The 241,938-nt window shown below is 44.8% G+C and overlaps 1 protein-coding gene across 5 annotated transcripts; it reads left to right on the top strand.

Moving 5' to 3' along the window:
• The first annotated feature begins 25,225 nt into the window (after positions 1-25,225).
• Positions 25,226-157,384, top strand: CRYL1 (crystallin lambda 1). 5 transcript variants are annotated; one of them, XM_042920640.1, is made up of 8 exons: positions 25,226-25,273; positions 44,333-44,440; positions 60,281-60,407; positions 124,142-124,303; positions 131,715-131,909; positions 148,739-148,844; positions 156,392-156,498; positions 156,878-157,384. In XM_042920640.1, exons 2-8 carry the CDS (start codon positions 44,358-44,360, stop codon positions 156,989-156,991), a joined length of 894 nt encoding a protein of 297 aa, XP_042776574.1. In that variant the 5' UTR covers positions 25,226-25,273; positions 44,333-44,357; the 3' UTR covers positions 156,992-157,384. The 5 variants fall into 5 exon arrangements, with proteins under 5 accessions (XP_042776574.1, XP_042773466.1, XP_042774136.1 ...); XM_042917532.1 differs by lacking the exon at positions 25,226-25,273 and adding an exon at positions 25,704-25,833; XM_042918202.1 differs by lacking the exon at positions 25,226-25,273 and adding an exon at positions 39,138-39,381.
• Positions 157,385-241,938: the final 84,554 nt, after the last annotated feature.

Here is a 241,938-nt window from a genome sequence, read left to right as displayed (position 1 = left end):
GACTACCATCACGGGACTTGGGAGGCAAGGAGAACTGAAGGGGTACGAAGCTCAGGCTGCTTGCTGTGCTGTGAATAATCAAAGTCCTCTATCTCTGATCCCAGTACTTTCTGCCAGCACTTAGGAAGCTGTGTTAGCTTGTTAGCCTGGCAAGAGGGTAAACTCTTACACAATTTTTCATCGAGCTACAATGTTTAGCTTAAAGCATATGTTTATTATATATTTGTTGAATTAATTAGTGAACACTGTATAACCCTTCGCTCAAGTTGTTGTATATAAGACAATTTTTGTTATCTCTTTAGGTCTCCAGGCTATAAATTTCTAGCCTTCCCACACACACACACACACACACACAAAACCTATTGGAAACAAATTCAAGTTCCTTTATATTTGGCTGCTCTTTAAGCATGATACAGTTACTTACCCAGAGAGTGGTCAATCATCTCGTTCATTTTAAATATTGTAATGCAGCTCCTTCTTATTGCACGTACATCTATATTGCCAGACAAAATGTTAGGGTCACATAGCTTGTATATCTCAAAGCTCCAGAGGACAGAGATTTTGTCTTTTTTGTTGTAGACTATACCCTAGTGCCCAGGGAAGTGCCTGAAAGTAGTTGGCCGTCAATAATATTTATTGAATAAATTGCCAGGGCTTGTAATGAATCACATATAGAGGCAGGGGTGAATGAGAACAACAAGCATGAATCTTATGTTCGGCATAAGCAACAGGGGAAAAGCCAGTGCCACTTATTAATGTGGAGAACGCTAGGGGAGAAGGAAATTTGAGAAAGGAAATTAATTTTGAACATGAACATGTTGAGTTTCAGATGTCTGTAAAATGTGCAAATAGAGGTGTTTGAGTGGGCAAGTGTATATATAGACATAAAGCTCCGAGAAGAGATTCCATCTGGAGGTATACATGTGGTATTCACAGCCTCCCAAAATTGATGGATTTGAAGCCTGGGAGTGGGTGAGGTTGTTACTGGGGAGGAGCATGTGGAGGGACAAGAAAAGAGAGCCTAGAACTTAGAAACTTACAATTTAATGGTTTTATAGAAAAGGATCCCCTAATGATTCTCGTTAATAGCCTGACACATTGAAGCAAAACCAGGAAAATGAAAGCAAGAGAAGCTAAGAAAGAAACCGAGTCAAAAAGAAGGGATGGACAATGATGTTCCATGTTGATAAGAGATCAAGCAAGTTGTATCCGGCAGTATGAAGGTCACTGTTGACGTAGCAAGAGCCCTTTCACCGAATGGTGGTATAGAAGACTGGGCCAAATTTAATGGTAACTGGTGGTAAAGTAGTGACTGGTTATTGAAACTAAGGAAGCCTGACTGTGAATGGGAAGAAAGAGGTAAGGCAGTACTGGACGGCAAGGGGTTTGGGAGTCCAAGTAGAGTTTTTGTTGGCTTGTTTTTTAAAATGGAAGATACTTGGGGGGCGCCTGGGTGGCTCAGTTGGTTGAGCGGCCGACTTCGGCTCAGGTCACGATCTCACGGTCCATGAGTTCGAGCCCCGTGTCGGGCTCTGTGCTGACAGCTCAGAGCCCGGAGCCTGCTTCAGATTCTGTGTCTCCCTCTCTCTCTGCCCCTAACCCACTCGCATTCTGTCTCTGTCTCTCTCAAAAATAAATAAACATTTAAATAAATAAATAAATAAATAAATAAATAAATAAATAAAATGGAAGATACTAGAGCATGCCTGATTGCTAATGGAAATAATCCAGTAGAGAGAGTGTGAGGATGCAGGAGAGGTAGCTGAGACTAAGGGGCCTGGGACTTTTGCAAAAAGGGGAGAAGGTATAGAGTGAGCAGAAAAGAGGACACACTAACTAGAGAAATACAGCAATGCTGCTTAGGAAGTGTGTGTGCTCTGTCGACCTTGATGCTCATGAATTGGTATTGATGCTCATCTGCCCTGTTGTCTGGTACTCTCCCAGTCCCATTTTCTCCACTGGATTTTCATTAAGTGCAGACATAGAAAAAGGCAATGGCAGGGTTCACCCAGCGTTGGAATTCGTTAGTCAGTTGCGAAGAAAGGGCAGAGGGAAAAACGAGTTATAACGGTGAAACTGAATACGAATAACAAGGGAACCAAACTGAAGGGAACTAGTGAATAAGAAAAAAGTTGAGCAGTCCGGTCAGAAGTGCTGATGGGGTCGGAGGAACAATCGCAACAGGTTGGAGAGTAGGCTTTCTGAGCAAGCCATTCTGAAAGTAGTGCAGTGTTGAGATGGTAACGAGGCCCAGGATTCGATGATAGGTGCGATCGGGAGGAAGCCATCCGGGATTGGGAGTCCAGAGTTGAAGTCACTGGAATAAGGTATATATACTGAGCCAGTGGTGGTGGGGGTGGGGGCGGGGAAGAGGCAAAGGAAGGAGAAAGTCGGAAGAGGTTTGAAAAAAAGTACGGCCTGAGATTCACAGCCACAGAAGGTTCGCAAGAGGGTGGGCAGCTGATGGTCTGGAAGCAGTGTGGGGAAGTCGAGGAGAAGCTACTTACTAACTCTACTTTCTGACTCTGAGATCCCTGAGCTGTGAGAGAGTGACCTGACGGGCCTTCACAGGAAGCATGGTCCTCAGAGGACGGCCAGTTTTCCCCATTAAAGCAGAGAGGCGGGAGAACACTGGGAAAAGAGTTTTAAGATGTGGGGACACTATCAAGCGCAGGACGAAAATTCCAGTGGACTTGGGGACAGTTTGGGCCAGGGTATGGCTGCTGACTGGAATGACTGGCCCAAGGAAAACAGGAATGTGAGAGGGGATGGATGTAGACCAGACCCTCTCTGGGAGGGCTCGGGCACATAGTCCTCACAGAATTCCGCTGGAGCTGCAAGAAATGCCGTGTTCCCTTTCTTCACGGTCAGCTGTTGATGGCAGTTTCAGGTCATCGGCAGTGGCTGGCACAGCAGCAAATGAGCACCAGCGTTGTGGACATTATTTATTCCGTGGAAGGTGGTGGAGGGTGGGCATGTTCAGGCTGGCTTTCGACATTGGATCGATGCTCTCGTGATCTCCAGGTCAGTTGTCTCAAAGGTCTGTGTTGTGTGTCCTCCATCAGTAATTCTGTCGGGCCTGCCACATTTCTCTCCAGCACTCCCCCGGTCTCCATCTCCCTGCCACCTAGAGCGTCTGGGCAGCCATCTTCTCTTGTCTGTCTGGTTACCGTAACGTCCTAATTCTCCTCTCCGCTTCCTCTTTACTCTTCCATCTTGCTCTCGTTCAATGTATTGTCACACTGTAGCCAAAGCGATCATCCTTAAGTGACAATCTGATCACAGGATTCCCTGCTTAGAACATTTGGGTGTCCTCACTCGCCACTCTGCCTTGATCTCTGGACAGAGTCTAAACTCACAACATTGTTTATAAGGCCCTTCATAGTCTGAGTACTCAGGATTCTTTGCTGCAGCCAAGAAAAACCAATTCATGCTAATAAGCAGAAAGGAAATTTTTTGGAAAGATATCAGGCAACTCGCAGAATTGTCAGAGAGGTTAAGGAATGAGGCTTGGAAAAACAAAAGGAGCCCAGGGAGTAAGACACAGTCAAAATCATACCTCAGCAACAATCTGTCTGAATTATGGAGAGCAACCCTCCCGGTTTGCTCTGGACTAGGGAGTTCCCAGGATGAGGGATTTTTGATTATCAAACCGGGAAAGTCCCGGGCAAGCCTGGGAAAGTTGGTCACCTTACTTAGTCTGCTGCTACTGGCCTCTGCCATCTTGACACCTTGACCTGCCCTCGCCTTGATAGCTGTCATCTTGTCATGGAACTCTTGCTGCCACAGAGCTGTATTCTGTTGTTTCTGGCACTTTCTTCCTTGCCACTGGACACTAGTTTCTACCATCGACCCCGTGCACAATTTCTAGCCATCCTGCCCTTCATTGTTCTCCATCCAGAGTCAAAGTCCCAGATGGGAACATGAGCTGACTAGGTTGAGGTCAGTACATGTTCTGGCTTCCAGGGAGCTTAAAGACAGGGTATGTGCTGTCCTTAAGCTTCCTCCCGCCGATTTTGGGATTCTTGTAAAATGGAGAGGGTGTTCGGATGTTAGACAGCCAAAAATGACAAATGTCCTTGACACTTCCCCTTCTTTTGCCCTCCTCGCTTGCACATTGTGCCCCAGGTATATTTAACGACTTTCAAGACGCTGGCAGGTGTCATGAGCTCTCTTACCTCTAGGCCCCTTTTCTTTTCCTAAAAGGGCCTTTCCTACCATCCTCTTAGCCTAGCCACCCCTCTCTCCAGGCTGCCTTCCTTAATCCTTGGTGTATTCGTCTGCTAGGGCTGCAAGAACAAAATAGCACAACCTGGGTGGTTTAAACTACAGAAATGGATTTTCTCACAGTTCTGGAGGCTGGAAGTCCATGATCGAAGTGTCCACAGGGTTGGTTTCTGCTGCTGCTGTCCTTGTTTTGCAGATGGCTGCCCCTGGCTGCGGCTTCACAGGGATGTCCCTCTGTGCATGGGAGACCCCTGGTCTCTCTCTGTGGGTCCCAATCTCTTCTTATAAGGACACCAGTCAGATTAGACTAAGACACACCCTAAAGCCTTCATTTTAACCCACTTACCTCTTTAACCAGATACAGTCACATTCTAAAGCACTAGGGGTTAAGGCTTGAATATATGAATTTGAGGGGACATAGCTCCCTCCATAACACCTAGCTCATGTTAGGTCCTGTGCATGCCTGGAGTATGTTGACCTTTCACTATGAGTACACACAGCACAATTTTATAGTTATTACTTATTTGTAAAAGTTTACCCAAGTCCTGCTCACCACTGGGTTCCCACCCCAGTATGACACAACTCGATTTCTCTAATAAGTAATTTAGACACTGTGAAAACCTTTCCCCTAAGCTTCCCAGAAAAATACCATGAAATGCAGTCATTGTCTGTTACATGTTTAAAAGTATCATGATTCTTTTCTGCCTAAAAGTGAAAAGCAAATTAGCTTGAAAATAGAGTGACAAATTTTTTTCTCATCTTTCAAATAACAAACCAGTTATAATACTTTTTCTACTTATTGGGAGGATAATCACCACTCAATATTGTGAAAATATGATCACTGAAGTTCCAACCTTCTTTTCTTTTACTGTTTGTATGACACAGCACCAATTTATACTCCTACCTGGATGTTTCTCAGGGGCTCACTTTGTGTTGAAAATTGCAAGAAAGACTGAATAGCCCTAATTTGCATATTCTACATCAAATATATTGTACTCTCCCCTTTTAGAGCCACTTAAAAGAGATTCATATTTCTTAATATAAAAAAACCACACACACTTTTTCCAACTGGCACCAATCCGGTCTGGAGAAATCATCATCTTGGCCTTTGGAAGGATCTTTAGATACCAAATTGTAGACAGACCCCATACTCACAGTTTAACAGAAGTATCGTACTTTGTGCTTAAAGCTGTAAGATCTCTTACTTGCAAGTTACAAATTAACTTTAGCCTGCCAATAATTTCAATCTGTCTAAAATAAATGGATGTTGGATTATAAATTACCCTAATGAAAGAGTCCCATTCCATTCACAACACAAAACCTCCAGTCATTAACAAGTTGAAATTAATGTGTAACACGCAAGGAGGCATGAGGTATTTCAAGTTGTACCCACACTAATGGTAGCACTGGGGGATGTGATAGTGTGGGTATCATAAATGGCAGCATGAACAAAGCACAGTTCAAGTAAGAGACTCTAATTTATAACTAGGGAGCGCTCACTAAAGTCCAACCATTAATTTTGTAGTATGTTGTTTGCCAAAGAGGGATCAGCCAAATAAATAATGACTGAACATTTTCATGACTGATGACTTTCCAAGGATGAAAAAGGCAAGCTCTTGGCCTTCTAATGGTAAAGTAACCCAACTCAAAGGCACACATAAAAATGAAATTAGTAACACTGGCTGCATATCACTCAAGTATGCTACTCATGCAGCTGGTATAAAGCATTTGTTTGCTTTTGCCGCTTTCCCTTTTAAATCAATCTCTCTCTCTCTCTCTCTCTCTCTCTCTGGTCTTGGGCCATTCTTTCTGCTTTAAGTCTACCTCTAAAATCTCATGCCTACCAACAATTCTTGATGTATACAACAAACAAGAGCCTAATAATTGAGTTCACTGATGTGGCTCCAAGGATGAGACTCAGAGAACTAGGTGTCTATGAAGAAAGAAGAGTGTCTCGGGGCACCTGGGTGGCTCAGTCGGTTGGGTGTCTGGCTCTTGATTTCAGCTCAGGTTATGATCTCAGGTTTGGTGAGACTGAGCCCTGTATTGGGCTCTGCGCTGACAGTGCAGGGACTGCTTGGGATTCTCTCTCTCTCTCTCTCTCTCTCAAAACGAAAAAAGAAACATTTTTAAGAAATTAAAAAAGTAAAAGAAAGCAGAGTCTCTGAGGCGTGGAGATATCCAGGCTAACTGGCTAAATGTCGTGTAAGCAGATTTCTGTGTGTTGTCAGAAGGCAGTCTTTACTGTGGGTGTGAAGTGCTTGTTTCAGGGTAGTGGTGCCTCAGTTGTCCTTGCTGCTCCAGGATTATGGAATCCTAGCTGTCATTTTATTACTATTACTTTTTTTATTTTTTAAATGTTTATTTATTTTTGAGAGAGAGGGACAGAGTGTGAGTGGGGGAGGAGTAGAGAGAGAGGGAGACACAGTCTCTGTGCTGTCAGCTCACACCCATGAAGGGTGAGATTGTGACCTGAGCCAAGTTAGTCACTTAACCGACTGAGACACCCAGGTGCCCCCTCAGCTGTCATTTTAAAAGAAATCAAGTCTGCATTTTGCCTCCAACCCCTCAGGTGGTATCACCATCGTCACCATCATCATCATACTAATGTATCATTGTAAGCTTCTGGACATGGGGGCCATGCCTTATATTTCTTGGCATCCTCCATGGATGTGTAGAATAAATTTGATTTTCATCTTAGCTTTTTCAACTATAAAAAGAAAATTGAAAGGTTTTTAAAAATATTCAAATAAAAAATTTTACTTGTAGGGGATTGCAGACAACTCAAAATTTCTGGACCTGAACATGTTTTTTTTTTTTTTTAATTCTTTTTTTTTTTTTTTTTTTTTTTTTTTACATCCAAGCTAGTTAGCATATAGTGCAACGATGATTTCAGAAGTAGATTCCTTAATGCCCCTTACCCATAGCCCATCCCGCCTCCCACAACCCTTCAGTGACCCTCTGTTTGTTCTCTATATTTAAGAGTATCTCATGTTTTGTCTCCCTTCCTGTTTTTATATTATTTTTGCTTCCCTTCCCTTATGTTCATCTGTTTTGTCTCTTAAAGTCCTCATATGAGTGAAGTCATATGGTATTTGTCTTTCTCTGACTAATTTCGCTTAGCATAATACCCTCCAGTTCCATCCACGTAGTTGCAAGTGGCAAGATTTCATTCTTTTTGATTGCCGAGTAAATACTCCATGGCATATATATCTGATATCACATCTTCTTCATCCATTCATCCGTCCATGGACATTTGGGCTCTTTCCATACTTTGGCTACTGTTGATAGTGCTGCTATAAACATGGGGGTTCCTGTGTCCCTTCGAAACAGCACACCTGTATCCCGTGGATAAATACCTAGTAGTGCAATTGCTGGGTCATAGGTTAGTTCTATTTTTAGTTTTTTGAGGAACCTCCATCCTGTTTTCCAGAGTGGCTGCACCAGCTTGCATTCCCACCAACATTGCAAAAGAGATCCTCTTTCTCCGCATCCTCGCCAACATCTGCTATTGCCTAAGTTGTTAATGTTAGCCATTCTGACAGGTGTGAGGTGGTATCTCATTGTGGTTTTGATTTGTATTTCCCTGATGATGAGTGATGTGGAGCATTTTTTCATGTTTTGGTTGGCCATCTGGATGTCTTCTTTGGAGAAGTATCTATTCATGTCTTTTGCCCATTTCTTCACTGGATTTTTTGTTTTTCGGTGTTGAGAAGTTCTTTATAAATTTTGGATACTAGCCCTTTATCTGTTATGTCGTTTGCAAATATCTTCTCCCATTCTGTCAGTTGTCTTATAGGTTTGCTGATTGTTTCCTTCACTGTGCAGAAGCTTTTTATTTTGATGAGGTCCCGATTGTTTATTTTTGCTTTTGTTTCCCTTGCCTCTGGAGATGTGTCGAGTAAGAAGTTGCTGTGGCCCAGGTCAAAGAGGTTTTTGCCTGCTTTCACCTTGAGGATTTTGATGGCTTCCTGTCTTACATTTAGGCCCTTCATCCATTTTGAGTTTAGTTTTGTGCATGGTGTAAGAAAGTGGTCCAGGTTCATTCCTCTGCATGTTGCTGTCCAGTTTTCCCAGCACCACTTGCTGAAGAGACTGTCTTTATTCCATTGGATATTCTTTCCTGCTTTGTCAAAGATTAGTTGGCCATACGTTTGTGGGTCCATTTCTGGGTTCTCTATTCTGTTCTATTGATGTGTCTGTTTTTATACCATACTGTCTTGCTGATTACAGCTTTGTAATACAGCTTGAAGTCTGGAATTGTGATGCCTCCAGCTTTGGTTTTCTTTTTCAAGATTGCTTTGGCTATTTGGGTCTTTTCTGGTTCCATACAAATGTTAGGATTGTTTGTTCTAGCTCTGTGAAGAATGCTGTTGCTATTTTGATAGGTATTGCATTGAATATGTAGATTGCTTTGGGTAGTATTGACATTTTAACAATATTTGTTCTTCGTATCCAGGAGCATGGAATATTCTTCCATTTTTTTTGTGACTTCTTCAATTTTTTTCATAAGCTTTCTTTAGTTTTCAATGTAAATTTGATGATATTCTTATGGGGGCTCACTTGTATGTAACAAGTTTTTCTCTTGCTGCTTTCAAGATTCTCTCCTTGTCTTTAACTTTTAGCATTTTAATTGTATTTTGTCTTGGTGTGTGTCTCTTTGGATTCCTCTTATTTAGAACTCTTTGGGCTTTCTGAATATGAATGTCCATTTCTTTCCTCAGGTAAGGAAGTTTTCAACCATTATTTCTTCAGTTTTCTTCCCCTTCCTCTCTATTCTCCTTCTGGAATTCCTCTAATGTATAGGAATGTAGCCTGCTTGGTGTTGTCTCATAAGTCCCTTACACTATCTTTACTCTTTGTTCATCCTTTTTTTTTTTTTTTTTTTTTCTTTTTGCTCCTCTGATTGGGTAAGTTCCCCTGCCTTGTCTTTGAGTTCACTGATCCTTTCTTCTGCTTCACCTAGTCTACTGTTGAACCCCTCTAGGGTATTTTTTTCAGTTCAGCTACTGTATTCTTCCGTACTGTGACTTCTGTTTGGAACTTTATTATATTTTCTATTTCTTCAACATGAAGTTCTCACTGTGTTCATTCATTCTCCCAGGTTCAATGAGCATCTTTATGGACATTATTTTGAACTTTTTATCAGGTATTACTTATCTCTGTCTCATTAATGCTTTTGTTCTGACCTTTTATCTTTTTCTTCCTTTGGAACATATTCCTGTATCTTCATTTTGCTTGACCTTCTGTGTTGGTTTCAATCAATTAGTTGAAACAGCCACTCTTTCCATCTTGAAAGGTAGGCTTTGTGTAGGAGCTACAAGTTATTGTTCAACCCTGCTCTGTTTGATCTTGGTTGTCTCTCAAACCTTCATGATTTTCCAAGAAACCCATTATATTCTTAACAGCCCAGTATTTGAGGGTGTGCCAAGACCAGTCAGTGTCCTCAAGGTGGGGAGGTCTCAATAGGTACCTAGATTCAGGCTGATTGGAAGCCAGACACTCAGGCAGCAGCTTTTAAAGAATGCAAATATATACAGTCCTGTGGGACTGCAAGCATAAACCTGACTGGCTTTCAGAGCCAGATGATCTGGGGGGGTGTCTCCTGGGTGGCAGTCACAATAATCGGGACTCTGGATGAATGGACAAGCTCCTTCTGGGAGATACCAATGAGCTATAGTGGGACAGAGGGAGAATGTAAAGATGATGTCCCCTGGCCTGTGTCCCCCAGGAGCAACGCCGCAGTCTCTAGATGTGTGCCAAACAGGAAGCCTGTCCCTAACTTTAGGCCCCATTACTAGCAAATAGTTTCTTTTTCACAGAAAGCCTGGGGTATGTTTCAATCTGCTGTTCATTCAGCTTCCTGTGGCCAGTGTGCCAAGAAGAGTGTCTCCGATTGTTATAGTCCCTTGGGACCCAGGAATGGAAAGCCTTCGTGTCACCAGATCCAGGCAATCCAGGGGTATCCCTGGGGCAGCAGCCTTAAATATTGGGGCACCAGATAGCGGCCACGTATAAGAGTTTCCCTCTAAGAGTTGCTGGTGCTCTGGTTACAGCAAAGGGAGAATAGGAAGAATGTGCCCACTTTCTAGGGTCTCAAGAAAAGTTAGACAGCCCTTAAATGTGTGTTTAACTAGAAGCCTGTGCCTCAGCTAGAAGGCTACTTTCCTTTTTTTTTTTTTTTTAATGTTTATTTTTGAGAGAAAGAGAGAAAGAGAGAGAGAGAGAATGGGGGAGGGGCGGGGGGGGGGGGAGCGTGAGCAGGAGAGGGACAGAGAAAGGGAGACACAGAATCCGAAGCAGGCTCCAGACTCTGAGTTGTCAGCCCAGAGCACAATGCGAGGCTCAAACTCATGAACCATGAGATCATGACCTGAGTCAAAGTCAGATGCTTAACCCACACAGCCACCCAGGCGCCCCAGGCTACTTTCACAGAAGGACTGAGCTCCTGGGTCTGCTGTTTCTTGCTGTTTAAAAGCTCTTTCTCCATTGGCTAAAGTCCCATGGAACCTGAGAGCATAAACTTGGATCCTGTGTGATATAGAGATGTCCCCTGGCAGCAGCCATAAAAATCAGGGCACTAGTCAAAGGTATAGGCTCCTTTCTGGAATGCCAGTGAACTGAAAAGAGGCCGAAGGAGAGTGCAAAGATTGTGTCCACTGGCCTCTGATCCCTGAGAGGCCCTCTGTAGGCCCCTGTAAGTGCACCAACCCAAAAGCTTGCCCTGCGGGCCAGAGCTCCTGGATGCACAAATAGGCCTCTTTCTCAGAAAGACTGGTGTGGTTCTGTTATCTGTGCAGTGCCCTGTGAGCGGTAGTCTGCCATGAAGTGTCTCTGTAATTGTTACAGTCCCATGGGACCGATGAACGCAAGGCCCCCTTGGCCTCCAGAGCCAGGCAGATCGACGGGTGTCCCCTGGGTGGCGGCTGTAAAAACGAGGTCTCCACATGTGAGTTAGAAAAGGGGGAAGAAAGGAAAAGAAAAAGAAGAAGGAGGAAAAAGAAGATTAAAGGCGCCTCCCGGCTGTCTCAAAGCAGAGGGAGAATGTGCAAGGTGGTGCTCACCGGCGTCTGGCCCTGGAGAGTATCCAGCAGGCCTCTGCTCCGCAGGCCGATGCTTTACAATGAAGAAATAGGTCTGTTTCACATGGAGTCTGGGCACTTTTCAAAGGGCTGCTTTTGTGTTGGGCCCGGGGACGGGTAAGTCTGTGGGTGGGCCTTTAAGGGCTGTTCCTCAGTTCCCACAGGCCTGTGGATCTCCCGGGCAAAGGCCTCATTCGTCTTCAAGGCCAGATGCTTTGGGGATTCATCTCTAAGGTGCTGGTTTTAAAAGTCAGGGTGCCCAGTGTGGGTGAAAACCCATCACTCCTCAGGGGAGTTCCCTCCCGATTGTGGGTAGCTACACAGGGGAGGGATTGACGGCACAGAAGTCTCTGAGCCTTCCTATCCACTTCGATGTGGTTTCTGTCGTGTTTGCCTGATGTGAAGGGGTCACTCCATCGGTTTTTAGGGTTTTTTCGGAGGAAATGGTTCCACACGTAGCTGTAGATCCAGTATGTCCGTGAGAGCAGGTAAATTCGGGATGTTCCTACATCGCCATCTTGAACCAGAACCTCAAATATTATTTTATATTAACGCAAATATGGATATATTGTAAAACAGAATGTAAATGATTATACTTCCTTAAGAAAGCACTCCAAACTCCAATGAAACATTAGGTTTGGAGGAGGTGTCTTCTCTGACCCAAGGAAGCGTCTTCATCGTCTGCCATGGGGGTTCTTTGGTGAGAACAGTGGAGACATGTTGGCCATAGAAAGCTTACCTGCCTGAGTTAGGGATCCCGGCTTCTGCTTCCAGCACTGCTACGGAGCTGGTGTGTAACTCTGGGCAAGTCCCCTTCTTGTCCCTTGTAAAAGGAGGAGCCGGCCTTGGCCTCTCCTAGCACTAACTGCTTCTGGGCTCCGATCTCATCCGGCTTCTTTTCACATGTCACAAGGATGACTCTGTTTCAGCTTGTTATTGCCAGCTAGTTGGACCGACGTCCACTTTGAAAGGAATTTTCACTAGTGTTGAGAAGAACTTCTTAAGTATTAATCTATATCTTTCTTCGGGTTCAAAAGTAAAATTCCCCTTTATACAGACCTCTCACTTTCAAGAACCAGTAGGGCGCCCTAGATTTAGGGTAATAAATCTGTATTCAGTGTTACAGGTGATTACTGATTAAACAGGGGAGTGGGGCAGCGAAAGAGAAGAAGTGGAAAAATACCGTCAGAAACACTGAAACAACTTTTACGGATGGAAACTGGTAAAAGGTGACCCGAAGTCCACTCTGCTGCCTACGTAGTCTTGCCTGTGCCTGGAGCGAAGTGGGGCCAAATGGAAGGGTTTCTTTAGAAACCAGCACACTCCTGCCCTTTCATGAGTCCCAGACACTGGGCTGTTGTTACAGCCGTGGCCTTCATGCCCCACGAAAGCCGACTTCTAAAAGGGCCATTTGTGCAGGATATGTGCAAAGTAAATTTCCATCACTTTGGCTTTCCTTTCTCTGCTTTCAGAACTTGCTTACGAAAAGCCTGATTTCCTAGTATAACATGTCAATTTTTCCTACTTGCTTGGATCAGTAATCCAATCAGTTTCATAATAACAGATGTGAATCTAGCTTTTCCGCTCAAAAGTAGGATCAGTGAAGGCTGGAATATGTTTTGAAAAAAACCCGATAACCCTCATGCAATCCAAAGTAAACTCCTAGTCATTCATCATCCAGAACCACACACACACACACACACACACACACACACACACACACACCAGGAACACTCAAGTAACCAAACTTTTAGAATATTTTACAAAGATATTTGGTGACACGAAACAGTGAAACCAAGTGCATTCTCTTGTCAGCATCATATATTTTTATTGATCTGCATCTGCTATATATGGTATCTACCTATAACATGTTCGTTCGTTCATTCATTCATTCATTCATTCATTCATAGGGGTTTCACAAATGGATAAGCCAGAAATAAAGCCTTTCTGGCAGAAGGAAGATGATGTATAAGCTGCACTGTCTAGTAGGGCAACAATTAGCCACAGGTGACTATTTAAGATGAAATTTAAACTAAAATGAAAAAAAAAAACGGAAAAAAATAAAGTAATTAAAATAAAATCAAAATGAAAATTCAGGGGTGCCTGGGTGGCTCAGTCGGTTAAGCATCCGACTCTTGATTTCAGCTCAGGTCATGATCTTACAGTCCATGAGATCCAGCCCCACGGCGGGCTCTGTGCTGACAGTGCAGAGCCTGCTTGGGATTCTCTCTCTCCGTCTCTCTGGCCCTCCCCCAGTCGTGCTTGGTCTCGTGCACACAAGCTCTCTCACTCTCTCAAAATAAATAAACACACATTTAAAAAATAAAAATGAAAATGCAGTTCCTTAGTCTCACTAACCACCCTTCGAGGACTCAACAGCCAGACACGGCTGGTGACTGCTGTGTTGGAGAGGACACAGGGAGACCATTGCAGCATCACAGGAAGTTCTATTAGACAGCACTGGGAGGGTGGAGAGAATATTAAAATCACCTGATTGCACCATTTAAAAATAATTTTGAATAAACTCTATTTGCTCGTGAGCCCCAAGCATGGTCCAAAGAACATTAGTGACCTGATAGTGTTTTCTAAACTCTTTTAACTATCTATACAGATATACAATATATAATACGTACACAACACAGAACACTGAGGAACGAATTTGTTTCATTGACACGTGCTCTGCAAAACTCTCCTTAGGAAGAACTAGAGGTCCCTTCACTGACACATTGTTAGTCTTCCCATTCCTTTGGTTTGTGTTTGGGTGAGTTTAATGCTACCGGAAAGTGAGAGTGGCTTAGAAAGATGGGAGGTTTTGTCTTTCCGAGGTGGCTTGTATATAAAATTGCTGAACTGTGCCAAAAGGCCAAGAGAATCTTTCTTTTTCATGCAAATGTGGCTCTATCCCTAACGACTTTGACCCTGAGGCCCCAACAAAGAAAATCAAGGGTCACTTGGGGTGGAGATCTTAATTGTCCTGTTTGCTTAAGGCTGCATGCTTGTTGATTTAAGCTCTTGTGCTTGGCATGCTTTTCAAATCAAGGATCTCCACCACCCATTCTCTTGTTCTGCTTCCTACCACTCCAGAATCCTACGGCTAGACAAAGATAAAGTCCAAGAGTGACATCTTCTCTGAGTGAGTTCAGAAATCATTTGGAGAGAAGCCACATTTAATTATAACAGTGATGAAATCCTTAGTTTCTGACAAGGAGCTACAATCTATTAGGACACAATTATATTCAAGCACATGAATTTCCTTAGACAATATTATTCTCATCACAACCTCTGCCACATATGGTTGTATAGGTTGTGCATTGCACAAGCGAGACACATCCAAGGAAGTGTTATTTACATTATGGATATCATAGATTTGGTACGTATAACAATGATAAAAACAATTTTCCAGAAGAGGGCAGTAAAGTATCTTATCTCAAAATCAATACAGTATGATTATTTTCAGCAGATGGGAAATATAAGTGTCTTGAGGAAGAAGTGCTTGTTGAAAATGAAATGCAAAGGCATGATTTTGATTATCACTTGCTCTAGGTCCTGTATAAAATCAAATCTCTGTTATTAGTGAAAGTGAACCAGTGCAGTTTAACAGGTAAAGAAAAGCAAAAAGAATTATCAATGTTAGGTACTGAAGTTCCAGCTTCCAAAATGCTGACTCTTTGTTAAAATAATAATATCAAGATGGGGGCGCCTGGGTGGCTCAGTCGGTTGAGCGTCCGACTTCAGCTCAGGTCACGATCTCGTGGTCCGTGAGTTCGAGCCCCGCGTCGGGCTCTGGGCTGATGGCTCAGGGCCTGGAGCCTGCTTCGGATTCTGTGTCTCCCTCTCTCTCTGCCCCTCCCCCGTTCATGCTCTGTCTCTCTCTGTCTCAAAAATAAATAAACATTAAAAATATTTTAAAAAAATAATATCAAGATGAGACACCTGGGTGACTCAGTCGGTTAGGCATCTGACTTGATTTTTGGCTCAGATCATGATCTCATGGTTGGTGAGATCAAACCCCACATTGGGCTCTGTGCTGATAGCATGGAGCCTGCTTGAAATTTCTCTCTCTCTACCTCTCTCTACCCGTCTCCTGCTCATGCTCTCTCTCTCAAAATAAATAAACATTAAAAAAATAGTATCAAGGGGCGCCTGGGTGGCTCAGTCGGTTAAGCGTCCGACTTCAGCTCAGGTCACGATCTCGCAGTCCGCGAGTTCGAGCCCCGCGTCGGGCTCTGGGCTGATGGCTCAGAGCCTGGAGCCTGCTTCCGATTCTGTGTCTCCCTCTCTCTGCCCCTCCCCTGTTCATGCTCTGTCTCTCCCTGTCTCAGAAATAAATAAACGTTAAAAAAAATTTAAAAAAAATAGTATCAATATATTATATGAGATATATAGTATAAATAATATACACCTCCTGGGAGTGTGGGTACAAATATGATTAATGTAAATAAATAGGAACTCTTCCATTTTGAGGAACATCTGTCTCCCCAAAAGTGTCCCCAACATATACAGTCTTTAGTCTTTGGTTCTGCAAAAGAAAATTAATCAAAACTATTGTGATATTAAGGAGGAAAAGGCAGCACAGGAAAAAAAGTTCCTGATTCACTTTGTGGTGTGTTTCAATCCTTTTGCTGTCATTCAGAACTATGGTCTTTTTGGGTAACAGTGAATGATCACGAAACCCCTATTTCTTGTGGAGCAGTTTTATCGTGAACTGTGAGATCACCCAGGTACCCCTAAAAAAGAACAGGAAAGAAAATGGGGAGAATGATGTGTTTTTTCTCTTGCTTTTGGAAATAGGCAGAAGAGAGCTTTTAGAAGCATAATTAAAGAGTATACCTATTAAGTGCTTAGTAAGGAAAACTGGGGCATAGTCCTTAACCTGAAGAAGCTTACAATTTAGCAGAAGACTAAACATTAAGCATCACTTAACACAGTGGATTGTACAATAAAAAACAGAGTGAATGAATGACTAAAAGTTACTGTAATGCTCACAGTAAGCTTAGTTTGCTCAGAGAAAAGAGCAGTCATCCCTCACAGGGGGAAGCAGTCATAACTTCAAAAGGAAGTGGGCACTGGCTTTGTAAAAGAAAAAGAAATTTTGGATAATTTGGATAATTTGGGGGGTCCTTATCTGTCTTGTTCACCATTGCCTCCAATACCATAGAACTGACCTAATACAGTAACCACCAACTACCTGTGGCTATTTAATGTAAGCTAGAATGAACCAAAATTAAATGAAATGTAGATTTCCTCAGCCACATTAGCCAAGTGTCCTTGTGTGACTAGTGACTACCGTATTGGACAGTGAAGATATTGAACATTTCTACCGCTACAGAAAGTTCTGCTGGACAGTACTGAGTCACAATAGTGACTGGCACGTAGGATGTGCTCAGTAAGTATTTAACGAACGAGGTGAAATAAATGAAAGTTGCTGAACTTGCCTCTTAGAGCCTCCTGTTTTCTCATCTTACAGATGAAGAAAACAACAATTAAAAGATTGTGAGGATCGAGTGAGACAATGAAGCGAAATTACTCCAGGCACTAGGAGAACAACACTAATGTGAATTTTCGTAATTCAAGCTTCCTGGAACTGTGGGTACAATGGGATTATGTAGATAGGAAGGACTCAAATTTCACTGGCACTTGCCCTTGCCTACCTAATACACATGGGTTCTCTCGTGAGGCCCCTCCTGATGTCTCAGAGCCCCTCGCTGGCCATTCCTGCCAGTGACCACTAGCTTGACAATATTGATAACGGAGACACGGATCTGTCTCCAGAAGCATTCAGATTCACAATTAAAGAAAAATCTACAGGTCAAACAACAACAATAACAAGTTTGTGAGTTAGATTCACCCAATATCAAAGTGTTTACGATCCCCCAGAAGCCTGCTTGATTATCCAGTCTTCATGGAGTTTTGCATCTTCCACACCAACTGGGAGGCATGTTCCTTTCCCCAAGACCTCTTGTTCTCCAGCTTTGCCAGTGGGCACCAAAGGACACCTGCATGTAGCCCTCCGCCCCACGGAGTCCTTACAAACACAGTCCCGTCAGCTTCTGCCTGCCTGCGTCCTTTCTTGCCAAGATCCAGACAGATGGTAAAAGAAGGGTCACCAGGCTGAGTCCTTCATGCCCCCATTCCTACCTCAGGCTCCCTTTCACAAGCCTCCTTGATGTCCCTTTTTACCTACGCAAATTATTCACAGAAGTAGGTATTTACAGGCTGCAGACTCCGTCAGTTAATCGGACGCAGCCAGGCCAGTTGGCTTCAGTAACAGTTCATCTCACCAGGGTCTCCCCTGTTTTGTGCAGTGAAGTGTGTCTAGTCCCTAGGCCGAGGCCCCTATCCTTCCCCACAACTTCTTGGAGGGTACAGTAGATGGCTGTTAACTCATTTCTTTGGATTCTCATCTTGGGCTTGGATTCTCGTCTTGGCTTCATTTCCAGGTGTGCTGATTTGTGTGAGTTTAATGACTTTCAGCTGCCTGGACCCGGCCCTGACTGTCCTGAACTGGGGAGGCAGCCTAGACCCCAGTTCAAGGCCTGCATCATGTGTACAAGGTCTTGACACTTTGACCTGGCCTTTTCTGTCTATCTCTGCTTCCTTTAGACTGGAGGACTGGGGCTGCGGCAGGCACTTCTTTTTCCTTCAAGCATTCTGTGATCAAGGAGGTTTGCACCTGTCTCTATCTCAAAGTCAATCCTTAGGATCTGAGGCTTTATCTTCTGGAAGTATCCTAGTTTTCCACCATTGATAGGAGTTTTTGGGTTGTTTTAGAATACAGAAAAGATCCAAATATTTACTTTTTTTTTGACATTTAAAAACCTCTCTTTAATTGGTATTAGTCCAAAGATCAATAAAGTCATAGAAAATTTAAAAACATTACCAACTATCTTGATGTTGATATTTATACATTACACCCTAAAACTGAAGAATAAACATTCTTTACAAGTGCACATGGCATGTTTACTAATATAGACAATATTCTTGGCATATAACAAGCCATAATAAATTTATAAGGTTTGAAGCCATATAGAAGCCATATAGAGTGTTCTCTTAACACGATGGAATTAAATTAGAAGTCCATAACAATAAGGGATCTAGAAAATCCCCAAATATTGGAAATTAATTGACATACTTCTAAGTACTCCATGGATCAAAAAAGGATTACAAGAAAATTAGAATGAATATATATATTTCAAATATATAAAAATATACATATTTCAAGTTTGATCAGGTTCTACTTTTAGGTACCTTTTTGCCCTTGGTTTCTTTTTTCTTTTTTTGTCTTTTATTTTTTTAATTTATTTTTTAATTTACATCCAAATTAGTTAGCATAGAGTGCAACAATGATTTCAGGAGTAGATTCCATAGTGCCCCTTACCCATTTAGCCCATCCCCCCTCCCACACCCCCTCCAGTAACCCTCAGTTTGTTCTCCATATTTATGAGTCTCTTATGCTTTGTCCCCCTCCCTGTTTTTATATTACTTTTGTTTCCCTTCCCTTATGTTCATCTGTTTTGTCTCTTAAAGTCCTCATATGAGTGAAGTCATATGGTATTTGTCTTTCTCTGACTAATTTCACTTAGCATAATACCCTCTAGTTCCATCCACGTAGTTGCAAATGGCAAGATCTCATTCTTTTTGATTGCCGAGTAATACTCCATGGCATATATATCTGATATCACATCTTCTTTATCCATTCATCCGTCGATGGACATTTGGGCTCTTTCCATACTATGGCTACTGTTGATAGTGCTGCTATAAACATGGGGGTGCATGTGTCCCTTCGAAACAGCACACCTGTATCCTGTGGATAAATGCCTAGTAGTGCAATTGCTGGTCGTAGGGTAGTTCTATTTTTAGTTTTTTGAGGAACCTCCATCCTGTTTTCCAGAGTGGCTGCACCAGCTTGCATTCCCACCAAATGTTCACTGTTTATTTCTTAAACTTCTTAGATCTTGACAGCCAGTTTGCTTGTCTTTAAAAAAAATACATCAAAATTTTAAACACTTAAAAAATTTTTTTTTAATGTTTATTGATTTTTGAGACAGAAAGAGACAGAGAATGAGCAGGGAAGGGCAGAGAGAGAGGGAGACACAGAATCCAAAGCAGGCTCCAGGCTTTGAGCTGTCAGCACAGAGCCTAACACGGGGCTTGAACTCACAAACTGTGGAATCATGACCTGAGCTGAAGTCAGAGGCTTAACCAACTGAGTCCCCCAGCTGCCCCTGGGATTTTTCTTCTCATAAATTTGAGATTAATTTGCTTTTCTTTTTCTAGTTTCTTAGGGTGGAATTTTTAATCACAGATTTGAATTCTTCTCTTCTAATATTGACATTTAATGGTATATTAAGAACTGAACAGTTGTATCTCATAATTTAATTTTTAATTTTTATTTACTTTAAAATTCACATACAATTCTGAGAGTTTTGTCAAATGAATAGAGTATGCTCTGGATTCAGAACAGTTCTATCTCCCCTATCCCTCAATTCCCTCTTGATGCTCCTTTTCATTCGACCCCTCACCATCCCCCACCCCCTGGCAATCACGGATCTATTCTCTATCCCAATCGGTTTGCCATTTCCAGAATTTCAAATAAATAGAAGTACACAGCATACAGTCTTTTGAGTCTGGCTTCTGTTGTTTAGCATACTTTATTTGGATTTATCTACATTGTGGACATTAATAGTCATTCCTTTTTATTGCTGAGTTTGTTCCTTTTATTGTCCATTGTATGGATGTATCACAGATCATTTTTCTATTTGCCAGTTGAAAGGTTATTTACAGTTGGGTTATTTGCAGTTATTTACAGTTTGCGGATTTGAACAAAGCAGACACACATGTTTGCCTATAGGTTTTCATGTGAACTGAGTATTCATTTCATTTGGGTAAATACCTCAGAATAGGAATTCTGGCACTTTGTGGAAACTGGCAGAAATTCTACATAAGAATTTATGTATGCTATGCATATGTTTAAGTTTATAGGACACTGTCAAACTTTTTCTAAATGGGTTGTACCGTTTTGCATTCCCACTGGCAAATATATGAGAGTCTCAGTTGTTCCATATCTTCACCAGCACCTGGAGTTGTCAGTTTCCTTATCTATCTATCTATTTTAATTTTAGCCATTCTATTAAGTATGTGTTGGTTCCTCACTACAGTTTTGATGAGCACTTCCCTAATGACTAGTGATATTTGCATCTTGTCATGTGCTTATTTGCCAGCCATACATCTTCTTTCATGAAATGTCTTTTTAAATCTTTAGGCCATTTAAAAAAGCTGTGATAAAGTATACACAACATAAAACTTATCACTTTAACTATTTTTAAAAAACGTTTGTTTATTTTTGAGAGACAGAGAGAAGTGCAAATATGGAAGGGACAGAGAGAGAGGAAGACACAGAATCTAAAGCAGCTTCAGGCTCTGAGCTGTCAGCACAGAGACGGGCTTGGGGCTCGAACCCAGGAGCTGTGAGATCATGACCTAAGCCGAGGTCAGATGCTTAACCTACTAAGCCATCCAGGAGCCTCTCACTTTAACCATTAAAAAAAATTTTTTTTAAATTTTTTTTAACGTTTATTTATTTTTGAGACAGAGCATGAACGGGGGAGGGGCAGAGAGAGGGAGACACAGAATCCGAAACAGGCTCCAGGCTCCGAGCTGTCAGCACAGAGCCCAACGCGGGGCTCGAACTCACAGACCACGAGATCATGACCTGAGCCGAAATCGGCCGCTCAACCGACTGAGCCTCAACCAGGCGCCCCTAAAAAATTTTTCAAAAAAATATTTATTCATTTTTGATAGTGAGAGAGACAGAGCATGAGCAGGGGAGGGGCAGAGAGAGAGGGAGACACAGAATCCAAGGTAGGCTCCAGGTTCGGAGCTGTCAGCACAGGGCCTGACGCGGGGCTCGAACTCACAGACTGAGAGATCATGACCTGAGCTAAAGTAGGACGCTTAACCGATTGAGCCACCCAGGCACCCCTCACTTTAACCATTTTTAAAGTGTACATTCAAGGACACCTGGGTGGCTCGGTTGGTTGAGTGACTTTGGCTCAGGTCACAATCTCACGGTTTGTGAGTTTGAGTCTCACATCAGGCTCGCTGCTGTCAGCAGAGAGCCTGCTTTGGATCCTCTGTCCCCCTCTTTCTGCCCCTCCCCCGCCTTGTGCTGTCTCAAAAATAAATAAACATTAAAAAAAATAAAGTGCATATTCAGTAGTGTTAAGTACATTTATGTTGTTGTGCATCCACTCTCCAGAACTCTTCATTTTGCACAATTGAAACTATTCCATCAAACAACAAAAAAGTTTAAAAACTTAAAAAAATATATTGTGCTAAAATATACATAACATAAAATGTATCATACCATTTTAAAGTGTCCCATTCTGTAACATCAACTATATTCCCATCGTTGTACAACCATCACCTCCATCCATCTCCAGAACTTTTTCATCTTCTCAAACTGAGATCATCCCCATTAAACAACAGCTCCTCACTTCCCCCCTCCAGGAAGCTCCTGGAAACCAAAATTTTATTTTGTCTCTATGAATTTGACAACTCTAGTTACCTCATATATGTGGAATCATAAAACATTTCTTCTTTGTGACTTAGTTCTCTTAGCGTAAAATCTTCAAAGTTCATCCATGTTGTAGTGTGTCTCAGAATTTCCTTCCTTTTTAAGGCTGAATAATATTCCATTGCACGTATATGCTATATTTTGCTCACCTATTCATCTATTGACGGGCACTTAGATTGCTTCCACATTTTGGCTATTGTGAATAACGATGCTGTGAGCTCATAGCCATTCAAATATCTGTTTAATACCTACTTTCAATTCTTCTGTGTATATACCTAGAAGTAGGATTTCTGGATCATATGAAATTCTGTTTTTTAACTTTTGAGGAAGTGCCATGCTGTTTTCTTCAGTGGTTGCACCAGTTTACATTCCCACCAGCAATGCATATGGATTCTAATTTCTCCACATCCCCACCAACACTTGTTTTTTTTTTTTAAGTTTATTTTGAGAGAGAGAGAGAGAGAGAGAGAGAGAGAGAGGGAGAGAGAGGAGTGGGGGAGGGGCATAGAGAGAGGGGGGGACAGAGGATCTGAAGCAGGCTCTGTGCTGATAGCAGAGAGCCTGATGCAGAGCTTGAACTCATGCACCATGAGATCGTGACCTGAGCTGAAGTCGGACTTAACCTACTGAGCCACCCAGGCACCCCTTTCTTTCTTTCTTTCTTTCTTTCTTTCTTTCTTTCTTTCTTTCTTCCTTTTTCTTTCTTTCTTTTCTTTCTTTCTTTCTTTCTTTCTTCTTCTTTCTTTCTTTCTTTCTCTCTCTTTCTTCCTTTTTCTTTCTTTTTCTTTCTTTCTCTCTCTTTCTTTCTTTCTTCCTTTTTCTTTCTTTTTTCTTTCTTTCTTTCTTTCTTTCTTTCTTCTTTCTTTCTTTCTTTCTCTCTTTCTTTCTTTCTCTTTCTTTCTTTCTTTCTCTCTTTCAATAGTCATCCTGATTGGGTGTGACGTGGTATCTCAATGTGGTTTTGTGATTATTGATATCAAGCATCTTTTCATGTACTTTTTGGCCATTTGTATATCTTCTTTGGAGAGATGTCTATCCATAAGTCTTTTGCCTTATGGTTTTTGAATTGGTTTGAGTTTTGTCTCTTTTTAAACTTAAAAAAAATGATTATTGAGTTGGAGAACTCTTTACATATTTTTTACGTGAGGCCTGTAACAGATGCCTAATTTGAAAATATTTCCCCCCAGTTTGTGGCTTGTCTTTTCATTCTCTTGATACTGTTTGGAAAAAGCAGAAACTCTTAATTTTGATGAAGTCTAATTCATCACCTTTTTCTTTTGCCTGTTAACACTTTTTGTGGCATATCCAGAAATCTCTAACTCAAGGTCACAACGTTCTCTCCTATGTTTCCTCTTAGCTGTTTTGTAGTTTTAGGTTTCGCATGTAGGGCTGTGATGTATTTGGAGTTAGTTGTTGTGTATATGGCGAGCGGCTATTATTGTCAATACCTTATCCACTTGTTCCAGCTCCATGTGTCGAAAAGACTATCCTTTGCCATCCAATTGCCTTTGTACCTTATTGAAAGTCAGCAGACTGTGTACATTTATGGACTCTGGGATCACAAACCAAGACTCCCTCTTGTCTAATGTCTTAGAACATTCTCCCTGGATTTTGGCAGCAGCGGTGTGTGTGTGGGTTTCCTTCTGTTTATTGAAGGCAGGAGCTTAAGTCTGGTTTCTGTTCCTCCGTCTCAGCCAGAAGTAGAAGCCCTCTGTACCATAATCTTTAAAACTGTCTCTTTGATAGTCATCATGTTTTTAATATCTATTTTAACATTATTTTAAGAATATAATATTTCCATATTTTTAAATTCTATTTCTATGCTGAAATAAATAATTTTGTCTTTGTGTCTACTGGTATTTTTTTTTATTAAAAATATTTTTTTTTCACGTTTATTTATTTTTGAGAGAGAGAGGCAGAGAGAGAGACACAGAATGCAAAGCAGGCTCCAGGTTCCACGCCGTCAGCACAGAGGCTGACTCGGGGCTCAACACCACGAACCGTGAGACTATGACCTGAGCCGAAACCAGGAGTCGTACTCTTAACCAACCGAGCCACCCAGGCACCCCTTCACTTGTATTTCTGTGTAACATACATCTAGACTGGAATTTGCTAAGCCAAAGTACATACCTTTTAAATTCTGGCGCGTCTAGAACCGGGAGGGGTCTGAGATTGTCACCGTATTGCAAACTAACAAGTCAGCTTGCCGCACTTTTGTGGGAGCTGCCCAAGACACCAGACTCACGGATGAGACATACAAGACCTTACTACCCACCGCAAAAGCAGTAGCCAGAGCGTCAGCATGGTAGCACCCGTGCTTGGAGCCCCATTTCCAACAGGGTCACGGGGAGGGCCAGATGACCCCAGCAGCTGCAAAGGGCCGAGGGACCAGCACTTTTTCAGCACAGGGCCAACACCGAGGTAAGCAGCACACAAGCCAGTCCCCTTCCAGCCCAGAGATGAGCAGTTACCGGGTACTCACTCCGCGGGAGCCTTGGCCTACTAGCTGCCTGTGTGCGCAGCTGCAGAAAGCACTCAGCATCAGGAGATGGAGACGTCTTACAGTCTATTCTGGTCAGTAAGGAAGTGCAGCAATGCTCAGGGCTCATGGCTGGCTGCTCTCCCGGCAGCATTTCTATCCAGAAAGGCTGTGTCCGTATAAGCCCGCCCTCGGTTGTGTATTAAAGAGTTGTATGTCGGAAACACGTCACTGCCAACATGGGTATCTTATCAACCTTTGTAATTTTAGACAATGGATCCGTAAAAGGTGAGTTATGTTTCTTGTGTTAACTTTTCATTTACCGTCCCTTGAGTTGCGCACCTGTTTCAAATGTCCATTGACGGTTTGTGAAATTATTCTTTAAAGCCTACTTGTCCCTGTGACATTCCTCCTTCCGCGCTCTGAGTGGGGAAAACAAAGGAGGAGCTCCGTTGCTCGTCCGCGTTGCACACGTTTTCCGCTTTCTAATCATCTTGACCTGGATGGCTGGTATTCCCCTTCAGCCTGCGCTGTGTGGACACGAACTGTCTGGCCACGTGTGATGATCCACCCTCTTGGTCTGCTCGTCCCTGGGATCCGAAAAGAGCCGGGTGTCAGGCACTGGGACATTTCCTTCCTGTCACACACAAACAGACTCTGCCTCTTGAAGGAGGAAATACAGTTCAACCCGGCCCCACTCCTGACAGTCCCCTTAGCACAGTGCAGTGGAATTAAACACGGCTTCCAGGTTCACAGATTATTAATACATTTGGAGCTTTCCTTTTCCGCTTTCCCGAGGCTCCTGGGTCTCAATTCTCATCTGTGGAGAAAGGCAGCGAGGATCTTTCTAGAAACGAATCATGAGCGTGAACTCAGCAATAACCACTCTCATCATAAACGCCTGAGCTGGTATGTATTGAAGAGGTGCTGATATTTTCAGACAAGAAATTCTAGCAGTTTCTTTGGGGTCCTTTAGCGGTCAAGCCTTGCGCCAGCACGGAAGTGTCCCCTTCTACGTACACTGATTTTGGGGTGCGCATTTGGAAACTAAAGTATGGGAAAATGAATTACTGCAGTCCGCAGGGTCGGGTCTTCGCGCTTTCCCTCCGGCGTTGCCCTCCGGCCGGTCCTCCTGCGGACCTGCCCCGCCCGCGCCCCTTAGCACGGGGTCGGCGCCTGGGTGTCCGGGTGGAGGTTCCGCCTGCCACGCGCACCCAATGGGGGCCGCGGCGGCGGGCCCGCCTCCCGGCCCTCCCGCAGCCTATCGGGACCCGCGCGCCCGCCCCCGACTCGAGCGCCCAGCCAATGGGCGCGGGTCACGCCCCGCCCGGCGCGGGGATCTGGCGCCGCGCGCGGCGTCCGGGAGCCCCGTAGCCCACTGCTCTTCGCACTTGCGGTGCGGCTCCCGGGCCACCCGGGCGTCGGGCCATGGCGTCCCCAGCGGCAGGCGTGGTGGTGATCGTTGGCAGGTAAACGGCCCCGACCCGCCGCCCACTTGCCACGGCGCTGGGGGAGACCCGGACCCCGCGGTGCGCCCGAGCATGGGGCCCGCCCGTCGTCGCCGCGGCTTGGGCGCCCAGGTCGCCGTCACCTTCCAGAGCTGGAAGCGGCGTGGTGGAACGCCGGCCTCCAGCCCTCGAGGGCGCAGTGCGTCCTTGCAGCCCTCCACGCAAGCGGCCGGGCGGGGAGAGTCGCCCGGTAGCGGCGTGGCTTTGCAGGTTGAAGCGCCCTGTAGAGTGCTATTTTGTTTCACTTCGGGCTGATGTGCAAGCAAGGTTCGGGAAGCTGACGGCGCAGGCTGCGGTGGAAATGCGGTTTGTGGGATTAGTTGGATGATGCCAGGCCTCCCGGCTAATACAAATAGACGTGCTGGGCGTTAGATATGGACGAAATGGAAGTCTGGGAAAGATTCTGCAGGACTGTATTCTTAACTTCCCATTTTACGGATGAGAAAATGGACATTAAGCAGTTTGCCCCTGGTCGCAGTTAAGTGACAGACATGGGACTGCCCCAGCAAAGAGGTCCATTAGCACACCTGTGGACAGGGCTGCCTGCAGGGCGTAGGAATGTGCATGTTTTTGTCCCCAGGGGTGTCTCTGGGCGGCAGCAGGTGTTTGGTGAATACACGGGGCAATTCATTCCTGATTGCTGATTCGTGGGGAAAGCGCCGAGGAACCCTGGAGGCCAAAGACTTTTCTAGGGTGTGTCAGTTTAACAGCCTAAATTCTATGCAAATTTTTGTTTGTGCCCCAGCCGCTCTTTTAAACTCCTGCTATTTTCATTAAAAAAAAAACAAAAAAGCATTTTTGTGTACCTTTGCTTTGATAGGGTATCATAGCAATCTGTAGGCCTGGTAATACTTGCTGTTTATAACTAGAAGCACCTTTTTAGGGGTGACTTTGTGTCTGTTTTTGCCGCCGAGGTGTTGGCATACCTGACCCTCCCCTCAGCGACAATTGCAGTGTCAGGGTTTTTCCCTTTAGAACCAATTGGAAGAAGGAATCAGGATGCTTTTTGCCAGCTTCCTTTTGCTCACAGCTGTGGAATTCACTGAGCCTTTGGCCTTTACAGGCACGCGAATGTGTGGCTGCCCCGTGAGGGAATATAAAAATATATTTTCAACGTGTCCCCTGTACTGGATACAGTGACCATGCTTGCTTTGCGTTTCAGTTGTCCAGGGTCAAGGGCTAGAGTTTTGTGTCTCTCACAGCATGCTTTGGAGTGGGGTTCTGCTGGCGCCTAATAAATGCTAAGTGAAGCTTGGAATTGATGGCGCTCCGACCTGGCTCTGGTTCTTGGGTGAGGGAGCACAGTCTCTCAAGAAGGAGCAGGGATTGGCGAGTCCCGTTTATTTCTGCTTTCCTTGAGGGAGTTTGACAAGGAATTAAATAGAGTTGGCAAACTTTAATGACCACAGGAATTAGCACAGGGTAGGAAGCCCTTCCTGTCTGTCCCTACACCATCAGCACCTCAAAACACACCCATCTCTGCTTCTAGAGTAGTGCTGCTCCCCTCCCCTGCATTCCTCTCTGTTCCCTCCCTCTCTCCCCTCCTCACCGCTCCTCTCCCTTCCTCCCCCTTCCTCGCCCCCTCCTCTTTTCCTCTCTTTCCCAGCCCCCTGGGTGATTCCGAGGAACATCCATTTATTTACCAAATGGGGCTGGGAATGTAAGTGAATTCGCTAAAACCTGGTTGAGTTTCATTCTTGGATTTCGACAGACAAAAGTGTCCGTATTTCAATTTCAGGGACATGTTGGACCATTGTTTTTCCATCTTTTCCTAGTAAGTACCAGACTCGTTGAAAGTCGCTGCTAGAAATATAGTCCCTATTTAATTCTTTTCCATTCATTTTTTTTTTTTTTTCCTAAAGGCCACTCATCCTCATGGCTTTTTCCTGCAAGCATCCGGGGCGGGTCCCTTCAGAATGGTGGGCTTGACCCAACCGGAGTGTGCTTTTGAAGAATTAAGAAAGAGAAAAAAAAAAAAAAAAAGCCTCTTGTATCTAGGGCTGTGGGAACATACAGAAGGGAAATATGGTAATGGCAGCTTTAAAAAATGGGGTAAAAGTGGGAGTCCTGAACACATTTGACTGGTGTTCTCCACCAGTGTGTTAGCCCTAGAAGCCTGCAGAGGAACTTACCTCTACGTAATACGGTGTTTCTAAATAACTGAAATGTGAATTCTGTATCCGTATACATACTGCATTGTGTTTACCCACATGTTAGGCCCTGAGCTTGTTCAAATAGGAACCAATATGGGGGAGAAGGCCAACATCGTCATGTCCCTGGTGCCTCCTGTGCCTCTTTACTGAGCACAGTTCTTCAGGACTGAGTGCAGGGGCCCATCTGCTTCAGGAAAAGTTCTGCTTCCCCTTTGGGTGGAAACTGTATCATCGCCAGCTGTATATCCATCATGCCTGGTCCTAGTAGACAGATGTTTGAGCTTTTATAACAGAGATTGCATTTTTTTTTTTTTTTTTTTTTTTTTTTTTTTTTTTTACTGAAAAAAAGCCTGAAGGGCTTGCTAGGATGCTAAGATGTTGGTTTTTTTTTTCCTGTTTTTTTTTTTTTAATTGAAGTAAAATTGGTATATAACCTTATATGGAATTCAGGTGTACAACATTATAATTTGATATTTGTATACACTACAGAGTGATCACCACCACGAATCTAGTTATCATTCATCACCATACAATTGAACCCCTTCCCCAATTTTTCCCGTTGGAACCCCTTCCCCTCTGGTAACCACCAGTCTGTTTTCTGTATCTATGAGTTTGGATCGTTGAGTTTAGTTTGTTTTTCAGATTCTACATAACAGTGCGATCATACGGTGTTTGTCTTTGTCTGACTTCTTTCACTTACTATAATACCTTCAAGATCCATCCATGTTGTCACAAATGACAAGATATTCCTTTTTTTTTTTTAAATGTTTATTTATTTTTGAGAGGGAGACAGAGTGCGAGCGGGGGAGAGGCAGAGGGAGAGGGAGACACAGAATCTGAGTCAGGCTCCAGGCTTTGAGCTGTCAGCACAGAGCCTGATGTGGGGCTCGAACCCACAAACCACGAGATCATGACCTGAGCCAAAGTTGGATGCTTAACTGACTGAGCCACCCAGACACCCCATAAGATATTCCTTTTTAAAGCTGAGTAGTATTCCATTGTCTGTGTGTGTGTGTGTGTGTGTTTATACACCATGTCTATCCATTCATTCATAGGTGAACACTTAGGTTGTTTTCATATCTTGGCTGTTGTAAGTAGTGCTTCAATGAACGTAGGGGTGCATATATCCTTTCAAATTAGTGTTTTTGTATTCTCTGGTAAATAACCAAAAATGAAACTGCTGGATTGTATGGTATTTCTATTTTTAATTTTTTGAGTAGTCTCGATACAGTTTTCCATAATGGCTGTACCAGTTTACAGTCTCATTAGCAGTGCACACAGGTTCCCTTCACACCCTCGCCAACACTTGATGTTTCCTGAGTTTTTGAGTTTAGCCATTCTGACAGGTTTGAGGTGTTACCTCACCGTGGTTTTAATTTTCATTTCCCTGATTGTGATATTGAACTTCTTCTCACATGTCTGTTGGCCATTTGTATGTTTTCTTTGGGAAAAAATATATTTAGATCCTCTGGGTTGTTTTTTGTTATTGAGTTGTAGTTCCTTATATGTTTTGGATATTAACCCCTTATTGGATATGTCATTTGCAAAGGTCTTCTCGCATTTACCTTTTCATTTTCTTGATGGTTTCCTTTGCTATGCAGATGCTTTTTAGTTTTCTGTGGTCCTATTTGTTTATTTAAAAAAATTTTTTTTAATGTTTTTATTTATTTTTGAAGGAGAGAGAGAGAGACAGAGCATGAGCAGGGGAGGAGCAGAGAGAGGGAGACACAGAATCCGAAACAGGCTCCAGGCTCTAAGCTGTCAGCACAGAGCCGGATGTGGGGCTCGAACCCACGAACTGTGAGATCATGACCTGAGCTGAAGTCAGACATTTAACTGACTGAGCCACCCAGGCGCCCCCCCCCCCTTACTCTTTTCAATCTCTTCTTTTTTTTTTTTTTTAATGTTTATTTTTGAGAGAGCAGGACAGAGCGCGAGCAGGGGAGGGGCAGAGAGAGAGGGAGACACAGAATCTGAACCAGGCTCCAGGCTCCAGGCTCCGAGGCATCAGCCCAGAGCCGGACTCAGAGCTCAGTGTGGGGCTCTCTAAGGGGCTCAACTCACCAAGGGTGGGATCATGACCTGAGCTGAAGTCAGACACTTAACTGACTGAGCCACGCAGGCGCCCCTCCATTTGTTTATTTTTGCTTTTGTTTCCCTTGCCTTTGGTGCCAGATCAAAAAAATATTGCTAAGACATGTGTCAGGGAGCTTACCACCTATGTTTTCTTCTAGGAGTTTTATAGTTTCAGGTCTTAAGTTCAACTCTTTAATTCATTTTGACTTTTGAGATATTTTTTGGGCATGTATAAGATAGTGGTCCATTTTCATTCTTTTGCATGACTGTCCATTTTTCCCAGTACTATCTGTTGAAGAGGCTATCCTTTCCCAATTGTATATTCTTGTTTCCTTTGTCAAAATTAACTGACCAGATATGTGTAGGTTTATTTATGGACTCTATTCTGTTCTGCTGATCTGTTTGTCCGTTTTTACACTAATACCGTAGCGTTTCAATTACTATACTTTTGTAGTATATAGGTTGAAACCAGGGCATGATACCTTCAGCTTTGTTCTTCTTTCTCAAGATCCTTTGAGCTTTTTTTGACTTATTTTGAATTATTTGTTATAGTTCTGTGGTAAATGCCATTAGGATTTCGATAGGATTGCATTTGGGTAGTATGGACATTTATTTATTTATTTATTTATTTATTTATTTATGTATTTATTTATTTGTGTTTATTTTTGAGAGAGACAGAGCATGAGTGGGGTAGGGGCAGAGAGAGAGAGGGAGACATAGAATCTGAAGCAGGCTCTAGGCTTTGAGCTGTCAGCACAGAGCCCGACGTGGGGCTCGAACCAATAAGCTGTGAGATCATGACCTGAGTGAAGTCAGATGCTTAACTGACTGAGCCGCCCAGGCGCCCCAGTATGGATATTTTAACAATGTTAATTCTTTCAATCCATGAGCATGGAATATGTTTACATTCATTTATACCTTTAATTTCTTTCATCAGTGTGTTAAAGTTTTATGTCTTAAAGTGTACAAGTCTTTTACCCCCCTTGGTTAAATTTATTCCTGTACACTTTGAAGTCTCTTTTGTCTGATACAAGTATAGCTATGCAGCTTTGGTTTCCATTTGCATAGAATATCTTTTCTTTTTCATCCCTTCACTTTCAGTCTGTGTGTGTCCTCATATCTGAAGTGAGTCTGTTGTAGACAACATATAGACCTTATTTTTTATCTGTTCAGCCACTCTTTCGATTGGAGAATTTAGTCCATTTACATTTAAAGTAATTATTGATAGGTATGAGCTTATGGCCATTTGTCAGTTGTTTTATGGCTGTTTTTGTACTTCCTTTCTGTTCTTTTCTTCTTCTCTTACTCTCTTCCCTTGTAGTTGAGTGATTTTCCTTAGTGTTTTGTTTAGATTCCTTTCTCATTGTCTTTGTGTGTCTGGTGTAGATTTTTGCCTGTGGTTACTTTGAGGTTCATGTAACAACTCTCTATATAACAGTATACTTTAAGTTTATAGAGTCTTATATTTGAATTCATTCTAGAAACTGTACGTTTTTACCCCCTCACGTTCTGTTTTTGATGTCATATTTTACATCTTTTTATTTTATTGATTTCTTAATAATTATTAAAAGTTAATTGTACCACTTTTGTGTTTTACTCTTCATATTAGTTTTATAAGCAGTTAATCTACTGTGTTTACAATATACTTGCATTTACCAGTGAGATCCTTACTTTCATATGTTTTCTTGTTACTTGTTAGACCCTTTTCTATTCAGCTTTAAGAAGTCCCTTGAACATTTCTTGTAAGGCTGGTTTAGTGGTGATGAACTTGGTTAGTTTTTGTTTATCTGGAAAATTCTTTTCTTTCTTTCTTTCTTTCTTTCTTTCTTTCTTTCTTTCTTTCTTTCTTCCAAGTTTATTTGAGGGGGAAGGGGCAGAGAGAGAGGGAGAGAGAGAATCAACTCAGGGCTTGATCTCACAAACTGTGAAATCATAACTTGAGCTGAAATCAAGAGTTGGATGCTTGACCAACTGAGCCATCCAGGCACCCCTCTCCTTCAATTCTGAATCATAACCTTGCCAGGTAGAGTATTCTTGGTTAGAATTTTGTTTTTTTCCTTTCAGTATTTTGAATATACCTTGCCACTCCCTTCTGGCCTGCAAACGTTGTGCTGAAAAATACGGTCATAATCTTATGGGGTTTCCTGTGTATCTAACAAGTTGTTTTCTTCTTGTGCTTTTAATAGTCTCTGTCTTTAATTTTTGACATCTTAATTATAATGTATCTTGGTGTGGTGTCTTTGGGTTCATCTTTTTTATAAATTTTTTTTAATGTTTATTTATTTTTGAGAGAGAGAGAGACAGACAGAGTGTGACCAAGGGAGGGGCAGAGAGAGAGGGAAGCACAGAATCTGAAGTAGGCTCCAGCTCTGAGCTGTCAGCACAGAGCCCAGTGTGGGGCTCTGAACTCACGAGTGGTGAGATTGTAACCTGAGCCAACTGAGCCCTGGGTGCCCCTGTCTTTGGGTTTATGTTTTTTGGAATATGTTTTGCTTCTTGGAGTTGGCTGTCTGTTTCCTTCCCCAGTCTAGGAAGTTTTCAGCCATTATTTCTTCAGATAAGTTTTCTACCCATTGATCTCTCTTTTCTCCTTTTGGGACTGTTATAATGTGGATATTATTCCACTTGATATTGTCCCATAGATCAACAGCTATCTTTGCTTTTTGAAATTTTTTCTTTTTGTTGCCCTGAACGGGAGAGTTCCACTGCCTTGTCTTCCAAGTTGCTGATCATTTCTTCTGCTTCATCTAGTCTGCTGTTGAACCCCTGAAGGGTATTTTTCAGTTTATCTATTATGTTCTTCAATTCTGTGACTTCTCTTTGGAACTTTTTTATGTTTTCTGCCTCTTTGTTGAAGTTTTCACTATGTTCATCCATTCTCCTGAGTTCAGTGTACATCTTTATGACCACTACTTTGAACTCATTATCAGGTAGATTAGTTATCTTTATTTCATTAAGGTCTTTTCTGAGGTGGTGTCACATGCTTTCATTTGGAACGTATTTTTCTGTCTTCTTATATTGCTTGGTTTTGTGTATTTGTTTCTTTGTATTCTGTGAAACAGCTACTTCTCCTAGTCTTGAAAAGTTGGCCTTGTGTTGGAGATGAACCTTATAGTTCAGCCTTGCTCTAGCTTGTTGTTTATCGGAACTTTGTGAAAGCACCCTGCTTTGTTCTCCATAGGTTGCAGTTGTTGAGAGTATGCCAAGACCTGTCAGTGTTTCAAAAGGAGGGATCTCCGACAGTGCCTCGTTTTAGGCTGATTGTAAGCCAGATCCTCAAGCAACAGCTTCTAAGGTGCATAAAAATATATAGTCTTATATACATAATTGTAAACCCTGATGACTTCCAGACCAGGTGATCTGGAGGTGACCCCTGGGCAATAGTTGCAAAAATCGTGGCTTTAGACAGGTGTGTAAACTCCTTTCTGGGCAGTATCAGCAAACAGTGGCTGGGTCAAGGTAGAGCACTAATATGGTGTCTCCCTGCCCATGTTCCCAGGGGGCACTGCTTTGGCCTCTGATTATGTGGCAAGCCTAAAGCCTGCCTTTTAGACTGAAGCTTCAGAACACGAAAACAGGCCTTGTCACATGAAGACTGGGAGTGTGTTTCTGCCTTCTGTTGTGCAGTGCCCGGGGTTGATGGCCTGCCAGGGAGTGTCCGATTGTTTCGGACCTGTGGGGCCCAGAAACAACAATCCCCTCTGGCCACCAGAGCCAGGCAGGCCTCCTGTGTGGGCTGTGGGTGCCTGTTGGCCGTGGCAGGGCAGGCCAAGCCAGTATTCTGTAGAGGTGGGGATGGGGCACTCCCACCTAAGATAGTAGGCTGGGGGGTGTATAAAACTGGTGCTTGCTAAAGCTGGCACCAACAAGGCAGAAGAAGAACACAAAAATGGCACCCACAAGTGCTTCCATCTCCCAAGAGAGTCCCAACAAGTTCCTGCCTCTCCTCAGATGCTTTAAGATTAAAAAGTGAGGGACACCTCGGGGCTCAGTTGGTTGAGTGTCCAACTCTTGATTTTGGCTCAGGTCATGATCTTGTGGTTCATGGGATTGAGCCCTGCCTAGGGCTCTGTGCTGGTAGTGTGGAGCCTGCTTGTTATTCTGTCTCTCTTCTCTCTCTCTGCCCTTCTCCCCTGCTCACACTCCCCATCTCTCCCAAAATGAATAAAGAAGCTCAAAAAAGAAAAGATTAACAAGTGAGTCTCCTTTGCATATGCTAGGTGCCTTTCAAATTGTTGCTTTTGCGCTAGGCCCCAGGGTCTGTGGGCCCTTTAAGAGTGGATTATTTAAAAAAAATTTTTTTTAATGTTTATTTATTTTTGAGAGACAGAGAGAGACACAGCATAAGTGGGGTAGGGGCAGAGAGAGAGAGAAGGAGACACAGAATCCGAAGCAGGCTCCAGGCTCTGAGCTGTCAGCACAGAGCCCAACACAGGGCTCAAACTCACAAGTCGTGAGATCATGACCTGAGCCGAAGTCAGATGCTTAACCGACTGAGCCACCCAGGCACTCCAAGAGTGGATTTTAAAAAAATTATTTATTTTTAAAATTTACATCCAAGTTAGTTAGCATATAGTGCAACAATGATTTCAGGAGCAAATTCCTTAATGCCCCTTACCCATTTAGCCCATCTCCCCTCCCACAAGCCCTCCAGCAATCCTCTGTTTGTTCTCTATATTTAAGAGTCTCTTATGTTTTGTCCCCTTCCTGTTTTTATAATATTTTGCTTCCTTCCCTTACGTTCATCTGTTTTGTAGCTTAAATTCCTCACATGAGTGAAGTCATATGATACTTGTCTTTCTCTGACTGATTTCACTTAGCATAATATTCTCTGGTTCCATCCACATAGTTGCAAATGGCAAGATTTCATTCTTTTTGATTGTTCTGTTTGTTATGGAACCAGGCTGGAATGCCAGTGGAAAAACCAAGCGTCACTCGGAGATCTTGGTGGATTGGAGTTTTATTTAACACCGAATGCAAGTGGGGAGGGTAATCTATAGTCATCAGCTTCCATATCTGTGGGGGTTTTCACGCAGGCAGCAAACAAAGGAAGAAGAACCCGGAGGAGGGGTCTCTAAGCTAGAGACCAGAGTCTGTTTTTGCCCCATAGGCCATCTTTGGCGTACTGTGTTCACTTCTCCAACATGTTGATTGCTTCATTCTTTTAATACTCCATTGTCTACATACCACATCTTCTTTTTTTTTTTAATATTAAATTTATTGTCAAATTGGTTTCCATACAACACCCAGTGCTCATCCCAGCAGGTGCCCTCCTCAATACCCATCACCCCCCCCCCTTCCTCCCCCCCCCCCCCATCAACCCTCAGTTTGTTCTCAGTTTCTAAGAGTCTCTTATGTTTTGGCTCCCTCCCTCTCTAACCTCTTTTTTTTTTCCTTCCCCTCCTCCATGGTCTTCTGTTAAGTTTCTCAGGATCCACATAAGAGTGAAAACATATGGTATCTGCCTTTCTCTGTATGACTACTTTCACTTAGGATAACACTCTCCAGTTCCATCCACGTTGCTACAAAAGGCCATATTTCATTCTTTCTCATTGCCACGTAGTATTCCATTGTGTATATAAACCACAATTTCTTTATCCATTCATCAGTTGATGGACATTTAGGTTCTTTCCATAATTTGGCTATTGTTGAGAGTGCTGTTATAAACATTGGGGTACAAGTGCCCCTATGCATCAGCACTCCTGTATCCCTTGGGTAAATTCCTAGCAGTGCTATTGCTAGGTCATAAGGTAGATCTATTTTTAATTTTTTGAGGAACCTCCACACTGTTTTCCAGAGTGGCTGCACCACTTTGCATTCCCACTAGCAGTGCAAGAGGGTTCCCGTTTCTCTACATCCTCGCCAGCATCTGTAGTCTCCTGATTTGTTCATTTTAGCCACTCTGACTGGCGTGAGGTGGTATCTCAGTGTGGTTTTGATTTCACATCTTCTTTATCCATTCATCCATCGATGGACATTTGGGCTCTTTCCATACTTTGGCTATTGTTGATAGTGCTGTTATAAACATGGGGGTGCCTGTGTCCCTTCGAAACAGCACACCTGTATCCCGTGGATAAATGCCTAGTAGTGCAATTGCTGGGTTGTAGGGTAGTTCTATTTTTAGTTTTTTGAGGAATGTCCATACTGTTTTCCAGAGTGGCTGCACCAGCTTCCATTCCCAAGTTTGATAAGTTCTTTATAGATTTTGGATACTAACCCTTTATCTGATATGTTGTTTGCAAATATCTTCTCCCATTCCATTGGTTGCCTTTTAGTTTTGCTGATTGTTTCCTTCACTGTGCAGAAGCTTTTTATCTTGATGATGTCCCAATAGTTCATTTTTGGTTTTGTTTCCCTTGCCTCTGGAGATGTGTCAAGTAAGAAGTTGCTGTGGCCAATGTCAAAGAGGTTTTTGCCTGCTTTCTCCTCGAGGATTCTGATGGCTTCCTGTCTTACATTTAGGTCTTTATCCATTTTGAGTTTATTTTTATGTATGGTGTAAGAAAGTGGTCCAAGTTCATTCTTCTGCATGTTGCTGTCCAGTTTTCACCATTTGCTGAGGAGACTGTCTTCATTCCATTGACTATTCTTTGCTGCTTTGTCAAAGTTTAGTTGGCCATATGCTTGTGGGTCCATTTCTGGGTTCTCTATTCTGTTCCATTGATCTGTGTGTCTGTTTTTGTGCCAGTACCATACTGTCTTGATGATTACAGCTTTGTAATACAGTTTGAAGTCTGGGATTGTGATGCTTCCAGCTTTGGTTTTCTTTTTCAGGATTGCTTTGGCTATTCGGGGTCTTTTCTGGTTCCATACAAATTTTAGGACTGTTTGTTTAGTTCTGTGAAGACTACTGGTGTTATTTTGGTAGGGATTGCAAGAGTGGATTTCTTGTTACCTATAGCCCTATGGTTCTCCTGGAATTAAGCCTTTTGATTGTCAAGATCAAACACTTTGGGGGGCTTGTTTCTCTGGTGTAGTTCTTTAGGGTTGGGGTGCCTAATGTGGGACACAAATCCCTTGGTCATTGGGAACAAAATCTGTATTATGATGAGATTATGGGTGTAACAGAATAAATGTCTACCTGCGGTAGTTTTTTTGAAGGACTAATTCGGAATTATGAGTTGAGAAGCTTTTAAGCATATCAGAATAGACAGAATGGTAGGGACCCATTGCATGGTCCTCAGGTGTCTAGGAGTTCAGAAAAAGTTAATAGGATGTCACAGGCTGTACGGGCAGGAAGCTAATTGTATTTGGGTCCAAGGTAAAGTCGTACTGGGAACTAGAGAGCTGGCAGAACTCTCATTCTGGGCTGTGCAGTCTGATCTCCACCGTCCATGATCTCTGATCAGCCACGTTAGCCTGCTGTGTAGATTCCCTCCACCTCCACCTGCACCTGCTCACGTCCCCCGTCTCCTCTGCTTCTTTTTCTTGTACACTGCTGCCAACCCCAGTGTTACAATCTTTCAGCTTTAGGACCTGTTACTTATAGTTTCTATATTTTAGGTCCAATTTTCAGGAGAGGAAATCTGATCGGATTAAGTCCTCTGTGCAGGTGATACTACGGACAGCATAGGGTGCTGGTAGGCTAGTTGATTGGCTGCTTCGGGTCAGATGTCCATGTCACGTCCAATCATGAACGAGTGTGCGTGAAGGAGCAGGGGTGCCAGCAGGCTCCCGGGAGTTGACTTCCTGCTCTTGGTGCTTCCTCTGGAGGACTATGGACAATACAGGCCAGGAAACTATTATAATAAGGAGAAATTGGCATGGGCTTACTATCTACTGTATGGAATATAATTTTTCCCCCAATTTTATGAAAATTCTCAAATACACAGAAAAGTAGAAATTATGGAAAAAAGGATACACTGATAACCACTTTTCTATTGAACAAATGTTTAAAAGTTTCCTGTAGTTGCTTCATCTGTATATTTTATTTAGCCAATGCTGAATATTAGAGAGTTAACGTTTACTTTTTTGCTAATATAAAATTTTTTTAATGTTTATACATTTCTGAGAGAGAGAGAGAGAGACAGAGTGTGAGTGGGGGAGGGGCAGAGAGAGAGAGGGAGACACAGAATCTGAAGCAGGCTCCGGGCTCCGAGCTGTCGGCACAGAGCCTGACAGGGGGCTGGAACCCATGAACCGTGAGATCATGACCTGAGTCAAAGTCAGATGCTCAACTGACTGAGCCACCCAGGTGCCCTACTTTTTTGCTAATATAAATTCTACTTTAAATGAGAGTGTGTGTGTTGACCACATTAACATAACCTAAGATAAATTCTGGAAGTAAAATTCCCGGCTCAAATAGTAGAAACACCTAATTTTGATACAGGCTGTGAGAGTGCCTCCAGATGCTTTGCACCAGTTTTTTTTCCCCCTCAGTGGTTTGTGATTGTCCATTTCCCCATAACTTCACCAGCACTCAGCACGGTCGGTTTTTTAAATTTCTGCCATTCTGGTATATATTTTATTTGCTATTGTGGGAGTAAAGTACTAGAAAATGTTTTCAAGTTAGCTTGTACACATACTTTATATAGCTTTCCCCTCCTCTTGTGTTTGGTGTGTTTATCTCTTACTGCTGGGCTTATAGGAACTTTTGTATATTTATTTGTTATAAATATTGCTTCTTTTTGGACATTTGTATTATGTTGAGGGCTTTTTTTGGGGGGGTCATAAACAGAGTTATTAAGATCAGTTAATATTTATTTGGCAACCAAATCCTCCATGAGGACCATGGTGGCTTAGATTATTGTAAAAATGTCTTTTTTTTTCCCTTTATTTTGAGGGAAAGCGTGCACAAGCAGGGTAGGGACAGAGAGAGGAGAGAGAGAGAGAGAGAGAGAGAGGAGAGGGAGAGAGAGGGGAGAGAGAGAGAGAGAGAGAGAATATCCCAAGCAGGCTCCGTAGTGTCAGCGCAAGCCCTACGTGGGGCTCGAACTCTCGAACTGTGAGATCATGACTTGAGCCGAAGTCAAGCGTTGGGCACCACCCAGGTGCCCCATAGAGACGGTTTTGGTAGAAAGGTTGAAAGCTGCTTACTGCTCCGGAGCGAATGCTGCCCCAGCCCCGAGTGCATTTGGAGAGGAAGCAGCCCTCTGGGGCACGTGACCTCTCGAGGACTGTGGTGGTTTCGTAGTTGGGGGTGGAACTGGGTGTCCAGACAGCAAGCAGCTGCTGAGATAAATGACTGAATTGTGATACCAGGCAATCGTTGAAGCCACTGTGAGCCACAAGTGCAAGCCACGTATGTAATGCCATTTTCCAGGAGCTCATTGAGAAGAAGGTGAAATGAATTTCAGTCTGTCTTATTTAAGGTATTTTTCTCAGCGCTGATGTTTCAACAAGTAATTGGTACAAAGTATTACTGGTGAGAGCGTTTACGTTCTTTCCTGGGAGGCACAGACTTCAAAACCCAGCGCGTCTTCTCTGCCGGCAGCGCGGCCCCCGTGGCCCCGGCCGCTTTCCCGGCCCGCGTGGCCGGGGCGGGTTGCGGCCGCGGTGGGACCTGGGGGAGTGGAGACAGCCCGGCTCCAGAAGGCTCCAGAAGGTTCCTTCCGCCCCTTTCTTGCGCCTCACCTGCCGCGCCGGCTCGTCCGGGAGGCGCTTCCAGCTCCGTCTGGAAAAGGCGAGTCGGGTTGTGCGGGCGGGTTCGCTTCGTGAGATGCGTCTTGTGTGCTCGTCCGCGGAAGGTCTTTTCCGTAAGGGCAGCCAAGCCGCTTCGGCCTTGGGTCGGAAGCCGGCCGGCAGCCCTCGTCCTCGCGCCTGCGCGCTGCACGGCCTTCGAGCCTCGCCGAGGCCTGAGCTCCTTGGCGTCCGCGCCCGTCCTCTCCTCCCGGCCGAATTCGCCGCGTGCGGGCGCAGGACGCGGGGGCCTTAGCCGAGGGAGGGGTCTGCGGCCCACGCGGCCCGGAGGCCCCGTGGAGCTCCCACCCCCGCGGGCGGCAGCCCGGCCGGAGGGGGGCGAAGGTTTCAGGCGGGCGAGTCGCTCCGGAGGGTTGTGTAGTTTCTCAAACCGCAGAGGGCACAGAAAGAGCGCTCTCGGCCTGAAAAATACGTTTCTGAAGCGTGGCGTACGTGCAGCGAGTGCAGCAGTCATTCGGGCACGGAGTGGACGCGCGCTGTGAACGCTGCCGCGGGAGTATCCCTGCTAGACCTGGGCTGCAAGCAGGCCTTCCTTTCTGGTTGAATAAATCACCGCACACCGCAAACATTGTGATACTGGCAGTGGGACGAGGAGTTTAAGGCCAGTGGCTGGTCCCGTGGGATCATGTGCATTTACTTGGCCTTTTAACTTCCTGCCTTGCAGCTCTGGAGAGAGCGAGAGAGCGAGAACACGTCTGTAAGGAAGAGAAGGAAGTCTTTTCTGGAGAGCGCGAGCGCGAGCGCGTGTCTGTAAAGAAGAGAAGTCTTTATGCAGGGACGGTCTCCTTCAAACTCTGGCTTGTGGCGGATAATCTCGGGCGACAGCTCTGTTAATAGAACTTCCTGCAAAGAGGGAAATGTTCTACTTACGCCCTTGCTGTCCGGGCCGGTGGCCACTGTCACAGGTGGCTGTTGAATACTTGAGATGTGACCTGATTTTTAAAATTTATTTCAGTTCAATTAAATAGCAGCATGTGGCTAGAGTCGACCGTATTCGTGCAGGTCTAGAGCATTGAGGGCTTAATAAAACTTTATATATACATAATATGTAAATTTTACATTAGTTACAAAAGATTTTAATATTGCAGAAGAATACGGAGTAAAATCCGTATAGTCCTGCGCCCTTTCCAGAAGTTGAGCAGAGGTCGTTTTAGTTGTTTCCGCTGCGTTTTTCAACCAATGCCTTTGCATAATATACCTTGTAACAAGATAGGAGCCCCTCTCAGTCGCCCTTTGTGTGTGTTAAGGGCTCAGCTCAAGTGAGCGTTGCGCGAGGGCTTTGAAGCCTGGATAGCACTTGTGTGGCATTAACAGGATTTTCAGGTCAATTGGAGGCAAGCCGCGCTCTTCCCTTCCATCGCTTGGGCCCAAGCCCCACAGAAGGGGGGCTTTGTGGCTGCGTGGGGCACTCCCTGGACTCAGAGTCGGAACTGTAGTTGAGCTGAATTAGGAGGCGGAGCGGGGGGAGACCCAGTAGGGACGATAACGTCTCGGAGCCCATCCTTGGCCTCGACTGTTCTTCTAGCCCCGCTCCCGCAAAGCAGCTCACGTGGGCGCCGCGGTGAAACAACACCACGTCTGAGACCAGCGCGTCCCACTGCGTGTTCTGCCTACTTGCAAGCTAGTAATTCAGCGTGTTGCTCTTTCCTGAACGCTGGCAGAGGACACGAGACTCACGGGTCAGAGACAGAGAGCTTTCTTAATCGTAGCAGGGCAGGCCGTATGAGCTTCCTGCTTACCATTTGTCCCCTTGCCGTGGGGGTGGATGTGCACCTCCCAGGTGCGTGCCTGCACATTCAGTGAGCGTGTTCCAGCGTGGGAACGTGGAGCTTGGGGAAGCCACTGTTTATAGGAAGGGGTAAGCGAGCCTGCTGTTGTCTTCAAGGGACGCATTTTCCTCCCCTTGAGGTGGTGGCTCACCGCGTAGGAACTCCGGAAATGGTCGGGCGAGGAACAGCCAGGCCATACGTTCTTGGCACGCCTGGCGAGGCTGCAAGTGCTCGCAGAGAAGTGCCCCCACCGCTTCATGCTCTGCTTTGTCCACACGCCCCTTCGGGACCCTCTAAAATGGGAAATACGTTGCTGCTGACATTTGCACCGCATTTTAAAAAGCTTCTCGTTTAGAGGAAACCCAGAGAGTGTTGTTGATTTGTTTTTAAATTGTATAGAGTAGAAATTGTAAGGACAGTTTGTGGACGGGATGCAACTTGCGTTTGACATTCTAAGTGGCATTGGAAGATCTCAAGGCTGGAAGAAAAATGGAGCGTAGTCCAGCTGCCTATCCGATATTTGGTGCTAAGTGATTACCTGCCTCTGTTCAGACACCCTCAGTTCCAAGGCTTTTCCACTTGCTTGATCACTGGGACTGCCTTTTCCTGAGTAACATTAAGCAAGTGTCAGGATGACCGAAGCGGTGGCAATAGGTACGGTGGCCTCAGAGCTCAGTGCTGGGTTGTCTGCGGGAAATCCCACTCTACAGCATGTAAACATGGTATTTCTTCCAGCCTAATAGTATCCCCAACTTGACCGCATTTCTCCTTTCAGTAACTGCCACATTTTCCCTTAAATCTCAATGAAATCATCTATTGTGTCTCTAATTCCTTTGTCCCCATCCATATTCTTTATATTATGGAAAAGTTTCAAATCATATTAAAGTTGGGAGAATAGTACAGTGAAAACTTGTGTACCCCTTCTACCCCAGTTTCAACAATTATTAACACAGGGCTAATCTAGTTTCATTTATATTCCCTTCTGTGGATTAATTTGAAACAAATCCCAGACATTGTGTCCTTTCACCTACAGATATGGCAGCGTATATACCTAAAGGATCAGGGCTGCAGTTGACCCTTGAACAATGCAGGGATCAAGGGTGCCAGACTTCCCCACACAGTTGGAAATCCGTGTATAACTTTGATTCCCCCCAAAGCAAAAGCCTTATTGATAATATGAACAGTCAACTGACACATATTTTTTATGTGATACATATTAAATACTGTGTTCTTGCAATAAAGTAAGCTAGAGAAGAGATGCTAAGAAAATCATAAAGAAGAGAAATATATTTACAGTACTGTACTGTAAAAAATCTGCATATGAGTGGACACGCATAGATCAAACCCTTGTTCAGGGGTCAACTGTATTTATTTTTTTAATTATTATTTTTTAATGTTTATTTTTGACAGAGAGAGATAGAGCGTGAGCAGGGGACAGAGAGAGAGGGAGACACAGAATCTGAAGCAGGCTCCAGGCTCTGAGCTGTCAGCACAGAGCCCGACACGGGGCTCAAACTCCTGAGCTGAAGTCGGATGCTTAACTGACTGAGCCACCCAGGCACCCCCAAGGATCAACTGTATTTTAAAAATATAGAACTGTGATACCACCATCATGTATAAAACATTAACAGAATTCCTTGCTATCATCACATAATGTCTTTAGATATCCAGTCAGCATTCAAAATTTACCTGATTACCTAAAAACTTTTTGATACTTGGTTTGAGGGTCCAAGTAAGGCCCACACGTTATATTTATAGTTGATATACCCTTCTTTCTTTTTTTTTTTTTTTTTTTTTTTTTTTGATATACCCTTCTTTCAATCTATAGGTTTCTCCGTCCCTCTTTTTTTTTTTTTTTTTTAATTTTCTTGCAGTTTCCTTGTTGAAGAACACAGTCATTTGTCCTGTGAAATTTCCTACATTCTGGATTTTGCTGCATGTATCCATGTGGCATCCTTTAATGTACTTGTTCCCCTGTCCCTCCATTTCTAGAACTGGTAGTTAGATCTAGAGGCTCATTTCTCTTAAACGCAGGCAGGCTTTCTTCCGTACCGGTATGTCAGAACTGCTCTTATCACTGTCCCCACCCCCATTCATCTTGCTAACCCCAGTGGCCAGCCCTCAGTTTCGATGTCACCTGGCACCTAATATATGCTCAAATGCTGGTGGTGGTAGCAGTTAGTATTTTCCCCCATCTTCCTCAAATAAGTAACATCTCTGTTCTTCACATTAAGTGACTTGCCTAAAACAGTGGTCAAATGGGGGTTCATATAGGAGCCTTTTGCCTCACGACACCCTACCACTTTACTACTGTAATTTCTTTTTAATGTTTATCTTTGCGAGAGAGAGAGAGAGAGAGAGAGAGAGAGACCGAGCATGAGCAGGGGAAGGGCAGAGGGAGAGGGAGACAGAATCCGAAGCAGGCTCCGGGCTCCGAGCTGTCAGCACAGAACCAGACGCGGGGCCAGAACTCACGGACAGCAAGATCACGACCTGAGCCGCGGTCGGATGCTTGACCGACTGAGCCACCCCAGGTGCCCTGCACTACTGTAATGTTCGTTTCAGCGTGTGAACTAATGGTGACTGCCTGACATCTGGCAGTGCGCCAGGCATAATATTAATGCCGACACTGGAGTTGAGAATTCAGGGGCTCCTATACAGAGATACAACATTTTCAATGAATACAGCTATCAAAATGTGTAACTATTCTTAAGTATTTTAGAACAGGGTGCTGTATAATTTTTAAAATTTCATTCTGGGTTGGGGATGAAAAACTGTTCCATTAAGTTAACTGGAAGCCTTTCTTACTTTCTTTCTCTTTAGTGGACTCATCGGGCGAAGCTGGGCTATGTTGTTTGCCAGTGGAGGCTTCAGGGTGAAACTCTATGATATTGAACAACAGCAGGTAACAAATGCCTTGGAAAACATCAGGTACGTTAGCTGGCACCTTCTGGGAGGACTTGGCACGGCTCTTTTGCTCTCAGGAGGTCTTGGTTATCATACACTTGTGATTTTATTCTCCCCTTTGGTGGCGGTTCCAGTGCCTTGGAGCTGGTAAAGAGACCCGCAGTGGCTGAGATGTAAATTAAGACCGAAGAAGGAGCTCAGATGATGAGCAAAGGACCCTTAGGGTTGTAAAGATGTGTGATGGGAGTGGAGTCGGTGAACAGGCATCTGAGGCTTCCAGCCGGAGTGAGTGAGTGAGCTTACCTCGCTGTGTCCCACGGGGCTGGACGTCTGGGTCTCCCTGTGGTCCCCGGGCAGACAGTGGTGGCTCGCAGCACGCGGTAGCCGGAGCTGCGTGGGCATTGCGTTTTAGGAACAGGAGGTCCCGAGGTGTGTTTCGACCTGTTGATCTAATGATGCCAGGACTCAAATGAACCGTGATAACTGATAGTTAAAGGCCTCAGAGTAGGTGAACTTACATAGGCTGAGTGCTAAGCTCGGGGGAGGGCTAAGTTTTGGGAATAATCACAGGGGGCAGGATAAAAACAGGAACCAAAGGAAAAAGGCCAAGAATGAGGGAGGTCAAAGATAGAGGCTCCAAACGAATGCAATGTTCCGGAAGATGAAAGGGCCCTAATTCGTGACCTCTTCACCCAACATGACCATCACTGAACACAGTTTTGACCGTCTCACACATGGTGTCGTTCAGGCAGGTATTCTCCTTCTTGGGGGATATCCGCGAACGTGCAACCTGAAGTTGTAGTCGTGTAACAAGACTGTGCTTACTTTATAGTTTATTTTTTGAAAAGACTAATATACGTGGCTGCTATTTAATATTATTGGTGCCTGATTAGATTGAACTTTTAAAAGCCAGTTTGTAAGAGTTTTGCATCAAAAAAACCAAAATAATTTATTGCTGTTAGTAGTCTTATGAAAGAAAAGCACATCTGAATTCTTGCATATGTAAAACTTAAAAAGTGTACACACGGTCCTTTTCTCAATAGCAGTAGCTTTGTTTTTGTAACCCATCTACACATGACTCTGAGTTCACTTAAACATGCGGAACTGGTTGTACTTCTTTGGCAGGAAGTAGAGATCTCAGGGTATCTTGTGACTGACTACCTTTTTCTTCTGGAATTATTACTAGCAAATAGCAGCAGGAAAATCAGGTTGAATGGTGTCATGTTGCCCTCCGAGGGAAGACTACATTTTTCGTCTTATCACCTAAGTAAAGCCAGCTGCTTCCCTTACTTACGCAAGATTTTCAGATGCTCCTTTCCTGGACACAGGGACCAGGTTAAGAGCATTGAGTCCAAACCTTATTTTTGCATATACCTTGGTCAGTAGAAGAGTTGTGAGTTTCAGTGCTTTTTCAGTCAAAAAAGGATTACTGCTGCTGCTTTCGGTAAGTCAACTGTGTCACTCGCACGCAGAGACTGTTAGCTCACGTCAACAGCACTGGGTGTCTGGCTGTGGTCCTAGTACCTTCAGGAACCGAGACTAGAACGTCCCTGGCCACGTCTGAGGCACAAGTGTAAGGAGAGCCAACTTGACGCTTTTCGTCAAGAAGTATAAACAATGCGTCTTCCCGATTGGGTTGCGTTGACTGATGGGTCAAAATAGTTTGTGCCCACCATGCCCCCTTTTATGCCACTGGTTTATGTTCTTCATTCATCACACTAGGTTGTGAGCTCCACGGGGACTGAGAGTACGCAGTACACTCACAGTGCCTTCATTATTGAAGTGGTCTGTGATCTCTGCTAGCCATGACGGCCGCAGAAGGAAGCCGCACGCACACCTCTTGACCCCAGAGACGGGCACCAGCTCAGTAATCGTTTTAAGTGAGTCATGGGAGCCTTTTCTAGAGTCTCAGAAAGTACTTCTTGCCGTGTCTTTTGTACACTCTCTCCCTACCATCTGTCCAACCCTTGCTGTTTGCCTCACTTCCCATGGTCCCATCCTTCCAAACATCGTATAGTGGGAAATACATGGTTGAAATCTTACCACTTCTGCATGAAAATTCTATGTTAGACTTATTAGACACTAATCTTAAACGAGTATAAATTGTACATCTTGATTCTGAAATTGTAAAAATTAACTTAAACTGGTGCAGTTGATTTTTTTTTTAATTACAACATTAGAAGATGAAAGGAATTATCACGACTCATGCCATACCAAGAGATCATGGAGAATTAAAAAAAAAATTAAAAAGATGTCACGCAAGACTAATTGTTTTCTAAGAGTGGTAAAATGAGAAACTTAAAACTTATTTAAATCTCAAAATAGAAAGGTAGCTTGACCTTAGAAAACCTCGTTAGCTGCTGCTTTACCACTGCTGCTGCTTTACCAAAAGCTTTTTGGTTTCCATTGTATGCCTGATGTTCGGCATGTGTTAGGTCTCAAGAATCTGAGACTGAATGTATTTTAAGAGAAAAACAATAATCAGGTAAAAGTTATAATATGGACTCCTAGATCAGGACATGACTTTCTGAAATTTGGATCCAGCATCATTTCCACGTAGTGACAGGCCATTCTCACCATCACCAGACCAGGGCTACCTGGCATGAGCCATATTGATATCTCAGGGACCACCTCCACTCTGAGGCAGAGGACAAACTGCCTTGTTTTACACGAGTCCCAATCTGAAATCACTATCGTATTTTGATAAACCCTCTCTTTACAATTTCTGTATTGCCGTCTCTTTACTGCCTGTAGATGGTCATTCTCGTATGCAAATCCCCCCAAAATGAATCTGCTTTCTACACAGATTAGGATTTAATAAACCACCAGAAGTGATCCCTGAAACCAGGTAGCTGCCCTGTACTCCTGCCTCCTGAGTAACTGAACTCCTTGTCTCTGAACTGAGGCGTTTCTAATAACTGGGTTCCTGGGGATGTGTTTAAATTGCTACCCCGACCCCTACACTTGCTTAAACATCTTGAATTCAGTTTTGAGCTGGATTCCTCTGGATTGATCTGTTCTGGTTTGAAAGGAACTTTTAGTTTTCCTGTATACCTTTGGCTAGAATAGCTGAGTATAATCACAAAATGCCCATTAACTGCTTCTATCCCTGTCTGCGCACTTCCTTGTATTGTGACTTCGCTGCTCCCGCTGCCCGACTCTGGGTTTGGCCACAGACTTTCACTGGCCAGTGGGACAGAGAGCAAATGCGATGCAAGCAGAGGCCTGGAAAGCTCCTGTGCTTTGAGAACTTACCCTCACTTGCTGCTGGGAACCCTTCCTGCCGTCCTTCGTCCTGTCGGTCAGTTCAGTCTGGCCCCCTAGACACACGTGGCCTAGCTGTCAGCTGGCACTAGCCAACACCAGCACCAACCCCTAGATAGATGAGTGAAGCCATCCTCGACCAACAGCCCCTAGCTAACCTGCCACATGACTGCAGCGTCACGCATGAGCTGAGCTGACTGCAGCCAGAATTACTGATTCCCAGGATTCTGATAGTAGATTGGTAGATTACCAACATACCAAACCTTGGCCAGGTTCCTGTGCTTAGATTGCTGCCCTCTACTGATTCTAGGTTCTGAGGGGTTCTGGTTGTGTCTTTTTACAGCTTTTACAAGGGAATTCTGCTTCTATGGGAAGTGATGGAAAACTATCAGTCCCTTCGCTGTCTTACGGGAACATACCATGAATGAACTTCTGTTGGGAAACAGCGTGCCCATTTGTTTATGTATTGTCTATGTCTGTTTTCACTCTACAACAAGTAGTTGCAACAGAGACCGAATGACCCACAAAGCCTAAAATATTGACTATCCTTTCACTCCCACCAAGGGAAATGGATCAGCAGTGTATGAGTAATAATTAACATGCCATGAGATTTCAGGAGAAGTCGAGCAGGCCTAGCTGAACTGATAGCACACGCTCTATTATCAGGTGAGATTTGAACATAGATTTTGTAGGTAAAACTCCAAGGCTGGGGAAAATATATGTCAGGCTGAAAAAAAATCAATTCTATTTCTATACATTGGCAACACATAGTTTGAAAACAGTAAAAAATTTGCTACAGAAAATGTAAGCAAACTAGGGATAAATATAAAAAGATTGTGAAATACATTCATGGAGAATTTTAAAAAAATGTTATTGAAGGACAGTTAATAAAAAGTAAATGGAGAGACATCTATCCTAGCAACAACCTGTCTTTGGTGGTTTAATTGAAACCCTCCTAGAAGTGGGGGACAGGGAGTGGGTTGACTACACCGAACTGCATGGAAAAGTTCAGAAGGGATCTGAGGTCCTGATGCTAAAAGTTCACACCAGTGGGCTATGGGTTCAGCCAGGTCATTCAACTTGACTTATCTATGTGTTCACAGATCATGCTGTCACTTGGCTGTCATTCGGACAGTTCAAATGATTGCTTCATTTCAATTATTTCCCTTCCCAAACAGAAGTCGTGTTGCTTTATCTGATTTGTAAAAGGTATATATGCTAATTGTACATTCAGAACATTGGGGAGAAATAAGAATATTCCGACTGTCTCTGAATGGTAGGAATAAGAGTGAGTGTTGTTGAACATTTTGAGGACACACGCTTACACCTTGATCTGGCACGCTTCTGTGCATGTGGACACGCACGTATTAACAGTGAAAGTAGGGCTGTGAAGGCTTATTTGGTATTGGGGGTGGACTCAAGAATGGTATGAATTCTGCTTTGTCTGCTCGTCCCCCTGTGAGGTTTACAACAGTGACAAACAAAGGAAAGTACACGTGTTAACTGAGCCAAGGCTTGACACTCAAGTGTAAACTTTGGTGAAATCGACACTACTTGAGGCTTACGTGGGTCCTCTGCTCCCCTGAGTATCTCCCCGCCCACCAAGTCCCAATGTCACCACCAGCCTGAGGGAAGAGAACTTCAGGGTGCCCAGGTGAGGGGGGAGAAGTGGGTGCAGTGACAGGGCCAGTGGAGGCAATCGGAGCCCCAGCTGTCCTGCGGGGTGAATGGGGAGAGTTCTCTTTCTTTCTGTAGTACATTTAACTTACATACTCGCTGAGAGGTCTTCAGATTCAGGTGTGCAAGGGGGTTGGGCTGGTAACCCAGGGGAGAGAGTAAAGTAGCAAAGAGGTGGATCCTTCGGCCAATTGGACCTAGTCTTTGGTGGAAGGTATTCAGGACTTAAAAACGCTGTGCTGTTGGGGCGCCTGGGTGGCTCAGTCGGTTAAGCATCCGACTTCGGCTCAGGTCATGATCTCGCGGTCCGTGAGTTCAAGCCCCGCGTCGGGCTCTGTGCTGACAGCCTAGAGCCTGGAGCCTGCTTCAGATTCTGTGTCTCCCCCTCTCTTTGCCCCTCCCCTGCTCATGCTCTCTCTCTGTCTCAAAAATAAATAAAAACATTTAAAAAATTAAAAAAAAAAACACTGTGCTGTCAAGCAAAAAAGGTCTGGGGCCACTCCTTAATAAATTTTTTTTGTATTCTATCCTTTTATGTCCCATTTCAAAAACATTAGGAATGATTTTTAGGGTCGACCTGGTATCCCACTGCGGAAGATGAGCTGTGCTGTTGGACATGTGTTCCTCCGTTCTCATATTGCAGTTAACTTAATACAAGAATTTTGTAGAGCTTCAACTTGATCTGCCCGCGTGTAGTTAGCATGGTCCCTGGGGCACTCAGGAAGTCCAAGGTGGGCCTCCGTGCCAGGGCGGCAGAGCCTGGTTAGAGGACAGGAAGTGGCAGTGCCATGTCTAAGCATCCATGTCTGCTCGTCTCCTTTCTTGGACTCTTCAGTTTGTGCGGAAAAGAATCTGCCAGTTTCCATCTGGCATTGTTGTTCCCGATCAAAGGAAAGTGCCCGGAGGTGCGTGTGTACGTGTGTGTGTGTGTGTGTCGGGGGGGGGGTCTAAAGTTTGTGCGCTTTATCTTAACTCCCTGTTTTCAGCAGCATGGCGTCTCTCTCGGCCTCTACCGTGTCTCGTGAGTTCTACGAGTGGGGAGAGGAGGAGATTCATTAGCTCCCAGGCTGTTCTGACCTTCAGTACTCTTTGGCTCTTGCTCCTTACTCAGCCATCTGTCCTGTCTGGTGTGTGCAGATTCTGACCTTCGCCCGGTCTCTTGGGAGACTTGCTTCTCATTGGCTTTCCTTTCCCCACACTTAAATCTCAGCTCTCTCTACCCCATCAAGTCACTTACCCTACCACTTTGGTGTTCTTTTCCGTGTCCCACAAAATTAGATCTTTTGTCCATTGTAACTTCGTGATGTCTTTGACTTTGTGGGCTTTTATGTGTGTATCTGTGTCCGTATCTATACCGTCTGTATTGTCATCTATGTCTATATATCTGTCTATGTCTATAGATCTGTATGTATATATCTATACATATAAAAGTTTATTTATTTTGAGACAGAGGGACACTGAAAGAGTGAGTGACTAGGGGCAGACAGAGGGACAGACAGAATCCCAAGCAGGCTCCACACCGTCAGGACAAAGCCCAATGTGGGGCTCCATCTTGAGATCATGACCTGAGATCATGATCATCAAACCTTGAGATCATGACCTGAGCCGACAAGAGTCAGATAAGTACTTAACTGATTGGGCCACCCGGGCACCCCATATAGTTTTTAAAGATTCCTTTAGTTTGGTTTTATTGAGGTTTTTGGAGGGAGCAGAGGTAAATGTGTGTTTTATCCAGTGTGTGTAATTAGAAGTCCAAGGCCTAGGTTATGACATGAATCAACTGGGATGACACTGGCTAAAGTGATTTTCTGACTCCTTCTACAGAATCTACAAGCCTTTTAGTCCCTTAATCAATTTATTTCTGAGTTCTGGTTCATACGGAGTTTAGTTCTTGCATGAATTCTGCCCTCTTTTACCTTCTAGAAGAATCAAGTTCAAACACAATTTAAATGCCACAGTAATCACTTAAAAAGAAAATATATTGTTTCTATTTTTAATTATGGCAAAAAAGTAACAAAATTTACTTTTTTAAAAACCATTTTAACTGTGTATAGTTCAGTAGTGTTAAGTACATTCACATTGTTGTGCACCAAATCTCCAGAACTTTTCCTCCTCTGACGTTGAAACTCTGTACCCATTGAACAACAACTTCCCATTTTCCCTCCTCCCAGCCCCTGGCAACCACTATTTTACTTTTTTTTTTTCTGTGAATTTGGATACTTTAGACTTCTCACATAAGTGGAATCCTATATCTGTGTTTTTGTGACTGGTTTATTTCACTTAGCATTATGTCCTTAAGATTCATCCATATTGTAGCATGTGAAAGGATTTCCTTCCTTTTAAAGGCTGAATAATATTCCATTGTATGTACACACCACATTTTGTTTATCCTTTCATCCACTGGTGGACATTTGAATTGCTTCTACCTTTTGGCTCTTGTGAATAATGCTGCTGTAAACATGGATGTACAGATATCTCTTTTAAGTCCCTGCTTTCATTTCCTCCGAATATATACCCAGAAGGGGGATTGCTGGGTCATTCCATTTTTAATTTTTTTAGGAAGCACTATAATGTTTTCCATAGCAGCTGCACATGTTATAATCCCACTGGTAGTATACAAGGGTTCCCACTTCTCCATTGTCTTTTATCTTTTTTAATTAATAAATGCTCCTCTTGAATAGAACTTCAAAAATATAAATATGAAAAAATTAAAACCACCCATATTTTGCCGTACAGTGATAATTGTTAACACTTCGTTTTCTCCAGTTTTAAATAAAAATTTAACTTCATTGAAGTTACGATGGAAATATTTTGACTTCTGGTGCTAGGTTGACCTCTAGAGGTAGAACTGGTATGCTACAGCCACTTACTAAAGTGCTTTGAACAAAGTGCATGCTTAACTATTAAATAGTGTAGGTTGCAACATTCTGGCATGTGTCAGGCTGCTGAAAACTCCACTGAGAGCCCTGTCTTTTCCAGCTGTTTATGTGTTAAGTTCTTCCAAAGTATTCAATGTAAAACTAGAATAACGGGGATAAAACATTGCCAATGGCTGGTTTTGATTTGTGGGCATAGTTCTTGAACTTGAAGACAATGTAAGGGATTGTCTGAGTATGTCTAAAAGCTCCTCCAATGTCTTATCTGGTTTGCTCTTGGGGTCCTGGAGTTTGCAGCCATCCAGGGGGTTAACGTGTGACCAGGTCTCTCCCCTCATGCTCCTGTCTTTTCCAGGGGCGGAAAGGGCCTTGAGGCCAAATCACTTATATGGATTCTTCACTCTGAGTCTAATCTGCATGAGGCCATTGGTGTGGCTATTCTGGCTCCTGCCTTCTGTCTCTTTTTCCTTCCTTTCTTCATAGGGGTGTCCCTGGGAATTCTACAGAACAGTAGCTCATCTAAGCGACAGGAGCCACTCTTGTAGTCCCATCTATTTGATCTAATCTGACTCCGCACGTTGGGAAGAAAGGACAAAAGTTTGCTTTGGCTTACTCATGCTTAAAGCAGGTGGTTTTGAGCACGTGAGCCTCTCAAACATAATTCTCTAAATGATGAAATGGGTAATCATTATGTTTTCAGGGTTTCGCATTTAAAAATCCCATCTGAGTTCAACAGAAGAGGTTGGTGGATAAAAGAACTTCAGTGTTTTGTTTACTTAAAAAATGAAAAGCACATATGTCAGGATTGGTGGTTTTTAATTCTCAGAAATGTGGGGATGTTTATTATTATTTCCACTTTTTTTTTACTTTAAAAAATAAGTTACAAAAAGAAAGTCTTTCCAGAAAAAGAACAGGGGCACTGTATTTTATTTGTCACTTGTTCCTCTGTGACAGCAAGTACATTTAAATGAAATGATTTTTTGTTGTTTGGTAGCTGTAAACAGTTTTTCAGAGATATGAACGTTTTTATTCTGGTTATATTTATGGGCAACGTAGTTAATGTTTGTCAGTGTTATTGGTTTCTAGGCTTAGCCACTGCTGCAGGTCTAATTTATATAAATCATATAGTTTAAAACCAAGCAGTTTAGATATGGTATAATTTTCTTCATCCTATCTGTCAAATTTCTGAACAAAATAGATGCGAGGCCCTTTCGGTTTATAAGGATCGAGGCATCCAGATTATATCTGTTGGTGGATATTTATTGCAAGGCTCTTCAAGGAAGCAAGGGATACTGGGAACTATCTCTGCAGCTCCATCACTGTTGCAGAAATGGGACATTGTTCAGGGGACACGCGAGCTTCTGACAGTCAGACAACAGCTCTGGTAACTTTCAGCAGTTCTGGGGAGGATTGTTTCATAGCAGGTCCTTGTCTGAGGTCCTGCCTTTCTAAAACTCACCATTGCAGTGACTCTACTGTGGGCTCCACCGACCTTTGACCAACTTACTCCCTGGGTCTTCATTCAAACCGCCATGAGGGATGAGTTGATGGATGGGCCATGTACCGGTGGCACAGGCACCCAGGGGGCTGAACTCTGGAGCCGGGCCGTAGGTCAGCCTGGCACACCTGTTGGTAACGACATCCTGGAAGGAGATGGTAGGTTTGCTAGGTACACCGGGGCTCCCCGAAGGGACGATGGGAGCCCGGTAGTCTAAGTTCAAGCTCAGCAGACTGGGCCTCGGGCGTTAGCAGCATTCACGAGGGAGGGAGTGGATGCAAACTCTTCCTGTTTTCTCCAGTATATTGTTGACCTTCGATTTCCAAAATTTAAGCCAATGCACTGTGCCCATTAGTTCTACAAATAATAATTCCCACCAGACAGGGTTGTGTGTGTGTGTGTGTGTGTGTGTGTGTGTGTGTGTGTGTCTGTCTGTGTGCCATCGTGGTCTAGTAGGAGGAGTGAGGAAGAGGCAGTGGTTCCTATTCCGTGTGCTTTTGCGAGGAGGAGTCAGAAGACCGGCTTCCATCCCACATGCTGCTAGCACTTTATATCTTTGAGTGATGTAGCCAGTTTGGGCCTCAGTTTCTGAAGTATCAGAGGGAATAAGCTAGATTAAATAAAACAGAAACGTTCTTTGCGTTTTGATGCATTTCAGAAGTATATTGTTATTTTTAAGCCTAAACTTGTTGGATTCAGGTGAATTTAGGTATTACTTATATATGTGTAAATATAGAATATTCTTATAATAACATATACATACTATTTTGTATATAAATAATATAAACATGTATATGTTTTTCCAAATGGGTAAAACTGGGAAACAGAAGAGTAGGCCTTAGCAGTGGTAACTCAAAAACATCAGTATTGTTTTTCTTTTCTATACATATGAACAAGAACCATGATGTAATCAGTTAGTGATTATGTGTTATAAATTATGTGTATAGTAGAGATCATATTCACATTGAATAACTTATTGCTGAAATGATATGGTCAGTATTTCTCCTTTCTCATGAAGTATGTAAAATGTGCCTAATACCTAAGAATATTAAATCTCAAAGAAACAGTCTAGGGTTTAGTTTCTGGCAATATGGCAACGTAAGCATCCTAGAAACCCTTTTCACTTCAAAATACTTACAAGTATTGAGTAAATGTATAGTTTATAATGCATAGCTGAGCTGGCAAGAGAGTAATGGAAATTCTCAGAGGCCAGATTGGGAGCACAGATCCCAAGAGATATGTGAGAGGCACGGCTGCTCTAAGTAAGCTACTTGCCAGTCTTGCTTTGGTTCTAGCAGCAAACCTTAGTCTGAGCAAGGTGGGGATCAGTTTGGAGACCCCCACGTGAAGCTGGTTTCCAGAGGTCTACATTGTTGCTGAGAGGAGTAGGAAACTAACCCACGTGTGGGGGCTTGTCTCTCTTGGCCATGGTTCTGGGTGGAGGGGAGAAAGCGTTTCTCTGAGGATTTACAGCCACAGACAAGCTCTCTAAGAGTCGGAGCCTGAATTCATCTTCCCGTGTGGACTTAAACATTCCAGTCCAACAGTTCACATTGGTCCCTTGGTTAGTGGTGCCTTCAGTGCCTGCCCGAAGCAAATACGTCCCATCTCCAGGATAATGTACCTTAAACAAAGGCTCAGAGAATTCCCGCAGGGCTCAGTGGACATCTGCTCACAACTAAAAATCCCCAACACACGAGAGACGAGGTTTTTTATGAGCATAGCAACCCGGAAGTCAGATCTGAAGATACTATCTGGCATGCAGTTCGGGAGACAGAGGTAATATGTGACAAGAGTAGTTAAGAAATATGGAGGATACAGAGAGAGTGTCTACCATAGATCTCCTTAGAGGTCTGAAAGGGTTAAGGAGAATAGGGAAAAACAGTTTATGAAGATGTAATGATTGAGACTTCATTTCAGTTGAAGACATGGACCCTCATATTCTGGAAGAACAGAGTGTCCTAAGCAGGAGAAATAGGAAGGGTATCTATATCTACATACCTCACAGTGAAACTGTAAAACACCAAGGAACATCAGAAAAGTCTTACAGGCAGTGAGAGAGTGAAAGGAGAGACTGCCCACGAAGGAACGACGATTGACAACAGCTTTTCAACAGCCAGTGGATTTCTGAATATGGTGGAATAACGTCTGCAAAGTACAGAGAGCCAAGCATAACCTAGTTATCTGATGTGAGGCAGCTTTAATGGGCAACTGCTCTCTGTTCTGTAAGCACAGTTTTGGACAGTAATTGTACAGGAATTCTACCTACATTACATATTCTATTCTAAAAGGTTTTTTTAAGTTTATATATTTTTGAGAGAGAGAGAGAGAGAGAGAGAAAGCAAGAAAGGAGGGGCAGAGAGAGAAGGAGACAGAGAATCCCAAGCAGGCTTCACCCTGTCAGTGCAGAGCCCTATGCAGGGCTCGAACCCACAAACCGTGAGATCATGACCTGAGCCAAAATCAAGAGTCTGACGCTTAACAGACTGAGCCACCCAGGTGCCCCTTGTTTGTTTCTGTTTTTGTTGTTTTGTTAATAAGTGTGGTAGTCAGAACACTGCTTCTCCCAGGTCCTCATCCCTGGAACCTGGGAATGTGTTACCTTACGTGGCAAGGAAGACCAGATGTGATTAAGTTCAGGGTGTGCATGTGGGAGATTATCCAGATTGGTTCAGTGTAATCACGAGGCTCGTTCTTAGGAAAAAATAGTCAGGAGAGTCAAAGAAGGAGGTGCGATGACAGAGCAGAGGTTGGTAGTGAGATTGCAGGCTGTGAAATGGAAGAGGGCCACAAAGCCAAGGAAAGAGGTGAGGGGGGGTGTGCTCTAGGAACTAGAAGACGCATGGAACAGATTCACTTCTAGAGCTTCCAGAAGGAACTCAGCCTTGCTGATATTTCGACGTTAGTCTACTTGAGATTTGTAGCCTTGTGGTACTTTGATGTTAGTCTACTTGAGATTTCTGACCCCTGGACTGTAAGGTAATAAATTTGTATTGTTTAAGCCACTAAGTTTGTGGTAATTTGTCACAGAAGCGACAAGAAACAAATACATCAGCTTTATTGAGATAGAATTTATATACCACACACCTGACTCTTTTAAAGTATACAGTAAATGGTTTTAGTGTATTTACAGACTTATGTAACTCTAAAACTTCCGAAAAATGGAACGGAAACATGAAGTGAAAAATAAATGATCTTTGGATCACATGGTGCTCTCCTCACTGTTGTTGTTTGAATGAAGAACACAGACTGTTCAGGGAGGTTTGGGGACACTACTGGTACATGGTCACAGAACAGGAGCCTCTAGAACAGGTAAATATTTACTTTTCCTTATCTTAGTAGGGTAACTTTTTCTGGTAACTCTTTATACGTTTCCCTTGATGGCGTGTAAGGTACTATTTTCTGGCATTTAAGTCTGTTTTCTTGATGTTAGCTTATCAAACTTACAAATCATAGATTTCTAACCTGTTGCTAAGAAGACACCACGCGCTATTCTATACAACGAATACAAATTTCTTGAACTGGCTAAGAAACAGACCTTGTTTTGTATATTTTCAGTAACTTTATAAACCTCTACTTCAAGGAATGTGTTGCATGTAGAAATACTTTCGAATGCCTGCTAATTGGGGGGGGGGGTGGTCGGGGTTATTCAGTTCCCAACATTGAGTTGTTCCGAGGGGCGCCTTCCGCATGTGTGTCCTTAGGATCCTGCAGAATAAGGTAGCCATTTTCTGGCCCAATTTTAAGGTAGATTTTTTAAAGCTGATATATTACGGACCTTCCAAATTATCTGTATGCCAATCATCTCGGATTCTCCCTCTCCTTGAAACAGATTCGGGTTCAGATCCCAGGTGTGGTGATGGCCCGCCATGGCATTTTTCTGTTTGCTGACCCAGAAGCAGGAGAGACTTTGAATCTGCCGGATCATTGGTTGACTCATTTACCTTTGCCAGGAAGCTTCTTTTTGTTAATTAAAATAAAGAAATCTGTTTGCATTTCAGCGTATCTTTTTTTCCTCCCAGTAACAGTAGCAATTTGGTCCTCAATTTGTAGTTAAAACAAAATACAGGTGCATAGCTTTAAGAAAGAAAAAAAGACAAAACAACAGAAGCACAGCCCCTGACGTCTGGAGTTGGCGGGTCCTCACGGGTAGGCCGTGGCACTCTCCTGTTGGACATAAGGAGTCTCAAGAACACCCACCTCAGACAAGGTCACTCTTAGACCATGAGAGAACGAGACCCAGCAAGACCACGTTTTAAATTTGTCTGAGCACAGACAAGAACGAGGGCACCGTGCAAACCCACAGACGCTGAGTCTTGGCTAAAGTGAACGACTGTTACTTCTTTGCCCATTACAGCTTTGTCTTCCATTTAGTCTGCCCTGCAGATGTTTATGTTTGTGGGGACACTCAGTCCTCACGTTGCCTTCGCTGAGTTCACAGCATCCAATCCGGTGAACTCAGACCCTCAGATCCTCTTCCGAATCCCCCGACCCAAGCTCACGTCTGCTCTAGGTGCCCTCAGACACCCTTGCTGATACCCCACGGCTCCCCCTGGTGTGCACTCTCCCTCACTGCAGTGAGCGACGAACCTGAGCCGCCCCACTGCACTTGTGTTCCTGGTGCTCTTTGGCTGAAGACGCTGACAGCGTAAAGATAAAAACCATGATACGAAGCGACGTAAAAATTGTTTGACTCACTGGGAAAAACCCACAGAAGTTTTTGGAAAGCATAAATGTTGTTCCTTACTGTGTGTGTTTGTATATGTTCTCTGTCTTTATTTAATATATCACGAATTATAAGCCAGACTGACTGCATGATTTATGAGGCTAAATGAAAATGTGGGGCCCTTTGCTTGATAGTCATTAAGAATTTTGAGACCGTGAGGGGCGCCTGGGTGGCTCAGTCTGTTAAGCATCTGACTTTGCTGCAGGTCACGGCCTCAAGGTTCGGTCCGGGAGTTTGAGTCCCCCACGGGGCGGGCTCAGGCCCTGCTTCAGGCAAGCTCGAGCCCCGTTGTGGGTGAACCCTGCTCCTGTCTCTCCCTCTCCCTCTCCGTCTGTCCCTCATGGGATTCTCTTTCTCCTCCCTGCCCCTTGCTCACTCGTGCTCTCTCTCTCTCTCAAAAAAAAAAAAACACAAACAAAAGAATTTTGAGACCGTGACGGCAGGGCATCAGACCCAGCCCAGGGCCCTTCTGAGCGCCCGTCTCTGTGACGCACAGGCCGCACCCCACGAAGCCAGCTGGTCCTGATTATGAGATACGTTCTTTCAGCCCCGTCCCCCAGGACTGAAAGAAGCGGGCGGAGAAGTAGTCTCCAGTCTTACCTCCTGTTGGCCTCGCCCCATCTCTTAAAAAAATAAAAATAAAAATAAAGGAATTGTAAAATGTATGTAACATAAAGTCTACTATCTTAATAATTTCTGAGTGTACAGTTCAGCGGTATTAAGCGCATTCTCACTGTGCAGCCGTCCGTCACCAAAAGGCCATCTTGCACAACTGAAACTCTGTGTCCCCGAAACCACGGTCACCCTCACCCAGCCCTGGCAGCCTCCATTCTACTTCTGCTCTGTGAGTTTGACTGTCCTGGGCACTGCGTATAAGTGGGATCATACAGCATTCGTCTTTTTGTGACTGGCGTATTTCACTTAGCCTAACGTCCTCAAGGTCCGTCCCTGTGGTCGCTGTGACAGGATTTCTGTTTTAAGTCTGAATTGCACTGATTGAATTCTGCTGTATGCACACGCCACATTTGTTTATCCATTCACCCAGGTGTGGACTTTTTGGGTTCCCGTCTTTTGGTTATTGTAAACCATGGAACATGGGTGCACAAATGCGCGTTTGAGTACCTGCTTTCATTCGGGGGGGGGGGGTATAACCAGAAATGGAATTGCTGGATCATTTGGTAGTTCTGTTTTTAACGTTTTGAGAAGTCCTCAAACTGCCACTGTGGCTGGCCCTTTCACATTTCCACAGGGTTTCAATTTCTCCACGTCCTCACTAACTCTTGGTTTACTTATTCAGATTCTAATGGGCGTGAAGGGGTAGATCGCTGTGGTTTTGATTTGCATTTCCCTACTAGTTAGTGATGTTTACCTTTGTTTTAATTAAAAAAATTTTTTTAAATGTTTATTTTTGAGAGCGAGCAAGAGAGGGTGCGAAAAGGGAAGAGGCAGAGAGAGAGGGAGACACAGAATCGGAAGCAGGCTCCAGGTTCTGAGCCGTCAGCACAGAGCCCGATGCGGGGCTCGAACTCATGGACCGCGAGATCGTGACCTGAGCCGAAGTCGGACGCTTAACCGACCGAGCCACCCAGGCGCCCCTTTGTCTTAATTTTTTTAAAGTTTATTTATTTATTTTGAGAGAGCGCACGAGCGGGGTAAGGGCAGAGAGAGAGAGAGAGAGAGAGAAAGAATCCCATGAACCTTGAGATCGTGACCTGAGCCCAAATCAAGACTCGGACAGATGCTTAACCGACTTAGCCACCCAGGCGCCCTACCATTGCCTTTAATTTGCTCTTGAATACTCACAGGGTCACTCTTCTTTCTAGAAAAGAGATGACGTTTCTGGAGCAGTCGGGCTCTCTGAAAGGCTCTCTGGGTGCCCAAGACCAGCTGTCACTCATCAGCGGCTGTTTGAACATCCAGGAGGCAGTAGAGGGCGCCCTGCACATTCAGGTGAGTTAAGGGTCCTGCACTCAGGTCTGTAAGCTCTTGGGATGGTGTTCCAGTCCCCTTGGAAGAGCAGGGGAAGATAAAGGGCAGAGTGGGCATCATGTACCTGAAGGTCGGGGTACCTGAAGGTCGGGGTTCTGTTTTATGTGCTAGGAAACATTGTTTCAAATCATCTCCTATACAGTCTCTCTTCAAACTACTGCGTTCAGAGGAGAATCTTGAGCAGAAATACGGTTTTCTGGACAGCTAACACGTCTCTTTTTGTTTTATGTTCTTATTGAATGAGAGATCATATTCTTGTTCTGATACATAATACAGTAAAAGGGTAAAGAAGTCACCTAGAATAAACCTTTTCATTTCTTGTAATATTTGCATTTAGCTTTTCCAGCGACTTCACTTTAAAAAAGAACTCCGGAAAGAACTGTTGACACAGCAGAGAAAGCTCCAGGCGAGGCTGGGGGACAGCCTCAGGGGCTGTGCGGGCAGGTTGGTGCCTGGCGGGTCAGGACCCATCCCTCCTGGAGCTCCTGTGTCTGTGGACGGCTTCTGCACCTCTTTAAGAACCGCGATGTATAAATTTGTCTTTTAAACATGTTACACTTAGTGCCGTAAGGTTTAAGCAGGTTTACCTGAACTAGCATCACTCCTGATCTCCCTCCTGGATGTTATGTGTTCTGAGGCTGGCACATTTCCATTTATTCCATGTTGCACATTGCATTTTGTTTCTGTAACTACATTCTAGCTGAGAATTTGGGAGCAGACCGGAAAGACAGTGTGTTTTATGGTCAGCTGCTACTTTTGAGATTGAAGTCAAAGACAGGAAATCTAGGTTCTCCATCTTTGTAGCACTAAAATTTTTCTAATTCATTTAACAAATGCGTGTTGGGGTGCCTGGGTGGTTCAGTCAGTTAAGTGTCTGACTTTTTTTTTTTTTTTAGTTTTTTTTAATGTTTATTTATTTTTGAGCGAAACAGAGTGTGAGCAGGGGAGGGACAGAGAGAGAGGGAGAAACAAAATCTGAAGCAGACTCCAGGCTCTGAGCTGTCAGTCCAGAGCCTGGGGGGGGGGGGGGGGGGGGGGCTCCAACCCATGAACTACAAATTCATGACCTGAGCTGAAGGCAAGTCGGACGCTTAACTCACTGAGCCACCCAGGTGCCCCTAAGCATCTGACTCTTGATCTTGGCTCCGGACATGATCTCATGGTTCATGAATTTAAGTACTGTGTCAGCCTCTGTGCTGTCAGCTTGGGATTCTCTCTCCCTCTCTCAAAATAAATAAACATTAAAAAAACCACAAATGAGTGTCGAACGGAACATAGGAAGAGCACTATTTGCCAATTCCGTATCTCTTTTGAGTATTTTCATCTCTGTCTCTCATTTGGTGAAGCTTGTATCAAACTGGGGAGTCTTACATGGGATCGGAGGGGTCCTTTAAGGAGCTTTCGAGTGCTGTCTGTTCCCACCCCTACTGCGATGCTGGGTGCTGTGAGGGTGGGGGATTCACCGTCTGAGGAGCACGGTGTGGGCTCAGCAGAGAAGGTTCTTGACGCACATCTCGTTTCTAAGGAGAGTATGTGCTTTTTATGCTGATCCTACCGGAGGAGGAGAATCAACTTACATTTTGTGGCTTCTGACACGAAAGGCCTGTGGGAGCTTCCTGCCGTGGAGGTGGTGGTTGAGGACACACACTGTAAGTCAAGCGGACTCCGCACTGAGCAGCTGCGTGCCCTTGTGAGTCTCTTCAGGTCAAAGCTGCGCTTCTTCATCCGTACAATTGACGTAATAGCCAGGGCACCGGGTGCTTGTGAAGAGAGCCGTCCGTGTTCACACCTGAGGTCACTGCCATGGAAGTCAAGTCTCCATGTTTCCAATGAGAAGATGAAAACAGTCCTTTCTGGGGTCAGTTCGATGTATAATATTGACATGATCCATAATAAAGTATTATAATTACGTATATAATGTGATCTTAAATAGGCATATCTAACACATTGCTGAAATATTTCTTTCACATTTTTTCAAAAAAAAGCCATTTCTGTTGAAACTCTTAACAAGTGTTTCAGGTCTCCCGGGTAGCTCAGTCGGTTAAACATTTGACTCTTGATCTCGGCTCAGGTCACGATCTCACAGTTCACAAGTTCGAGCCCTGCATCGGGCTCTGTGCTGACAGCTCAGATTGTGTCTCCCTCTCTCTCTGCCCCTCCCCTGCTCACACTCTGTCTCTCTCAGAAATAAATAAACATTGGGAAAAAAAAAAGTATCTCTGACTCCAGAGTATCTGACACAGATACTGTGTCTCCCTCTCTCTGACCCTCCCCTGTTCATGCTTTGTCTCTCTCTGCCTCAAAAAATAAATAAACGTTAAAAAAAATTTTTTAAAAATGTTTATTTATTTTAGAGAGAGAGACAGAGTGCAAGCAGGGGAGGGGCAGAGAGAGAAGGAGACACAGAATCTGAAGCAGGCTCCAGGCTCTGAGCTATTAACACAGAGTCTGACATGGGGCTTGAACTCACAGACTGTGAGATCATGACCTGAGCCAAAGTCGAGCACTTAACTGACTGAGCCACCCAGGTGCCTCGAGACTTTATTATTTTTACTAAGTTAATTGATTTATTTTGAGAGAAAGAGACAGAGAGAGTGAATGGGGGAGAGGCAGAGAGAGAGGGAAAGAGAAAATCCCATGCAGGCTCTGTGCTGTCAGCAAGGAGCCTGACATGGGGACTCGATCCCATGAACCGTGAGATCATGGCGCGAGCCAAAACCAAAGGTTGGATGCTTAACCAACTGAGCCACTCAGGCGCCCCTTGAGTCTGTTTTCTAAACAGTTTTCCACAGCACATCTCCTTTGCTTTCCTGAGATGTTGCTGTGCATCACATGTGATATGGCATTGGAAGGTTTATATCCAGCCTTGACTACCAATTCTCAAAACTTTCTCTGGTGGTATAGTTGTTTCTCAACATAACAGCTGTGTTGCTTTTTGTGTGTTAAAGTGATCTTTATAAAGTTTATTTACAAATTTTCCTGCGGTAGCAATTGTGAAGTCATACCCCAGGAGTAATTAAAACATCTATGTTAAATTTCTTTGTCTCCTGGTCCCATTTTGAAAAATAGATTTTATCAGATGATCTCTAGGCTAGCGTGATTGAATTAGTTCAGATCAATGTGTCTTCCCCAAACAGTATATTATTTTTCAGAAAAAAAAAAAAAAGATAGTACTGCATAATAGGAGAACTTTACGATGACTTGAATGTAAGGTGAGTCTTCCTCTTATGGGATAGTTTTTGGGGAATATTCTGGGTTATAATGCACGTAAAATTTTTAGTCACAGCACTTAACACAGAAATGCTTAAAAAGTTTATAAAATAAATAATTTTCTGTGTGACCATTTGTATACAATTTTGATAGTAAACAAATGATGTGGGGAAACAGGTTGTTCTATGCACAGTATTGAAAGTTGCTCTTTAAGGTCTGTCTGCAGATTGAATACATGTGACATTTACATACTGAGCAGCATTTGTTGTGCAGAACAACACTGAGTCAGTCAGTGTAAGGAAAGGAATATAGAGAAAGGTGATGTAAACTCTAGTAACTAGATTTATTTCCTATCAGAGATTATGTTCTTTGGAAATTCCTTGTACTTCTAGTTCTATGAAGAGTAATAGGGAGGAGCCCAGATCTGAGCCAGGAGGGTTTGGGAAGGTTTGATGAAGGTAGGATATGAGCCTGCTTTGGCCTTTGACAAGTGGATTTTGGGGAACGGGTGGGGACAGTGTCTCAGAAAGAAATGATCGGATGATGGGGCACCTGGGTGGCTCAGTCGGTTGGGTGTCCGACTTCGGCTCAGGTCGTGATCTCACGGCTTGAGAGTTTCAGCCCCGCATGGGGCTCTGTGCTGACAGCTCAGAGCCTGGAGCCTGCTTTGGATTCTGGGTCTCCCTCTCTCTCTGCCCCTCCCCCCCCACTCATGCTCTGACTCTCAAAAATAATAAATAAATATTAAAAAAAAATGGGGAATGAAAGAATGAGGATGAGCGGTGCCAGCGAGTGTATTTTAGGCAACCAGAGTGGAATGGTGAGGCTGTCACAGGGCGTTTGGAGCGGTGGGAGAGGGTTGGGAGTGGAAACCAAGTGGGGAGTGCTTGAATGCCAGCCTGAAGACTTACTTAGAGGAAATGAATTAACATTTGTAAGATGCTTGGAGTAACGCATGGCATATAGGAGCGCTATTTAAGTGTTCTCTGAAAGAAATCAAGAGTTTGGGTTTTATTCTGTATCCTGATTAGAATCCTCCAAGGAAGGCGTTTAGTAGGACAGTGAAGCTAGTCAGAAGGAAGAATGGGTAAGAAAACAAAAATCAAGATTGCATTTTTTTGTCTGTTGCTTTGACTGTCTTGAGCGTGTTTACACAATTTCTTTGTATGACCCAGGGCAAACTCGATTTTGCAAATTTTGCAACTAATGCTTATTAATTTCATCTTCTGTTTATCAAACAAACAAGTCAATAACCCTCCCAAATCAAAACCTGCCTCGTGTTCTATCATGTGTTTGTTAAATTACATGAGATTTCTAACAATCTAAGGATGTTAAAAATATGTTTTAAAGAGTAAAGAAAGAATGAAGGGAGTTTAGGAAAATCCTGTGTCGGTCCATTGTTCCAAAATGTCTTAACGTTTTGGTGTATTTGTATTTCCTTCCATTTCTTCTAGGTCTTTCCTCTCTTTCTCTAACATACTTAACATTATACCATAAATAGAATTTTGTATCGTGACTTTTGTTTAAAACTTAGAACACTTCTTGCTGTGTGCTTTGCCCAAAATTGTATCGGATTTAAGTATGGTTTTTGGATTTAACATAATTGTTATGTTCATCATGTGATATCTGATCTGAGAGAACCTTCCATCTAAGAATGTTATTAAAGCTGCAGTACCAAAGCTCCATCTGTCAGGTGTCTGCTCTTCACCAGGCCTCCTGGCCCTGCCTCATCTTGGTGCCCGTGGACTTCTTGCTAGCTGTGCCCCTATCAGCTCTTACAGTTCTGTTTTCCAATTTATAAAAGGAAAGGTTCGCATGGTAGAAATATTAATCCGGGCCATTTGGAGACATTTCCTTACAAAAGGAAAATTATCATTACCTTTGGGAATTGTTCAAAAGCAGGAGACAGAGTTTATGAATTAACAAATGAACAAAACACACTGCTTGCCACACGGTTGTTTAACTACAAACAGTCCTACTGTAGGATTTACTGAGTCCCCGAGGGTCAGAGTCCCAGGAATGTGAGTGTAACTCTCTATGGTGGATTGTCTTCTACCCAAACCCCAGAGGGTAGGAGCACGGGTCAGAAAGTTCCTTAATTGTCTGCTGAAATGTGGGAGCAGGCGAGAATGAAACCTGAATTACTAGAACTTAGTGCAATTTGGAAATCAAATCTTGCCTAGCAAGAAAATCTACTGTGCTGGAAAAGTAAGTTTATTCTGAAAAGCCTGTCTAAAGCTTTGACTGACTCTGAAAGAGCCTTAGTGCTGTGATATAGAGCCTTTATCTGATTTCTGGAATTTAAGACTTGAGATTGAAGTAGCCGGTAGGAGCCATGGGAATGGCTTATAGAATTAGGGAGTTTAAATGGAGTTTACTTATACAAAATCAGGACAATTGCTGAAACCCTAGAAGTAAAAATTTCATCATCTGTGTAGATGAGCAGAATTTGCACCTGAACTTTACCTTTAAAATTTAGAAGATGCGAGTCATTTTGATGAGGACTTTCAGACACCGTCAGGAATTACAGGATGCACTATTCATAAAAACTAACATCACTTTTAAATGTGTATATTTTCTTAAAGGATGGAAACTTTTTGGACATTAGGTCTTGGTTCACCTAGACTCCGCGTAATCGTTTCGGTAGGGACGGGGCTGTGGGTACGGGGCTGGGGTGCTTGCGTAGCAAAGGGCACACGGGCAGCCAACACTGAGAACATACGGGAGTATACACAGAAACTTAAATCGTACCTTTTCTGTTCCATGTGTGTTTTTTTCTTAATTTTTTAATGTTTGTTTATTTTTGAGAGTGAGAGAGACAGCTTGAGCATGGGAGGGGCGGAGAGAGAGAGGGAGACAACAGAATCCGAAGCAGGCTCCAGGCCCCAAGCTGTCAGCACAGACCCACAAACCGTGAGATCATGCTCTGAGCTGCAGTCAGAGGTTTAACTGACTGAGCCACCAAGGCACCCCTCCGTGTGTTTTTTTAAAGAAAAATTTGTAAGATCAAGTTTACGCAACTATAGCTTACATACGATAAAATTCACCATTTTTAGTGATCAGTTCTGTGTGTTTTGACAAATGCGTATAATCGTGTAGTCACCATCACATTCAGACTTGAGAATGTTTCCATTACCACCCAGAGTGCCCTCCTTCCCCTGTTCTCAGTCTCCTCCCTCCCCTTAGGCCCTAGCAAACAGTCATCTGTTTTTGTTTTTGTTTTTGTTTTTTTTCTTACCGTTTTGCCTTTTCCATAATATTCCAAATATTTTGTTTTGTTTCTTACATTCCACATAAGAGTTATCATACGGTATTTGTTTTTCTCTGACTTGTTTTGCTTAGCATAATATTCTGTAACTCCATCCACGTCATTGCAAATGGCAAGATTTCATCTTTTTTAGGGCTGAGTAATATTCCATTGTATGCATATACCCTGTCCTCTTTATCCATTCATCAGTCAATGGACACTTGGGCTTTTTCCATAATTTGGCTATTGTAGATAATGCTGCTATAAACATTGGGGTGCATGTGTTCCATTGAATTAGTATTTTTGTATTCTTTAGGTAAATACATAGTAGTGTGATTGTTGAACTGTAGGGTGCTTCCATTTTAATTTTTGAGGACGCTCCACACTGTTTTCCAAGGTGGCTGTACCAGTTTGCATTCCCACCAACAGTGCAGGATGGTTCTCCTTTTGCATTCTTGCCAACCCTTGTTTCTTACGTTGTTGATTTTAGCCATTCTGACAGGTATGAGGGTGTCTACACTCATTGTAGTTTTGATTTGTATTTCCCTGATGACCAGTGATCTTGAGCACCTCTTCACGTGTCTGTTGGTCGTTTGGATGTCTTCTCTATTCATATCTTCTGCCCGTTTTTGATTGTTTGTTTTTTGGGTGTGAGTTTTACAAGTTCTTTCTAGATTTTGGATACGAACCCTTTATCAGATCCATCATTTGCAAATATCCTCTCTCATTCCATTGGTTGCCTTTTAGTTTTGTTGATTGTTTCCTTTGCCGTGTGGAAACTTGTTACTTTGACGTAGTCCCCAAGCGTATTTTTGTTTTCCTTGCCTCAGGAGACATCAAGAAAAAATTTGCCGTGGCCTGATGTCAGAGAAATCACTGCCTGTGCTCTCTTCAAGAATTTTTATGGTTTCAGGTGTCACATTTAGGTCTGTAATCCATTTTGAGTTTATTCTTGTGTGGTGAAAGAGAATGTTCCAGGTTCATTCTTTTGCATGTGGCTGTCCAGTTTTCCCAACACCGTTTGTTGAAGAGACAGTCTTTTTCCCATTGCATATCCTTTCCTGCTTTGTCGAAATTAATTGACCATATAACCATGGGTTCATGTCTGTGTTTTATATTCTGTTCCATTGATGTATGTGTCTGTTTTTGGGCCAATTTCATACTGTCTTGATCACTACAGCTCTGTAATATGGCTTGAAATCTGGAATTGTGATGCCTCCAGCTTTGCTTTTCTTTTTCAAGATTGCTTTGGCTCTTCGGGGTCTTTTCTGGTTCCATTCAAATGTTAGGATTGTTTGTTCTAGCTCTGTGAAAAATGCCATTCGTGTTTTGATAGGGATTGCATTACATGTGTAGATTGCTTTGAGTCATATAGACATTTTAATAATATTTCTTCTTCCTGTCCATGAGCATAGAATGTCTTTCCATTTCTTGTGTTGTCTTCAGTTTCTTCCATCAGAGTTTTATAGTTTTCAGAGTATAGTTCTTTACCTTTTTGGTTAGGTTTATTCCTAGGCATCTTACTATTTTTGGTGTATTTGTAAATGGGATTAATTCCTTAATTTGTTTTTCTGCTGCTTCATTATGGGTGTATAGAAAGAAATGCAGCAGATATCTGTATGTTGATTTTGTGACCTGTGACTTTACTGAATTCATTTTTCAGTTCTAGTAGTTTCTTGGTGGAGTCTTTTAGGTGTTCTGTACAGAGTATTATGTCATGTGCAAATAACGAAAGTTTTACTTCTTTGCCAGTTTGGATGCCTTTTATTTCTTTTTGTTGTCTGATTGCTGTGGCCAGGACTTCCAGTACTATGTTGAAGAAAAGTGGTGCTGGGTTTCCTGGGTGGCTCAGTTAAGTGACCCTTGATTGTGGCTCAGGTCATGATCTCGCAGGCCATGAGACTGAGTCCCTCATTGGGCTCCATGCTGGGAGTCCAGATCTCTCTCTCCCTCTCTCTTTCTCCCTCTGCCCCTCCCCTACTCACATGTATGCCTGCACTCAAAATGAATGAATGAATGAATGAATGAATGTTTAAAAAAAAAGTGGCAAGAGTGGACATTCCTGTCTTGGTCCTGACTGTAGAGGAAAAGCTGTCAGTTTTTCCCCATTTAGGATATTAGCTGTGGGTTTTTCATATATGGGTTTTACTGTGTTGAGGTATATTTCCTCTAAGCCTACCTTGTTGAGGATTTTTATCATGAGTGGATGTACTTTGTCAAATGCTTTTCTGCATCTATTGAAATAATCATATGGTTCTTATTCTTTCTCTTATTAACGTAATGTATCATGTTGACTGATTTGCGAATGTTGAACCACCCTCGCAACCCAGGAATAAATCCCACTTGATCGTCCTGGATGGTTTTTTAAATGTATTGTTGGATTTAGTTTGCTGGTGTTTTGTTGAGGACTTTTGCATCTGTATTCATCAGAGATATTGGCTTATAGTTCTCTTTTTTAGTGCTGTCTTTATCTGATGTTGGTATCAGGGTAATGCTGACCTCATAGAACGAGTTTGGAAGTTTTCCTTCCTTTTCTATGCTTTGGAATAGTTTGAGAAGAGTACTTATTAACTCTACTTTAAATGTTTGGTAGAACTCACCTGTGAAGCCATCTGGTCCAGGACTTTTGTTTGTTGGGAGGTTTTGATTACTGACTCAATTTCTTTGCCGGTTATCGGTCTATTCAAATTTTCTATTTTTTCTTGTTTCAGTTTTGGTAATTTATATGTTTCTGGGAATTTATCCATTTCTTCTAGGTCGTCCAATTTGTTGGCGTCTAGTTTTTCATAATTTCTTGTAATTGTATTTCTGTGGTCTTGGTTGTTACTTGTTTTCTCTCATTTGTGACTTTATTTGGATCATTTTTTTTCTTTTTGATAAGTCTGGCTAGAGGTTTATCAATTTTATTAATTTTGTAAAAATCAGCTCCTGGTTGCATTGATCTGTTATTTATATCATTTATTTCTGCTTTGATCCTTATTATTTCCTTCCTTCTGCTAGTTTTAGGTTCTGTTTGTTCTTTTTCTAGCCTCTTTAGGTTAAGCATAGTTATTTATTTGAAATTTTTCTTATTTCTTGAGGTAGGCCTGTATTGTTATAAGCTTCTCTCTTAGAATTGCTTTTGCTGCATCCCAAAGATTTTGGACCCTTGTACTTTCATTTGCATGCACTTTTTTATTTCTTATTTTGTGTCCTGGTTGACCCATTCATTGTTTAGTAGCATTTTATGGAACCTCCGTGTATTTGTGGCCTTCAGGTTTTTTCTTGTGGGTAACTTCCAGTTCCATAGTGTTGTGGTCAGAAAAGGTGCAGGGTATGACTTTGATCTTCTTGAATTGGTTGAGGCCTGTGTTGTAGCCTAATGTGTGACCTCTTATTCCACGTGCACTTGATAATAATTTGTGTTCTGCTGTTTTAGGTTGGAATGTTCTGAATATCTCTGTTAAATCCATCTGTTCCGGTATGTTATTCAAAGCCGTTGTTCCCTTGGTGATTTTCTGTTGAGATGATCTGTCCATTGATGGATGTAAGTGGGGTGTTAAAGCCCCCTACTGTTATTGTAGTATTATCAATGAGTTCCTTTATGTTTCTTATTGTTTTACGTATTTGGGTGCTTCATGTTGGGTGCATAAATATTTACAATTGTTACATCTTATTTTGGGTCGTTCCCTTTATTGTTTTATAATGCCCTTCTTTGTCTCTTGTTACAGTATTTGTTTTAAAGTCTAGTTTGTCCCATGTAAGTATTGCTACTCCAGCTTCCTTTTGACATCCATTTATATTATAGATGTTTCTCTATCCCTTCTCTTTTAATCTGCAGGTATTTTTAGGTCTAAAATGAGTCTGTCTGTCTTGATTGATTGATTGATTGAGAGTGCAAGGAGGGGAGGGGCAGAGAGAGAGAGAGAGAGAGAGAGAGAGAGATCCGAAGTGGGCTTTGTGCTAACAGCAGCGAGCCCAGTGTGGGGCTTGAACCCATGAACTGTGAGATCATGACCTGAGCTGAAGTTGGATGTTCAACTGACTGAGCCACCCAGGTGCCCCTAAAGCAAGTCTTTTGTAGGCAGCATATAGATGGGTCTTTTAAAAATTATTATTATCCATTCTGACACCCTATGTCTTTTGATTGGAGCATTTAGTCCGATTTGAATTATACATTCAAAGTAATTATTGATATTTGTATTTGTTGCTTTGTAGTTGTTTCTGGAGATTTTCTCTGATCCTTTGTTATCTTTCTTTCATGGTATGCTGATTTTCTTTAGTGATATGTTTGGATTTCTTTTTCTTTATTCTTTGCATATTTATCAATAGGTTTGATTTGTGGTTACTATTAGGTTTGTATATAGCATCTTCTACATATAACAGTCTGTATAAAATTGATGGTTGTTTAAGCTTCAACCCATTCTTTACACCTGCCCTCTCCACATTTTAGCTGTATGGTGTCATATTTTATATCCTTTTGTGAGTTCCTTGACTGATTTCTTTTTTAGTTTATTTTTTTATTTATTTGTATTTGTTTAAAAAAATTTTTAAGTTTATTTATGTATTTAGAGAGAGAGAGAGAGAGAACAGGGGCGGGGCAGAGAGAGAGAGAGAGAGAGAGAGAGAGAGAGAGAATCCCACCAGGCTCTGCACTGCTAGCACAGAGCCTGATTCAGGGGTTGGAACTCATGAACTGAGATCATGACCTGAGCTGAAACCAAGATCTGATGCTTAACTGACTGAACCACCCAGACGCCCTGATTTCTTTTTTATTTTAAGTTTACTCATTTATTTTGAGAGAGAGAGAGACAGAGAGTGGTGGAGGGGCAGAGAGAGAGAATTCCAAGCAGACTTTTGCTGTCAGTGTGGAGCCTTGCTCAGGGCTTGAACCCCGAACTGTGAGGTCATGACCTGAGCTGAAATGAAGAGTTGGGCGCTTAACCAACTGAGCCATCCAGGCACTCCCTTAACTGATTTCTTATAGAAACATTCATTTTTCTGCTTTTGTGTTTCCTATGTTCATACTGTCACTTTGGTTTTTCTTTTCCATTCACAGAGTCCCCTTCAGTATTTCTTGTGGGACTGGTTTAGTGGTCATGAACTCCTTTAATTTTTGTTTATCTGTGAAGCTTTTTATTTCTCCTATTTTGAATAGCCTGGAGGATAGAGCATTCTTGGCTGCAGAATTTTCCCACCCAGCACTTTGAATATATCATACCAGTCCTTTCTGCCTTGGAGAGTTTTCTGCTAAAAAATCTGCTTATGGGTTTTCACTTATAAGTAACTGTCTTCTTTTGTATGCGTGCTTTTAAGATTTTTTCCTTATCACTATATTTTGCCAGTTTAATTATAATATGTCTTGGTGTGGATCTATTTTTGTTGATTTTGTTGGGGGTTTCTCTGTGCCTCCTGGGTCTGAATATCTGCTTCATTCCCCAAATTAGGAAAGTTTTCATGTATTATTTCTTCAAATAAATTTTCTGCCGCCTTTTCTCTTTCTTTTTCTACTGGGATTCCTATAATACAAATGTTATTACGTTTGATGGAGTCACTGAGTTCCCTAAGTCTATTCTCATTTTGTAGGATTTTTCTTTCTCTCTTTTGTTCAGCTTTATTGTTTTCCATTACTTTGTCTTCTAGGTCATTAAATCTTTCCTCTGCTTTTCTTCTAGTCTGCAGTTGATTGCATCAAGCATATTTCTAATCTCATTTATTACACTCTTCATCTCTGAATGATTCTTTTTTAACTCTTTTTATCCTTGTTGTGTCTCCCTGTTGTCTTCGATTTTTTTTGCTCAAGCCCAGTGAGTATCCTTATGATCGATGCTTTAAATTCTCCATCAGGCATGTTACTTACATCCGTTTTGCTTAGATCTCTGCCTATGGCCTTGTCTTGGTTTTTCATTTGGGCTAAGTTCCTCTGTCTTCTCATTTTGAGAGAAGTCTAAGTTTCTGCCTGCTTCTGTATGTTAGAAAGTCCAGTTATGTCTCCTGCTCCTGAAAGTAATAGAAGAAGAGGTCATGTGCCCGGGGCCTGGCCCTTCAGGGAGTGCCTCTAGTGTGTGCTGTGTGCATTCTGCTGTTATGTTCTGGCTGGTCTATCCTTCAGACTGGTTGTCTGCAAAGGCTCTCCTTGCCTTCTGTGGGCAGTGTTTGGTCTCTGGCCTGAATGTGATGAGTTTTGACTAGTTGTGTTCTGGATTACTTATAAAATGAGCAAGTCACCACCTCCGCTGTACCAAGGTCCTGTAACACTCTCTGGTTGGGAGACACGGTGTGGTCTTGGGTTTGTGCTGGTCTTCTGCGGGAGGGACTCACTGTGCTGGGATTGAGGCAAACATGACTGAGAAGGGCAGTCTCACCAGAGTGTGTGTGTGGGGGTGGGGTGGGGCTTGGTATAAGCAAGTTAGGCAGCCATTGTCCATGCTGTCTGTTTCTTGCAGGTGGCTCTGTGTTTATACTGAGGGGTAGGGGAGAGAAATGGCACTGGCCAGCTAATTTGTTCATGGAGAGGTCTCTCTCTGAATGCTGCCTCTCCGGGGCATGCTTTGAGAAGGACAAATAATCTCCCCACTGTGCTGTTCAGATCTCTGTTTCCATGCTGTATGTCCCTGGGTTGTTGGCCTGCTTCCTCTCCAAGAGCAGTCACATTGCTTCTGGACTCTTCTGGAGCCTGGCCCATTGGCACTTAGAACTCCAGGCTTTAAGGCCCTCTGCTTGCAAGAACTGATGAAATTCAGCTCCTTTTGCTTTCCAAGCCAATGGCTATGGGGAAATATTCTCCTCGTATGTTCCCTTGTATACTCCTCTTTCTCTCTTGCCCTTTTCTTCAGTCATGGCTGCCTTCCCTCGACAACACTTATGATCCGTTTCTCCCGTAAGCCTCATCTCCACACTTCCTGCCTTCTTCAATGTGCCCTCTTGTCTATCTTTAGTTGTGGAGTTCGTTTCACCAACATTCAGGTTGATTTCTGGGGTATTTAGGATGATTTGATGGTTACCTAGTTGTATTTGTGGGATGAGGCCAGCCTCGGGTCTTCTTCCACCATTGTTTTCTTCCCCCCTCCCCTCCATTTGTTCTATTTGGTTTTTGTTCTCCTCTGCCACCATCCTTTTAGCTGCCTTTTGGATTGAGTATTTTTTATCATTCCATTTTATTTCCATGATCGGCTCTTGATTTATAACTCTCGAAAATCTATTTTGGTGATCACCACAGGATTTATGATATTCTTTTAAAATTAGCCTTCCTGTGCCGTGTAAGGACCTTACAATAATATGTACTCCCAGTTCCTTCCATCTTTTGTGTAATAGCTATAGATTCTTCTTTTGCACATGCCGAAACCACGACTACAGTGCCGCCACTTTCTCTTCATACATTCAACTGACATTTAGAGCAATTAAATTAAACCTTGTACTTATCTTCATTTCCGCTATTCCAGCATTATTCCTTTTCTTGTGTGTATAAATCCAGATTTCTCCTGGACTCATGTACCTTTTGTCTGAAAGACTTCCTTTAAGGTTCCTTAGAGCACAAGTCTGCTGGTAAAGAATTCTCTCAGCTTTTTCAGAGAAAGACTTCATTTTCTCTCCCATTTTTAAAGTAACTTTTTTTCTTGGTATAGAATTTTGTGTTGACAGTTTTTCTTTAGTTCTTTAAATATGTCACTTCATAATCTTCTGGCTTGCATAGTTTCTGATAAGTCTGCTTTATTTCTTTGTATGTATGCTTATTTCTCTGTATGTAATATGTCTTTTTTCTTTGCCTCACATTAATATTTTTCATATCTTTGGTTTTTAGCAGCTCGAATATGAGGTGTCTAGGAGTGTGTGTGTGTGTATGTGTGTGTGTGTGTGTATTTGCTATCTTTCCTATTTGGTGTTCTGAACTTCTTGGATCTATGAGTTTCTGTTCATTTTGGAAATATCTTGGTCATTTTCTCTTCAACTTTTTTTGCCCCCTTCTCTCTTCTTCTGGAATTATAATTACGTGTATGTTAAAGTACTTCATACTGTTCCACACCTTTTGGATGCTCTGTTCTGTGCCCTCCCCCCCCCCCCCCCCGCCAACTTGTGTGTGTGTGTGTGTGTGTGTGTGTGTGTGTGTGTGTGTGTTTTAGTTTGGGTAATTTTTACTGACCTTTCATTTCATGGAATATTTTTCATCATTATAGAGTGTTCTAATGATACTATCTGTATTAGTTACCTATTGTGTCACAAATTACCCCAAAACTGACTAGCTTAAAACAACAATAAACCAGTATTATCTTGGGAGTACCTTGGTTGAGTGATTCTTCCTTAGGGCTTCTCTTGATGTTTCAGTTAAGACTTTGGCCAGGGTTGCTATTATCTAAGACTTGGTGAAGCTGGAAGGTTCATTTTCAAGATGCATCGTTCACATAGTTTTGCAAATTAATTGCCAGGAGACTGTGGTTCCTTCCCCTGTAGACCTCTCTATAGGTTTGCTTGAATGTTCTCATGAGCTGACATTTGGCTTCCCCAGATGAGTGATCTCCGAGATGGTGAAAGCTGCAATAACTTTTATGACCTAACCTAAGAAGCCACATATAGTCATTTTTATAGTATCCTATAGGTACACAGGTCAGGCCTATCGGTGTGGGTGGGGACTACATTAGGGCAGGCATACAAGGAAGCAGGGATCTTTGGAGGCTGTCTTAGAGGCTGGCTACTACACTGTCAAAGGCAGCTTTTATTTTTGTCATTGTCATTTTCATTTCTTGCATTTCTGTTACTCTTTTCTTTTTAACCTTCCAGCTCCCTGCTGAAAGTCCTCGTTTGTTCACTTAGCCATTAGAGCATTTAACATATTGAATCATAGTTACTTTAAGTTCCCTGTCTGCTAGTTCAAATATATGGATTATCTGAGTCTAATTCTGTTGATTGCTTTGTCTCTTGACAAAGTGTAGTTTCCCTTGCCTTTTTGTGTTTCTTGTAATTTTTCACTGAATGTTGAGATTGTGTGCAGGAAATGAGAAATTGAGATCAAGCACTATTTATGCCCAGAAGCGGATATGCCCTTTTTCTGCTAAATTGGTGGTAGAAATGGAGTCAATCTAGTGAAGAATTTATTTCCGTGGTTACTTTCAGTTCACCACCAGCCCTCACATTCCTCCAGCATCGTCTTGTGCTTGGGGGCAGCTGGGTTGTTCCAGAGTGGTTTGCAGTGTTCTTGCTCTACTCTCAGCTTTTCACCTTTTGCCCGTCCCAGCTCCATAGAGGGGATTTTACTTCCTGCCCTTGCCCCTCCCCCAGAGGTAGACTGCCGTCATCTGTTAGTTCAGCTTCAGTCGTAGGCAGGCTTTGTATACCTCGATTTCTGGGGTAGAGCTTTCTCACTGATCCCACCCCTCCTCACCATGGCAGCCAGATTCTACCTTGTATGTTTGCTGAGTCTTACACAGGAGGGTCTTCTGCTCCTTCCTCAGCAGAACTTCTCAACTATGCTGCTACTGACATTTGGGGCTGGATAATTCTTTGTTTGGTGGCCGTTTTATACATTGTAGAATATTTAGCCGCATCCCTGACCTTTACCCACAAGATGCCAGTAGCATCCTCCCTCCAGTTTTGATAAGCAGAAGTGTCTCTTGACGTTGTCAAATAACCCCTGGATGAGAACCACTATTCTAATGGCACGGAGATAGAATCCTTGACCTAGGATACTTCTTCATTCCTCCTTCAGGGTGGACAGTTTTTTCTTTCTACCGATTGCCCCCCAATTGCAGTAGGCCTTTAGAGTTTACTCTCCCTTACCCAGAATTCCCTGTGGCTTAAGGCTTTTATTCTGTAAGGGAATCAGGGCTGGTGGGCTTTGTAGCTTTTTCTGCAGCAGCAGACGCTTCCCCCTTCCAGGCCTGCACCATTGAGGAAGCGTCTCTCTGCTCTCCTACCTGTTCCCAGTCTTTCTTGGGAGGACCTGGTATAGGATCACAAAGAACCTATGAGTGGATATGACCTCTGCTTCGTGTCTGCGTTTCCTGGTGGTTTTTATACCCGAATGCTAGCTCACACTCAGCCTTCAGCAATTTGTTAAACATTTGAGCTGACTTCTTACCTACTTGTGTGGTGCCTACTGTCTTCCTCCCATGCTCTGCCACAGGTGACCTAATCTCCAGTCTCTCCTCGGAAGGGTGAGGCTTTCCTTGGATTTCAGTCTGTTTCATTACCTTGTAATCTCAGCTAGGTTCAAGAAAAGTTACGATTTTATAATTTATCTGGCTTTTTCTTGCTTTTAGGGTGGAAGCAAAGTTCTACCCTGCTTTCACATCCTAGGCAGAAGTGGAAACCCATAGCTTCTTTATTATCCTTATTTTTATAAACAGAAACATAACGTTTGTATTTAAAATAGGAAAAGCATTTATTTGAACATTTTACTGTTGTCCTAAGAGTTTAAACATGGTTCCTGCTCATTGGAAAATAATGAGAACCATAAAGATGGATATAAAGTAAAAAGTGAAATTTCTTTTTCCTTCATCGCCCAATCCTTAGGGATGAACATTGTGACTCTGGAGTCCTCCAAGAATTCTTGTAATCCTATATTACAGACTTAACATTTTAATAATAGGAATCCATTATAATATAGTGTTCTACAGCTTGGATTTTGTACTTAATAATATATTATGACCATTTTTTCCATGTCCTTACATGCTGATCTGCCTAACAATGTATTTTCAGTAGCTTGGGAAATCATTTGTGAGTACACTGTTCACTTATTAGCTAAATAATATGTTTTCACAGTTGAACACATTGAAATTATCTTTATAGTTTGAAGAAGAGAAAAAAAGGGAAATAGATATACTTAGTATTTTGTTGGTCTCTGAAAGTTTGTATGCTCATAAAGCATACTATAATACCAGGGTCAGCAAATTCTTTATATAAAAGGCCAGGTAATAAATATTTTAGGCTCTGAGGGCTGGGTAAAGCCTCTATTGCATATTTGATAGTTCTTCAAAAAAGTAAAAAACAATTTGGCTTGTGGGCCATGGAAAAATAAGCCATGGACTGAATTTGACCCAAGAGTCACAGTTCGCTGACCCTGGCTCTAATGTGTTGGAAATGCTTTCTTTCTCCACCATTCTCTCCACTCTGCCATACCCCTCGACACCCTTCCCTAATCCACTACGTTGAGTATTGCTTGGTTGCTGGAAGTATAAGCTCTGAAATTCAGATGTCGGCTCTACCACTAAATAGTGAAACTTCTCTGTCCTTCAGTTTTACCCACTGCATGATGGGGATAACAGTGCCTACCTCATTGTGACTTGCGAGAATTATGCTGTTACTCGGCAGATGGTATCTTGAGAACCTGTTACATGCCTGGCACTGTTTAGGGCTAGGAAGTCCTTGGCCTCATGAAGCTTACAGTCCAGTGGGAGATTCTGTGTTGATCAGGATACTTTTGGTTGCAGGTGACAGAAAACACAGTTTAAAATGGCTTAGGGAAAAAGTCAGTTTTTTGTTTGTTGTTGCTTTTTTTTGGTTTGTGTTTTGGCTTATGTAATTGAAAATTACAGACCTAGGCCTGGCTTCAGCTATACCTGGATTCAGTACTGGTCTACCTGGAATCTCTTTCCATTTCACGGCTCTGCTTTTCTCTCAGGCATGTTCGCACTATGAGGTGGACAGAATGCCACTGGCAACTCCAAATCTTCATTCTCTTGGCTCATTAAGCCCGCTAGGGAGGGGTTTTTCCTTCTAATGACCACAGAGGAGTCCTGGGATTGACTGTACACTCCAACTTGTCTTGTGCTGCCATCCCTGTAGCCCAGAGGATAGAAGACTTTGGTTGGCCAGGGTGAGTCTGATGCCCATCTCTGGGAACAGGGTTAGCCCCACTTGAACTTTCTAGACTGAATTAGAAGGGGAAGCTGGGTAATAAGCAAAAATATGTTCACTAGTGACCTTCAATGTATGTAAACCATACAACTGTATAATTATTAACTATAGTAATTGCAACAAAGGTAAGTGCTGTGATGGTGTTTAGTGGGATGGTCCGATCCTGCTGGGTGGTAGTCAGGGAAAGAGACTTCGGCCTCAGCTGAGAAGGAAGTGAAGCCATTAACTAGGCAAAAGGACTAGGGTGGGTGTGGTAGGATAAGGAGAAAAACATGTGCCAAGGACCTCTGGTGGGTGATTCCATGAGAAGTCTTGTATGCTTAGAATGGAAAGAGGGAGAAGGAAGTAAGAGAACTGGGAAATAGTGCCTGAGAGGTGTGTTTAAGGTTTGATCTTTATGTGAAAGTCATATTAAATGAGATTGAATGAGATAATAAACACAGGTTTTTAGAACAGAGCCAAACCTAATAATGTGGCCTTTCAATAATCCTGTTAATTGATTATCTACGAAAACACTGCTGGCATAGATACTACCCCTTCTTTTGTAAACATGTACTTAAATTTATGTATTTATTTATACTTATTTTTTAAAATTGAGGTAAAATCCACATAACATAAAACTAACCATTTAAAACATACAATTCAATGGCATTGAGTATGTTCATAATGTTGTGCAACCATCACCTCTGTCTATGTCCAAAGCATCTCATCACTCCTGAAGGAGACCCCACATCTGTTATCAGTCACTCTTCGGTCTCTCCTTCTTCCCAGCCCTGGCTACCACAAATCTGCTTTCTGACCCTACTCTGAATATCTCATATAAACAGAATCATGTAATGTGGGACCTTTGTGTTTGGCTTCTTTCTTTTAGCATAATGTTTTTTGCGGTTCACCCAAGTTGTAGCATGATTCAGTTCTTCATTTCTTTTTATGGCTGACAAATATTCATTCTGTGTATATATACCACGTTTTGTTTATTCATTTATCCATTGATGGACCTTGAGTTGTCTCCACCTTTTGGCTCTTGTGAATAGTGCTGCCATGAACATTCAGGTAGCAGTGTTTGTTTGAATCCTGTTGTGTTCAGCTGAATATTCCTGCAAGTTAGTTACTTTGGGTATTCTTGGAAGTGGAATTGCTGCTCATATGACAATTCTGTTTAACTTTTTAAAAAACTGCCAACAGCTTTTCCCAGCAGCTGCACCATTTTGCATTCCTACCAGCAATGTGTGAGCACTTCAGTTTCTCCACGTCCTTGCCAACACTTGTTAGTTTCCTTTTTTTTTTTTTCTTTTATAGCCATCCTAGTGGGTCTGTAGTGGTGTCTCTTTGTGGTTTTGAATTGCATTTCCTTAATGACTAGTGATATTGAATGTTCTTTTCATGTGCTTGTTGGCCATTTGTATATCTTTGAAGAATTATCTATTCAGAATCTTTGCCCATAAAAAATGTTGGTTGTTGAGTTGTAAGAGTTTTTTATGTATTCTGGATATTAGACATTGTTCATATGTATATGATTTATAAATATTTTCTTCTAGCCTGTAGGTTGTCTTTTCATTTTCTTGACAGTTTTTTGATGCATAAAGTTTTTAATTTTCAAGAGTTCCAGTTTCTGTATTTTTTTCTTTTGTTGATTGTACTTTTGGTGCTATATCTAAGAGTCCATAGCCAAATCCAAGGTTGTGAAGGTTTACCGCTCTGTTCTTATGAATGTTTTGTATTTTTAGCTCTTCTGTTTAGGTCTTTGATCCATCTTGAGTTAACTTTTGTATAAGGTGTGAGAATGGGTTTAACTTAGTGTTTTTTGCATGTGGATATCCAGTTTTCTCAGTGCTGTCAGGAGACTCTCCTTTCTTCCCTGAACGTCTTGGCGCTCTTGTGGGCACTCAGTTGACCATAGATGCATGAATGATATCCTCATTTAAAATAAAGTAACTCTGGGGCGCCTGGGTGGCTCAGTCGGTTAAGTGTCCGACTTCAGCTCAGGTCATGATCTCACGGTCCAAGAGTTCGAGTCCCGTGTCGGGCTCTCTGCTGACAGCTCAGAGCCTGGAGCCTGCTTTGGATTCTGTGTCTCCCTGTCTCTCTGATCCTCCCCCATTCATGCTCTGTCTCTCTCTGTCTCAAAAATAAATAAACATTTAAAAAAAATTAAAAATAAAATAAAATAAATTAACTGTAAGGAAGTAAACCTACAACATTAATTGGCATGCAATTTTATTAGTTTATTTCATAGGTCTTTACACTTTAAGGGTAAGAACATTACTAGGGTTGAATATGTTGTGGTAAATCAGAAAATGCACTAATTAGTAAGGAGGAAACAGTGAGCAAAGCACTTTAACCTCCTCCGGATCCTCAGTTTGCTCACTTGTATAATAGGAGGTTTGGACTTAAATGGTCTCCAGGACCTGTCCCAGCTCTCTAATGTGCTTTTCTTTGATAAATATTTACTGACTGAGTTGTGGGCCAGGTGTTGTGCAAGGGGCTGGGGACACAGCTGTGAGCAAGACAGGTGAGGACTTGTGGCCACTTGGAAAAACAACCCATGGTCTTTAGGCTTTGTCTCTACAAAAGAAGATAATCGATCCCTAAACAAAGCTTACTAGGTAAATAGATGAAAGGATAGTGATTAGGGTTGCAGTCTGAAAACTCTGAGCATGGAGTAGAGGAGTCCGAGTGCCGTCGCATCCCGTGGTTCCGTGTGTGTGGGAGGAGAAGGGGTTGCTGTGGGCTGATAGCCTCGTGGCACACTCGACCGGCCAACAAAGCATCCTTGTGTTCTGATACTTGTTTTTCTGTTGGCCTAGTAATTAGCCTAATACTTTGATCATACTCAGACCTATTCTCTTGAGAGATTCATTTTTGCAAAACACTTCAGGATGGATCTGTGACCTCTTTTAGCTTTGAAGATTTCTTTATTATGTGTTAAATCATGTAATTTATAGACCAGTGCATCTCAGCCAGGGGATATTTGGCAATGTGCGGCGGCACTTTCTTGTCCCCGTGGCAGGTAGTGGCGCACCATTGTCCTTTAAGGAGGGAAGGGATAAGGATGATGAATGGCCTGCACAACGAAGAAACGTCCTGAACACAGTGCTAGCGGGGCCTCTGCTGAGAGGCATCCCGTGGACGAAGGATACTCACCACCCACAGGAGGCAAAATGTAATATGTTACATTATCCTATGTGATATCTACCATACAGCGGCAGCAGGTAAGTTGCTTTCTCGTTGACGTATGGTAGCGTTTCATAGCTACTTTTTAGGAATCGTACATCTGGAAGGACAGGAGTACTCTTATTTTGGCTACAGAATCCCTGCGTTAAGCCCAAGTCAAGTTAAAAGGAGTGATTCTGCCTGGAAAGAAATGGTGCAGCAAACCCAGTGTAAAACCTCAACTCTTCCTCTCTTTCACAATAATCTGATGATAAGAAACCAAATATGGTATTCTTCATGGAAACGGTTAAATTTTGGTTGTAAAACTATGTACTTTGGTCTGGTAAATGTTTTGGGAAAGGACTAATTTCCTTCTTCGAATGAAAAATATAAAAATATAAGAACTTTTATAACCATTTGGCTTTTTAGGAAGGCTACTCCGTCCTACAGGGATTGGTGATCATGCCTATAGAGTAACTTTGCTTTGTTATTTTTAGACAGATCCATAACAGGGAAGAAGAGAACCATCATTCTTTACGTTACTAAATAATGTAATTTAATTAGAACATCACACACAAAGCACAAAATACCTTTCCCACCCTACCCTCCTCTGAGTTCTTTACGTGAAATTTTCATCCTATGAGGTCATTTTAGTTACTGGGTAAAGACTTAACTTTTAGCCATTGTCCTTTCGGTGTTAATAAGAGGGAAATAAATATACCACTTCTTTGACCCTCCTGAATTTTGTTCCCTCCAGGTTTAGAAGCGAGTAGTTAACCCAATGTCTGATTAACAGAGACCTTAGTTGGCGGGATGTGTGCTAGGAGCGAGGAGTGCATTGTTATGGCCAGAAGGCAGAGAAGGTGGTGTGGGCCCAAATTGTGTGCAGAGGGCTCGGGAGTTGGGACATCAACTGTTATAGGTAATGGATGGGAGGTGTCCGAGGTCTATCATAGCAAAAGCTGCTTTGGGGGAAGGTTCATTTGTCTGTCGTGCCTCGTAGCTTTGGAAGTAAAGTAGGGTTACTTTGGGCTTGCGTTGTGCTGCGGCGGTAGGCCTATAGGGGAGGTGGTGGTGGAAAGAGAGCCATTTGTTGGCCGCTTACGGCTCCTGGAGCAGTAGCGTCTCGGAACCTTGCCAGGCACCTGCCGGGGCCCAAGTGCCGGGTCCTAAGGAGTGTGTCCTTCCCATGGTCTAGGTACGAGCCTGTTTCACAAAGCCACGGGCCATTTGGAAGTACGCTGCTTCAGTGTTTTTATTTTTATTTTTTTATTTTTTTATTTTTTTTTATTTTTATTTTTGGGACAGAGAGAGACAGAGCATGAACGGGGGAGGGGCAGAGAGAGAGGGAGACACAGAATCGGAAACAGGCTCCAGGCTCTGAGCCATCAGCCCAGAGCCTGACGCGGGGCTCGAACTCACGGACCGCGAGATCGTGACCTGGCTGAAGTCGGACGCTTAACCGACTGCGCCACCCAGGCGCCCCTGCTTCAGTGTTTTTACTTGCCAGGTACGAGAAACATTCTGTCCTCCTCTTCTTACTTTGTGCCACAACTCTTGCTTTTCTCACAGTTCACTCCTGTCATGTTCCGGTAGTGTGCCCGTAGAGCTGGGCCCGAGGTCCCGTGTTTTGTTCTAGTGTACCTGTGTTGTCTTTACTTACTATTATTTTTTAAAGTTGATTTATTTTTGAGAGAGAGCACAAGCAGGGGAGGGGCAGAGAGAGAAGGAGAGAGAGAGAGAATCCCAAGCAGGTTGTGCACTGCCAGCATGGAGCCCGACACCGGGCTTGAGCCCACGAACCGCAAGATCATGACCTGAGTTGGATGTTTGACTGAGCCATCCAGGCACCCTGGTTTACTTATTATTATTATTTTTGTAATGTTTATTTATTTATTTTGAGAGAGACAGAGCATGAGTGAGGGAGGGGCAGAGAGAGAGGGAGACACAGAATCCAAAACGGGCTCCAGGCTCCGAGCTGTCAGCACAGAGCCTGACGTGGGGCTCGAACCCACGAACCGTGAGATCATGACCTCCGCCGAAGTCGGACGCTCAACCGACTGAGCCACGCAGGCGCCCCTCGTATGAATAGCTTTAAAGATGCAACATGAGCAAGGAATGAAAACTGTTATCGTCTGCATTCGAGAGTCCAGCAAGTTTTACTCTTAATCTGTAATTACGTCTCTGGCTTCTTCCAGTGACCAAATAGGATTTGAGAAAGTGATTAATTAAAACATAGGAAGACTGAAATGAAGAAATAGAAGGGGAGGGCATCTTCGCTGCATTCACTCTGGTTGTGGCAGGGACTGCAAGTGACCAGCCTTATACATCGGTCCCCCATAGTGTCCAAGAAAGTTCAGGTGTTGGCGCGGTTCGTGGGCCCACAGGCCCCTGTGGTGATGAGTGAGCCCGTGGCCTCAACTGTGTGCCAGACACTGAGGGCTCTGTAAGGTCATTAGGAAGATATTCCACGGTCATCTTGGACCTTTAAATTCTGGACTTGAGTATGAAGTTAAATGTGCTGGGGCAGAGTGTTAAAAGGCTCTAGACTTGGACGTTAGCCACCAGGTGTTGGCCTTAGCTTAGTGTCAGTCTGAATTTCCACACCACCTTCCGATTTGGGACGTCAGCATTTTTTCCTTCACACCAGATGGTACAGAGTGAATTTTTTTCAGAGTTAACACTTACCTTCTTTTCTGATGTCTTTAAGTCTGGGAGGCTGGGTCGAGCTGTGTTACGACTTGGAGTTAGGTTTAGGGTGTTACTGCTAGTGTGGACCTGACTCGTAAGGAGTGCACAGTGAGGTGACGTGTTTTGTTGGAGCGGTACGGGGAAGACGCAGTCGTTGGTGACGGATGGCTGTGGCCTGTGACTTACCGATGAGCTAGGTGATGATGGGAAAGCACGTGGCCTAGCGCCATCCACTGCTGTATCCAGGGGGCAGCGCCAGCACACCCGTCTCATTTCTGAACGGAGTCTCCTAGGGGAGAGAGGTAGGCGAGTGCTCGCGTGGGCTGTGGTGGGGGCGCGCCTCACCGGGGATTGCGTGTTGCAGGTTCCACAACAAAGCATTTGGTGAGGAAGGGCTGATAAGTTGCTGTCGAAGGCTGTGCTTTGTCCCCAAGTCTGTGCACGCCAGCGTTCCTTCCAGGGTGCTTTAGCACACGAGCCATCCCGGTAAAAGGTGTTACTTGTAAATCCTAACGATATTTGAATACTAGAAAGGGGAAAACCTGCCTAATTTAATTATCCCGGTACCCATTTGTTACATTTTTGTGTTTCCCTCCAGTCTTCTTTCATGTATAATTTTTATAGGGTAATTATAGTGTCTGTATATATATATACTGTTTCATGTTCTGCCTATATTAGTCAACATCTAACACTTTTCTGTTTATTAGAGTCTGCAGTTTTTCTGGTCGCTGTGTAAGAATCCATTGAGTGGCTCCATCAACTAAATCAAATACCATTTATCCATTTACGTTAAAGTAATTACCGCTAGGGAAAGACTTACCCTTCATACTATTTTGTTGTTTCCTGTGTGTCTTCTAGTTATTTTATCTCTTTTCCCTCTCTTGCTGTCTTCCTCTTTTGTTCCCTTGACTTTGTTCATTTGTTTTGCTTTTTGCTTTGACTCCTTTCTCATTTTCTTGTGTGCGTCTTCTTTGTAGGTAGTTTCTTCCTGGTTACCATGAGGAGTTACATAAAACATAGAAATTTATTTTAAACTGTAACAACTTAGTTCAACTGTATACAAAAACTACTCCTATGCATGTCTCTCCCGCTTTATGTTATTGGTGTCACAAATTACATAGTTTTGTGTTTTTTTACATTAACATAGTTTTGCAGTTATAGCTATTTTTTACGCTTTTTATCTTTTAAATTCTGGACCAGAATTAAAAATGGGCAATGCACCCCCATTATGGTGTTCAGGACTCTCTATTTTTCTACATATTTACCTTTACCAGAAAGCTTTATATTTAAAAAAGTTTTTTTTTAATGTTTATTTATTTTTGAGACAATGCGAGAGACAAAGTGCAAGCAGTGGAGGGGCAGACAGACGGAGACACAGAATCTGAAGCGGGCTCCAGGCTCTAGGCTCTGAGCTGTCAGCACAGAGCCCGACGCGGGGCTCAAACTCATGAACCGTGAGATCATGACCTGAGCCGAACTCAGATGCTCAACCGACTGAGCCACCCAGGCGCCCCACCAGAAAGCTTTATATTTTTAGAAATACTCTTGTTGCTATTTAGCATTTCAATTTGAAGGATTTCCTTTAGCAACTCTTAATGATGAAGTCCCTCAGCTTTTGCTTTTCTAGGAAGGTCTTTATTTCTCCTTCATTTTTGAAGGACAGTTTTACCAGGTACAGTATTTTTAGTTGTCAACTTTTTCTTTTCACCACTTTGTTGTTTTTTTTTTAAATATTTTTATTTATTTTTGAGACAGAGAGAGACAGAGCATGAGCAGGGGAGGGGCAGAGAGAGAGGGAGACACAGAATCCAAAGCAGGCTCCAGGCCCTGAGCTGTCAGCACAGATCCTGACACGGGGCTGGAACTCACAGACTGTGTGATCATGACCTGAGCTGAAGTCGGACGCTTAACCAACTGAGCCACCCAGGTGCCCCTCTTTTCACCACTTTGAGTAGATTGCCCCACTACCTTCTGGCCTGTAACATTTTTGCTGAGAAATCTGCTGATAATTTCGTGGGAGCTCCCTTGAATGTGACGAGTACTTTCTCTTGCTGCTTTCAAGATTCTTTCTTTGTCCTTGACTTGACAGTTTGATGATGGGTCTTGGTGTAGGCTTCTTTGGCTTCCTCCTTGTTGGAGTCTTTTGAACTTTTTGAATGTGGATGTACATTTCTTCCTCAGATTTTGGAAGTTTGTGGCCATTATTTCTTCACATAAGCTGTCTACCTCATTCTTTCTCTGTTCTCCTTCTGAGACTCCCATAACATACGTATTGATTTAGTCAATGGTATCCCATAATTTTCTTAGCTTTCTTCACTTTTCTTTGCTCTTTTTCCTTTTTATTCCTCTGACTTAATAATTTCAAGTGGCTTGTCTTTGAGTTTGCTGATTCTTCTGATTGGTCAAGTCTGCTGCTGATCCACTGTACTAAATATTTTAATTCAGTTATTATATTCTTCAGCCCCTGAATTTGTTTGTCTCTCTCTGTTGACATTTTTATTTTGTTCATGCATTGTTTTCTTATTTTATTTAGTTGTCTGTGTTCTCTTGTAGCACACTGAGCTTCTTAAGATAGTTATTTTGAATTATTTTTAGGTAATTCATAGATCTTTGTTTCTTTAGTGTTGGTTTCTGGAAATTTATTTTGTTCCTTTAATATAATATATAAATTAAGTGTTATTCAATATAAATTAAGTGTTATTCAGAAAACAATGATCTTATTGCTAGTTCTAGTACTTCGCTGTTGGTCAGTCATTCCTGTATATCATTCTCTATTTTGAGTTACCTGTATAAAGGCACATTTATTTAAAGTGGAATTATTAGGTATAAGCACCTTTGTGGCTCCTCGAACATTTGACTGAGTGGCAGTGTAAATGCCCTTTATTCATTTAAGAGCAACCAATTAAGACAGTTTGATTTTAAGCTTGCCAGTATTAGGTATATTAATCTTTAAAATCCTTATTAAACTGAAAAATGAAAGCAGATACTTCATTATCAGAATTTATAACGATAAACATGTCATTGTCGTAACAGTGGCATTCTTTTTTTTTTATTAAAAAATTTAAAAATCTTTATTTTTGAGAGAGAGAAAGAGAGAGACAGACAGAGTATGAGCGGGGGAGGAACAGAGAGAGAGGGAGACACAGAATCCAAAGCAGGCTCTAGGCTCTGAGCTGTCAGCACAGAACCTGATACAGGGCTCGAACTCATGAACTTCAAGTTCGTGACCTGAGCCAAAGTCAGATGCTTAACTGACTGAGCCACCCAGGCACCCCCTAACATTGGCGTTCTTAATTTGGTTTCTAAAATTACTGTAAAACTGAGCAACCCTCCTTTTCTCTAAACTTAGAAAAATAGAAACTCAAATCTCTGTTTTTAAAGGACACTGCAGAGGGGCACCTGGGTGGCTCAGTTGGTTAAGAGTCCAACTCTTGAGCTCAGGTCATGATCTCATGGTTTGTGAGGTCAAGCCCTGTGCCAGGCTCTGTGCTAACAGCACAGAGCCTGCTTGGGATTCTCTCTCTCCCTTTGTCCCTCTTTCTCCTTTTCCCTCTCCCTCTCTCCACCTCTCTCCCACACTCTTTGCCCCTCCCCTGTTCAGGCACACACACATTCTCTCTCTCTCCCTCTCTCTTTCAAAAATAAATTAGAAAAACATAAAGGACACTGCAGAGCTCTTTTGGAAAGATGGGGATGATACTTTAATAAAAACTTGAGAGTTGACGAAATGCTGATTATATATGATATAGATACAGATATGGGGGACTCTCTTACACTGCTGGTAGGAATGCAAACTGGTGCAGCCACTCTGGAAAACAGTATGGAGGTTCCTCAAAAAGTTAAAAACAGAACTACCCTACGACCCAGCAATTGCACTACTAGGTATATATCCAAAGGATACAAAAATATAGATTTGAAGAGGTTGCATGCACCCTGATATTTATAGCAGCACTATCAACAATAGCCAAACTAAGGAAGAGCCCCAGTGTCCCCATCGACTGATGAATGGATAAAGAAGATTTGGTACACACACACACACACACACACACACACACACACACATACACACACACTGGAATATCACTCAGCTATCGAAAAGAATGAAATCTTGCCATTTGCAGTGATGTAGATGGAGCTAGAATGTATTATGCTATGCGAAATAAGTTAATCAGAGAAAGACAAATACCATGTGATTTCACTTATGTGGAATTTGGGAAACAAAACAGATGAACATAGGGGAAGGGGATAAAAAAAGAGGGAAGCAAACCATAAGAGACTGTTAACGATAGAGAACAAACTGAGAGTTGATGGAGGTGGGTGGGGGATGGGCTAGATGGGTGATGGGTATTAAGGAGGGCACCTGTTGTGAGGAGCACTGGGTGTTATGTGTAAGTGATGAATCACTAAATTCTGCTCCTGAAACCAATATTGCACTATATGTTAACTAATTAAAATTTGAATAAAATTTTAGAAAAAAAAAAAGTTTATTAAATGGAAAAAAATGTAGATATAGATGTAAATCTAGATCTCTATCTGAACCTACATTTCTATAGACAGAAACTTAATTGTCCCTTATGCCTTGGAAGTTGTATGCTGTTAGGGGCACCTGGGTGGCTCAGTCAGTAGGCATTCAACTTCGGCTCAGGTCGTTATCTCGTGGTTTGTGAGTTCGAGCTCCGCGTTGGGCTCTGTGCTGACAGCTCGGAGCTTGGAGCCTGCTTCGGATTCTGTGTCTCCCTCTCTCTCTGCTCCTAATCCACTTGCATTCTGTCTCTGTCTCTCTCAAAAATAAACATTTTTTAAAAATTAAAAAAGAAGTATGTTGTTAAATTAATGTCCAAAGTAAAAATAAGCAAGTGTCTAATATAAACATTTTCATTTTGTGAAATCTGTTAAATGAAATATGTAAATACCAAGTAAGGAAAGAATTTTTTGATCTTAATCACTCCGTTGCAAATATGATAAGTCCACGTGAAAGTAGCCAGGGCATGCATATTTAATGTTTGGAAAATAGGAAATGCTTTTGCAATTGTAATATTGGTCTCTAGTTTTTTCACTTGGCTGTTGACGGTGGGTGATCATTATTTACCAAGAGCATCAGATACCACGTGCTACACAGAACATGTACAGTCCTGTCTTTTAAAGAGGTTTGTTATAAGGCATATGAGGGAATCTGGGAATTTAATCTTAGTAGAAAGGAACACCTGGGACAGAACTCATGCTGGTAGAAGTCCCGTGGACCCCAACATTCAGGAGCGAGTGCTGTGTAAGCATCCTGGATCGTTTGTTTGCTTTTCCTCCTGCTCTTGGCTTCCTACTGCTTGCCGAGTGGCGTAGGCACCCTGGGATTCATATCTGCTTACTCTGAACCTCCTTGGTTGTGTTTATTTTCATTTAGAAGTCAGCATTCAAAGACTTGTTGCCCAGTATATGTGTTTGAACAAGTGGGGCGGGGGGGAGTCAAAAGGTTTCTTTCAAGTTGGTGACTTGCACCTTTTAGGAGTTGGGTTGTGCTGGGCCAGTCCCAGTTGCCCGGGGGACATCTTCCCGTCATTCAGAAGCCCTGGTCATTAGCACACATTGAATTGCACATTTGTGTGAGGGAATGCATCTCGGATACTTGAGTAGCAGTTACTGCTGTTTGGGCTGAGGAGGTGGCTTCGCCCGTTCCCTTTGACTGATCCTAAGTGTTCTGAGTGTGGGTGGGAGAGGAAGAAAGATGTGCACACCTTCTGCTCGCCTGCCTTAGCATTGCCCTGAGCACGGTGCACGCGACAGGGCATGTGCGGCCTTCCTGGAGTATGCCTTACTTCCTTTCACGCCGAGAAAACATACATGAGCCTCCCCTTAATAAAGAACCTTTTCCTGCTGTTGATTATGTTACACGGACTTGTCTTGGGAGTCTTCTGCATTTTCTTGTGTTGCTTACAAGTTCAAATGAGCTACTACTTATTTTACGAAGTTTTGGAGTGACGGTGGGGTGGTCCTGAGCCGACGACAAAGAAAGAATTCTCAAAGACATCTTTGGTGCAAAAGGGTGATTTTATGAAAGCACGGGGTCAAGACCCATGGGCAGGAAGAGCTGTACTAGGGTTGTGACGGGTAACTCATTATATACCCTCAGGTTGGGAGGGGTCAGGGATAGAGTAAGTCTCCAAGGAATTTTGGAAGCAAGGTTTCCAGGACCTTGAGGGGCTAGCTGTGGCTAGGGAAGCGCCATTTATTACCATTTCATAAAACCTCAGTCATGAGACCCTTTAGATGTGTATCAGGGGCCATAAGCTCGGAGTATGATGGCCACCACATATCTTGGGGCAGTTGAGATAAAGGAAGTTGACTTACAGGATCCTCGAAGTTGGGATCATGTGAAGCTAAGGTTCTCTTTTGTCCCCAGCAAAGTGTCATCCTTAGGCAGCCGAGCTCCTTAAGGGAGGTCACTCTGCCGGTCTCAAGGACTTTCAATGGGCTGTAGGCAGTAACGGAATTTAATTTTTCATTTGCTTTAGTTTCCCACATTGCCACGGCCAGCACTTAAACCCCTTTCCTTTGTCTGTTCTTGGGTGGCCGGGAGTGTCTGAGGAATAACACACGTTTTCCACCTGGGGAGAGGGGGCGGGTACCAGCCTGTGCTTCGCCCTCAGCTTGCCCCAAGCTCCCTCATCACTTGTCTGGCCACAGAAGTTGGTAGGTGGTGGGTGGAACTCTTCTCCCTCCAAGGGTCCTGGGTTCCTTCTCATGACTCTGAGCATTTGCCAGAGCAAGCCCTGCAGCACCGAATGACTCTCCCCCTCACCGCGCCCAGGGCGCCCTGGGGCCACGCGTGGCTCTTCTTTCCTCTTGGCCAGTTTTGGCCAGTATCGACCCACTCTTAGCAGTAAGTACTGTATGTCGATCCCTCATCCTTTACCGGGTTGTGTCTTGCCCTTTACACATAACCCAGCGCAGCCCTCGCAGTGACCCTGTGAGGTGGGCACTGTTGTGTATTCTGTGCCTGTCTCCCCCACTCCCCCATTCATTGTGACCTCCATACCTGGGGGATACTTGTGCTGGTTTCATTTATTGCTGTATCCCCGGCATCCCAAAAGGTTACTGGTTCGTGGCAGACGCTTAATATTGACATTTGTTAATTCATTTGTTAAACTCGGCGGATTACCGCTTCACAAATGAGACGTTAAAGAGCTTGCCTGAGAGCCCACGGGCAGTAAGTGGCAGGGGCGCATTTGGATTCAGGTCTCATAACCATGGTGCTCTCCTGCCCCTTGGGGGGGGGGGGGGGAAGGAGGGACGTGAGGGAGGGAGTGCAGCCGGGCCTGGGAGTGCGGACAGAGCCTTTCCCCAGCACTCCCGGGCAGTTCAGCCTCCTCTCCCTTCTTGTGTAGGTCGCTGCCCCTTTACCACACCCTTAACCTAGCTCTGACCGTCCTGCAGGCCAGACAGAACTTTTTACTCTTCACTCCTGGAAGGAGACACAGCAAGAGGACTTTGCTGCCTGCTGCCTCCTTTCCTTGTGGGGGTTGGAGAAGCGAGGGTGAACTCCAGGGCCAAGGAAGGCATGGAATATTCGGCTGACTGCACAAGGGTCCGGACACTAGCCTGTTAGAAGCCAGAGAAGACAGACCAGGTGTTGGAGTCGGCTTGACCTTAGACGAGTGGCCTTATCCCTGGTCTTTTGGAAGCCGAAAAACCCAAAGTTGAGAGGAGCCAGGTTGCTAAGCTGTCCCCTTCCTCAGCTGGAAGTAAAGGAGATTGGGGCAAGCCCAGGCAGGCAGCTGGTGGGTGAAGGGCAAAGGCAGGAAAGGATCCCTCCAGCAGATCGCTCTGGGCTGGGGTATTAGCTCTAAACCATGTGGGAGGGGAGAGGCAAGTGCCATGTGTCCCCTGCGGGCACAGCTGGCCCCAGGTACCCTGGTCTAAGCTGTGTAGGGGCCAAGGAGCCTGGGGGCCCTGCTGCAGCTGAGAGGCCCAGAGTACGTTATTTCTTCCTTGCTCATTCTTTCCTCAAGCTGACCCTTGAAATGTTTTGTTTGGCTGTGGGAAAATATTACCAGTGACAGTCAATGCCGTGAATGGAATTCTGTGCAGTAATTATTCACTTTGTCAGGTATGGGCTGGGCTAGCTTTTGGTAAGTCTTCGATTGCAACACAAAGCTTTATGTGTTTTTAGCTTTATTCATTAATTTGTTGCTTGTGGAAGATGGCCCTCTCTTTGTAAGCGAGAGATTCGAGAGAAGACCACTTCCCATCTCCCGTGCAGCCTGGGGCGGGGGGGTGCACTGCGAGGGCCCCGCTGCGGGAACTGGTGTTGGGCTTGGAGCATGCTCTGAGGACTGTAAGGACACAAAGCCACTGCGATGCCGGGAAGGGTTAAGAAAATATGGAAAATGTGGTGTCTCTACCTTGCAACTCCTACTGCTGCGCCCTGGCGTGGAGCAGTTTTCGGCAGCTGTTAAGATCTGAGCGCTATTCTTTGTGGGCACCTGTGCTCTCCTGCTTGGACCCAGACATTTTAACTAAATGTCTGCTCTCTCCCTAACCCGAAGTAGGAAATCCCCTTCTTTAGGGGTTAAGAGGTGGAAACTGATGCCTTTTATTAATAGCATTATGGGTAATCCACAACTAAATTGCCCTGTTATTTAGACCTAATTAATTTGATATGTTTTTGGTACTTTCCTGACACCTTGTTCCTGAAATGTTACAATAGGTGAGAATCGTTGTTTTGATATATAGCCAATGCTTAAAAATGAGAAATGAAAAATGAGTTACCTTGAGTCATGCTATTCTCACAAATTACCTTTTTTTCCCCCTGTTTTCTTTTGATCCCTGCAAAATTTTATGTACAATTCTGTATTGTGCTTCCCTGCCTCCACCTTGACCCAGGTCTTGTCTTTCATTATCTTTGTCCTTCTGTAGTAGAGCCCTGTTGTTTGTGACAGCCGGGAAGCTGGGCTGTGTGGGCCACCTCGGGAGAGACCTTGGCAGTGGGCTTGGTCCCTGTGCTACGTGGTCCCCCACCTGCCGTCCCAGGACCCCTCCAGTCCTTCTAGCGTAGGGGCAGTTCAGAGGCTTCAGGCTGGTACCCAAAGGCTAAATCTGGCCATCTAGTTTTAAAAATAATTTTTTTGTTTGAATGACTCACTCAGCTTTGAAAGTCAGGAAATTTCCACATAAAATGTAAATTTCTAATTGCTCTCTAAAATCTGATTGTCTGCTAAGATGCCTCCTCTCCCTCCAGCCACCCAGCACCCACATATGGTACTGGCTCTTTGGGAACTGGCGGACTGGGAAAGCGTTACGATGGGATTTCCCATGGAAGGTCTTCCCGTGGAGCAACTTCTGCTTCTTTGTCCTCACTGATGGTCTGCCCTAGTGATCCATTTCCGGGACTTGGAGGGCCCTCACTGTCCTCAGCCCCATCAGAATTCCCCTTTTTTAGAGGTGAAAGCGGTGGCAGGAGGCAGAAGTAGCCACCACCCCAGCTGGCCACCCCCTTGTCCCCACTGAGGAAGGACAGCACGGCCAACAATTGCACAGGAAGTGTCGGAAGCAGGCTTGCTCGTCTGTGACGTGGAGATGGTAATAGAAACTACCTGAGAAGGCTCTAGTGATTTGGAAGTGGGCTAATGCAAGCAAAGTGTTGAGAAAGTACCTTGCATGCAGTATTAGCTACTGTTACGTTATCGTTATTATTAATGGTGGTGGTAGTGGGCAGGAGCATCCATAAATTTAGTTTCCTATGTGAGCAACACTGTCCGTTTGGATCTCGTCTGCTTTCTCCATACACGTTTTGTTATAGCACACATTGGACATGGAGGTCGAATGAATTGCCCACAATTATGCAGCATTCGGTGGGGGAGTGGGGGCCACACCGGTTTCCGTGACTCCCTGTTCAGTTTTTTGTTGAGTTCCAAGCTATTTCGTGCTGTGAAACTGTGTTTATCTGAGCTTTAGGTCACTTGTGGAGATGCTTAGTCAGTAGTTGGGATATTAAGAAGTCTGATATCCCCTAATCTGTAGATATGGTCCAGCCTTAAATTGTCCGTAAGGGACTGCCAGCGAAACTGTACTGCTTCTCTGCGTGAGCCACTGAGTTGCTAAAAACAAGAACAACCTGGGGCGCCCGGGGGGCTCAGTCGGTTAAGCATCTGACTTTGGCTCAGGTCATGATCTCCCAGTTCGTGGGTTCGAGCCCCGTGTCCGGCTGTGTGCTGACAGCTCTGAGCCTGGACCCTGCTTCAGATTCTGTGTCTCCCTCTCTCTCTGCCCCTCCCCTGCTCACGCTCTGTCTCTCTCTCTCTCAAAAATAAATAAAAACTAAAAAAGTTAAAACAAACAAACAAGAACAACCTGAATCTGAAAAACACGGTCAATCTTTTTGACTGACTAAAAGAGTCCTATCAAGGGACTTCCTGGTCAGAAAGCATTATCAAAGTTGCTTTGAGAAAGACGGAGAGGTTTCTTGCCCGGCTGTGGTGAAGGTGGCCACGTGCAGGACATTTTTGTCCTGAAGGAGTGTTTTTATATTCTTGAAAGCTGTAAAGGCTTTCCTAAGCATGAAATGGATTCTGAAGCAACACTGAAGAATCTACATTAGATAAATACTTATGTGAGGCACACGTAGTGAACAAAATCCGCAGAATAGGAGAACATTCACAGCAGTGAAAAAAAAATGTCTTTAGGAGGCTAATGTACAAAGAACTGCCATAAATCAAGAAATACATAAGAAACCTTGTGGTAAAATGGTCAAATATGAACTGCTGATTTACACACAAAAATATATACAAAGACAAATAAAAGTGTGAAAATCTAAGTCTTTTTCCCCCCATCTAATTGGAAAAATCAAAGATTGACAAGACACTATGGTGAGTATATTCTTGTCCGCTTTGGTGGATTTGGGGGGATTAGGGGTGATTCCCTAGGGCTGCCATTACAAATGGCCGCAAACTTGGTGACTTAAAACAGCAGGTTTATTTTCTCACGGTTCTGGAGGTGAGTGGGGAGCTGGCCACTTTCGGAAGACTCACGGGGAAGCGCCTGTCCTTGCTCGTCCTTCCTCCATCACCACACAGGCTTCGTCCCCGTGTGTCTCCTTTGTGTCTGCGTCCACATCTCCCTTCCCTTTCTATTATGAAGACACCAGTCATTGGATTTAGGGTCCTCACTAATCCAGTGTGACCTCATCTTAACTTGGTTATGTCTGCATAGGCCCTCTTTCCAAATAGGGTCATACTCACAGGTACCTGGGTAAGGACTTGACTGTATCTTTGAGGGGGGGGGCACAATTCAACCTGCAAAGCCTCATTGTTTTTAAATGGGCACATGCTAGAATTTCATCCCTATGAAATTCTGCCCTATGAAAATAGTCTCCATTTGCACAAAAGTGTGTATATTCAAGGCTGTTTATCGCGGCACTGTTTGTAATAATAGTAAACTCAAAACAACCTAACCATCTTTCAAAAGGAGAGTAGAAAACCACAGGATGTTTATGTAATGAGAAATTACACAACTTTTAAGAAGGAGGTAGCACCATCTACACTGATCTAGAAGGACATCACTTTTAAGTCCAGAGAGCAAGCCATAGCTCCCCATCTCTGTCTTTGTATCTGTGTACCTGGCCGATGGCTGTTTTTAAGGGTGGCCTAAGCTGCGTGCACACGTGTATATGACATGTCTGTGTTATGTTTAAGCACAGAAAAAATCATGCAGCATTCCCATACTACCCTGTTGGCAACAGTTCTCCCAAAATAGATTGAGAAATGAGGAGCGTCTCTTTTCATAGTGTGAACGGCTTTTTATTCTGGTGTCCTTCACAGGCTTTGTATTGTTAGGTGGCTTTGTAGAATATATTGAGAAGTTTAAGATTTTTTTCTGTGCTTTGAAATACTGATATTACATGGGAATTGTGTGTTCTTGAAGGTATATTAGTACTCATTCACAAACACTCTACTATCTTATTTTTCCATCAATTATGAAAAAAATTTAAAAATAGAAAAGTATGGAGAATGCACTCACCCACCACCATGAACTAACAACACCGAACATTTTGTTCCTCTTGTTCTTTGCTTAGAAAGAAAAAAATCTTTTTAAATTGTTTATTTATTTATTTTGAGAGAGAGAGCATGAGTGGAGGAGGGGCAGAGAGAGAGAGAGAGAGAGAGAGAGAGAGAGAATCCCAAGCAGGTTCTGCACTGTCAGTGTGGAGCCCAGTGAGGGGCTCGATCCCACAAACTGTGAAATCATGACCTGAGCCAAAACCAAGAGTCAGATGCTTAACTGACTGAGCCACCCAGGTGCCCCTAAAATTAAGCAACTTTTAGTAGGTTGTTGGTCAGTTGGGTTTTCCCTGCTGCCAATCACCTGTTCATTCATATCCGTTGGCCATTTTTCTATTGGATTGTTCATCTCCTTATTAATGAGTGCTGTTTTAGGGACATTGGTTTCTTTTCCACTAACCCCTCTCCCCAGTAACTGTACCACACACACACACACACACACACACTCACACACACCCAGTACTGATTTTGGTAACATTTTTTTAGTCTACTGTGGATAAACTTTTGGCCTAAAGTTAGACTATAAACTTTATTTTGGATAAATAGTTGGCCTAGAGTTATACACAATACAGAAACAGTGTTCAAATCTGCAGTTACACTCTCATGTCCTGTTGCCAACAGTATGAACTCTGACCAGTTTGCTCCACTGATTTCCTTGATGTCTCCCTCTGTGCGCTGTCCTTCACGGCGAGGCTGTGTGCACACGGAGGCACGCAGAGACCGTTTTGGAAGTCTCAGTGTGCGGTGTCCTCGTAGGCACGAAAGCGTGCTGCAAGATCCAGGGAAGCTCTTCTCCTTTCAGCTCGTTAGGATTCAGTCCGCTGAGTACTGGTGAATCTTTCCGTGAAAAGGCCAGTTTTCCACTCCTGGGCCATAACTCTCATATGAAGAAGAGTATGGCCACGTCACTCTGGAAACTCTTCTGAGCTGCATCTCCTGTCTGAGCTAGGAGATGACCGGGGACGCAGAGGGAGCATATCTGCTCAAGTTCCTCTAGGAAAGTGCAGGAAAGGCTCTCGGTTTGGCCAGTGCCTGGGTCAGTTTTGCCTTCGGGAAGCGTCCACTTCCCCCGGGAAGTAACTGGGATTTGAAGTAAATTTAACACATAGCTCAGAAAGGGGCTGGTAAAATTTGTCCAGCCTGTCGAGGACGAGGGAAAAAGCTCGTATGTAAGACATATTATTGAAATCTTGATAATAGCTTCTCTGAGAGTGACTTACAAGGAGGAGGAGTCTTCTTACGATTTATTCCTGAGTAAAATCAAGCCCTGTGCGTCTTAACTAAACTTCTTCATGCTACAATGATGGGGAAATAGGAGCTTGCAGACCAGTGTGCACAGTGATCAGAGTTATTGAAAAATGCTGGGGAGAAAACACCAGTGTCCCTAATGATTATCTCCTGGCATTGCAGTCTGAATGTTTGTCTTGTCCCTCGGTCGTATTTAGAATTTTTTCAACAGTGAACAATTTTGTGAAAGTAAACGCATGCTTGTTTTTTAAAGGGCCTCACAGGTGGGGTCCTCTGGTAGAGGCGAGGTTTCCAGGTCACCACTGCACGTGCTTCTTTGATGGGGAGCTGAGTGTGCAGCAGTCAAGACCTTAGTAGATGCACAGGCCTGGGGCCCTGGGACCCTGGGGCCCTGGGGCCCTGGGGCCAGTCCCGTGCCTGTCTCCGGCCAGCCATGTGAGCTTTGGCAGGTGAATCACCTGTGTGTGAGGCAGATGTCCCATTTACAAAGCATAGATAATATAAATGCATGATTGTCCTGAGAATTAAATGAAAAGGTACAGAAAGTGCTTACCATGTACCAGGGACTGTTTGAAATGCTTGGTAAATGTTAGTATGCTAATGACCTACCTTTAGAGTTTTTTTTTTTAAGGTTTTTTTAATGTTTATTTTTGAGTGAGAGAGAGAGAGAGAGAGAGGCAGTGTAAGCGGGGGAGAGGCAGAGAGAGACGGAGACACAAAATTTGAAGCAGGCTCCAGGCTCTGAGCCTGACCTGAGGCTTGAGCTTATGAGCTGTGAGATCATGATCCGAGCAGAAGTAGGACGCTTAATGGACTGAGCCACCCAGGCAGGCGCCCCTAGAGTTTCTTTTGCCAACAGTTTTACCTACGCTTTTTTTTTTCTTTTCAGTATTTCTTTTTTGTTGTTGTTTTAGCAGAGGACAAATGAGGAAAAACAGAATTGAATCCCCTAGGATGTAGTCATGTCAGAGCCTCAGTGACAGTGAAGAGGTGATCACTTTTTTTTTCTTTTAGGTATTTCTTTTTTTTTTTAATTTTAGCATGTGACAAACAGGGAGGAAAAGCAGGAATTGAATTACCCAGAAGTCATGTGGTTCTGTTTCTCACTGGTTACAGTGAAGAGGTGAATGACTTTTTTTTATTGAGGTACAATGGATATACAGCATAATAGACATTATATTAGACTCAGCTGTAGAACATAATGATTCGATATTTGTATGTGTTGTGAAATACCACAGTAAGTCGAGTTAACACCTGTTATCTTACATAGTTACATTCTTTTCCTTGTGATGAGTGCCTATGCTTTTTTATATCTGAGTTCAGTATGGGCAACTTTGGCTGTATTTCTGATTATGAAAGCTGTGTAAATGTACATTTCCTGCAAGTATTAGAAAAACTGCATCATATGCCTATTACTTTAGGAAGGAATAAACTCAGTAGCCTCCTCCCCTGTAGTTAACCAGAATCAGGTGAACTGCCAAACCAGGGGTCCCGCCCCGCTCTCCCTGCACAGAACCTTGGCTTTAGGCAGTAGCCACAGACCCGCACAAAGCCAAGTGGGTGAACCTTGTGATCTTTTCTTGAAAATGTGGCTACGAGTGAAACTACTTAGTTATTATTTCAAACGTAGGCTGCAAAGTGGCTTACGCTGTGTGATGGCATCCCGGCTAATGGAGGCTGCCAGCGAAATACCCACATTGCCAAAGCCGTGGAAATATCACTGTCTTCTTTAGAGGCCTGGCTGGATTCCAGAACCCTCTTCCGGGCAGTGCTCAAACCTGTCCTAGTTTGTTTTGTTGCTCTGTTTTCAGGCAACAGATTTGGTCATTGCTGTTACTGTATGAGTGCTGAAAGGGTGTCCTAAATATCCACCTACTCCAAAGATCGTCATCTGTGTCAAGATTCCCTGGAGATTGCCACTGGCATCACCATCTGCCGACCCCCGAGCCAGAAGCCCGGGAGCCCTTCTCACCTCATCGTCTTCCGACCTCCCACTCTCAGACTCCCCACATCCAACAGATGATTCCACTTCTGTAATAGTTCTGGAATCCATCTTTTCTTGTTCTCGTTTGCCCTCGCTTTCGATTCTTTCTAAGTGGCCATTCGGTCGGTCATTTTAAACCCTGCAGTCATTTCCCGCTGGCAACGGGAGAGAAGCTGAGCTCCTTGGCACGGTCTGCAAGCCTCCTGTGGCGTGTTCCCTGCCCTTCCACCCTCTCCTCTGCCAAACTGAGCTCTTCAGAGGCCCGCGAACACACCCGTGCTTGGGGGAAAGTCCTGTTCCCTTATGCGACAGACCGCAAGGCTTTCGGCGAGGCCCTTCTGAAATGACTCTTTCTCTCCCTCGCCCCCTCTGCTTCTACCAGAATCACTCAGGTTTTATCCCCCCACTGAGCCACTTAAGGATTTTAGTACAGGATGAATCAGGCCACGTTGTGGTAGTTTATTTGGGTGTTTCTCTTCTTGGTTAAGACCCACTTGAGGGCAAGACCGCGTCAGCTTGATACTTGTAATGCCAGTATTTACCCTGGTGCTCAGGTCTGTGGCCTAAAGAAAGAGTGGCTTGTGGAACTGACATCTTTTCAATAAAGACTAGCACAGTTTACTATATGCTATATATAAAAATAAATAAAAATAAGCATGTGATGGATTAAATAAATATTTTTAAAATGCTAAGATGGGGGCGCCTGGGTGGCTCAGTCAGTTAAGCATCCCGCTCTTGATTTTGGCTCAGGTCACCATGTCGAGGTTTGTGGGTTGAGCCCTGTGTTGGGCTCTGTGCTGACAGTGGGGAGTCTCCTTGGGAATCCTGTCTCTGTCTCTCTCTGCCCCTCCCCTGCTCATGCATGCATTCTCTCTCTCTCTCAAAATAAGTAAACATGAAAAATTTTTTTTTAAATGCTAAGATGTTTTAGAAGATAGTACAGGTCCTATAACATTGGGATAAGAGGGGCTTTCAAAGTGAGCTATGAAACCTAGGGTCCGATAGGACCTAGGGACTTCTGTTAGACAAAGTCCCTATTTGTTCTGTGAACAAAATCAAAAGATAAGTAGCAGACGAGGAAAAAGTATTTGCAGTGTCCACATCATATTAAAAGAAATCTAAATAAATAAGGGACCAAGAACCCGATATAAAAATGGGCAGAGGATAGGAACACGAAATTTACCCAAAGGAAAACCAAATAGTAAATGTATGAAAAGATGATAGCATTCAGGGAATGTTGGTATTCAGGGAAATGCAAAATAAAGCAGCTGGCTGTGGAAGTCAAGGCAGCCCCTACCCTTGGGACGCCCTCCTGCAACCGGGCAGGGGAGAGTTTCAGTGTTTCTTTTGCGAAAACTCAGACGGCCACACGCTTGTTATGTGTGCCTTTCCCGTGTGTATGTTACTCTCCCGTACGTTATTTACTTACTGAGCTCTCAGAAAAGAAGAGCTGCCCTGTCTTTGCCTCTGAGGTTGGCAGAGGTGAAACGAGCATCCAGTGCCGATGAGGGTGGTGAACTGGGTATTCTCCATCGTCCCTGGGTGTGGTACCACCGCTGCCTTGGTGCCTCCTTTTGGGAAGGATTGTTTGTCAGCTAGTCGTTAAAAATAAACTGATCGCTCCTGTGCCTTAGTAATTCTATTTCTAGGGATGTGCACGATGTCATGCAGAGACTTCATCCCACGTTGCTACTGATAATGAAAAACAGGAAACACTCTGAATGTCTACAGATAGAGAAGTGGTGAAGGTCGGGCACGTCCATCTGTGGGGCCCGTGTGGCTCTTAGAGGCACTTATGAAATGTTAAGGGAGGGGGAGTTGCTGGCCAGTATATACAGTAGGGACTATTTTTGTTAAAAAAAAAACAGAAAGAAAGAAAGAATCCAAATCATTTGTATGTAAGTTTGTATAAACTAGAAAAGAATTCAAAAGTCTTTTAACAGTGAAGGATGGATTGGAAGGGGTTGAAACCTCCCTTTCTACATCTGATTTTGTTGCATAGTTTTGAATATGTTCTAAAAGGGTGGGATTGAACAGTTTTTTAAAAAGAGCTTTTGAGAGATTTCTACTGTAGCTTTGGTGGTAACTGCTGGTAAAGTGGGTGCTGGTGAAAACTTCGGCCACAGACTTGCACTGGGCACGAGGCTGCTGCGGGAACTGGGTCCAAAGTTGCACCATTCAGCATGGCAGCCGCAGGCCCCCCGTGATTCTCGAGTGCCTGAAGCTCACCGGCCAGAAGCGAGATGTGTCGTCAAGTGTAAGATCCCCGGTGGATTTCACTTGCTATGGAGAAAAGAATGTAATATATCTCAGTAATTTTTAATATCGGTTATACATTGAAATGGCAATATTCGCACATATGGAGGAAAATAAAATGTTATTAAAACTAAATTCATGTATTTCTTTCTACTTTTTAAAACCGTGGCTTCTGGTAAATTAAGAATTGAGGACGCGACTCAAGTTCCATTTCTGTCGGGTAGCCGGTCTGGGGTTTGAGACCTCGGAGGGCTCCCTGGCCCGGAACTGGGCCCGTCGTGGCTGGTACTCTCCTCCTTGGGTGGGCCTGCCCTCTCGGTTACTGTGTACATGAGCAAAACCTGTGTGCACTTGACCAGCTGTCCGCCCAGAGCAGCTGTTGTCATTCTGCCAGCACGTTTGCTCTCAAACTTCTAGGAGTATTCTGAGCGTGTGCTGTCTTACCTTGTATCAAAAATGCTGTTGATTGTGAGATATCTTCTAATTTCAGAAACATCAGGGGAAAGGTGTGCCAATTAGAATAGATGGCATACGGTATTTTCTAACCCTTAACCTGTTTGGTGGTCAGGATTTCTTCCTCTGGTTAATTAGTAAACGAATAAAACCATGTATTTTCTGTAACTTTTTGCAAAGACCTTTGGGGTTGGTTGAATCTGTATTCAGGGTCTGGCTTTGGAGGCCGATGTCCTGGCTCACCTTTCACTTCTGCCACTTGTTACCTGGGTGGCCCGAGCCACCAGCTTGGACCACCTCTGTGTGCTTCCGTTTCATCCTCTGTGCAGTGATAATAATAACTGTCCCCATGACCATCCGGCGGTCACGACAGTCGAGTGAGTAAATAAACGTGTGCCAAATGAGCTCATCCGTGTACGGCATTCGGAAAGGTGCCTGGCACAGAGTTGGCCCGAACACATGGCCTCACTTGCAGGCCCTTGGGGGGGGGGGGTGTGTGATCCCCGTTTTACAGACTAGAGAGCTCAGTTGACTGAGGTTGTGTATTTAGTAAGTCATCCGTCGGCCAAGATTTATCTTCCGTTTTCATATTTTTTTCCTGAGCTAAAAGTAAATTTAAGATTTCTGGTTAAGTAAAGGCCATAGTTCTAGTGACGTATTTTTGCGTTGTCATCCTGAAATTGGCTGGATGTTGCGTTTCGTCTGAACTAATTTCCACATCGGCCAACCTCACAAATTTAGAGAGACCATTCGGAGTAGCCCAAAGTTTTGTGGGTTGAGTTTTGAGAACTGTTTTGGGTGCGGCAGGGGTTGTTTCAGGCCCAGGAGTCCAAAGAACACGCCGGGTCCTCCGTGTTAGTCAGAGCCCTGCGAGGAGACAAAACCACATTGGCATTCGAACAGGGAAAATTTAATAGAAGAAATTACTAACTAGTGATAGGGGATTACCTTCTAAGAGAGGATCAAAGAGAACATTAAAGAACACCCTTGGGCTGAGGGAGAATGCCAGGAAAGGAACAAACTTGGAATGTGTCCCCAGCTTAGGGCTGAGACGCAGACCTTGCTGGAGGTGTGGCTGTGGCCCAGCGGTTGAAGGACATGCTCTCATTCCCTGGGATGCCCTGGTCTATAGCTGGTCTGTAGCTGCGGGGGGAGGCTGGCAGGCAGGAGTGGCAGAGGCTAGTTAGGCAGGAAATCTTGAGCGGGGACTGGGAGCAGGAAGCCTCTAGCCAGGGTGCCGGCAGGCTAAGGTGGAGAGCTGCGATCTCGCTGGAGGGTGAGCCACCCTGGATGTTGTGCACACATCCCACTGGCAGCCTATGCGGGAAGAGCCAGAAGAAGGGAGCCCCCTAACCAGGCAGAGGAGCCCCTTCCCCCCAGAGTATTGCAGAGAAGGGCAAAGAAGTGTGGGTTTGCAGCAAAGGCAGCACATTGACAACGGCACGCCCCCCTTTTCATCTGCCTACCTTCTGTTGCTCTGGCTTCTCCCCCCACATCTGTTCTTTCCCAGAGCCCCTCACCTGTCCATCCTCCATGAGAATGGTTTTCCTGTCCTGGGTTACAGAAGAGGTTGTAGAAAGGCCATGGGGAGTGTGGGGTGGCACAGAGGAACGTAGCAGGAGAGTAGCTGGTTAAGAAGGCAAGGGGGGCCCGGGATAGGAAGGAAAGATCTTCTGAGAGGTAAATACGTCTACAGTGGGTGAATTTTGAAGAGAAGAGAGGGAATAACACGTTGCATCATGGGAGAGAGGCTGAGAGGTGAAGGTAAGGTGAACAGGAAGTGTAACACACGTTTTTTAAACAGAGGGTGGGGAAGCGGGACAGGGAGAAGTCAGGAGGTGAATAGGCAGTGAGCTGCAGAAACCTTTCTTTGATGAAAACAGTACTCACATATGTGTGATGAGAAGTTTTCATTTTCAGTAGACCTCTTAGGGATATTTTAAATCCTATATATAGGTTGATTGGGATTCTCTTCAGCAGGAGTAACTCTAATTGATTCCCATACACATTGATTCCCTTTGCTTAGAGCAGGGATGGAAACTTAAATCCTACAGGGGCCTGACTGGGGACGTGAGGGTGACTTGGTCAGGTTGAGCAGCAGGGAACTAGTGACCCTTCCTTCCAAAAGGCCCAGTGGCACTCGTCCCCAGGAAGATCACCTGGTATTGGCTGGATCTCTCGATTTTTCACACTAGCCAACCAGGCGAGAAACCAGAAATTTTATTTCTAATTTTTAGATTGTGGCTCAAATTTTCTTAATCACGAAGTGATTATGTGTGACCTGAGGTCACAGTGTGGTCTAAATATTTAATTCTTGTTTTGAGAGTTATAGTTCCCTTTGAGAACCTTTATATCTTCTTACCCACTTTTGTTTTTACTTCCTTCAAAGACTGTTTCTCTGTTCTCTGGGGTTGGTAGCACATTCTTGTTATATAATATATATATGTAACAAGATACAACAATATATATATAATGCTATATGTATATGTATATAATAGGTTGCTGTTTTGACCATGATGTAGGGAGTGTTAGTTTTATGTCTGGTCTTGATCGCAAAAACACATTTTAGGTAGGAAGAGGATGTATAAGAAAGACGTGACAAACATAACCCGTGTTACCGCCCAGAGAAACTTACGGTTCGTGTTTTGTTGTATCATATTCTAATCATTTTTCCAGATCTACGTAACATGGGCAGTCACAAAAATGGAAGTACATGGTATATATTGTAAACTTCAGAAAATGTTCAGTTTCAAATGAGAATATGCATTGGAAAAAAAAAAAGCAGGCACAGCAATGGTTGGTCATGGGAGTACGAGCATTTTTCGTCCTTATTAAGGTGTCCTATATCTATCTTCCTATCTTCCTATCTTCCTATCTTCTAACAATGACCCTACAACATTCTTTTGAAAAAATTAGTGTAAAGAATTCATTTTACTCTTTAGGCATGGTTTGGGAAGTAAAATATTTGTTTTTTAAAGGGGATGGTTTTTATCACTGCTCAGAAGACTAGCTCAGCCAGCACCCGGAGGGAGGATGCAAAGCCAGAGAGCAAACCAGGTCCGAATTGGGAGGGAAGAGGCTGCAGGCCCTGCTGACTCAGAAAGCAAGACGCCTGCTCCGTGTGTCCCCTGCCGCCCGGACGCTCCCCCTCGGTGGCTGGAGCTAGGAAATACGTGCATGCTAACCCATACCTGCATAATACGTGCATGTACACACATACCTGTTTTCGTGTCTGTATGTGTCTCCCCATAGATGCGTATTAAAAAACAAAAACAAAACTCACAGGTTCATATGATCATGCCTCCGAAGTCCATCCGGCTAGCTCTACAGGGTTCATCCTAGCCTCCCCGCCTTTTTTATTTATCCTTTCTTTATTTGTACTTTGACAGTGAAACACTGGCTCTCATTATCTACGACGCATTTGTTTATTTGTTCAACCCTGTATGTTTCAAAACTGCTAACCCATACCTCTTGTGAAAAACAAACCTACCAGCTCCAGCACAGTGACTCTGCACAGTTCTTGTCTTTTCCTTTAAAGCTGTCAAGGGTGCCTGGATGGTTCAGTCAGTTAAGCATCTGACTTTGGCTCAGGTCTTGATCTCATGGCTTGTGGGTTCGAGCCCCGCGTTGGGCTCAGTGCTGACAGCTCAGAGCCTGGAGCCTGCTTCAGATTCTGTCTCTGTCTCTTGCTGTCCTTCCCCTGCTTGTGCTCTCTCTCTTTCAAATATAAATAAACATTGAAAAACATTTTAAAGCAGGAAAAGCACTGTTTTCCAAAGTCAGGCCAGCTCCTTTCTTACCTACTCATCTCAGGGCAATCATGTAATTCATTTGTAAAATAGTTGGGTTCATTTGCCATAGCCTGAAATTCATTTTGGACTCCCCCATACCCTGGATGATTTTTTACAAAAAAATTTCATTCAAAAAATTCATTCATTGGCGTGTACAGTGCTGTGGGTTTTGACTCATGTGTAGAGTTTTGTGTCTACCCCACAGCTCCTTCCAGAACAGTTCCGTCACCCCAAATGACGTCATTTTATAGTCAAGGCTACAACTGACCTGTTTTCTATCCCTATGATTTCCCTCCCTCTTCTCTGTGCCAAGATTTTGTAAATGAAATCATGTAATCTGTAACCTTTTGGGTTTGGCTTCTGTCCTTTAGCAAAATGGGTTTAAGTTTCAATCGTGTTGTTGTGTTGACCAGCAGACTTCTTTTTGTTGATGAGGAGTAATCCATTGTAAGGTTGTACAGTGTTGTTTATCTGTTCATCAGTTGAAAGACAGCCGATTTGTTTCCACTTTTGGGTCATTTTTAATAAAGATACTATAAACCTCACATATAGGTTTTTGTATGCACATAAATTTTACTTCTGTTAGGTAAATAGATTGTGCACATGTATAAAATTTATAAGAAACTGCAAACCTGTTTTCCAAAATGACTGTGTAATTTTGCATTCCCACTAGCGCTAAGGAGGGTTCCGGGTGTTCTGACTCCTTGTCAGCACTTGGTGTTGTCTTTTTCCTTTTCCATTCTAATCGAAACGTAACAGTATGTCATTGTGGCTTTGATTTGCCTTTGCCTAGTCACTGATGGTGTTGAGGATCATTTCATGTGCTTGTTTTCCACCCATATCTTCCTTCACAAAGTATCTATTTAGATCTTTTGCCTATTTTTTAAAAGCTTCGGTTTTCTTATGTCAAGATTTGGGAGGTCTTTATATATTATGGATACAAGTTTTTTTCTCAGAAATATGATTTGCAAATATTTTCTCCTAGGTTGTAATTTATTGCTTCAGTTTTTTTTTTTTTTTTACAGTCCCACAGTGAAAGTTTTTAGTTTCAAAAAAATATTTTAGTGTTTATTTTTGAGAGAGAGATTGCACGCACGCATGTACAAGTTGGGCAGGGGCAGAGAGAGGGAGACACAGAATCTGAAGTAGGCTCCAGGCTCTGAGCTGTCAGCACAGAGCACGACGTGGGGCTTGAACCCACAAACTGTGAGATCATGACCTAAGCCGAAGTTGGATGCTCAACCGACTGAGCCACCCGGGTGCCCCTGACCTTCTAGAATTTTTGTTAGGATTTTGTTGAGTCAGTAGATCAAATTGAGGCAAAGTAGGAACACTGTTGAGTCTTCTAATTCATGAGTGTGGTATATCACTCCATTTTATTCATATCTTCTTTGGTTTATTTTGTCAGCGTTTTATAGTTTTTGTCATACAGATACTTCATGTATTTTGTTAGATTTATGGCTAAGTAATTCTTTTTTGTGTGCTATTGTAAGCGATATTTAATTTTTTAAAAAATTTCAATTCTTTATTGCTACTGTATAAAAACAGTGATTTTTTTAATGTTGACTTGATTGATCTATATCCTACTATGTTGCTGAGCTCATTTACTAGTTTTAGGAGCTTTTTATAGATTCTTTGGGATCTCCGATGTAAACATTCATGTGTTACTTACGGACAGTTTCATTTCTTCAATCTCTATGCCTTTTATGTCTTTTTCTTGCCTTGTTACACTGGCTGGGCCTGCCAATGTGATGTGGAATGGTGGCAAGAAGCAGTGAGAAAAGACATTCTTGCCTTCTTGATCTTAAGATCTTACCATTAAGTATGTTGCTACTGTAGGATTTTGTAGTTTCCCTTTTGTATGTTAAAGAAGCTTTCTTCTATTCATAATTTGCTGAGAAGTTTCTTTCTTGTTGTTTTTTTTTTAGTGTCAATAATGGATGTTGAATTTTGTCAGATTTTTTTTCTACATCTTCTACATGATCACCTACGTTTTATTTGTTCTGTTTTACTAGTTTGTGTCTTTCAAATAGTTAGTCCATTTGATCTAAGTATAAGGATTTCTTGGCATTAAGAATTGTTTATAATATTCTTTTACTGTTCTTCTAATGACTGTAGGACCCGTAGTGATGTACCCTCTTTCATCCGTGATACTGGAAATTTGTGTATTCTCTCTGTTTTTTCAGTTGGTTAGTCAGCCTTGAAGTTTATCAATTCTATTTTTTTTCCAAAAAAATACCAAGCTTTGATTACATTGATTTTCTTTATTGTTTTTCTGTTTTCAATTTCATTGATTTCTCCTCCTATTTTTATTATTTCTCTCCTTCTACTTTCTTTGGATTTAATTTGCTCTTATTCTACTCTTTTTTTTTTTTTTTTAACGTTTATTTATTCTTGAGACAGAGACAGAGCGTGAACAGGGGAAGGGCTGAGACAGAGGGAGACACAGAATCTGAAACAGGCTCTGAGCTGTCAGCACAGAGCCCGACGTGGGGCTCGAACCCATGAACTGTGAGATCATGACCTGAGCCAAAGTCAGATGCTTAACCGACTGAGCCACCCAGGCACTCCTCTTATTCTACTGCCTTAAGGTAGAGACTTGGATTAAAGTTTTGAAACCTTTCTTCTTTATAAATGTAAACTTTTTATGCTATAAATTTTACTCTCAGCTCTGCTTTAGTTGAATCTAATGAATTTCAAATATTGGATTTTCATTTTCAACAAATATGAAATATTTTCTAATTCCTCATGAGAATTCTGCTTCAATGTATGGATTATTTAGAAGTACTTGTTTAATTCCCAAACATCTGGGACATTTCCCATATATTCTTCTGTTATTGATTTCTACTTTACTTCAACTATGGTCAAAAACCATATTTGTATGATTTTTATTCTTTTAAATTTAATATTTGTTTCACGGCCCAAAATATGATCTATCTTGGTGAATACTCCATGTGCATCAGAAAAAAAGTATATATTCTGCTGTTTTGTAGATGGATTGGTCTGTAAAAGTCGAGTAGATCAAGTGGATTGATAATATTATTCAGGTCTGCTAAAACCTTATTGATTTTCTGTCTACTTGTTCTGAGAGCAAACTGTTGAGGTCTCCAGTAACAATTGTGCATTTGTCTATATTTCCTTTCAGTTTTTACCTCATGTATTTTGTAGCTCTGTTCTTAAGTACATAAACATTTAGGACTGTTATATTTTCTTGAAACATTGACCTCTTTATCATTATAAATTGCCTACCTTTATTCCGGATAGTATTTCTTGTTGTTAGATCTGCTTTTCTGGATATTAATAGAGCAAATACCAGTTTCTTTCATTAGTGTTTGCAGGAGATAGGTTTCCTTCTTTTATTTTTAGCCTAAGTATATATATTTAAAGTAGCTTCTGGATATCTTAGAGTTGGGCCTTGCTTTTTAATCCAACCTGACAGTCTCTGACTTTTAATTGGTGTGTTTAGACCATTCACATGTAATGTGATTGCTAATACAGGTGACTTAAAATATTCTGTTTTCTTTGCTGTTTTCTTCCACTTGTTATTTTTTTATTTTTCCTGTTCTTGTGTTAAGTGAATATTTCTTTGATTCTATTTCCTCTCCATTATTGATTTATTACTTATAGTGGCCAAAGGGTTTAAGCCTTTAATCAAAGGCTACCTTTTAATATTATTATGTTGCTTCACATTCCTTGTACAATTATTAGCCTACCTTTACTTTTACATGCTCATTTATAGTGCATTGCTAGGACTTCCAGGCTTGGAAGTTGCCATTCTATCCTAACAAGTAAAAAGCTGAACAGACTGAAAAATCAACATTCTTCTTGGATCTATAAGAGAAAGGAAAACACAGGGAAAACTGCAGCCCTCAAAATTGGAGAAACAGACAAATACGGGGATTCATGGCTTACGAGCAGAGACTCATGAGCAGAAACCACCATGTGAACCATGCTGAAATGGAAAAAAAACTGTATTTGCCAATTGCTGGTGGCTTAGTGTGGAGAACTCTGAGAGTTAAAAAGTCCAGGGAGACCCGGCCATAGAGAGCCCCCACAATTACATGAGATTTACCTTCAGGAGCTCAACTAGCTTCTTACAGTAAATAGAGGAGAAAAATATCCTGGGACTTCTGGAAGGAGGATGGGGAAAGGAATGATTTCAGAATAAGCCAGAGTACTCTGTTCTTAACAATTCCTGCTCTCAGGAAACTTATTAACCAGAGCCTGATCTGCTGGGGTTATCAGAGCCTAATTTTACATCTAAAGATACACATAGATTAACAGTAAATGGATGGAGAAAAATGTACCATGCTAACACTAATCAAAAGAAAGCAGGAGTAGCTATATTAATTTCAGATAGAGCAGATTTCTCAGCAGGGCAAATTGTTAGGGATAGAGGGGGCATAACATAGTGATAAAGGGGTCATTTCTCCAAGAAGATGTGCAATTCTTAATATGTATGTGCCTAACAACAGAGTGTCAAATTATATGGGACAAAAACTGCTAGAACTCCAAGGAGAAATAGATGCACTACTGTAGTTAGAGTCTTCAACACTTGTCTCTCAGAAATGCACGGATGCAGCAGGCAGAAAATCAGTAAGGACATAGTTGAACTCACAACGCCACGATCAACTGGGTATAATTGACATCTGTAAATTGCTTCATCTAACAACAGTAGGATACACATGTTTCTCAAGCTCACATGGAAAATTCGTCAGGGCAGACCACATGATATGGGCCAGAAAACACACTTTAACACAAGTAAAAGAATAGAAACCATGGAATGTCTGCTGTCATATCACAGTGAAATTAAACGAGAAATCAGTAACAGAAAGATAACTGGAAAATCCCTAAATACATGGAGATTAAACAGTATGTTTCTAAATAACACATTGATCCAGGAAGAAATTTCAAGGGAAATTTTGAAATATTTTGAACCAGGGTGCCTGGGTGGCGCAGTCAGTTGAGCATCCAACTTAGGCCCAGGTCGTGACCTTGAATTCTGTGAGTTTGAGCTCACGTTGGGCTCATTGTTGTCATCCTGTCAGCACAGAGCCCACTTCAGATCATCTGTCCCTCTCTCTCTGCCCCTCCCCCACTTATGCATGGTCTCTCTCTCTCTCTCTCTCTCAAAAAATAAATAAAACATTAAAAAAGTATTTTGAACAAAATGAAAATGAAAACACAACTTATTAAAATTTGTGGGGGCCACCTGGGTGGCTTAGTCAGTTTGGCTCAGGTCATGATCTCATTGTAAGTTCAAGCCACACATTGGGTTCTGTGCTGACAGTGTGGAGCCTGCTTGAGATTTTTTCTCACTCTTTCTCTTTCTTCTCTCCCATGCACACTTGCTTGCACTCTCTCTCCCCCTCAGAATAAATAAACTTTAAAAAAAAAATATGTGGTATGCAGTGAAAGCAGTGATCAGAGGGAAATTTATAGCACTGAATGCATGTATTAGAAAAGGAGAAATATCTAAAATCAATAATAAAAGTTTTCACCTTAAGAAACTAGAAGAAATAGATACAATTAAATCCAAAATAAGCAGAAGAAAAGAAATAATAATTAGAGCAGAAGTCAATGAAAATGAAAATAGGAAGTCCATAGAGAAAATCAACAAAACCAAAAGCTGTTTCTTTGAAAAGACCAGTAAAATTGATATGCCTGTAGCTGGCTAACTAAGGAAAAACAGAAAGAGGACACAAATTGCTAATATCAGAAATGAAAGAGATCTGTAGATCATATGGACATTAAAATGGATAATGAAGGAATACCGTGAACAGCTCTATTCCCACAAACCAGAAAACTTAGGTGAAATGGACCAATTACTTGGAAGACAAAAGTCTGCCAAAACTCACGCAAGAAGTAGATGATCTGAATAAGCCTATGTATGATAAAGAAATAATTGATAATCTTCTTAAAAAGAAACACCAGGCTGAGGTGGTTTCACTGGTGAATTCTACCAACCATTTGGGGAGGAAAGTATATCAGTTCTTTATAACCTCAGGAGACAGAAGCAGAGGGAAGACTTCCCAACTCATTCTGAGAGGCCAGCATTACCACAATATCAAAACTAGATGAAGACATTACGATAAAAGGAAAGTATAGACCAATACTTCTCATGAACATAGATACAAAAATCTATAATACAAAATCAACAAATCAAATCCAAAACGGTAGAAAAAGAATTATTTACCATGACCGAGTGGGATTTATCCCACACACTCAAGGCTTATTCAATATTTGAAAATCAATTAATGCATTTCATTACAATGCATTGTAAATTTTTTGGATTTTTTTTTTTTTTTTTTTTTTTTTGCTTTGGCTATTCAGTTATACTTCAGAGGAATTGAAAACAAGAAAACATTTTTTTATCTTATTTATTCCATTTCCACTGTTCTTCATTTCTTTGTGTGGATCCAGTTTTCTGTCTGGTTTCTTCTTTTCCTTCTGTCGGCAGACTTTTCATAAGACTAGGTCTTATGGGAATGAATTCCCTGAGTTGTTTTCTCAGTAAAGTTTTTTTTCCTTTTTTGAAAGATAATTTTACTGGGTATAGAACTCTAGGTTGACAGGTTTTTTTCTTTCAGCACTTAAAGATGTTACTCCATTATCTTGTATCTTGTATTTGGTCTCTCACAAAGTCTTGCAATTTTACCTTTGTTCTTGTGTGTATTATGTAACTTTCTTCTGACTACCTTCAGTATTTTTGTCTTCAGTAAGTTTAGCAATTTGAATATCATATATCTAGATTTGTGGGAGTTTTAGGGTAAGGAGGTTTATTTATCCTGCAGTGTGTTTTCTGAGCTTCTTGGTCATATGACTTAGTGATTTTTATTAGTTTTGGAATAGTCTCAGCCATCATTTCTTTCATATTTTTTTCCTGTCTCTTCTGGGATTCCAGTTACACAAGCGTTCCATCATTTGATATTTTTCCTACAGGCCTTGGATGCTCTGTATGTTCTTCTCAGTGTTTTTGCTCTTTGTTTCTTCATTTTGGATAATTTCCTTTGACTCATCTTTAAGTTCACTGATTCTTTCCTCAGCTGTTTTGAGTCTCCTGATGAACTGGTCAAAGATGTTCTCTGTTACTCATTCATTTTTTAATATTCTCTTTGGTACTTTTTTTAAATCGTTTCCATCGATCTGCTAAAAATTACCCATGTGATTTCATACTTTCCATTAGAGCTCTTAACATATTAATTGTAGTTACTTTAAATTCACTGTCAGATCGTGACACCATCTGAATCACTTTGGAGTCCGGTCCTGATGATCACTTTGTCTCTTGGGTGTGTACTTTTTTGTATGCCTCACAATGATTTGTTTTTGAAAGCCAGACGTCTTGAGTAGGAGAGTATTACTGAGGTAAACAGTTTTTACGCCTGGGATTTGGCATGCGTTTTCTTCTGTGAGGCTTTTACAGTGGGGATTTGAGTTAATGTACTTAGGAGTTGGTCGAGGTTTAGGTTTGTAATTGCTGTGGTCATTCTTGGTGCACTACAGTTTCAAATTCTTCCAGTAATACCTTGTGAATAAAACCAAGACTAGTTGGCCAGAAGTTTTTTCCCCCTCAATATCTTCACCTTCAGCTTTCAGTCTTCCTTCGCACGCCCTCAGAGAGGATCTCTTTCCATATTACCATTCGGTCCCTCTCCCAGAAGTATTCTCCTGTTACTTGTTACCTTACACTTGTCAGCCTGGCGATGGGAGCAGTGAAGGGGCTTTTCTTGTAGTTCGGGTCAGACCTTAGTCTTAGGCAGGCACTGTGTCCCTGGGAGCTTAGGGATGTGGCTTCCGTAGTGCCCTTAGCTCTCTCCCAGCATCTCTGCCTGCTCGTCCCCTAGGGATAAGGGTTTTTATTTCAGTTCCCTCCCCGCAATTACGATGGGTTTTCAGCAATGGTAGGTTTTTGTGCTGTTGTCTCCAGTCACTTAAGTGAATTGAAATGTATTTGTATTCACATATTGAACAAGTCATTTGTCAGATCACAGTTGTTTCCAGTGATTTCCCTTAGATTTTTCCTATGGACATTTGAACTTCGAGAACTTTATATCTACTGGTCGTAGTCCTAAGTGGATTGGAAAGTGAATGGGTCTCATCGTGCACTAGTAGACTTGTCTGTCAGCTCTCCTTCACAGGAGTAAGCCTATCCATCTGTTCTTAAATCTTTTTGGCATATATATGGACTTAAATGATTGCTAAAATTTCCAAAAACTGGATTATAAAATCGTTTTGCCACAAAGGAAGGACTTTTTGTTTGTTTGTTTTTATTATTTAGTAAGTAATATTTAGCTGTCCTATCACAGGAGTAACAAGGAATTTTCCTGATTTTGGATTAAACCGTGGGTAGATGTGCAGACTTTATTATCCAGTTAGTCGGTCCTATCTTTGAGCTGGCTTCTTAAAGGTGTTTAACCAGCCAAGAACATTGTCTAAGTTAATGCAATAGTGAGACACAAGAAGCTATATGCTACATTGCTTTGAAGCTATATACAAGGTTAGAACGGCTGTTTTCTTATACCAAAACTGGTAAATATTTTTTTTTAAACAATCCTTAGTGGGCTAGTTTGAGTGACATAGAGAGCAGTAAAATGAGAGGAAGAGACTCCCTCTGCTTGGTACTCGCACTGTCCTTGTACGCATTTGGATGAAGAGGAGAATCTTCTTCCTTGAGGGAAGTGGAGAGAGCAGAAAGGGTAAAACTAGCCAGACCAGCAGATCACCTGATGACCAGTAGGATGACAAAAGCTGCTGACAGCTCGTCCTTATGCACAGTTCTTAAAATAGGGTTCATTCTCTTTTAGTTTAAACTAAAAGGCTATGACTCATGGCTTCAGTCATGGGTTTATTTTGTTGCTGTCTTTTTTTTTTTTTTTTTTTTAATCGGGAAGGATTGCGACTTTGTTAATCTAAATTTTTTTTTTGTTAATGTTTATTTCTGAAGGAGAGAGAGAGTGTGAGTGGCGGGGGTGCAGAGAGAGAGGGAGACACAGAATCTGAAGCAGGCTTCAGGCTCTGAGCTGTCAGCACAGAGCCCGACGCGGGGCTAGAACCCACAAACCACGAGATCATGACCTGAGCCAAAGTCGGATGCTCGACTGAGCCACCCAGGCGCCCCCCGACTTTGTTAATCTAGAGACTCTGACTAAACACATACCTGTTGGTAGGGTGTGTGTTCTCATTAACTGTTTTACCAAGATGAGTTTTGCATTGATTAGAGTCTTTAATTTTGGGATAGTTTGTGCTTCAAAATCCTCAGTTGGAAGAGAACTTTTCCTTTCTTAGCACATGGGGCTCTGCGCTGACAGCATGGAGCCTGCTTGGGATTCTCTCTCTCCCTCTGTCTCTGCCCCTTCCCCGCTCATACTCTCTCTCAAAATAAATAAATAAACATTTAAAAATAAAAGTCTTCATTGTATTTTTAAGTTGTTGAATTTCCATTTGATTCTTTTTATAGTTTCTAGTTATATGCTAAAATTTTTCATTATCATTCATTCTTAAACATATTAATAATAGTTACTTCAAAGTTGATGTCTGATAACACCATGCTCTGGATATCCTATGGGTCTATTTCTAAAGTCTGTTTTTTCTCTCGATTTTCAATCAGGTCTTTGTGCTACCTGTTTCATTTCTTTGTTTGAGTGTGAGACATTGCTTACAAACAATCAAGGCTCTGGTTATGCTTTTGTCCTTCAGAGAAGCCAGGAGCTCATGTCTTTAATTTAATCATGGGCTGAGATGAGTTGAGACATATGAGGACTGGTCACTGTTACTCTAGGGTATAGCCCTTGAGGGTCCCGGCTAGAAGCCTAGAGCAGTTACCAGGCCCCGAGCTCCAGTTTTCTCTCGACAATCTGCATCTGCCAGAAGCCGTGATTATTGTTTCTGCCCTCTTGTCTGTGCTTTTGAAATAAGCAATTGCCTTGAGGATAAACGAGGAGCCATATATATAAGGCTGATGTCTCCAAGTTTCCCTACTGCCCTAATCTCGGCCCTGCTGTTCTTCACTGTTTCAGACAGATTCTTCTTTGTATGTTTTCAGCTTTTTTAGTTGTTCTCAGCAGGATTGTCCATAACAATCTAGTGTACCGTTCCTAAAAGTGGAATGCTCTCTACAAGTAGTTTGTTCTTACAGCTCCTTCTGTGCCCAGTGGTAGGCCCTGGGGTATGGTTGGCAAATAAGACCTTTGGAGATCACATAAAAACATTTTTATGTTCCTTCTGTTGTTACCAATGATTTCCCCCCACTGATTGTACTTCAGAGCAGCTTGTGGTGGGGCGCCTGGGTGACTCAGTCAGATAAGCGTCCGACTTCGGCTCAGGTCATGATCTCGCAGTTTGTGAGTTCGAGCCCCGTGTCGGGCTCTGTGCTGACAGCTCGGAGCCTGGACCATGCTTTGGATTCTGTGTCTCCCCCTCTCTCTGTTCCTTCCCCGCTTGAACTTTAACTCTCTCTTTCTCAAAAATAAAGATTTAAAAAATTGTATAAAAAAAAATTTAAAAAAAAAGAGAGCAATTTGTGGTACTAGATTAGTATTCCTATTTGACCAGTAGTATCTGTAATCCTCAAGTCTGACCAGGTGGGTGTGGCCTTCTGGCTTGGTGCCGTATCGTCATTTTGCTTACTTTTGTTACAGTGCGTATTATCTGCTCTGTTGTAGCTACTTGCATGGATATCTATTTTTTTTTAGTTTATTTTTTTGAGAGAGACCAAGACAGCGCGAGTGGGGGAGGGACACAGACAGAGGTGGAGAGAAAGAATCCCAAGCAGTCTCAGCGGTGCCGTCAGAGTGGAGCCCGACATGGGGCTAGAACCCATGAAACTGTGAGATCGTGACCTGAGCTGAAACCAAGAGTCACCGCTGGCTGAGCCACCCAGGTGCCCCGTGGGTGTCTGTCTTCTTATCTGCTTCTTAAAACATGTGCTTCTTGAAAAGCAGGGACTATATCTTATTCTGAGTGGGAAAGTTCCTTGCATAAACTAGTTCCTCGTCAGAAATGTCTTTTAATTCAGATGTTAATGCCAACATTTAGTAACTTGTCAGCCAGTGTTCGACTTCCATCTTCTCAAGGTTCCCTCAATTGATCCACTTTGTGTAATAGCCTTCTTCAAGATTCCAGAAGACCAGTACACAATACCTATACCAAGAGGAGCTTCTGTGGGATGTGGCATAATGTTAAGATTTATACTGTAAATTAAATGGGAGTCATTGCACTAGATACCGGTGACAGAATTTTTTCTACTAAAAAAAATTCTAGAGGGGTGTCTGGGTGGCTCAGTTGGTTGAGCGTCCAACTCTTGATTTCGGCTCAGGTCGTGATCCCAGGCTAAGGGGATCGAGCCCCACATCGGACTCTGTGCTAAGCGTGGAGCCTGCTTAAGATTCTCTCTCTCTCCTCTCTCGCTTTCACTCGCTCTCGTTCTCCCCGCCCCTCTTCCTCTGCCCCTCTTCCCTGCTTGTGCTCTCTCTCTCAAATTAAAAAAACAACAACGAAAAATTAAGAAAATACTGGAGGTTGTTTTTACCATGGAGTACTATCCGTGGGATTAGCAACATGACTCATAGCTGAGTAACGGGCGGGGCATCAGCAGCAGCAGCATCCGCTTATGCAACATGCAACGCGTTGCAGTAGCTGAGAGTCCATCCATCACATGTTATACTGAAAGGAGACAGAGCCGTTCACCCTCAGGGCTTCATGCTGTTGCAGAAGTTGGGGAAGAAGGACAGGGAAACACTGCCCGGACTTTCAATGGAGTATTTTCCTCAGTCAGAAAAAGTGCTTAGTAAAAGAGGACAGGGTTTTAGTCCATGGCAGATAGGCGTCTGTTTTGAACGTGTAGGTCCAGAAATGTCTAGGATTGCCACATCGGCTGCCAGAAGGCAGGGAGGTACCTGATGTTTGTTCCTTCAGCCTTTAGACATTTCCTCTAAAATAATGTAATGATAATATATGTACTCAGTGAGCTTGGGGAGGCATTGTATGAAATTGACTACTATGTCACAGAAGTTTTCGTTAGTTAATTTATCAGTTCAACAAATGTTTCCTGAATACCTGCTATTTGTCACACATTGTTCTTGGAGCTGGGAATACAGCAATAAACTGAAAAAAACTCTTGCTTTTTTGCTTTCAATTCTGTTTTACAGTATTGATGTTTGTTTAAATGTAGCCATTTCCTTTTCTTTTAATATTTTTCTTTTTTTAATGTTTATTGATTTTTGAGAGAGCACAAGTGGGGGAGGGACAGAAAGAGAAGGGGGGACAGAGGATCCGAAGCAGGCTCCACGCTGACAGCAGAGAGCCCGACATAGGGTTTGAACCCACGAACCATGAGATCGTGACCTGAGCTGAAGTCAGATGCTCAACCAACTGAGCCACGCAGGCTCCCCAATGCTAGCAGTCTTTTTAAAGACCTAATGGTGGTATTCATTCTCTATATTTGCCTTATATTCTATTTTATTGGTTTCTGCTATGTTCTGCTATTATCTTTTAATTTTTCTTTGGATTTATTGTGTTCTATTTCGGCTTCTTAAATTGGATGCTTGGCTTGTTAATATTTTGGGCTTTCTTTTATTAAAAAAGATTTGAAGGATAAATAAGAACTGTTTTAATTACACCTACAAATTTTGACTTTTTGGTTTATCCTCTGGACAGATGGAGTCAAAATATATGGATAGCTGTTGCCTTGATGATGCTGTTCCCGTTGAGAGTACTATAAAATTATTTTATAGTCAAACATATACGTGGTTGCAAATGAAACTAGTTTATGGTACTATAAAACCTGAGTTTTCAAAAATAAGAATGTTTTCATAAAACAATGGTTGTCATCCAACAAAATATGTTGAGTGCAATTTGTTGTTTCACTCATTGCGATAACAAAGGGTTTGGGCTAAAAATACATAGTCCAATTATTATTAGCAAAAGCATTGTGTTTAAATTTCTGTGTTTCCCCCCTGCCCCCAAACCTCACAAATAGACCTCTCCCTGTCCTCGGCTGCTTTGAGAAGTGCTGCTTTATAAAGAGAGATCACTGGTGGAAATGCTTACACATGCGTCTGACACAGAGGCAAAAAGAAAGTCATGTAAAAAGGTAATACACGTAGTCTTCTCGAATTTGTCACCTGGAATTCAAACACAGTCCTCCCTGGTAACAAATGGTCTCAGTGATTGATGTGATAGCCTTCATATCACTTACTTGTTTTTTATTTGTCTTAAAAATTCATGCCCATGCCTTGCTTTAATCCTTCTCCAGTTTTGTGTTTCATGCTCTTCCCAGCACTTTGTATTAAAAATCCCAAGTCTTCCTCATGAGAACTATTAGAAATGCACTGTCTGCTAATTGCAGGCTTAAAAAAAATAATTTTAATTGTAATTTTTTCCTGGCAGGCATTCTAACCCAATTCTAAATAAATGATTTCATAAAAGGTCCCAGAAATAACCTTGGAATGAGGGTGGGAATAGACTCATCATCGGGACAGCAAGTGGTGCAGGTGCCATTTCAGCCTCTTCTCCGTCCCCTGTGGTTACCCGTAGAAAGGGCTGCTGTTTAAAGCAAACAACAGGAGTGCCTGGGTGGCTCAGTGGGGAAAGCTTCTGACTTGGGCTCAGGTCATGATCTCACGTCTCGTGGGTTTGAGCCCCGGGTCGGGCTCTGTGCCGACAGCTCGGAGCCTGGAGCCTGCTTCCCGTTCTGTGTCTCCTCTCTCTCTGCCCCTCCCCTGCTTGCAGTCTGTCTCTCACTCTCTGTCTCTCAAAAATAAACAGATGTAGGGGTGCCTGGGTGGCTCAGTTGGTTAAGCGTCCGACTTCGGCTCAGGTCATGATCTCTCACTCTGTGAGTTCGAGCCCCGCGTCGGGCTCTGTGCTGACAGCTCAGAGCCTGGAGCCTGTTTCAGATTCTGTGTCTCCCTCTCTCTGACCCTCCCCCGTTCATGCTCTGTCTCTCTCTGTCTCAAAAATAAATAAACGTTAAAAAAAAACAGATGTAAAGCAAACAATGCAGGTAACCTTAACACCTAATCCCCAGGAAGTAATGTTCCTAAATCTGTGGCCTACACTGGTTTTTACTTTGGAAAGGTCTCTCTAGAGTGGATACAATTTGTTCCAGATTATCATGGAACTCTGTTTAGTATTTGTAATATGCTTTAAAAATGTTTTTTATTTTTATTTCAAGGAAAAAAACGAGCCTCTGGTTCGGGCTTAGTGCAGTTTATGGCCTGTGGCAATAAAACTTGACAAGATACAATTAGTGCTAACAGATTTTATAATGTGGATCACTTCCATCTTTAGTTTGAGAGAGAATTTCCTTCTGCCATGATTGAAGTGAGGTTTTAGCTCACCTTTTTCTTGCCATGTCCTTCCCCTACAATTGGCTAAGAGGACTTCTTTGCATGTAAAATATTTTGAGTACTAAAGTCTTCTAATCTAGTTTTGCTCTCTTTCTGGAAGGCACATTGAAGATTGCTTCCAAATGTTTTGCATTAACAAATGTAGATTTTCTAGCAACAGGACGCCTATCTAAAATGCCTGAACTGATTTTTTTAAAAAAATTAATGAAATTTCATTTTCCCCATGAAAATATTTGTTTTGGAAGATGTGTATTGTTGCACAGCGAGTGAGTAAACTTCGGAAGTGAGTTCCTAGGTAGGACTCCCTTTGCCTGGGAATTATCCAATGCTCTGACTTGCCATGGCCGTGTTGCCTTTCTAGAACATTCCTAATGAGTTGAATGCTGTCACAGGTAACTCTGACTAATCACAAAACACCAAAGTCTATACATGATTTGTCCTTTAAAATATAAGTAAGTTATGGGGCGCCTGGGTGGCTCAGTCGGTTAAGCGGCCGACTTCGGCTCAGGTCATGATCTCGCGGTCAGTGAGTTCAAGCCCCGCATCGGGCTCTGTGCTGACAGCTCAGAGCCTGGAGCCTGTTTCAGATTCTGTGTCTCCCTCTCTCTGACTCTCCCCCGTTCATGCTCTGTCTCTCTCTGTCTCAAAAATAAATAAACGTTAAAAAAAAAAATTTAAAATATAAGTAAGTTAGAGAGAATTAAAAGTTATGCCTATAATAATACCAACATTCAGTTTCTTGCTTTCAAGAAGACAAGGGAAAAAGGAGTGTTTAAACTTAACCTCACTTTTTAACTATTTGATACTTCCTGAGATGAGTAAACTTCTGATGTACCAGGAAAGGTTGTGATTCTTGGGAAGTTACACTGTGCTCTCTTTACTTGTCCCCAGAGTTTTGTTTTGTTTGTTGAAACCTGAGCATAGTGGTGGTTGTGCGACAATATCATTTATTATGTGTTGTGCGTGAGAATATCATTTATTATGTGTTGTGTCTCCCTCCCGCTTCAAAACAAACAAAACACAAACATAATAATCATTGCTTCCAAAATGCTGTCAGAGTGTAATTAAGCAAAGTCAAGCTCATTACTTTGAATAGTGATAGAATGTTTGCTAACACTTCCCATTTTCTCTAGAAAGCACCCCTGAAAAACACCACTGAGTTCAGAAGGCAAGGCTGGATTCTCACCTGGTCACATTGCTATAGTTTAGAGAGAGTGAGGCAGCGTTGCAGCTGGGTTCTCAGTTGTCTCATTGTTTGGGACTTTTCTCTGCCCTTCCTCCCAGCCCCTTTAGGGCAAAGAGAATGACCGTTGCCTCTCTTAGCTTTGCAGTCAACCACAAGTGATGATTAATCCTGATTAATAGCGTTTCATACTCTTTCTCAGGCAAGGAGTATCGGCTCCCCAATGAATAGCAAGGAAATGAACTCAAGGCTTGACATGGACAGAGGCAGTGTAACCCTGGCCCAGCAAATTGAACACAGTTGTTGCTATCCTCATCGACAACAACAAAACTTCAAGCAAATGTGCCGTTAAAAACCCTTACATAATTGTAGCAGGTTTGGGTTTCCTCTGGTTCAAGTTTTCTTGCCTCTTTGATAATCAGACGATCTGAAGAAGGCATAGCATTTCAGGGGCGAATCTGTGTGACAGACTCACAATAAGGCTGTTCACAAGGACTCTTTTATTAGCTTAAACAGTATCTGCATCATTCTTAGTCTCTGGCTTTACTACAAGGCTCCATTTAAACTTAACCCAACTTGCAGACTTAACTGATCCAGGAATTACTCAATACAACCAGCCAGCTACTGTAGCTTTTTTCCCCTTTGTGATAAGGGGATTTAATACAATGGGCTTTACAGTTCTTAAATGACTCCATTTTTTTCCCTTGTCTTTGAGATGTGGCGCTTATATGACCTTTTGTTCTTAATAAAAATTTCACATGGTTTGATTATATTTTTTAAAAGTATAAACAAACACAATGTTGACTCCCTACCCTCAGAGTAAAACTTTTTAAACTTTGTAGATGATTACAGAAACAGAATTCGGGTCATAATATTTACACAGCTGATTTCAATATACTATTAGATTTCATGATTAATGATTCAATATTATTAAATCAAACCTGAAAACCTTTATTTTTGAGGGGTGATTCTCATATAATTACCAGTGGCCCTTCAGCATTGCACGTTTGCCTTCACGCACCTCTGGTCGTCTGCTGGTGTTTATACCGTTTCTGCTGCCACGATGCCGCTACACTAATCAGGGCATCCTTGGTGGGTCCCTGCATAGCTCGGGGAGGAGGGGAGGACAGAACTCTGACATCGGACTGGAGAGTCTTGAGGGTGTGTTTGGTAGCGTGCCACACTGAGAGTACAGAAGACCTACACCCCGAGTAGTGGGTCTCAGACTTCAGCAGGAACAAAAATCATCAGAATGTTTGATTAAAATGCAAATATCAGGACCCTACCCTCACGAGGGCCTGAGAATTTGCATTTTTAACAAGCACCCAGTTTATTCTGATGCTGATGGTTACCGGACCATACTGAGGCCATTGTCCTATAAATTCTCCAGGGAACCTTGGGAGTTCTTGATGCCTCCCCTGCCGGGCCTATGGCCTCCGGGTAAGCTGGGACCCGTCTTGGGCAGGAGCGACCGCTGTGTGATTTCCCAGAGGAGTCGGTGGCAGGAGGGAAGGGGTTGGAGCAGCCCGAGTGTCCTCTCCCCTTCCGCTTCCATCTGCAGCAGGGCGGTATCCGCCGTGTTCCCAGGAACAGGCCTCCCCTGTGGCCCCACGCTTGGCTGTTTGAGAATGCCCTCTCACTCCACCCGGCTCTGTGCACGATTAGGATTTCAGAGTGGTGTTATCTGCAGTACTTAATCCAAATTTGCTCCTCTGTCCTCCTCCCACACCCCATTAAAGTAATTTTAGATTTGTAGAAACAAAGGTCCTTTTCAAAAGGATTTCCAATTAGAAATGAATTCTCAAGAAGCTCTTCGGGAATTATGGATGTAACGTGTTTGTTCGTTTCACGAAGATAAGATTTTTCCTTGAAGATAAGTTGCTCTGATGGTCAGAACAGATGGGGGAAATAAGTGGTGATGACTGCTGTGGATGTTTGTAGCGCCTCTCTGGAGGTGCTGTTCTGTGTTCTGTCGTGGAGTCAACCCCCATGTGCTCGGCAGACTTTTTTATCCTGCGAGTTTTCAGGCCTATGCAAAGCTAGAAAGTTCAGCTCCCACATACACGCCCCCCAGTTTCCGGAGACTTGCCATGTTCTTCAGCGGCTTTTTGGTTTGCTCTTAAATATTGCTGGTAGTTTTCTAATTGGTTCATTGATTTTTTTTTTTTTTTAGGAATGAATCAGACACGAGCTGCTTTGCTTGAGGCCTGAGTGCAGTATCATCCATAGTAATTTGAATATGTTCTTTTCAGGAATGTGTTCCAGAAAACCTGGAGCTGAAGAAGAAGATTTTTGCTCAGTTAGATCAAATCATCGATGACCAAGTTGTCTTAAGCAGCTCCACCTCTTGCCTCCTGCCTTCCCAGTTGTTTGCTGGCCTCGCACACGTGCAGCAGTGCCTCGTGGCCCATCCTGTGAGTGCCTCTACCCGCCAGCACGGTGGCCTCTCATTCCGGTTTTCCGGGGCGGTACGCCTTGGCTAATCCGCTAGTATTTTGTAGCTGCTTTATTGAGGTGTAATTCGCATGCCACACAATTAAAGCTGGATAATTTAATGTGATTCAGCGTATTTAGAAGAGTTGTGCAATCCCGGCAGTTTTAAAGAGAATTTTATCCAAAAATGTCTTGAATTGTATCTGTGTACCTGACGCACGATGGGATAGAATCCACGCTGTCTCCCTCACCTACGTAACTCACTGTCTAGCTGAAGAGAGAGAGTACTAACCAAATAATCCTACTGTCAGGGAGTCATTTTTAGTAGGATTTTGTAGCCATTTTACTGCGCCGTGTGGTTTCCTCAACACAATTCGGAGTAGGATCAGTTTTACTAAAATGCAAATTCTTGGTCCTGCTCCTGAGATTCTGGTTCAGTAGGTTGACTTTAAGCCTCCTACCCCTTTTTTGTGTTCCCTTGCACCCCTCTGTTGTAATTAACTGGGCAGACTTACACAGTGGGGGGGCATGATGAGGCCTGTTGGACAGTGAGTACAAGTTGTCGTGCAAGCACTCAGCAAGTCTTTTTGAGATTAATGTATTAATGTGAGGAAAGGAGAATCAGGAGATCCAAGGTTGAGTAACAGCTGTGAGCTCAGTGTGACCTTGGGAAACTGGGGACAGCTTGTTAGGACAGAAAAGCTAACTTAGCTCCAGCCATAATAAATGTGATAGTAGATGACGATGGCCACACCCTCAGCACCAGCAGGCCATCAGAGGTGAAGGCTGGGGAAGGGCTGTGTGGAGGAGCCAGGGCCAGGCTGGGCAGGATCTGGGCTGACCAGGGAGGAGAGAGTGCGAGGGTGGGAAAGAAGATAAACAGAGACCCTTGGCCAAGAGCAAGCACGGGGCATGCAGAACTGTGAGGAGGCCAGCCTGATCGGAAAGACACACGCACCTCACGTACTTGGGGAGCAGGAGGAAAGAGCCAGAAGGCTTGGGAATGGTTGGGTTATACAAAATCATGAGCGTTACTCCGAAGAAATGGGACTGGTTTAGACACAGGGCAACCCTGCGATGTGGTGGAAGTGCTGCCTTTGGAGGGTGATCAGAAGGTTCCTTCTATATTGAAGATGGCTCAGAGAGGGGGACAGCTACTCCACAGAACTGGGGCAGGATTCCTAGTATGAGCCACCAGGGCCGTGGTGAGGCTGAGGGTCCTAGACTGAGAGCAGGGAAAGTCCTCCTGCTGAGAAAGAGTAGCTTAGGGTGTGGGGGTGGGGAGGCTAAGGGGCTTGCTCAGGGAGGTGAGGAAGAAGGGCAGATGCCTTTTTCCCAGGAGATGCCTCCTGGGTTCTGCGTGCTGACAGGGGGGACGGCTTGGACCACCATTCACATGACTGTACGGTTCTGGATGTCCGGATATCCTCCTGCTGAAGTACAAGGGAAAGTGGAGAGTGGTCGTAAAATATGGAGACTCAGACCCACAGAATATAGAAGAAAACCAGTCATGTTTAGCTACCACTCAGATACGGGAAATTAGCACCAAGAGGGACCTTAGTTGAAGCATCCAGTTACCAAGTGCCACGAAACATGACATGTCTTTGCTTTTATGACATTTACATGTCCGTAAAAAGGACTCCTAGAAACTGTAAACTGTTGATTAGGTCGTTAATCTTGCTTGGAAACTTCCAACTTCTAGCCAGTAATTGTACTTCTAAGTCAGGTGGGAAAAAAAGGAAAAACGGCTAAGTCAGATTGTTTAGAAAATGCCTCCTAAGTCCTTTGTCAAGACTTTGACCCACGTCTCTTAATTTTGAACTACCTGGTGGCTGAGACCACACCTCCTTCACATTCCTGTCACACCTAACAAGTACCTCTGACTAGTAGTTCAGCCGCTCACTGTTGAGTAATGATATTTCTCATACCATTTGAGGATTGCTCGCTTTTACTTCTTTAATCAAGGTCAAATAGCATAACCAAAGTAAGTCCAGACCTTATTTCACAAATCAATCTCTTCTTACTTTTGGAAATCATTTTATACCTAAGCCAACATTAATTTAAGCAAATGCGATCACCCAAGCCGGCTGTCTTTGGAATTTTATCCTTTCTTTCTCCTGCGCTGATGTTGCCCACCGATCTCCTGCCCAGATGATTCCACTGAGCTCAGGTGGGGAAAAGGCGTGCTGAACAATTCAACCCAACCTGGACGGGCAGTCCCAAATATTCCAGAACCATTTATGGTCTCTGAGGAGCTTGTTTCCCTTCGGCCCGGAGCATCGGCTCGCACGCCACCGCCTCAGCATCCTGCCCCAGGCACCCACAGTTCTTTGCCCAGACAGGAAATAGGACAAAGGAAAAGGAAGCCCCTTCTTCGTGCCTCTGAAAGGCTGTGGCGAGAGTGGATAGTCAGCAGTTGCGAAAGATTGCCGCCTCCAGCCCTCCATAGAAGAGCCGGCAGCCAGCGAGTTTTGACATCACGTGTTGTCTTTTGGGCAAACACATGTTGTCTCGCTGGGGGTGGGGGTGGGGGGTGGGGAGGAGCTCTGGGTCATCTGAGCACTGGGGGGTGAGCGGAGGTCACTACGGGGTGGGCGTGTTCTCTCAGCACACAGGTAGTTTGGGATTTTCAGGTGGGCTTCATAGACTAGAGCCAGGAGGCGATGGGCTCAGGAAGAGGGGTGTTAATGTGTCCCTGACATTCTCCCTCTCAAATGTTTCTTATGTTGCGTTTCCTTGTCTGCCTCATCTCCCTGAGGGAGTGTAGAGGGGCTCAGGAATGGGCATCTGGTGGCTGGGAGACGTTCGCTGATGATGATCTCAAAGTTGAGTTTGGTCGCAGTCTCTCTTGGTGCCTGGATCTATGTTAGCAATCAGTCAAAACGGTTTCAGCCACACTTTACAGCCTTACTTCAGTTGGGGACGTGGTGGTCCCATGGAGCTGGTGGGGGCTGCTTTAGCCCATCGGATGCTCCTGGCTCCCCTCTTATGGATGCTCTGTGGATGAGGCTGCCTGGGAAGCACGCACATGGTTCAGGGATTCCAGTGTGGAGTGGAGACAGGTCCTGAACACTCGTCTACTCATCTCCCACGTTGGTTACTTGTCAGCCACGGAGCTATAACACAGCCTGGAATTAAACCGGGCACTGCTCACATAAGGTGCCCAGAATGTTCCCATCTGAGCACCTTGCCTACGCTTGCCACCTTTGTTACTCACTCTCCCGCCTGACCCCGGAACCACTTGCCCTCGTGTTGGTGGTAATTTGAACGTCCGTCCCGGAGCTTGCTGTTTCTGGAGAGCGTATGTGTGTGCGTGTGTAGGCGGTGCCCGTTTCAGATTGTCAGCTGCTGCCCGTCAGAGGGGCAGCCTTCCCCCCTCTGTCTGTGGAGGGTTCAGGAAGGTGGGGTGGGATGGGCTGTCACTCGTGAAAGGACTTTACTCTGAAAATTATCAACATGGTGGGGGATTAGGCCTCTCGGCCTGCTGTAAGCAAGCCGCTCCTTCATTTTTACTTCCACTCCTCTTGTAAAGAAGAGGAGTTCGCCTGGTCGGGAGTGCCCCCTCCGCGGAGCTGTGCCAATGAATTGCAGATCGCCGCGGCTGTCTTCTGGGAGAAGGGGCCGGCTGCCTTTCCTCCGAGTTTAACTCTGTTTCATCTGCTGCAGAGAAAATAAACGAAGCCTCTGTGCTGGGCGCGCTGTGCTATCTCCGCGATCACATGCCTCCCGGGCTCTGGTCCAGGTTCTGGGCAGGCTTTTCACGAGGTGAATGGAGAATGCCCCCCTCGTACCGCCCGGCCCCACCTGAGCTCTCCAAGAGCCTCACCGGCCAGGCCCTCCGTCACGCCTCCGGCACAGCGCTGCCCGCTCTGGAGAGCCCGTGGACCGGCTCCTGTAACCTTTAGAGACACTGCCTCCTTTTCCCCTCGTTTGTTTTGTTTTTCCCATTTCTTCAAGGCGTGATTCTCAGTCTAACTCACAGACCCCGATCCCGGAAGGCCCAGGCGTTCCGGGGAACACAGCCGTTCCTTTCCTTTTGAGAGAGTCGCTTCTTTGCTTATTTCCGTGGCCCCTCCCGTCCCTCCTCCCTCCTCCCTCCTCTCATCTCTCCACCTGATTGTCCCGTCCCTCTCCCAGCCTGCAGTTGGCATCAGTGTCCCTGTCACAGGACTGAGGTGCCGTGGCAAGAACCACCCCCTGCGGGCCCTCAGACCCCGGGAGGTCCTCTCCCAGCAGCTGCCTGGCTCGAGCGCGTGGACACAAAGCGTGAACGCGGCCTGTTTCAGGAAGCACGAAGAGCTGGACCGTGCAGCTGGGTTTCCGCGGGTGCTGGGGAATCAGGGTCCTGCAGGGCTTTGAGCTGGGGGTGGTGCAGTCGGCATCCTGTTTTTAAGTTTTAAAAAAACGTTAATTGTGATGAAACACGTGTAAGGCTTGAAACTGTGTACAGTTCAGCGGCAGTGAGCACGTTCACACGGCCATGCAGCCCTCGCACAGAACTCCATCCGCAGAAGTCTTTCTTGGGAAGCTGAAACTCCGCCCCCAGGGAGCAGCAGCTCTCCGGCCCGGCAGCCTCGTTCTCCCTTCTGCCTCTGGATCTGACAGGGCCCTGCCTGACAAAGGCTCACCCTGGCGGTGGCGAGAGGGTGGGCCTGGAGAGAGAGGCCAGGGAGGAGAGTGCCGGCATCTGAGCGGGAGGCGACGGCCGGAGCCAAGTGTGCGTGTGCGGTGGCAGGAATGGGTTTTTCCGGAGACGTGAATAGAACTGACAGGATCACCGAAGGGAAGTGGGGCGGGCCAGGGAGAGGCAGGCACTGAGGATACTTCTCACGGTGCTGACTTGGGCGTTGGGTGTTGGGGTGATGGTGTTCTCGCCAAGATGGGGCGCCAGGAAGAGGACCCTGTGTGGGGGCGGGAGGGACGGGAGTTTGATTCGTGACAGGTCGAGTGTCTGCTCGTTAGGTGTCCTAGGAGTGTGTCTGGTGCACAATTACAGATACAGCCTGGAATGGGGGGCGAGCTCCAAGTGAGATCTCGGGGTTTGGGGTGGGGGAGACGCCCTGGGAGCCACCCAGCTCTGCCCAGAACCTGGGAGTGGGCACAGAGGGAGGCCAGCGGTGGCAGCCGGGAGAACCGCCACTTAGGGAGGACGCGGGCCGGGGAGCACGTTGTACGTGCAGATCCTCTGTAGCCGGTGTCTCGGTCTGGGATTGTGCCGCCCGTGAGGCTTGCGGCATTGAAAGACCCCAAGCCCCAAAGACGGTCTTCGTCTTACAGGAAGATAAAATCCATCTAAGTAGACAGGCTTCCAGTTCTTATAATTCTGATCTTCGAAAAGGCCAGAGGTTAGACATTTTTATGAGCTCGATGATCATAGGCAGGAGACAAGTGATTCAGTTGAGGCACTGATTTATAATTTATTTATCTGAAAACAGATGCCGTCCTCTTTTGCTTTCTAAGAGGGCTGAGCGTGACCAGGGCAGGCCGAGAGCACAGGGAACCTCCGAAGCTAAGCTGTTTGTGGACCAGAGGCCCCTCCTAAGCAGAGTCCTAGGAGAAGGAAGGTTTTCTTTCCCTTTTCTGTAGAAGTCATTGTATGTATGTATGTATGTATTTTTAAATTTTTAAAGAAGGTTTATTTGAGACACACACACACAGAAACAGTGTGAGCAGGGGAGGGGCAGAGAGAGAGGGAGACACAGAATCAGAAGCAGGCTCCAGGCTCTGAGCGGTCAGCACAGAGCCCAACATGGGGCTTGAACTCATGAACCGTGAGATCATGACCTGAGCCAAAGTTGGGATGCTTAACCGACTGAGCCACCCAGGCACCCCTGTAGAAGTCATTTTATTTATTTATTTATTTTTTTTTAATTTTTTTTTTTAACGTTTATTTATTTTTGAGACAGAGAGAGACAGAGCATGAATGGGGGAGGGTCAGAGAGAGAGGGAGACACATAATCGGAAGCAGGCTCCAGGCTCCGAGCTGTCAGCACAGAGCCCGACGCGGGGCTCGAACTCACGGACCGTGAGATCATGACCTGAGCCGAAGTCGGATGCTCAACCCACTGAGCCACCCAGGCGCCCCTATAGAAGTCATTTTAAAATGGATGCGGGGCGCCTGGGTGGCGCAGTCGGTTAAGTGTCCGACTTCAGCCAGGTCACGATCTCGCGGTCCGTGAGTTCGAGCCCCGCGTCAGGCTCTGGGCTGATGGCTCGGAGCCTGGAGCCTGTTTCCGATTCTGTGTCTCCCTCTCTCTCTGCCCCTCCCCCGTTCATGCTCTGTCTCTCTCTGTCCCAAAAATAAATAAAAAACGTTGAAAAAAAAAATTAAAAAAAAAAAAAAATGGATGCTTCTTGGACTTCCTGGTGGCTCAGTCAGTTAAGCATCTGACTCTTGATCTCAGCTCAGGTCTTGATCTTGGGTATGGAGCCTACTTTAAAAAAGAAAAAAAAAAGATGCTTCTTGTAGTTATTTAGTGACTGTAAGATTCTATCAATTTTCCTCTATATATTGGGGAAAAATTACTTAAAAGTATTTGGCATACAGTTTACTGCAGTGCATTTGGCTTTTAATGGTGAGGTTAATCTGGTTCTACGAAGCAGCCTTTTCTTTGGACCGAGGATAATCCTCTTTGGGACTCTTCAAGAACAGTTTCTCAAACGAAGAAACAAACAAAAGACAAAAATAAAAAAATAAACCAAGAAACCCAGAGCACAAAGTGTAAATGCTGGGCTAGGCAGGCATTTCCATCTGGGCCCACTCATCGTGGACCAGCCCTTCCACCATTCCATCGTGGACCCACCTTAGGCCGTGTCACGACGTCAAGGCTGCGGTAGTGTTCTGATGCTGCGTGACCTCTGTGTAGGTGAGATTTGATTGGCGGGACACGTTTGGGGCTCAACATGGACACGTTAAGGAAATACCAAGTTTTGGGAAGATGCTCTCAATTTTTAACCCTGACACAGTGAATAGCAAGACCCCGCAGTGAGGGTTTTGGAAGGTGGGTCTGGAGGAGGGCTGGGGCTGGGCGAAAGCCCATGAAGTCTAGACAGCGGGTAGCTGAGAAATGCTGGGGGAGGCCAGGGGTCTGGAGATTAGCCCTGAAAGTATAGGATGGTCATCTGCACCTCCAAATTTCAACCTCATATGCTAGTTACGATTTTTCAATAAATGAAACACACAGATTTTTGTGCTCAGGTTTTTTCTTTCCCTCCTTTGTGGACTGCTTTATACTTCAAGTTTCTTGTCATCAGATGCTGAATCTAAAGTGGCCCTTCCCCAGAGAAATCTGTACCATCTGACCGTTCAGGATAGGCAAGCAGTCTGCCAGAACAGCACCCCGGCTCCAGGGCTGTCTCCTGACTCTTCTCCCCTCCTGTCTCTCTCGTAAGGTAAATCCACCATATTACGTGCCATTGGTTGAGCTGGTCCCACACCCAGAGACGGCCTCTGCGACGGTGGACAGAACCCACGCCCTGATGCGGAAGATCGGACAGTCCCCAGTCAGAGTCTTGAAGGAGATGGATGGCTTTGTCCTGAATCGCCTCCAGTATGCCGTCATCAGCGAGGCCTGGCGGCTGGTGGAGGTGCGTGGGCCGCTTCCAGCCTCTGGCTGTTGGAGGGGAAGGGTAGCCGCACGTCCTGGGGCCGCATGGCGGGGTGGGAAAGTCAGCGCTCAGTCCTGCCTGTTCTGTTCTGGGGACTGAGGGCAAGCTCTTCTCTCAGGTTCAGTCAACAGGCAAGGAAAATAAAACGTAATATGGCAGTTCATTGTATGTTTCAGAGGTTCCTCTGTTACAGTAAGTCATTTGATATTCACACCTGATGATAGACTTCTCTGCTTCCTGCCCTTTCGTATCATTACCACATAATTATCTCTGTGTGACAATACTGCATTTTCTCACAGGGTCAGGTTTTCCCCCAGTGTTACAGTTTTTCAAGAGGGAAAAACTAAATTTTGAGTAAACTTGTATCCTCTAAAGGAACCCAGTTTATTTCAAGAGCTTGAGGAAGAAACAATGGGTAATCCTTAGACTTGTTAGTGCTATGCTTATCTTAAATATAAATAGGAAGTTATGCACACACACTTAACCCTGTCCTTTCATTAAAAGATTTTACATGTGACTTTATTTATTTATTTTTAATTTTTTTAATGTTTATTTTTGAGAGAGAGACAGAGTGTGAGCAGGGGAGGGGGCAGAGAGAGAGGGAGACACAGAATCCAAAGCAGGCTCCCGGCTCCGAGCTGTCAGCACAGAGCCTGATGCAGGGCTTGAACTCACGGACTGCGAGATTATGGCCTGAGTCAAAGTCAGACGCTTAACCGACTAAGCCACCCAGATGCCCCAAAAGACAGATGCCCCAAAAGATTTTACGTGTGATTTTAGAAATCACCTCGCTGCGTACATTTGTACAAAGCTCTACACCTCGCTTCTACATTTGTATGAAGGACCTGGTTCCAGGCAGGATAGACCTTGGAGCAGCCCCAGGACTTGCAGTGAAGAGTCCAGGGGTCTTGGGCTCAGACTGTCTGTTTTCCATCCACTTGCTTGTTGATGCTTCCTCAGCTTCTACATGGGTGAACAACACTGTCCACACTCATGTTGCAGAAACATGGTGGAGCGAGCGAGGGTCTATCCGGGTACACAAGGCAAGGGGAATGAAGCTTGGGCTGAGTTGTCTGTTCCTGGAATAGGCCCAGAGCTCCTATGGGAGCCCGCCAATCCCAGCCTGACACGGGAACAAGGGGGCCGGCCTGTGGGCATTGTATTTTAGCTGCCCAGCGCGTGATGTATGTGACCCTCCTGCATTCTGCCCCGTCCCTGTTAGATTCATCATCTGTCCTGACTGCTGTGTCCAGTTGCCACACAGTAGCTGCAATTCTGTGTCCTTGTTGGGATTTTCACTGTTAAGTTCGTAGTTTTAACTTCCTAATAATTGTAGAATGTTCTTTGAGTATCAGTAGTAGAATATTTAAAGACACACTGAACTGAAAGCACTTCCTCGGAGCTGTTTTTACATTATTTCCTCTTGTCTGGAAACTTCAGTAGACCACCAGAAAAGTTCAGTGTTACAGTGAAACACAGAGAGGTTTTAAGGCAGTTTTTGCCTTTTTTGTAAAGTAACGTAGGCCCAAGGGGGTAAAGAAAAGCCCTGAGCTGAATCTTGCTTTCTCCAGTCAGAAGGGTGTGAGCCAGCTCAAGGGAAAACCTGGAGGTTCTGGGGCAGAGGAATTAGGTGGGAGTCACACACACAGGATCCTCTCTGTGTTGACCCCAAAGCAGAACCGGGGGTGGTTGGGAAGCTCCCAAGTCTGGCAGGCCGGTGGAGGGTTGCAGCGCTCCCCTTGGAGGAGCCGTGGAGGATTCCAGTTCTCCCCTTTACTGGCCAGACACGGAGGGAGGGCTGGAGGAGTTACTGAATGTGGCCGCTGTACCGCCTCATTTCGTCCGCCCTCCTTTAGATTGTCCCGTCTCTGGCGGCTGATGGCAGACTGGGCGTGATCATGTTACCGACTTGCAGGAACGTTCTCACTCTTGGGTCTCATGCCGGAGAGTCCCGCGTGTGTCTGCTGTTGGCTGCAGTGGCACTCACGTACCTGGAGTCTCCACGAGGCACCATGTGCTACAATCCAGCAGGATAGAGTTTGTGACAAATTGCCAAGAGGCTACAGACATGACAAAGTGTGAATAGAACCTCAAGAATTTTCCTTGGTGAATGTCTAGGAGATCAGTCCGTTTTAGAAAATAAAGATGATTTGCAGACAGAATTAAGGGAGGTCTAGAAACTATAGGTCCCTCTCTCCAGGTTGTGAATAGGGTGACGGGCATCCCTGAGCTCTGTGGTGACAGGTGAAGTGGTCCAGGTGTGGGACAGGGGCTCGCAGAGGGAACATCCGAGGGGGTGGGGTCGCCCGTGTTGTACCTGCTCTTAACCGTTGCCGCCCAGAGACCGCTACTTTGTCGGCCTCCCACACGTGGGAGTGCCAGTAGCACACCGGCCGTGCGTCCACTCCTGAAGTAGTTACTTCTGAGGGCAGAGGAGCCACGGGCGTGGGCTCTGAACACCCCGCAGGAGCCCTGCTTTCCTTAGGCTCTGGGCTTAGCGGAGTCAGAGCCATGCCGTGAGAGAACTCCCCCCCCGGCCACATAAGCAGCCACGGGATCCTCTGCTGGGTTCTCAACGGTGCACCCCAGCAGACATACAAAAGGCACGTTTTTCCTGCCTCCTCCTGGGATTAGTGGATCAATATTTGTGCCCATTAGGTGGGGTGGTCTGAGTAGTCTTGACTTGATCACATGAATTTCTTGAAAGAAAACCTGTGCCGCCTGTGGTCTGTTTCCACCTAAGATCCTGAGGGGCAGACAAGGCGAGCAAACCCCTCCCGAGCCCCACCTTCACCTGTGCAAATCTGCACGCGTGTGCTGGGCCCCGTCAGGGCTGGGGCCAAATGACGCCCCTTTGACTCACCACGTCAGAGCCAGTTGAACTTGAATTTAGATTTTAGGGTGTTCCAAGTGTACTTCAAAACATTTAAGGGCAAATTTGGTATAAAAAGCAGATCAATTGGGGAAATGTTACAGTGAAAACTGGAGATTTTTATACATTTTAAGTTCGAAAGATCCAAAGGCCTTGCAGAGTTTTTCTTTCAAAGACGTTCTCTCCCGGGAGTGGGTTTCACACGTGGGCCGGGGCCCCAGCCTTCTGGTAGCGAACACAGTGAGCGCAGACGAGCAGGGCCGCCTTATTCAAGGACACTATGGCTGCTTCAGTCTCGTGCCTTCTGCATTCGCAGAGCGAGTTGAAATTTGGCAGAGCTAGGGCTGGTTGCTTTAGGTCCAAGAGCTGTAAGGTGACTTGGCTGCAGAGCACTAGGACGCCTTGCGTAGACGTGGGCCCGGATGCTGCCGTCCTGGCTTCCGGGGTGCTGCGTCAGCGGGCGGGTCGAGGAATACTGTTCCTTGTTGTCTGTGTGTCAACAGCTCTGCACAAGTCAGATCCAAGTGTGAATTTCCAGGGGTCCTACCCACAAGTGGGGGTGTGAGCTAGAGTGGGACAGGCAGGGCACCTGGCCAGAAGGATGGCTCGCATTTCCACTTAGCCATGGCGGTGCCTTAATGTGGATGTCAGGGGAGCAGAAGGGTGCTGTTCCGCCACTTGCTAATTTTGTCGACCTGGTAGGTTACATCGGTCGATTTTCCCATGTTGGACCAGCCTTGCAGACCTAGAATAAATACCACTAGGTGTGTAATTCTTTCTAGACGTTGCTGGGGTCAGTTTGGTTATGTTTTGTTGCATCTAAGTTCAGAGGAAACATTAGTTTGTAGTTTTCCTTTTTCTCTCTATTTTACTTGATATCAAGGTAACACTTTATTAGATAACAAGGTAATAATGCATAAAATGGGAAGTTTTCTCTCCGTCTCTTTTCTGGAAGAGATTATAACATTTTGTTAATTCTTTAAATGTTTGGTAGAATTCTCCAGTGAAACCACCTGGGCCTGGAGAAAAACCTCTTTTCCAGGAGGTTTTTATTTATTTATTTATTATTTATTTGTTTGTTTATTTATTTATTTACTGTACTTGCAAGAGTGCGGGGAGAGAGAGAATCTCAAGCAGGCTTCACACTGAGCTTGGAACCTGATGCCAGGCTCGATCCCACGACCCTGGGATTGTGACCTGAGACAAAATTAAGAGACGGGCGCTCAACTGACTGAGCCACCAAGGCATCCCTCCAGGAGGTTTTTAATTACAAGTTCAGCTTCTTTAATGGTTATAAGAACCATTCAGGCTGTCTGTTTCATCTTGGTTGAGTTTGGTGGTTTGTGGTTTTTAAGAAATTGTTCCGTTTCTTCTGAGTTGTTGAGTTCGTGAGCATAAAGTTGTTGGCAGGGTCTGTAGTGATATGCCTGGTCTTGTTCCTGATGTGGGGCATCTGTGTCCACTCTCTTTGTATCCTTGTCAGTCTTGCTAGAGCTTTGTTAATTTTACTGATTATTTTGAAGAAGCCACTTTTTGTTTCGTGGATTTTCTTTATAGTGTTCCCGTTTTCAGTTTCATTCACCAACTGGAGGGCATATTTTACTACTTGTAGCCGAGCATGGAGGAGAAATTCTAAGAAAGGTGGGGCAGAAAAAGGTAAGGGAGGCTCCTGTGGAGGCCTGTCCATTCGAGAAGGGGGAGAGGAGCTGCAGGCACCATTTCCAGGTCAGAAAGAGAAAGTGCTGGGAATAAGACACACCTTGTCTTCACGGCAGCCTAGATCATGACATACTGTCCTGTCATCGCCTGTGATTTTGTCTGTCCCCACACAGCCATGTATGCTCGGCAAGGACAAGGGCTGTCTGGGAGCAAGATGGGAGCGAGGTATATAAGGGAACAAGGTTGCTGGGTTCTGTTGTATTGTCTCACAGACGCCCACCCCATTCTTCCCCTTCCAGTTTGGCTCAGAATTGGGGGGGAGCAGCCCTCGTAGGCTTGGAACTGCCAGAAGGACAAATCCGGCTATAGTCTAGTAGCCCAAGATTAGGTCACTGGGGGACAAGATCCTGTTGGCCAGGAATGTGAGTTCAAGTCAATACTCTTAAGCTAATATCACAATAAAGGAAGTTGTGTTGTGATGATAAACCCTCTCCCAGACAATAGCTGAGCTTGTACTGCCCATAAATTCTTGCCCCATCCAGGTAGGGTAGGTGGAGGTGAGCTGGAGTGAATCACGAAGCCATCAGCAGATTCTCAGCCTGTTGGAATGTGTTGGTAATGAGCTTTGGAAATTGCTTATCTTGGGTTTTATTCACGCTTCTGAGCAATGTAATCGTGAGGCTGAATTTCTGTTCCTCATGCACTGGGCTGCAAAAATTCAGTTCTTGTTTTCTTGCCAGGTAGGTGTAGTTTATGGGATCTGAATCTAATTCCTGTTATGAAGAATTGTTCAGTTAATAAAGTATATCTCAGATCTCATGTAGTAAAATTAACAGAGGAAACTTTTTGTGATAAACGCATTGAGGGTTTTCTGTGGAATTTAATTATTGAGACTCTAACACAGGAATTAGGAGTCAGTACAGCGAACCCCTGAGGATCATTTACTCATCAGTGACTTCAGTTTGTATGGTATTTAAAAGTTTACAAAGCACTTTCCTGTATATTCTTCATGGTTTACAGATATTTTCAGATCATCCCATCTTAAAATGATGAGAGGTGCATTGTTATTTTTGCCCTTACAGATTAAGACACTGGCTCAAGAGGTTAGGTGATTTGATCCACATTCCGCAGTCTGGTGGGGATTCACAGCTGTGTCACTTCTGTGCTTCAGTGTCTGCACCTGTAAGTGAATCTGTTTCTCATCAGGATGTGATGAGGATTGGATGGGGTTATGTATGTAAAGGGCTTAGAACATGCCTAGCATATGGTAATGGTTTAGTAAGTGCTATGGGTTGTTGTGACAGTAACGATGACAGAGTTTTCTGATTCCCTGAATCCGGTGTAATTTTTTTGGACGCCACAGCTGCCACCAGTGTGTTAGCTCTGAGCTGAAAAACTCACATCCTGGCTACACAAGTGGGGCTCCCGGAAGGCAGCAGGGCCTCACCCGGGAGCCTGTTAGGAATACACCATCTGAGATCCCACTCCGGACCTGCAGAACCAGACTCTGTATTTTAATAAACTCTGCAGACCTTCGTAAGCTGCCCAAAGTCGGAGAAGCCGTCGCTCCCTCCCAGGGAGACCCTGGCCTCACAGTCTTGATGGGTTGTATTTCATCTGTTTTAAGATGAACTTTTTATCTTAAGATGTTTACATTTTAACATCTTAGTTTTATGGGCGGCATTTTTCTTCCTTAACAGAACATTAAATACTAATTTAACTTTCAGTTGATGCAGTCTTAATTTTAGGGAGAAATAGTGTATTCTGCTGTCGTTTTTATTTGTCTTTTCTCCTTCCGTGTTTTTCTGTGTCTGATGCTCTATATCTGACTCAGGCTCACGGTAGATAAACATGCAGCTTCTGCTTAGTGGAGAGACTGTCACCTGGTCACTTTATAAGTTATGATTTCCAGTCCTAGTTTTGTGACAGTGAATACCTCTGGTTATCCCAGAAGTTATGTGAAAGTCAACTTAAGAAAAGGATTTAATTCACTTTTAATGAAAACACACACACATCGGAGGAAAAGAATGCTGGGCCGTGACTGCCTGGGAGTTGGAAGTCGTCATTCCAGATCGAAGCCGGCCTTCCCTGTGGCTCAGGCATGGATGTCCAGACGGAGTCATCCTTGTGCTGGCCACACACGTAGCATCCGCACCGTCCTGTAGCCTTTTGATTTCCGGAGCAGGGATGCAGACTGTGGCCAGGTTTTCCTCTTATTAGTCATGGGCCTGTGTGAACAGAGGCATGTCTCTCCAGGAGTGACACCGAATTGAGCAGCATCCTGGTGTTTGCAAATCAGGTGCACCCGTGACCTGTGCTCCTGGTCTTGTGTTGTCGGCCAGCTGAACGAGCAGCCTGCCTTGTCGTGAACTGCTTCGTGGAGAACGTACAGCAAGCTTTTTCTACGGAATGAGAGACACACAGGGGAACTAATGGGGGAAGATGGCCCCAGATCATAAGTGTTCTACTATAACTACCTCGTACATGTCTCACATGTGCTGTGATCATGGGCAAGTGGCCAGTCATCGGATTTCTGCTCTCCTTTTATAGACCAGTATTAGTGTAGGTTCCGTTCTCCAAGTTCACATTAATTCTCAGGAACTTTACTTCCCACACGTCCAGCATTCTGCGTGGGAAGCCATATATCCGTGGCCTATAGTTTCTTGGCAGCCTGGGGACACCCGTAGTTTCACTGATGGCTCTTTTCCATAAATGTCCCCCCGTGACCAAGTATGTTCATTCCCTGCCAATCCCTCAGCCTTCTCTCTGGAAGAAAAACGGTACAAGACAGGGAAGTAAGGCCGAAAAGAAGAAAAGAGAGCAGAATCAGGCTGTCACTTGTTCCACAGGCTCTGGGACCAGGAAAGGCAACCGTAGTCTTGTGGCTTGAGAGGCTTGACAAGAGAAAGCATGTTCAAAGCAGTCGCTTCCAGGCAGTTGGAAGGTGGGGTTGTGTGAGCGATTTTTCTGCGGGGGGAAGGTGTTGGAAATGCTGTGGACTGCTCCAGGCTACGGCTCACCTGGAATGTGTCCAGCAGGAAAAAGCTGAGGCTTGATTGAGCAAAATATTACGGTTCAGACATTGACGACATCTGCCTATGTACCTGGCAAGAAGAGTCACGTAGAAGGCGGTCATGCAAAGGGAAACTGAAGGAGCCCAGAAAGACCCAGGGTTCTGCCCTCTGTGCCGCACCCTCAACCGTAGGGCTTTCTACATCGTAGGTGTTTTAAAATTCAAACTGAAAATTTTAGTTTTTTTTTAAATTAAAGAGATAATGGATAAAGAGTCTGACTGAACCTCCTTGTGGTTGAAAGGAACCGGCCTGCAGCAGTCCTATTGGCTGAGTGTGGGGTCCGGGAACTTCTGCCTCCTGCCCTGGGCCTCGTGTCCTTCCAGAAGTGACACCACCTCTCTCCGCCTAGTTCATTCCTGGCCTGGGCCTCCCTTCAGCGTCCAGCCTTGGGCTGGTCTCCTGGCCTCACACAGGAAGGTTCCCTCTCATTTCCCGTCCTGCCCTGGGTCTTGCCATGCCCTCGCCTGCCTCACATTGTCCTTCCTTCTTTTGTGCTCATCCACTCGGCTTCAGGCACAACGTGCATGGGGTCCTCCAGCTTCCCTTCCGCAGTGTGGCCTGTTCTGTGCATTTCTTTTAACTTTCTCACCAGGGCAAAATTTGCCCAGCAGAACTTTTTCTCAAGACATTTTTCTGCCATTTCTGCATTTTTGTTCGACCTCTTGTGAATAGAGCCCAGACCTCGGTATTGATGAGGCTGAAGGAACGGTCTCCCACCCCTCCAGCACCTGAAGCACGCTCACCTTTCCACCTCATTCACACGCCCTGGGTCCACTGTCCCTGTGGCCTCCTGGCCTATCTTTTTGCCTTCCAGAGCCTCTCTGTGGCAGCAAGCTCGTCACCCAAAGACATTGAACAGCTCTCTTGGCTTTCTCTTACCTCTTGTACCCCGTAAAGTTTTCCCAAAGGCGGTCACGGATCTGTCACAACTGTCGTTTTCTTGGGCTCCGTTCCCTTTCTCAGTGGGACTTGCTGGCACGTATTGGGAGTGCAGGGCCTTTGGAGCATGTGCGTCACCTCCTTTACCAGGACCATTTTCCAGATTGGTTGAGACGTGCTTTCACCTTGGCTTAAATTCAGAGAGCTTCCTAGCAGTGGCTTGTTCAGAGATCCCAGGAGAAGGCAGTGCTTTCCATCCATGTTGCAGCCCTCAAAGGACACTAAGGCTATGCCCCAGGACTGTACCAGAAGCCACACCCATGACTCAGCAAGTGTTTGTTTGTTTGTTTGTTTGTTTACTTAAGAGAGAGAGAGAGAGAGAGAACACGAGGGTGTGTGTGCAAGGGGGGAGGGGCAGAGGGAGAAGGAGAGAACCTCAAGCAGGCCCCAGTGCAGAGCCCAATGCAGGGCGACATCTCGGAGCACGTGGGGGTGGGGGGCCGCGGGCCCCCCTGTGCGTGGAGCTCCGGCCGTCTCCACTCTCCCGAGCTTCTGTCTGACATCATGAGCGTCTCGGAGTCAGCCGTGGACACACTGAAGAAGCTTCGTAGGTTGGGATGCCTTCTCTCCAGAGCAGTCCAGGGAAGACGGAAGCCACTGAGGAAACTGGAGTTTTCTTGCCTCTGAAAGCTTTATTTGCTGGCTGGGACTCATCAGTTAATTAGAATTCCTTCTAGTCGCAATGGTCTGTAAGAAGTCGACAGTTTTTATGATAGGATTTATTTACTGTTTTATGGGAGGTTGCTTTGAGCAGCCACACTGGCAAGCAGCAGAGCCCTAATGAAAGGAGAGCTCCCACTCATTTACTTTAGAGACACCTCCAGACCTATTAACAGACAAACATAATGAAAACATCAACCCATACTCCATTTTTTAACAACCTGCTTGGCATGCCTGGATTACTTTAATAGTGTTTAAAGTAAAAGCTTCAATGCTAGTACTTTAACAACCCTTAAAAAAAACTCAACTAAAATGCTCTTACCCTACTTATCGTCGCCATCAGGTAATCCTGGATCTCAGCTCCACCAGTGTGAGCTGGAAAGGTAACAGGCAGTGGAATAGAGGGGAGAATGGAGGAGAGAAGGGGGGAGGGGGACCCCAAGAGAAAAGGTGGAGAAGGGAGGATGCAGGTGACAAATGGTGCAGCCTTGTCACCTGGCCTCCTTCGTGAGGGGCAGGCAGACGCTGGGCAGGAGGCCAGCCTGTGACCGGGGACATGGGAGCAGGAAACTGCTGGAATTGCAAAGGAGGGGCGGGCAGAGACGGGCCTGGGCTGTGCTTCTGGTCCTGGATGGGGCACTTACACTCCTCTGTGTTCACAAACCTCTTTGTGAACACTTTTTCCCCTGAGGACCACTGCCCTTGCACACTTAACGTTTGCACAGAAGGGGGATTCCTTCTGCTGTGTTTGTTCTCAGGTCAAGTCTCTTCCTTTTCTTTCAGAATCTTTAATACTATTGACGGGGCGCCTGGGTGGCTCAGTCGGTTAAGTGTCCGACTTTGGCTCAGGTCATGACCTTGCAGTTTGTGAGTTTGACCCCAGGTCGGGCTGTGTGCCGACAGCTCAGAGCCTGGAGCCTGCTTCGGATTCTGTGTCCCCTTCTCTCTCTCTGCCCCTCTCCTGCTCTTGCTCTGTCTCTGTCTCAAAGATAAATAACAATTAAAATAAATAAATAAATAAACAAACATTAAAAAAATACTACTGTTTTTCTTCCTGAAAGCATTGTTATAAGCACGGCACAGTAGGAAAAGACACACCAGGGAATTATTACTCCCTGGGGCCTAAAGAGTCCTTCAGCATCCCTTGTATTAGGACAAAGTCTTTCCTGTCTTTCTCTTTCCTGTTTTTTGTTTGGTTCCATTTAAACACTTGAATTTGAAGAATATTCAAAGGGCAAAAATACCACTTACGTTTCCCCTACCCTAAAGCAGTCAACTGCTTTTATTTTTCTGTGTTCCTGTCTAGTTTCTATTAAGAGTACTTCTTGAGTTTCCATTTTTAATGGCTTCCTGACATTTCATTAAAAAATTTTTTTAACGTTCATTCATTTTTCAGAGATGGAGAGAGATAGACTACGAGTGGGGGAAGGGCAGAGGGAGGGAGACACAGAACCGAAGCAGGCTCCAGGCTCCGAGCCGTCGGCACAGAGCCCGACGCGGGGCTTGACCTCACAAACTTACCTGGTTTGTGAGGCGGTAACCTGTCACCACCTACCCGGTATGGTCCGCCTTGTCCCCCTCATCTCCTTTCCCCTGAGCACCCTCTCAGCAGGCTCTGGACACTGGGTGTTTTATGAATCAGCGTCCTATTGCATCAGCCAGATGTGGTGTTCGGTCGGCTCTCCCGCGAGTTAGCAAAATTTGCCCGAGTCATTCTGCAGGAATGTTTATGCCTCGCTTCCAAGAAAACTTGTAGGTTGTGGCAAGAGGCCGAGTAGCTCACAAAGCTGGCTACAAGCCTTTGAGTAGCAGTGGGACCACACTTAGCAGGCTTTTGTTTCTCAGCACTTACAATCTTGCATTTGCCTCGCCTTCTCTCTGGAAGGTTGCTCTGGTGGGGATGGTTAGAGCCAGGTTCGTGTCGCATGAAGGAGAAGTAATGCCTGTCAAAGAGTGTAGAAAACCAAAGTATATACGTGTCTGTGGACGGAGGGAACTAACTCATGGTTCTAGTTCATTTCTCATGAGAAAAACTGTGAACCAGCATGATAGTTCTTAATTTACACTTCAAAATCTGTATTACTTTCTCTAGCAGTCACCAGGACTTGAGTTGGAGGTTTCTAAAAAAAGAGAGTCCAGAACCCCTCACTCCTACTTGAGTTATTTCCACGTCAGTGAGTATTCTCGTGTAGCCCATCCCCGAAACGTCTTTGCAGGCGGGGAGCTCACTGAGATTTACCTCTGTTCCGTCCTTGCTCTAATTAGAGATTGAGGTGGGCTCTCTTTCTGTAACCCCTGCTCCTTGGCCTCTCTGACCAGAGTCATGGTAAAATAAAAGAAGCCCACTGGCTCCTTCGTGCCCTTTTTTGTTGCTTTTCACTATGACATTTTCCTAAGATAAACCTTTTTTCTGGCTCTTGGTTTTCAGTTGAGACAGTGGATGGAAGCCTCAACAGCTCTGATTGGGAGGGGCAGAAGGACTTGTGCATGGCCTAGTGCGGGTTCCTCCGTAGTGTATCTGTGTTCCTGGCGGTGATGGTGGCGGCAGCCAAGTTAAAGCAGTGTTTGCACAAGAAAAACCTGAAAATTCAGGTCTGGGTATGGTGAAAAGTAGAGCAACACAAAACAGAAGAAAAGCAGAAGTTGGAGATTAGTGAAAAAAGAAGTGGACAAGGAAAGGTGGCATGAAGAAAAATGAGAAAAGTAAATGAAAGTGAGGGCGTGCAAAAAATACGTGAATCCAGTCAAAATTTAATATGATAATGGGACGATCAGCGAGAAGGCAAAATAACTGTGTGTAGCTGCTAATCAGTAGGGGAAGTCGTCCCAGGAGATTCATGCCTCAGTACTGCCAGACCCCTTCTTCTTCCTTGTCCAGAAAACCAGATCACCCTTTGGCCTACTGCGGGCCATTTGATGTGTCTTCTCTCCTTTCCCCGCCTCACAAACAAAGGCTAGATCCAAGCCATCTGAAGGTGAGGACCATGCCTTGAACTTGTGTCCACTGGTGAGGGCCATGTTGGCTGGGCCAGAGTGCCCACATATTCAGTCAAACATAGGCTAGATGTTGCTATAAAGATATTTTGTAAATGTGATTAGTTTAACTTCTATAATCCGTTGGCTTTAAGTACAGGAGATTTTTCTCAATCCCCTGGGAAGGCTTCATCCAATCAATTGAAAGGCCTTAACAGCAGAACTGAGGTTCCCACCCTTAGCTCCTGCTGCAGATTTCAGACGTATCAGCGCCCTCAATCACACAGGCCTGTCCCTCAAAATAAATGTCTTTACGTGTATATAACCTATGAGGTCTCTCTCTCTGGTGGGATCCTGCCTGATGCATCCCCAAAACTTTACTTGTACTTACAGTTTGTATCATGGTATCTTGTGTTTTCTTTCTTTCTTTTTTTTTTTTTTTTAATTTTTTTTTAATGTTTATTTTTTTGGGGAGAGAGAGAGACACAGAGACAGAGTGTGAGCAGAGGAGGGGCAGAGAGAGAGAGGGAGACACAGAATCCGCAGCAGGTTCCAGGCTCCGAGCTGTAGGCACAGAGCCCGACGCGGGGCTCAAACCCATGAACAATGAGATCATGACCTGAGCCGAAGTCAGACGCTTAACTGACTGAGCCCCCCAGGTGCTCCTGTGGTTTAATTTTAGAGAGAGAGAGAGGAAAAGAGCAAGTGGGGGGGGGGGGGGGGAGGAGAGGGGGAGAGAGAAAATCCCAAGCAGTCTCCACACTCAGCTCAGAGCTGGACACGGGGCTCGGTCCCATGATCCTGAGATCATGACCTGAGCCGAAATCAAGAATCAGATGCTCAACAGGTTGAGCCCCCCAGGTGCCCGCAAACCAGATTTTAAACTAACAGGGGTCTAGTGTTTGTTGCTCTGTATGAGTTTTTGGAATCTTTCAACCACTCGGGGCTTTTCTTTGTCCGTGTGTCTTGAGAATTTCGCCACAGAATGGAGGAAGTGCTGATGGCTGAACTGACGAATGTTCGTTGAGGCACGGACACGCCGGAGTGGGGCAGGCTTTCACTCTTCCAACGGGCGTGCAGCTTGCCACCTGTTCCCAAGGAACTGATTGTCAGCTCAGTATGACCAACTCAAGCACCTCTTTCTGCCACTGTGATTATCAGTTGTAATTGTTATTGAGAATATTAGCATCAAGACCACAGATGTCACTAAGGACCCGGGTGGAGTGGAGCTTAACCACAAAATTAAGCACTCTGAGCTGCAAAATGCCCTCGTGTGAACCTTTGGCTCAGTGCTGAGTGCAGCTGAATGACTGCTTAGGACCATTTGTTTTCTCTGGTTTCGGCTTCTGGGTAAAGACTCAAACTTAGAGAATCTACCTCAGAAAATCCAGATGGGGCAGAGAGAAGGATTTAGGAAGAGAAGATACTAAAACTCTTTCCCTCTTCCCATTTGTTCAACTAATGAAGAGTAAGTGATGAGACACAGATGGTCATTTTGGAGAACGTGTGGGAACTGGAGGAGAGTGTGGCTGCCCCCGCCCCCCGTGTGGTACCATAGTGTGGAGAATCCCTCTAAGGCTTTATTTAGTCGGGGTCACTGTTAGCTCACATACTTACAGATCAAAAATTACTACTCGTGGGTGGCTCACTTTTGGGGTGTTTTGAAGCCCTTCGGAAGTCAGCTGAACACAGTATTTAGAGGAAGACAGCAGAGGCGAAAAGCATTGCAAGTGGCAGGTAGCGTCCATATTTGCATCCTTTACAGTCTGAGTGCTGTAGGGACACAGCACTCCTTGTCCCTTGACGAGCACTCCTTGAGGCTGTTTGGGATGTTGACCTGGACCCCGGGGGAGGGCGAAGGAGAGTGTGCAGAGCTCTCGCCTGGCTGCCTTGCACAGCATTCCTGAGCTCACAGGGTGCAGGAATGCTACAGCAAATGCTTTTAGGCAGCCTGGGGAGGGGACCCAAAGCCACCCTTCCGGCCCTGAGAGCTGGGTGAGGAGGGAGAGGAAGGCGGGGGAGTCCTTTCAACAATCGGTTTCTTGACAGTTCCGGACATTACTCTGGACCTTTTGTGTAGCGTTGCCTCCTTGTTGCTGCCCCCTCCCCACTTAAAAGCTTCGCTACCAGAAGCGAAGAGGGGTAAAACTTGTTGGCATTTGAGTAAACTGAATCAGTTAATTTGGTCTCCTTAGCAGTCCAGCTGAACATTTGGTAGGATGATTTCAAACGGATAGGAAACCTGGTGAGACAGCGAGATAGCCCAGCAGACTAGCGGCGCCTTGCAAGGGTGACGCCATCAAGTGTTGGAGAGGTTGCCGAGAGCGACGGGGACCCACATACACTGCCGGAGGCAATGAGCACGGGTACAACCCCCCTGGAAAGCACCTAGCATCATCCAGTCGAGTCGAAGCTCTGTGTGCCGTAGGACAGCCGCTCTCCTCTTGGATGCGTGCCCCACGGGCCAGGAGCAAGAATGTTCCCAAATATTTGTGAGCAGTAGGTTGGATTAGTAAACTGTGATTTTATATGTCAACAGGGGAGGCCAGACCGCAGCTGCACACAACACAGGTAAAGCTCAAAAGCATCGAGTGGAGTGAAGGAAGCAAGTCACAAAAGAACGCACAGCGTGAGTCCGTTTTGAAGAGGAAGATAGGCAAAACGCAGCTCTGCTTCAGGAACATAAACATAGATGGCAAATCTTAAAAGTAGAGAAATAGTTACTACAAAAATCTGGATGTTTGCCTCCAGGAGGGAGGGAGGAGGACGCAGCCAGGAAGACCAGCATGGTAGTGTTGGCAGGTGGGGGCGAGGTGTGCTTTGTAATTCTTCTCTAAACCACGTGTGTAGGTTCATGCACATCTTTGTTTGTTTACCGCCCCCTCCCCCCCCCCCCCCCCCCCCCCACAAAACTAGATGGAAAGCAGTTCTTTCAAACAGAGTTCCTCAGGCATGCCTAAATGGTACTTGCCCTTCGTGGGTGGCTCTTTTTGGTTCTTTGGCCCCAGCCCCTTTCTGGTCCCTTCCAGCACCGCCGTGGTGGTCCAAGCACCCCTAGGGACCTGAGACACCGGTGTTTTCTCCCTCAGCAGCTGATGCAGTGATGGAGGTAGAGGAAACAAATCTGCTTCCTCGCTCAACCTTGTGGGTGACTCTGAAGTCTGGAAAGTAGTGATGTTGCAGAGTCCCTGGAGGAGGAGGAGGAGGAAGGACAGCAGGGGCGGGCTCTAGCCTCCAGTTCCTGAGCGGGGAGAGCCTAGCCCAGACCTCGCGGGGCTGCCTAGAGGCCAAACAAGCCTCCTCCTTGGCCAGAGGGCCTGGCGAAGCCCTGTGATGAAAGCTTTCCTCTGCCACAGGGACATCCTCTCAACAGGACAACAGACTGTCCTTCCAAGGGAAGGACAGGATTTGCTCCAGAGCAAAAGAGGTGGGGTAGGGTGGGCCACTTGTGTGAGCCTGTTCCTGGGGGCCGGGTGGGTGCACGTGCCTGGTGTGCCTCTGGGCGTGTGGGCAGGACTGCGATTTCCGCAGCAGAGCGCTCCGTCCTCCCCTCCGGCTGGGGACTGGGGGCCAGCAAGGCTGCCCAGGGAAGGGCTGTGAGCCATGCAGGCGCACTCGGCGGCTTCTTAACGGAAGGTAGACGTGGCCTAGCTGTCAGGCAGGAGCATCTGTCTTCACTGTGCTCTGTGTGAGAGAAACCAGTCAGGAAAAAGGAACTGGAGACTTCACAGTAATTCTAGCAGTCTGACCAGCAAAGACCCAGGGGGAAATCTGACGGCCTTCCCCCTCCCCCCCCCCACCCCCCCACCCCCCATCTGCCTTCTGACAGCTGAATTGCCCAAGGTGAAGATATCCTGGGATGGAGACTCAACTGGCCGTGGCCTCCTGGATCACGCATGCATGTGCTTATGCGTCCCTGCTCATTCCAAAAGCCGTGAGAGGTCGAGGCTGTGCAAAGAAAGGCCAAGTAACGCAGATGGCCAATCTGACGTCTGACCTGAACGCACGAGAGCTTGCCTCTTGCTTTGCAGTCCACATTTGCAGAAGATTCCAGGGCCCCACCTTGCAAACAACACCGGTTCTAAGCTGCATTTCATCAAAGGATGTCATTTTTATGAACTCATTAAAAGCTGGACAGGGCTGGGCTTGCAGGCGGGCAAAGCTTGGAGGATGACTCTTCAGTTCTTTTCATGGCTCCAGTCGTAGCGTCCAGATCTCAGGCTAATATGTGGAAGGTCCTTCTTGTGCTTTCCCACCAGTGCCCTGCTCGCTCTTCTCTCCCTTCCCTTCACCCTGTCCCCCTTCTCCAAAGCTGCGAGTGACACATAGCTTTTAGGGTAGGGAACGGAAGACAGTGGAGATTGACGCATAACATGGGAGCTTGATTGCAGCTCTGGAAAAAGCGAGTTGGTATTTGACCCTCTCACAAAATATTCTCTTTTCAGGATCTGTTTATATGTTACAGTTTTGTCACGCAAAACCTGTGAAACACATGTAGAATGAAAATACTATTCTGGAGCTTTGGAGAGTATTTTGGGATTGTGCTCCAAAGGAGTCAGCTTGAAAGTGATGGCAAGAACGTTGTTTCTCCAGAGGACTCATCTGTGTGCTGCCCCATTTTCTCCATTTAGGAAGGAATAGTGTCTCCGAGCGACCTTGACCTTGTCATGTCAGATGGCCTGGGCATGCGGTATGCGTTCATCGGACCCCTAGAAACTATGCATCTCAATGCAGAAGGTACGCTTTGCTTCCGTAGGGCTAAGATGGGAGTTCTGTGCTGTTTAGCGTTTTTAGGGGTTTTGTAAACAGTACAGTTTTGCCTTTTTGTTTTTAAACAACTGGACAGAAACAGTATCATATGAAGGAGACGGCGGCCAGCCCTGGTAATTCACAGACGGGGGCTGCGACAGATCGTAGTGTCCTGAGATGTCAGTCCACATGGTATCCATGAACCCCAGGGCTCTGCGCGGCAGAGGGCACTCAGGCGGGAAGGAAGAGAAAGACAGATACGTGTGGTCATGGAGACTTTGCCACGTTACCCAGAAAGTTGTGTTCTCCTGAGAAGGATGATGCGGCTGTTTACAGAGGCAAGGAGAACAGATAGGGAAATGCCGTACGTCTCTCCTGCCTAAATCTGAGCAACTTCTAAGTGTGACATTTGGAGCTGGAGGTTTCCCGCCAGGAGGCTGGGAAGCCAGGGGGGAGGCGCCTCTGCAGGGGAGGGGGCTGCGCTGGGCACGGGCGGTGCTCGGGCCAGGCCAGTCACCCCGACTTCAGAAGCCGACTGAAGCCGACTTCAGAGGGTCTGGGGAAGTAGGGCCGAGCCCACGATCTAGTGACTCTTAACAGGAAGATAGATTGAGAAAGGTGAGAAGCTTCCAAGAATGAAACTGTCAGCCACACTTCAAGTCAATCAGAAACAAGACGCCATTCGGAAAACAAGCACTGAAACCTACACTAGACTGAAACAAAATAAGTTTAAAATGCTATGAATAAAAATCTAGGCAAATATCACCTAAATGTCATCAGTACCTGCTATCTCTTAGTGTTGAAATTACAGGTAACTTTTATTACCTCTTTGCCTTTCTGTGTTGTTATAGTTTTCATACATAATTATTGCCATGTTATTTTAATATTTATATTATACCTGTAAAACGTATGTAGGGAGAGAAAGGAAGTGTTGTATTTAGCTCCAACGGTCCACACTTAATTGAAATACTGAGAAACTGGAACTTATCCAGAAGAAGGTGAGTGGAGAAGTGTGTGTGTACGTGCGTGGGTGTCTTTTGTGGGCGTGGACGTGGCAGACAGACAGGTTTGGGCTCAGCACATGGCAGGAAGTTTCTAGTTCCTGGGGCTGACGTTGAGGGAGAGGGCCATGCTGCGCATGGTGAATAGAGCAGTTGGGGCTGGTTGCCCACCTGGCAGGATGTTTAGATACTGAGCAGAGATGCCTGTAATGAAGCTGGAAATCAGGAGTCTGTTTGACTGAGGTTTTGTGATTCCACGATGTTTTGGTAATGCTTCAGTTTTCACCACCGTAATTTTTTTTTTTATAAGCCTCTAGCTTTTATTTATTTTTTATTTTATTATTTTTTTTATTTTTTTTTCAATATATGAAATTTATTGTCAAATTGGTTTCCATACAACACCCAGTGCTCATCCCAAAAGGTGCCCTCCTCAATACCCATCCCCACCCTGCCCTCTCTCCCACCCCCCATCTACCCTCAGTTTGTTCTCAGTTTTTAAGAGTCTCTTATGCTTTGGCTCTCTCCCACTCTAACCTCTTTTTTTTTTTTTCTTCCCCTCCCCCATGGGTTTCTGTTAAGTTTCTCAGGATCCACATAAGAGTGAAACCATATGGTATCTGTCTTTCTCTGTATGGCTTATTTCACTTAGCATCACACTCTCCAGTTCCATCCACGTTGCTACCACCGTAATTAATGAAGTATGACTTCCAGTGAATATGTTGGGGCAGTTTCGCCAGACGTAATCTTGCAGGTGCGCATACGGTGCCTTGCGGGTCGTGCAGATGGGGTTCAATACCTGACTTGACTCTTCCTTAAATGAGCGTGGCTGAGAGCCGCTGCAGGAACAGGGAACTCTGTCCTAGCACGAGCATCTTACTTTTGTGGCAGGAGGACAGTTGAACACAGGAGGATAATGTAAAGAAAGAGGCCTCTTTCTTTAAAAGTGAAACGAGGGTTTTGAAGTATCATTAAAATAAAGTCTGGGAGAATTTCAAATGCTTTTTCAGCCGGCACCTTAAAGGTGGCAAACATATTTAAACACTTGGCATGCGTATCAACACGGCTTGATAACTGCCATGTTTTTCTCTGTAATTTTCTTTTCTTCAGAATAATAAGATAACTCAGGTATCATGAGAAATCAATAGGGAGACAGCTGAGAACAGCTTTGACTCTCAGACAAATAGAAACAGAAGCCAATGAAACCAGAAACTCAAGAACCAAATAGTGTGGCAGACAGGAAGGAGGCCCGTAACAATTTTTCAAACAAAGCAGATATGATAAGAAAACCTAATTGGCTTAATATGATAATGGTGGACGGATGTAGTTTTCAACTTCAGAGCATTCCAAAGACCAGAGTTAGAGTGTTATAAGATCTGGCTTGTAACCAATGGAAATGTTCATTATTCTTCATAGTGTCATCCAGAATATATCAAGATTGGACGGAGAGGGTTCTTTTTTTCTGATGTCGTTTTCCTAAAGCCAGCATCTCAGGTTAAGGCTGGTTATTAGTCTTAAAGCTACAGTTTATCTAGAAGTGGTAAAAATATTTTAGGATTTGTCTTTAATAGCACCTAAAAAATAGGAGGCCACCTTGCCTACTTTGCCTTTTGGCTGAATTTTAAAAGCCACCCTCAGGGGCGCCTGGGTGGCGCAGTCGGTTAAGCGTCCGACTTCAGCCAGGTCACGATCTCGCGGCCCGTGAGTTCGAGCCCCACGTCAGGCTCTGGGCTGATGGCTCGGAGCCTGGAGCCTGTTTCCGATTCTGTGTCTCCCTCTCTCTCTGCCCCTCCCCCGTTCATGCTCTGTCTCTCTCTGTCCCAAAAATAAATAAAAAACGTTGAAAAAAAAAAAAAATTTAAAAGCCACCCTCAGCAAGGACAGACTCTCTGAAGAGGGGGTCTGGTCAGCGGAGCCAGTCAGCCTGGGTTCCTACCTGATTTCTCAGCTAACTAGCCTAGGGGCACCTGGGTGGCTCAGTCAGTTAAGCATCAGCTCAGGTCATGATCTCGCGGTTTGTGAGTTCGAGCCCCACGTCGGGCTCTGTGCTGACAGCTCAGAGCCTGGAGCCGGCTTCGGATTCTGTGTCTCCCTCTCTCTCTGCCCCTCCCCCGCTAAGCACTCTGACAGTCTTTCTGTCTCAAAAATTAAACAAAACAAAACAAAACACCATTAAGCTAACCAGCCTCTTGCAAGCGAGTACCACCCCCCCCCCCAATCAAATGGGCCTGGCAGCAGGGACTCCTTTCAGGGGTGCTGTGAGGATGAAGCCAGATGGAAATGTTTGTCTCGATGGCTGACACAGATGAGGTCCCTTAATCAGTATTCTGCTCATACGGTGTTTTGTCTTGTTTTTTAATTCACTACTCTTCCAGTTTTTTTTTTCCCTTTTTAACTCTCCCCAAAAGATTCACAAGTGCATGAGGAAAAAATACAGAATGAATACAGATTAGGGCATTTTTGCAATAGAATAGTGACATCTCCAGACTTCCACCGTTTGGTTGGTTTCTTTGCTAAGCTTTCAGACTACTGGGTCAGCGAAGAGAACTGCCCCATTTGATAGCAGCTTTTTGGGTGCCTCATGACTTGACTTCTACCTGGAGAATGACTGTCTGAGAATCGGCAGGCCCCAGAAATCACCTCCAGTTGAAGCCAATGTTTACCATCCTGCCTTGTAAAATTTCCTGCTGTGTAGAGATGCTTGTCTTTTTTTTAAATTTATTATTTAAAAAAAATTTTTTTTTTCAACGTTTTTAATTTATTTTTGGGACAGAGAGAGACAGAGCATGAACGGGGGAGGGGCAGAGAGAGAGGGAGACACAGAATCGGAAACAGGCTCCAGGCTCCGAGCCATCAGCCCAGAGCCCGACGCGGGGCTCGAACTCACGGTCTGTGAGATCGTGACCTGAGCTGAAGTCGGACGCTTAACTGACTGCGCCACCCAGGCGCCCCAAAATTTATTATTTTTTTACTTGAGGTGCTTACTTGCTGGGTTTGGCTCATTTACACAGGGCTGTTAGTTTCAGTGAAACAGGTGAACTGCTGGAGTTAAGGGGCCCCAGGTAGGTTTCTGTCTCCACCCGCCTCCCTGACCTCAGGTGAGGTCTCACTCAGGTGGGAGTTAGATGATGTTGCTCTGTGCTTTGGGGCCTTTTTGATCTTCCTTAATAAGTTCTGTGAAACTCTGCCTCTTAAAAGCAGGTGAATTCACGTAGGTGTGGGTTCATACGTCGGTGCGGGTTCATACGCTGTGTGAAAACCAGACTCCTCTGGTGTGGGTAGCGGTCAGGGCTCTCCAAGAAACTGAACACCCAGAGCCCGTCTCAGTAGCTGCCGCCGCGGGTGACAGTAGGACCGTGTGCCTGCTGGCTGTTGCATAAATGCAAACAGAGGAAGGCGCTCTCTCTCTCCACCCACCTTGGCTTATGTTGAAGGTTCAAGAAAGCACCTTGTCTTGCCCTTGTGGGCTCACAGCTGAAGAATTCCAACTTAGAAAGCAGCAAGCCACGCTGACTCTAATCTCATGAGAATCACGTCTTTCCCCCACTTTTTCTTATTCCATATAAGCATCTCTTAAGAAATCAGGTTCAAAATCCTCCAAAAAGCTAAGCTCGAGAGAGTTTGGGGAAGTATATTGTTGAACAGGACAGAGGGCAAGGACGTGGAGGAGAGAAAATGCAGGCGAAGGCCCGAGTTCGTAGTAATGTAAGGGAAGGCTGGACTAGAAGGACAGAAGGTGAAATGGTTTCTTTTCCTCCCCATTTCCAGTGAAATTAGTATTATGGGATAATTGCCACGCACCTCCTTTCATAGTGTAGAGAAGCCAAAGTTATTGGTGGAAATGGAGTAAAAACGCTCCTTTTAATACTTGTGTCGTAGAAGAGGACAGATTGCAAACAACAGTAGCAGTGATCAGTGTCCTGGGACGTTGCAGGTCGTGACTGTAAGTCACCACGAACTTGCATCTTGGGTAAGGGGCGAGCCCTCCCAGGGGTGTCCAGCTTCTCTGCAGGTGGTGGGGGACGGTCTGCAGGCACGCGCCCTATTCGGTCCTTACCTTCACCACAAACAACGGGGCTGTTTGTCCCAAGAGCCCGAGGGCCTGTTACAGAAAGCATTTTTATATTAGTAAGAGTGAAATTTTCAGTGGTTTCCTGAACAGTACGGAGGAAGTTATGCATTGTGCGACAAGGATTTTTACTATCTTGTATTCTAGTTTGAAGAAATAAGTGCCCTTTAAAATGACAGATTTTACAAAAGGGAGAGGGAAAAAAGTTCTAGAAAGCCCTTGGGAGACTAAAATGACTTCGCAGGGACAGGGAAAGGTGAACACTTATTCAGCAGATGTAAAGTAATCTAGACGTGAGGCACAGTATGTGCACTGGGCCCTGTGGGTTACTGCTCACACAGGGTGGGGGGTGGAATTGGCCCCTGAGAGCCTCTGCTTCCATTCCAGGCGGGCAGTCCTCAGCTACAGGAATTTTTCCCGTTTTCTTCTCATTTGGTATCTTTACACCTGACTTGATTCTAGTGTCTCTGCCCCACCAAAAGGAACACACTGTATTCGCGTCTAGATTTTATCACCTTTAGTTCGAATAAATAAACAAATGGATAAAGTGAAGCAGATATTTAATTTTCAAAAGGAAATAAATGCACGGGTTGTTTTCTGTGTTCCAGAAATGCCATGCCATTCAAGATGGCTAGCCAGTGTAGGACATTTAGGAGCCTCCCTGAATCCCAACTGTCAAGTTATGCTTACGTCAAAGGAGACAAAACTCCTTATTTTTATTCGAAACCCCTTATTTTGCAACGACAGTATCTACCACTTAATTATAGGTGCTAATGTCAGAAAAGTTGGTATGCTTGAAATGTGTACCCTTGAAAACAGCTTCTCTTCTAAGAGCAAATTGGGTTTAACTTTAGCTGTCTGAAAGAGAAAGGAAACCATTTGAGCCAAGATGGACCCCCAGTGAATTGAGGCTTTCACGTCAGTGTAGCCGCACCAAAACCAGACCCCCAAGGAAGCTGTTAAGAGTGTCGGGCGGTGGTCGTTTTTATTTGAACTTAATCAGACACACTTTTCGTGGCGTGGGTGGGAGCCACGCTCTGGGATCTCTGCAAAATCCACAGTTGCATCTGTTCCCTTGCTCTGTCTTCCGCCTGACTCGCCGACCACTGAGTCTGGTTCTGGAAAATGTCGGAAATGGGCCAGAGGCGGAATAGCAGGCGGCTCAGCGCCTGGCCTCGGCGGGGCCCGGGCCGGGAGACGCCTCCCGGTCCACGTACCTGGGACCGGCCTGGGACCTGACGCGTGTCCCGGCGCACGTCCCCGCACCGGCCCGGCCGCAGGTGCCCGCGGGGCGGGGCGCGGGCCGAGCTGGCCGTTTGCCTGCAGCTCGCCGCCGCCGCCGCCGCCGCCGCCGGGCAGAGCGCAGAGCGGGTCCCGGCAAGCCCGCCCCGTGTCGGGAGGCCGCGCAGCTTGCCTGGGGCTTCCTCCCGGGGCCCCTCTGCCTCTGACGGGAAATGGCAGCTGCGGCCTCAGCCAGCCCGCGCTGCTTCTCCCTCTCCCCCTCCCCTCCGGGATAAGCCTCTTCTTCCTGGGTTTCTCCACCAGAATCCCAGGGTCGCGTCTTAGCCCCTGAGACCCAGGCTTCCCGAGGGCCCCAGAGCCGCAGGAGCAGGTGCAGAGCAGCGCCGCCAGGGGACAGATGCCGCCCGGGGCTCGGGGTGGCCGGGCGCCCGTCCACTGGCCAGAGCGGAAGCGGGCGCGCCCGCGGAGCCTGCCGCTCAGGTCGATGCAGCCTGTGCCCAAGAACCCGCCACCTTGCAGACTCCCAGCAAAGTGGTAACTAGGACTCAGGGAGTAAGTGCGAGACGGGGGCGGATTTAGGGAGCGTTGACACCTTTGGTTCTTAGAAAATGAATTCGAGGGGCGCCTGGGGGGCCCAGTCGGCTGAGCGTCCGACTTCGGCTCAGGTCGTGATCTCACGGTCCGTGGGTTCGAGCCCCGCGTCGGGCTCTGTGCTGATGCCTCGGAGCCTGGAGCCCGTTTCGGATTCTGTGTCTCCCTCTCTCTGCCCCTCCCCCACTCATGCTCCGTCTCTCTCTGTCTCTCACTGATAACAAATAAACGTCAAAAAAATTTTTTAAATGCATTCGAGCCATTCACAGAAGTAACCTTACAGACACATTGTTGGAGACCTTTTTGGTGACAATGGAACCGAACGTGATATTCTACAAATCAGTGCAGGAGCACAGGCCAACCCAAAAGTCTGTAAGAGGCGCTGACAGAGGCCCGAGGGCCCCGTCACTTTTCAGGGTTTTAAGATCTGATGGAAAGCTTGAATAGTGACATCGGTGAGGACGCTCGTTCCCTGGGGCCAGCTGACTGCGGTGGGCGTCCCCCTGCACTTTTTCTTCATCCACAGGAGAAGAACCTAAGCCTGAGCTAGGGTGAGACCCTCTGAATAGATTTCTTCATCTGGAGTTTTATAGCGTTCTTGCTGATATTGTGGGTTCTTGCTTTCGTGATTTCAGGTATGTTAAGCTACTGTGACAGATACAGTGAAGGCATGAAACATGTCCTAAAGACTTTTGGACCCATTCCAGAGTTTTCCGGGGCCACTGTTGAAAAAGTTAACCAGGTACGTAGACCCCTTGGAGAGACTCGTGCAGGCCGAGAGGAAGCCCTGTGCCACAGGTGAGGTTTTATTTGTAGCCGGGCTTGGCCTTGGATCCCGGTGGTTCCTCACTCCTGACTTGGCGTCCACGGTCCCGTCGCAGTCACGGGAGACCTTAGAGCAGTGTGACCGATGAACTGGTGGCTCATCTGAATGGTCTCAGAGGAGCTGCAGGCCTCTTTGGATTCGGAAAGTTTATGTTAATTGAGGGGTTACTAAGCCGCTTTTGTTTTTAAGAGCAAATGCTCAGTTTGAATAACTAGGAACCGTTACTCTCCTGGTACGTTAGTTCCTCTGCACGCTCTGGGATTTTTTGTCTTGTCTTCTCTCTTCCTTTTCCCAGGCCATGTGTCTGAAGGTTCCCGCGGATCCGGAGCATTTAGCTGCCAGACGGCGGTGGAGGGACGAATGTCTTCAGAGACTCGCCCAGCTGAAAAGGCAGATGCCGTCCCAGTAAGAGCTTCCTGTGAAGCCACCGGCCTTCCTTACCGGGAGTCCCGTTCGGTGGAGTCACCAGCACCCAACCCCACCGGTCAGGACCAGTGGGGAGCCGGGCAGTCTTCGTGGAGACCCGGGGCCTGGCCACAGCAGCGGGGCCGATCGTGTCCCCGCCTCGGGTTCCCGGCACACTGGGCCCGAGGGCTGGTCACTCCCCGCCACCTGGGCAAGCAAGGGAGCAAACCGTCTGAGGATCTTCACCTTTTATTTTTAGTGTGATTCCGTATTTTAATCTGTAGCAAAGTATTTTCGTAATTATCGTCAAATCTGCTTCTGAGTACTCCGTGGCCCTGAGGCAACTGCCTTCATTTTGCTAGTGCTTATTCTGAATAAAGGTTTTTGATTGCATAAAGACGTCTTTTTTCTTCCGGTCTTTCTGAGAAAGACCAGTGTTTGATTCTAAAACGATTGACTTATTTCTTAGTGACCATGACGAGTGAGTGAGCAAACACTTTGTCGTGGTGCCTTCGTCAGCCGCTCAGTAAAAATCCACCGTCTGGGGCCAGTGTTTCCCAAAGTGGATTCTACGGTGAGTGCCCTGGGGCTCTATGGTGAGATGTGTTTGGGAAACTCCTCCGACTGCCCCACCCTTGGGCACTCACAGGTCTATAGGACACTAAAGTCTCCAAAATTCTACAGTAAATACAGCTGTTTCACCCAACACTCCATTATCTTCTTGGATGTGGAGTCTTGTTCTAGCACCAGTTCCCCAAATACTCTAGCAAATAGCAGTCCAAGTACCCCCCACCCTGCATGAGGCCAGCACATCACAATAACTTGGATCACAGGATGCCACTGCAGGGCTCCCCGGCAGCTCCCCACCCAGTGACCCTCCAGCCTTTCAAGTTCGGGTGACCAGCTTCCCAGCTTCACCTGGGAAGTAGGGAGACACCTTTTCAAGGCTGGGGTGGTATTCGAACCAGCGTCCCCAGTCAGGAACCGTGTGGGGGTTGTTCTTCTGGCTCGGGGTGCACAGACACTCACCGGTCACATTCGTTTATGTCATAACGTCTTTTGAGCAGCCGTGAGGCTTCGGGCATCAGGCAGGTAGTGTCTGCCTTGCAGAAGTTTACTGTGAGACAGCAAGATGCTAGAATGAAATAGGATAGGGCCAGAGGATCATATACAAAGGACATCGTAACTAACTGCCTCCCGCTGTACCCTGGAAGGCCTCGCAGGAGACAGCCTCTGAGTCCGGTCTTGAGTAGCAAGGAAGAGTCAGCTAGCCTTCCTGGGAGAGGCGGCAGGGTGGAGAAGGGTGCTGGGTGCCCCAGGAAGGTGGGATGGTTCCCTGAAGCCCGAAAGAGAGCTCTGGGGAGAGGAGCTGGGGCTGGGGCCGGATCCACATGGGAAAGAGTGCCGAGCTCAAAGCAATGTGTGGACCTCCCCTAAAGCAACACAGAGCCTAAGCGGTCTGTAGGTTCTGAGTGGCCCTGTCATATTGGGATTTCAGAAAGTCCCACCTGACAACAGAAGGGACTGAGCTGCAGGTGGGGCCTGTTGTGGTCTAGGTGGGGGCTGACAAGGCAGTGAATTCGGAAGGTCTCCTGGGGGTGGGGCTGACGATCATCAGTGATGCCCTGAGAAAGACGACACCGGACTTCCTGAGTCGTCCGCTCTGGCAACTGTGCAGATTTTGATGCCGTCGTAGAAGATGAGGAAATTAGGAAGGAGGGGCAGGAGATCTGAATGTTCCAGATATTGAACTTCACTGAAAAAGGGAATGTGGCAAGACACGGAGGAAGTCTTCAACTTGGAAAAGGCTCGTTCTCTTCATCAGATTAAGTTTTAGGTACTCGTCAAACCCTGATGACTCAACCGCTCACTCTGTGACCCACTGGCAGGTTGTTTCGTTGAGCAAGTCAAGGCCCTGCTTCTTCCTACAGCTTCTGGCTCCCGCTCCTTTCCCTTCCACACGCTCCGTCTCGTCTTCTCGGAATTGCTGCGCTATTATCAGGGCCAGCCTGGTTCCTTCTCTCATGAGCCCATGGAGGCCGCCATGGTCTCTGGACCCAGGTTTGGGATCCCTGCTAAGAAGATGACGTCGCTGGGGGATGTGGGGTGTCGGTGGATGTCATACACGGCCTGTTGGTTTCACGGCATCGACGGGCCGTCGCAATTAAAGAAAAACGGGCCCAGGGAGGCCATGCAGCCTAATGGTGCGGGCCAGTACGAGGGAGCGAGGCCGGAGCTTCCTGGTGGTCCCCGTGGTGGTTTGGGCGTGGAAGACGCAAGTGGGGGCGGTGTGGGGGCACGTTCACGTATGTGTTTCAATTCTGTTTTCCCACGTGTGCTGTTCTTGGGACACGTGCAGCAGAAGTACACCCGGCCCAGGCCTGTAGCTGTCACAGTGCGCAATGTATGGCGAGGAGGGTCAACGCGAGAGACCGGTCGCGACAGCGTCGAGAGAGCCAGTGTGTCGATTCCCACGTGAGGGCTGAAAACGTTACAATTTCCAAATTGAGAGCAGCGGAGAGCGTGCTTGCGGTCTGGGAGGAAGGCAGGAAGGCAGGCCTGGAAACCGCGGACGGAGCTAGGACTTGATCCGAAGGGGAACCGAAGGGACGACCCGGTATGTGAGCACAAGCCAAGCCCTCCGGCCTCTCAGGGAGACATTGTAGGGCTTCCAAACGAGCAGCCTCTGCCTTTCAGTTTGTCGTCGTGGGGGCCGGCTTCCAAGAGGCTCGCTCGCTTTGGCGAGGTTGGCAAGTGCGTAATTCAGGTACCAGTCTGCCCGTGAACGTCCTCTGAGACACCACATTCATTCAGTGGCCTCTGGTCTGTGACAGTTTCTCAGTCTGGCCTTGCTGTTCGTGACCACGACAGAGCCCTGGCCAGGTCTTCTGCACAATATCCCCAGTCCGGGTGTGCCTGGTGTTTTCGAGGTGAGACGGGTTGGGTTTTGGAAAGAATACCCCGGAGGTGAAGTGCTCTTCTCACATCCTGTCAGGGGCCACATGATAGCCACATGACGTCACTGGGGATGTTTGCTTTCACCGGCTGTGTTTGCCAGGTTTCTGCACTGTGGGTTATCCATTAGAAAATAAGAAATTAATTGGAAGGACTAGCCCAAGCAGCTATTGTCCTGAGTGGTTTCTGAGTCATCTTCTGAGAACTGCAAAGCTGTTGATCTCCATCGACAGTGCAAAGGTTCCCTTTTCGTTGGTCTCTGCCTCCAGGGGCCTTCCTTCCCAAAGGCCCAGTATGCATCCGTGCACACAAGGATCCAGATGATCTCCTTGTTCCTCAAGCTTTAGTTTAGCAGCTTAGCACTCTTGCAGGACTCAGAGGAGGTGCCAGCTGCCCAAGGAATAGAGATCATATATTGTTCCCGTGGGAGTCCCAGAGATGCCAGGGACAGGACTAGCAGTGGAGTCCCTACAATTCCTGTCTGGTCCTTGCTTGGTTTGTTAGTGCATCTGTAACCGATGAATTAGAAGATGATTTTTCTCATGCTCATAAGACTCACAAGACGAAAGTAAAAGCCGGAAAGCCAGTTTCATTCACTTTCAGTTGATTTATCTATCAAACACTTATTGAGCATCTACTGTGTGCCAGGCGCTGTTCCAAGGGTCAGGGATGCACTAGAACATGGAACAGGCAAACAGCACCTGCTGGTGTGCAGTGGTTCTAGTGGGAGAGAACAGACACAAACCAACCGATAGGCAAATTATAGAACATGTCAGAAGGGGATCGCCTATGTAGCTAAAAATAAAGCAGAGGAAGGTGATGGGGAGGACAGGTAGTATGTGTGTGCGTGCGTGCGTGCGTGCAGCTTTAGAGCAGTAATCAGGGGAGGGTTGATGAGAAGACAGCATTGGAGCAGGAAGTGTGGGTTAGAACCATGGAGAGATCCAGAAAAGAAGGACCCCCCAGGGAGAAGGAACAAAAGCGCAAAGGCCATGAAGTGGAAGCTGAACTTGTACACCTAAGGAGCAGCCAGGGGTCTGTGTGGCTCAGTGGGGGGGTGGGGGGGGGTGGGGGGGTGGAGGGGGGGAGAGGTAAGAGATGAGGCAGGGTGGTGAGGGTGGAGCCTTAATGGCCAATATGAAGACTGGCTTTTGCTTTGCACAAGGTGGGAAGCCAGAAAGTTGGGTTTTGTTTTTTTTGTTTTTGTTTTTTTGTCATAAGCATATCAACATTGGATCTACCTTCCTAAACTTAAAACAAAAGTTTTTTTGTTTTTGTTTTTTTTTTTTTATTTTTTAATATATGAAATTTACTGTCAAATTGGTTTCCATACAACACCCAGTGCTCATCCCAAAAGGTGCCCTCCTCAATACCCATCACCCACCCTGCCCTCCCTCCCACCCCCCATCAACCCTCAGTTTGTTCTCAGTTTTTAACAGTCTCTTATGCTTTGGCTCTCTAACAAAAGTTTTTTTTAATGTTTATTTATTTTTGAGACAGAGCGCGAATGGGGGGAGGGCAGAGAGAGAGGGAGACACAGAATCTGAAGCAGGCTCCGGGCTCCGAGCCGTCAGCACAGAGCCTGATGCGGGGCTCGAACCCACAAGCTGTGAGATCATGACCTGAGCTAAGGTCCGACGCTCAACCAGCTGAGCCACCCAGGTGCCCCTACCTTCCTAAACGTCTAAGCACATAGTATAGTTAACTCTAGGCACCGTGTTGTACAGAGATCTCTAGAATTTATTCATCTTGCATAACTGAAACTTTACACCCATTGAACAGCAACACCCCATTTCTCCCTCCTGCAGCTCCTTGCAATTGCATTTTCTCTGCTTCTATGAGTATTGTTGATACCTCATGTAAGTGGAATTATGACGTATTTGTCTTTGTGACTGGCTTGTTTCACTTAGTATAATGTCCTTAGTATAATGTCCTCAAGCTTCACCCACATTGTAGTATATTCGCAGTATTTCCTTCTTTTTTAAAAAAAAAATGTTTATTTATTTATTTGGAAAGAAAGAGTGTGTGTGTGCACACACAAGCAGGGGAGGGGCAGAGAGAAAGGGAGAGAATCCCAAGTAGGCTCCATGCTGATATTTCAGGGCCCAATGCAGGGCTCAAACCTATGAACCTGTGAGAACACAACGTGAGCCAAAACCTAGAGTCAAATACTTAACCGACTGAGCCACCCAGGTGCCCTCAGATTTCCTTCTTTTTAAGAATGAGTAATATTCTGACATATGTATATACCACATTTTCTTTCCATTCACCTGTCAGTAGATATTTGTTTCCAAATCATGGCTATTATGAATGAAGCTGCAATGAACACAGGGATGCAAATATCTCTTCAAGATTCTGATTTCATTTCTTTAGACAAATACCCAGAAGTGGGACTTCTGGATCATACAGTAGTTATATTTTTCGTTTTTTGAGGAAACTATGCTGTTTTTCATCCTTTTCCTTATAAGGAAAGGATGCCTGCACCATTTTACGTTCCCACCAATAGTGCACAAACGTTCTAATTTCTCCACACTTCTGCCAATACTTGTCTTTTTTTTTCTTCTTGGTGATAGCCATTCTAACAGGAATGAGGGGAGATCTCATTGTGGTTTTGATTCACGTTTCCCTGATGATTAGTGATGTTGAGCATCTTTTCAAATACCTGTTGGCCATCTCTGTGTCTTTGGAGACATGTCTATTTAGTTCCTCTACCCATTTTAAAATCAGATTGTTTGTTTTGTACTGAGTTGTATGTGTTTCTTACATTTTTGGATATTAATTCCTTACCAGATATATGGTTTGCAAACATTTTCTCCCATTCTATCGGCTACCTTTTCACTCTGTTGTTTCATTTGCTGTGCAGAAGCTGTTAGTTTGATGTAGTCCCCCTTGCCAATTTGTGCTTTTGTTGCCTGTGCTTTTGGTATCCTATCCATGAAATCATTGCCAAGAGCTATGTTATGAAGTTTCCCCTTATGCTTTCTTCTAGAAGTTCTATAGTCTCAGGCCTTTTCAGAATATTTAAGTTCTCAGGGGTGCCCGGGCAGATCAGTTGGTTAAGCATTGGAATCTTGATTTTGGCTCAGGTCATAATCCCAGGGTCTGGGATGGAGCCCCACATCCAGCTCTGTGCTGAGTGTGGAACCTGTTTAAGATTCTATCTGCCTCTCCTCTGCTCCTCCCCTGCTCACTTTCCCACCCTCTCTCTCTCAAAAAAAAATTAAGTTCTCAATCCATTTCAAGTTGATTTTTGTGTGATAAGGATCCAGTTTCATTCTTTTGCATGTGGATGTCCCGTTTTCCCAATACCATTTGTTGAAGAGATCGTCCTTTCCCCATTGTGTGGTCTTGGCATCCTCACTGAAGATCAGATGACCATATATATGTCAGTTTATTTCTGGACTCTTTATTTTACTCCATTAGTCTGTATGTCATCTTTATGCCAGTACCATACTGTTTTAAATGCTGTAGTTTTGTGATATGTATTGGAATCAGGAAGTATGATTTCTCCAGCTTTGTTCTTCAAGATTGTTTTGGCTCTTCAGGGTGGGTTCCTTATGGTTCCATAATAATTTTAATATTTTTTTTCCATTTCTGTAAAAAAAAAGTTCCATTGACATTTTGATAAGAGATTGCATTGAATCTGTATATTATTTTGGATAGAATGGACGTTTTATTAATATTAAGTCTTCCAATCCATGAACACAGGCCACCTTTTCATTTATTTGTGTCTTCTTAAACTTCTTTCATCAATATTTTTTAGTTTTCAGTGTATAAGTCTTTCATTTTCTTGATTAAGTTTATTTCTAAGTATATTATTCTTTTTGATACTATTATAAAGGAGATTATTACCTTAATTTTTTTTTTCAGATAGTTCATTGTTAGTGTTCAGAAATACAACTGATTTTGATATGTTGGTTTTGTATCCTGCGACTTTACTGAATTTGCTTATTATATTAGTTCTAATAGTTTTTTTGCGGAATCTTTAGGGTTGTTTTTGTTTGTTTGTTTGTTTGTTTGTTTACATATAAGATCATGTCATCTGTATCACTTACAGGATCCAGTAAAAGCAGTCAGTATTAGGTCGGAGGTTTATGGCAATAAATACCACCATTAAAAAAAAGAGAGAAAGAAAAATCTCAAATTAACTTTACACCTCAAGGAACTCAAAAAAGAACAAACTAAGCCCAAAGTTAGCACAAGGAAGGAAATAATGATGAGTAGAGCAGAAATAAATGAAATAGAGACTAGAAAAAACGATAGAAAAAAAACCAACAAAACTAAGAGTTGGTTTTCTGAAAAGATTAACAAAATTGATAAACCGTTAGCTAGAGTAAGAAAAAAGGAGAGAGGGACATCACCCAAGCGAAGCCTGCTTGGGATTCTCTCTCCCCTTCTCTCTCTGCCACTTCCCCACTTGCACATGTTCTCTGTCTCTCTCAAAATAAATAAACATTAAAAAAAAAAAGAAAACAAAATTAGAAATGAAAGAGGAGACAATCAAAGTCATACCCATTCTGCAATGCATGAAGAAAAGTGTTTAAAAACACTTGTAATAAAGATGTTTCTAAGAAAAGAAAACAAAACAAAACTGATGTTACAGTATTACAAAGGATCATAAGGGACTACTGTGAACAATCATAGGCCAACAAATTGGATGATGCAGAATAACTGGATAAATTCCTACAAATATACAACCTATCAGGACTAAATCATGATAAAATAGAAAATCTGAACAGACCTACAACTAGTAAGGAGATTGACTCAGTAATGAAAAACTTCCCAACAAACAAAAGCCCACAACCAGATGCCTTCACTGGTGATTTCTACCAAACATTTAAAGAGTTGACACCAATTCTTTTTAAATTCTTCCTAAAAATTGAAGAGAAGGGGACACTTTTTTTTTTTTAACGTTTATTTATTTTTGAGACAGAGAGAGACAGAGCATGAATGGGGGAGGGGCAGAGAGAGAGGGAGACACAGAACTGGAAGCAGGCTCCAGGCTCTGAGCCATCAGCCCAGAGCCCGATGCGGGGCTCGAACTCACGGTCCGTGAGATCGTGACCTGAGCTGAAGTCGGACGCTCAACCGACTGAGCCACCCAGGCGCCCCCGAGGGGACACTTTCAAACTCACTTTAAGAGGCCAGCATTACTCTGATACCAAAAGACAAAGACACTACAAGAAAAGAAAACTACAGTCCAATATCCCTGATGAACATAGATGCAAAAATCCTCAACAAAATACTAGCAGACCAAATTCAACATTAAAAGGTATGTGACCTTTTATGCTATATGGCCATTCGTGGTATATGACCAGGTGGGATTTATTCCTGTGACACAAGGATGGTTAAGTATATATAAGTCAATTAATGGTATATGCCAAATTAATAGAACAAAGAATTTAAAAATCCCATGATCGTTTCATTAGATTCAGAAAAAGAGTTTGACAAATTTTGGCATCTTGCATGACAAAAACACTCAACAAACTAGGAATAGAAGGAACATACCTCAACATAGTAAAGGCCATATGTGAAAATCCCATATCTAACATCATACCCAATGGTGAAAAACTGAAAACTCTCCCTCTAAGATCAGGAACAGGGAAAGGATGCCTACTCTTATCACTTATCTTCAACACAGTACTAGAAGTCCTAGCCAGAGGAATTAGGCAAGAAAAAAATAAAAGGCATTCAAATTTCAGAGGAGCCTTTGAAGAGAGGAGCGGCACCATCTGACTTAGGTTTTTCCAGGCTTCCTCTGGCTTGTGCTGAGGAGAGACTATCTGGACACAAGAGAGGAAGTGGGGAGGACCATCAGGGTACTCCTGCAATTGTCTCGGTCAGAGATGGTGGCAGAGGTTTGAAGGAGGGAGGCGGCAGTGGCAGTGGTGAGAAGCAGCCAGATTCTGGAGATATCTTGGAGGTAAAGCTAACAGGATGTGCTGACAGATTGGATGTGGGTTATGAGAGAAAGGAACCGGTCCAGGATGACTCCCAGGTTTGTGGATAGGGCAACAGGAAGGATGACGTTGTCACTTGTTGCGACGGGGAAGATGGGGCAGGGGAGGAACAAATGACAACTAGAAAGCTGCCTGGTAGCTTGGAATCTGAGCAAGGGGATGGTGGGTGGTGCTTTTTTGGGAGCAACTACTGTGTATTTAGGTGTAGTATAGGGGTCTGAGGCTATAGAAGTGAATTTAGCTTGACCATTACAAGTTCACAGCTTAGTGGAGAAAATGGACACATGAAGAGAAAAGCATAAAGTTACAAGTGCAGTAAGAGAACTGTCACAGGGGGCTCCTGGGTGTCTCAGTCGGTTAAGCCTCTGACTCTTGATTTTGGCTCGGTCATGATCTCACGGTTCGTGAGACAGCCTCGCATCGGGCTCTGCGCAGACAGCGTGGAGCCTGCTTAGGATTCTCTCTCTCTGCCCCTCCCCCGCTGTCTCTCTAAATAAATAAATAAACTTCAAATTACAAAATCAGAGAGAACACGGGGAGTTATAGGAGCCTACAGGAAGGGCCTGAAGGTAAGCCTAGTATGGGGACAAGGAGGCTACAGCAAGTGGTCCCTAAGGAAGGAGGGTCTGAGTTGAAAATCTTGAGAACTGAGAATAAATGAGCCCAGCAAAGGTCACTTGCTATCAATCAGAATAGCATCAGGCACAGCAGAAGGCACTAAGTGAATAATTGTTGGAAGAAAGAATGAATGAAAGGGCTTGGAGAGGCGAGGGGCAGGGGCAGGAACACCCAGCCTGGCTTCTCGCAGCCAGTCCTCTCTGTACATGTTTGGAAGATGTCCTGCCCCACAGGACTTGTCCAGTCGGTTGACCTCCATCACGTGTTCGTGTCACTGGCTCCACTCTGAAGGTGGGCTTAACTCTACGTTCAAGGGGCAGTGACGACATCCCCAAGCCATGTGGCCATCGAGCATTTTCTAGTTCTATTGGCTTCCTCCTAACCTGTCTGACATCCACAGAGTTTAGTGCAGAGTGGGTCAAACGGGAAGGAGGGTTTAGTACCTGTCAGCACAGCATCGCCTCGTTAGCTTTTTCTCTGCACCATTTTGCTTCTGTTGCCCCAACCTTTTTAAAAAACAAAAGCTAGAAACTACTGTAAACACAGGGCAAAATGCTGTCGTTGGTGACACTTACGCACGTGGCCAAGACATCTAGAGAAGACCAAGCGATCTAAACGCAGTGTTCCGGAACACTGAACATCAGGCTCAAAAACTGGCAGACACCGGTGCAGGAACTCTGCGTCTCTCCTCCTTGAGTCCCTGACACCCAAGCCTTGAGTGTGGCTGGCATGTAGCGGGCCCTCAGCAGCGTGCACATGAGGCCAGGTAGATGAGTGGGGTCTCGGGGAAAGGGAGTTGGTATCCCTTCCCCAGGATTGGTGGGCACAGAGGCGGAACTTGTGGCCCCGCGGAACTGAGGGCAGGAGTATTTTCTCAAACAGTGGAGTTTGGTAAGGCTGGAGCTTCTTACTGAGGGAAGACATGTCACATCAGTGTCTGGAAACCTCTAAGAGAGGTCAATCTAGATCTATCTAATACAGACAGCCTTGATCTATCGAGGACGGAAAACAGGTCATTAGCTCACGTAAAGATATTTACATAGAGGGGCACCTGGGTGGCTCAGTTGGTTAAGTGTCCCACTCTTGATTTCGGCTCAGGTCGCGATCTCATGGTTTGTGAGTTTGAGCCCCATGGGGGGCTCTGCGCTGACACTGCAGAGCCTGCTTGGGATTCTGTCTCCCTCCTCTGCCCTTTCCCTGCTCTCTCTCTCTCTCTCTCTCTCTCTGAAAATAAATAAACATTAAAAAAAAAGATATTTACATAGAAAACGCCTTGAAGGAAATATACCCAAATTCTGAGCTTGGTTATTTGTGGATGGTTTTAAATTTCTTCTTTATGGTTTTGTTTATGCCATGACTTTTAAAGCATGATGCTGCTGGCATGAGTTGTCTGCTATGAGGACTTCTATGTGACCCTCAAGACCAGAGCATGGGACAGATGAGCTCTGGTGCCCACCCATCTGGTTTCACATGTGGACAGGCCCACATGTGGACGGTTTCCCGTGTGGACCGCGTTTGTAAGTTGTCGGATGGTCCCGCGGAGTCAGAGCTGGCTGTCCACCGTGGAGAGCCCAAGCCCAGTGATGAGCAGGGATGGCCTCTCTGTACAGAGCTGTGTGGTCCCCCAACCGCAGAGGACTGGCTGTGAGAAACCAGGCTTCGCACACTGTTGTCATCGCCTGCTCTTCGACAGCCTCCGAGATTCTACCGTCCGGTGGATACAGCTCAAACTGCGACCGGGTCCCTGCTTCCATGGAGCTTATGTTCCAAATGAGGGAGGCAGTTAAAAAAGAACAAGTGGATCAACAGGTGAAATACCAGATGGTCGTGAGTGCCGAGCGGCGAATGAAGCCAAGTGATGGGATACTGTGTGCCCAGTGTCTGCTTCTTGCCGGATGCTTGGAAGACCTATCCAAGACCTGGACAGCAGGAAGGAGTGTTTCAATCTGGGAAGGAGCGGCAGGGCCGAAAGCACAGTTGGAGCCCAGGCCTGGAAGTGAAGGGCGGAGCAGGCGGGCGTGTGGCGGGAGAGGGAGTGGGTGGAGGGAAGAACAGAGAGCGGGGTAGGGTATCAGGTTAGGTCAGAGTTTAACTTAAGTGCAGTGGGAGGCTCTCGGAGTGCTGTGATCTCGTGGCTTTGCCTTTTGAAAAGCCCCGTGGAGTCGGTCAGCCAACCTCTGCTGTAAAGGGTCGCGCGGTGCCCGTGGGAATCTATTACAGCTAGTTCACACGCTGCCTGGTGGCCAGAAAGCAGGTAGGTGAAAGGAAATGAGGAAGTGTGGCTATATTCCAATACAACTTGTTTACGGACATTTGACGTCTGAAGTTCATGTGATTTTCGTACGTGAGGAAATGTCATTCTTTTGATTTTTTTCCCCTACCGTTTCAATGTTGACCCCGTGCTTAGCACACACGACGTGCCAAGGCTGTGGCCGGTGGGATGAGACCCTGGGAGGGACTGGGGAAGGCAGGCCCGGCTCAGGGAGGAAGCTGGAGGCCCCGCGGTAACACAGCGGGCAGTGCTGGCGAGGGCCGAGGACTGAGAAGGGAGCACGAGAGGAAGGGGAGAGACTTGGGTGCCCCTTTGTGAGTAGTCAGCAGGACTTGGTCGGGCGCGGACTAGAAAGCCTTGTAGCACCTTTGCCACCCAAGGTGCAGGCCAGACCTGCTTGGTGCCTATGGTTCGGCCTTTGGGGAGGCTGAAGGCTGAAACTGACGTCCCGATCTCTGTGACAGAAAAGAGCTTGGGGACTGCAGGGGGTAGAAGGCCAGGGCTTACTGCAGGACCCCCGGGGTGGCGGGCCTGGGGCTGGTTGCGGTTGGACGGTCGGACCTCAGCTCTCAGTGCCCCGGCTCGCGACTGGTCACACACCCTGTGAAGGCCGGTGAAAGGACACGGCCCAGCCGCTCACTTCTCGGAGGTGAGGGGCAGAGCACCATTCACTCTACTGGGGTGCAAGAGCCTCGGCCCTTCTGAAGGTGGGAAGGGTCAGGCTGCAGGAGAGCACGACAGCGAGCGCACAATGACACTGGTTGAAAATAAATATTGCAGTTTCCCAGCGGCTCAGTTGGCTCTCTGAGAAGGAACAGAGCGCAGCGATCAGGAGCTCAGGCTCTGGGGCCAGACTGCCCCGAGTTCAGGTTGTGGTGTGGCCGTGTGGAGTGGGGCGGCCTCGGGCAAGGTACATAGTCGCATGACTGTCTCACTTTCCTCACGGGATATGTTCTGTCGCTGTGGCGTCTTGCTGTGGTGTTTGAGATGATAGATGCTGCCTTTGCTGTAGACTCTGGGCACAGGATCAACACTGGGTCGCTGGCAGCTGTAGTAAATGGAGGAGAAAAGCTAGACGGTTGCTAGACAGGGAAGCGGTGGCGGAGGGCACGCGTGGAGACACGAGCGTCCTCTCCCACAATTCTCCGCGGCCTGGGAGTCGTGGCTGCTTACTACCATGACAGATGCCCTCACGGCGCTCATCGTGCACACCCGCCCCTGCTTCCTGGCCATCCCCCTGACGGCGGGAGCAAGGAGCACATGTGATGTCTGTGTCCCTCACGGCTCAGCGTGTGCTGCTAGAAAGCGAGTGTGACTCAGGTCAAGGGGTGCCGTGTTAGTCAGCGTTCTCCAGAGAAAAAGAACCAACAGGGTATGTAGAGAAATGTAGAAATGGTTATTATGGCAATCGGCTCACGTGACTGTGGAGACTGAGAAGTCCCTCGATCTGCTGTCTGCAAGCTGGAGGCCCGGGAGAATTGGTCCGCAATCCTGTCCGAGCCTGAAGGCCCGAGACCCGGGAGACCCCGTGTCTAAGGGTGGGGGCAGTTGGATGTCCCAGCTCAGAAAGAAAGCAAATTTGCTCTTCCTCCGCCTTTTTGTTCTATTCAGTCCCTCAATGGATTGGATGATGTCCGACTGCGTTGAGAGCCTCTTCTTTACTCAGTCTACCCAGTCAAGTGACAATCTCCTGAAACACCCTCACAGGCACAGACACCCGGAAATAACAGCTTACCAGCTATCTGAGCATCCTTTAGCCCAGTCCAGTTGATGCATGCAATTAACCATCACAGCCACCTACCCCGCCTCTGCACGGTGTAGAGAGCCTAACTCGGGGACAAAAGGAATCGGAAAGGAAAAGAAATTCCGATTGTTACTCTCACCTGTTATATTAGTCTACTTGGGCTGTCATGATATAATGCCACAGACTGAGTGGTCTGGACAACAGACATTTGTTTCTCACAGTTCTGGGGGCTGGAGGTCCAAGATCAGGGTGCCAGCACGATCAGGTTCTGTGATAGCTCTCCTCCTGGCTTGCAGATGGCTGACTTCTCACTTTGTCCTCACGTGGCCTTTCTTGCTTGTGCGTGGGAGACAGAGTGAGATCTCTCTCTCTTCTTTATGAGGCCACTGATCCTATTGGGTTAGGACTTCACCCTTACAATCTCATTGAACCTTAATTCCCTCCTTACAGATCCTATCTCTAAATATAATCACTCTGGGGGTTAGAGTTTCAACATAGAAATGGGGTGGGGGGGATCGGTGCACAGTTCAGTCCATAGCAACTACCAAAGAACATTAAGAAGAGTCCATGGTGATATTTTGGGACCGCTTCCAACTTGTCTGGTCACAGCTGCTCTGCCTTATCAGTCCTCCTGGATGTCTTCCTAAATCTTCTCCCAATTCCACCGTATTTACTTGTGGTTGTGCCCTTCCAGGCAGGCAGGAAGGCAAAACTGGGCAGAGATCCCATCCTCCCAGGTAAACAGAGCAGGGAAAGAAGGGCAGGAAGGGGTGGACACAATGATCCTTCCTCACTGAATATGGACATTATTCAGGGGGCTCCTGTGCACACTCTGTCTTAGAGCTTTCCGCTCGTCTTCTCCTGTGATCCTTATACAGGCGTCAAGTAGGAGACCGAGGAGTTCACAGAGCCAGGAAGTGGTGAAGCCAGAATCTGAAATCAGGCAATCTATATCCAGAGGCCACACTCCTTCATGCGATATCTAGACAAGATTACAGGCCAGGAGGTCTCTGGGCCCCAGAAGTTTCTCCCTGGTGGTGCTGTGGGAGTTCAGTTGGCACATGACTGGAAGCTCCCCACTGGCCATGCTTTGGGCTGGAGTGGAGAGAGGTTCAGAATTCTTGGGATAGATTTAGGTTGAAAATAGATGAGGAGAGAGGGTGTGGGAGTAAGGAAAGTCCCAGAACAGTGGAGTTCTGCACAGGGACATTCTGCCGTGGTTCAAGTGCATGTGAGTGGACTGGGGCTTGGATGTCCCTGTTGAAGCACTTATGGGCGACTCACCATGCACTGGTTCTCACGGAATGCACGACATCCATCAGAAGCCACCCGCTGTGTGAGTGCTGTGGGAGAGGAGATGTGTGCTGTGACAGCCCAAGTCACAGAGTGCTTTGATTAGGGTCCTTTGTGTGTTCGTGTACCGGGGTGTTGCCGAGGATGGCTTCCCTAAGGAAACGCTGTTTGAACTGAGATGGGAACACTAACTAGAAGCTTCCCAGGCTAATGGACCAAAGCTGGGGAGAGAGCATTCCTGTTTGTGCCCCTGTAACGTGAAATGATAGAACTTACCTCAGAACTGCTGCGTGAGGACTAAATAATGTGGGAAATGCTCAGAGTGCCTGGCCCTAGCAGACCTGCCTGTGTTCTGCCCACAGGCCCTGGGAACTTGTATGTATGTGCAGAAAGCAGTGTACGTGTGAGTACCTGTGATTCTCTGACGGTTTTCTTCTGGCTGCGGGAGCCTGCCCGACCCACAGGTAAGGCAGGCCGGAGAGCTGATCCCGTAGAAGCAGCTCCCACAAGGACAGACAGGATGTGGGTAAATAGCTGCCTCCCCCCTCCCCAAGTTGGGCAGAGTCCCTGGTTGACATAAGCTGCATATCTGCTCAGGGCGATTCAGCAGAGTTCGGTAGAGTGCCATAAATGCTAGCTTTGCCACAGAGATGGACACAGAAATGCACTATCTGGAATATTCTCTGGGAGGGAAAGACAGCAGAACTCGGTGGTGGGTGAGGGATGGGGTTGGAGAGGGGGAGATGGCCTCCAGTGTCAGGCTTGCATGGTTTGCGTGGAGACCTGCCTTGAGGTAAGGACCCAGAGAGGGCCGTGGGTGAGGAGAAGTCCTCAGTTTACCTCTGGCCATACTGCCTTTGAGATGCCCATGAGATTCGAGTGAGGTCTCAGGGAGGGGGAGAGATGGATGAGGGTGGAAATGAGAAAGGAAGTCTGGGCTGGAGACAAACTTGGAAGTCGTAAGCATCTACCTGATAAGCGAAACCACGGGCATAGTTGAAATTATATAGGGAGACGGCGTGACATCTGAAGGTGAGAGGCAGGGAAGTGAACCTAAGCGGGGGTGGAGGGGGTGGGGGAAGCAGTGACCACTGAGGGGCACAGAGAAGAACCAGGAGGGAGGAAGGAGGAAAATCACTGAGCGGGGAGTCACCGAAGCCTGGGGAGGAAGGGCCCCCCAGGGCGCAGTGCCCATTTTTGTCCAGCCTTTCCCTCAAGGCTGCCTGGCACTGTGGCACAGTTTCCCCATCTGGGGGATGCGCTGGTGATCCCGCCCCCTCTCCTCCGTTTCCTGAGCCAATCCCAAGCAGGGAGGAGGGGCCGGAGACCCACCTTCTCAGCCCTGGGAGTCAGGAGTGGGCCCTGTCACCACAGGCCTGGGAAGAAGCGGGCTGTAATGTGCCCCCTTGGCTTCAGTTGCCCTTGCCTCTCCCCAGGGCTGCCCAGCCTGAGACTGCTACCTCAGTTTCCTTGACCGACCCCTGGGGACCCTCCCCAGGCCTGGACTCCATTCAGTCTGGGACCCACCTTTTCAACCCTTCCTTCCCTACTGCTGGGATCCTGCTCCCGCGTGGGCATCCCACTAGGACCACAGCTCAGCTTCTAGAAGAAGCTGTCAGTTCTGGACTGTCTCAAGGAGCATTGGACCCCTCTTTTGCACTGCTCTTAATTCTCGCAGCCCCTGCCGTCACCCCACCATAGGGCCACCGATTCTGCAAAGGCCGCGGCCAGTTTGGTGCGGTGTAGCCGGCACTGTCCCTGCTCCACCAGCTCTGCACCCCCCTCTTCCTGCTCTGGGCCTGTGCTGACCACGAGGGAGATGCCTCCTTCAGCATTCATGCAGGCCCGACCCTGGGGCCCCCATTGACCAAAGGAGGGCTGGGCTGCACAGGTATGTGCTTCCCCGTTCCTTCCCTGGGCGATTCTGAATCACTAGTCTCCTCAGAAGGTTCTGTGGGTGGAGCACAGGGCACCTCCCTCCCCTTTCATGCTTTGGGTCCTCCTGCCCCTGTGATCACTGCTCACTGCAAGGGCTCATTTGGTCCTGGCGTCTCTGCACTTTTTTCGATCTCTGGGCCCAAGACTTTTGAGTCACTGCCCCTTCCCCTAACACACCCACACAAAACTCACTTCTCCTGTTAGAATTCCAAGCTCTAACTTCTAAGCAAATTTCCTGCTTAGAAGCCTTGGGCCCCACTGAGACTGAGAGCTTTCTTACCCTCGTCCCTTCTCCGCTCCTCTCCACACAGCAGCCAGGGTGACTTTTAATAGTGCCCATCAAATGCCACACTGCTTAAAACCTTCCGGCACCTCTCCCTTAGCACTGAAAATAAAATCCAGACTCCGTACCTTGGCTTGTGAAACCCTACAGACCTGTCTCTGCTCCCTTGCCTCTCCTGGCCACGCAGGCTCTGTGCTGATCTTTCTCCCCAGAACATTGTTTTCCAGGCTGTTCACGTGGATGGCTCCTTCTTGTCCTTTACCTTTCAACATTCACCAGTCCAGGTGGCTCTGGATGGGTAGGACCCCCAATGTCACAAGGATTCCTGGCACTGTGCCTGAAAATCCCTCCTGTTCTTTAAAGGGCACCGCGTCACCACTGTAGCACCAAGGGGGGTGGAGGGACGGAGGTAGGGGGAAGAAAGGGAAGGTCTGTGGTTCCTAAGGCATCCTGCGAGTTAAAGGTGGTGATCTTTTATTTCCTTCCTTGGTGGAAAGGTCAGCCCCCTGAGCGAAATGTGGTTTGTGTTAGTCTGAGGCAAGGGCTCGTTTGGTCCTGGCGTCTCTGCATTTTTTTCGATCTCTGGGCCCAAGACTTTTGAGTCACTGCCCCTTCCCCTAACACACCCACACAAAACTCACTTCTCCCGTTAGAATTCCAGCTCGTCTTCCCCCTCAGTACCTCCTGGCCCCACAGCTCCCTCATGAGCCGGAACCACAGGCCACACAAAGTCAACATGGCCTTTCCCGGGGCTTCTGTGCTCTGGGGCGCCTGGCCAGCCAGCCCCGTGGGTGCCGGGGTTTCTGCCCAGTCTCATGCTAAGGGCTGATGCTCTCCTTTCTTATTTCCATGAGGATTTGAGATGATCCCTTTACCATTTCGGGAAAACTGCCTTTGAATTTTGGGTCCTTAGATACACTGTGCTGCTGGTTCTTTTCTCCTTCTCCTTCTTTTTTTGTTTGGTTTGCTTTCGTTGAACCTGAAAATTCCAAAACTGGGTTCACTTCCACTGTCTCTTTCATTCCAGAAGTTGGCTGTAGAAAAATATATCAAAGTTTGGCTCCCAACCCTCAGGCCTCTGGTGAGGATTAGTGTACGAAGCTCCACACAGAGGTAATCGTGAACATAAAGTTTTCTCTGTTGCTCTTTGCATTTTTATGCAGAAGCTTGATTAATTGTGCACATGGTGGGATACTAGAATAGAGGCCACCAGGTGAGGGTCGAGAATCCCTTCTTGGAGGCAGTCCCTCGTTTGCAATGACTTGGGACGGCTCTCGTGGGGTGTTAGGAGGCCGGCCGCCGGCATGTAGTCCTCGAAAGTTCCCGGCAGTGTCTGCCGAGCTGAGGGAGCAGCCACAACTAGCGGTGGAGAAGTTAGCGCATCCCCCATTTCAGCATGGCCAGTCCCGCTCGAGCTTCCTCCTTGAAGGCCTCCCTGACTGTGTACCAGTTCCCTCATAATCTGCTTGAACTTGCAAAGTATCACTTCTTCGTTCTGCACAGCAGCCTTGGTGCCCATACTTCTGACTCCTTGGCCAGCTGCAAATTCTTTGAGGGTAGAAAGTGTCTCTGATTTATCTACTTCTTCCCCTTCTTCGAGTTATGTGGTAGGTTCTCAAAAAGCACTGGTTAAATGAACAAATGAATTTGATATGACGAGGTCAGGTCACTTCTGGTAACGACTGTCTGGGTGATTCTGAGGACAAACAAAAAGCAAATATGCAACAATCTTCTTAAAAGCATGGACGAACTAAAACAAGATCGCCTTGGACCACAATCCGAAAAACAAACAAACAGGGAAGGCATACTATTAAGCAAGGAAGCTCCCCAAACCCCTGGGGCCGTGTTAAAACCACTCCAGAGCCAACAGCGAGGGGTCCTCACTCTGCACCAATAAGAAAAATAACTGCAATGTTTTAAAACACAACTAATATGTCAAAATCTGTGAGTTAACAACCAATAAAACCAATAAAACCTCGTCAGTCCCCTTTGGACCTAATACAGACAGACTCATTGTTCTGAAAAATGACAAAGGAAAGGACTCAAACCTGTGTCAACAGCCTCACCCTCAGCCCAATTCTGCTTTTCACGTTGGGTTATGATAGTAACCTATACCCCCTACACTTGGATACACACACATGGCACCACAAGCCCACCAGGAGCTGGGCGCTCGAAGTGGTGGTGTGCAGGAACACAGAGCTCTCCTCTCTTCTCCAAACCCCGCCGGGGAGCTACGCTGGCTCAGCGGTGGGTTGGAGTCAGCTCATCCCGGCCCACGTGTGCTGATTGTGGGCGTCTCTTCCCAGCCCTGTGTTCACTGATGTCATGTCGACAGCTTAGAATTGGTCATGATGTACGTTACAGTGTGTATACATGTATGGACATCCAGAATTTGGCAAGACGAAGAAATCTGGGCTACTTATTTATTATTTTTGGTGATGGTGGTTAAACATTCACCAGCACGCCTCAGGTTGGCATCAACCTGATGAGTCCTGCCCTGTTGCCTGGCCTCACTGGTCGCTCAGTTGGGCTCCCACTGTCCTGGATGACACAGTGCCTTTGAGATGGGCCTGTTTGGCTCATCCCCACCAGTTATTAACCACCCAGCCCAGCCTTCAACACCCTCCAAACCTTTCTGCTGTGAGAAACCAAAGACAAGAAATATACGAACCAAGTGTTTGGAACTATCAGAGAGTGAACTGGGATCCGTGCAGGGCACTTGTTAAAAACACAGATTCCCTATCTCCCAGACCTATGGAATCAGAATCTCTAGAGGTAGGGCCCGGGAATTTGTATTTTAAACAGGAACCCTAGGCAATTTTACTGAGCAGCCGGCAAACACTTTCTCATGTAACCACCCACCTAATACCTCTCCTGGTATCTCAGCAGAGGCAAGCTCTTCCCCCCTCCCAGGGCACCTGCCTATTTGATCTTTGGATAACTTTGATCTAAGCCAGTCTTTCTTATGTTGAGTCGAATCTGCTCCCTGGAGCCTTCAATCCTCAGTTCCCAGAAGAAACTTTGGCTCCCTCCCGGTCCTGTCAAGTCTTCTGTTCCCCCGTCCTTCCCAGTATTCCTTGCACAACAGACCTGAAGGTTTTCCTCGTGCAATTTTGTGATTTTCCTCACACAATTGGAAGGGCAACTATGTCTCAAGAAAATGGTGCTTTCTATCAGGAAGAAAAAGGGAATTCTCCAAATATGTGGGATACTAGTAAATTGAGCTCTTTTGAAAACATTCATTCATGTCATGTTAAATTTGCCATGAAAGCCTTATTCAACTGGATCTCATTCAAAATTTGATATTTACAAAGTTTAGATCACCTGCCACTCTGCGACATGACCTTAGGAGGAAGTAGGGTAAAGAAGTATTTCTTTATTAGTCCAGGGTCTGGAAACCAGTGTCCATGTGCCATGCTAAGAGAATGGTCTTGACAAAGTGAGAAAGGTCACTTTTCCTAAGAAAAGCTTACTTTTGATATTAGTTAACCTTTCAAAATTGAACCAATAATTCTTCTACAATGCTAAGGATTGGGAAAGCTGTTTCTGATATGATGTGGGAAAATCAAGCCACCTGAAGCAGGCATCTTTTCAAGCATTAGGACCACTGTTATCATTGTGCTTAATATAGTACCTCCTTTACAAAAACACGTAGTCCACTCAAATATTCTCTACAGCTGATTAAACTACTTGCTGAGCACTTGGGTGCGATGATTAACTCTTTCAGGCAGATGGTGACATCCAATTTTATCAATAATTGAATATTGCTAAATATATATATTATATATTCTTTCTGTCTCTCTCTATATACCTCTCTATATACATATTATGTGTAACTCTATATAACATATTTTCTCTATAATATATATATTATATATAACTATATGTATTTTTCCTATATATATTGATATATCTCTATATATTATATAACTGTATAAAAACACTGTGTGTGTGTGTGTGTGTGTGTGTGTGTATGTGTGTGTGTGTGTGTGTGTGTGTGTGATATCCTCTTTCTCTTCAACAGCTTCAGAAGTAGTTAGATCAATAGAACCACTTTACCTTATTTTAAACTCACAATGGGGAAAGTTGCTTGTTTGTAATGAGAGGGTATTTGTCGGATTGAAAAAACATAATATTTTGATGGTGCTTGACATTTTCTACAAGAAAATTTGGGGTTTTCAAAATAAACACGTAGAGTATCTTTACATCATATTACCCAAACCCATGATAAGTACTGGTTTTGGGGGCTTAACGGAGTTTTACTTCCACTATAACACTAGCTTTGATCCTAAAATATAGTGCTGTCTTATCTTCATCTACAATGGAAAACCCACTGGCATGTTATAGAAGACATGTGGCTCAACATTAACATTCTTACTTTGAAAATAATATCTGAATTGCTGTGGCAACTGAGCTCTTTTTGTGGTCAAACCTTCTCATCTTGTTCCATACCACAGTACAACTGAGATCGCCCCTTTATTAATAAATTATAGACTGCTGGACTCAGATGAAACTTTATGATATATACTGCTTCCAGCTTTATCATCTATGATCTAATTTGTCTTCACCATTATTATTCCCACTTTACAGATGGAACTAAGATATTGAATCACAGAAGTAGTACGTGGTAGAGATGGGTCTAATCTCTGGTTTCCTTGACTCCACATAATAATATCTACCATTATGTTGAGCACCTACTATGTTCCTGGTACTGGGATGGGCACTTGATGTTCATTACCTTTGATTCATAAAACAGCCCTGGAAGGAAACCCTCCATTATCCATTGTCTGGCTTCAAAGCCTGTTCTTTTGCCCTGGCCATTTCCGAGATTTTACTTTACGTGTTTCCATTACGCATGCCTAGGCAACCTTGCTGGGGGGCTAACAGTAAAGAGTTGGAGGAACCAAAGTGGTGTCCAACATTGTCTTCCATTTGTCTTACAAATGAACTATTCATCAGTTGGCTTCTCCATCGTATTTTTGTGAAGGAATTCTTTTCCAGGGACAGGTAACACCACAGCCTAATTCACAGGAATTATTCTCAGGAATTCAGCATCTATTTTGCTGTAGAACTGTCTAATCCAGATTCCTAAAATCAAGCATTTTTAAGTAAAAGACAGTGAGGAAGGGAAAGGCTTGACCTTTGGAACAAGAATTTTTTCCAATAAGGCTACTTCAAAGATTACTTCTCGTTGATTTGAGTCTTTGCTGTAGACCTTTAAAAAATCACCTTGGGGATAAACATTTGTAGAATTCATGTTCCTACTCTGGAAATTGTCTGTTCTCTGTTTTACTAGGACCGTATACTTCAGTTCCCATTGATGCATAGATTAACTTAAAAGGCAACACTCTCAACAGCCTGGGGATAATAGTTAGGAGGATGAATTAGATCATAGATTACAAAACTGGAAAGCACTGTTTATCTTAAGATTACTAGCATCATAGCTTTCTTGGGGACTGGGCATCATCGTGATTATAAGGATGAACAGTGTGACTTTGTGGGCAAAGCCTCAGAGAAAACTATTCCCGTGGGTGGTATTGTTTGCGTCTTACTGTAGGCAAAGTGTCCCTGATAGATTCTGTAGTTTACACAGTCCTGGGTATAATTACATATAATTGGTGCTCGACCAAATGAAAGTTTGATAAGACAGTTTGAGCTTGGTAGGGCAGTTACTCCAAATTTGAGTCTTCCAGCGAGGCATACATAACACTGGATATGCTGTGGCTATGATGGATGAGAAAATGGGTGCTCTGGTTCTAAATAACTTTGTGTTTTGGGAAAGAGAGCACCACATGAAATCCTTGATGGGTTAGGTGAGGGGCAGGAGGAGAGAATGGTGGGGTTTAAACCCAAGGGCTTTTGTACCTATATTAGTTTCCTAGGGTTGCTACTCTAATAAATTGCCACAAACTAGGTAACATAAAACATCAGAAATTTATTCTCTCATAGTTTCGGAGGGTGGAAGTTCAAAATCAAGATGCTGACAGGGCCACACTCCCTCCAAAGTCTCCAGGGAGACCCCCTCCTTGCCTCTCCCAGCGTCTCCTGGCTCCTAGCATTCTTTGGCTGTGGCCACACCACTCTCCTCTCTGTCTCTGTCTGTACATGGCCTTTCCCCCGTGTCCCTGACTCTCTAATCTCCTCTGCCTCACTCTCATACCTGCCATTGAATTTAGGACCCACCAAGTAATCCAGGATGATCTCATCTTGAGATCCTTAGCTTAATTGACAACTGCAAAGACTCTTTTCCAAGTAAGGGTTACATTCCTGGGCTCTGGGGCTCAAGAGATGGCATGTTTCTGAGGGGACACTACTTGGTAAATTGTGTAACTATTAATTTACTAAATGTTATCACCCTCTCTAGAGCATCTCAGTTTCCCTATGTGTCAAATGGAGCTACGGACAGTATCTGTTTCATAGAACGGCATGAAGAGCATATCAGATGAGGCACATTGGGCACTAGTGTGTATTTTAGCAATTGCTATTATTATTACACGACTTGTATGCTATTTGTATGCAAAGACGTTTTACTTTAAAATTTTAATAAGTGGAACTGACTGATCACCTATTAATTGCCAGGTGTCTGGCAATTTATCTGCATTTCCCCCTAACTGTCCTATCAACCTATCAGAGTAGTTAACATTAGTCTTGTTTTTTGATGGGGAAGCTGAAGCTCAGAGAGTTCGAGTAATTTGTCAGAATCTAGAAGAACAGGACCCTGGTATGTTCACTTTCAAGTCAACAGTGACTTGAAGCCACTGAGGAGAGAAAGTCAGGCAACGAATTCTGAAGCTATGCCCACCCGGACCCCCTTTCTGGTGCTGGGGCAGAAAGTGCACCCAGAAAGATCTCCATGGTATGAGGAGAGTCTTCTCTGCCTCCGGAGCACCCCACCCAGGGCACACTGTCATGGCCCCTGGATGATCCTAGCACAGATCTGGGGTATTGGGCCTTTGCACAAAGAATAAAGGGGGACCAAGGTCCTCACGCCTGGGCTGGATCAGATCAAGATTGGCCTGTGGGTGTCAAGAGAGGATTTTGGGGGGTCTTGGGCCCCATGATATTCAGACATCAAGTGAGTGACCTATAGGTAATTAGGAGTTGTTTGCATAAAAATTCGATATCAATGTTCATTGTTTTTCTCTGATTCTATACTCCATGTTCATTATAGAAAATCTGGAATTTTCTTTTCCTAGAAGAAAGTATGAAAAGCATAAAGGAAAATGCAAATGAAAAAAGAATCACTTACAATCTTACTGCTCTACAATAACCAATGTTTATATGGTACGTTTCTTTCTGGTCTGTGTGTGTGTGTGTGTGTGTGCGTATAATACACACAGATACATACATATTTTTCTTTTAGAAACTAAAATAATGCTCTGTTAAAATATTTTTTGTAACCTAACAGTATATTTGAGCATATTCTTTGGTTGGTCACTCACTCATTCAATCATTCACTTATTCAGCAAAATAGATACAAGGTGACTCTTGTGTAGTTTCTCTGACACACTCAGAGGAGTGTGAGCCCTGTTGGTGGGAAGAGACCACTAGACCAATGGCTAAACCATAGGCCATGAGCTCAGCAACCTCAGACCTGAGTAGGAAGTGCCACAGAGCACATGGAGATGGGACCAGAAGAGCACAAGCCCAGGGCTCCTTCTACAAGGACACAGGTGTATCAGCTCCTGTTGCACACTTCACAAGACATACCTGGAGAGGAACAGAACTCCAACAGAAGAATCCACTTAACTGAGTCATCAAAGCAGAGACTGAGTTATCTAAGGAGTGGTTTAAATTATGGGCTTGGGGTGAGGTTACCAGATGGACTAAAATAAAGGTCTTTCTCCACACTGCTCTTTCCATAGCTATGTAGAAGGCAGGCACTTATGAGGAAGACCAGCTCGCTTACAGACAAAGCAAATGGTGTTTTCTTTGCACATCTGAATTTATGATCCTCAGTACATATTCATTCATTCAAGTAAGTGTTTCATAAAGGCCATTCCAATAACTAATAATTGCTCTGTGCCAGGCAATGCCCTGGGAGTCTGAACGATAGTAGAAGAGACACGACCTGTGTTCTCGTACAGCTTGCACGGCAGTGTTGGTGATAGATCTAAATCAAGGAACAACACAAATAAATATACTATTACAAATCGACAAGTGCTCTGAAAGAAAAGGAAGGACAGGGCGCTGAGCAAATGCATGATGGAGGGTTCACCCACTTTGCGGAAATCAGGAAAGAAATCCCTGGAGAAATGAATATGACCAGAGATCTTACACGTGAGTCAGCTGTGTGATGGGGTGGGAAGGGGAAGAATGGTCCAGGCATTGGAAGCCTCATTAGTGGTGGCCGGAGTGGGGGAGGGGCTGAATTACGAAGACTGAGACTGAAGAGTGGGGTACAAGGAGCGCATGCACGACTTTGTGGCCTTTGTAAGGACCGTGCAAGTGGTTGACAGGCTATAAGCCAAGGTCAGAGCTGCATGTTTAAAAGTTTACTTTGCTGGGATCAAGAAGAGATTGCCGTAGGCAAGAATAACCGGAGCAGGGAGCCTGGGAAATGTTCTAACGTGGTGGCCGGGAAAGAGCAGGTGTCTTCGACTTAGGGTGGTGGTGGGGGTGGGCAGATGTGAAAGATTAGAAAGATACTTAGAGGAATTCTTACAGGGCTTGGTGGTTGATTAGACGGACAGGGTGATGGGAAAGATGATGTCCGGGTGTCTGCTGAGAGCAGTTCTTAGGCTTCTTATACAGCAGAGTCATTTAGGAGATATATTTTTTAATGCACGTGGGACTAAACAAAAGTGGAATCAAATTTCTGTTCTGCCATCGATCAGGTTTATGGTCTTGCTAAACTTACAGTTTTCTGATTTGCTCTAGGTGTCTGTAAATAGATATATTAACTGCTACTTCTTTTATCTTCAATGTATAATTGAGGCATATTTTATTTTTTTATTTTAATTTTATTATTTTTACTTTTATTTTTATTCCAGTGTACTTCACATACAGTGTTAGATTAGTTTCAGGTGTACAATATAGTGACTCAACAATTCTCTACATTACTCAGTGCTCATCAAGGTAAATGTGCTCTTAATCCCCCTCACTTATTTCCCCATCTCCCCCCCCCACCTCCCCTCCCCTCCGGTAACCATCTGTTTGCTCTCTATAGTCAAGAGTCTGTTTTTTTGGTTTGTCTCTTTTTTTCCCTTTGCTCATTTGTTTTGTTTCTTTAATTTCACATATGAATGAAATCCTATGGTACTTGTCTTTCTCTGACCGGCTTATTTCACTTAGTGTTATACTATTATACTCTCTAGCTCCATCCATGTTTTTGCAAATACAAGACTTCACTCTTTTTTATGGTTGAACAATATGCCGTTGTATGTATGTAGCACATCTTCTTTATCCATTCATCAGTCAGTGAACACTTGGGCTTTTTCCATAATTTGGCTACTGCAGATAATGCTGCTATAAACTAATAAACTAATTTGAATTAGTATTTTTGCATTCTTTGAGTAAGTACCTAGGAGTGTAATTACTGGAATATAAGGTAGTTCTATTTTTAACTTCTTGAGGAATCTCCATGCTGTTTTCCAGAGTGGTTGCACCAGTTTGCAATCCCACCAACAGTGCAAGAGGGTTCCCCTTTCTCCAAATCTTCACCAATACCTGTTGTTTCTTGTGTTCTTAATTTTAGCCATTCTGACAGGTGTAAGGTGGTATCTCATTGTGGTTTTGATTTGCATTTCTCTGATGATGAATGATGTTGGACATCTTTTCATGTGTCTGCTGGTCATCTGTATGTCTTCTTTAGAGAAATGTCTGTCCATGTCTTCTGCCTATTTTTTAGTTGGATTATTTGGGTTTTGGTGTTGCATTGTATAAGTTCCATGTGAGTTCTGTACTTCCAACTCATCTGGTCTGCTGTTGAGCCCTCTAGTGCACTCTTCAGTTCAGTTGATGTGTTCTCCACCTCTATGACTTCTCTTTGGTATTTTCTTCTATTTTCAGTCTCTTTGTTGACATTCTCGCTGTGTTCATCCATTCTTCTCCCAACTTTGGTGAACATTTTTATTACCACTACTTGAACTCCTTATCAGGAAAATTACTTAATTCCATTTCACTAAGGTTTTTTCTTCCTGAAGTTTTATCTTGTTCTTTCATTTGGAAAATATTCCTCTGTCTCCTCATTTTGCTGAACTTTCTGTGTTTGTTTCTATGTATTAAGTGAAACAGCTATCTCTCCCATTCTTGAAGAAGTGGCCTTGTGTAGGAAATGAACTTTATCTCTCAACCTTGCCCTAGCTCTTGGTTGTCTCTCAGATCTTTGTGGCTGTCTAAGGAGCATTGATTTATTCTTGATAGGACCCCGTTGTTGAAGGTGTGCCAAGTCCTATGAGTGTTCCTGAGGGAGAGATCTCAGTCAGTCCATAGTTTCAGGCAGGAGCTTTTAAGGTACGCAAACATATACAGTCCCGCAGGACCACAATCATCAATTTTGCTGGCCTCCAAATCAGGCAATCTGGAGATGTCCCTTTGGCAACAGTTGCAAATTTCGGGGTGCCAGACAAGTGTATGACCTCCTGTCTGGGAGGTACCAAAGAGCTATTGCCAGGCCAAGGGAGAGAGAAATCATGGTGCCAGTATCTCCCCCACCCCCCACCTATGTTCCCTGAGATCATTCCTGTAGCCTCCAGACGTGTAGGAATCCTGAAGTGGAGCCTTTCAGACTCAAACTGTAGGATAAGTACATAGGCCTTTTCTCACAGGAAAACTGGGGATGTGTCTTAGTCTGCTGTCAGTGCAGTGCCCTGGGAGGGCAGTAGTCTGACAAGAACTGTCTAATTGCTTCAGACCTGTGGAGCCCAGAAATGCATTCCTCCCCGGCCACCAGAGCCAAGTACTCAAGGAGAATCCCCTGGGTGGGCTGCATGCCCCTGCCAGGTGTCAGGGCACAAGGCAGTGTGGGGGTGGGACGCTTGACCCCATGGCTCTGGGAGGGCCATAGTGCAGTGCAGGAGTGGGGCGTGGCCACTGGCACTCGCAAGGAACAGGGAGAACCCAAAATTGGCTCCCTCCAGCACCTGTGTCCCTGGAGAGAGTCCTGACAGGCTCCTGACCCTCTGGCAGATGCTTTCAGATTAGCAAATGAATCTCCTTCAGATATGGTCTAGATGATTTTCAAACTGCTCCTTTCGTGCCAGGTCCCAGGGCGAAGAAGCAGCGTGTGAGCCTCCGAAGAGTGAACTCCTCATTCCCTATGGTTCTCCTGGACATAAGCCTTTTGGTTTTCAAACCCAGATGTTTTGGGGATTTGTCTCTGGTGTGGGTCCCAGGAGTTGAGGTGACTGATGAGCACAAACCCCTCGCTCCTCAGGGAGAAACCCCATATTTGTGACAGCCTCTTGATTGTGGGTTGCCTTGCCAGGGGTAGGGTTTGGGGCTGTGTTTCTGACTCTCCTACCCATCTCACTGTGACCCTTTCTACCCTTTGTTGCAGAAGAGCTGTTAAGCTAGTTTTCAGGTCTTTTTCAGAGGGAATTATTTCACATGCAACTGTAGATTTGTTGTGTATAGGAGGAGGTGAATTCGGGATATTTCCACATGCTGTCTCCTCTGGTGGGAAAGTTTATGATGAAAAGTTAAATTTCTTTAATAAGAAAATGGCTATTCAAGCTGTTTGTTTCTTTTTGTGTTAGCTCTTGCAGTTTGTCTTTTAAGTGATTTATTCACTTCAACAAATTTATCCATTTCTCTAATTGACAGAAAATTATTTATATATTTCCTTATTATTATGGAAAGTTCTCTAGAATATATAGTAATATCACTTTTCTAATTCCTGCTGTTATAATTTGCATCTTCTCTCTTTTTTAATGGGTTGTTCTAGCTAGAGGTTTAGCAGGGTTTTTTTTTCAATATATGAAATTTATTGTCAAATTCGTTTCCATACAACACCCAGTGCTCATCCCAAAAGGTGCCCTCCTCAATACCCATCACCCACCCTCCCCTCCCTCCCACCCCCCATCAACCCTCAGTTTGTTCTCAGTTTCTAAGAGTCTCTTATGCTTTGGCTCTCTCCCACTCTAACCTCTTTTTTTTTTTTTCCTTCCCCTCCCCCATGGGTTTCTGTTAAGTTTCTCAGGATCCACATAAGAGTGAAAACATATGGTATCTGTCTTTCTCTGTATGGTTTATTTCACTTAGCATAACACTCTCCAGTTCCATCCACGTTGCTACAAAGGGCCATATTTCATTCGAGGTTTAACAGTTTTTATTGACTTTATTAAATAACAAGCTTCTGGTTTCATTCTTTATTCTCTTTAATTTTTCTTTTTTCTTATGTTATTGATTTCCACCCTGAGTTCTATTATTTCTATTTTTTCTATTATTTCCTTTTTCCCACTTACTTTGGGTTTAATTTGGTTTTCTATTTTCCTAAAGGTGAATGTCACCTTTAAAAAAAAAAACTTAATGTTTTATTTATTCTTGAGAGAGAGAGAAAGAGAGAGAGAGCATCAGCTGGGGAGAGGCAGAGTGAGAGAGGGACACAGAATCTGAAGCAGGCTCCAGGCTCTGAGCTGTTAGCACAGAGCCCGATGCAGGGCTTGAACTCACAAGCTGTGAGATCACGACCTGAGCTGAAGTCAGATGCCCATCTGACTGAGCCACCCAGGCGCCTCTAAATGTCACGTTTAAAGACTATCTTCTACTGTATGAAGGTCTTGACCTTGACCATCTCCCAGGCCTATGTAATCTCTGAGAATGAGTTTTTGGCTCCCTGTGCTTTGGTCATTTTTCTTTGCCTGGCCTCATTCAGTTTAGTATTCAGCCCAATATTAAGGGGTCCTCTGTGTAGATTTGTACATCTGAGTGCTTTCCTCATCTTTGATGTGCTGCCCTGCAATTCGCTTGCCTCTGAACTCCAATTTCTGTCTTCTCAGTTCAGCAAGACCACCACACTCCACTTGGGTTCCTCGTGCTTGCGTCACACTCTGAAATGTGCTGTCAGGCAGAAGCCTTCAGGAATCTTCTTTGCTTCTCCTCTCCCAGAGATCACAGGCTTGTGCTGTCTGTCACCCAATGTGTAAAGGCAGTTTTTGTATGATTTGTACAGTATGATTTGTACAGTTTTCTCATTGTTTGTGCCAGAACAGCAAGTTGTAAAACTCACTCCACCATAGTTGGAAGCGGAAGTTCAGATACTTTATGTTTAGTGATAGGATTAGTGATAGGATTGATAGGATTGAATGTAAGTCTACCTTCTCTCTATTTGTTCCCAATTTGTCCTACCAGTTTGTTCCTCATTTCCTGCCTTCTTTTGGTTTCCTTGAAAGTAACTTTTAGTATTCTATTTTCTTAATTGACTTTAAACTTAAATCTGTTCACCAAAAACCATAAGATATCTAGGAATAAACTTAACCAAAAAGGTAAAAGATCTGTACTCTGAAAGCTATAGAACACTTACAAAAGAAATAGAAGAGGACACAAAGAAATGGAAAAACATCCCATGCTCATGGATTGAAAGAACAAATATTGTTAAAAAGTCTATACTACCCAAAACAATCTATACGTATAATGCAATCCCTATTGAAATACCACCAGCATTTTTCACAGAGCTAGAACAAACAATTCTAAAATTTATATGGAACCACAAAAGACCCAAATAGCCAAAGCAATTTTTCAAGATTGCCAGAAAACCAAAACTGGAGGCATCACAATTCCAGACTTCAAGCTATATTACAAACCTGTAATCATCAAGACAGTATGGTACAAAAACAGACACGTCAATGGAACAGAATAGAGAATCCAGAAATGGACCCACAAACATATGCCCAACTAATCTTTGACAAAGCAGGAAAGAATACCCAATAGAAAAAAGACAGTCTCTTCAACAAATGGTGTTGGGAAAACTGGACAGCGACATGCAGAAGAATGAACCTGGACCACTTTCTTACACCAGACACAAAATAAACTCAAAATGGATGAAAGACCTAAATGTTAGATAGGAAACCATCAAATTCCTAGAGGAAAACACAGGCAGCAACCTGTTTTACATCAGCTGCAGCAACTTTTTACTAAACACGTTGCTGGAGGCAAGGGAAACAAAAGCAAAAAATGAACTATTGGGACCTCATCAAGATAAAAAGCTTCTGCATAGCAAAGGAAACCATCAGCAAATCTAAAAGGCAACCGACAGAATGGGAGAAGATATTTGTAAATGACATATCAGATAAAGGGTTAGTATCCAAAATCTATAAAGAACTTACCAAACTCAACACCCAGAAAACAAATAATCCAGTGAAGAAATGGGCAGAAGACATGAATAGACACTTTTCCAAAGAAGACATCCAGATGGCTAACAGACACATGAAAAGATGCTCAACATCCCTCATCATCAGGGAAATACAAATCAAAACCACAACGAGATACCACCTCACACCTGTCAGAATGGCTAAAATTAACAACACAGGCAACAGCAGGTATTGGCGAAGATTTGGAGAAAGGGGAACCCTCTTGGCACTGTTGGTGAGAATGCAAACTGGTACAGCTGCTCTGGAAAACAGTATGGAGGTTTCTCAAAAAGTTAAAAACAGAACTATCCTATGTTCCAACAATTGCCCTACTATGTATCCCAAAGGATACAAAAATACTGATGCAAACTGGCACATACACACTAATGTTAATAGCACTATCAACAATAGCCAAATTGTGGAAAGAGCTCAAGTATCCATCGACTGATGAATGGATAAAGAAGATGTGGTATGCAGACACACACACACACACACACACACACACACACACCATGGAATATTACTCAGCCACCAAAAAGAATGAAATCTTGCCATTTGCAACCATGTAGATGGAGCTAGAGTGTATTATGCTACGTGACATAAGTCAAACAGAGAAAGACAAGTACCATAACATTTCACTCATTTCTGGAATTTAAGAAACAAAACAGATGAACACAGGGGAAGGAGGGGGCAGAGGGAGGCAAAGCATAAGAGACTCTTAACTATAGAGAACAAACTGAAAGCTTCTGGAAGGGAGGTGGGTGGGAGATGAACTAAATAGGTAATGGGTATTAAGGAGGGCACTTGTGATGAGCTCTGGGCATTATATGTAAGTAATGAATCACTAAATACTATTCTTGAAACCAACATAATCTTTGTTAACTAAGTAGAATTTTAATAATTTTTTTAAAAACTTCAAAAAAATAAAGTTAAATCTCTTTAACATATTTTAGTGGTTGCTGTAGAGATTTCACTATACATTCTCTACCAGAAACTTTAGTGGCTCCTGGATGGTTCAGGCAGTTAAGCATCCCACTCTTGATATCGGCTCAGGTCATCATCTCACGGTTTATGATTCAGCTTGCGATTCTGCCCCTCCCTCTCTCTCTGCCCCTCCCCTGCTTGCTCTGTCTCAAAACAAATAAATAAACATTAAAAAATTAAAAAAACTAAACCTTAAATTAATATTATGCCACTTCACATACAATGCAAGAACCTTATAACATTATAATTCCATTTATATCTCTAGACCTTCATGCTGTATTGTCATACATTTTATTTCTACTTACATATAAATAATGCAATAAATACATTTTTATTATTTTCACATTTTACAGACAATATACTTTTAGGGAACTTAAAAATAGTTTTTTATATGTACCCATAGATTTATCATTTGTGGTGATTTTTGTTCTTTCTTGCAGATTCAAGTTTATATCTAGGATAATTCCCTTCAGCCTCAAGAACTTGCTTTAGCATGCAATGAAGATTCGCTAGCAATTAATTCTTTCAGTTTTTGTTTGTCTGCAAAGTCTTTATTTTGCCTACATTTTCTTTAAAAAAAGTTTTTTTTAATGTTTATTTATTTTTGAAAGACAGATCATGAGCGGGAGAGGGGCAGAGAGAGAGGAAGACACAGAATTTGAAGCAGGCTCCAGGCTCTGAGCTGTCAGCACAGAGCCCAGTGGGGGCTCAAACCCACGAACCGTGAGATCATGACCTGAGCCAAAGTCGGACGACCAACTGACTGAACCACCCAGGCGCCCCTTGCCTACAACAAAAGAGATTTGTTGCTCTACATAGCTTTCTAGGTTGGCATTTTGTCCTTTCAGCTATTAGGAGATGATTTTGGGGGCACCTAAGTGGCTCAGTCAGTTGAGTGTCCGCCTTCGGCTCAAGTCACGAACTCATGGATCATGAGTTCAAGCCCTGAGTCGGGCTCTGTGCTGACAGCTCAGAGCCTGGAGCCTGCTTTGGATCCTGTGTCTCCTTATCTCTCTGTTGCTGCCCCGCTTTCTCTCTCTCTGTCTTTCTCTCTCTCTCTCTCAACAATAAATAAAGATTAAAAAAATTTTTTTTAAAAGATGATTTTCAATATCCTCTGACTTCTATTCCTTCTGTTGAGATGTCCACCATCATTAACTTTGTCATTCCCTTGAATTTAATGTGTCCTTTTTACTGGTTAGTTGTTTCCAAAGACTTTCCTCTTTATTTTCATTTTTCAAAAATTTGACTATAATGTCTTTTGTATTTATCGTGCTTGAGGACTACTCCTTGGAACTGTGCGTTGTCTTCCATCAGTTTTGGGGAGGAAATGATGATTATCTCACTAAAATTTATTTTGCCCCACTCTCTCTGTCCTCTTCTTCTAGGCTTCAACTGCATATATATTAGACCAATCATTTGCTATTCTTCCTGAGGACTCTTTTTCTCCTTGTGCTATGGGAAGCGAATATTATCTGTTGACTTATTGTCAAGTTCTTAATTTTTCTTCAGCTATGGGGAGTCTTTGATGAAATCTATCCAGTGAATTTTAATTTCAGCACTATATTTCTCAATGCTAGAATTTTTATTTGTTTTCTTTCTAAAGAAAATGTTTCTCTGCTGAGATTCTTTATCTCTTTGCCCTTATTATCTTTCTTGTAAATGCTTTAGCATATTTATAATAGCTATTTTAAATTGCTTGTCTGTTAAATTCAACCTGTAAGTTATCTATAGGCCTATTTCTATTATCTTGATATGGCCCCATTTTCAGGCTTTTTAATTGTCTTGTGTCTTTAAAAAAATCATTATTGTTTGGGGCACCTGGGTGGCTCAGTCGGTTAAGCATCCATCTTCGGACCAGGTCATGATCTCCAGGTCCATGAGTCTGATTCCCGCATCAGGCTCTGTGCTGACAGCTCAGAGCCTGGAGACTGTTTTGGATTCTGTGTCTCCCTCTCTCTCTCCCTGACCCTCCGCTGCTCTCTCTTTCTCTCTCTATCAAAAATAAATAAACATTAAAAAAATGTTTTTCAAAACCATTATTGTTTGGGAATGATAAGTTGTAGAGACTCCGAATCATCTTCCTCTAAAGTGTGTTGTTTTGATCTGGAAGGCATTTAAATTACTGGTGGATCACCTCAATCCTGTGAAAGCTTGGTTTTGGGCTTTGCCATTAATCTAGGGCATAGCATTTTGTCTTGGGATGTGATTCTTACTCCTAGGGTGTGGTCCTTCTAGTTTTTCAGGAACAGCCCGTCTGCTGAGCCCTAATTAGGTGGGACTCAAACTCAGAACTCTCCAAGCACTCAGAACCTGCTGAGATACAGCTCGAACTCGCTAAGTTGCTGCTTTCTGCTGGATTCCTGGGTGTCTCTTTATGCACATGCCTAGTTTATAAGCTATCAAGGATCTTAAGGAAAGTTTACAGTGATCTGTGAACCCCCCCTTCATTCATTCTGCTCTCTGGGATGCTTCTCTTCCATTTTCAGCCGCCACGGCAGCTCTGAACTTGAAGCTGTGTGTCGGCTCCACTGCCTATTTTGGTTTCCATTGAGGCCACTGGACAGTGCCCTCAGTGGAAAAGCTGGTTAAATGTGGAGTTCATCAGTGTGCCTCCCTTCTCTCAAGGAAGAAGGCTCTGCCTGCTCTCGATCGGCTCTTGCTCCTGTGTGCTCAAACTGTCGGTGCTTCTATTCTGACCAGAGTTTGCAATTGTTGTTAGCAGAATGGGTAGTCCAATACAAGCTCTTCCTGCATGACTAGAATTAGAGGATGGAAGGAACTTGAGGAACTTTGAAAAACGTGGATGTTGAGTCCACATCCCAAACCAACTACATCAGAATTTCTGGGTATAGAACCCAAGCGTCAGTGTTTTTAAGGTACCTCAGGCGACTTCTGATAGTAACCAAAGTTACTAAAATGTGTATCAAGTTACCAGAAACATTTATTAAGCCCAGTTCTTTTTATTAATTATTTTTCTTATTTTGATGGTAACCTTATTATTTGTATAGAAGGAAACTGGGTCTTAGATAAGTAAATGTTCCAGGGTCACACAGAATGTTCCAAAGCTGGGATTTGAACGTAGCCTATCTGCCTTCGGACATACAAGTTTAACCCTATGCTTTACTGCAATGCATGAGAGAGGACGGGCTTAGAGGGGAATACCATAAGTTAATTTTTGAATGAATAGTATTTCATCATATTACCATCATTTATTTTTGAATTTCCCCAATGTAGGATAGTTAGAATACAGTCAATATTTTTACTGTTATGAATTATTATGCATAGACTCTTTTGTATGTAAAGCTAGGTACATCTAATTGTTTGCTTAGAATGACCTATTAGAAGAATAATCAGGTGGCCAATAGACAGGGACTTTTCAAAGTCTTGGTGCGTGTTGGCAAAGATCCCCAACAATAATGTATATGAATGCTGGGGATACCATAGCTGTGAGTAAATTTTTTACTGGGAAACAATGGGATTGTATGTTATCTTAACTCGTCCATCTGGACTTGGATATTTGATTTCTAGTATATCCTTCTTGTCAAGCTTTACATTTATCCATCGGCATATCACATCTGTCTATCGGAATGCGTGTTCCAGTTGCTTGATGGGCTTCCTGGTAAGATGGAGTTGCTACGAAAGGATGAAAGAGGGCTGTCCCTGTCACAGCACACCAACACGTCTATTGTGGAGTCAGGCAGGTAGTTCTACAAGTGAGTCACAGCCACAGACACTTGTCTCTTAAGCCACCTAAGAATTTCCTTGCCATAGTTACCTTTTTGCCATTGCCTTTTCATAATTCCTTGCTATATTTATCTTTGGGTTGACAGAGGGTTGATGAAGTAATAGGATGATATTTAAAAAAACATGTTACGCCCTTTCTGGAATGACTACCTTCTTGTATGATGGTGAAAGGGCAGGGAAGGGAAGGAGAGCGGATGACAGGATGTGCCCGAGTCTGATTTGACTAGGGCATGACCAAGAGAATGGATTGATAATCTTCATTTTTTCTTTTTTAAAAAGCATGCTTATGACAGACCGATAACATGGCATTTATAGATATTTTGAAGACATTGTTTCAAACAGAAAATATGTTGTAAACTGAGGTAAAATTTTAACACGCACAACTCTAGCTTCAATTTTTCTTCTTTTTTTTTAAATGCGCTTTTTTCTGGAAAACTGTAAAACAGAATCAGCAGTTTCTCCAAGACATAGCAGTGCTACACAAAAAATTTAAAGTCAGGCTTAAAAGCATGCTTTTCAGGTTAAATCTGGAATGTGCTGAGAAATCAAAGCAACTCTTTGACTTACAATACGAGTGTCCTAAAACCAGATAAAAATAAGTCCTGTTCAATATTCGTATGAGGGTCACTAACTATCAGAACTAATTTCCATCATGTCCGCATGAAAAGCTGCCAACCTGAAAGAGGTAGAGCTTCCACAGATGACTAGTTCTGAAGAAGTCTGCTGTTGTTGTTAATCAACTTCATGTAAGTATAATTTACAGGCAATAAAATGTGCACATTGTAAGTACACAGTTTGGTGAATCTTGACAAATGTGTACGTCCCTGTAACTGCTATCCCAAGCCGGGTATAGAACGTTTCTCCCACCGATCACATTAAGTTCCCTTGTACCCTTTGCAGTCAATCCTCCTCCAACTCCTTGCCCCAGGCAACTACTCATGTGATTTCTGTCACTAGAGATTTGTTCCGCCAGTCGAGAGCTTCACATAAATGTATTCAGACAGTGTGAGCTCTTTGTGTCCGGCTTTTTTGCTCTCAGGATGTTTTTGAGAGGCATCCATGTCATCGTGTGTGTCAGGAGTTCATCTTTCTTATTGCTGAGCAGTAAAGTTGCCATTGTATGGACATACCATACCATACCATATGTCCATGTATGGACATACCATAATTGGTCCATTCACCATAGCTGTCCATTCAACAACAAGGGCAACAGCTGTCCACTCAGAGACAACTTTGTTGTTGTTGTTTTCCCCATGTTTTGGCTTTTAGGAATAAAGCTTCTATGAACGTTTGTTTACGAGGCTTTTTGTGAAAATGTCTTTATTTCTATTTCTAGAAAAGGGGCTGACGAATCATATTGCAAGCCTAAGCTCAAGTATAAGAAATGGCCGATCTGTTTTTTGAAGGGGCTGCACCAGTTTACGTTCCTACCAGCAACGTATGAGAGTTTCTCTTGTTCTGCATCTTTGTCAACACTTCAGCTAGGTGGTCTTTTCATTTTAGCCATTCTAGTGAGTGTGAATGTACTTTAATGTGGGTTTCATTCTCTGACAATGACATTGAGGATGTGTTCGTGCGCTTTTTGACCCGACATGTATCTTCTTCTGTGAAAGTCTATTGAAGTCATTCTATTTCCAATGGCCTGTTGTCATGCATTTGTAGGCATTCCTTAGGTATTTTGGAATGAAATTTTTTGGAAGATAATGTGTACTGCAAATATTTTCTCCTAGTCTGTGGCCTATGTCATCATTTTCTTTTTTTTTTTAATTTTTAATGTTTATTTATTTTTGACAGAGAGAAGCAGAGTGCGAGTGGGGGAGGGGCAGAGGGAGAGGGAGACGCAGAATCCGAAGCAGGTTCCAGACTCTGGGCTGTCAGTACAGAGCCTGATGCGGGGCTCGAACCCACAAACCGTGAGGTCATGGCCTGAGCTGAAGTCCAGCGCTTAACCGACTGAGCCACCCAGGCGTCCCTCACCATTTTCTTAACAGTTTCTGGAAGACTCTTTCTCCCTCTCTTTCATATAAATTTATGTGGATTTCCTCTTTTTTTTTTTTTTTTCTTGTCAACTATGGCAACATCAGCACTTTCAGGAAGTATTGTTCCTTCTACAAAAGACATAGTATTCAGACAATCTTAGCCTTTTCCTATCACAGCTTGCCATTTAAAACAGTCTGTAGGGCTTCAGAAGCCCAACACTGCGTTGTGGATGATGTGTTTCATTACGTGAAGGTCAGGGAAACAACTCTTTTCATGCTTTAAGGCAGCTGAAGATTTGTATCAAATCCCCGCTTTCAGGCTTGTGTCTCATCTGCGACTGTTTGGCAAGTACCAGCACTAAAAAGTACATGAGGATGGGGAGGCAAAAAAGGATGTGACCCAGATGAGAAATGAAAATGCACTTTAATGGAAAGTCATCAACTTTCTCCTTCACACCAAGCTCCCCAGCCAGTGGAGAAGGCTGAAATTGCCAGATGACCATTTTATGACTCAATTATAATTAATCTTTTCCAGTACAAAACTGACTGTGTTGGGCACCATATGTCCTAAACTTCCATCAGTATCCATAGGCAGAAATTTTTGGCATGGAACATTTTTTAAAATGACCAAACCCTGTGTATCCTCGAGGCTCACTCTTACATCTCAAAGACCAGAACTAAGTGGATCACTGAGCATCCTGTATCATTTTTCTAAAAAACTGTCATCTTCTGAGCCAGAGTTGTTTCTTGGAATGGCCATTCAAAAATTGTCGGCAACTACTTTCTGGTCACCGTCTGTCCTTTAGATCTTAATATTCAGAGCCACCAATGTGGTCTTTCATAATATTTTGCTGCAATTCACCAGATACGGGGCCTGGAAAACAATGATGATATTTACTACAAATAAGATTTTGTACAGAAAAGACAGGAATGACCAAGTAATAGAAGCAGGCTTAAGAAAAGTTGCCTGTTCCAGCTTAAATTCATGCGGAATCACAATTTTGTCCTAATAAATATAGATCAGTGGTGACAAAATGGAAAAGGGCCCGTGGATCTGGTACCCCACTTGTATTCAGGGTCTGCAGTTAGAACCCAGACTAAGGTACAAAATTATCTCAAACTTCCGTTGTCTTATCAGACTCACTCCAAATGTATCTGTGAATTTTTATTCTGCGTATTTCAGTTGCGCTGTCTTAAGCAACACCACATCGATTTTTCCGGGCACGATATTTTTTGTTGGAAGATGCACAGCAGATTTAAAGGATTTTAAGTGAGTTAGGGTTTGTGTTGGAGATGGGTGTCTGCAAATCACCGAAAACCAGTTTGCCTTCTTTTTCTTTTCACGGGGGTGAGGAGAGTGACCTAGGGAAACTAGTGAAGGCTCCCCATGTTTTCTCTTCTCTCCCATCTGAAGCCAGTGCCAGCCCTTCTGTGAGGCGGACCTGTCCTCGAAACTCACGTGGAGTAACCGGGAGAGACCAAGGCCTGGTGAGTCCCACTGTTTCTGTGAACCGGTCAGGACTGTCTCCACCCAGACTGACCACCTTTGCGGCTGCTGTAGGAACCTCCCTGGAGAGGAAGAAGAGGAGAACCCGGCTTCAAAGTCTCGAGGGCTAGCCTTCTTACTCAATTCCGTTTGTTTTGGAGAAGGGCGAAAACGAGGAGTCTGCCTCTGTGCCAACTATAATTAATGCCTGAAGTAAAGCCCAGACCGCATGTCGGGCGTCTCACCCCGTCTTCTGTCTTCATGCTTCACTTGAGCTGCTTTACCTGAGACAGGCAGACTGGTCATGTCTCCACCGGGCAGAGGAGCCCTGTAAGACCCGAGACCCAAGCTCCACGAGCCAAGTTCTCAGACTCATTTGCAGTGTGGTTTGGGAATAAAAGCAGATTCCCCTCAGCAGCAGTAATAGGGAAGGCCACAGTGCCTTTTCCTGTACATCACCTCTCTTGATCTGAATCCAACCACACACACAGGGAGAGGTGAAGCTGGCATCGTTATCCCCTTTAACAACGTAGTAAACAAGACTTATCAGAGGATAGGAATTGAGTGGCTTTTGTGTTTCAGCACTGAGCTACAAAAACTGTTAGGAATACAGACTCAGGCCCGGTTCTTTCTACGGGGGTTCATCCAATCGGAGGTTTGAGATTATCACACAGGAATTAATGACAGGGCGATCAGGGGCCTCACACACTAAGGTTCCACGGAGGCTAAGTGGTGTGGAGGAAACTGTCAAGCATAGTACCCAGGGAGAGGGAGAACTCGCAAGGACAGAGTAGTTAGGTCTTCACCAAAGACTTGAACTGTATTTTCAAGGCTGGAGAAGACTCATGTGAGCAGATAGAAGGGGGAGGGAAACCAGGCTGGGTGCATGATAGCAGCAGAACGCAGATGTCCCATCGTATAGCTTGTAGGAGATGGAGAGAAGACCCGCCTGCCCAGACCAAAGGCTGGGGAAGGCATTATAGGGAGACGGGATTTCCTTGCTTCCTGAGTCTGGCAATGGGTTTGAGTGCCTATCCTCTCCCTACCTCACGAAGGGCTCTGTGTGGAGATGCGCCCTGGTGTTTGGTCTTCTTTTCAGTCCTTGCGTTGCAGAAAATGAACAGGAGATTCTCCACTTCCAGCCAGTTGGGATCCAAGTCTGATTTGCGTTGAGCAGATCAGACCCTCTCTGGCCGGCGCTGGAGCCTAAGTGATGCAGAACCACGACTCTGCTCCTCTGGCAGGCACGGCTGGGAGGGTGTTCGTTCAGTGGAGAGCCCAGGACGAGCCAATAGCTAGGAGGAAGTCAAGAGGCGGGCCCCAGGGCAGATCACGACAGTGTAGTTTGGGTCTGGGGCCGGGGGAGACGGTGTGGCTTCTGAACCAGATGGAGGCAGAAGAGAGGTGTTCTGGGCTGGTAGCAGTTTCCTTGGTGGCCTGGTCCCGAGGTGTGGTTTGGGGAGTCATTTCTAAACCTTGAGTCTTTTTCTTCGACCCTTTCATAACACCGTAGGCTGTTGACTACCCTATACTGAACCTCTTCCTGCTAAAAGTAAGCTACCGTGGACTTGCTCTCTGCAGCTGAACCCTCACTGATCACGCCAGTTCCTGGTCTTACACATTGTGAGCAACAGTGCACACTTCAAGCAACTGAAGAGAAAGCCATATACGAAGCATGCTTCTCCCCTTGTTAAAGAGAAGGAAGTTCTGTTGTGATAGCTCCCAGCTGAATTCACTATGGGAGCCTGTTATGCCCAGAATTCGTGATCCCCAAATACCGCCAGGGAGCCGAGTCCGATGTAAAAGCAAAAGAGCCTTTATTCGAGCTAGCTCGAGCTCAATCCCCTACCTGCACCGACGTAGCGGTGAGATACCAGGGAGAGCGCGAGTTTTCAAAGCCTGAAGGGGTTTATTGGGGCCTAGGGGCAGTTGGTGAGGTAATAGCTATGGCCTCAGCCGATTGGCTGGGGAAGGGTCCGAGTTCTGTTGGGCAGGTGGGGGAGGGTGTTGCTCAAGGGGAGCACCAACTCCCCTAATGGCAGTTGGTGAGGTCTGAGTTCTGTTAGGCAGGTGGGGGAGGGGGTGGCTCAAGGGGAGGATGTGTGGTCAAGGTGAAGGACACAGAACAAGATGGAGTCGGCTGGCATAGGCCCGCCCTTTCATTCCCCCCTTGTCATGTAGCTTACGGACCCAATCATGGGACCGGCTGCATTTATGGTGACAAGGGGAACAGAGTTTGGAGGTTTACGCAAAGTTCTGGGAAGCAAGTGTCCCTGGGGTGGCTCTGGGAGGTCTGATTAAGTATTGTCCCCAAGCTGGTGTCTATGATCTGCCAGGTGATGTTTGGGGGGCATGGGGACTCCCGGCAGCATGAGCAATGACAAGCAGAGTTAACAGAGTTATCAATATTAGGTGGGTCGAATGCGCTGTAGCTTGAGCTTGAGCGGGTTGTGTTGGTCCCGACTGATGGCCCATCACGTGACGAAGTCCTTCCGGATTGAGGAGGGGTCCGCTGGCCGAACATGGGTGTGATGGACCCAGGTCGCGATGCCGTCTACTTTGAGAGCGGTGGGGGTTGTCAACACCACGATGTAGGGTCCCTTCCAGCGCGGCTCGAGGGTCTCTCGGTGGTGCCTCTTGATGTAGACCCAGTCTCCTGGGCTGTACTGATGAGGTGTCAGGGTCGGGCCAGCCTCGTAGATGGCACAGAGGCGTGGCCAAATGTCCTAGTGCGCCCTCTGGAGCCCTCTCAAGGAAAGAAAAAGTTCTTGATCTTTAAACTCAGCAATAAGTTCAGCTCGAAGGCTGGGAATAACGGGGTGGCCTGCCAAACATGATCTCGTAGGGAGTAAAACCCAGAGTGTAAGAAGTGTTTCTAACCCGGTAAAGGGAGTACGGTAGGAGAGTCACCCAGTCCCCGCCAGTCTCCATGGTTAATTTGGTAAGGGTCTCTTTTAGGGTTCTATTCATTCTTTCTACCTGTCCTGAGCTCTGGGGCCTATAAGCACAATGTAATTTCCAGTTTGCCCCCACCGCCTTGGCTACTGCCTGTGTTACCTGCGAGATAAAAGCTGGTCCATTGTCTGATCCTACCATGGCAGGAAAACCGTACCTGGGTAAGATGTCTTCTAGTAGCTTCTTAGCCACCGTCTGAGCCGTTTCATGCTTGGTTGGGTATGCCTCCACCCAGCCAGAGAAGGTGTCTGTAAATACTAAAAGATATTTATAACCATACTTTTTCCTGGTTTGACTTCAGTGAAGTCGACTTCCCATTGGGCTCCCAGTCTGGTGCCTCTGAGCCTGGTTCCTTTTTTATTTGATGTGGCTCTCGCGTTGGTGAGTTGGCAGGTCTTGCAGGCAGATACAACTTGCTCTATTTTGGTGTCCTGTTGGTGAATCTTGATTCCGGCATGTCGGATTAAGTCTTTTAATTTTCGGGCCCCCATGTGAGTAGACCGATGCATGTGCTCTAATATTGAGACTCCGAGCTGGTCTGGCAGCACGAGCTCCTTGTTAGGTGTATACCACCATCCCTTTATCTCCTGGGCCATGGGGAGTTTCTTGATCTGCTGTAACTCCTCCTGGGAGTATTTGGGCTGGTCTGGTAAAACTGGGTCTCCCAGGTCCGGTAGTTGTATTGTCATGGTGGGGACTGAAGTAAGGGCGACTGCCTTGGCTGCCTGGTCAGCCTTTCGATTACCTCTAGCTACTGGGTTATCAGCTTTTTGGTGCCCTTGGCAGTGGATAATGGCTAGCTTGGCAGGAAGCCATAAGGCCGTAAGCAGGTTAAGTATCTCCTGCTTATTTTTTATAGTCCGTCCTTCTGCCGTCAGTAACCCCCTCTCCTGATAAATTGCCCCATGAATATGAGCTGTGGCAAATGCATAACGGCTGTCTGTGTAGATGTTAAGCCGTTTTCCAGCTCCCAGCATCAGCGCCTTGGTGAGGGCTATGAGCTCCGCTCGCTGGGCTGACGTTCCGGAGGGTAGAGCCTCTGCCCATACGGTGTCCGTTTCGGTGACCACCGCTGCACCCGCATACCTGTGTCCGTCTCGCACAAAGCTGCTGCCATCAGTGAACCAAGTAGCCTCGGCATCGGGGAGGGGCCGGTCGGTCAGGTCCGTCCGGAATCCATGTACTTGTTCCAGGATTCCCGCACAGTCATGCAATGGAGCACCTAGGTCAGGGTCAGGCAGCAGGGTTGCAGGATTGAGGGCTGCACTGGGGTGGAACCGCACTCGTGGAGGGTTGAGTAGGAGGCTCTGGTAATGAGTCACACGTGTGTTGCTCATCCATCTATCAGGAGGCTGTTTCAGGACCCCTTCAATGGCGTGTGGGGTCGTGATCCAGATCTCCTGTCCTAGGGTCAGCTTGTCTGCATCCTTGACTAGGAGTGCTGTCGCCGCAATAATTCTTAGGCATGGTGGCCAGCCGGCAGCCACTGGGTCTAGTTTCTTAGACAGGTAAGCCACTGGGCGTTTCCAGGGGCCTAAGGCTTGAGTTAGAACCCCTTTTGCTATTCCCTTATGTTCGTCTACAAAGAGGTGGAAGGGTTTCGTAATGTCTGGTAGGCCCAGGGCTGGGGCACTTAGGAGGGCCTTTTTTAACCGATTAAAGGCAATTTCTTCTTTTTCAGTCCATTTAAATGTTTTCCCCTCTTTGGTAGCTTCATATAGGGGCCTGGCAATCTCAGCAAAACCTGGAACCCAGAGGCGGCAGTAGCCGGCTGATCCTAGGAATTCCCTCACTTCTCTTCGGGAGGTGGGAGTAGGGATCTTTAGGACAGTTTCTTTTCTGGCATCTGATAACCGCCGCTGTCCGCCCTCCAGGATATATCCCAGGTAACTTACCCTCTCCCTGCATATCTGAGCCTTCTTCGCGGATGCCCGGTACCCTAAGGCCCCCAGGGTAGCCAGCAGGTCCTGGGTCCCTCGCTCACAGTCTTTGGCCGTGTCGGCAGCAATCAGGATGTCATCTACGTACTGTAGGAGGGTGAGGCCAGGGTGCTCCCTTCTGTACTCACCCAGGTCCTCGTGTAGTGCCTCGTCGAAGATGGTGGGCGAATTTTTGAATCCCTGAGGCAGCCGTGTCCAGGTGAGTCGCCCACTGTGGCCCTCCTCCGGATCATGCCACTCGAAGGCGAACAGGGGTTGGCTCTGGGGTGCCAGCGGCAGACTGAAGAAGGCGTCCTTTAAATCTAGTACAGTATACCAGACCCTGGAGGGCGCCAAGGAGCTCAAGAGAGTATATGGGTTGGGAACAGTTGGGTGTATGTCCGCGACCCTCTTATTTACTTCCCGGAGGTCTTGTACCGGTCGGTAGTCATTTGTGTGAGGCTTTTTGACCGGCAGTAGGGGGGTGCTCCAGGCAGACTGGCAAGGAACTAGTACCCCTAGGCTTCGTAGTCTCCGGATGTGTGGCTGGATCCCCTTCCGGGCCTCCTGAGACATGGGGTATTGTTTGATCCTTACCGGACTCTCTCCTGGCTTGAGCTCTACCAGGACTGGGGTCCTGTGAGTGGCTAGTCCCATCCCCCCCGTCTCTGCCCAAACCGAGGGGAATTCTTGTAGCCATCTGTCTATATTATCCTCTCTCGGGAGCGCCTCCTGGTGGAGGAGGTATTCATCCTCCAGTTTCATGGTCAGGACCTGGATGGGGTGGCCCTTGCCATCAGTGACCTGAGGCCCCCCCTTGTCTGAAAGTTATCTGAGCTCCAATCTTGGTCAGTAAGTCCCGTCCTAACAGCGGGTAGGGGCATTCTGGTGTTACCATAAAGGAGTGGGATACCCGACCCGTTCCCAAATCTACTGTTCTTCGGGTAGTCCATGAATACTGGCTCATACCAGTTGCCCCTTGTACCCAGGACTTCTTGCTGGCTAGTTTTCCTTGTGGGGTGCGGAGGACCGAATGTTGTGCTCTGGTGTCGACAAGGAAGTCAACAGGGGTCCCCTCCACTTTAAGAGTTACCCTGGGTTCGGGGAGAGGGTCCGAACCCCGACTCCCCTAATCACTTAGTTCATCTAGCTCTAGGACTTTTACTCGATCAGTCTTGCTTCCCTTCCTGCCGGCCCTTTTCGGACAATCTCGGGTCCAATGCCCTATCTCCTTGCAGTATGCGCACTGATCCTTTTGCAGCCTCTGCTTCCCCCCTTGGTGGTTCCTTTACCTGTTCTTGCGTTGTCTGCCAGCTGCCGGAGATGGCGGTCTCGTTCCTTGGGGAAGTCAGCAGTGGTAGCTAGTAGTATTCTGGCCAGGTCTCGAGTCTGCTTACTGCTGGCAGCCGCCATGGCGCGAGCCTGCTTGTCCTCAGGAGGCTCCCGGTTATTATATACCTTTTCGGCTACCACCAGTAAGTCCTGCAGACTTTTTTCTCCTAGTCTATCTATTTTCTGTAATTTTCTCCTAATGTCTATGGCCGATTGGTTTACAAAGGCCATGATAACAGCTGCCTTGCTTTCCGGAGCCTCTGGATCCATGGGGATATAGGTACGGAATGCCTCCATGATCCGTTCTAAAAAGGCAGCTGGAGATTCATCTTTTCCCTGTTGTACATTTCCTACCTTGGCCAAATTGGTTGGCTTTCTAGCAGCCATTCGGAGACCCCCCATTAGAGTCTGGCGGTAGACCCAGAGCCTCTCCTTACCTTCTGCCGTGTTGAAATCCCACTGGGGCCGAGTTAAGGGGAAGGAGGCATCTATCTGAGCCTGGTTGGTGGTGGGATTCCCCTCTGCACCCGGAACTAGTTTTCGGGCCCCATTGAGGATTCTTTCTCTTTCTTCAGTCGTGAACAGGACCTGCAAAAGCTGCTGGCAATCGTCCCACGTGGGCTGATGGGTAAAAAGAACAGAGTCTAATAAATCAATAAGCCCTGCCGGTTTCTCGGAAAACTTAGGATTCTGAGCTTTCCAATTGTAGAGGTCACTAGTGGCGAAAGGCCAATAGTGATGGGGCTGATTCCCCTCCGTGTCTGGGGGTCCGATGGCTCGCAGGGGCAGAATAGTGGAGTCGGTGGCAGCGGAGGCAGATTGCTCCCTCTGAGCCCTTTGTCTGGTAAAGGGCGGACTTCCCACTGGAGCATTTCCGCCTCCCGCTCTTGGAACAGGGTCTGCCTCCCCCGGAGGGGGAGGATGGTGTTCTTCCGGCATCCTAGAAGGGTTATACGGGGGAGGAAAAATTAATTCTTCTTCAGTACCCCCCTGTAAGACAGGGTAGAGGGGTGCTGAAAGCTGGATAAGACTTTTCTTCTTTGTCCCCTGCAAAGCAAGAATGGGTTTTGGCTCTGGAGGGAGCGGGGCTAGGAAGGGCTTAAGCCAAGAGGGTGGGTCTTCTACAAGGTCCTGCCAAGTGATAGTGTAAGGGAGCTGATCAAGATGGCCCGTCTTAGGCCGAGAGATGATACTCCTGACTCGGTGGATGGTAGGGAGGTCGAAGGTCCCCTCTGGTGGCCATCCTACATTGAAAGTTGGCCACTCGCTAGAACAAAAAAACTGCCACCGACCCTCTCAGACTTCCACATTGAGGTTGTTAGCTCTTCCCCTCACATCCTTAAAGTGATCAATCATAATACTTAGAGGAGTAGTCTGAGTCTGTCCCATAACATCCATAACGTCCATCCAGTAAATCCACAGAGCAAAACAGAGAAACACAAAAACAAACAGAGGGCCCCTAGAAAGTCTTCCAACTCCATTGAAGCAAAACTGAAAGCTAGCTTAGACCTTTGAGGGGATTCCACGTCCCTCCAAAACAGATGAGGGGATTCCACGTCCCTCCAAAGACAATGGCCTCACGCCGACCAGCGGGAGCAACCCGCCTCGTCTCAGACCTTTGAGGGGATTCCACGTCCCTCCAAAACAGATGCGGGGATTCCATGTCCCTCCAGAAGGGAGAATCGGAACGTCTTCCAAAACTCCTGGCCCCTGGTCCTCCAGTGCATCCACTTAGACCGTGTCGGGCACTACCAGAATTAAATGAGCTCACACAGAAAAGACAGAACAAACAGACAGACACTAACCGTGGCCAGTCAGGCTCTCCGGGTGGGGGGTCCCTCAGGGGTCTTGGGGATCCCGGACGAGCCCCCAAATGTTATGCCCAGAATTCGTGATCCCCAAATACCGCCAGGAGCTGAGTCCAATGTAAAAGCAAAAGAGCCTTTATTCGAGCTAGCTCGAGCTCAATCCCCTACCTGCACCGACGCAGCGGTGAGATACCAGGGAGAGCGCGAGTTTTCAAAGCCTGAAGGGGTTTATTGGGGCCTAGGGGCAGTTGGTGAGGTAATAGCTATGGCCTCAGCCGATTGGCTGGGAAGGGTCCCGAGTTCTGTTGGGCAGGTGGGGGAGGGTGTTGCTCAAGGGGAGCACCAACTCCCCTAATGGCAGTTGGTGAGGTCCGAGTTCTGTTAGGCAGGTGGGGGAGGGGGTGGCTCAAGGGGAGGAGGTGTGGTCAAGGTGAAGGACACAGAACAAGATGGAGTAGGCTGGCGTAGGCCCGCCCTTTCAAGCCAATGCCTCATGCTGCTGGGCCAGAACCACAGCTGCCCCAACAGCCCGTTAGGTGCGTAACCAGGACCTTGTGTAGATTCAACACAACCATCCTCCCACTCTTGGGTTCTCATGGCTGGTTTGGTGCCAAGGCAATTACATGCTTCCCAGAAGTCACTCTCCTCGGAAAGAGGGAAAATGAATCTTCGTGGGATAAGCGATCATCTCTCTGGCATCTAATCTAATCACCAAAGAAAGTTCTCCCACCTTTTTTTTTTTTTTTTTTTAATCAACCCACAGGTTTACCTGTCTGGACCTCTGCGGGGAGCCCTCAAATTCTGAACACAAGGAGGGTGACTGGTGACCAAGGTCTGTGTTGGGCAGCAAATGGGCCTCCTGCTGGGTGAGAGAGAAGGGAGGAGAATCAGGGGTGGGGGGGGCAGGCAAGCGTGCCCTAGTTCTTTTTTTTTTTTTTAGGGGAAACCCCCTAAAATTATTTAAATTTTTTTTTAACGTTTATTTATTTTTGAGACAGAGAGAGAGAGAGACAGAGCATCAGTGGGGGAGGGGCAGAGAGAGAGGGAGACACGAATCCGAAGCAGGCTCTGGGCTCCGAGCCATCAGCACAGACCCCGACGTGGGTCCCGAAGGCACGAACCACGAGATCACAACCGCAGCGGAAGTCAACCGACTTTGCTCAACCAGTGACCGCTCAACGGACAGGGCCCCCCCGGGCGCCCCAGCGCGTGCCCTGCCCCTGTCCCCGCAGGCCTCGGGCACGCGCACGCGGTGTGCACACCCCCTCCCGGCACGTGGTGTTCCTAGTGCGGGAGCGACGCCGGTGACGAGGAAATCGCACCGTTTCCGGAACGGCTTACGGCGGCGCCGAGAGCACCGGGGGAGCCTTCGGGTCCCCGCCAGGCTGTGCCCGCCACGCCTGCCACTTGGCGCGGGGCGGGTGCTCAGCTGTGGCCGAATGCGCCGCGTGGGGAGCTCCCTCCGCCGCAAGCTCTGGCCTAGCCGAGCCCCCGGCGACCTCTCCGGGGCAGCTTTACCGCCGTGGCCCTCGCTGTCGCCAGCGCCCCGGCCTGCCCTGTCCCGAGCGCGGGGTTCATCAGCCACTCACTCCAATGCCGGCGGCGGAGGTGGCCCCCCTCCTCCCCACCCCCTTCCCTGCTGCCCCCCCCCCCCCCCCCGCCCCACTGCAAACACCCGCGCACCCCAGCTGCACTGCCGATTGTCTTGCTCCCGCGCCTGCCCTCCACCCGCCTGGGTGAGAGGCTCCCACACCCACCTGTTCAAGACCCAGCTCAAGGTGGGTCCTGCGTCTCCGAAACCTCCCCGGCGCTCCCCCGGCCAGCCTCTTCCCGCCTCCGGTCTGCTCCTTAGACTCGGCTTCCCACCTCCCTTGGAACGCTCTTTCTGGCTGCTCTGTAGACTCGTCACTTGGCCGGTCTGTCTGTGCCCTTAGGCTGTGAGCTCCCTAGAGTCAAGGTCCGCATTGCCCTTCAGACCTCTTGCAAGGAGGAGCTGGCACCTGAGAGAAGAGAAGTGAGGTCCCCATCGCCCCAGCTGGGAGGGCCGCGAGCTGGGAAGTCAGGTTAAGGGCAATTTTCATCTGAACTTCAAAAGACTCACTGTTGTTTTTGTTTCCTTGTTTTTCAAACCGTGGCACTCCATAGTGGAAAAATCTACCTTCCCTCGCCGGAGAGTGACTTCGCTGCCTCAGGATTGGGGCTGTGACCGCGGTCCGTCTGTCCTGGGTGTTATGACAGGAGCCCTCAGCCCCGATCCTGCGATGTCACAGCTGCTCTGTGTTCTTTGTGGCCCACACATCCAGAGGGGGCACCAGCCAGAGACTCCTGCTCTGTGAGCTTAGTCCCCAGGCTCTCCAGTCTTTGCTAAGCATTTAAAAAATCCCCTAGGGAACTGAAAAACCCTTGAAGCCCCATGGATGGGAGCCAGGCTTCAGTATTTTTTTTAAGACCGCCAGGTGATTCTGTTGCGCAGCAAAGCTCCCAGACCCCTGGGCCCTCAGCCTGATGGTAGAGGCCTCCTGGGGCCACCTGTGTTCTGTGGAGTCAGAAGTATGAACAGCTAGACCCGGACCCAGGCTGCCGCTTTCTGGGGTCAGCATATTTCAGAGATCAGAGGGCCCTGGCACCCGTGTCCAGAAGGGACAAGCAGGCCTGTGTGCGCTTTGGTCAGTGCAGGAAGGACGTTCGAGGATTTGCTGAGGGGGGAGGGGACCACCGGGAAAACAGACCCGTTCAAGCCTGGGGGCCGCTGAACGTCAGCACCTCAGGTATCTGAGTGTGGCTGTTAGCCGCTCGGGTTCCTTCTCTGTGCATTAGGATCCTTCTGTTTGCTATTAGGAAAACACGATGCTGGCCAGAGTCGTGTGATTCCCCATCTCTGCCTCTCAGGGGTAATTGAGATAATAAGCCGAAGGCAGACCCGTGATATTTTGTCCAAGTACTGTGCCAGGAAAGAGGATTCCAAAATTAAAAGCGAGTAGTTACTGCCCTTGAGACTCTCTTAGACTAGTGGGGGAGAAGGAACGTGTGAACAAATAGTCCTACAATGTGGTAATTCCGTGGGAAAAATTAGTGTGTTTCATGCACAAGTAGTGGTAAACATAAGCGCTGGCTTATCAAAGGCTTCCTGAGATGAGCCCAGAACTTGTTACACGCCTTACACTTGTGGTATCTATTTGGAGTCCAGTGCCCCCTTGCACATCCCGTGGATGAGATAGCTGCCGTCAAAGGTTGCCCAAGTTTCTGAATCCCTGGTGTGAGCGAGAGGCCCAGGTGGGGTTTGACCCCAGTTCCGTCTGCCTCCCAAATACTGGGGCTCATCTGCTGCTCTCCTGCTGCCTCCTGCAACGGCCCTGAGCTGAAGGGGAGCAAGTCAGTTGAAGCTTCACAGATGGTTCCAGAAGGGAGATGAGCTGGATGGATTAATAGGCACCACTGCCGGAAGGATGATCTCGGGAAGAAAGACAGTGAGGGTGGGGGCAGTGTCTGTCCGGTTTGCACACTCCTAGCATCTGGCACGTAGTAGGCCCCGGATGTGCAGTGGGGGCTTCGGTGGAAAGGATTCCATGGGGCGCAGCACAGGGAGGAGTGGTCAAAGACCCGGAAGTGGCCCCGTGTAGGTGGAGTCGGTGCTCCATGCAGGGGATGCTGGGATCCAGGTGCAGGTGGAGAATCAGGCAAGGGCCCCATCGTTGCTGACCTGTGAACCTTTAGGTATGCTGGCTTTATCCTAGAGGTGACCAACTCCATGAGGGGTTTAAAGTGGGGGGGGGGGGACATGGCTGTATTAGCTAGCTTTATAGACACCTCACCCTGATGTCTGGGTGGCCTTAAGGGAAGCAAACGGGGGCAGGTGATCATTAGAAGACACGGCTTGAACTGAGGCAAGGACAGGGGGGTCGGGGAGGGGCTTTGTCTTGCCTGCCATTATGCCCCTCATCTGGCACATGGATGGGGTCAACAACAGCATACAATCTGTCACTCCATTCAGAGCACGGGAGCGATCAGGAACATCTCCGTAACATTCGGCAAGAACCGCACAGCTGACAAGACGGTGACATGTCCATAGCAGTGGGCCACTCTTCAAAAAGAAGGCAATCTATAATCCTACTCCGAGGTACACCTAAGAGAACCGAAAACATACATCCACACGAAAACTTGCACACAAATATTTGCAGCAACACTATATATATATATATATATATATATATATATATATATATACCTTCTACACGTATATAGAAAGTATATATATATATATATATATATAGAATATATAAGAACTATATATAGGATTGTATATATGTTATATGTACAAGAATATGTATATAATGTGTGTATATGTATATAATATATATTTGGTACTATCCACAGTTTCAGGTATCCACTGGGGGTCTTGGAACATATATCCCATGAATAAGGAGGGACTTCTATATATCCACACCATGGAATATTACTCAGCCATGAAAATAAAAGCAGTAGTGTTACATGATACAACCTGGATGAACCTTGAAAACACTGTACTAAGTGAAGGAAGACAGGACACAAAAGGATACATAATGTGTAATTCCATTTATATGAAATATCCAGATGTTAGAAACAAGAAGTAGGCTCATGGTTGCTGCGGGCTGCGGGGAGGGAGGAATGATGCTACAGGGTTTCTTTTTGGAGCGATGAAAATGTTACGAAATTAGATAGTGATAGTTCACCATTCTGTGAATATACTAAAATGCTGAATTGTACACAGGGTGAGTTTTGTGACATGTGATGCGTATCTCAGTAAAGCTGTTAGCTGGGGGGAAAGGTGAAAGCTTTATGATTAAAATAATGTGAGGTGGTTAACTCTGATGGCAAAAGCTAAGGAGATGTTTCCAGCGACTTCTACGTTGCTGCCAGGTGTGGGTTTTGGTGGTCTTTAGTCACAGGCAGACGGTCTGTTACAGAAGGCCAGGCCGCTGTCTGCCTCTTGCTTCTGTCCAGGGCCACTGTGCCTCCCAAACAGGGCGTCACAGAACTGGGACAGGAGCAAGCTGGGGGACGGGAGGGTCCCAGTGGCGAACTGTAGTCTTTCCTGGTGCCCCTTGCTCACGTTGGGAAGCGCTCACTAAGCACCTTGTGTGCAAGACCCCAGATCTTCTCCAGTCCTTGTGCTCAGAGGGCTTCATTGCAATGTGACCTGAAGGATGACGAGTGACGCCCAGAGTTCCGCGAGTTGCCCGCTTCCTATCACGAAATGGGAGATCCTGTAGGCTGGTCCTCAGCTCCTGCTCAGCTACCTGCTTACTGCACGCCTGTGACTTCTGGTGCCGAAGGTGACGGGTGTGGAGGACACAGCTCTGATGGCGGCACAGATTGATGAGGCCCCCCAGCACTGGCCAGCGGAGCTGATTTGGGTTTGCTGCTCCCCGCAGGCTCTCCTCGGACACCTGAGCTGTCATCTGAGAGGGTGTGCTTGGGGTCCGTGGAGGCCATCCGCTATCTCTGTTGCTCAGGAAACGGCCCCCAGAAACTCAGTCCGTGTCAACTGGGCCAGAGCCTCAGCGATGCCCAGGTGGGAGTCTTTGGAATCTGACCCTGGGAGTGCATTCCCACCAGGAAGCCAGGCCCTGTCAGTGTCTTGGGGTTGACTGGGCAGCGTATGATGTCAAGCTGCGTTGCAGGAGGGAGGTAGAGAGAATCATTCGGGTCTTGTAGAGGACACAGGTAGAATGACATAGACACTAAGCACTACTGTTCTGAAAAAATTCCCATGTTCCTCCCCATTAATTTATTACTCTTTATGCAACCTTTTCTTGTGTGTCAAAAAAAATTAAATGTTTGAGGGGTGTCCGGGTGGCTCAGTTGGTTAAACATCCGACTTTGGATCAGGTCATGATCTCACAGTTTGTGAGTTCGAGCCCCGCGTCGGGCTCTGTGCTGACAGCTCGGAGCCTGGAGCCTCCTTCGGATTCTGTGTCTCCCTCTCTGTCTGCCCCTCCCCCCTCTTTCAAAAATAAACATTCGTTTTAAAAAGTTAAATGTTTGAAACTTTTCAAAACATTTATGGGAATGGAAAGTATAAGTCACATCATTTTTCCCTTGCTGATAGTAATATCCCATAATGACCTTGCAACCAAATATGGTCATTTTCTTTATCCAGAGGCATAGAAAACTCATCAGTCGAATGTAGTTTTGAATATAGAAATGGGTGAGGAGGCTGACTCTGCAAATTCCCTATTGGGAAATACCAGAAGCAGACATGGATAAAAAATGAAACTACTTGCAAAACCCTTGTCAGAGTGTGCCCATTACTGCCTCTCAAGGGCCTTCTAGAGGACCCCCCCAGCCACATCCACTCAGGCTCTGACCTTCCCCCTATCTACTTGCAACCAGGTGTTTGGAGAAGGGTTAGCTACTCCCTTAAACTTGGGCCCTAGACCATCGCCAGTTATACAATTTTTTGAGAATGTAACTTTGTAAATAAGGCTCAGCCCAGCCTGAAGGCCAAGATGAGTTTTATTAAAATCCTAGCACTGTGGAACTTCTTCTTCCCTGAAGCCTGACTGTGATGGATGTATGAAGAACAGAGGTATTTCAAGGAAGACACACAACAGGGGCCAAAGCAGCTCTGGAATGTGGCCAAGCCCATGGCCAAAGGCTAAGTAAAACAAGACTTCCAGGTGCCATTTAAACGATGTGTCCTGGTAGCAATACAATAAGAAGTAAATTATGTCAAGTTTGAAGACTAGTCTAAATTTACACTTTGAAACTAAAGATATTTACAAAAACAAAAAAATGAATGGTGAAGCTGGTTTTGATCTTTTGAGGGCATCTGTTAAAATTAAAAATGCCCGGGACACCTGGGTGGCTCAGTCGGTTGGGCGTCCGACTTCAGCTCAGGTCACGATCGCGCGGTCTGTGAGTTCGAGCCCCACGTCGGGCTCTGGGCTGATGGCTCAGAGCCTGGAGCCTGCTTCCGATTCTGTGTCTCCCTCTCTCTCTGCCCCTCCCCCGTTCATGCTCTGTGTCTCTCTGTCTCAAAAATAAATAAACGTTAAAAAAAAAATTAAAAAAAAAATTTAAAATGCCCTGCGTTAGGGGGTTGGGGGAGAATGAATAGGAGGAGGACAGGGGATCTTTAGGGCAGTGAAACTATTCTGTATGATTCAGTAATGGCGGATGCTAGTCATTTCACACTTGTCAAAACCCACAGAATGCACAACACGAAGAGAGAAAACTGTAAACTGTGCAAACTGTGGACTTTAGTGAATAATAAGTTGGCAATATTGGCTCCTCAATCGTAACAAATTATCACACTAATGCAAGATGTCAAGGGGAAACCATGTGCAGGAGGGGAGGGGACATTTGTATTTTCTTTGTATTTTCTCCTCAAGTTTTCTGTAAACCTAAAACTGCTTTAAAATAAAGTCTATTAATTAAAAAAAATAAACTTTGGTGAGATGTAGTGATTTAACTCTTTTAGAAATAATTAGTTATGTAGGATGGGATCTTTTTGTAAACAAAGATACTGGGAGAGGAAGACTGAGACAAGGTAGAGAACCAACCAGACTTTCTGTAAGAGTTTTGCTTTGGTGGGAGAGATGGGCACTTGTATAGGGCACCAAAATAAAGAGCTGTAATTCCCACACACTTACAAGTACAAGCAAATTCTCTTTGGGCATTTTAGTTGGCAGACATCTGCATCAGATGTAGTAGGAATTAAATAGTGCAAATCCTGAGCCCATTCTGAAATCCGCTAACGTGGGACTAGGTCTCAGAAGTCTGCATTAAAAAATTTTTTTTTGATGTTTATTTTTGAGAGACAGAGAGAGACAGAGCGTGAGTGGGGGAGGGGCAGACAGAGAGGGAGACACAGAATCCGAAGCAGGCTCCAGGCTCTGAGCCATCAGCACGGAGCCCGATGCGAGGCTCGAATTCACGAGCTGTGAGAACATGACTTGAGCTGAAGTTGGATGCTTAACCAACTGAGCCACCCAGATGCCCCCAGAAGTCTGCATTTTTAACCAACACTATAGGTAATTGTTATGTATGTTAAAATTTGAGAAACACGGCAGTATTATTTCCAGCACAGAGCCCAGTGTTTGCCCTCGGTAGGTGCTCAATACAGAAGTGAATTTATGGAAGAAGCACAGAACTCCAAGCCACCGAAGAGAATTATTAGACATGTTTAGGCACTATGACTTTTTTTATGATCTAAAACTACCTATAGTTTATGCAAGTATGGAAGTAGGAAGATTGTGTGCTTTGTCAACACCCATGGGAAAGCACACAGAATGATCTAGAGTTTTGCAATCTGGTTAAATTCATTGGAGGAATCAGGGAAAATACTCAGGACTAAAGCAACTTTCTAGCACTCAAGAGAGTATGGAGCATACTTCCCTCTAGAACGAGACATTTAGTTTCAGTTGCAAACCTGATGTTTTCTCCAGTACTCCAGGCCAGGCTAGCTTTAGGGAAGCAGGAGCAAGGTGCTGGCTGGCCACAAGGTTTTCTAGAATCACTCACTGTGGTGAAATATTCGTAAAAGAATAACGTGGACTTGACAACAAAGAGCTCAAAGAAAAATCTAACAAGGGAGTGTTAACCACAATTCACAATTGACAGCTTACTTCACGTCTGTGTGTTTACTCAAAGTGTTTATTGAGCAACTATATGTCTCAGGCATTAGGGACATACCTGGAAATAAGACAGACAAGGTCTCTGTTCTCATAGAACTTACAGAAGGAAGACGGAAAATAAACAACCAAATGAATTAGTACCTTTGAATAGTGAAAAGTGCTCTGAAGAAAATGAAACAGGAATCATGATAGCAAGTAGAAATGCTACTTATATAAGGTGGTCAGAGCAGGCTCCTTTGGGAAGGTAATTTTGAACTGAGATCTGAGCAACACAAGATGGAGAGCGGTGGCATCACTAGGCCATATTCTAGAAACAGAAAGAAGATCAATGTGATTGAAACATGGGCAAAGGGATTTTGGAGAAGTAGGGATCAGGATTGTGTTCCAAGTGTAATGGGAAGCCATTAGAGATTTTAAGCAGAAAGTATATTCAGATCTAATTTTCGTAAGAACAGTGTGCTAATTCTTCAGTTGGCTAATAGGCTGAAAGTGTTATTTTATTATCGCAGTTCATAAACTATAAAACATAATATATACAACATTGATAATATAGAATATTTTTTAAAAGTTTATTCATTTTGAGAGAGAGAGTGTGCACACACAAGTGGGGGAGAGGCAGAGAGAAAGAGCAGAGGAAAAAGAGAATCCCAAGCAGACTCTGCACTGACAGCACAGAGCCTGATGCGGGTGTTGAACTCATGAACCGTGAGATCGTGACCTGAGCCAAAACCAAGAGTCGGACACTTAACTGACTGAGCCACCCGAGAGAATATTTTATAATTAAAATCACTCTGTCTTCTGTATGGAGAATAGTTTATAAAGGAGTAGAAGAGAGGCATCAGGGGATCTTCAGAGGGATCAATTAGAGAACTTGAGGAGGGTTTGGATTGAACAGGGATGGTAGCAATGGAGCTAGAAACAGATTCATAAGGTGTTTTGCAATAAAATGACAAGACTCACTGATTGATTGGATGTGGAGGAATGGTGAAAAAAAATGAGAAGAACCAAGGAGGACTCTGGTTTTTGGCTTGAGCAACTGAGTACATGGTGACGGTATTTACTCAAATGAGGAAGACTGAGATGGAAGAAAACTCAGGAACATGTTTAGGGGACAAATGAACACTTATGTTTTGAACATATTAAGTTTGAAATGCCTATTACTCTTCCAAAAGGAAATGTTAAGTACGAGCCTGGATATAGAAGTCTGTTATACAATGTTGAGATCAGGGCTAGAGACATAAATATGAAAGTCATTGGGATACATATGGTAAGTGTATAGACTTAGAATCTCTGTTTTTTAACTGGTGAGTTTAGTCCATTGATATTTATTACTACTGCTGATACATTTGGATTTATTTGTACATTCTTATTTTGAGCTCTTTTTACTGTGCCTTTTCTCTTTTTCCTTTATTCTGTAAGGATAATTTTATTTCCTGTTTGTTCCCCTTTATTGGTTTGAAAATCATATATTTTATGTTTTCAATGATTACCCTTAAATTTTTCTGGTGATTTTTTTATTGTGGTAAAATATACAAGACATAAACTTACCATTTTAACCATTTTTAAGTGTACAATTCAGTGGCATCCACATTGCTGTGCAGCCATCACCTCTATTTCCACAACTTGTTTATCATCCCAAACAGAAACTCTGTAACCATTAATTAATGATGCCCCACTTCCTCACCCTCCAGTTCCTGATAACAGTTATTCTATTTTCTGTCTTTATGAATTTAATGATTCCAAGTACTCATATAAGTGGAATCATATGGTATTTGTCTTTTTCTGTTTAGTATATTTCCCTTAACATAATGTGTTCAAGGTTCATTCATGTTGGAGTATATATCAGAGTTTCATTCCTTTTTATAACTGAATATGTATAAACACATTTTGCTCATTCATTCATCATTCATGGACATTTGGGTTGTTTCTGTCTTCTGGCTATTATGCATAGTGCTACAATAAACATTGGCATACAAAAATCTGTTCAATTTTGGGGGGTACACCTAGAGGGAACTGCTGGATCATATGGCAATTTTATTTTTAATTTTTTGAGGAATTATTGGACTGTTTTTGTTTTTGTTTTTGTTTTTGCAATAGCTGCACCATGTTACTTTCCTATCAACAGTAGACAAAGTTTCCAATTTCTCCACATCCTCATCAACACTTATAATTTTCTGTTGTTTTTTTTTTTAATAATACCCGGTCTAATGGACGTGAAGTGATATCTCATTGCAGTTTTGATTTTAATTTCCCTAATGGCTAATAATATTGAGCATCTTTCTATACATTTATTGGCCATTTATATATGAGTTTTTTGAGAAATGTCTATTCAAGTTCTTTGTCCATTTTTTAATCGGGTTGTTTGGTTTTTTATTATTGAATTGTATGTGTTCTTTATATATTCTGGGTATTAATCCCTTATCAGATATGATTTGAAAATGTTTTCTCCCATTCTGCAGGTTGTCTTTCACTCTCTCAATGTACACAATTTTCAGTTTTGATAAAATACAATTTATCTATTTTTTTCTCTTATTGCCTGTGCTTTTGGTCTTATATCCAATCATTGATAAGTCCAATGTCATGAATATTTCCTTCTAAAAATTTTATAGTTTTAGCTCTTATATTTATATCTTTGATCTATTTTGAGTTATTTTTTGTATACAGTATAAAGTAAATGTTACCTTTAAATTTAAACATGAATTTTTGACCAACCCAAATCTAATCATAACCAGTATTAGTAAAGAAATTAAATTGCTACTCTTATACCCAATTACCTTATTTTATCTTATTTTTGTTTAGCTTGTTAGCTTCACCTTGGTTTTACATCGCTGATTTCAAATTATTATTTTCTCTCATTTCTTTACATTTACTCAAACTTTATCTTTTCTGTGCTCACTATTGCTTGCTAAAGCATATTACTCTTTCCTTTTCAGCTCAATTGATTATAATTCTAGAATTTCAACTGGAATTTCAACTTCTTTATTTACATTCTTAATCATTTTAAACACACTTATTTTGAAGTCTTTTTTGTCTCCCAGACTCCTTTATCATCTTCCTTTGTGTATTTTTCTGAGTAACCTTTTCATTGTTACCCACATAAGATTTTAACATCCTTATTTGGGTGTACTGTCTCTTAGCCCATTCCCATATGAGTATTAAAACTTAAGCCCCTAGGTACCAAGAAACCTCACCTACTTCTCAGCCCCATCCAAATTAGCAAAATAATTATAAATCATGAAGCCTTAGAGAGCCTTGGTCCATGAAGCCAGGACCAAACCCAAGGGGTACTCCAGAATTTAGAAGTCAGGCTTGGGAAGGGATGAAAGCAAAAGAGGCCAAGAAGGAGTGATAAGTAGAAAAGAAAACCGGGAAAATGTGATGTCACAGAAACAAAAAGAAAAAAGTGTATCAAGAAAGAGTGAGCAGCCAACTGTACCAAATAGCACTAGGAGGTCAAATAAAATGAAGACATCATGACTGGAAATAGCAAGAATGGGAGGGGAAGAAGTGGAGGCCGTGATTACAGACAGTTCTTTTTAGACTACCTATGAAGGAGAAAGAGAAATAAAATAGGAGAGATAAAGGATTGGGATCAAGGGGAAATTTGAAAATAAAGGAGGCACTATACTCCAGAGCATATTCATGTGCTCTTAAGGATAATCCAGAGAGAAGGAGAGGGGTGTGTTTACTGCAGGTGCAGCTCCTTGGGAACGTGGGAGGGATGCAGATGCCTGGGTGGCTCAGTCTGTTGAGTGGTCAGCTCTTGATTTCAGCTCAGGTCATGATCCCAGAGCCATGGGATTGAGCCTCCCATTGGACTCCTCGCTGAGCATGGAGCCTGCTTAAGATTCTCTCTCTCTCCCTCTGTTTCTCTCCCCTGCTCATGTGTGCTCTGTCTCTCTCTCTAAAACAAAACAGAACAAAACAAAAAACAAAACATAAGAATGTGGGAGGGATGCATTCTCTGCCTAGAGCCATGACCTGCCACCTACCATAACAGGAAGGATGAAGAGTAGGGGCAACACGGCGGGGAGCTGACAGATTGGAGAAACAGTTCCAGTCAACAATTGCAAATTAAGGTCATTGGTCAAGAGTAGGGGCAGGGCTGGAAGTCTTGGAATTGTGAGGAAAGGCCAGGTCTGAAGTGGTCATTTGTAAAGTGGGCAATGTTAGCGGCCTTTAGTGACTCTCAGCATGAAATTAAAATTCTCTTCGCTTCCACCAGACTTCCAGGTCCTAGAGAAGTGTTGCTGTGTTTGGGTGCATTGGCTTTTCTGAGGATTATTTCCCTGATTTGCTTTTCTGATTCTGGCTACAGATTATAGTTGCATCTTGGAATCATCCTAAGCTGCAGGCACTTAAGAGCCTGTTATGGCTTAGAATGTCAACTGTTCCTGGTGTATCCCAATTGGCTATGGACTGGACACAGGAGAACTAAGGCAACAGCTATGCTTGTTGTGAGGCCCTTGGACATTCTCTCTCGTGCCCATTTGGCCCCCTGAGGAAAGAAATAGAAAGGTGTGAAGTTCTGGGACCCCACACCCTTGACCATGTCTAACACCCCCATGTTTGACCAAGTTGATAAGTCTGAGATATAATGTAAGATACTTAGTTTTCCAAAACTAAAAATAAAAGAGTTGATTCAAAGATGTCCCCCCTGATACATTAAATGGATTGTTTTAAATGGGTCTGTATATATAGCAAAACTACACAGGTTTGTTTTTTTTTTCTCTCTCCCTGTCCCCTGCCCCAGGAAGCACTAATTTACTTTCAGTCTCTATGGATTTGCTTAGTCTGGACATTGCATATAAATGGGATGATATAATATGTGGCCTTTTGTGCCTGACTTCTTTCACTTAGCATGATGTTTCTGAGGTCCACTCATGCTGTAGCATGTCTCAACACTTCATGCCCTTTTATGGTCAAATAATATTCTATTATATAAACATTTTATTTGTTCATTCACCAGTAGATGGCCATTTGGGTTGTCTCCACTTTCAGATGACAGCAGTTTTTTAAAAAACTCAGAATACCATTTCTCAACTCACTGTTCCAGTGGGAAAAATCACTCCAGATTCACTTTGGTTCAAACCTGAGTTCATGGCTAGTGTTGACAGGAGCCTAGCATACCTGCTCTTCCTGTGACCTCAGGCCACAGCAATGTCAATGATTAGGAATAATGTTCAATTAAGACCACAACTGAATTGAAAGTGAGCCTAACTTTTCTTGACATACTTGTCAATTTACCTTCAACATCTACTCTGAGAAAATGACAAGCAAACCAGACAGGCCATAATCTAGCTTCAATTGGATTTAGTTTTTTAAAAAGACATGACTCAATGTTGCCCCATTGTGCAACATTTTCTAATTTGATATAAATTGACCTTCCTTGTATGATCAGATAATGACATGAAAAGTATTGATTTTGGTTAAAGTTTATAGGGGCATCTCAGAACCATCTTAATACTGGGTACGGGAGATAAAATTTATTTAACATCAGTTTAGGGCAAGTTTCCCCTGAAGATGTAATGAAGTTCATCAGCATTCCAGGGGTCCCCGTGGACCCTCAATGTGTTCTCTTGTTTCTCTACTTTATCTCCTGCTGTTGGGGGCCCAGGCAGAGAAGATCGCTGGAAAGCAGACTGTTGCCCAAAGATCAGCAGGCTTAAGCCCTGACTTTCCCAACCTTGGGCAATGTGAAGATAAAGTTACTGCCAGGGTGAAGACTCAATCCACTGGAAAAAGAAAAACAGAAGTGATTGTGTTCTCTGGAAGGCAAGGCTCTGAGCGTAGAGTATCTCATGTTTTCAAAGCAGGAAAGTGTCCACAGCTAATATTTGGATGGGCCCACAGTGCTTGTCTTTCTCACCGATGCCTGGGCCTGTCCCATCAGAGACAAAAGGCCCTTGCTGTGCACCTGTGGAGAGGAGAGCTTCGCTGAAGGGAGGCAGGGCCAGCCCCTTTATGCTCTTATTGTTTTAAGCAGAGTTTTGCAAGGGGAGTGGTTCTGGAAGTGAAGCAGAGCTTGGAGTGTCTGAGCCTCAAGTGTTTTGAAACACATCTGCTCTTGAGACCCTCTGTCACCAGGCTTTCCATGTACTCTCATTCCCCATTTCTCCACCCAGGACTGCTGACCCTTCCATCCTCTGCCAAGGACAACACCGGCCAGTGGAAATGAAGTATTTGCTGACCTACGAGTTTAGGCGACATGAAGTTTTCACTAGTAGGGAAGGTGAGGGAAAAACAAAAGGAAAATGCTTGAAATGGGAACCTCTGTAAAAGTTTCTCCTAAAGGCTCCAGCCTAGGATGACAAATGCCACAAAGGCATCAGGACTGTGCTATGCAGTGGGCATCTCTCAGGGAGCTTCCCGACAGCAGTGGGGTCAGAACAGGGCTGGAATCCAACGTGTGTGCCACAGTGGATATACAAACAAGTACAGAAATAGAAATGGGACGGGGGTGAACTGGGTGTAGGGAAATGAGGAAAGCGCCAAAGCGATGACATCAGTTAGGTTTTTAAAGGACAAGAAATCACCCGGAAGACAACACAGGGGTACGGAAGAGGATTAGGAAATGAGGTGCCACATCCCCCGTAGAGGAAATAGGACGGGCAGAGGCACAGGGCAGGTAACAGTGTGATGTATGTGAGCGTGTGAATGAGTGTGTGTGGGTGTGTAAGCATGAGTGAGCATGCTTCGTGATGTATCATTTATGATTATACAAATGATTTGGTGATCTGGTCTGCAAAGTCCTGTGGACATTGTAACACTTCCCCATCAACACTCATTACATTTTATTGCAATTCTTTAAAAATTTTTCAACCTTCTCACTAGATTGTAAAAGTCATGTCTATCTTGGTTAATCTTAAGAAGACCTGAATAAATGGAGAGGCATATTTCATGTTCCTAATTGAAAAAACCTAATTTTGCGAAAATATAAACATTCCAAAGTAAACTATAAAATTTTTAATGTGATCCCAATCAAAATCCCAATGGGATGCTTTTCTAATGCTATTCTAGATTTAAATTCCATCTTCATGAGTAAATACAAGAATATTTAAGCTAAAGTTTTAAGTGAAGAATCACATTTCAATCATATCTTAAAACTGTGATAATAAAGCAGATAATGCTCATGTGAAAATAAGCTAGATCAACACACCAGAGTAAGAAATTTAGGGGCAAAATCAGGTATATATGGTAATTCAGTTATTATACAGCAAACATATTGGAATAACTGACTTGTCATTTGGAAAACAATTCACCCAATGGCTGGTCAAGTGTTCAAGTCAAACTCAAGGCCCAAGTGGCAAATCCATCTGTGAGTTTGTTCACAAGCACAGTGATCTCTCACAGCCAGGGGACATCAGTGCACAAGAGGGAGTAAAGTGTGTCTTCTGAGCATTGTTCTGCCCATCTGACCATGCAAGAATCTTGTGTCCTATTGAGGACATCTTGTGTCATCTGCATGGCAGGTATGTTACTCGAGAGATGTTTTGGAGTACATGGGGTAAGGAGGAAAAATGTCTGCCCTCCAACAGCTGAATTTATAGTGGGGACACCTGGTCCTTCTTCCATGAGAGAAAAGAAATCAACCAATGGCCCGATGCAAGTGAAGAGCAACTTACAATGAATTCATTGCTGGACTTGTTTGAAAGGTTTCAAAATGAAGGATTGTGCATTCAACAATCCAATGATAAATACCTTCCATTATGGTTAGCTGAGTGCCTAGAAAGGAGGAAGAAAAAGACAGGAAGGGCCTTTTATTTTTTTTATTTTTTATTTTTTTATTTTTTTTAATATATGAAATTTACTGTCAAATTGGTTTCCATACAACACCCAGTGCTCATCCCAAAAGGTGCCCTCCTCAATACCCATCACCCACCCTCCCCTCCCTCCCACCCCCCATCAACCCTCAGTTTGTTCTCAGTTTTTAACAGTCTCTTATGCTTTGGCTCTCTCCCACTCTAACCTCTTTTTTTTTTTTTTTTCCTTCCCCTCCCCCATGGGTTTCTGTTATGTTTCTCAGGATCCACATAAGAGTGAAACCATATGGTATCTGTCTTTCTCTGTATGGCTTATTTCACTTAGCATCACACTCTCCAGTTCCATCCATGTTGCTACAAAAGGCCATATTTCATTTTTTCTCATTGCCACGTAGTATTCCATTGTGTATATAAACCACAATTTCTTTATCCATTCATCAGTTGATGGACATTTAGGCTCTTTCCATAATTTGGCTATTGTTGAGAGTGCCGCTATAAACATTGGGGTACAGGTGCCCCTATGCATCAGTACTCCTGTATCCCTTGGATAAATTCCTAGCAGTGCTATTGCTGGGTCATAGGGTAGGTCTATTTTTAATTTTCTGAGGAACCTCCACACTGCTTTCCAGAGTGGCTGCACCAATTTGCATTCCCACCAACAGTGCAAGAGGGTTCCTATTTCTCCACATCCTCTCCAGCATCTATAGTCTCCTGATTTGTTCATTTTGGCCACTCTGACTGGCGTGAGGTGGTATCTGAGTGTGGTTTTGATTTGTATTTCCCTGATAAGGAGCGACGTTGAACATCTTTTCATGTGCCTGTTGGCCATCCGGATGTCTTCTTTAGAGAAGTGTCTATTCATGTTTTCTGCCCATTTCTTCACTGGGTTATTTGTTTTTCGGGTGTGGAGTTTGATGAGCTCTTTATAGATTTTGGATACTAGCCCTTTGTCCGATGTGTCATTTGCAAATATCTTTTCCCATTCCGTTGGTTGCCTTTTAGTTTTGTTGGTTGTTTCCTTTGCTGTGCAGAAGCTTTTTATCTTCATAAGGTCCCAGTAATTCACTTTTGCTTTTAATTCCCTTGCCTTTGGGGATGTGCCGAGTAAAAGATTGCTACGGCTGAGGTCAGAGAGGTCTTTTCCTGCTTTCTCCTCTAAGGTTTTGATGGTTTCCTGTCTCACATTCAGGTCCTTTATCCATTTTGAGTTTATTTTTGTGAATGGTGTGAGAAAGTGGTCTAGTTTCAACCTTCTGCATGTTGCTGTCCAGTTCTCCCAGCACCATTTGTTAAAGAGACTGTCTTTTTTCCATTGGATGTTCTTTCCTGCTTTGTCAAAGATGAGTTGGCCATACGTTTGTGGGTCTAGTTCTGGGGTTTCTATTCTGTTCCATTGGTCTATGTGTCTGTTTTTATGCCAATACCATGCTGTCTTGATGATGACAGCTTTGTAGTAGAGGCTAAAGTCTGGGATTGTGATGCCTCCTGCTTTGGTCTTCTTCTTCAAAATTACTTTGGCTATTCGGGGCCTTTTGTGGTTCCATATGAATTTTAGGATTGCTTGTTCTAGTTTCGAGAAGAATGCTGGTGCAATTTTGATTGGGATTGCATTGAATGTGTAGATAGCTTTGGGTAGTATTGACATTTTGACAATATTTATTCTTCCAATCCATGAGCAGGGAATGTCTTTCCATTTCTTTATATCTTCTTCAATTACCTGCATAAGCTTTCTATAGTTTTCAGCATACAGATCTTTTACATCTTTGGTTAGATTTATTCCTAGGTATTTTATGCTTCTTGGTGCAATTGTGAATGGGATCAGTTTCTTCATTTGTCTTTCTGTTGCTTCATTGTTAGTGTATAAGAATGCAACTGATTTCTGCACATTGATTTTATATCCTGCAACTTTGCTGAATTCATGTATCAGTTCTAGCAGACTTTTGGTGGAGTCTATCGGATTTTCCATGTATAATATCATGTCATCTGCAAAAAGCGAAAGCTTGACTTCATCTTTGCCAATTTTGATGCCTTTGATTTCCTTTTGTTGTCTGATTGCTGATGCTAGAACTTCCAGCACTATATTAAACAGCAGCGGTGAGAGTGGGCATCCCTGTCGTGTTCCTGATCTCAGGGAAAAAGCTCTCAGTTTTTCCCCGTTGAGGATGATGTTAGCTGTGGGCTTTTCATAAATGGCCTTTATGATCTTTAAGTATGTTCCTTCTATCCCGACTTTCTCAAGGGTTTTTATTAAGAAAGGGTGCTGGATTTTGTCAAAGGCCTTTTCTGCATCGATTGACAGGATCATATGGTTCTTCTCTTTTTTTTTGTTAATGTGATGTATCACGTTGATCGATTTGCGAATGTTGAACCAGCCCTGCATCCCAGGAATGAATCCCACTTGATCATGGTGAATAATTCTTTTTATATGCTGTTGAATTCGATTTGCTAGTATCTTATTAAGAATTTTTGCATCCATATTCATCAGGGATATTGGCCTGTAGTTCTCTTTTTTTACTGGGTCTCTGTCTGGTTTAGGAATCAAAGTAATACTGGCTTCATAGAATGAGTCTGGAAGTTTTCCTTCCCTTTCTATTTCTTGGAATAGCTTGAGAAGGATAGGTATTATCTCTGCTTTAAATGTCTGGTAGAACTCCCCTGGGAAGCCATCTGGTCCTGGACTCTTATTTGTTGGGAGATTTTTGATAACCGATTCAATTTCTTCGCTGGTTATGGGTCTGTTCAAGCTTTCTATTTCCTCCTGATTGAGTTTTGGAAGAGTGTGGGTGTTTAGAAATTTGTCCATTTCTTCCAGGTTGTCCAATTTGCTGGCATATAATTTTTCATAGTATTCCCTGATAATTGTTTGTATCTCTGAGGGATTGGTTGTAATCATTCCATTTTCATTCATGATTTTATCTATTTGGGTCATCTCCCTTTTCTTTTTGAGAAGCCTGGCTAGAGGTTTGTCAATTTTGTTTATTTTTTCAAAAAACCAACTCTTGGTTTCGTTGATCTGCTCTACAGTTTTTTTAGATTCTATATTGTTTATTTCTGCTCTGATCTTTATTATTTCTCTTCTTCTGCTGGGTTTAGGCTGCCTTTGCTGTTCTGCTTCTATTTCCTTTAGGTGTGCTGTTAGATTTTGTATTTGGGATTTTTCTTGTTTCTTGAGATAGGCCTGGATTGCAATGTATTTTCCTCTCAGGACTGCCTTTGCTGCATCCCAAAGCGTTTGGATTGTTGTATTTTCATTTTCGTTTGTTTCCATATATGTTTTAATTTCTTCTCTAATTGCCTGGTTGACCCACTCATTCGTTAGTAGGGTGTTCTTTAACCTCCATGCTTTTGGAGGTTTTCCAGACTTTTTCCTGTGGTTGATTTCAAGCTTCATAGCATTGTGGTCTGAAAGTATGCATGGTATAATTTCAATTCTTGTAAACTTATGAAGGGCTGTTTTGTGACCCAGTATATGATCTATCTTGGAGAATGTTCCATGTGCACTCGAGAAGAAAGTATATTCTGTTGCTTTGGGATGCAGAGTTCTAAATATATCTGTCAAGTCCATCTGATCCAATGTATCATTCAGGGCCCTTGTTTCTTTATTGACTGTGTGTCTAGATGATCTATCCATTTCTGTAAGTGGGGTGTTAAAGTCCCCTGCAATGACCACATTCTTATCAATAAGGTTGCTTATGTTTATGAGTAATTGTTTTATATATCTGGGGGCTCGGGTATTTGGCGCATAGACATTTATAATAGTTAGCTCTTCCTGGTGGATAGACCCTGTGATTATTATATAATGCCCTTCTTCATCTCTTGTTACAGCCTTTAATTTAAAGTCTAGTTTGTCTGATATAAGTATGGCTACTCCAGCTTTCTTTTGGCTTCCAGGAGCATGATAGATAGTTCTCCATCCCCTCACTCTCAATCTAAAGGTGTCCTCAGATCTAAAATGAGTCTCTTGTAGACAGCAAATAGATGGGTCTTGTTTTTTTATCCATTCTGATACCCTATGTCTTTTGGTTGGCGCATTTAGTCCATTTACATTCAGTGTTATTATAGAAAGATATGGGTTTAGAGTCATTGTGATGTCTGTATGTTTTATGCTTGTAGTGATGTCTCTGGTACTTTGTCTCACAGGATCCCCCTTAGGATCTCTTGTAGGGCTGGTTTAGTGGTGACAAATTCCTTCAGTTTTTGTTTGTTTGGGAAGACCTTTATCTCTCCTTCTATTCTCAATGACAGACTTGCTGGATAAAGGATTCTCGGCTGCATATTTTTTCTGTTTAGCACACTGTAGATATCGTGCCAAGCCTTTCTGGCCTGCCAAGTTTCAAAGGAGAGATCAGTCACGAGTCTTATAGGTGTCCCTTTATATGTGAGGGCACGTTTATCCCTTGCTGCTTTCAGAATTTTCTCTTTATCCTTGTATTTTGCCAGTTTCACTATGATATGTCGTGCAGAAGATCGATTCAAGTTACGTCTGAAGGGAGTTCTCTGTGCCTCTTGGATTTCAATGCCTTTTTCCTTCCCCAGTTCAGGGAAGTTCTCAGCTATAATTTGTTCAAGTACCCCTTCAGCACCTTTCCCTCTCTCTTCCTCCTCTGGGATACCAATTATGCGTATATTATTTTTTTTTAGTGTATCACTTAGTTCTCTAATTTTCCCCTCATACTCCTGGATTTTTTTATCTCTCTTTCTTTCAGCTTCCTCTTTCTCCATAACTTTATCTTCTAGTTCACCTATTCTCTCCTCTGCCTCTTCAAGCCGAGCCATCGTGGATTCCATTTTGTTTTGCATTTCGTTTAAAGCGTTTTTCAACTCCTCGTGACTGTTCCTTAGTCCCTCGATCTTTGTGGCAAGAGATTCTCTGCTGTCCTGTATACTGTTTTCAAGCCCAGCGATTAATTTTATGACTATTATTCTAAATTCACTTTCTGTTATATTATTTAAATCCTTTTTGATCAGTTCATTAGCTGTTGTTATCTCCTGGAGATTCTTCTGAGGGGAATTCTTCCGTTTGGTCATTTTGGAGAGTCCCTGGCGTGGTGAGGACCTGCAGTGCACTTCCCCTGTGCTGTGGTGTATAACTGGAGTTAGTGGGCGGGGCCGCAGTCCGACCCGATGTCTGCCCCCAGCCCACCGCTGGGGCCACAGTCAGACTGGTGTGTGCCTTCTCTTCCCCTCTCCTAGGGGCGGGATTCCCTGTGGGTTGGCGTGGCCCGTCTGGGCTACTTGCACACTGCCAGGCTTGTGTTGCTGGGGATCTGGCGTATTAGCTGGGGTGGGTAGGCAAGGTGCACGGGGGCAGGAGGGGCAGGCTTAGCTCGCTTCTCCTTAGGTGATCCGCTTCAGGAGGAGCCCTGTGGCAGCGGGAGGGAGTCAGATCCGCTGCCGGAGGTTTGGCTCCGCAGAAGCACAGAGTTGGGTGTTTGCGCGGAGCGAGCAAGTTCCCTGGCAGGAACTGGTTCCCTTTGGGATTTTGGCTGGGGGATGGGCGGGGGAGATGGCGCTGGCGCCTTTGTTCCCCGCCAAGCTGAGCTCTGCCGTCTGGGGGCTCAGCAGCTCTCCCTCCCTTTGTCCTCCAGCCTTCCCGCTTTCCGAGCAGAGCTGTTAACTTCTGACCTCCCAGACGCTAAGTCGCGCTTGCTGACAGAACACAGTCTGTCCGGCCCCTCCGCTTTTGCCGGCCAGACTCGGGGGCTCTGCTTGGCTGGCGAGCCGCCCCTCCGCCCCGGCTCAGGAAGGGCCTTTTAAAAGAAAATGATGAAAAAGCTTTGGAGATGGATGGAGGTGATGGTTGTTCAACAATGTGAATGTGCTTAATGTCACTAAACTGTATACTTAACATGGGTAGAATGGTAAGTTTTATGTTGTGTATATTTTAGCACATTGAGAGAGAGAGAGAGAGAGAGAAGAAAGCTCCAAGGCAAGCAGGGATGGTGGGGAGATGCCTACGATCCTCTCTCCCAGGATCCACTCCCCCTCTGGAATTTTGGTGGGCTGCCCAGGGCTGATGATCTCCATTCAAGACTTTTCCTGCTCCTGGGCTATGCCAGGACATGGCAGGTTTACATCTGTTCGTGTGCCAGGAACTCAGCTTAGGAAACATTTTCTCTTTCTCTGTCAACTCAGAAACTCAGGTTGCTACCCTGAGTAACTTGTTTGGGTCTCTGGAAAAGCCTTCTTAGACATGGGACATCACCTGACAATGGGGACTTCAGATGTTTGTACAATGGGATCAATTGTCATATCTACCCCTATAAGTGCTGTTGAGAGTGTAGGGAGTGCGGAGAGGAATCCTAGTGGAAGTGGGGACTTGAGAGACCTGGGGACCATCCTCCCAGGTGGCACACCTGATGCCCTTTGGCTGCTCTCTCCCCGGTGCTCACCATTGCCTTCTTAGAGCACAGGCTGTTGCCTCTCTTGGACCCTCTCCTTTGGCTGCTTCTGACTTGTTGCCATTGTCATCTCATCCCCCCACCCCAACCACTACTATTTCCTCACCCCCATTCCTCCTCCCTCTGCCCTGGGCCAGACACCTCTGTTGTGCACTCCTGTTGTCTCCCCCCGTGAGAATGTGTATCATGTATGAAAGTGCCTGAGTCGTGACTTTGTTCCATTCAACTTGAACCTCCTTGAGAGCAGAGACCAAATTATTTGACTATACCCTCATCCCCACAGATGCCTCACACGGAGAATGCACCCCAATTCTTGCCGAAAGAATAAGTGAAATCTGAACCTCTTCATTGTACTGTTATTATCGCTGAGGCTCAGAGCCCTTAAGTATCTCAGGTAAGGAGTGACGGAATAGGGCCAGAGGCACACCTGCTGACCTGGGGCCCAGGCTTCTTGCCCTCAATGCCCAGTGATGACACAGCTGCTCCCAGGAGTCCAGGTAACCTGCAGGCTGAAGGTGAGGGCGAAAGCTGTGCACAGCTGGGCAGACTTGTTTGGGAAGGCACTTCTGAGCAGGAAAGGTTGAGGATCTAGTTCTCCTTAGCATTTCTACAGTCATCCACGGCTCAGCCCTGTGATGGAATGCTAGTTAGCCTTTCCAAAGGGCCCGACTGACCATTTATGGGGTCTACACACATGAATCACTTTCACCCACTCTGTAAGTCCTCCAAGTCCCCTTGGAGGGGTCCCAGGAATCTGTCCAGGTTCACTGTGGGCCATCTCTCCCTGGAGTCCTATGTAAAGACTAGGGCACAGAGGCACTTTGCTCTCTCGCCCTTTTAGGGGTTTGGGGCACATGGCCCCTCCAGTGAGACCCACGGATGTACACTAGGAAAGAACGCTACCACAATGAGTTCTTTGTGTCAAATCCTTGCAAAAGTTCTGTTCTCTCCTACGACAGCTCCAGAACATGGACTCGCTGAGCAAAAGGGTGAAGGCATGCACATACCAAACTGCTCCGCAGAGAACACCAACCTAATTCCCACCCCCGAGCTGTGGAAGCACCTGCCCACAGCACCCTGGTAGGTGAGATCACTCGTTACATTCTTTCTTAAACAGAGAGGTGATTTTATCCGCTGCCTATGAGCTTCATCTCTTTCGGTTAGATGACTGGCTTTGAGAACAAAGCATGTACAACCAGGACGGGAGGATCTGGAGCCTAGCTTCCTCATCCCCAAAAGAGGGCTAAGGGACTAGAAGTGCCCTGCAGGAATGAGAGCAGAGGCAGGTAGCAGGGACGCCGACTCAGGGAACACCTCAGAGAATCAAACCTACTCGTAGGACGGCCGGCCCCGTCCCCAAACCAGGACAGACAGTCCTACACCAGAAAGGCAGCCTGACTCTTCAGAGCTGTCCCTTTGCTGGACTCAGGTGGCCACCCCAACCCAAAGGCTCCATCCTGTCCTCCTGTTTTCAATAACGACATCGCCTGCTTTCCCTTGATTACACCTCAGTGCAGCACGTAAGCAGTGAAAAGACCTCCTAGCACCACTGTGGCCTGCACTGTTTACCATATGATTTGTGGTGGTTTATTGAAAACTGGTTTTCCTGGGTAGCAGTTTCCCTTCTGCCCTTTTTCCTGGTGTCCCGGCCAGATCCAAAGGGCTCCGGAGACCTGTTTATCACTACAAATCCAAGTGCTAACCACCTCCACCACTGACACACACACACACACACACACACACACACACACACACGAGTGCTCCAAGTAGTTTTAACTCCAGCGTTTTCTGGTGTGTAACATTTGGAAGTAATGTTTTGTGACATGATTTCCTTTTTGCAGAGAGGAGGAAACTAGCCCTTTCTGGGTCCCTGTGATGCACAGGAGCTGTAACAGGCACCGTACAGGTACTTTCTTTCTCATAACTGTCCTTATTACCCCCCATTTTACTCACGAGGGAACTAAGCCACATGGCTAACAAATGGAAAAACCGAGACTGAAAAGTCAGATCTAAGCCTAGTATGTTTTCTGCTGTGGAAAGTTGCTGCTTCCAAGAATGCTATCTTAAAGCGTTTGCACATTCGAAAGCGTGGTTCTGTGCCAGGTGACAAATCACTCCCCGGGGACCACAGAGATGGTTTGACCTTCAAAGTGGCTAATAATTACTTATTAGCATACTTAATAGATGTTTCCTCATAACACCTCTTAAGCATAAAGGAACACGGAGTGGAAAGAATACGGAAGTTGTCGGGCTTGTTCCGCTAGGGCTCCTACAGAAACGAGTTTCCCCGGGGTGAGAGGCATGGTGGTGCCTTCCACGGGAGCAGCAGCGAGCCCATCACTTTGGCCAGGATGGGGGGTTCACAAGGGATGGAGGAGAATAAGCAGACGAGGTACTGAGGCGGGCCTTGTAAGTGCACTGACTTAGCTAGGACTCGTTTTACCAGGAAAGAAAGCATGAGTGAGTTACGTGACCTACATATACGCCTAGACCTACAAATGACCTAAGGCAGATAATTCTACCTTTTGTGACTCAGATTCTGTCTTTGTAAAATGGAAGAAATAAAACCGTGCTAAGCAACGCACTCCCTTTACTTCCCAGAGATGTTGGAGGGACTTCTGGAGAGCTTTCTTCACCCATCGACTCCGGTTATGGGCCAATGTACAGCTCTCTAAGTCTTTATTCTGACATCACAGAACCCCAGGAAAAGAAGCTTTCTGGCATAAAACAGAAATTACACAGAGGCACCTGAGTTAATTCTAAAATTCTGGTTCTACCAAACCCAGTTAGGGTTTATAGATTCATAAAAACTAACCCAGCCGTTTTATAGATTCATAAAACTAAAAGGTCTTAGAGATGACAGTGCAGTGAGGGCGCCTGCACCCTCTGAGTGCAGCCCCAGGTAGACACTACGTTCCATCCTGGTACCATCGCTGGAACCTGACCACAGCCTCAGAACCCTCCTCGCCCAGCACCCCCAGCAGCCACCACCGGCTGACTGCAGCTGGCATTTGAAGGGAAACCTACTTGCCATCTCTGATCTAGTGCAACCCTTTCCTTCTCTAGAGGAAGAACCAGAGCTTAGCGTGATTGAATGATGAAACAGAAAGAAACTACGATCTTACAGCCAGTAAGCAGCAGAGCCAGGAGTGAAATCAAGGCCTCTGATTTCTAGCTCCACACCCATATTTTTTAAATATCTTTGAGGCCAATGAGACCCAGCTCTAGCACATAAGTCAATAGTTACTGAGAACCTACTACATACCAAGCATTACACCCAGATAAACGACTAATCCCCCTTCGTCCAGCTGGTGAGGAAATGCATAAACCATAGGTCTTTTTTCACTCAGCATAAGTTGGATCACAATTCAACTAGATGGATGGATGGATGGATGGATGGATGGATGGATAAATAGATAATTACGATATCACATTTTTCATGGACTTTTAGAAATACCTCTCAAAAAGAAGTTTACAAAATTAATTATAATGCAATAATTAGTGACTGTTACCAGCTACATCTTCTTGTTTGTGTATTTTCTATGTCTTCTTCTGGTCATCTTTTCCTGAGCATTGTGCTATAAGAATATATATAAAGAACATGACTATATTTAGTTTTGATGGAAAAATTATTATAGAAGAAAAAATAAAGAGAAGACTTCCTTCACGTCTTATATCAAGGTTGAGAAGAGAAAAAATGTGTAATCATCATAGGTCTAGGTCACATTTACATTAGCAACCGTGAATAAAATGTCAGCTGAAGGAAATATGCTATTTCCTTTGGTTATATTATAGAGATAATACCATTGAACCAAGTATCAGAAGACTAAGTTCTAGTTTTGTTCCTCCGCAGGCATTTGTGACACCAAATGAATCACTTCAATATCGCTGAAACTCTCCACTTATAAAATGACTTTGTGCCCTGCCTGCCTCCGAAGGCTGTTATTAGCATTAATAATAATAATAAAAGCTCCCACTGCTATTGTGATTTGCCATTTGCAATACTCTTTCATAACAACCCTGAGAAGTGGGTAGGACAGTCATAATTACCCACAATTAAAGATGAGAAACCCACAGCTCAGAGAAGTGAAGTAACTCTCTCAGGGTCACCCAGCTAGAAAGTGGTGGTGATTGGAATGAGCTTTCCGTTTTCTTGTGTGGGCCATCTCCCCCACCACCTCCGTGCTGCTTCTCCAAGGGAGGCAGGGTGCCCAGAAGCCTTTCCCTACACCGTGGTGTTGTGGGTGCATGGGGGGGAGCCAGCTCTCTAGGCAGCTCTCGGGAGCTTGGAAATATCTAAGTGGCTCTTGGCAGGTCTTCTACTTGTGGAAACTAGGACAGGATGTTTTCAGTGAGAAGTTTCTCTGCTGTGCTCACAGACTCCTTATCTGTTTGTTCCAGCCTGCTCCATTTCTCTACCACGTTAGTAGCTGTCTCCATGTGTGTCCTCAGTTGTGTCCTCTGAAAGGCACAACACACACACACACACACACACACACACACACACACACACTGTGCCACTTAATTACACACAAATTTCAGTGGAATAGCCCTATATCAAAATTCTTAGCATTGTAAACAACAGCCTTAAATATGGGTCTTAAATATGGATTCTTGCAGCCCAGAGCCCAGGAAAACATGCACCCAGTTGACTGGCACTCTTTCTGTGCCTGACTGGCTCTCCAGTGCTGGGAGGCATGGTGGATAGGACAGGGCAGCAGCAGGGACCATCACAGCCATCTCCTTGACCCTTTGGGAGTCTCTACCCTGTGTACCTTTCCCCAGTGCAGATGCCCTTCCCCTTGTGCTTATTACAGAAGTCACTGTGCACTTACCACCCCCTGTACTGGGCCAAGGGGAGGGCTTTCAACAGACCCAACACATGGTGACTCTCCTCACCCTTGACTTTATCGGTAGCTCTAGAGAAGACACTTGCCAACTTTAAAAATGTCAGTGTGTGTGTGTGCAACAAAAACCAATACCCCACGTGTCAGCTACTTTCGGATTTCCTAGATTATTCTGTTTATATAAATGAAATGCTGGTTGCAACCTAATGTGTTGATTTTATGACCTACCAATAGGTTGTGACCCACTACATGAAGTAGCATCTTTCAGAGGGTGATCTCCTAGCCTCCTGCATACCAGAGGGCAGACTCCCATTGCACAGGAGTGAGACCATGCTCAGAACAGTGAAATGATTGGCCCAAACACTGTGTCCTGAAGCCACTCGCACCTTCCGTGTCCTTCCAGACTCTTCTATTCATGTACTTCCGTCAAGTCCAGCCTCCTAACAAGACTCCCTGCCTCCAGATGGGTTCCTCTACATCTCACCCTCCACCACAGCCAGAATGATTTTCTGAAATAGACATCTGGCCCTTTCACACCTTTCTGAAAACATGACCACCCCCAGCCCTATCATCTAAAGGAGGAGTTTTAAACTCCTCAGATGGTTGATGAGCCCCCCCATGTCCCCAGCCCTACCTCCCCAGTCTCAACCTCTACACTCCTTCCCTCTCCCCTTGTATTCCCACCATAGTGGTTGTACCTGCCCCACAGCACATGCCATCTTGTGTCTCCATGCCTCTTCTCCCCCAGACCTGCTGTGGATAAAATAGCACCTCCTCCAGGAAGTAGACTCTGACCCATCTATGTGCTCAGGCACCTATTTTGCATGATCCGTGGTCCTCTCGACACACCCTTTTTGAGCGCCTGCTCTGGTATTGTCCCCCACTGAACAAGTGTGTAGGTGGCAGGAGGGGTGGGACCCTGGGCAGGATGAAAGAGGCTGTTGCTTGCTCCTGTACTGTAGCGTAGAGATGAGGGAAGTGACTTAACAAGCAGCATGTTGGGGAAGAAAATGAAATCAAAGCCAGAGACTGACCAAACTGAGTCATCAGTATAATAGGTTTGGCTGAGAGAAGAGTCCAGGTACAGGGCAATAAGATTCCCCAAGGAACCCCTATGACCAAAAATGACTGAACATAGAAGCTGAGCAGTCCAGTGCATGTCCTGGCTACTCAAAGTGTGGTCCACGGACCAGCACTTCTGGCAATTTGTTACAGGTACCCTAGCCTAGATTGGAGAAGCGATAGCCTGAAGGAGCTTTCCTGAGCTGAAGAGAGCAAGTGTTCTGGCCTTCTAACTGCCTGGCTACCCTGAGTGCTCCCTGGGCTGTGCTGAAGTTTTCTGTCTACAGGTTTGTCCATCTGAGAATAGGGACTACATCTTGTGTGTCTTTGTGTCCTCAGTACCCAATCTGCCCCCATCATATCATGTGGGCATATCAGCATTCCTGCATGGTGTGGTTCAGAAATACTTCCCACAGATCTTCCTAATTGACTTACATGGGAAGGAGCACTCTCGGTCAACTTAATTCCATTTCTGCTACTTAAAGTTGTTATGAAATCGAGACATGATCATCATGGATGTCTTAGAAAATAAAGACAAGATTTAAAAATTCATCTATACACTCACAATACAGGGACAACCACTCCTACAGTTTTACAGTGTTTCTGTTTTCTAATCTGTATGGATGTTTATTATTCCTTCTAAGCAGCTCACATCACATTCATGTAACAGGTTTAACTTATCATTGGTGACAGTGGCCCTAAGACAGTGGCTCTGACATTTCCACAGTCTACAGTAAGTACAGTTCTGTGGCAGCAAGTACATTCATATCCTTGTGCCACTGCCATCACCAACCACCTCCAGAATGCTTTCTTCTTCCCCAACACAAAGTCCATACTCATTACACATTAACTCTCCTTCTTCCCCCTCCCCTCAGCCGCTCACAACCATCATTCTCCTTATGACTCAGCATAAGTTGATAACCCTAGGAATGTAACATAAGAGGAATCATACAATATTTGTCCTTTTATGATGGGCTTATTTCATTCATCATAATGTCTTTAAGTCTCACCCATATTGTACATATGACAATTTTCCTTTCTTTTTAATACTGCAGTGGCGGGGTGCCTGGGTGGCTCAGTCGGTTAAGCGTCCGACTTTGGCTCAGGTCACGATCTCGCGGTCCATGAGTTCGAGCCCCGCGTCGGGCTCTGGGCTGACGGCTCGGAGCCTGGAGCCTGCTTCCGATTCTGTGTCTCCCTCTCTCTGACCCTCCCCCGTTCATGCTCTGTCTCTCTCTGTCTCAAAAATAAATAAACGTTAAAAAAAAATTAAAAAAAAATACTGCAGTGGCAAAGGGTAATCTTTTATAAGTGGCTGGAGGTGTCTCCTGTGGTTAAGCAGTTCACCCAGGTCTTGGACCACCAAAGAACTACTAGCTTCTTGAGCTGGCTGGAAAGTACAGACCAGAGACAAAGCAAGAGAAGCAGCAATTGTTGGCCTGGGCTGAGAAGAAAACTGCCCAGCAAAGGGAACGTCCTCACGGAGAGTCCACTGTCCTTTGAGCAGAGGTTAATATGCCACCGCCTTGGTGGCGAACAAGAAGGCCATACTGGCAGTGACTGCCAACGTCATGGATCCTACCAAGCTGGCTGCCTTCTTGCCCGTCCTATGTCATAAGGTGGAGCTCCTCTACTGCACTGTCAAGGGGAAGGCCAGGGTGGGGCATCTGGCCCAGAGAAGAGCTGCACCACACGGCTCACCTTCACAAAGGTTAATTTGGAAAACCAAGGGGTTCTGGCGAAGCTGCCGAAAGCCATCAGGAGACAAACTCAGTGACAGGTTTGATGAAACCCACCATCACTGGGAGGCAGCATCAGGGGTCCAAAATCTGTGGCTCTCATTACCAAGTTGGAAAAGGCAAAGGCAACAGAACTTGCCACCAAACTGGGTTAAATGCACATTGTCGAGTTTTCTGCACATAAAAATAATAAAAACTGTCCTTCCAAAAAAAGCTTAAATTCTCTCAAGTACTTTGCCCTCCCCTTTTCTTACTTCTGCCTGGAGTGCTATCTGGTTGGGGATCTAGGATGAGGAAGCAGCTGTAATGAATCTACCCTATATGTGTGTGTGTGACTGACTGAAGTTTATTTCTTGTTCATATCAAGCCCTAAACATGCGTTTTTGATTGGCAGGCGATCTTTTCCACAAGATAATTCAGGGCAGATGGCTCTGCCTTTCTGTAGGAACTTGTTATCATCTGTTCAACTGTGTGTGCGTAGAACCTGTGTATGGCAGGGCACACCTGCTTCTAAAACGCCTTGACCTGGAAACGCAAACACCGATGCTGCTCACATTCTAGTCCTCTGCTAGCCACATCCAACTGAGAGCAAGCCTGGGAAGTCTAGTCCTCTCTGGAAGAAGAGCAAATGATTTTCGGTAAATAGCGCAAGTCCCCGGCACTCCCAGAGACTGGGAGGAGAGACCTACCACGTGCTGACCCCAATCATCTCTAGCCTCGCTGAAATGTCTCCATCCACTTGTCCCTGCTTCAGCCATTTTGAGATGGCTGGCCTGGTCTGGCCTTTGGGCACATGCCATTCAGATCAGCCCCGGCATGGGCTCAATCCTGCAGCCTTTACTCTGTGCTCACTTCTCACACGCCTAGGACACCTTTGCCACTAAGCACAGGGAGACTTTGTCTCCCCCAAAACAGTGCAGGGTGTGAGGGACTAGTGGGCACTGTCTCAGGCTCCCCTCTACCTAGATATACACCTTACTAACCAGCCCATGTTGAGTGAAAGGCTTTCACAAGGCGGAGTCATCTCAGAGAAGTAATATTGTTCAAAAGATACTTAATCTTTTCCTGGGGTATTTATATTCCTCTTCTCCCATTGTTTTCCCCCAAAGAGGAGGCAACTTAAGGCCTTAAGCTTATTTAAAACAACCTCTCCCTTTTTCTTTCCACAGTTCTCTCCTGAATCTTGAAAATAAAAAGCTCTTTGATTCCAGACTGTTGTGCCCATTACCAGTTTAATCCATTCAGTGCTTCAAATGCCCTTATTTTGCGGGGAGGGACAATATGTTCTTCCTTTCTTCCAGTCCTTGAATGCCAGTGAGCCAATGGGTAGAAACCAGACGGGCAAAAGAATAATCGTGAGACAGAAATTTTGTTTCAAAGCCTCCTGATACTGTCCTACCACGTTCAGCTTCGAGTTTTGTTTTTTTCTACCTACCAATTATGCCATGAGACTTTTCCCATGCCTGTTGGGAATTATTTGAAAATGCAATTTTGTCACAATAAGAAACAAGCAGAACAAACTGAAAATCACAACTCTTCCTGGTGCCATCGGAGAACTGAGATCACAGGGCAAACCACTGCTCTGAAAATACGAGTGAGAGAAAGACACAAAGAGCCACAGCTTACCAAGTGCAGAAGTCCACAGCTGGAGCCAGTAATTGGTAAGAACACAACTAAAACTGATGAATTCTGAAGGTTCAATGTGGATGCACTTGAGAGTTAATTCTGGGTCCAATCTTAGTGGACCTTCCACACTTTCATGAGTTTTACCTCCAGGAGTTCTGCCAGGTTCTCAGGGTGTAGATTGAAGAAAAATCCCCTCAAACTTCCAGCAGGGGGAGGATAAAAGTAACCATTTTGAAATGCATCTGCCTTCAAGGGAAACTTTCACCAGAGGCTAACCAGCTTAGGTTGTGGTACAGCCCAGCCAATGTGGGTGAAGGGAAATGCCCAACTCCAGCCCCCACCAGCCTTCCTGTCTCACCTATGGGAGGAGGAGTAAAATTGAGGAGCATCTGTGAAGGTCCCAGCCCAGGGCTCACCAACAGACTGAGCCCTAATCAAAAGACTAGGGAGCACGTACCTTCCCCCACACCTCACCACACCCATCGATAGGGCTTCTGTATAATAAATAACAGGGGATCATAGCTAAGAAAAAAAAAACAGCAAAGTTCAGACCCTATTTAAGGAGTCTCTATGGGAATCCAAAGACAACAGGGAAGATGAAAAAAAGAATGCTAGAGGAACTTTAAGCCTCCAATACCTACAGCTTCAGCAGTCAACATAGCTTAACTCCTAGCCAGATAACCATAAAATCTCACACAAAAGATCTATTTACTGCAATTCCTATTACCTGGAACATTATTTCCACCTTCAACAAAAAATTACAAAGCATACTCAATGCCAAAAACATAGTTTAAAAAGACAGAACAAGTATCAGAACCAGACTCACATATGGCAGAGATGTTGGAAGTATCAGACTGGGAATTTAATAGAACTATGACTGATACGGTATGGGCTCCAATGGGAAAGTGGACAATATGAAAAACAGATGGATAACAAACAGAGAGCTGGAAACTCTAAGTATCAAAAGAAAATTCTAGAAAAAAACCCACATTGTAACAGAAATGAAAAATGCTTCTGATGGGATTATCAGTAGACTAGACATGGCCAAGGAAAGAATCAGTGAGTCCGAAGATATGTCAAAACAATTTCAATCGCTTTGTATTTTGTATTAGCTGTTTGTAGTTCCTTTTTTTAAATTATCTGCTTTTTCCTGACAATTTAAACTCTATGTCAAATCATTTCTCTTCTTTGGATCAATATTTGATCCTGAGAGAAAGATTCATTAATATGTATGATTGATGGAGGCAGATAAACAGTCACATGCAGAATAAAAATAATGTAAGGAAGAGAAAAAATAATTAGAAATCAGACTAATAAAGTGTTAGAAGATATGGAGACCAATTGCAAAAGAGAAAAAAATAAATCAGAAATATCAACCTACAAATGGATCAAAGATCAGCAATGATACTGAAAAAAAAAAAAAACCTAAAGAGTCAGAGTACCCATAAGTCACATAGATCAAATAAAAAATAGGATCATTAGAATTGATACTCAAGGTTGCAGGGAAATACATATAAATACACAGAGTAAGTGTAATAAAAAAATGCACCTGAAATTTTAATGCAGGTCTGGAGATAGGCAGTATGATGTAGTAGAAAGAACAAGGCTCCTGAGTTAACTGTTAAATTAGATTCTTTAGTGCAGATGCATGAACTCTGTTAAGTAAATTAACTGCTGTGCCCATTTCTCCAACTCTCAAATGGGATTAATAACAGTATCTACCTCAAACCATTGTTGAGACTTGAGTCAGAGCACCTAAAAGTACCTAAAAGAATACTTGACATATAATATTTTAGCTTTTATTATTACTACAATACAGTTGTTTAGAACGCAAGATTCTGGAAAACAAGGGCCATGTCTTGGTCATTTTTATATTTCACCCGCATACTGGCTGGCACATACTAAGCACTCATCAAATGCATACTGCTAAGAGCAAATATAGCCTTAAGACTATTACTAACACGATGACTTTGAATTCCATAGTAGAATAAGAGCTGCTTTTCTTAAAGACATGATTATAACCCTGGAGAAAGTTTTCACGTAACTTTAGAATTTCCATTGTTCGTTTTATCCAGCCAAGGCAGAGAAGGCTAAGTGGTTTGACATTTACCTTAGATGGTAGGCAGACTAATTTGATTTCAGCTGAGATTCTAAAAGATAAGACATTTCTAAATGGTGCAAAAATACTAAAACACTTAGCTCTTGCTGCAATTGTAATTCATATGATTGAGGATTAAAAGGAGGGAAATAAACACAAAATTTCCACGATACTCTCTGACAAGGTAAGATTTTAAAGGGTTTTACATGTGAGAATGATGTGAAGTGGTAAGAATGGCTTCAAATACGTGGAATCTAGAATTATGGCTGCAAAAAAGCTAAAATACAACACAGAGAACAATAAAGAGAGAAGTCTCTTGCTTATTTGTTTATTGTTGCTTGCGGCTGGTGGTAGGACATTGATAGAACACATACAGGAAGTGAAATTTATTATCTTCTAACTTGAGTCTGTCTCCCATGTTAAGGAGAAACATTTTTAGATTGAAAGTGTAGAAAGAACTAAGTAAGGTAAGTTGAAACCCTGTGTCGGTAAAGAGAGTAGAAGAGATTTCATGAAACCTCAGGAGAGAAATGAGAGCTGCAAGGTTATTGCAAAACTTTGCACTACACCGGCTGAGCTCTCTGACTCTGTTGGCTGGTCCCTCAACTGGAAAGGGCACAGAGCACCCAGACCTCGGACTTCTAGCTGAGAAGGAAAGCGCCTGGGAGGCAGTGAAGTCACTCCCACTCTATTAGGTATGCAAGGTATGAGTCACATAGTGATGACTGACAGGGAAGTTCTGCTAGTGTTTCAACAAACAAGAAGGAAGGAAGGGGGGGGGGAGGGTAACAAAGAGGAAAGAAACCAAAGAGACAGAGAGACCAACCTAAGAGAGAACACGACTTCAAGGAACAGAAGCAAATTCATTCCAATTGTTTCACTTCCACCACATCATTTAAAAGAATATGAAGTCGGGGCGCCTGGGTGGCTCAGTCGGTTGAGCGTCTGGCTTCGGCTCAGGTCACGATCACACGGTTCGTGGGTTCGAGCCCCGTGTCGGGCTCCGTGCTGACAGCTCAGAGCCTGGAGCCTGCTTCGGATTCTGTGTCTCCCTCTCTCTCTGCTCCTCTCCCGCTCTGTCTCTCTGTGCTCTGTCTCTCTCTCTCTCTCTCAAAAAATAAATAAACATTAAAAAAATAATAAAAGAATATGAAGTCAACAGAAATGGTCAAAATGGAAAACGATTATAGGGAGAGATTGAAAGGAAGTTGCAGGACAGAGTCAACCCGCTGAGGATCAGAATCTCACTGTTAATTAACAAATGGATTACAGAAGCGATGAAGTCTTGGGGTGATGGGAGGTTCATGGGATGATCCTGAGCCGACGACCAAGAAAGGATTCTCAAAGACGTCTTTGGTGCAAAAGGGTGATTTTATGAAAGCACAGGGTCAAGACCCATGGGCAGGAAGAGCTGTACTAGGGTTGTGATGGGTAACTCATTACATACCCTCAGGTTGGGAGGGGTCAGGGATAGAGTAAGTCTCCAAGGAATTTTGGAAGCAAGGTTTCCAGGACCTTGAGGGGCTAGCTGTGGCTAGGGAAGCGCCATTTATTACCATTTCATAAAACCTCAGTCATGAGACCCTTTAGATGTGTATCAGGGGCCATAAGCTCGGAGTATGATGGCCACCACATATCTTGGGGCAGTTGAGATAAAGGAAGTTGACTTACAGGATCCTCGAAGTTGGGATCATGTGAAGCTAAGGTTCTCTTTTGTCCCCAGCAAAGTGTCATCCTTAGGCAGCCGAGCTCCTTAAGAGAGGTCATTCTGCCGGTCTCAAGGACTTTCAATGGGCTGTAGGCAGTAACGGAATTTAATTTTTTGTTTGCTTTAGTTTCCCACATTGCCACGGCCAGCACTTAAACCCCTTTCCTTTGTCTGTTCTTGGGTGGCCGGGAGTGTCCCAGGAATATCACACAGATCCCACCTGGGGCGGGGAGAGGTGTGTGCCAGCCTGTACTTCGCCCTCAGCTTGCCTCAGTCTCCCTTGTCAGAAGCAAGGGGTGGAACTAAACACTGATGGAAACTGAATTACCACAAAGTTGGACAGGTTGGGTATAGTCCTGGAGAAAGACGATGAAAACAGCAAGAAAATTAAACTGGAAGGAAGCTAATAGATAGAAGTGACAAAGACAATCCACACAGGAGCTGAGGTAGAGAACTCACAAACGAAACAGAAGATGCATTCAAAGACAGAATGCAAGAGCATTTTCCAGAAAAAGAACAGAACTTTGTATCAAGACAGCTCACCACATTTCCAGAAATTTTGATAGCGAACCTCAGGCATAGTTAGGCTGTTGAATTTTGAGGCAAAGAACAAATTCGTAAGACATCAGACAGAAAAGCCAATAGACCTACTAGAACCTCGCCCCCACCCCCCAAATAAAAACCCAATTCAGTCTGATCACCAGCTTGCCCACAGCAACACTGAGCACCAGAGGCAACGGGACAGCCCCTGGGCTTTCTGGAAAGAAGTCTGAGCCCAGGGCTTGGGCCAGCAAAGGCCTCGGGAGGGGACAGGTGGCAGGTGGCCACCCTCACGTGGAAGGACCATCGGGCAGAGAAGCTGAAAGGATTGCTTGTGAGCTAATACAAAACAAGTGTGGTTGCCAAAGAATCCCAAAGTTACAAACTTGCGTGAAATGAAATCAAAACGTGAGTAGAAGAAACAGGGAGGCTGGACAGGGGGTAAGGGCGGAAAGAGGAAAGATTTACTGTTATCCTGAAAGCCAAGAGTTTCAACAAACACTCAAAAACTGAAACAATGCTTTGAAAAGGCAACAACGGTGACCCTGTCCTTTAACCGTTTCTCACATTTTCTCTGTTTAAATTGAGGGTGATTTTTAGGAATAACATCCTTTGCCGTGAAGAAACTTTTGAGTTTCAAAGCTTCCTTCAGTTTAATTTTTGTCTGTGAAATTCGAGTGAAAACAAATTTAATACTTTTTATGAATAATGGCATTTTAGTATGATCACATTTTTGTAAACGTATTTCTTTCCCTGTGTCCTTCTGTCTTTATGCAGAGGGAGATACCACATGTAATGTTTACCTTAACAGTAGGTGTGGACCTGGGGGTGTTAGAAACCTTTCTATTTAACTGACATTTTTGTACTTTATATCATAAACCTTTTTTTATAAGATACTTATAAAAACAATGGAGCGAATTTTCTTTAAAAGACAAAAATACGGGGCACCCGGGTGGCTCGGTAGGTTAAGCTTCTGACTCTTGAT

The sequence above is a fragment of the Panthera leo genome, chromosome A1 (assembly GCF_018350215.1).
Source record: "Panthera leo isolate Ple1 chromosome A1, P.leo_Ple1_pat1.1, whole genome shotgun sequence".
Lineage (NCBI taxonomy): Eukaryota > Metazoa > Chordata > Mammalia > Carnivora > Felidae > Panthera > Panthera leo.
The sequence above is the reverse complement of the archived record's forward strand: the minus strand, read 5'-3'. Positions and strand labels throughout refer to the sequence as shown.

What these genes read in the sequence shown, in the direction of transcription:
- CRYL1 (XM_042917532.1), top strand. Translation starts at nt 25,793, where the DNA reads ATGGCGTCCCCAGCGGCAGGCGTGGTGGTGATCGTTGGCAG. An exon ending in AATGCCTTGGAAAACATCAG is followed by an intron (nt 44,441 to 60,280) that starts GTACGTTAGCTG and finishes TCTTCTTTCTAG; the next exon opens with AAAAGAGATGACGTTTCTGG. An exon ending in AGGGCGCCCTGCACATTCAG is followed by an intron (nt 60,408 to 124,141) that starts GTGAGTTAAGGG and finishes TGTTCTTTTCAG; the next exon opens with GAATGTGTTCCAGAAAACCT.